At 45.8% G+C, this 278,899-nt stretch overlaps 1 long non-coding RNA gene across 1 annotated transcript; it reads left to right on the top strand.

The window, feature by feature from the left end:
• Positions 1–21,320: 21,320 nt before the first annotated feature.
• Positions 21,321–227,021, top strand: LOC144753389 (uncharacterized). The gene is made up of 3 exons (XR_013594327.1): positions 21,321–21,441; positions 222,307–222,495; positions 226,921–227,021. It is a non-coding gene; the product is annotated as an uncharacterized LOC144753389 (long non-coding RNA).
• Positions 227,022–278,899: the final 51,878 nt, after the last annotated feature.

Raw genomic sequence — 278,899 nt, forward strand, 5'->3', positions numbered from 1 at the left:
CTCCCTCTCTCTGTCTAGCCCCCTCTCTCTGTCTTGCTCCCTCTGTCTCCCTCTATCTGTCTTACTCCCTCTAGCTCCCTCTCTCTCTGTCTTACTCCCTCTAGCTCCCTCTCTCTGTCTTATTCCCTCTAGCTCCCTCTCTCTGTCTTATTCCCTCTAGCTCCCTCTCTCTCTGTCTTACTCCCTCTAGCTCCCTCTCTCTGTCTAGCTCCCTCTCTCTCTCTCTCTCTCTTACTCCCTCTAGCTCCCTCTCCCTGTCTTGCTCCCTCTAGCTCCCTTTCTCTATCTTAATCCCTCTAGCTCCCTCTCTCTGTCTAGCTCCCTCTCTTCCTGTCTTACTCCCTCTAGCTTCCTCTGTCTCCCTCTCTGTCTTACTCCCTCTAGCTCCCTCTCTCTCTGACTTACTCCCTCTAGCTCCCTCTCTCTCTGTCTTACTCCCTCTAGCTCCCTCTCTCTTACTCCCTCTAGCTCCCTCTCTGTCATGCTCCCTCTAGCTCCCCCTCTCTCTGTCTTACTCCCTCTAGCCCCCTCTCTCTCTGTCTTACTCCCGCTAGCTCTCTCTCTCTTACTCCCTCTAGCTCCCTCTCCCTGTCTTGCTCCCTCTAGCTCCCTCTCTCTCTACCTTAATCCCTCTAGCTCCCTCTCTCTGTCTAGCTCCCTCTCTTCCTGTCTTACTCCCTCTCGCTCCCTCTGTCTTCCTCTCTGTCTTACTCCCTAGCTCCCTCTCTCTGTCTTACTCCCTAGCTCCCTCTCTCTCTGTCTTACTCCCTCTAGCTCCCTCTCTCTCTCTGTCTTGCTCCGTCTAGCTCCCTCTCTCTCTGTCTTACTCTCTTTAGCTCCCTCTCTCTCTGTCTTTGTCCCTCTAGTACCCTCTCTCTGTCTTGCTCCCTCTAGCTCCCTGTCTCCCTCTCTGTCTTGCTCCCTCTAGCTCCCTGTCTCCCTCTCTGTCTTACTCCCTCTAGCTCCCTCTCTCTCTGTCTTACTCCCTCTAGCTCCCTCTCTTTGTCTTATTCCCTCTCGCTCCCTCTCCGTCTTGTTCCCTCTAGCTCCCTCTCTCTCTGTCTTACTTCCTCTAGCTCCCTCTCACTATGTCTTGCTCCTTCTAGTTCCCTCTCTTTCTCTTACTCCCTCTCGCTCCCTCTCTCTGTCTAGCTCCCTCTCTCTGTCTTGCTCCCTCTAGCTCCCTCTGTCTCCCTCTATCTGTCTTACTCCCTCTAGCTCCCTCTCTCTCTGTCTTACTCCCTCTAGCTCCCTCTCTCTGTCTTATTCCCTCTAGCTCCCTCTCTCTGTCTTATTCCCTCTAGCTACCTCTCTCTCTGTCTTACTCCCTCTAGCTCCCTCTCTCTGTCTAGCTCCCTCTCTCTCTCTTACTCCCTCTAGCTCCCTCTCCCTGTCTTGCTCCCTCTAGCTCCCTTTCTCTATCTTAATCCCTCTAGCTCCCTCTCTCTGTCTAGCTCCCTCTCTTCCTGTCTTACTCCCTCTAGCTCCCTCTGTCTCCCTCTCTGTCTTACTCCCTCTAGCTCCCTCTCTCTCTGACTTACTCCCTCTAGCTCCCTCTCTCTCTGTCTTACTCCCTCTAGCTCCCTCTCCCTGTCTTGCTCCCTCTAGCTCCCTTTCTCTATCTTAATCCCTCTAGCTCCCTCTCTCTGTCTAGCTCCCTCTCTTCCTGTCTTACTCCCTCTAGCTCCCTCTGTCTCCCTCTCTGTCTTACTCCCTCTAGCTCCCCCTCTCTCTGACTTACTCCCGCTAGCTCCCTCTCTCTCTGTCTTACTCCCTCTAGCTCCCTCTCTCTTACTCCCTCTAGCTCCCTCTCTCTTACTCCCTCTAGCTCCCTCTCTGTCTTGCTCCCTCTAGCTCCCGCTCTCTCTGTCTTACTCCCTCTAGCCCCCTCTCTCTCTGTCTTACTCCCTCTAGCTCTCTCTCTCTTACTCCCTCTAGCTCCCTCTCTCTCTGTCTTACTACCTCTAGCTCCCTCTCTCTGTCTAGCTCCCTCTCTTCCTGTCTTACTCCCTCTAGCTCCCTCTGTCTCCCTCTCTGTCTTACTCCCTAGCTCCCTCTCTCTTACTCCCTCTAGCTCCCTCTCTCTTACTCCCTCTAGCTCCCTCTCTGTCTTGCTCCCTCTAGCTCCCGCTCTCTCTGTCTTACTCCCTCTAGCCCCCTCTCTCTCTCTCTTACTCCCTCTAGCTCCCTCTCCCTGTCTTGCTCCCTCTAGCTCCCTCTCTCTCTATCTTAATCCCTCTAGCTCCCTCTCTCTGTCTAGCTCCCTCTCTTCCTGTCTTACTCCCTCTAGCTCCCTCTGTCTCCCTCTCTGTCTTACTCCCTAGCTCCCTCTCTCTGTCTTACTCCCTAGCTCCCTCTCTCTCTGTCTTACTCCCTCTAGCTCCCTCTCTCTCTCTGTCTTGCTCCGTCTAGCTCCCTCTCTCTCTGTCTTTGTCCCTCTAGCACCCTCTCTCTGTCTTGCTCCCTCTAGCTCCATGTCTCCCTCTCTGTCTTACTCCCTCTAGCTCCCTCTTTCTCTCTTACTCCCTCTAGCTCCCTCTCTCTCTGTCTTGCTCGCTCTAGCTCCCTCTCTCAATCTTACTCCCTCTAGCTCCCTCTCTCTGTCTAGCTCCTTTTATCGCTGTCTTACTCCTTCTCTCGCTGTCTTACTCCTGCTAGCTCCCTCTCTCTCTGTCTTACTCCCTCTAGCTCCCTCTCTCTGTCTTACTCCCTCTAGCTCCCTCTCTCTATCTTACTCCCTCTAGCTCCCTCTGTCTCCCTCTCTCGCTGTCTTACTCCCCCTGGCCCTGGGACTCAAACTGCTGGGCAAGTGTCAGTGAAACCAAACTGCAAGTTAACGATGCCATTGCCTGCCTGCCTGCCTGGTATATGCATAACTGGGTTTGGTTTGACTTCGGTTTCGTTTCGACTTTCATCACAGAACAACAATGCAAACCCAAACCCTTGACTATTTGACTTCTGTGACCCATCCATTCCATGCACGTGCAGAATGCAGATGGCGGATGGTGCCCGTAGCTACGGCGGGCCGGGATGCGGTGGTGGCGCGCTTTTTGCACTAAAGCAAGACGCAGAACTCGTCAGTGTAAATTGGTGTCACCCCCCAGATGGGGTGACACCCGGTGCGGTCCGCACCCCCCGCACACCCCTAGTGACGCCACTGTTGGCAAAACCAAAGGTACGCATCATCATTCTAATATAGGCAATATATATTTCAACTGGTTTTAAGTCACCTCCATTCCCGACAATTTGGTTGCATTGTACAGGTCGGAATTAGCAGAAAATAGGTAATAATTCACATGGGCGTCCGCAGAAATTTTTACAGGGGGGGGCAAAATGTTAACGTCATCACCATCCTCCTACATGATGTGTGCCAGGTGGGGCATAAGAAACACTGGGGTGCACAACTGGCATAGGCTCAATTAAATGCCAGGAGTCCAGGACATGTGACTGACCCTGCCACAGGCCAACAAACACCACCTGTAGGGAAAACACTAAACTTTCTGACAAGGTGCTTTATCTCTGTCTGCTAGGTGTGCAGACTTCCGGGTCCTCGATCCAACACCAATCAAGGCTGTCTTCAGCACGATTCGATTTTCATCAGAATACTTTAAAACAGCCTATGATTAAAGCACCAGATTAAATATACTGTATGCACAGTGTATGTTAGGGATTATTTGTAGCACATATATTTACCAATATTGGCTTCTTGGTGCTAGAATTCATGATAACTTTTATCCAAAGTTAAAGCACAACGTCAAAGTTAGTAATAAAGAATGCAGCAATCACAAACGCTAGTGATTCGCCAATGGGTGCTCCCTTTACTAGAATTCCCCGGGCAGTGCTAAATTTTACACATATTCAATTTAATTTATACAAAATAAAATGTATAGGTCCCAATGTTAGCTATATTTTTAAAAAGAAACTTAGAGTCCCTCTACGTGTAGTCAATGTCAAACTGACAATGTGCCCACAATAATGGCCAGCTCCCTTATGCGGAAGCCCGGCACCGTAAATGTGTGGCACATGCGGCACCCGCAGCGGCGGCACATCACAGGTCCAGGAATGCTGAGTGTTACACAGTGGTCGAAGTGGGGGAAAAAAAGTAGGGGAACAGTGGGCGGAGAATCAAAGGGTGGGAATAACCCAAGGCTTGGATCTGTGGGTGGAGCCAGAGGTGTGGCTAGAATGCGCAGACATCCCAATTTTTAGTATTTATTTGGCATTTCACTGCCCAGTTTAATCAACCAATGGATACACATGATTATTTAAGGTTATAATGAGTTATTGACATTAAAATATATTCACAAAGTGGGATATGCTTCTAATCACAGAATGTACCAAATACAATAAAATGTGGAAACACAAGCCATTTGTCTCCGAGCCATGGAGTTTCTGTCATCAGCACTACTCTTTTTTCCACAACAGCAGTTCAAACATGAATGGCAAAATATCCTAGTTTGCAAATGTTTTCTCTAAAATTATGGCTCTGCCATATTTGCTTCATAATGCAAGATCTGCTGCATGATCTGACAATTTAAACTAATAAATTGTTTGTAGCTCAAACATATCAAAAGTTAATATAAAATGTGACTTGTGTTGCTGCGGAGTGGATGGCCTATTGTAAAGGTTGACGGGTCACCTTTCTCACTGCTGAGTTCGTATGATACACTGGTACTAATAAGGCAAAATCTTTCCAGAGACTGTTAGCATGTGTACAGACGTCAAAATAATAAAATATCTGAAAATATACTGCATTACGCTGCAGCCTTTTTTTTAATGCATAATTTAGTGAACACTACGGCATAATGTTGTCATTCTTTGCTGCATAATTAATTCCAGTGGCCCCACAGCAGGCAGCACATGTTAAAAGTGCTTGTGAATGAAGCAGGGTGACTGTAAGTTTGTGAACTTAGTTTGGCGTGCGTGCAAATCCTGCATTTCCAATCCCTGGTGAGTTGCAGCTACTACTGCTGAAACAAGGCCAATTGAGGTACCTATGGGTGAGGCAGACTGGCCTCAAGGGCAGGGCCAGCCATAGCACTGGTGGTGTCCTGTGCATTAATGTTTGTAAGTGCCCCCCAATGACCACCTCTGCCATGGATTCCATCACCCTTTAACTGTGCCCCCAAAGTTTCCTTAACCACTCTCTCTCAGATGCATTTAATTTGATTTACAGCGCCACTCATGCCATTGTAGGGTGTCAGAGCACTTTACATCACACACATTACACTGAGACAATCAATATGTGTGTAAATCACTGTATAGAAAATGTTACATAAGACTAAGGACTACAAGGTGTAGGAGTCACATGACAACCATACTAGCAGCCCATATAGGTTTATAGTGATTGGTCTGGAGAAACACAATACCCGGAATTTAAAACGTAACACAATGGTTGGGGGTTCTCCTTAATAATCAGAATTGATTTCTGTCCAAAAGACTGGAGGTGAACTTCAGTATGGATAGTGGTGGACAAGACTTGAAGGTTAACCTACACTTGTCATGCTAGGGTCCACCTGCTGGTGCGAAGACACAAGGACTTCTAAGGTGTTGCGAAGCCCTCTAAGGTCTAGCGTGTGATTGTGCTCTCACAGGAGAGTGGTCTGGTGGACTGGTTATTAAGGCTGAACCTGGTTCCCAGTGCCAAATTCAGCTGCCTTGACCATAGTGCCCATCCTCTCCCCCACTGAACACCGTACTGCCCCACTGAAAATAACTCCCACTGTCTTCAACTACAACCCAATTGTTGCCCTCTATAAACACCTGGATGCGACTCAATTTAAATTACGCACTAGACAAGAGCAATATGCGGCCTACAAAAAAAAAAGTAACGACATCCTGGAAAAAGCAAACACTTATAGGGAATGCAAAATTTAGCAAACCATGGGAAATGTAAGCAGGAACAACATGGTAACCTTAATGCTTTTGCACTCACTATTCAGAAATTAGTGAGTGCTTTTGCCTCAAAAGTTAAGGACACGACTACAGGGCCCTGAATGGACCCATTTCAGTGGCCATTACTTATATCCTTACAAAACGTAAGTAGTAGGGTAAAAAGACCACGTCCCTGGATGCAGAGCCACAGCACACATTTTGTTTTCCAATCCACACATCGCAGTACCTCCAGGATTGGTGCACTAGTTCCAAGTCCAGGGAAAACAAAGGTAAGAAAACAAAAATAGCGTTTCACTCGCAAACTCTGTAAAAGTGGCGCTAATGTGTTTCAGTGTGAATAAAATCAGTTTGGCCAGTTTGCTACCACTCTGTCTTACTTTATTTAGTTATTTATCTATTTTCATTTTTTAGCCTTTTATTCCCAATGCTGCACTTTGGAATTAAAATGTCAGAAAAATATGACATTTCCAGCAAAAGTGTCTTTACCTTTTGGATCCATTTCACAGGGAAGCAAATAAAAGAAAGGAGAGGAAAGAGAGTGAGAATCCCGTCTTGAAGTCACGGTTTTCATGGGCGTCCGCAGGGGGGGCAAGTAGGGCCGCTCCAGGGGGGCAAGCGCCCCTCCTTGCCCCCCCCTGCGGACGCCCATAAACGTCCCCTTCTCGGGGCTACACGACGGGATTTATATGTTTACCTCATCATAAGACATTTCCATTTATTTGCCGTGAAAATATATTTCTTGACTATTTATTAACGCTGTATATGGTGATATTTAACGCAACGCTCCATCCCTGTCAAATGTTAACCCAGTCCAAGTGTTTTCTTTGTATTTTGGGATATGTACAAGTCCCGGAATTCAAATACAGAAACGTAGACTGACACAGACATCACACAGGAGCAGGAAAATTTTGTATTCCATACATGGGTGTTTATAATATAGCATTAGCTCACCCCTTGGGGCTTGGGTGTAATAATTGGGTCTCCTGGCTGGAAAATAATAAGAGTTTCCCATGATAATTTCCGCCCAAAAATACATAATTTGTGCCATTTTAACTCCTTTTTTAGGTCTCGACTCTAGATGGTGCGCATGCGCTGCCTCGAACCGACGCTGCCTGTGAATGTGGGCAAATCTGGGGCAAATCACTTAAACACCCCGTGCCTAACAAAAATGAATGTGTCTTCATGTAACGCATGTATGCACCCACCACACTACCCACCACCACGCTACCCACCACCACGCTACCCACCACCCTACCCTCCACCACCACCATCACCACCCTGCTCGCCAACCCTACCCACCACCGCTATGCATCACCACCACCACCCTACCAACCACCACCACCCTACCCACCACCACCACCCTGCCCACCACCTCCACCCTATCCACCACCCTACCCACCATCACCAAACCCACCACCACCCACCCCCTACCCACCACCCCTACCCACTGCCACCCTACCCACCATCACCCTACCCACCACCACCCTATCAACCACCCCTACCCACCACCATCACCACCCTACCCATCACCACCCTACCCACCACCACACCCACCCCTACCACCACCACACCCACTACCACCACCCTACCACCATACCCACCACCATACCCACCACCCCTACCCACCACCACCACCCACCACCCTACCCACCACCATCCCTACCCACCACCACCCACCACCCTTACCCACCGCCACCCTACACCCCTTCCCACCACCGCTATGCATCATCACCACCATCCTACCAACCACCACCACCCTACCCACCACCACCACCCTGCCCACCACCTACACCCTATCCACCACCCTACCCACCACCACCAAACCCACCACCACCCACCCCCTACCCACTGCCACCCTACCCACCATCACACTACCCACCATCACCCTACCCACCACCACCACCCTATCAACCACCCCTACCCACCACCATCACCACCCTACCCATCACCACCCTACCCACCACCACCACCACACCCACCCCTACCACCACCACACCCATTACCACCACCCTACCACCATACCCACCACCATACCCACCACCATACCCACCACCCTACCCACCACCATCCCTACCCACCACCCACCACCCTTACCCACTGCCACCCTACACCCCTACCCACCGCCACCCTACCCACTGCCACTATACCCACCAGCCCCCTACCCACCACTACCAGTAGTAGGTGGTGGAGTAGGAGTATTAGTAGGAGTAGTAGGTGGTAGAGTAGGAATAGTAGGAGTAGTAGTAGGTGGTGGAGTAGGAGTAGTAGGTGGTGGAGTAGTAGGTGGTGGAGGAGGAGTAGTTGGAGTAGTAGGTGGTGGAGTAGTAGTAGGAGTAGTTGTAATAGTAGGTGGTGGAGTAGGAATAGGAGTAGTAGTAGGAGTAGTATGTGGTGGAGTAGGAGTAGTAGGTGGAGGAGTAGGAGTAGGTGGAGGAGTAGGTGGAGGAGTAGGAGTAGGTGGTGGAGTAGGTGGTGGAGTAGGAGTAGGTGGTAGAGGAGGAGTAGTAGGTGGTGGAGGTGGAGTAGGAGTAGTAGGTGGTGGAGTAGGAGTAGTAGGTGGTGGAGTAAGAGTAGTAGGTGGTGGAGTAGTAGTAGGTGGTGGAGTAGTAGTAGGTGGAGTAGCAGTAGTAGGCGGAGTAGTAGGTGGAGTATTACTAGGTGTAGTAGGTGAAGTAGTAATAGGTGGAGTAGGAGAAGTAGTAGTAGGAGTAGTAGGTAGTGGTGAAGTAGTACGAGTAGTAGGTGGTGGAGTAGGAGTAGTAGGTGGTGGAGTAGGAGTAGTAGGATTAGGTGGTGGAGTAGTAGTAGGAAGAGTAATAGTAGTAGGTGGTGGAGTATGAGTAGTATGTGGTGGAGTAGTAGCAGGTGGTGGACTAGGTGTAGTAGATGGTGGAGTAGGAGTAGTAGTAGTAGGAGTAGGTGGTGGAGTAGGAGTAGTAGGTGGTGGAGTAGGAGTAGTAGAAGTGGTGGAGATGGAGTAGTAGTTGTAGGTGGTGAAGTAGATTTCCAATGCATGTTGTGTGTGAAGGTAGGCCACTTAGCTTTGTTCAGTTTTTCAAAAATAAGTGGCATTTTGAACCCTTACTTGTTTCTGTTTAGTAAAGACACTACACACCTCTGTGGATTTAGCATCCAACAATAAAATTTAGCATCTGACAATAAATCAGACAACATCTGATGCATCTAAAAAAAAATCTTTATTTTTAGGCCTCGTGGCACCAGTGGCAAAAAGATCTGATCAGCATCAAGGGTCAGATTTCCTGTGTACTCACAAACAGTGCAGAGAGGCATCACATTCTTGTCCACCGTCCAGGTCTATGCTTCGCTAGCCACAGAGGCAAGGCTGGCTGTGGCAGAACTTCAAGCGACCCAGTCCGGGCTACCAGTAATTTTCGATGGGATTCTGTAGTCCAGACAGCACTTTTTGGGGTTTTCTTCCCAGAGTCTGCCGGCATCTCCAGAGTATTCACTTGTAGGCCAGTCTGTTCGCGAATACGCTGCAATTCATCTTTAAAGGCTCGGGAACGCTTAATATCTGGGGCCTGTGACTTGAGTTGCTTGTGTTTCAGTTCTGCGAACAGCTTGAAGCTTGGTATCCTCTGAAGAGCTTCCTTCATCCGGCGCATCGGATTCAGCTGCTCCTGCGCACTAAGCAGCTGAGAGCGGAGCTCTTCATGTGCATTGCTAAGAACCATACTTTCTTCCATTAGTTTAGATATCGTAGCCAGCAGTATCCCCACGTGTTCCTCATACTCCCGCTGCAGCTCGGCATATTTCTGGTTGTGGCTCTCCAAGGCTTGCCGGTTTTCCAGCTTTAGAGAGTTATACTGCTCCTGCAAGTCCAGCAGCGGCTTCTTCACTCCTTCATGCTGGTTCTTCGGGATCATGTGGTGAGAGAAGAGGGCGACACAGTGGTTCATGGCACCTTCCTTCTCTTTGCTCAGGGCTTCCTGAGCTTCTGATTTAAATACTTCAAAATCATCCTTGGTCTTCTTGTGCTCCGCACGCTCTTTCTGGAGGGACTGCTCCAGCCTGGACCGCTGCTCATACATCCCTTTCAGCTGCGCAAAGAGATTCTCCTGCAGTGGCTTGAACTCCAGGAGCAGGTTCACGGAGCTCTGCACTTTCTCCTGTAAGTGCTTGTACAGGTAGATCTCGGACCCCAGGCACATCAAGGTCAGCAAGCAGAGGCCTATACGCAGAATGATCTTCTGCCTGCAAAATCCTAAGGCCCCGGGTCCCATGGCCGGAGAGTTTGGTTCCTCGTCAGCGAGGGCCGGTTCCCAATATTGTCTAGACAGTAATGTCCGACTACTAGTCTTAACAGTCACAAGCCTGCCTATATAGCCCTGCTCAGCGTCATGAATTATGATGTCATTGTGAATTCAAAGTGCCAAAATGTTAGGTAAAAGAGGTTTGCGTCCAAAAAAGGTATCATCCCTGATGTCTACTTTAAATATGCCCGCACCCAGGACAGGGCAGGTTTGGCATCCCGTGTGAACATCACTGTACGTGCTAGGAGCCTTTCCTGTGCAAGCCTGGTTCTTCAGAGCCCCTTCCGCTGCGCCTGTGAGGACACTCCTTGAGCAACTGGGAGTGGACAGTGGCGACAAGGGACTAACTGAGCTCCCTGGGCCCATGGGAGGAAAAAAAATGATGCTCACAGAAGCAATATAAATAGAGTCGAACAGGGCAACGTTTATGGGAGAGGATCTAACCTGCTTCTTGTAGCTTTAGAATATTAGGATTGACCAGTAATAATCAGAAAGGGAATTACTGAATAATGTTACACAGAAGTATGCACTTGGAACTTCGTAGATTCTTACATTTATTATTTTCATGTTTGCTACTACAGGGTTATCTGGAACACTAGTTGGTGGATTTCCCCCAGTGATTTAAAGGAAGTGAGTGAAGTATGGTCTGTTCCAGAGCCTACTGCATGCCAAAGCGAATCAAGGAAAATAGCCATGATTGAAAGCTCCCCCCCCTCCTCCATCATACCTGCCTTACAGACGCCTGAGCCCCTCGGTCATTCACAATGTAGAACCTTCCTCAGCTCTGTTTTAGCAAACGTCCTGTGATTTTTAATGTACTTATGCCCGTGTCCCTCGGCAAATATCTAAGTAGCTAGACAGAGTGGGAGGGCTGTTTTCTAGTGTCTTGGCATTTCCTTGCTATACTTATTGTACAAATCAGTGGAATACAGCTAAGAATGTAGGGAATGTGTATGTGTATGGCAGTAATGAACAAGTATCCTAAGCAAAAGATGGGAAACATGTTTTTCTGAAGTCTGGAACACAATTGAGGAAATCCTGTATTATTTTGGTGACAATTAAACATTCTGAATGTATTCCACAGGAAGAAATTAAGTTCCAAGACTAGTTTTTAGGTCGAAGCCTGCATTGCAGGGCATGCCCTGCTGCAGGCAAAGAGATATTGTGAGCAGGGGATTTCAGTATGCCGGAAAGCCACGCCCCTTTTTTCCATTGGCAGGCCTCTGGAAACGGAGGCCTGCCATTGGAAAAAGCTCCTGTTTAGCAGATTTGTCTGCTCTGGATCCCGCCTCTCGAGGACTCCATGACTCCATTTACCAATATTGGCTTCTTGGTGATAGAATTCATGATAACTTTTATCCAAAGTTAAAGCACAACGTCAAAGTTAGTAGTAAATAATGCAGCAATCACAAACGCTAGTGATTCACCAATGGGTGCTCCCTTTACTAGAATTCCCCGGGCAGTGCTAAATTTTACACATATTCAATTTAATTTATACAAAATAAAATGTATAGGTCCCAATGTTAGCTATATTTTTAAAAAGAAACTTAGAGTCCCTCTACGTGTAGTCAATGTCAAACTGACAACGTGCCCACAATAATGGCCAGCTCCCTTATGCGGAAGCCCGGCACCGTAAATGTGTGGCACATGCGGCACCCGCAGCGGCGGCACATCACAGGTCCAGGGATGCTGAGTGTTACACAGTGGTCGAAGTGGGGGAAAAAAAGTAGGGGAACAGTGGGCGGAGAATCAAAGGGTGGGAATAACCCAAGGATTGGATCTGTGGGTGGAGCCAGAGGTGTGGCTAGAATGCGCAGACATCCCAATTTTTAGTATTTATTTGGCATTTCACTGCCCAGTTTAATCAACCAATGGATACACATAATTATTTAAGGTTATAATGAGTTATTGACATTAAAATATATTCACAAAGTGGGATATGCTTCTAATCACAGAATGTACCAAATACAATAAAATGTGGAAACACAAGCCATTTGTCTCCGAGCCATGGAGTTTCTGTCATCAGCACTACTCTTTTTTCCACAACAGCAGTTCAAACATGAATGGCAAAATATCCTAGTTTGCAAATGTTTTCTCTAAAATTATGGCTCTGTCATATTTGCTTCATAATGCAAGATCTGCTGCATGATCTGACAATTTAAACTCATAAATTGTTTGTAGCTCAAACATATCAAAAGTTAATATAAAATGTGACTTGTGTTGCTGCGGAGTGGATGGCCTATTGTAAAGGTTGACTGGTCACCTTTCTCACTGCTGAGTTCGTATGATACACTGGTACTAATAAGGCAAAATCTTTCCAGAGACTGTTAGCATGTGTACAGACGTCAAAATAATAAAATATCTGAAAATATACTGCATTACGCTGCAGCCTTTTTTTTAATGCATAATTTAGTGAACACTACGGCATAATGTTGTCATTCTTTGCTGCATAATTAATTCCAGTGGCCCCACAGCAGGCAGCACATGTTAAAAGTGCTTGTGAATGAAGCAGGGTGACTGTAAGTGTGTGAACTTAGTTTGGCGTGCGTGCAAATCCTGCATTTCCAATCCCTGGTGAGTTGCAGCTACTACTGCTGAAACAAGGCCAATTGAGGTACCTATGGGTGAGGCAGACTGGCCTCAAGGGCAGGGCCAGCCATAGCACTGGTGGTGTCCTGTGCATTAATGTTTGTAAGTGCCCCCCAATGACCACCTCTGCCATGGATTCCCTCACTATCACCCTTGCCATTGGAAAAAGCTCCTGTTTAGCAGATTTGTCTGCTCTGGATCCCGCCTCTCGAGGACTCCATGACCTGCCTTACGGTAGCACGACAATATTTTTAGAAATATTGCCTTGGCAACCACGAGGCAGGTCAGGGAGTCCTGGAGGGGCGGGATTCAGTATTCTGTTCCCGACCCTTTTTTTTATTTTGTGTGTGTGCGCTTTTCGTCATTGTTGCATTCTGGGCTTTAAGTGGGCCGGGTCTCAAGGGGTCTGAGCACCGGCAGTTTTTTAAAGGGGGCCTCGAAACGGGTCTCTATCGGGCTCTGTTTTGAGCCAAGGCACAGGCAGTCCGTTTTTTTCCGGACTGCAGTGACTGCAGGTTCGAGGCATGTGGGCTGCTAAATTCATATCTGTAGCATAGATCGCCGCCTAGTGTTGGGCCCGGATGATTGCACATTGTTGTCCTGGAAGAGTCTTCGAAGTATCACGAGATAGGTGGCTCCTCCCCTGGACTACAGTGCGCATGGGCATCGACTCCATCCCCAGATTGTTTTTTTCCGCCATTGGGTTCGGATGTGATTTCGACGTCTCCTGTTCGGAATCGTGATAGAACTTTTTCAAGGCCAAAAGGCCTTCTTTGCACCGTCGGTATTGTTCGCGTTCGGTACCGTCTATCTTCCAGCTCGTGGAGTTGGATATCCGGGGGGTCGTGTGACTCTTCGGTGATCGGGGCCTAGTCGACGCAGCAAGACTTCGACGGCATGGAACGGAGTCCATTCAAGAAATGTCCTGTGTGTGGATCCAAGTACCCACACATTGACGTCCATCCTGTGTGCAACAAGTGCCTGTCGCCGGACCACGACGAGGCCAACTGTATGGCCTGTTCAAGATTTCGATCGAAGAAAACGATCAAGCTTCGGCGCGTGGCGCGCCTTGGGGCCCAGCGATCGGCTCCGGCACCGGTGGACATCTTTGACGACCCAGAAGCAGACGAGCAAGTGCGTCACCTGCAGATTTCCCCTACCCCGGTGGAGGTCGTGTCCGACGACGGAGCAGACATCCACAGTCAAGACATTGAGGAACTCGTCGAGAAGGTAGGGGACGACGACGAAGCATATGGGGCCATGGAAGATAGCTCGGAGGAAGAGCTATGCCCCGTTCGTACTCTTACTAAGGCTCAGGTCACGGGATCGCCACGCGGCCTTACCCAAGACCTTACACCTCGATCCACGGCCCCGCCTTCCGGCCCGGCTACGGACACCTCCGCAGAGCCGCCATTACTAAAATCGAAACCGAAACTGAAACCCTCGGTATCGATGAAAACAAAGATGGCCGACACGCCATCGAAACCGAAGACGTCTGCTCCGGTACCGACGCCGTCGTCTTCGGGGGCCTCCAAACCGATGCAAGCTGGTGACCAGGCAAAGGTGCCAAAGGTGGTTAAGGAGCCAAGCTCGAAGAAGCCCGTCTAGCCGGTGTCAACCAAGGTACACAAGCCGACGTCCAAGAAGGCTGTCGAGCCTACATCGGGACAATCCGTCGCGCCGAAGACCAAGGGGCCCGTTGACGCGAAGTCGGTGAAGGGCGCCGAGCCAAAGTTGGGGGTCGTAACTCCTAAAGGGAAAACCCGTCGATCCGAAGCCGTCGGCATCGACGTCTGCAGCTGTGGACGGTGATCGTGTCGCACCAGTCAAGGGTGCTCCTGCGCCTCGAACGGACAAGCACAAGTCATCCACGCTCGGGTCTTCCTCTGGGGGCGGACCAAGGACATCGGTCGGATCGACGAAGCCGTCCGCTTCCTTTACAAAGCAGGTCTCGGACTCCCTCAAGCGACTTAAAGACAAGGCTTTGGCATCGGAACCGAAGACTCCTTCCACACCGAAGCCGGCAGACACACCGAAGACCACATCGGCACAGCTCCTCTACACGTTGCCGCCTAAGGTGGCGCCGAAGGCCTTTGCACCGCGGTCGGTGCCCAAGGACACTGTGTCGACGTCCACTCACCCGGCTGGGACTGTGGGTCTTCGACACCCTTTGGTTGAAGAACGGTCGGAGCATTTCATCGATGCCGACACCGGGAAACTCACGCTATACAAGAGGAAGATTACTTCACAACCTTTGCAGTCGTTTACCATTCCTCTGAAACGTAAGAAGCCTGCAGCAGAAACACCGGTTCTGGTGGAGCAGATTCTTCCTCAGCATAGGAGGAGTGCAACACCTTCACCCACATACTCTGATGGGGATGGAGGGGAGCAAGATGAGGAGTACAATTTTCCTGCTCATACAGAGCCTGATGAGCAACAGGACTCATGGATGGACTCTGGTGATCAAGGGGACCAGCAAACGGTCCAGGATCCTCAGGTTTATAACGTGAAGCCTTCTCCCACTGAGGACTCTGCGGCATTTAATGCCTTACTTGAAAGGGCGGGGAACATCCTTTACAACGCAGTAATGACACCGCAGTGCCATTACAACGTGGGTTTCACAACGCAAGTCGTTACCACGACTTGTGCTGGAGGGCGCTCTAGGACAAGGAGTAGTATAATTTACTATCCAACATCTTCCCTACTGTATGTAGACTGGAGTTGGAATAGTAAATTATACTACTCCTAAGTCCAGCGCCCTCCAAGGCAAGTCGTTGTAACGACTTGCGTTGTAAAACCTGCGTTGTGATGGTCTGCGGTGTTTTATACCGCGTTCTACCGTCATACATCCGAAAGGGCAGCTACAAACCATAAGGTGGAGATGCATGCTGACCCCGTAGAGGTGGACTTCCTTTTTGACACTTTCTCTACTGCTGAAAAAACTGTCAAGACTCTCCCAATGTTGAAAGGGGTCCTTAAGCATGCGGCAGACATTTTCAAAGAACCCACAAGATCTCGGGTTGTAAACCCACGCATTGAGAAGAAATACAGACTGGCACCTGGCGACCCCACTTACATAAGGGGCCAGTTGCCTTTGGACTCTTTGGTGGTCTCTAATGCCCGCAAGAGGGCAAACTCCCAAACAACGGGTGAAGCTCCTCCCCAGACAAAGAGTCAAAAGTGCTGGAGGCATCTGGGAAGCAGGTAGCAGCACAGGCGGCCAACATATGGCGCATCTCAAACACGCAAGCTCTGTTGGCCAGATACGATAGGGCACACTACGACACCCTAGAGCAGCTGTTACAACACCTCCCAGACCAGTTTAAAGAGGGAGCTGAAATGCTTATCCAGGAGGGGAAGCTCATCTCCAACGCTGCTATAAAGTGTGCACTAGATGTTGCGGACACAGCAGCGAGAGCGATCAACACTAGTGTGATGCTGAGACGTCAGGCATGGCTCCGCATCTCGGGATTCAAGCCAGAGATACAAACTACTATCTTCAACCAACCCGTTAATCCAGACAGGTTGTTTGGCCCAGAGGTGGACACCACCCTGGAGAAGATCAAAAAAGATACAGAGACTGCCAAGTCCATGGGAGCTCTCCAGTCACAGCAATTTAGAGGGAACACTTTTCGTCGCTCAGGCAATCGAGGTGTTAACAGAGGGCACATGTCGCGGCAGACGCCATTCAATAAAAGTGGTGCACAATCCTCCTACAGCAAGCAGGGAAGAGGTGGATACAGAGGAAACAGTGCCAAGGGTAGAGGCAGAGGCAACAACAGTTCCCGTTCCTCTGCCGCCAACAAACAGTGACTCCCTGTTACTGCCCCCCGACCATCCAACACCTGTCTGGGGGAGACTCCAACAGTTCCTGCCCGTCTGGAAGTCCATCACCACAGACAGGTGGGTCAAGAAACTTATCCAGTTCGGCTATTGTTTAGAACTGACATCCACCCCACCACCCATGCCCCCAAAACACCGTCCTATGTCAGCAGAGCACTTGCACTTATTGCAGCAGGAGGTTCTGGTGATGCTGCAAAAAGGCGCAATAGAGCTCGTGCCAGTGGAGGAAGAAGGCACAGGGGTTTATTCCCTGTACTTCTTAATCCCAAAAAAGGACGGCTCACTCAGGCCGATTCTAGACCTACGCCCCTTGAACCAGTACATTCTTTCAGAACACTTCCACATGTTGACACTGCAGCACGTTCTTCCCTTGTTACAACAGGGAGACTTCCTCGCAACCTTGGACCTCAAGGATGCTTACTTTCACATACAGCTCCACCCATCCCACAGGAAGTACCTCAGGTTCACCATCCAAAACAGGCATTACCAGTTCAAGGTACTCCCCTTCGGAGTGACCACTGCTCCCAGAGTGTTCACAAAATGTCTGGCGACAGTGGCGGCACACCTCTGGAGACAGGGTATACATGTCTACCCTTATCTGGACGACTGGCTCGTGCAGGCAAAGTCAGCCCAGCAGTGCGCCGCAGACATGTCCCACACCATTCACCTCCTTCACAGTCTCGGATTTACTCTGAACTACCCGAAGTCACACCTTCAGCCAGCCCATGTGCGGCAGTATTTAGGCGCGACGATCAATACTCTGGCTGCCACAGCTCAGCCAAACCCAGCGAGGATCGACAACATCCAGGCGCTAATCCAAAAGTTCAGACCGCAACACTCACTCCCAGCGAGAGTGTTCATGCAGTTGATAGGCATGATGGCCTCCTGCATCTTCATAGTCCCGCACGCGAGACTCCATATGCGTCCTCTCCAAGAATGCTTAGCGCATCAGTGGACTCAGGCTCAAGGACAGCTAAACGACCTAGTGTTGGTGACGGGTCGGGCATACAGCTCTCTGCATTGGTGGAATCCACACAACCTTTGCAAGGGCCGACCGTTCCAGGAGCCTGTGCCACAGATTACACTAACAACGGACGCATCTCTCCAGGGATGGGGGGCTCATGTGCTCCACTATACGGTGCAGGGACTATGGACAACGCAACAAAGGAAGATGCACATCAACTACTTGGAGCTGATGGCAATCTTCATGGCACTCAAGTCCTTCAAAGTACATCTGTGCAACAAAGTCGTGTTGATCCGGACGGACAACATGACAGCCATGTACTACATTCAAAAGCAGGGAGGTACGCACTCTCCACAGTTGTCTCATCTGGCTCAGAGCATGTGGAAGTGGGCCATTCAGAGGAACATCTTCCTCATGGCGGAACACCTCCCGGGCACGGACAATCAGATGGCGGATCTGCTCAGCAGGTACAGCCACCAGATGCACGAGTGGGAGTTACATCCATCAGTACTCCGCCCGTACTTCCAGCAGTGGGGTCATCCAGAGATAGACCTGTTTGCCACGGAGGAAAACGCAAAATGCCAAAGCTTTGCCGCCAGGTTCCCTCACCCACTATCGCAGGACAATGCGATATGGATGAACTGGTCAGGCAGATTTGCGTACGCTTTTCCCCCAGCGCCTCTCATTCCGCTGGTGGCAAGAAAGCTAAAGCAACACTCGCTGACGCTCATCCTAGTTGCTCCCATGTGGGCGCGACAACCGTGGTACACCACGTTCCTCGAACTCTCCGTGGTACCGCATCAAAGACTGCAGCTCACACCCCGGCTCTTAACGCAGAACCGTGGCGACATTCAGCACCCGGATCCGCAACAGCTCAATCTGGCGATCTGGCTCCTGAGGTCTTAGAGTTTGGCTACCTTGATTTGTCCCCTGAATGCATGGACATCATCCGGGAGGCAAGGAAGCCCACTACCAGAGCTTGCTATGCAGCAAAATGGAAGCGGTTTGTCATCTACTGTACCGAGCACGCTATCAACCCGCTCGATGCATCCATTCCTAATATCATCTGCTATCTGTTGCATCTTTACAAATGCAATCTAGCATACGCTTCCATTCGGATACACTTATCCGCCATGGCGGCTTATCTCCAAAACAGGCAGCATCTCTCTGTCTTCAGGGTGCCTGCCATTAAAGCATTCCTGGAAGGGCTGAAGCGGGTCATCCCTCCCAGGACCCCGCCAGCTCCTTTGTGGAACCTCAATGTGGTGCTCACCAGATTGATGGGTCCCCCATTTGAACCTCTGCATTCATGTGAGCTTCAGTTCCTCACATGGAAAGTGGCTTTTCTCATTGCCATAACGTCTCTAAGACGTGTTAGTGAGCTACAGGCGCTCACCATTCAAGAGCCATTCATACAAATTCATTCAAACAGGGTGGTGCTGCGCACTAACCCCAAATTTCTCCCTAAGGTGGTGTCGCAGTTTCATGTCAATCAAACAATCGAACTGCCCGCATTCTTTCCCAACCCAGAAACGGTAGCAGAAAGGATGCTCCATATGCTTGATGTCAAAAGGGCGCTTATGTACTACATTGACAGAACACAACCTTTTAGAAAGACACAGCAACTCTTTGTTGCCTTCGCAGCCCAGCATAAAGGCAACCCCATTTCCAAAGCAGGAATAGCCAGGTGGATCGTTAAGTGTATTCAAATTTGCTATCAGAAGGCTAAGCGCACCTTAACGGTCCCCCCCAGAGCACACTCCACACGCAAGTTGGGGGCCTCCATGGCATTCCTGGGTAACATTCCTTTGGAAGACATTTGTAGGGCAGCCACATGGTCTACACCACATACGTTTACCAAACATTACTGTGTAGATGTGCATTCCAAACAGCAGGCAGCTGTAGGACAGGCTGTTCTTAAAACACTTTTTCAGACTTCTGCAGCTGGCACGGGGGGCCGCCGTTAATGGAGGGACTGCTATGTATTCTATGCTACAGATATGAATTTAGCAGCCAACATGCCTCGAACTGAATATGCTACTTACCAGTACGCATCTGTTCTTGGCATGTAGGGCTGCTAACATTCATATCGCCCGCCCTCCTCCCCGGCTCCCGTAGCGGCTGCAGACTTCTCTTACATTTAATCTCTAGCATGGCCATCACTTTCACTGTTCAACTCCATCTTTGCCACAATGGCTAAAAACAATCTGGGGATGGAGTCGATGCCCATGTGCACTGTAGTCCAGGGGAGGAGCCACCTATCTCGTGATACTTCGAAGACTCTTCCAGGACAACAATGTGCAATCATCCGGACCCAACACTAGGCTGCGATCTATGCTACAGATATGAATGTTAGCAGCCCTACATGCCAAGAACAGATGCATACTGGTAAGTAGCATATTCATTTGCGGTCACTGCAGTCTGGATAAAAGTGGCCAGGGCGCAAAACAGCCCGATGGAGACCCATTTTGAGACAGCAGGCACATCGATGTGCGCTGCTCACACTGCTGACTTCTAACAAGTGGAGAAGTTATAGCATGACGTCATGCCAGGTGTGCGTTGTGGGCGAAGGGAAATCCTTTAAAGAGTCATTTTCTTTCTGGATTTCCCTTGTCTTTCTGAAACGCAATCGCAGCAACATTGTGGTAGGGTCATGAGGGCTTTAATTGGACGCTTTTTCACTATTGTATATAACAAGCCATAGTTGCAGCTTATTTATATTATGCAACTAATAACCATTGACAACGCCAATAGTCCTTACTTGTTGTAGGTATGATGTTACTTGTTGTCTCGCATATCTGGATGCAATGACAGAAACCGCAAAATACAAGTCGGGCGGCACACTATGCAAAACACAGATTTTTAGCGTAAGTGTGTTAAAGCCACACCCCTAATTACACTGGCCACGTCCCTTTGAGAGACCCCCCCAGTTTTTTCATCCCACTTAAAGCCCTGGTTGCATTGCAGTGGATGGACCCTCCTTGTTATCGGTTATTCTCTTGTACTTTTTACACTTCCTGCCGGGGTCAACATCCTATAGAGCATTCATCAGCACCGTGTGCACTAGATTTGGGTGGTATGGTAGCACCTGCCCTTCCTGTCTTGCAATGAGCGACCCGGGAGTGGGTGCGGGGGGCAGAGTGTTGTAACTGCGTCACCGCCTCGTCCGCCTAGTTTTGCGTTTGTGCCGTCATTTCAGCCCCTCACTCGTGGTTGCACTGCGAGGGACAGCCGAGCTCCGAGGGACAGGCTGTTGGCGATGCATGAATCACAAGGGCCGACCAGGGGCTGCCAGAGCCGAGAGACGAGTTAAGGAGAGAAACCGAGGCATGGAAGGGGGGGGGATGGAGGTGTGAAGGCTGAGGAAGTGGCGGGGAGGGGGGGGGGGGGGCTGATTAAAAGAATTTAAGGGGGAGGAAGAGTGCAGATCACACCGGGAGCAGCAAGAGACACCAGGCGAGGGGAGAAGAGAAGCATGGAAGGGGGAATGGAAGTGTGAGGCCTGAGGGAGGGGGGGGATGAAAAGAAATGAAGGGAGAGGACAAAACCGTACGGGAATAAAAGGAGAAAGGGAGATGGTGTGAAGAAGGAACATGGGGGAGAGGTCGTACAAAAAAAATAGAGCAGGATTGTGAAGTGAAAATAAGAGCCTGGGGGAGGACGGAGGACCGAGAGGAGGACAGTAACGGAGAACAAGAAGGGGGAGGGAAGGAGGAGGGGTGTAAAAAGAATAACACCGCCCTACGCGGAGAAATGGAACAAGTGGGGGAACAACAGGGCCATGGACTGGGGGGAAGGGAAGGAACGGAAAAGAAGTGAGCGGGGATGAACGCGAGGAGGAGGTATTCGGCTTCAGACTCGACCCAGAAACGAGAAGTAAGCGGCAATGGCTGAAGGGAAATGATTGAGACTGAGGGGTGGGGATGATGAGAGATGGGGGCAGAGGTGCTGTGGGGGTGCACAAGTGAAGGGATGAAAGCAGACGTGCCAACAGACCCGATTCAGCCGGGAGACTCCAGATTTTTCGAGCCCAAATGACTTCCTTTTAACTATCTCCCGCCTGAAATTGCATTTTGTTCAATATAAGTCAATGGGGGAATTACATTCTCCCTATTTCAATTTCACAATCTCCCACTTCCCTGTCCTAAAATGTTGGCATGTATCTGAAAGGGAGGACCCAGAAGGGAAAGAAGTGCCGAAGCGAGGAGAGTGAAGAAAGGGGGAGTGGAGGGGGTGAAGGAGTTCCGAGGAGTTGACAGAAAGATGGGCAGATGAGGAGGCGTGGGGGGGCTGAGGAGGAGAGCAGGGGTGTGACGGATGAAAGCCTGGAATGAAAGGCCTGGGGGGAAGTAGCAGGGCGCGGTAAGGCATGGGCGCCCCCCCCCCTTTCCAAAAGGCCCCATCTGTATCGACTCTCTTTATTTCTGTTTGCAAACGTCTCTTCTCTCAGCCGCCCGCTACACCCTTCTCTGCCTATTGGGCACAGCTTAAGGAGTTGGGGGCCCGGGGCAAATGCATTTTTTCCCCTATAACAATGTTATATTGTTTTTTTAATGTATTGGCAAAACCAAAGGTACGCATCATCATTCTAATATAGGCAATATATATTTCAACTGGTTTTAAGTCACCTCCATTCCCGACAATTTGGTTGCATTGTACAGGTCGGAATTAGCAGAAAATAGGTAATAATTCACATGGGCGTCTGCAGAAATTTTTACAGGGGGGGGCAAAATGTTAACGTCATCACCATCCTCCTACATGATGTGTGCCAGGTGGGGCATAAGAAACACTGGGGTGCACAACTGGGATACGCTCAATTAAATGCCAGGAGTCCAGGACATGTGACTGACCCTGCCACAGGCCAACAAACACCACCTGTAGGGAAAACACTAAACTTTCTGACAAGGTGCTTTATCTCTGTCTGCTAGGTGTGCATACTTCCGGGTCCTCGATCCAACACCAATCAAGGCTGTCTTCAGTACGATTCGATTTTCATCAGAATACTTTAAAACAGCCTATGATTAAAGCACCAGATTAAATATACTGTATGCACAGTGTATGTTATGGATTATTTGTAGCACATATATTTACCAATATTGGCTTCTTGGTGCTAGAATTCATAATAACTTTTATCCAAAGTTAAAGCACAACGTCAAAGTTAGTAATAAATAATCCAGCAATCACAAACGCTAGTGATTCGCCAATGGGTGCTCCCTTTACTAGAATTCCCCGGGCAGTGCTAAATTTTACACATATTCAATTTAATTTATACAAAATAAAATGTATAGGTCCCAATGTTAGCTATATTTTTTAAAAGAATCTTAGAGTCCCTCTATGTGTAGTCAATGTCAAACTGACAACGTGCCCACAATAATGGCCAGCTTCCTTATGCGGAAGCCCGGCACCGTAAATGTGTGGCACATGCGGCACCCGCAGCGGCGGCACATCACAGGTCCAGGGATGCTGAGTGTTACACAGTGGTCGAAGTGGGGGAAAACAAGTAGGGGAACAGTGGGCGGAGAATCAAAGGGTGGGAATAACCCAAGGATTGGATCTGTGGGTGGAGCCAGAGGTGTGGCTAGAATGCGCAGACATCCCAATTTTTAGTATTTATTTGGCATTTCACTGCCCAGTTTAATCAACCAATGGATACACATAATTATTTAAGGTTATAATGAGTTATTGACATTAAAATATATTCACAAAGTGGGATATGCTTCTAATCACAGAATGTACCAAATACAATAAAATGTGGAAACACAAGCCATTTGTCTCCGAGCCATGGAGCTTCTGTCATCAGCACTACTCTTTTTTCCACAACAGCAGTTCAAACATGAATGGCAAAATATCCTAGTTTGCAAATGTTTTCTCTAAAATTATGGCTCTGCCATATTTGCTTCATAATGCAAGATCTGCTGCATGATCTGACAATTTAAACTAATAAATTGTTTGTAGCTCAAACATATCAAAAGTTAATATAAAATGTGACTTGTGTTGCTGCGGAGTGGATGGCCTATTGTAAAGGTTGACTGGTCACCTTTCTCACTGCTGAGTTCGTATGATACACTGGTACTAATAAGGCAAAATCTTTCCAGAGACTGTTAGCATGTGTACAGACGTCAAAATAATAAAATATCTGAAAATATACTGCATTACGCTGCAGCCTTTTTTTTAATGCATAATTTAGTGAACACTACGGCATAATGTTGTCATTCTTTGCTGCATAATTAATTCCAGTGGCCCCACAGCAGGCAGCACATGTTAAAAGTGCTTGTGAATGAAGCAGGGTGACTGTAAGTTTGTGAACTTAGTTTGGCGTGCGTGCAAATCCTGCATTTCCAACCTCTGGTGAGTTGCAGCTACTACTGCTGAAACAAGGCCAATTGAGGTACCTATGGGTGAGGCAGACTGGCCTCAAGGGCAGGGCCAGCCATAGCACTGGTGGTGTCCTGTGCATTAATGTTTGTAAGTGCCCCCCAATGACCACCTCTGCCATGGATTCCCTCACTATCACCCTTTAACTGTGCCCCCAAAGTTTCCTTAACCACTCTCTCTCAGATGCATTTAATTTGATTTACAGCGCCACTCATGCCATTGTAGGGTGTCAGAGCACTTTACATCATACACATTACACTGAGACAATCAATATGTGTGTAAATCACTGTATAGAAAATGTTACATAAGACTAAAGACTACAAGGTGTAGGAGTCACATGACAACCATACTAGCAGCCCATATAGGTTTATAGTGATTAGTCTGGAGAAACACAATACCCGGAATTTAAAACGTAACACCATGGTTGGGGGTTCTCCTTAATAATCAGAATTGATTTCTGTCCAAAAGAACACTTTTTGGGACATTAGGATAATCAAAGACTAGGGGGCGGGGGGGGGGGAATAACGCTCTAATTTATACTTTGCAGTTTGTATGCAGCTCTTAGATGACAGTTAATAGCTCACTGTTCTAAGTTAGGATTTTAACTTATAAACTGCAAGTAACAAAAGGATCTCTCTGACAAAAACAGTAGCCCACTGACCTATTTACATTATGTGCACTTTGTGATCTGCATGGCGCAAGTTCTTTGCAGCCGGTACAATAACCCATTGAGCTACCTTTCCATGAGTCAAAACTTCCACTAGACAAAATTCTGATCTCTCTCTAGGAAGAACATTAATCACCAGAGTCATCATGACATTTTTATTGTTGCAGAAAATTGCTGGAGTCCAGGAAGGAGGCAGCAAGTGTTTTTAAAACCATAATATACTTGCAAATATGATGCCTCCACCTAAAGTCAGCACTCGGTGCGGTCACACTGGTTGCACTGCCCTAGAGCTGGCTGTTCTCAAGGGTCCTGTGACCTCAGTGACTGTTGTTCTAGTGTGTGCTGCTTCATAGTCCTGCCCGCAAGACTGGAGGTGAACTTCAGTATGGATAGTGGTGGACAAGACTTGAAGGTTAACCTACACTTGTCATGCTAGGGTCCACCTTCTGGTGCGAAGACACAAGGACTTCTAAGGTGTTGCGAAGCCCTCTAAGGTCTAGCGTGTGATTGTGCTCTCGCAGGAGAGTGGTCTGGTGGACTGGTTATTAAGGCTGAACCTGGTTCCCAGTGCCAAATTCAGCAGCTCTGACCATAGTGCCACATCCTCTCCCCCACTGAACACCGTACTGCCCCACTGAAAATAACTCCCACTGTTTTCAACTACAACCCAATTGTTGCCCTCTATGAACACCTGGATGCGGCTCAATTTAAATTACGCACTAGACAAGAGCAATATGCGGCCTACAAAAAAAAAAGTAACAACATCCTGGAAAATGCAAACACTTATAGGGAATGCAAAATTTAGCAAACCATGGGAAATGTAAGCAGGAACAACATGGTTACCTTAATGCTTTTGCACTCACTATTTAGAAATCAGTGAGTGCTTTTGCCTCAAAAGTTAAGGACACGACTACAGGGCCCTGAATGGACCCATTTCAGTGGCCATTACTTATATCCTTACAAAACGTAAGCAGTAGGGTAAAAAGACCACGTCCCTGGACGCAGAGCCATAGCACACATTTTGTTTTCCAATTCACACATCGCAGTACCTCCAGGATTGGTGCACTAGTTCCAAGTCCAGGGAAAACAAAGACAAGAAAACAAAAATAGCGTTTCACTCGCAAACTCTGTAAAAGTGGCGCTAATGTGTTTCAGTGTGAATACAATCAGTTTGGCCAGTTTGCTACCACTCTGTCTTACTTTATTTAGTTATTTATCTATTTTCATTTTTTAGCCTTTTATTCCCAATGCTGCACTTTGGAATTAAAATGTCAGAAAAATATGACATTTCCAGCAAAAGTGTCTTTATCTTTTGGATCCATTTCACAGGGAAGCAAATGAAAGAAAGGAGAGGAAAGAGAGTGAGAATCCCGTCTTGAAGTCACGGTTTTCATGGGCGTCCGCAGGGGGTGCAAGGAGGGTCGCTCCAGGGGGGGGCAAGCGCCCCTCCTTGCCCCCCCCTGCGGACGCCCATAAACGTCCCTTTCTCGTGGCTACACGACGGGATTTATATGTGTTTACCTCATCATAAGACACTTCCATTTATTTGCCGTGAAAATATATTTCTTGGCTATTTATTAACGCTGTATATGGTGATATTTTACGCAACGCGCCATCCCTGTCAAATGTTAACCCAGTCCAAGTGTTTTCTTTGTATTCTGGGATATGTACAAGTCCCGGAATTCAAATACAGAAACGTAGACTGACACAGACATCACACAGGAGCAGGGAAACGCAAAATTCTGTATTCCATACATGGGTGTTTATAATATAGCATTAGCTCACCTCTTGGGGCTTGGGTGTAATAATTGGGTCTCCTGGCTGGAAAATAATACGAGTTTCTCATGATAATTTCCGCCAAAAAATACATAATTTGTGCCATTTTAACTCCTTTTTAGGTCTCGACTCTAGATGGTGCGCATGCGCTGCCTCGAACCGACGCTGCCTGTGAATCTGGGCAAATCACTTAAACACCCCGTGCTCAACAAAAATGAATGTGTCCTCATGTAACGCATGTATGCACCCTCCACACTACCCACCACCACGCTACCCACCACCAGCCTATCCACCACCCTACCCACCACCACCAAACCCACCACCACCCACCCCCCTACCCACCACCCCTACCCACTGCCACCCTACCCACCATCACCCTACCCACCACCACCACCCTATCAACCACCCCTACCCACCACCATCACCACCCTACCCATCACCACCCTACCCACCACCAGACCCACCCCTACCACCACCACACCCACTACCACCACCCTTCCACCATACCTACCACCATACCCCCCACCCCTACCCACCACCACCACCCACCACCCTACCCACCACCATCCCTACCCACCACCACCCACCACCCTTACCGACCGCCACCCTACACCCCTACCCACCACCGCTATGCATCACCACCACCATCCTACCAACCACCACCACCCTACCCACCACCCTGCCCACCACCTCCACCCTATCCACCACCCTACCCACCACCACCAAACCCACCACCACCCACCCCCTACCCACCACCCCTACCCACTGCCACCCTACCCACCATCACACTACCCACCATCACCCTACCCACCACCACCACCCTATCAACCACCCCTACCCACCACCATCACCACCTTACCCATCACCACCCTACCCACCACCACCACACCCACCCCTACCACCACCACACCCACTACCACCACCCTACCACCATACCCACCACCATACCCACCACCATACCCACCACCATACCCACCACCCCTACCCACCACCCACCACCCTACCCACCACCATCCCTACCCACCACCCTTACCCACCGCTACCCTACACCCCTACCCACCGCCACCCTACCCACTGCCACTATACCCACCAGCCCCCTACCCACCACCACCAGTAGTAGGTGGTGGAGTAGGAGTAGTAGTAGGAGTAGTAGGTGGTAGAGTAGGAATAGTAGGAGGAGTAGTAGGTGGTGGAGTAGGAGTAGTAGGTTTTTGGAGTAGTAGGTGGTGGAGGAGGAGTAGTTGGAGTAGTTGGTGGTGGAGTAGTAGTAGGAGTAGTTGTAATAGTAGGTGGTGGAGTAGGAATAGGAGTAGTAGTAGAAGTAGTATGTGGTGGAGTAGGAGTAGGAGTAGTAGGTGGAGGAGTAGGAGTAGGTGGAGGCCCCCCAGCCGGTGCTGCTGCCGGTACCAGTAGAGCAGCAGAGAATCGCTGTGGAGAACCGCGGAAGCCCGGACCCACGGAGAACCGCGGAACGGCAGCAACAGCCTGGACCTGTGAGAATCAGGTATCGGGATCTCGGGAGGACTGTACCCGCAGCCCGTAACCTGCGAGCCTGTGCTGGTGCCGCGGTAGGGGCCGCGGGCCGTGTAGGCAGAGAGCTGCGAAGTGAGCGAGGCTGTGCGTGGCTGACGGGTGCTGCAGCGGCGCTGTGTGCCCGGGAGAACTAGAGCTGGGCCACAGCTTTGCACCAGGAGCCACAGTTTTGCACCAGGAGCCGTGGAGACGGTTTGGTGTGAGCTGATCGGTAGTGTGCTCGGCTCCGCAGGAGGAACCAGAGCCTCTCGGCCACCTGGGGGGTCGGGTCAGGGGGGGACCTTAAAACATTCTTGTCAGTCCGTCCGCCGCCCGTCCGCCGTCCGCACTCGGCCCCACTAGCTACACGCTAGCAGGACGGGAGAAAGCAGGAGCAGCAGGAGGTGCGGTAGTGGTAGCAGAAGTGACAGAGGTGCCTGACAGTGCTAGCCCCTTTACATCCCCCCTTCAGAGCAGTGAGAGAGGGGGCTGATGCCCGGGGGGCATGGCAGCAACAGCAACAGTAACAGCAAAGACCGCAGACCGGCGCCTCAAGAGCTACCTACGAGCTACCTATGAGGAGGGTCGCAATTCCTGCTCCCTTCAATTCAAGAGAGCTCTTCTCACTACAACAGTTATTTTGACCAACTCCTCCCTCCCGCCCCCGCTCTCTCCCTAACGGCAGCTGTCCTTTACCAAGGGGCAGACAGGCTTGGGAGGGTTAGGGTGTGAGTGAGGGCCAGGGCCTTAGACAGAAGGCTGAGGGTGTGAACACTACACGTTCAGCCGCTATAGTCTTGCCCGTGTGTGAGATAGAGTCCGAATCCTGAGGACTCTGTAGGCAGCAGGTTACACACAGTTTTCAAGAAGGTGTGAGCGCGGATGCCCGCGCTGTGATACCAACGCCTCTGCAACCCAAGTGAGTATTCCAATACCAAGGCAACTGGGGATGCGTTCTGGGAAGGAAAGATCAACCGGCCCCCAGACAAAGAAGGTGCGGAAGAACAAAGCATCTACGGTCCAAAACATAAAAGTGCAGGCAAACGGATCAAACCAAACCTTAATCTCACCAATTGCTCGGATGTTCGAAAGATCAACTAAAATACCGCAGAAATTCGACTTCTTAGCTGACCCAACTGGAGTATTAATGTCAACGGAATCTGACACATCCAAAAACCAATTACAAACCCCAATGGAACCGCTAAACATCCTCACCCTCAAGGAAAAAAACAGTGACATAGAAGTACTAGCCGAATCATCCGAGGAAAAAAATCCAATAAATGAAATGAACCAGAAGGTCTCTTTATGCGAAATCTTTGACCTAAGAAGGGATCAAACATATCACACCCCACTGCAGCTAAAAAATGCAGAGATAACAAATAAGGGCGAAAGAGGGATTGAAGATTCAGCACAAATTAACCTTCTGCAACAAAAATCTATTGAACCAGTGAAGCTAATACCATTAGAAGTTAAAGTTGACATTACAAAAAACAGGAAATCGCAAGAAGTAAGTTATAATGACATTGACACTACGAAATCACATATAGCAGAATGTACTTCATTAAAAAAGCTCGCGAATAATACCATAAACAATGAACGGGAAATGCCAATTCCTTTCCCATTAGAGGTCAAAGTGGACATAACGAAAAAGAGGAAATTGCAAGAATCAACTAACATTGACCCAGGACCTACATGGGACATATTCTACCAAACTTCCACTTTAACACTAGAAGCACTGACATATCAGTCAAATAAAATGGACACTCAAATTGAAATACTGGGAGTAATGGCTATTGCGGTCACCGGAATAGACCGAAAACTGACAGAACTAAACCGCTTAATAACTAAAGCCCAAAAACACGCAGAAACTAATAAATTCGAATGCACTTGTGAACCAATTATAAATAAACTTTCCACTATCCCTGAAGTAGTAAACACCATATTAGAGGATGTGAAAGATCTAGTTCACAAAAAATATAATAATAAAAAAGATGAAATATGTCAACCTCAGCAGTCAAATTATGAACATATTAATACTCCAGTAAAAAAGCAATGGGAGCTGGTGGAAATCATTCAACCAAAACAAACGGAAAATACAATAGGTCAGAATGGGGAAATTGAATTATCACCAACTATTTCGCAAGAAACTCACGGGAAAATAAGTACTGAAACAGAAAAGGAAAAGGATAATACCCAAGGATATAAAACTTCAAAGAGACAAAGAAAAAAACTTTGTAAAGCTAGAAATAAGGAAAAAAATGATAGCATGGTAAAAATATATCCCCCCCTCAAAGAAAACGCTAGAAACGAAACTGGAAGAAATAGAGTTAGAAAAAAGAGAGGCGGAGGTGTCCCACCCCGAAAAAGTGGAAAAGAATGAAAAATATTATGACATCTTTAACAAATCATCAAAAAACGATAAGGATAATAAGTCACATGTTCTCTACGTAACTAAAGTAGAAGACGTTATAGACCAAAAACAGCTCGCGCAAAGACATACTAAGGAAAATAAAAAAACGCATCAAGAGGAGCAAAAAAAGGCTCTGGATTGTAAAGTAACACGCTCTCAAAAAAGAAATGGATGTATTTCCTGGGGCCAGCTAAGCGATATACAAAGTAACCCGAACGAAACAAAGTCTGGGTTTTCTGAAGTAGAGTCTACTACACTGCTAAACGGGGAAAAAAAGCATTCAGACTTAAGGATACAGAGAACAATTTGCCAAGAAAAAAATAACTCACTGAACGAACCTACAAACTCCCTGCAACAAAATAAAAACATAGTCCCTATTCAAAAACAGTCAGGTGCGACCATGACTAACTTACAACCAACAAATAAAATGACGGTCATTGGAGACTGCCAACGTAATAAAGAAGAATTAACTATTACAAAGACGGGGCAAGGCCAACTAATTATCTGTAAAACCCATCAAAAAGAAACTGAAAATAACACGGACTCACTACTCTCGAAGACATCGTCACAAATAATACTGACGCCACTATATGACTCTAGAGGCAACAACGACATCCTGAATAGAGGTAATATCCTTCATCTAATGAAATCAATACCTTCCTTAGAAAAAGTGACAACAAAAGACATTGAATGTGTGGCCTTTGCACAAAATCCGGAGGGCACTCTACCACTCACAGTCATAACGTTAAATACAGTCTGTTTAGTGGATCAAATCATGCTAGAGCAAGAAGTTTTTCAAAGTTGGGGGATAAAAATTAGTAAACATCTCCCCAAACCTTACCCGACGCCGTTGAAAAAGGAAGAACACCTAAGAAAAGCTCCTAGAGAACCAAAGAAGAACCTGGTATACTCCGTATTAAAAAAAACCCAGGGTAGTACACACGAGGCAAAAGAAGAGAGTATGGAAGAACAAAAAATTGTAGAATCTAAGCGAATAAACGAAAACTGGATAAGGAATGCACTACACGACCACTGACAAGAAAATAAACTGAAAAAGTTTGAGGAAAGGGGGTACCCTCGACGCCCAGTTTCTATATGTTCCTGGAACATTAATGGACTAGGAAAAAAAATCAAAAACGCGGAAGTAGATTCCTTGTCTACTCACTACCAAATCATATGTCTACAGGAGACATGGGAAACGGATGCTTTCTTTCTACAAATTTATAAAGGATACTATGTACCAGCCATCAGACACTCCAAATTTGGACGTCCTTGTGGGGGTCTGGCAATACTCATTGGGACTGACTTGCAAATTAAGCATGAACAGCTGGACACAAATAACGCAAACATACAAGCAGTTAAGATAATATTTGCAACCGGTGAGCAAGAAAACGACATGAACACGTTAATAATACTTAACATATATATCCCACCAAACCAGTCATCTCGCAAGAACATAAGTATCGCAATAGTAACATTCCTACTGGAACAAATAATACTTGACCCGTCCGTTAAGATTCTAGCTACAGGGGACTTTAATATAAACTTGCTGATTCAAATGGCACGGGACGATTTTATCCATTCTCAAAATTACGAATGGTCGATGCCCGAACAACTTCTAGATCTCAGCATAAATACCAAACAAAATCCAATCGGAAAAAAACTATTAATGGATTTGGAAGCAATGGGTCTCCGAGCACTAAACGGCAGGTTCCCAACCGATCAGCCCGCTGGCTGGTCATTTCACAATCATGAATCAAAATCTAGAATAGACTTCACATTACTGTCAATAGACATTTTTGATAAAATTGGTTCCTATAGTCTAAAAAAAAGTTTTTGAGAGTGACCACAGTCAGCAAATTTTGGAAATCTATTTCGAACTGCCAAAAAAACAAAACTATTTAACTACACAAGGTCAGATCTGTACAATTAACCATAGTAAACTCATTTGGAGACCGGATAAAAAATATGTGGTGGAAAAAAAAGCCCAAAGATTGGTACAAGAATGCTTTAATGAACATCCGAGCCAGTCTATACTTATACATTGGGAACAGTTCACCCAGAAGGTAGTCGAATTGGATGAAGGTACTCCAACTTGTAGGAAATCCCAACTAAGGGAGAAAATAAATAGAGATACTAATATTAATCTTCCATATACCATTAAAAAAGTAAGGCGGACTCGTAACATACTGAGGAAACAGCTAACTAGGTTACCGGTTAACGAGGAAATTAGAAAGCAACTTAGAAGTGCTAACAGTAATTTTAGGAAATTGTTGTGGTCTGAAAAAAACCAAAACTCAACAGGTCATGTGGGCAAAAATCTATCACGCAAGTAACCAAGCGAATTCCAGAGAATTTTGGAAAATAATTAATGCCATAAACAGACCCAATAAACATGTGATAGCGTCGCCAATAACAGAGGAGGACTGGGTAAAATTCCTCAAAAAGACTTTATATGTTGAAGATGATCTCCGCTCTCACGATGTCAATCATACAGGGATCATTGATAGGGAACAGGAAATTGATCTGGTGAAAAACTTCTCAGAGAGCGAGGTAGCCAATTTAATAAAGAGACAAAAAGATGGAGCACCGGGACCAAACGGTATTCCATTTGCAGTCTATAAAGAGGACCCTGCCTTATGGGCTACCTATTTGACAAAGGCATTTAACGTAGTTATCCAAACAGGGCACATACCGGAATCCTGGAGAGGATCACTAATATCACCCGTTTACAAAAAGGGTTATTGGCAACTACCTGAGAACTATCGTTTGATCACTCTCCAAGACACGGACGCTAAGCTATTTGCGGGTCTCTTATTATTAACTCTCTCAGATTGGGTCAAAGAAAAGCTAATATTACCCCCAAACCAAACCGGGTTCATTAAAGGCTTAGGAACCTCTACTAACATTTTAATCTTATCAGTTTTAATGGATAAAGCACTTTTAGCTAAACAGTCCCTTTATTTTTGTTTTGTCGATTTTAGATCGGCCTTCGATCTTGTTAATAGGACCCTACTATGGAGAAAACTTGTAGATTATGGTATCCCGGGCCCATTACTGAACCATATCAAACTACTGTATTCTGAAACCTGGGTCAGGGTGCGGGTTGGTGACGGACGATCATTATCGAATAAAATACCGGTGACACGCGGCCTCATGCAGGGTTGTGTCCTTGCACCATTACTTTTTAACATATTCATAGCCGACCTCACCGAAACATTGAACGAAGTTAACTCACATCCACCGAGGCTAGCAGGAAAACAAATATCGAATTTGCTATATGCAGACGACGTGGTGTTGATGAGCCACACAAAAGTAGGTCTGCAAAGACTGATTGATCGATCACTTAGGTATGCAAAGGATAACCAAATGGTAATAAATGAGACAAAAACAAAAATAATGGTCGTCACAAGGAGCAGAAGACAAAAAAATAAATGGATGCTGGGACAAACCCAACTAGAACATGTTGATAGCTATCGGTATCTTGGTGTCCTATTCAACGAGAGTGGAAGTTTTCTCCCCCAAAGGAAAGATATCACCAGGAAAGCAAATAGCCTGGTTGCCGCATTTAGAACCATACAAAAGAAATTAACCGCCTTGACATACGGTCCTTTATTAAAAATCATATCTGCCAAACTATTACCAACTTTAACATACGGTGCCGAAGTCCTAAACGGGAAGGATGCGGAGGTAATTAACAATGCAGTTGCATAAACATACAAAATACTTTTTAACCTACCATGTAATGCCTCACAGGCACAAATAAGGCTGGAGTTTGGGATAAATAATCAGCTTTATGCCCGGCAAGGCCAAATTTTAAAAGTGTGGAATCGTGTAAAAAACGACCAGGTCAATCAATTGTCTCAAAAAATATGGAAAGAAGTAAGAGGCAATAGGAAACTTCAAGCCTGGGCATACTTAAACAAAGCAAAAGAAGAACTTGGATTAACATCAATTTGGGAAAATACTATCACCCAGGAAAGTTTTAAAAAGACAATTAATAAACTGATTATTCATCTATCGCTGCTAAAAGATAAAGAGCTACTGGTAAAAAGAAAACACTCTTGGCCAATTGTAAACGACTATAAGAAAAAACAAGTCCAAAAATACCTAGAAACTCCTTGGTCTGTCCAAAGTAAGCGAACATTTATTAGAGTGCGCTTTGGTCTATGGCCAGGTTTGTGTCATCTGCCACCGTGGAAGTTAACTGAGGGCAATATGATATGTAGGTTGTGTAAAGGGGGACAAGAAGATATGTTGCATCTTTTATGTTTGTGTCCTACAATAGAAGCAGAAAGGAAAGTAATCCTAAGGCGGTTATTCAATGCTCGAGGTGTAAGAACTTGTAGACAAGCACTAATGGTGTGCCTAAGTTCGAACGATCTATTAATGAATTCCGCTTTTGTAAAATTTTTATCTGTGATTGCAAAAGGCCTTAAGGCAAATTTTATTTAGAGTTCCGCTTTTTAGAAGATTAGTAAAATTATTTGCTTGATGTTCTTAAACTTTTTATTGTTGAAGATATTTTAAAGTGTACTTTTTTGTAAGATTTTAATTAATCAAACAAATAAACTTGAACTTGAACTTGAACTTATTTATATGTATATATATATTGTATGGATTTATCTAAGCAGCATCTCTGTTTACTGAAGTATTTTTTCTATGCAATATATTTCTGTCAGTATAATGTGTATTTATTGTAAAAAAAACAATCCCTTTCGCTGCATCTGTTTTGTATCAATGAATTCTCAATAAAAAAATTTTTTTTTTTAATGAATTGCTGGAAGTCAACACTTTCTCAACTGTGCCATCTCCACTCCACTGTCTATTCCAGTGCACACAGCAAAGATACATTTAGAGGTGATACAGATGAGATACTTGTGCTTGCTGGACTGTAATCTGCCTTATACGTCTACTAAAGAACAAAAAACAGATGACAACCTAGTCTGTTTTTCAACCTTTGGCCCTCACACAAACATATTCCGTCAGATCAAACTGAAAAAACAGCATTTGTTAAACAATATGGATCATCCACTACAACCACCTTTATTTGCCATGTGCAAAAATACCAGTATGGGTCAACAAATTGGGCGGGCTGAAATTCCTTCGATCACCAATAAAAAAAGAGATTCGTTATCCCAATGGAACTTGAAACCACAAATGTGGTAATTGCTCAGTATATGATACCACAATCGAAGGAGTTAAATTCACACATCGGAACATCAAATGGGCACAAAAATATTTTTCCAACTGTAAAACAAATAATGTGGTGTATGCAATAGTTTGCCCTTGCCAAAAATTGTACACTGGAAAGACTAATCAAGAGATTAGACAGAGACTTGTGCAACATAGATATCAGATCAAGAACAAAGTTGTCACCGCCCCCATTGAAGTGAACCTCAGTAAACATGATTTCAGATGAACAGTGCTATGCGTTATCAAGCACAACCCCAGAGGAGGAGACACTGAAATGACACTCCTACGAAAAGAGGCCTAGGTAATTTCCAAATACAACAGTACAATACACGGTCTCAATGAAGTGTCGGAAATAGGAAGAACATAACAGTGCATTTTTATTGACATCCTTGAAAAAATTGCAAAAACGTGCACATTCCCCTCGCTTCCACTCATTCGTTAAGCAGTGCAAAGAATAATGCGAAATGGCCGCCAATGTGACACACTACAAAGCCAATAATGCATGGGATGCTAGAGGAAGTCGGTAGGCAATATATCCAGACATCCTGTCTGCAGTCCGTACATTCAGAACCACCTTAGCGAGAGGAGTGTCTTAAAATGAAGCTGCCAACGTTACTAATGAGGTCAAAGTTGCCGCAGTTCGGCTTTCACGAATGAATTGTTTCATAGTCAAACTGCATGGTTAATGACCCGTCCATCTGCTTCACAGCGCGGCAGAAGACTGTGGCATTTCACTTCACCTACAGAACGGCAACATTGTTTCTACCTGAGCAATTAGCCTAAACGAATTGTGACATACGATAAATGTACACTCAGGTATTTGCTTGAAACAATTTTACCATGTAAGTGCTCGAGTCGATCCTGCGCACGCTCTCTCACTCGATTCTTAAGAAAAAATGCAATCCTTATACAAACAGCCTTCCCGTTTCCTTACAGAATCTTTCAAACAGAATTATGACCTAGGATACAGCCCGACAGGCTTAGTGGAGACAGGCGTGAACCTTCGCCATTTATTTTAAACAACTAGGGCCTTATTTATGAAGGCCTTGCGCGGCCGGTGCGCCACTTTTAAAATGGGAAAAAGTGACGCACCGGTGGCGCAAGGCCTTCATAAATAAGGCCCCTAGAACGTAAGTTTAACCGTCTCCCGTGTGCATAATATGGAGCCTTCTGTACAGCGAATTTAGTAGCTTCAAAAGTATAGTAAAAATATATTTTTGTCCTCCGCCATGACAGCAAAACCTCTATTGTTTTAAAGAAGACTTGACCTCACAAACTCAGGTGTTTTTCCTTATTATTTAGAAGTAGAACGTAGTTTAAATAACACTGAGAGGGATTTAGTGTAACTCTAAGGTAATATTCTTAGAACTTGTATTTTTCCAGATCATATCCAGTCTCAAGCCCTGAAGAGAACCGCGAAAATGAAATATGGACTCGAAACGCGTCAGCGTTTACCCGCTACAGGGTCTATCAAATGATAATTGTGTATGCTGAGCAATGTTTTGTAAACGGTTTATGCTCGCTAGACATTTAAATGCACACCCCGCAGACTGACAGCAATTGTAGTATGTTTTAAAAAACTACGTATTCTTTGTGACTTAATTGCCTGTCTCAGTATGAATTATTCTGACTGGTTTATATTGAAATAAGTTCATGATCACATTTGGTTTGTTTAGTGTATTCAATGTATGTTTCATGTTAAACACTGATCACAGTTTTTCACTGTACTGTATCTTTTGAAAAGGCATGTCTCTACATTGTCTTATCTATAAAAAATGTTTTTTTCTCTAAAAATAAGTAATTAAATTACGAAAGACCATTCGAACCAGATAAAGGTCTCACACTGTGTAATGGCTAAACAGCAGCAATAAATAGCAGGTCAGTTTTTTTTCTCATGCTTAATACTTTATAGGTCCTTCCTCACCGTAGTAGGATCAAACCCCTTTTTTCTAAAAATCATATGTGTCAGTGAGCAGAACAAATACACTAGGACTTGGTTTGATATTCTGGTGCACCTCTTGATTGGTTCTACTGGGGGAGCCACAGCCATACACTGCCCAGCGGAGCTTTTTGGAGAGCATTCACTCGCCTGAGGATACTAGCAGCACGCTGATTTGGGAGCCTGCAGCCGCGGACACCAGGCACGCCACCGCCGCCCCGGGACTGCAGGTCCCGGCAGCCCTTGCGGCGGAGGCGCGTTCCCTGGCGCGTCAGCAACGCGCCAGGAGGGGCACATATAACCAGGAAGCCCTCGGTGGAGCGGGGGGAGCCACAGCCATACACTGCCCAGCGGAGCTTTTTGGAGAGCATTCACTCGCCTGAGGATAGTAGCAGCACGCTGATTTGGGAGCCTGCAGCCGCGGACACCAGGCACGCCACCGCCGCCCCGGGACTGCAGGTCCCGGCAGCCCTTGCGGCGGAGGCGCGTTCCCTGGCGCGTCAGCAACGCGCCAGGAGGGGCACATATAACCAGGAAGCCCTCAGCTACGCGGGACGCCCGGGGCTAAGCCCGGGCAAAGGGCGGGCCCTCTGAGGCCCTCCGAGGCATGAGAGGCCTGGCAAGGCTATCCCCCTGACAATTATCGTGTGGATATTAAGGTACTGTTTCCATCTTTGACACTTGGTACTACACTTATTATTGATGACACTCACCTATCATTACTCTTCAGCTGTTTAAAACCCATAGCAAGCTTCTGATTTGGCTTAAGTCCTGCTCCGACTGTGTGACCCTTAAGAGCATTAGCCCAAAGCATGGGGAAAAAATTGGTAGTTGCCCCTATTGAGGCTGTGAATACACTGGATTCCTATCTCGTGCAAGTGGTCAGCAGCATTAACAATAAACTAAGGCAATCTTTGGGTCTAAGCCAATCACCTGTGTTGCCTGTAGAAAGTCCATCTACAAGTGCTGAAAGCGTAGCCATGTCCGATTCCATGATAGCAAACACTCAGCCCAACTTAGTCGATTCTGATTTTAATCCTGCACCTATCCGCAATGAGGCCACTGATGACTTTGATCCTGTTATGGATAGAATAGATCTTATCGATTTATCCGATAATGCAATTATTGACTCAAATAGCCAGACAGCAGCTACGGATGAAGACCTCCAACCCCAGCCGCCAACTGCTCGTGCTGTTAGAGCATGTAGAAAACCAACAGCTAAACGAGGGGGGAAACATCTGGGTAGGAAGAAGCCTGCCACCCCACCTTCTAGTCGGAGGGGTAAACGCGCTGATTTGGAGGTCGATACCCAGCCCAAGTGCACAATTGATGATGACCTTTTCAATAGGATCCAAGACATGATAGACATCAAAATTAAGACTATCATTAAGCCCCTGATCGGGAAGGTGGACAAACTATCTGCTGAAATTAGGAAGTTGGGTGGGGCTCATAGTAACTTGACCAAGGAGATAGAGAATCTATCTTCCCTCGTCGCGGATTTAATATCCACGGATGAGGAGGCCCCTCCCCCTGCTAGTAATTTACAGCCTATTCAACAAGGGTTGTCACCCCTACCCTCACCATCATCATTAACCATCCCGGATCAGAACGTTGTAACTGGGGATCCTCATATTATTCCCACTGATGCTACAGTGGTAAGTCATCAAGAGGACGGCTCAGTCCAATTTATTGTGGAAGCCTCACCGGTAGTCTTGGTGTTGGCTAATGTTCCAGTTTTGCCAAACGACAAAATAGAGTCTAATCAGTGCCTCAAAGATAAAGCCTTACATTGGCTATCAAATAATATGTACATGGCCCAAGAAGGGTTTGATAAACTGGCTGGAGACATAGTATCGACTAGGAGGGTACCTTGGATCGGCAGCAAGCCGAAAAAGTTCATAGGCGATTGTGTCATTTTAAACTTCACTAACGCCGAGGTTCTTCCTGAAATTTTGAGCAATGTTTTTCCACCTCAACGTCGCAGTGGCTCTATAGTCCCACTGACTCTCAGATTTTTTTATGACGAGTCTCAGTCCGCTACCCTACCTAATACTAATAGGCATTACAAGAACAGTAATATCAGTAGCTGGGGTGGGGCCACGGGTCCGCGATATGCAAACGATCGGTTTCAGCCTCTCGCACAGCGAGATTTGGGAAGACCTATTTACCCGCATGGGTTAAATATCCAGCCGGTCCATCCACATGAGACAAGAATAAATGGGTGGGGGCTTGGCGCACTGGGGTTCGATCATAGTGCGAGGGGTTTTAGGCCAACACGGTGGCAGAGAACTGATCCTTCTTTGATCCATCCAAATACCCCTCATCCTCTGTGGCACTCAGTTCACAATGGTCAGGTCCAGTTAGCTACGCCATCTGCTTGGGGCTTCACTACAGGTAATAGGTTTGGTCCCCTATCCGATCTCAATACCTGTGACTGACTCAATTCAGGTGTTGATCAGATAAACGCGGGTTCGATTGGTCTAAACATTAGTAGAGACGGCTTTAGTTCTGATGATCTTCCCAGCCTTCTTATCCCTAATGTAGTTACTGAGTCCCAACCACCTACTATTCCTGACCAGCAATTAATTTTATCTGGGACTGAGGCTGGCACTTTTCATTGCTCCATTGGAGAGGTCACACAGCGATGCCGTCACGTGAACACTAGTGAGGCATTATCATTGCAAGTAACTTCAGAAGGAGATTCAGTGGGTGGTAAAGAGCCTATGAGCACCACTGAGTCATGCAAGATTATAAGCTGGAACGTGGCAGGTTTAAATACTAAACGGCAGGATCCTGTTTGGCGGAGCTTTATTTCAAAGCACCACATCATTGCCCTACAAGAAACTTGGGACACATCCAGTAACATCTGGTGGGATGGGTTTACCAGTTTTATAAGACCCGCTGTCCCTAGTAGAATGGGTAGGGCCAAAGGCGGTTTGGCGCTCTTATTCGCATTGGATCTAAAAGGTAGTTTCAGGCAGATCAGTTCCGAATCCGATAATATATTAATCGTTGAAAGGGTCATTAATAAAACCAGTAGGACCTTATATGTCAACTTTTATAACTCTGGGAACAGTGTCTATGAAGGCTGTAACATCACCAATCTGGACAGTATTTTAAACACAGTCTTACAGAATATCGCATTTGCTTCAGAGTCTATTTTACTAGGTGATTTTAACATTCATTTATGCAATTTAGCCTGCAAGGGTAGAAGAGTTAGCGTAGTAGATGACGCTGCCCCGGTAGCGCCTCATTTCGAACACTCAGTGGAGGGCCAGGAGCTCGAAGATCTACTTGCAAACTATAATCTTTATGAACCTAAATTTGGTTTGAGAATGCCAACCTTTATTGGAGGTCACCATGGGTCTGTGATAGATTATATCTTTGTTTCTCTTGGTATTCTGACTCGGACCACCGCCTATTGTACGGTAGCAACCCACTTCAGCGACCATAATCCTGTACTACTTGAAGTGGCGTGGGGTGGCCAGATGGGGGCATCACCATCAACCATAAAACCAGCCCATCCCCTGAGGACTACCGACCAAGATAGAAGAGTCAAATGGGCGAACGTGATTCCGGAAGATTTCTACAAAAAATGTTTCCCTAAGATTAAAGATCAGGTTGAGCTTTGTCAGAACTCGGACACTCAGGGGAACCTCATGGTACTAGCCTATGAGGAAATATGTGCCCAGGTTTCTAACGAACTTCTAGCTAAACCTTTTCAGGGAGCCCAGGGTCACAAGCGATGGTTTGATACTGCATGCTCGAAGGCCCACAGAGACTTGTTGGTGGCCTTAAAAATTGTTCCGAGAAATAAGGAGGAAATCGTGAGGCTAAGGAAAATCTACAAGTCTGCCGTAAAGAGCCGCAAAGAATCCATCAAACGAGAAACATGGGATAACCTCCTCTCGGCGGCTGTGTTGAAGGACAGCAGACGATTCTGGGAGATTATCAAGCAGCCCCTTTTCTCGGAGGACAGCAACGCACCCATGGACTGTGTGATTACTGAGGACAAATGGTTGACTTTTTAAAAAAATGTATATGGGGGTGAGGGAGTTGAAGAGAGCAGCAACATGGGTTTATGGCCTAGTGGGGTTGCACACCCTATTGTCTTCAATCCCCAAGAAGTTGAAAAGGCACTCGCGGAAACTACTAAACATAAGGCACCTGGCCCAGACGGAGTCCCGGCCGACTTCTTTATGTACTCACCTAAAATGTGGTCGAGGGTGTTGTCCAACGTGTTTAATGCAGTCAACGGCAATTCAGCTCCCGCATCATGGGCCATATCTACCATCGTCCCCATTTTTAAAAACAAAGGCCAGCGGGACGACCCAGCATTTAATAGGCCAATATCCCTTTTGGACTCAACCATTAAAATCCTGGGTAGAGTCCTTTTATCCAGACTAAGGGAGAATGTCGAGGGTTGTGGCGGGCTGTGTGAACTGCAATACGGTTTTAGAGAGAGAAAAGGTACAATTGAGCAGTGTATCAATTTGTATCTACTCATCTCTAAGTACACGCTGGCCAAGGAGGGTTCAGTGTATCTCGCATTTATGGACCTCTCCTCGGCCTTCGACCTCGTCAATAGGTCTAAATTATGGCTGACCCTGCTGAATTTGGGAATAGACGAAGCCCTGGTCATGTTTATGGCCACCCTGCACCAGGAGCTTTTCGCAGCCGTCCGAGTGTCCAACAACGGCAGGTGTACCTCTTTGTTTAAATCCCTGAAAGGGGTACGGCAAGGTTGCATCTTGGCCCCCACGTTGTTTACCATCTATATTAATGGCCTGGGGGGGCACCTGCGGGGTCAGGGCATGGACGTTCCACGTGCAGGAGATGCCCATATCCCGGCACTCCTGTACGCGGATGACGCCGTGTTGATCGCCCGCACGGGCGTTGGCCTCCAGGTCCTTCTGAATTCCTTTGGTTCCTTTATGGAAAATCTGGACCTTAAGGTTAATGTGTCCAAATCTCACACGATGGTCATGGGCCGTGAGTGTAACAAGAAAAGACACAAATCATTTTTTTGTAGTAGGGTCCCTGTTTCCGAGGTAACCACATTCCCTTATTTGGGAGTTTTGTTTGATCAAAAAGGTACCTGGGGACCACAGATAAGTGCAAAGAGGTTAGCGGTCACTAGATCCGCTTCTGCACTCTTGGGTTTTGCTGGCAAGCTGGGTGCCAGGCCTATGGAAGCGATGTTAAAGATTTATAAGAGTAAACCTGTTGCCATCGCTTCATATGGATCCCCGTTGTGGGGGTATGTTAATCTCGACCCCATCCAGAGAGCAGAAAACAGATTCATAAGATCTCTCCTTTCTGTGCCCCAGTCAACACCAACTTATTCAATCCACAAGGAGGTGGGTTTGCCATATCTGTCGGACTCACTAAGCGCAGCACCCCTGATTTTGTGGTTGAAAATGTGGTTAAATGATGATCTTCCGCTGAATCATAAGATTTTGAGGGATGTCCAATCATTGGATAATTATAGTAAAATCCCATGGTTGGCTTACCTAAGTAAATCATTCAATGAATTGGGTCGCCCAGAACTTTTTCATTGTCCAGAAAAGATCAGGGCTCAGGACATAGCCTACACAAAAAAGGCCTTTAAAGAAAGGAAAGAGTCATCCCGTGAGGCAGTTGAGCTACAGAAACCTGCAGTCAGGGCTCACTATTTATTGGTTAGCGTACCCTATTTGGCACCTTATCTCCGCTTCGTAACTATCCCTTATCACAGGTTTTTATTAACCAAATTTAGGTTTAATCTTATACATTTTCACCTAGGTTCTTTTAAAGGCTGGCAGAAGCCAGAACTAGCAGCCCCCTGCTGTTGCGACCATTTTTCTGTGCAGGCCACAATGCACTTTGTCATGTTTTGTAGTCTGTACCATGAGCAGAGGAAAAAATATTTGCTCCCTATACTGAAAGAAGCAGGGTTCACACAGGTGCGCCCTGCGCTGCTCTACTTACAGCTTCTGACAAATCCACGCACAGCATTTAGTCTTGCAAACTTCTTAGTTGCCGCTGTGAGGGCAAAAGCGGTTGGCCAATCTTTGTCTTAAATACTGTTTATTTCTTGTATATACATAAATGTATTATTTTAATCTTGTATATAGTATTTATAACGAACATCAAGCATGAAGCTTTCTTAGTATTAGGAAACTTGATTACGATTTTTAATGTCATGTTTTATTGTTTTTGTTTCTTTGTATGACTTTGAATAAGTCGAATAAAGATATTCTGACTGACTGATTGGTTCTACTGGTGAACCACCTATCTGAGAGCTGACAGAAGGGGTTCCTCAATAATAAGTGGACTTCCTGGACATGTCCATTAAGCATTAGACCAAAAACCTCCACCAAATAAATTGTATTTCCAGCTATCGCTTTGGATTGGAACCTAGCACACCCATCGCCCAACTGCCACTCATGCTCCCTAAAAATTAAAGAGAATAAACTCCTACAGCATTACTTGAACTCCTACTTGATCAACATATTTATCGATCACCAGCTGTTTCAGCAATCTTTCTTGGTGCCTATAAACTTTTCTTAACTGTGCACCTGTAATGTTTACCCATGCAGTTAAATGTATCACTATCAAGAAAAGATCCATTCTGGTGCTCATTTCAGTTTTGCTGGCTCAGACATGGAACTCCATGGTCTTTATGTGGAGAAGTGTGGCTCAATGGTTAGAGCGGCAGACCCTGATGCAGAGGTCTAGCCCGGGACCAGGGTTCAATTTCCGCCTCGGTGGTTCTTGGGCTCAATTTCCTCGGACCTGATAATTCTCCCCTCGGTGCTATTCTAATCATGGGTCCCACTCTGCAACTCTGGGCAATAGCTTGCTTAATCTCCACAACAGCCCCAACAATGCTAGGATGCCTGGCTTCACCTTGGGGGTGCCCAGGAGTGGGCACTACACAGGGAAAAGCCAGGAAGGGTTCCAGGTATGCGTACAAGCGCCTGAGATACCCCTGCGGGGGTTGATTCGGGCGCTATACAAATACTACTACATTTACATTTACTGAATTGAGCATCTGAGGGGCATGCTGCCTTATTAGAGTGCAAGTAAAACTGCTTACCACACTCTATTCAGGTTATTGACGTATCAGGTAATGCTTGTTGATTTTATGGTTTCTTCTGGCTCAATAGTTGGGTGGCTGGGTTTACCAAGTAGAATTCATTAGCCCCCTGACTATCTTCCAATAACCAAAGTTCTTGGTTTTCAGGGCTAATTTAAAGCGAACTGAGTGGCCAAGTGCAAAACCCCCTTCTCCAACCAGAATGAGTCAGGAAATGCATCCTACCCCTGGTTGGTGACCCTCCTTGGTTAGAAAGACATGCCTTTTGTGTCTGTATGTATACCTGTGCATATACGTCTTCTTCATGAATAGTAGACAACAATGTGTAGAATACGAGGCCGTTTCGAAGTGGCCAAAAAGAGAGTGTTCTTAATGCCAGTGTGCTGATGATTTTACAGGTGAACAGCGTAGCAATAAACCTCTTTTACAATCTGCATCCTTCAAAGAATCTTGCCCCTATTGCTTCTGCCCTAAAGGATCAACCTTGTGCTTACTGGGATGATCTCCGGATTTGATCAGTGCTTTGCAATAAATGGGGGGGGGGGGGGAGTCTTGTTACAAATGCTGTAGCCAAGCTAAAATCAGTTTGTCGTGATGCCACTTCACTGGCTCCTGACCAAAAAAGGGCCAAATTCAAGACCTCTTCCCTCATGCAGTAGACTTTTCATGGACAGGGGACCTCCTAGCTTTCTAACTTGCTGTGACCCTACGAGCCAGTTAGTCACTTGATTTTGGCATCTAAATTAAATCAAATGTACTTTTATTGCACTTTTTATGGCATGAACTTGGCACATTGACATTACTGTGCTTAACAATAGAACCACACTATTTTAAGCGCCTTTTTTTTTTTTTTTTTAGTTTTTAGGCACAAAGAGACTAGGGCCCTGATCACGATATCAGTTGGTTGGACCGCTGACCGCCATCACAGTGGTCAGGAAACCGCCCGACAAGCAGTCGTCGGTCTGACTGCCACATTGCGATGCGACGGCCGGGCTGGTGCTCCTTTACACAGCAGCTTTTGCTGGGGCATAGGAAAAGGTCAGCAGTACAAGCTTCCATGGAAAGGATCACTTTCATCACATCCATGCACAGTGTGCCATGCACCATGCAGTGCATATCACACGGTGCGTGGAGGTGCCCCGTCTCCTCTTTTTTCTTTTATGCAACAAGATAGAGACATTGTTGGGCGCAGAACACTTTTTGCTCAAGCCTCTTCCAATATGAAATGTGCTTTATTTACTCCTTTACAGGAAATATTGGTCTCTAAATTAGGAATTCTCTGGAGATGTATCTATTCAAAAAGGCTTCTGGATGGCGACACAGCTGACAAATCTGTCTCCAGTCATCTCCTGCAAATATTGTTATCCTCCTGATTACCACTCAATCTCTTGACTCAAAAATGCAGGTGAAGTCAGGCGGAAGCTTTTTAGGTCTTGTCTATGCAGCGCGCATGCGCTGCATGGGAGAGAGAACCTGTAGCCATAGGCACAGCTTTCCCTGCAAAGACATGCATGCGTTGCATTGCTTGCAATGGCAACGTGTAAACATCTGGCGATTTCCTTGCGGGAGCGCGCAGCGCCATAAGGTGGTGCCATATGGTTGCACGCTCACGCAAGGTTATCTCGCAGGCCCCCCTCCCCTGTTACCGCGCGAGGCTCGTGCTTGTTGTAAAGAGCTATCTATCACCTTGTTACCGCCTCGGAGGGACATGGAGAGCCACGGGAGAGTGAAAGTAATTGGCAGCCCTTGTGACCAAAAATAGCTGGGCATTCGATCAGCTAAAGGTTGGAATCTACTAATTGGCTTGTACTGTGGGAAGAACCCTCCCCGCTGCGGGAAATGGACTGCACCGCGGAAGATGAATCCCTGTCTCCTGCGCAGCTTTTGTGCTGCTGGGAACGTTCATGTTTGCTGAATAATTAACAGTGCGCAACATTGCTTCTTTGTGGCTTAACCGCTGGCAGGTCAAAGATAAGGCATGTGAGCGGAGCAATCAATACAGGCGCTGGCTGATGAAATATTCAAGGACACATTGTCTGCGTTTAATGGGGACCTTCCATCATCTTTCCACTCACCTCTCCGACCTCCTGTGCCTTCTCAAGTTCCTTTTTCCCTCCTTTCTCTCACATTGCTCAGTTCTGCAGCTCTGAGATGTCTCCTACAGCGCTTTGACTCTTTCCTTCTTTTACTTCTCTTCCACTTCCTGGTGCTTCCCGAATCCCCACGTCACGCGCACTACAGCTGTATATACCAGATAATGGGAGCTAGTGAGGTGGGATGTGTCAAGCCAGACAGGTCATACCTAAGTAAATCATTGGTTTAAAAAATAAAATAAAAATTAAAGTGTTGTGCTGTCACGTTCAGTCAGACTCAGGGAATCAGGAGCATTTCTTCTGCTCCACTGCTTTACATAGGTGACCTATCCTCTTATCTCACAACCAGCTGCACACATACATATACAGCAGATGGGCGAGATGTGTGCCTCATGGTCCCTTGGTATGCAGACACACTTTCACAGGTGGATCTCTCGCCCTCGCTGACCCTGTACATCCCTGTATACTTCAATATCTACGTAGCCCGGCCAGGCATGCCCATATCTCATCAAGTTCCAGGAGGAAAGTAGACTTCCTACAATACGCGCCCTCACTGCTGGCAGACTCCCCCATTTGCTTGAAAAAAGGGGAATGTCACAAAGGCTACTGGCCAACTGTCTCTGGTGCATCAGATGAGTGCTCGCATGTCGTCCCCTAAATGACTTCCATTCATAGGCTATGCCAACCCATAAGATTTAAAAAGCATTGGCATAGCCAATAGGTCTCGCCTTTGGGACCTTTTAAGTGTTTAGCCACGCAACAGTTGTTGTTGCACCAAGAATATTGTGCGGCATAACCAGTGGTCGAAGTGGGGACAAAAAAGTAGGGGAACTGTGGGCGGAGACTCAGGGGGCGGGAATAAGCAGAGGATTGGATTAGTGGGCGGAGTCGGAGGTGTGGCTAAAAATAGCAAAACATACCAATTTTTAGTGCATTTGACATTTCACTGACCAGTTACAGCTTATAACGGTATTTAATTCAAACAATCAATACACATGTTTATTTGAGGTTTAATATATAAGTAGGCTATGACCGTCTGGATCTTGTACTCAGCGGTCGCTCCCACTCGCTCCTCCTCGCTCCCTGCCTGTCCAGAGAAAGTGCCTCGGCGATTTCATAGCGCCTGGTATCGTTTGCATCGATTAATTGATTTATTTGTGCTCAGTGCTCCTACATAGCGGTAAAATAATTTATTAATTTGCGCTTGTACTTTATTTAGGCATTTTTGAAGGACGACTGTGCCCCTGCTTTGGCTCGCGCTACCCTACCGCCATTTTGCTGTTGTTGTTGTTTACCTTGTCCCCGTGTCTCCTCCCCGCTCCCGCCTCCCAGCTGACCCTCCCACGCACTAGTATCGCTCTGTAGGCCCCGTCCTCCTCTGCCTCTGTGACCGTCTGGATCTTGTACTCAGCGGTCGCTCCCACTCGCTCCTCCTCGCTCCCTGCCTGTCCAGAGAAAGTGCCTCGGCGATTTCATAGCGCCTGGTATCGTTTGCATCGATTAATTGATTTATTTGTGCTCAATACTCCCGCATAGCGCCTGGTATCGTTTGCATTGATTAATTGATTTATTTGTGCTCAGTGCTGCTACATAGCGGTAAAATAATTTATTAATTTGCGCTTGTACTTTATTTAGGCATTTTTGAAGGACGACTGTGCCCCTGCTTTGGCTCGCGCTACCCTACCGCCATTTTGCTGTTGTTGTTGTTTACCTTGTCCCCGTGTCTCCTCCCCGCTCCCGCCTCCCAGCTGACCCTCCCACGCTCTGCCCCCCTCCACTATCCATTTATGGACAGATGGACCTACGCGCAGCGTCCACGCGCTGCAGCCGCGCCGAAGGTGCTCCAAAGGTAAGCTTGTCTACGCCCGTCCGCGCCTGTACCGCGCCCAGTGCCAGACCCCCTGGTCCCCGTACCCCCCACCCCTCCCGCATTACATATGACTCATCCACCCTCCTAGCACTTAATCCCGGCCGACTCCCTAACTGTGCCCAGGCCGCACCGGGACACACCCATGGACCCTTCACCTGCCACTCATGCAAGTACGACTCCATCGAGACCCACACCAAATCTACGGACACCAAACAGAGATCCGACACCAACCACCTCAAATGCATCCTTCTCAACACCCGCTCGGTTCACAAACACGCCATCGACCTTTGGAATCTACTCGACACCAGTTCCCCGGATGTCGCCTTCCTAACAGAAACCTGGATGAATGCCTCATCAGCTCCAGACACCGCCATAGCCATCCCGGACGGCTACAAGATCATCCGTAAGGACCGCACCAAGCAAACAGGAGGAGGCATCACCATCGTCCATAAGAACACCATCCGCATCTCTACCAGCTTAGAAGACAACCTCGCTATAGCCGAACACCTCCACTTCCAGATCCACATCTACCCCAAGACCACACTCAGAGGCACCCTCCTCTACAGACCCCCAGGACCCCGTACTCAATTCAGCGAAGACATCACTGACTTCATCACCCCACACGCCCTCCCCTCAGAAGAATACATTCTACTGGGAGACCTCAATTTCCATCTGGAAAAGAGCAACAACAGGAATACTACCACCCTCCTGGACAATCTCGCCAATCTCGGACTCAAACAACTTGTTAACACCCCCACCCACTATGCAGGACACACACTCGACCCTATCTTCACCTCCAGCAAGCATATCTCCTTCACTCACTCCACAACCCTACACTGGACGGACCACAGTTGCATCCACTTCATTTACAATAAGACCACGATCCACAACCACCCTCAACCAACTCTGCGAAGAAATTGGAACAAAATCACAATCGACCAAATCTCCACATCACTTCTTCAAAAAACCCCTGCCTATTCGTCGAACCCTAACCAAGCCGCCATCAACCTCACACAATGGTTAACCCAAACCGCCGACAAACTAGCACCCCTGAAAAAACATCAAATCAAGCAAGGAAGCAAGAACGCCCCATGGTTTAATGATGACCTTAAGAAATCCAGGAAATTCTGCCGCGCCCTTGAAAAAACTTGGAAAAAAGACCCAAACACTATCACCCAAGCCGCCTTCAAAAACGCCACCCGCAAACACCACCAACTAATCCGGACCGCCAAGAAATCTGCACTCAAAGACCGACTAGACAACAACGCCCACAACAGCAAGGAACTTTTCAACATCATCAAAGAATTTACCAACCCCACCGCCAGCTCCAACGACATCACCCCCTCTCAAGTCCTCTGCGACTCCCTCGCCTCTTTCTTCCATGACAAAATCGCCGACATTCATAACAGCTTTGACAACCAACCCGCAAACCAGTCAACCCCTCTCACCTCCGAACCTATACCCCCCCTGGATAACCTTCTCAACTGGAACTCAATCACCACAGAAGACACCATTCGCCTAATGAACTCCATCCACTCCGGATCCCCCACAGACCCTTGCCCCCACCACATCTTCAACAAAGCAGACTCCGTTATCGCACCCCATCTGCGAGACGTCATCAACTGCTCCCTCAAATCCGGCACATTCCCAGAAAAATGGAAACACGCCGAACTCAGCGCCCTTCTGAAGAAACCCACAGCTGACCCCACCGAACTCAAAAACTACCACCCCATCTCGCTCCTCCCATTCCCTGCCAAAGTCATTGAGAAAGCCGTCAACAATCAGCTCGCCGCCTTCCTCGAAACCAATAAATCACTTGACTCCTCACAATCTGGCTTCCGAGCCAAACACAGCACCGAGACCGCCCTCATCGCAGCAACAGACGACATTCGAACACTACTGGACAACGGAGACACAGTCGCCCTCATCCTCCTCGACCTCTCCGCAGCCTTCGACACAGTCTGTCATAGTACCCTAATACAACGCCTCAGCAACATCGGAATTCAAGGAAAAGCATTAGACTGGATCATCTCGTTCCTCGCTGGAAGAACTCAGAGAGTATGCCTCCCCCCTTTTAAGTCAGAGGCCACCGAAGTCATCTGCGGCGTTCCACAAGGATCTTCTCTCAGCCCTACCCTCTTCAATGTCTATATGAGCCCCCTCGCCACCATCGCACGTCAGCACAACCTCAACATCATCTCCTACGCTGATGACACTCAGCTGATCCTCTCACTCACCAAAGACCCAACCACCGCCAAAACCAACCTTCATGAAGGGATGAAAGTAGTAGCCGAGTGGATGAAGCACAGCCGTCTGAAACGGAACTCGGACAAAACGGAAGTCCTCATCTTAGGTGCATCCCCTTCCGCCTGGGACGACTCTTGGTGGCCAACGGCCCTAGGAAAAGCTCCCATACCGACGTACCACGCACGGAACCTGGGCATCATCCTGGACTCCTCTCTCTCGATGACCAGACAAGTCAACGCCGTCTCATCATCATGCTTCAACATCCTACGCATGCTCAAAAAAACATTTCGCTTAATCCCCACCGAAACAAGAAAAACGGTCACCCACGCACTGGTTACAAGCCGTCTGGACTACGGAAACACCCTTTACGCCGGCACCACCGCAATACTGCTGAAAAAACTCCAACGCATTCAAAACGCCTCAGCCAGACTCATACTAGACATCCCCCGCACAGACCACATCTCCGGTCACCTGAAAGACCTTCACTGGCTCCCCGTCAACAAAAGGATAACGTTCCGCCTCCTCACCCATGCACACAAAGCCCTCTACGAACTTGGACCTGACTGCCTCAACACGCGCCTGTCCTTCTACACTCCCACCCGCCAGCTGCGTTCGTCCAACCAAGCCCTCGCCGCTGTTCCGCGCATCCACAAAGCCACCATGGGGGGAAGATCCTTCTCCTACTTAGCGGCCAAAACCTGGAATTCCCTTCCCATCAACCTCCGCCTGACCCAAAACCACCTAGCCTTCAGAAAACAGCTTAAAACCTGGATATTTGACAAGTAACCCCCCCCTCCTCAAGCGCCTTGAGACCCTCTGGGTATGTAGTGCGCTATATAAATTTTGACTTGACTTGACTAAGTTGTTTATATTTAATTCATTTACAATGTGGGACATGTTTCCAATCACAGAATATTCCAAATACGCTTATAAGTGGAATCATAAGCCATTTGTCTCCGAGCCATGCAGTTTCTTTCATTGGCACTTCTCCCTTTTTCTAGCCATTTCTGAACATAAAATTCAGGTTTAAATTCTATGACAAGAGGCCCCACGATGTTTATGAACATTATAGAAGACAGACGATTTATTGATATTCTGTTCCGCAGTGGTGTGAGCACATCATTCATTACACTACAGCCCCGTTCACATTCAGCAGTTGAGGTACAAAAGGTGTTTATAATGTGCATTAATGGTTTCAGGCTTTCAGGGATGCAATTTTTATTTTGTTTGTACTCTCTGAAACCAAGGATGTACTGCCTAGTATCAAACACATGCAACCTGCTACAAAGGTTTTGTAGTTCTCCCTCACCGTATAAGATGTCTACTGGATCTCGCCAATAAACTGGTTGTAGGAGTTTCATTCTGTGTACTGACTCTTTGTATTTGATTTGGTCATTGTTTGTGGTTGTGCATCTCGAAACATTTGATGCATTAGACATTGTCATTCTTTTTCGCAGGTTATTTGCTAAGCTCCGAAAGAACTGTGCCCTATTGATGCTAACACAGCCTTTGTTCTGTTGCAGCTCCTACACCATCAAACTGCATCCGTTCAGCAGCATTTAATGCAGTTGTAGCAAAGGGCCCAGGTGCATCAGCCATTGATTCAAACACTAAAATCTGCATCTGTATTGAGCGATCAGCCTCATATATGGTCATATCACGGCGCTGCAGTCTTCTGGATAGGTCACCCAATTCTGTGAGAGCATCATGTAATATGCCCATATTTTCAACAAACACATCCTGGCCTCCCCTCGCTCCCCCTCACTTCCTGGCAAAACTCATTACCCTGCTTCTAGCATACCCACATCCTGGTCTCCCCTAGCTCCCCCTCACTTCCTGGTATTTCTCATTACCCTGCTTCTAGTATACCCAGATCCATCCCTCCCTCACCACCCTCACTTCCTGGCATATCATTCATTACCCTGCTACTAGTAAACACGGACCCATCCCTCCCTCGCCACCTTTACTTACTCCTATCAAGCATTACTCCTGCATCCAGCCCTCCCCTCGCCCACCTTGCTTCTTCTGGTATACCCGGCCCCGCCATCTCTAAACTTCTGGAGACTTGCCGCAGATCACAGGGGCAGGCAGAGCAGACTGCAAACTGCCCAGGGGGCACATAGGGCGAGCGGGCATAAAAAAGGCTTGAGGGGCATCAGCATAGCCTCTGCACTGTAATTGCAGGTTAAGCTGCACGTCTGGATTGAGATAGGCAGGGACAGCATTGTCGGGCCCCTACCAGCAGCACAGAGAGTAGTGGCAGATCGGGATAGATGCCCTTCGGTGGAGCAAAATGCCAACATTTTAGAAGAGTAAAGAGGGAGATTTGTTTAAAATAACCGGAAGAATGAATTTCCCCCATTAACTTCTGTTGAAAGCAGAGGCCGCAGGCAGCTAAAATCAGTGCTTAATTTGTCAAATAATATGTGCCGGGGCTCAAAGTTTTTCTCAAAAGCTCATTAACAGTGCTGCCGAATGCAGGTTTGACAGTTGTGTCCACTACCACCAAACACGCCCTGTGCCTTTATTTTACTTTTGCAGGTTTTTTCATCCCTGCTTTCTGCTCTTGTCTCTATTTTCCAGTCCTCTTTCATTACACATATTCTGCCTTTCTCTGTTGTACTGTTTTAGTCCCCAAAACGAGTGCTGGTGGACACCACCTGCAACCACCTTGTTAAATTAAGCACCGGAAATGGGAGGCCTGATGACAGTATGGGGCTTGACTTTGCCTCCTGCTTTGTTTTATTTTCAAAAGTAAGCAGCCCTCCATATAACTACAATCAGCAATTATGCAAGGAAAGCATCCACTTATTGATAATTTGTGACTAGAGCTAAGCTGGACATTACTTGGAGATAGTGCTAATTAAATCATGACTAAGTGATGTTTTTGGTTATGGCTGTTAGCGGCACTATTATGGAGTAAAGATCCCTGTATTGAAGTAAAATAAGAATGAGAAATATGAATGTGCATGCATCAGGAGAGTTGGAGTGAGCTCTCTAGGTCTCATACGGGATGGAAGTGACGTTACTAAATAAAAGAACGTATAATGCTACATTTGGGTTGTTTCAAACTGTTACTAATGGGGTACAACTAATGCCCAGACAGTGTTAAAAAGCTTAAACAGGACAAAACAATGAAGTAATATCATCACAAAACGGGCCACGTAAAGCTAGGTAATTTTCCTTTTCTTGCCGCATAATTTACTCAAACCTGCTGCATAATTTGATGCTCCCTTGCTGCATAATTCCAGTGGCACTGCTTATTGCGCCACCTTAAAGAAATGAGGCCGGTGAGCCATTGCTTGGTGGCTGTCATAGCCACACCCACTTGAGATTGGACGGGAACTGCTTACAAATTGTGTTCACCAAATAATCTCAATTCACGTATAAGAGTGCAGAGGAGAGGGGATTCCATATAACGTGCGTTTGAAGCAATCCAAACTCCAAGAAGTTCTGACCATATTGGAAACTGCCGATGCATCAGAAGGCTGTACCTGATATGAGACAGCTGTTTGGTCAAGGTTAAGGTAGAGGCTTGGATAACGGCCAGTGTGGCGTTTTATAAAAGTCAGAAAACCAGGACTACTGGAATTATGAGATTTTGTGGCTGCTGCATTTTCTGCATAACTATGTATTTACTGCATTTGCTACATAATCCATCATAATCCATCATCTGCTGATTCTAACAACAACAAAAAATTCCAACTCAAACGGAAGAAAAGATACTAAAAATGCTGCAAAAGATGTTGCTGTACAGTGCAAGACCCTGTGCAAAGGTTCACTGGTCACCGCTCTGTGGTCAATTGCTGAATTTGGATGTTAAACTGGTACTAGTGAGGTGAAACCTTTGCCCAGTGTTAACATGTGAAAATGATAAAACATTGAAGTAATACTATCACAAAAAAGTGGCACATTAGGGTGCTTAATTTGGCTTTACTTTTCGCATAATTTAGTCAACTCTGATGCATCAGTTGGTCCTCTCTTGCCGCATAATTCCAGTGGCCCTGCACACAACATAACATCCTTTCTACATTCAACGGTGGGCTGCTGCAGACAACTCAGCTAATATAGAATAACATAAAGAAGCTAACATATATAACGAGCATCACTCTCACGTCTTTTGAAACACTTTCACCATCTGCAAGAAATAACAAAATATTCAAAGACTTACTACAATCGTAAGCAAATCTTATGCCACAATTTACCTCAGCGAGGTACTTGTGGAATTTCAAAGACCTTACTTTGTTTTATTCAACATACAATCCATTTTCCGTTTCACTCTGGGGAATCCCCTTGTAAGCTTTTCCTTGTGTACATGATGCAAGCTATTTTTGGTTCAGGAGAGAAACAACAATCAATGCACACATGCTGATTGGGAATAGCAAGAGACTCTGGAATAAATGGGGTTCTGAAGCCACGTAATTCTCTACATAAGCAGATATAAACAAAACACGTGCCGCATAATCCATCCTCTGCTGCATAATGTGCTTATTCCAACAGCCAGAGAGATGCATCTTGCTCAAATGATCAAAGATTACTTAAAAACCGAATAGCACCAGGCATCGTGCGGTTCAAAGGCAGACCCTTTGCAACAGTGTTCAGGTGCTACACCAATACTACTGAAAAATGGCATATGTGAGTGCTGAAAAGACAAGACACTGTAAAAAATACTGCAACAGATGGCGCCAATAAATGCTGTGTAATATGCCTTTTCTTCGTGGATAGCTTACTCAATGCTGCCACATAATTTGGAACTGGATTACTGCATAATTCTAGTGCGCTATATTAAAGAAACCTCTACCTTGCTAAATGTACACAATATTTTTTTAACTATACTGTTAAGGGATTAATTGAACTATGTTTATGCTTTTTGACACGCTTTTTGCTGATGCTGTTCAGCATTGGAAAATGGAAAAAATATTATTTGCCAATGCTGCGAGCGCCATAAAAAAATGACCACAGATGCACGCAGGCCCTTCAAAAAGGAAAAATGCAAAATTAATGCAAGCATTCAATGAATGGCAAAGCCGAAAGGCATCACCTATGACATCTAGTAGCTTTGTCAATGTTTCGCACCTATGTTGTAAAGCAGTGTGTTTAAACAAAGACACAGGCGGGGGAGGAATTTTTTTTAAAAAGGGCTATGACGCTCCCAGCGCTGGCTGTGTATCATAACGCTTTTTTATTTGCACCAACGAAGCAATACAGAGGGATGCTGAGAGGCAACACGGAGGAAGAGCAGTAACTTGGAGGGAAGGAGAGAGGTCATGACTGGTGGACAACCGAGGTTAGTGAAGAATTGTGAGGTGTGAATCACGGGCTCACAGCAGCCGCAGGGCTATCAGAGTAGCCGTTTTCGCACCATGCTACACTGATGGCCCTTTCAGTCTCACTTTGCAGGCCCATTAGACACAGCGGGGAAGGGGAGGAGGTCGGGCGCACTGCAGAGGCCTACTGAATATTCACGTTGCACCACTCATGCGGGGAAAAAAAAGGTGTACTTTTAAAGTATGGCAATTTTACAGTCCCCGGTACGCTCTTTCAAAAGTAAGAAGTAGGGGAACGGACTAACATCATTTTAAGAAGTAGGGGCACGCCGTGCCCTTCCGTCCCCGCCCACTTCTAACGCTGGGCATAACTAAATACTTAAAAGGTCCCAAAAGCGAGACCTGTTGGCTATGCCAATGCTTGTTTACCATGCCTCATCCACTCAGCCAATCACACTTCTTGCGCACAATTCACAATATAACCACGAGGTGGCAGTACGTTCTGGAAGCCAGCGACAGCATTGTCAGTTGATGGATTACTCTGATCATTGTGACTAGGATTCATCAGCGTTTGACTAGCTGATTTCATCCAGCTGTGACATATTGTCAAGGTCGCCACAAAACGACTCTTGAAGTAATGCAAAGAGAGAGCTTCCTCAGCGGCTGCCTATGGCAATCACTTCCATCAGCAGCACGTGCTCCAGCCGAGTGATAAATTATTGAGACGGCCCACATAAGGATGGACAGATTTTTTCCCCTCAGTTCCTGCTGAGAGCAGGGCTTTCTGGCACTAAATATTCATACCATTGATTTTTAACGACAGCGAAATGCAGTTTAGTTCATCCTTCCCCTCCCAGCTCTGCAACGGAGATGCCTGGCTGGAGTTAAAGCATCGTGGAATCGGTGAACCGGTGCTTGCATCTGGGTGGATGAAACACCGGGCGCGTCGGATGTTAATTGCTGGCAGATGCACAGGACAAGAGTGATGCAAGGATGCAGCAATAAACGTGTTGTTATGAGTTACATGAGCACATGCCCCGGTGTATACTTCAGGCAAGATTTACTGAAACATAAATTGGATCGCTGGATTATCAAAAAAAAAAAAAAAAAAGACCGAAGTCATTCCTGGAACAGCAAATTGAATCTCTCTCCTTGTGGCGCCTGGGCTCAGTCAGGTAACCTTGGAGTCGTCATCCGGGGCTTATTTATGAGAAGCCTGCATGAGTGAGGCAGGGCTCTCATAAAGATGTTTGAAACCACGCAAAGCCACCCTGCCTGGCTTTGAGTGGCCTCATAAATCATAAGTAAGGCAACGTAGCGCAATTTGCCGCCTCACCTTACTCTGCGCCTGGAAGGCATTCCATGGGTGTTGCGGTGGGTTTTACTACGCAACACTCATGGAATTTTACGCTCCCCCAGATTTACAGAGTGACGTAAACCTGTGGAAGCCTGAAATCCATATGCCACCCGAGGTGAGGTGTAACAAGGAGAAATCTGTTTATTTCTTCTCGTTTTTAAATCTTTCCATGTGTGCTGCATTGTGCAGCACGGATGTATGACGTCACAACGCATACTTTTACAACACCTACCTTTACATCGCATGTTGTTACAACGCATAGCGTTGAGGGGCGCTGGATAATGAATAGTTTAATTTACTATTCCGACTCCAGTCCCCGTGGATAGTAGGGAAGGTGTTGGATAGTAAATTAAATCTATTCCCTATCCTAGAGCGCCCCCCAGCGCAATGCGTTGTAATGACATGCGTTGTAATAGTTGCGTCGTAAAGGCACTGCTGAGTAAAAGTTGCGTTGTAAAGGATGTTCCCCGTGCAGCACACATAGAAAGAGGAAAACGCCTCTTTGGATTGTTTTTCTTCAGGAACGCCTTTCCAGTGCAAAAACAATGCTACCTGCAACAAAGGATCGCTTGCACCATGGTGCAAAAGTGCCTATGTTTGCACGAGGCTGCGAAAGCGATGCACACACAGACAGAAAGGACATGACTGCACAATATAGCTTAAATACTGTGCGTTCCTGCCCTTTCACTTTAGCCAGCAAAACAAGGTGCCTTGCTGCGCTGCCCTACGTCAAAATGCCATAAAGGAGACCCTCGGTCTCCAATTCTGACTTGGCTCCAGCAACGGCAGAAGTGATAGCCTTTGTCGTTACGTGATACCGGTTATGTTGTAGAAGGTGGTCCTGGTTAGTCAAGTCAAGTCAAGTCAGAGAATTTATATAGCGCACTACATACCCAGAGGGTCTCAAGGCGCTTAGGGAGGGGAGGAGGATTACTTGTCAAATATCCACGTTTTAAGTTGCTTTCTAAATGCTAGGTGGTTCTGGGTAAGGCGAAGGTAGGTGGGGAGTGAGTTCCATGTTTTAGCTGCCGGGTATGAGAAGGATCTGCCTCCCATGGTGGTCTTGTTGATGCGGGGTACAGTGGCGAGGGCTTGGCTGGAAGAACGTAGTTGGCGGGAGGGGGTGTAGAAGGACAGTCGTGAGTTGAGGCATTCTGGTCCGATGTCGTAGAGTGATTTGTGTGCGTGGGTTAACAGTCGGAAAGTGATCCTCTTATTGACGGGTAGCCAGTGGAGGTCTTTCAGGTGGCCAGAGATGTGTTCGTTACGCGGGATGTCTAATATGATCCTGGCTGAGGCGTTTTGGATTCGTTGGAGTTTCTTCTGGAGTTTAGCGGTAGTACCTGCGTAGAGGGTGTTTCCGTAGTCCAGTCGGCTCGTGACCAGAGCATGGGTGACTGTTTTTCTGGTTTCGGTGGGGATCCAGCGAAATGTTTTTTTGAGCATGCGAAGAATGTTGAAGCAGGATGAGGATACGGCGTTGACTTGTCTGTTCATTGAGAGAGAAGAGTCCAGGATAACGCCTAGGTTCCGTGCGTGGTCTGTCGGGGTGGGTGCTTTTCCAAGGGCTTCCGGCCACCAAGAGTCGTCCCATGCAGAGGGGGATGTACCTAAGATGAGGACTTCTGTTTTATCTGAGTTCAGTTTCAGACGGCTTTGTTTCATCCATTCGGCAACTTCTTTCATTCCTTCGTGTAGGTTTGTTTTGGCGGTGCTGGGGTCATTGGTGAGAGAAAGGATCAGTTGAGTGTCATCCGCGTAGGAGATGATGTTGAGGTTGTGTTGGCGAGCGATGGCCGCGAGGGGGCTCATGTATACGTTGAAGAGGGTGGGACTGAGTGAGGATCCTTGTGGTACGCCACAGATGACTTCAGTGGCTTCGGACTTGAATGGTGGAAGGCGGACTCTCTGGGTTCTTCCGGTGAGGAACGAGGTGATCCATTCGAGTGCTTTTCCTTGTATTCCGATGTTTCTGAGGCGTTGTAAAAGGGTGCTGTGGCAGACTGTGTCGAAGGCTGCAGAGAGGTCGAGGAGGATGAGGGCGACTGTGTCTCCATTGTCCAGTAGGGTTCGAATGTCGTCTGTTGCTGCGATGAGGGCGGTCTCAGTGCTGTGTTTTGCTCGGAAGCTAGATTGTGAGGAGTCGAGGGATTTGTTGGCTTCGAGGAAAGCGGCGAGTTGGTTGTTGACAGCTTTCTCGATGACTTTGGCTGGGAAAGGAAGGAGCGATATGGGGCGGTAGTTTTTGAGTTCGGTGGGGTCCGCTGTGGGTTTTTTCAGAAGGGCGGTGAGTTCAGCGTGTTTCCAGCTTTCCGGGAAGGTGGCGGAGTTGAAGGAGCAGTTGATGACGTCTCGGAGGTGCGGTGCTATGACGGAGTCTGCTTTGTTGAAGATGTGGTGAGGACATGGGTCTGTGGGGGATCCTGAGTGGATAGAGTTCATCAGGCGGATGGTGTCCTCAGTGGAGATTGGGTTCCAGTCGTTAAGAGTGTTCGAGGGGGGGGAATGTTCAGCATGAGGTTGGGTGGGTTGGTCTCCGGGTTGGTTGTCGAAGCTGTTGTGGATGTCCGCAATTTTGTTGTGGAAGAATAGAGCTAGGGAGTCGCAGAGGGCTTGAGACGGGGTGATGTCGTTGGAGTTGGCCGAGGGGTTGGTGAATTCCTTGACGATGTTGAAAAGTTCCTTGCTGTTGTGGGCGTTGTTGTCTAGTCAATCCTTGAATGCTGTTTTCTTGGCCTTTCGGATTAGTTGCTGGTGTGTGCGGGTGGCGTTTTTGAAGGCGTCCTTGGTGCTAGTGGTTGGGTCTTTTTTCCAGGCCTTTTCAAGGGAGCGGCAGAGTTTCTTGGACTTCTTAAGATCATCGTTGAACCATGAGGCCTTCTTGCTGCCAGGTTTGCGTTGACGTTTTTTCAGTGGTGCTAGGATGTCGGCGGTGTTGGATAACCATAGGGTGAAGTTGGCGGCGGCTTGGTCTGGGTTAGAAGAGTGGGCTGGGGTGTTTAGAAGGAGTGATGAGGAGATCTGGTCGATGGTGATTTTGTTCCAGTTTCTTTGCAGAGTTGGTTGGAGGTGGTTGGTGGGTTTCGGCTTGTTGTAGGTGAAGTGAACGCAGCTGTGGTCAGTCCAGAGGAGATCCGTGGTGTGGCTGAAGGAGACATGATTGCTGGAGGTGAAGATGGGGTCGAGTGTGTGACCTGCTATGTGGGTGGGGGAAGTGACCAGTTGTTTAAGTCCGAGGTTGGCGAGGTTGTCCAAGAGGGTGGTGGTGTTGCTGTCGTTGTTATTTTCAAGGTGAAAGTTGAGGTCTCCCAGAAGGATGTAATCTTTGGAGGGGAGCGCGTGTGGAGTGATGAAGTCCGTGATGTCTTCACTGAACTTTGCGCGGGGTCCTGGTGGTCTGTAAAGGAGGGTGCCTCTGAGTGTGGTCTTGGGGTCGATGTGGATCTGGAAGTGAAGGTGTTCAGAGTTGGCGAGGTTGACGTCAGAGCTGGTTGAGATGTGGATTGATTTTTTATAGACGATAGCGATTCCTCCTCCTGTGTGGCTGGTACGGTCCTTGTGTGTGATCTTATAGTCTTCAGGGATGGCAATGGTGATGTCTGGGGCGGAGGAAGCGTTCATCCATGTTTCTGTAAGGAAGGCGATGTCTGGAGAGATGGTGTCTAGTAGATTCCAGAGGTCAATGGCATGCCTATGGACCGAGCGGGTGTTGAGCAGGATGCATTGTAGGTGGTTGGGGTCGGGAATCTGTGGTGTGGTTGTAGCGGAGATGTTGTCGGTGCCGATGAATTTGCAGGAGTAGCAAGAGAAAGGACCATGGGTGTGTCCAGGAGCGGCTTGGACGCAGTTGGGGGCGCGGCCGGGGTTAAGGGCTAGGAGGGTGGCGGCATCGTAGGTGATGCGGGAGGGCTGGGCAGCGCGAGGGGCAGGGGGTCTGGCGCTGGGCGCGGTCCAGGCGCGGACGGGCGTAGACGGGCTTACCTTTGGCGCACCTTCGGCGCGGATTGGGCGCGGTCGCTGCGCGTGAACGCTGCGCGCGGGAAGAACTGTCATATATGGATAGTGGAGGGGGAGGGGCGAGGGCGGCTCAGCTGGGAGGCGGGTCGGGCACACGAGGACGACAACAAACAAACAAAATGGAGGCGGGGGAGGAGCAGAGCGGAGCGCTATTGGCAAACGCGCAAACAATGTTAGGAAACAGCAAAATTGAATAGCTAGAGCGCTAATTAGACAAAGCGCTAAACAAGGCACACAGCAGGCGAAAACAAATGAAGGTTTAAAAGTGATTCTTAAGCAGAGCAGCGCTACGATACCAGGTGTCAGCCAGGGACACAGGGAGCGACCACTCAGTCCGTGAGGAGGAGCGAGTCACCAGGTTAGGCTTCCTGCTCCCAACTGTTATCCCTCTAGCTGTCACAGGAGTTCACCCTGGGACACCAGAGGACTTATTTATGAGAGCCCTTCGTCACATTTGCATATATGTACATGCGTGACGCAAAACTCTCATAAAGATTTATGAGGCTACTCAAAGCCACTGTGAGTGGCTTTGAGTAGCCTCATAAATCATTAGTAATGCAATGCAGCCCAAATCGCTGCATCGCCTTACTCTGCGCCCGAGAAGCGTTCCATGGGTGTTGCGGTGGGTTTTCCCATGGAACACTCATGGAGTTTGATGCTGCCCTAGATTTACAAAACATGTAAGCTCCAAATCCATATAGCTCCCAAGGTGAGTTGCAACGAGGAGATATAACTTCATTTCTTCTTGCTTTTTCCTCTTCCCATGTATGCTGCGTTCTGCAGCACATAAAGAAAGAGTAAAACGCCTCCTGGAATTGCTTCTGTGCAGGAAGGAGCCCCTTCATGGAGTTTCATACATTCAAATAGCTATTACCTAATTGAGATTTGCAAAAAATCGCAATTATGTAATAACTATTTAAAATAATGATACTTGTGTGGCCCATAGTGAACTAACTTGGTAGTGAATACATTGGTTTGCAAAATCTGTTTTGATTCACAAACACTCTGTGCATATTTTGCAACCCTTTTTTATAAATCAAGTGTCGGTACATCTGGCCATAATTTCTTAACATGCCTCCATCTTGACAGTATAGTAAGTAAAAACTATGGTTGCAATTTGCTAATTAAGTTGCGGCTCCAAAAATCAAAACTAGCCAAAACGTAGCAATACATGCCTTCTAGTAAGCCAATACAGACCTAACCTCCATCGTTTGATTAAATCTGACTAGGCTCCAAGGCAGTGCTACCACAGCGCAGTTTGGCTCCCGGCTTTGGTCTGCAGGATCATTTGTTCTCGATTTGGAACCCCCAAATAGTAATAACAGTTGACCTGCTAGAAATTGTACTACCCTCAGGAACCAACAATAGGAAGTTCCAGTATTACCTAGGCACATGTGCTGATTCTAACCTATATATGTTCTTGTAGGTGTTTGATTTCAAATGATTACTACTCTATCGTAACCCAACAGAAGTGCGGTCCAAAATTGCTGCAAAAAACATTCTAAATATGCTCATTGCCTAATTAAGACAGGACTATTGTACAGACTCGCCCCTGAGGTCACTGATAAGGAAATTAAACCCAGGGCAGCAATCACACACAGTCCTACCCTACTCCCATGTTAATTGCAACATATCCGTATTTAAGACACACCCATGTTTCGTAATCTAGGTCACTAATAATCAGGGCCGTTGGAATTATGCGACAGTGAAGAACCAAATTAGGAGGGAGGGTTGATAAAATTATGCAGTAGAGAAGGCAAATTATGCTGCATAATGTAGCACATTTTGTGATATTACACTACTTTTTCCTTTTTACACATGTTAACACTGATTGAGCAATGTTAACCTATTACCAGTTTAACACAAATATAGCAATAAGCAATTGAAAGGTGACCAGTCAGTTAGCCTGTGTGAAGGGCATTGCACTGCATGGGCACACTTGTTGCCACATTTTAAGTATTTTTTGTTGTTAAAATATACAAATTATTCAGCAGATGTTGGATTATTTGGCAAATGCCTTATTTGGCAAATGCCTTAAATACAAATAAATGGTAAGACGGGCACTCGGACAATGGCCGAGGGGCCGGTATCTCGAGTTCTAGCTGTGGGCTGCTTTTTAGGGCAGCCTGGGGTGTTGATTTGGGCAGTGCCTGTGTTGTTCGGACGCTGCCAGCGGCATGCTGCCTGGAGGCAGATGGGCATCCATTACCTCCCTTTTATCAATGGGCAGAGGTGTCACTCCCTTTCTCTTGCTTTGGCTGGTCCATTAATGTACTCATATTGAGTGGGGCCAGGGGGCCTGAGTAGAAGTGGCCTCACTTGTTTTCAGTTGTGTTTCACCAGTGTGACCTAATCCGTGCATTTTTTTATATGTATGTAAGTAAAGTTAAGAAAACCTACCTCTGACAGGGACCTCCCTCCCCCTTCTCTTTTTTATAAAACTTCGCTGAAGCAGTGTTTTGGAAAGGCAATATGCAAATGTGGGCCAATTTATTTTTAGCTTGCCCTGGGCGGTTTTTAATCCTAATTCAACCCTGCTTAAACGAATTAATAAGCGGAAAACTGCACCCCAGCAGAATCACATAATTCCAGCGGCCCTGCTCATTGTATTGTATTTTAATTGCATTTATATAGCGCTTACTACCCCTGACGAGGCGCCGAATCGCTTTTTCGGTGAGTAGCACGCTACTCCGGGACTCCTAGAGGATTAGTGTTGAATTAGTATAGTGAAACATGCAAGTACATTGTAAGTGGTGGATAGGTTAGTCAGTTATTTGGATTTGGAATGATAGCAGAAGGATAGAGGATGACAAAGGTTTGTACTTATATAGCGCTTGTTGACGCACGCTATTCAGGAAGCCTACAAAGGATTAGTGGTGAATTAATATGGTGAAATATGAAGTAATTTCAGTGGTGGATATTAGTCAGTCACTTGGAGTGAGAAGGATAGCAGAGAGATAAAAGGGGAAGAAAGATTTGCATTCATATAGCACTTGTTACACGTGATGGATGTTGAATTGCTTTTCTGGCAAGTAGCACGCCACTCCGGAACCCATAAAGGAATACTGTTGAAAATTAGTATAGTAAAAAAAATATGAAGTAATTTGAGTAGTGGATATGTTATTCAATTATTTGGGTAGTATATTAGTATAGTTTAATATGGAATTTGAGAAGTGAACATGTTAGTCTATTAATTTCGGTTGAAAAGGATAGTGGAGGGATAAAAGAGTGAAAGATTTTTTATTTATTTAATTTATTTTTTTAGGTCTTAGCAATAGGAGGAGGCTTTTGGATGAGTAAACAGAGTTTCGGAGGGGAGGACTCAGAGGAAAGAGTTTAGAAAGGTTTGTTTTAGTGGATCGGTATAGTAAAAGAGGTGTCAGATGATGCAAGGAGGGGTAGAGTAGGAGAGAGTCTAGAAAGGGTTATTTTGGCAATCATAGTAGTGGTATGGGGTTTGGGGATAAATAAGAGAGTGGATGTAGAGGATATATTGATAGATGTATAGGATGAGAGATAGGGTAGTGCATTGGAAGGAGTAGTAGAAGAAGTTTGAGAAGAGTCAGAAGGTTGGGCTAGAAGATATATTGAGCGAAGTATAGGCTGAGAAATAGGTTAGTGCATTGGAAACGCTAAATTTGAAGAAAGTGATACATATATAGATCCACAATTACATTGAAAGTATATAAATACATAAAGAAGGTAAGTATATGTAGATTAAAGATATTGATAGAGGCACAGGATGAGAAATGGGGTAGTGCATTGGATATGCTTTTTCAGGAGAAAAGTAACAGACACACAGATCCAAGATGCACAATGGAAGTATGTACAAATAGACCAAAGATGATTTTTATTTATTTATTATTATTATTTTACCTCTCAACAACATAATTATTTTACATGTTTATACAAAGTAATACACAAAGATAGGTACATATCTATAGTGAAAAAAATGCTTGTATACGGAGGGATATGCTATAAATTTCTGTTTGCATATGGTGCTTATATGGGGAAGAGCCAAATCTTGAGTAGTTTTCTGAAGATAAAGAGGTTGTCGGTGGACCTTATGTTGGGGGGTAAAGAGTTCCATAGTTTGGCTGCTTGAACAGAGAAGGATGTGCCACCCATGTTTTTTTTCTTGTATGGTGGGATTTTGAGGTGAGATGCTCCTTTAGAGCGGAGGTTCCTTAGTTGAATGTGCTTGGTGGTTTTATTCCTGATGAAGAGCGTTCTCATTCCATGTATTGCTTTGTGGGTGATACAGAGCAGCTTGAACGTGGATCTTCTGGCAACCGGTAACCAATGCAGGGCTTTCAAGGCAGGGGAGATGTGGTCTCGCGGTTTGATATGCAAGAGTAGTCTGGCAGCCGAGTTCTGAATCCGTTGTAGTCTTTTCATGGTCGTTAACGGTGATCCGTGGTAGAGGCTATTGGCGTAATCGAGTTTGGACAGAACAAGGGAGATGGTCGCTTGGACCTTGTGTGGAAATCCCAAATGAGGGAAAATTCGTCACATCGTTTTTATAGTAGCAAAGCTTGATCTTGCTAGTTTATCCACTTGGGCATTCATCGACAGCTTGGAGTCCATGGTCATTCCGAGGTTTCTTACTTCCTTCGATACTTTAGGCAGTGATCCCAGTTCATCAGGCCATGCGGCAAGCGGGTTGTAATGTTTCCAATTGCCACACGTGAGCATTTCAGTTTTTGAAGCATTCAATTTGAGATGGCTCCAGGTCATCCACTGATCCACGGCTCTGAGACAGCTGAAAATTGGTGATTTTCCAATGTCTTTGGGGCATTCCAGTTGAAGGAGTATTTGTGTGTCATCTGCATAGTTATAGCACGTGAGGTGAAATTTCTTGATCAGTACTGGTAATGACTTCATGTAGATGTTGAAAAGCATGGGCGAGATGATAGAACCTTGAGGGACCGCTGCTTTTGTGGAATATGGTTTGGACGAGAAAGGTGGGGTATGGATGACATTAGTTCTGTTTCGAAGGTAGAACGCTATCCAGTCTAAAGCAGTTCCCTCTATGCGGGCTTCATAGAGTCTTTGTTTCTGAGTGTCATGGTCAACCATTTCAAAGGCAGCTGAGAGGTCCAAGAGGAGTCGTGCAGCAACCCCGTTGCGATCAACTGTATTCTTTAAGTCATCCCAGATGGCAAGGAGGGCAGATTCAGTGCCTCTTCCCGGACGGAATCCTATTTGGAAATCTGAAAGTATGTCATTCTCTTCAATGAATTGTGACATCTGGGCGAACGCTGCTCTTTCAATCAGTTTGCCCATTTGTAATGGGTCTGTAGTTGTCAGGGTTCAGCGGGTCCAAGTTTGTTTTCTTCAGTAAAGGGCGTATGTATGACTTTTTTAGTTCTTCTGGAAATATTCGAGTAGTTAAGGAATTGTTGATGATTCTTCTTACTTGAGTGGCAGCAGAGGTTGTTAAAAGAATTGTCTTGAACGTTTGTGGCGGACAGGGGTCAGAAGGGCTGCCGGCAGGCCTGCTTGCTTTGACCAGGTCCATAAATTCATTGTGTGAGATGTGTCAGAAGGAACGGAGAGACTTGATAAGAGCATTCTTGGATTGTTGTTTTGTACAAGGGTTAGTGCTGGTGCTTTGTTTCTGTTTTAAGTACGATTCCAATGTGTCTGCTTTGTCCATGTAATGATTTGCCTGTTTGTCTGTGAAATCTTGAGTAACAGGATCAGCTCCTTCTAGGCAATTTGGTTTGCGAAATTCATTCAGTATTTTATAGAATTCTTTATTTGCACATTTAGCGTTTTGAATTCTGTCTGAATAGTACCTTTTCTTAGTTTTTTTGATAGCAGACTTGTATAATCTGTTAATTTTCTATTGGTGAAGTTTGTCTTGTTTGGCGTTTGTTTTCAGCCAGGTAATTTGCAGCTTTCTAATTTGTTGTTTTATGTCTTTTATTTCTATGTTTCTCCAAGGCGCTTTTTAGATCTCGCTCTCGAGACCTATTGTCATCGAGATGCCTCTCAAGGGAGACAGACCGGGGCATGCGTGGCGATTCTGGTCTGTGGACGCGCACGTCCCTGAAGTGTGCAAACACACACACACAGCCACACTCGCGCATGCACACACACACACACACACATGCAACAGCCACCGTCACGCATGCATGCACACACACACACACATACACGCGCGCGCAGGCAGGCACACACACGCGCACACACGCGCACACACTCCCCACTCCCCACCACTTACTGGGCTCTTTTGTCGCTGGCTGCTTCATTCCGTCGCATCACCGGATTTCTCTCCCCCTGCTCTCTCCCGGGAACGCCAGCACTCCTGGAATCCCTGCTTTCTTCTAGGCTCTCCACTACCCACACCCATCTGCCTCCAAGGTGCCGCGCTCCGGACGACCTACGTCACCGCGAGCCTGGCACAGAGGCGGGGCATCTCCCGGAACCTCGCAGGCTCCAAAGAACTTTCCTGCCTATCAAAGCAGAGCCCCCCTCTCTCGCCTGAGTTCCAGGCCTCGCTCGTAGCATACGCACGCATTCCATCTTTTGGTAGTTCACACTCCACTCTGTGCCTTATTCACGTGAAAAACCTAACCATGTGAGTCACAAAGTAAGAGGATCCATTTGCTTTTCGGTAATTGACATCAGCTAGCACAATATGTTTGTAACAGCCATTGGCAGCACTGAAGTGATCAGTTTGTTTTGATTGAGGACGTAGATATGACCCAGCACACTGTAATTTATAAGAGGATGGTTTCGGTTCCAGAAACCAGAACATCGAAACCTAGATAATCCTGGTCGAACGCTAACCAGATAATGTCCGTGCTCTGCTGCCTGTGTGTTTCGCCTTGCACAGTTTACTCACGGGAAATAGCAGCATTTTGTCTCATGTGCTGAACCACATTAATGTCACCCTAGTTTCTTCTATCTCGGAATCGTGTAGTTGACCGTGACAGGCTGCTTTTTTCCAATCGCAAAACGAAATATGGTGACCTGATGAAAAGGCTTACGCGGTTTCTGGGTTTCTAACAGGCATTTTACTCTCGGCTTTTCTCGAAAGTGCTAGCTACCAGGGCCAATTAGGCAGACGCCTAGGGAATAATATACAGTGGGTGTTAGCTCTTCATTTGGAAAAATAAGGAATAACTCTGTAGCCTCTTAATACCGCACGTTTGTAAATTTTCAGTTACCAGCTGATGGTAACGGGACAGTTTTCATTGTTTTTTGTGATGTGATGCGCTATTATTTCATAATTACCACCCCAGATAAGCGATTGCGGTGCAAAAGTGAGCCGTCATTTGATTACCTTGTTGTGATTGGAAGGCAATCGAGGGAATGCAATGCGGGAGTGAAGTGGGCGCAACCTGACAGATGCAGCAAAAAGTTCTGTAATTTGCTGAAGCTGATTCAAAATATGCTCAGAGGTGCACAAGGAAGGGCCATTTGCAGTTTTCGGCAACTAAATATCAGATTAAAGCCGAAAAGGACACCTAACTAAATACTGCATGAGGTAAAGGACACATGCTGGGGCGGGGTGGCGGTATGATGTCTGTGGGCACAAGGATGATACTCTCTATTTTGTTACTTTAATTCTGATTTCTTAGCCCTTCCATGTATATTTTTCTAAGAAGGAGGTACTCAATATTGCTGCGTCCCCTGAGCTGTTTGTAGACACACTGCACACTCACACACTGCACACTCACACACTCACACACTCACACACTGCACACTCACACACTGCACCCTCACACTTCTTTAGGCCACACACAATGCGTACTCACACACTGCGCACTCACACACTGCACACTCACACACTGCGCACTCAAACTACTTTAGGCCACGCACACTGCACCCTCACACTACTTTAGGCCACGCACACTGCGCCCTCACACTACTTTAGGCCACGCACACTGCGCCCTCACACTACTTTAGGCCACGCACACTGTGCCCTCACACTACTTTAGGTCACGCACACTGCGCTCTCACACTGCACCCTCACACACTGCGCACTCAAACTACTTTAGGCCACGCACACTGCACCCTCACACTACTTTAGGCCACACACACTGCGCCCTCACACTACTTTAGGCCTCACACACTGCACCCTCATACACACTGTGCCCTCACACTACTTTAGGTCACGCACACTGCGCTCTCACACTGCACCCTCACACACTCTGCACCCTCACACTCTCTGCACCCTCATACACACTGCACCCTCACACTACTTTAGGCCACACACACTGCACCCTCGCACTACTTTACGCCACACAGACTGCGCCCTCACACTACTTTAGGCCACACACACACTGCACCCTCACTCTACTTTAGGCCACGCACACTGCACTCTCACACTACTTTAGGCCACGCACACTACACCCTCACACTGCACCCTCACACACTCTGCACCCTCACACCCTCTGCACCCTCACACACTATGCACCCTCCTACACACTGCACCCTCCTACACACTGCACCCTCACACTACTTTAGGCCACACAAACTGCGCCCTCACACTACTTTAGGCCACACACACACTGCACCCTCACACTATTATAGGCCACGCACACTGCACCCTCACACTACTTTAGGCCATACACACTGTGCCCTCACGCTACTTTAGGCCACACACACTGCACCCTCACACACTCTGCACCCTCACACACTCTGCACCCTCACACACACTGCGCCCTCACACTACTTTAGGCCACAAACACTGCGCCCTAACACTACTTTAGGCCACTCACACTGCGGCCTCACACTACTTTAGGCCACACACACTGCGCCCTCACACTACTTTAGGCCTCACACACTGCACCCTCATACACACTGCACCCTCACACTACTTTAGGCCACACACACTGCACCCTCACACTACTTTACGCCACACAGACTGCGCCCTCACACTACTTTAGGCCACACACACACTGCACCCTCACACTACTTTAGGCCACGCACACTGCACTCTCACACTACTTTAGGCTACGCACACTGCACCCTCACACTGCACCCTCACACACTCTGCACCCTCCTACACACTGCACCCTCACACTACTTTAGGCCACACAAACTGCGCCCTCACACTACTTTACGCCACACAGACTGTGCCCTCACACTACTTTAGGCCACACACACACTGCACCCTCACACTATTATAGGCCACGCACACTGCACCCTCACACTACTTTAGGCCACACACACTGCGCCCTCACGCTACTTTAGGCCACACACACTGCACTCTCACACACTCTGCACCCCCACCCACTCTGCACCCTCACACACTCTGCACCCTCACACACACTGCGCCCTCACACTACTTCAGGCCACAAACACTGCGCCCTAACAATACTTTAGGCCACACACACTGCGCCCTCACACTACTTTAGGCCACACACACTGCGCCCTCACACTACTTTAGGCCTCACACACTGCACCCTCATACACACTGCACCCTCACACTACTTTAGGCCACACACACTGCACCCTCACACTACTTTAGGCCACGCACACTGTGCCCTCACACTACTTTAGGCCACACACACTGCGCCCTCACACTACTTTAGGCCACGCTCGCTGCGCCCTCGCACTACTTTAGGCCACACACACTGCGCCCTCGCACTACTTTATGCCACACACTCTGCACCCTCACACACTCTGCACCCTCACACACACACTGCACCCTCACACTACTTAAGGCCACACACTGCGCCCTCATAATACTTAAGGTCACACACTGTGCCCTCACACTACTTTAGGCCACACACACTGCACCCTCAATCACTCTGCACCCTCACACACACTGCACCCTCACACTACTTAAGGCCACACACTGCGCCCTCATACTACTTAAGGTCACACACTGTGCCCTCACACTACTTTAGGCCACACACACTGCACCCTCACACTACTTTAGGCCACACAGACTGTGCCCTCACACTACTTTAGGCCACACACACTGCACGCTCACACTATTTTAGGCCACACACACTGCGCCCTCAAACTACTTTAGGCCACACACTCTGCCCCCTCACACTCTGCCCCCTCACACAATGTGCACCCTCACACACTCTGCACCCTCAATGCAAAATACACTCCAAATACCACTCAGTGCCACAAAATTACACGCCACATAATTACACTGCATTCCATGCAACATACACTCCAAATACCACTCAGTGCCACATAATTACACGCCACATAATTGGACTGCGCTCAACGCAACATACACTCCAAATACCACTAATTGCCACATAATTACACGCAACATAATTACACTCTACTCAATGCAACATACACTCCAAATACCACTCAGTGCCACATAATTACACTGCACTCAATGTAATATACACTCCAAATACCACTCCGTGCCACATAATTACACACCACATAATTACAGTGCACTCAATGCAACATACACTCCAAATACCACTCAGTGCCACATAATTACATGCCACATAATTGGACTGCGCTCAACGCAACATGCACTCCAAATACCACTCATTGCCACATAATTACATGCAACATAATTACACTCTACTCAATGCAACATACACTCCAAATACCACTCAGTGCCACATAATTACACTGCACTCAATGCAACATACACGCCAAATACCACTCAGTGCCACATAATTACATGCCACATAATTACACTCTACAACATAATTACACTCTACTCAAAGCAACATACACTCCAAATACCACTCAGTGCCACATAATTACACTGCACTCAATGCAACATACATGCCAAATACCACTCAGTGCCACATAATTACATGCCACATAATTACACTCTACTGAATGCAACACACACTCCACACAATACCACTCAGTGCCACATAATTATATGCTACATATTTACACTGCGCTCAACACAACATACACTACAAATACCACTCTGTGCCACATAGTTACACACCACGTAATTACACTCTCCTGAATGCAACACACACTCCACACAATACCAGTCAGTGCCACATAATTATATGCTACATAATTACAATGCAACGTGCACTCCAAACAATACCACTCAGTGCCACATAATTACACGCCACACAATTACACTCTACTGAATACATCATACACTCCTCATAATGCCACTCAGTGCCTCATAATTACACTGCACTGAATGCAACATACACTCCAAATACCACTCAGTGCCACATAATTACATGCCACATAATTGCACTGCACTAAATGCAACATACACTCCAAATACCACTCAGTGCCACATAATTACACGCCACACAATTACACTCTACTGAATACAACATACAGTCCTCATAATACCACTCAGTGCCACATAATTATATGCTACATAATGACACTGCGTTCAACGCAACATACACTCCAAATGCCACTCAGTGCCACATAATTACACTGCGCTGAATACAACATACACTCCAAATACCACTCAGTGCCACATAATTACATGCCACATAATTATACTGCACTAAATGCAACATACACTCCAAATACCACTCAGTGCCACATAATTACACGCCACACAATTACATTCTACTGAATACAACATACATTCCTCATAATACCACTCAGTGCCACATAATTATATGCTACATAATTACACTGCACTTAATGCAACATACGCTCCAAATACCACTCAGTGCCACATAATTACATGCCACATATTTACACTGCACTTAATGCAACATACACTCTAAATACCAGTCAGTGCCACATAATTATATGCTGCATATTTACACTGCGCTCATCGCAACATACACTTCAAATACCACTCAGTGCCACATAATTACGCGCCACATAATTACTCTATCACCCTCATTCTATCTATCTATCTATCGCCCTCACACTAGCTATCACCCTCACACTATCTATCTAGCTAATACCCTCACTCTATCTATCTCCGTCACTCTATCTAATGCCCTCACTCTATATATCGCCCTCACTCTATCTATCGCCCCTCACTCTATCAATCTATCTTTCGCCCTCACTCTATCAATCTATTTATCGCCCTCACTCTATCAATCTATCTATCACCCTCACTCTATCTATTGCCCTCACTCTATCTATTGCCCTCACTCTATTTATCGCCCTCAATCTATCTATCTGTCTATCTATCTATCGCCCTCACTCTATCTATCTATCGCCCTCACTCTATCTATCTATCGCCCTCACTCTGTCTATCTATCGCCTTCACTCTATCTCTCTGTCTATCGCCCTCACTCTATCTATCTGTCTGTCTATCTATCTATCCCCCTCACTCTATCTATTGCCCTCACTCTGTCTATCTGTCTATCGCCCTCATTCTATCTATCTATCCATCTATCGTCCTCACTCTATCTATCTATCCATCTATCGCCCTCACTCTATCTATCTATCTATCTATCTATCTATCTATCTATCTATCTATCTATCTATCTATCTATCTATCTATCTATCTATCTATCTATCTATCTATCTATCTATCGCCCTCCCTCTATCTATCGCCCTCCCTCTATCTAGCTATCGCCCTCACTCCATCTATCTATCGCACTCTATCTATCTATCGCACTCAGTCTATCACATCACCACACCATCACTCAGCACCATAACAGCATCACTCAGGGGCACCACAACATCACTATGCGCTACCACAGCATCACTGAACACCACAGCATCACTGAACGCCACAGCATCACTCATCGACACCACAACATCACTCGTTGACACCACAACATCACTCGTCGACACCACAACATCACTCCGCGCCACCACAACATCACTCAGCGCCACCACAGCATCAATCTGTGCAACCACAGCATCAATCTGTGCAACCATTCAACAACAACTGGTTCAATATGTTCAATCTGTTAGACCCGGCCTCGTGGCGTGGTCCTCCCTGACCCGTGCACCACACCAGGCCCCTGATTATCACGGCCTACCCGACCATTCCCTCCATGAACAACATCCACGACACTGGACTTCCCCGCCCTCCCCCCTCCATCTGCCCGGTACCGGACGCACCCAAACCCTATAGGCCCCAAAGGCCCCCGGTGCCCATTCCCCTGCACCTAAGATGGCCGCCCACGGCCCCAGCACGACCTCGGCCCTAGACGCGCCATACCCGGCTGGGGGGTAGAACGCTCCCCGTGAGCGAGAGAGGGAGGAGTAGTTCAATCACACCTCCCACCTCCACTCAAGAGATGGGTTTCGATCGCACATCCGGCCTCCCTGAGGGCTGGCTCCAAGCCTGCTGCATGTCTGGGATCCCTCCAGATCCAACTTGAAAGGATGAAAGAGGCCGCGTGGGAGGAACCCCCAACAAGCGGCTCCCAGGTGCCAAGACCTCTGCCTGCGAGGACTCCGGACATTAAAGAGGAGCAGTCATATCAAGGGGTGCTCTGGGACGATCAAGTCAGTGGAATCCTGGAACTACGAGAGCCCTGCTGACATCGTTGCGGCTCCTACCCGGCAGAGAAGGACTTTGGCCCGAGACCATCTGAGCCCTGCTGATATCGTCGCGGCTCCTACCCGGCAGAGAAGGACTTCTGCCCGAAACCATCTGAGCCCTGCTGACATCGTCGTGGCTCCTACCCGGCAGAGAAGGACTTCTGCCCGAAACCATCTGAGCCCTGCTGACATCGTCGCGGCTCCTACCCGGCAGAGAAGGACTTCTGCCCGAAACATCTGAGCCCTGCTGACATCGTCGCGGTTCCTACCCGGCAGAGAAGGACTTCTGCCCGAAACCATCTGAGCCCTACTGACATCGTCGCGGCACCTACCCGGCAGAGAAGGACTTCTGCCCGAATCCATCTGAGCCCTGCAGACATGGTCGCGCCTCCCTCGCAACCTTGCGAACACCTGAGCCCTGCTGATTTGATCGCGGCTCCCCTTAAGACTGTAAGAACTGCCACATCCTTGCTCGAGCCCTGCGGACTTGGTCCCGGCTCAGAGACTATCCCGGTCCGGCTGGACCCAAGATCTACTCGTATCCCCCAGCTCGAGGATTGAGAGCTGTGCGCCGGATACGCACCTGCATCTATCTTGAACACTAAGACTGTCCCGCTACCCTAATCCCTACCGAGACTCTTTGAGCCCTTGTTCTACTTGTACATAAGAATCCTGCGGATCATAAAGATCCATTTACTTGAGATATAAAGAATACGTTCTCCTGAAAACCTACAGTGTGGTGTCCCTTTGTCGAGTGGTGCTAGCTCAGCGCGTGCGATCCTAGATTTGAGACTCTCCCCCTGAAGGGTCTCCCGCCGGTGCTCAGCAGTGTTCCTAGGAGAGGGTGGTCACAGGGTGGTCAGGTACATATTCTGGCTTCCCCTGGGATCGCCCTTCAAACATTGGTGGCAAGCGACGGGATCCGAGCCCACAATCTAGAGATTGTACAGTGAGCGGCTGACACACTACCAAACAAAGATGGCAGAAGGAAACACCATGAGTCCCACTGAAACCGATGCGAGTTCTACGTTCCGTGCGGAACAGCTGGAAGAGTACACACACAAAGAATTGAAGGAATTTTGCAAAGAACGGAAAATCGCTACCACAGGCCTAAAAACGAAAGAAGATATGCAAAAAGCCCTACAAGTCTGGGTGGAGTCCGGATCACCCCTTCCCCAAATAGGAGGGGAAGCGGAGCAGCCGCCCGAACCCGGACTCGTCCAAAAGGGAAGCAGCAGCACCCAGGTACGAAGAAACGCACCAGATGGGGCCCTCTCCCAGGAAGAGCTAGCGGACAGAGAGAGAACCCGCAATCACAAACTTGAAATGGCCAAACTAAAAATCGAGGGTTAACTAAAATTTGCAGAAAAGAAGCTAGCGGTAGAACAGCTACGAGTGCAAGAACATGAAGGCAAGAGACTTCAGCTAGAGCATGAGCGCTGCTTGAAGGAGATCGAACTGAAGGCAAGAAGCGAAGAAGGCCGGCCCCCGGGGAACCTAGAGACCGTTCCCCTAGTAGAGCCAAAAGTCCACATCCCCAAGGATGTGGTGAAAGAATACTATAAAAACGACGATATCCAGCAGTGGTTCAAGGCCTACGAAGTCGCCATGACCTCCCACTGAGTTCCTTTGAAGTATTGGGGGGCTGGGTTGTGGGGTCGATTCCTGAGCGAGGGGAGAGACACCCTGTTCGACCTGCCGTCCTCAGAGCAGACCTCCTACAACCACATGAAAGAGGCCCTCCTAACGAGATACGGGCTCACCCCCGAAATGTATTGCCAACGGTTCCGAGACAGCAAGAAGCTCCCTGGCACCAGGTGGGTGGAGTATGTGAACTTTTACAGTCGAGCATTAGAAGGGTGGATCAAGGGCAGCAAAGTTACCACCTTTGAAGAACTAACCGACCTCATTGCATGGGAACACTTGTCCTCAAGCTGTTTTGTGGAACTACGCCAGCATCTGCTTGACAGCAAGCTCGCAGATCCGAGGAAGCTGGCCGTCGAAGCAGACCGCTGGGTGAACACCCGGGTCCCCCGGGGCCCCGTAGGAGACTACCCACAAAACAGTCAGAGATCTCCCCGCCAGAGAGGGAGGGGAAACCAAGGAAGACAGAGGGAATTCCAGTCGGGTCCCCAGCATAGTCCCCCCAGAAGCCAACCCCCGAACTTTCCAGCACCCCTGCCAGCCAGTTCCGGTCCCCCGGGTAGACACAGTCACCGAGTCACCATCACATGTTTCCGTTGCCAACAGCCCGGTCATTACGCCAGTGACCCCCAGTGTCCCATGGCCCAGCGTCCCACCACGACAGCTCCCCCAGCCCGACAGATGGCCAACGTAGCCCTAGGGGAGGCGATGGAGGACACCGAAGAGTGGGATCCTGTTGCCATGGCCCTAGTCTCCCTAGGAGACCGAGAAATGATTCCTGGAGCCCCCCTACCCGCTAACATTAAAAAGTACCGGCAGCTAGTGACGGTTAATGACCACCGAGTGGAGGCCCTTCGTGACACCGGGGCGAGCATCACAGGTGTCCTCAGTCACCTAATCAAAGAGGACCAATTCATCCCGAATGTCTTGTGCCCCGTACTCTCCGCCGACAATACAGAGAGCTTGTGCAAAATGGCCTTGGTACCGTTCGAATGGGGGGGAGTGACAGGCAAGTTACACGCAGCTGTCCGAACCTCACAACCTGTGGACTGTCTCCTGGGCAATGACCTAGAAGGTTCCCCGTGGGGACAAGTTGAGCGCATAACCCACCTGAGCATGATGGGCCTACCCGAATGGGTGTGCGCCACCACGCGATCCATGTCTGCCCGACTGCTCCCCCTCGGGGAAGTCGAAGCCGAACCTCCTAGCCACACCCCCTTAGACGAAGACAGGGACGACCGAACCAAGCCCCACGGCCTCTCCCCAGGAGGAGAACCCGTCGCCGATGACTAAATCTTGCATCCCGCCCAGATCACTGAGCTAGGTGATCTGCCTGAGTTGGCACAATGGCGTCACGAGGGGGGCCCCTCCCGAGAGGAGTTCTGCCGGGAGCAAGCCACCTGCCCTTCCCTGGTCGGACCCCGGCAGCAGACCGAAGCCCAAGCTGCGGGCGACCAGTCCGGAACCCATTTAGTCTATTGGGAGAATGACCTCCTGTACAGCGAGCAGAAATCTGCCGAGCTAGGGTCAGCCCGAGTGCTGGTGGTACCCGTCCGCTTCCGAGACTTCCTCCTGGGCCTGGCCCACGACGTACCCCTGGCGGGACACATGGGCCAGGACAAGACCTATCACCGCTTAGTTACGCACTTTTATTGGCCAAAGATGCGAACGAACGTAGAGGCCCACTGCAAGTCCTGTCCCACGTGCCAGGTTAGTGGGAAAAGTGGAGGAACGCGCAAGCCTCCCCTCCAGCCCTTCCCCGTTGTCAGTACCCCCTTCGAGCGGGTCGGGATCGACATTGTGGGGCCCCTAGAACCTAGAACCTCTCAAGGTCACCGATTCATCTTAGTCCTGGTGGACCGTGCCACACGATACCCCGAGGCCATTCCTCTCCGCACAGTAACGGTCCCCGTGGTGGGCCGAGCGTTGATGGGGATATTTTTACGCGTAGGTTTCCCCCGAGAGGTCGTGAGCGACGGGGCGGAAGAGGAAACGGAGCCTCTCCCTGACCTCCTGTGTGCCAAGGAGAAAGATGGCTCCGTAGAGTGAGTGAGCCTCTCTCCCTCCCTCACTCCCCAGCAACGTGATGACTGCCGCCAGCTCTTGGGGCAGTTCCCTGATTTATTCTCTCTGGTCCCCAAGGTCACCGACTGGTGTGTCCACGACGTGGACAACGGAGACAGCCCGCCGGTGCGACACAGAGCCTACCGCGTACCCGACCGAGTCCGGACCTGCATCCAGGCCGAAGTCTCAAAGATGCTCACCCTGGGGGTGGTCGAACCTTCCGACAGTCCCTGGGCCAGCCCGGTAGTACTGGTCCCAAAAGCCGCGGCCCCTGGTTTCGCCCCCGAACTAAGGTTCTGTGTGAACTACCGGGGGCTCAACGCAGTCACCGGAGCAGATGCCCACCCTATTCCCCCCGCAGATGAGCTCATTGACCGCCTAGGGTCTGCTCACTACCTAAGTACCTTCGACCTGACCTGCGGCTACTGGCAAATTGCGCTCACAGAGGGAGCCAAGGAGCGGTCTGCCTTCTCCACCCCGGACGGGCACTATCGCTTCCGATTGATGCCGGGCTGGAAGAGTTCAGCGCCGCATATCTGGACAATATCGCGGTGTTCAGTTCACAATGGAGCGAGCACCTCCGGCACCTCCGGAGGGTATTGCTGGCCCTGCGCCAGGCAGGCTTGACAGTGAAGGCTAGCAAGTGCCAGATTGGGCAGGGTCAGTGGTCTACCTAGGGCACCAGGTCGGAAGCAGGCAGGTCGCCCCTCTCCGGCCTAAGATCAATGCCATCTTGGCCTGGGACCCACCCACCACACAAACCGAGGTCCGAGCCTTCCTGGGTCTCACCGGTTACTACATAAAAAGTTATGGCAGCCTAGTGGGTCCCCTCACAGAATTAACCTCCAAGAAACAGCCCAAGGGAGTGCAGTGGACCCCCTCCTGCCAAGAGGCATTCGACGCCTTAAAGACCGCCATGTGTACTGCCCCCGTGCTTCAAGCCCCCGACTACTCAAAGGAGTTTGTAGTCCAAACCGACGCTTCCGAGCATGGCATTGGGGCCGTACTGTCCCAGCTCAATGAGAAAGGCATAGATCAGCCCGTAGCATTCATTAGCAGAAGGTTACTGCCCCGAGAACAGAGATGAAGCACCATTGAACGAAAGGCGTTCTGGGCCCTCAAGAAACTACCACCCTACCTGTTCGGAACCCACTTCCGAGTGCAAACAGATCATCGACCCTTACGGTGGCTCATGCAGATGAGAGGAGAGAACCCCAAACTGCTGCGATGGTCAATCTCCCTCCAGGGGATGGACTTCACAGTAGAACATCGCCCTGGTACTGACCACGCCAACGCTGACGGCCTCTCCAGATTCTTCCGCCTCACCGAAGAGAACCCCCAAGAGGATGGGTAGTTCTCCCCGACTTTCAGCTGGGTGGATGCGTGTTAGACCCGGCCTCGTGGCGTGGTCCTTCCTGACCCGTGCACCACACCAGGCCCCTGATTATCACGGCCTACCCGACCATTCCCTCCATGATCCACACCCACAACACTGGACTTCCCCGTTCTCCCCCCTCCATCTGCCCGGTACCGGATGCACCCAAACCCTATAGGCCCCAAAGGCCCCCGTGCCCATTCCCCTGCACCTAAGATGGCCGCCCCGGCCCCAGCACGACCTCGGCCCTAGACGCGCCATACCCGGCTGGGGGGTAGAGCGCTCCCCGTGAGCGAGAGAGGGAGGAGTAGTTCGATCACACCTCCCACCTCCCCTCGAAAGATGGGTTTCGACCGCCCATCCGGCTTCCCTGAGGGCTGGCTCCAAGCCTGCTGTGTGTTTGGGATCCCTCCAGACCCAACTTGAAAGGATGAAAGAGGCCGCGTGGGAGGAACCCCCAACAAGCGGCCCCCAGGTGCCAAGACCTCTGCCTGCGAGGACTCCGGACATTAAAGAGGAGCAGTCATATATCAAGGGGTGCTCTGGGACGATCAAGTCAGTGGCATCCTGGAACTACGAGAGCCCTGCTGACATCGTTGCGGCTCCTATCCGGCAGAGAAGGACTTTGGCCCGAGACCATCTGAGCCCTGCTGACATCGTCGCGGCTCCTACCCGGCAGAGAAGGACTTCTGCCCGAAACCATCTGAGCCCTGCTGACATCGTCGCGGCTCCTACCCGGCAGAGAAGGACTTCTGCCCGAAACCATCTGAGCCCTGCTGACATCGTCGCGGTTCCTACCCGGCAGAGAAGGACTTCTGCCCGAAACCATCTGAGCCCTGCTGACATCGTCGCGGCTCCTACCCGGCAGAGAAGGACTTCTGCCCAAATCCATCTGAGCCCTGCAGACATGGTCGCGGCTCCCTCACAACCTTGAGAACACCTGAGCCCTGCTGATTCGATCGCGGCTCCCCTTAAGACTGTAAGAACTGCCACATCCTTGCTCGAGCCCTGCGGACTTGGTCCCAGCTCAGAGACTATCCCGGTCCGGCTGGACCCAAGATCTACTCGTATCCCCCAGCTCGAGGATTGAGAGCTGTGCGCCGGATACGCACCTGCATCTATCTTGAACACTAAGACTGTCCCGCTACCCTAATCCCTACCGAGACTCTTTGAGCCCTTGTTCTACTTGTACATAAGAATCCAGCGGATCATAAAGATCCATTTACTTGAGATATAAAGAATACGTTCTCCTGAAAACCTACAGTGTGGTGTTCCTTTGTCGAGTGGTGCTAGCTCAGCGCGTGCGATCCTAGATTTGAGACTCTCCCCCTGAAGGGTCTCCCGCCAGTGCTCGGCAGTGTTCCTAGGAGAGGTGGGTCACAGGGTGGTCAGGTACATATTCTGGCTTCCCCTGGGATCGCCCTTCTAACACAATCAATGTTTCAAGCTTCATTACAAATGTCACAAAAAGATGTTAATATTTCACTTCTGTTTTTGGATTTTCGTCACAATAAAATACACTGAACATAATCTTCACAAAAGTTATTTACAAAAGTTTAAGCTATTGCTATCATAAGTTACTAGAACTTTTATTTAACCCCTTCGACGCTCATGACGAGCTGGGCTCGTCATGGCGTAGCCTCCTCGCACGCTCATGACGAGCCCAGCTCGTCACGTAAAGTGCGATTTTTAAAAACCCAGCGTACGGGCGGAATTCCGCCCGCACGCATGCGGTTAAGTATTATTAGAAAAAATAAAAGCCATTGTTATTTGTAATATCAATACATCTAAGTCACGTAAATACAACACACATTGCATTACAAAAGCTATAGGTGTCACATTTACAAAAGTTATAACTATTAGCATTGTAAATGACAAAGCTATTAATTTTGCTATTTTCAAAACCAACACATAAATAAAAAAATTGTCATTTACAATACCAATAGCTCAAACTTTCCTAATGCGAGACCTATTGCATTGCAAATGCTTTATTTTTGGGATCCATTTCACGGCGAAGCCTGCACCACATCTTCCTGCCAGCAGGTCTCCCAGCCTGTTCCCAACCCACAGTTATCTGTCCGCCCTTCTCCCAGTGCACAGCTCTCCGAGCCCATACCGTTCCCTGGCCGCAGAGTTCCCTTTTCCTGTTTCTGCCCACATGTTTCTGTCCGCACCCCTCCAATGCCGGTACCTCTCCCCAGCTGCTCCACTCTATGAGCCTTCGCAGCCCATTGCTCTTCCTGCCCACACATCGCCATACATTTTCCCAGCCGGCCCAGATGAAATCATCAGGATACGCTTAGGTTTCAGCCAGTGGTACCGTCTGTGGCTATGATAAACAGGAAAGTATTGACGTCAGTTTCATGGCCAAGATTTTCTGCAGCCAGTCAAAAATCCTCTCTTTATTTTAAAGAAATGTTAGAGTGAGGCTAGAACGCGGATTCAGCTGAAGGGAGATCTGGTAAGTGTTGGCATCCACCTGCTTTGCTTATCGGACCCGATCTGTGCTTCCCACCGGCAATTGGATACACGTTTTTAAAGCAGAGGCTGAAAATAGACCAGCACATAATAAGAACTGCGTGACATGGCCACGCGCCCGCCTAGCAGTCTGCGACACTCATTCATTCCATCCGACCCAAAGGCCAAGTTAAGTGGCGTATTACTTATACCGGATATAACGCTGAAGCACAAGCCTTGCTTCAGTTTTAGTTAATCATACACCATATGAATGTTACAGTCTCTTAAAGGGAAACTCCCCCAAAATGAGTGTTATCTTCACAATATTGAGATTACAGGGATATAATATTGGCTGGTGACCAGGAGCGATCTGCTGCTACTCTTGCCCTTCCGGAGCAACTATGCCAGGCTATCTAGGGTATCTCTTTTCCAGTTTCCTAATGTGTATATATCTAAGATGTCTTTTAAATTTTATTTTTATTTTTACCATTATTTGCGGCATTATTAACAAATATATATGATTTAGTATCCTCATGGCATGCCTTACTTCTCTTCCAGTTTAATAGGCTGTTCTGTGACATCGGTGTGGTGCTATTTCATGGTAGTAAGTGATGTCACAAGTGGACTTTTATACAACTGAAAGGGGCAAAATATAGAGTACAATGGAGTCCTGCATTAAAATAGCACTTCCCACGTTTTTTAAGATAACGGGCTTGGGGGTAAAATGCAGACAGTGACACATTTTTTCTATCTATCGCCCTCTATCTATCTATCGCCCTCTATCTATCTATCACCCTCTATCTATCTATCGCCCTCTATCTGTCTGTCTATTGCCCTCTATCTGTCTGTCTATCGCCCTCTATCTGTCTGTCTATCGCCCTCACTCTGTCTGTCTATCGCCCTCACTCTGTCTGTCTATCGCCCTCACTCTGTCTGTCTATCGCCCTCACTTTGTCTGTCTATCGCCCTCACTCTGTCTATCGCCCTCACTCTGTCTGTCTATCACCCTCTATCTATCTGTCTATCGTATCACCACAGCATCACTCAGCACCACCACAGCATCACTCAGGGGGACCACAACATCTCTGCATTACCACAGCATCAGTAAACGCCACAGCATCACTCGTCGCTACCACAACATCACTAAACTCCACAGCATCACTCGTCGCCACCACAACATCACTCGGCACCACCACAACATCACTCTGTGCAACCATTCAACAACAACTGGTTCAAATAGGTTCTCTCAATGTTTCAAGCTTTATTACAAATGTCACAAAAAAAGTAAATATTTCACTTCTGTGCTTAGATTTTTTGTCACAATAAAATACACTGAACATAATCTTCAAAAGTTATTTACAAAAGTTTAAGCTATTGTAATTATAAATTACTATAACTTTTACTTCAGTATTAATTTTGTAAAAAAAATGAAAAGCCATTGTTATTTGTAATATCGATACATCTAAGTCACGTAAATACAACACATATTGCATTACAAATGCTATAGGTATCACATTTGCGAAAGGGAAAACTATTGGCATTGTTAATGACAAAGCTATTAACTTCGCTATTTTCAAAACCAACACAAAAATAAAACAATTGTCGTTTACAATACCAATAGCTCAAACGTTCCTAATGCGAGACCTATTGGATTGCAAATGCTTGTTTTCTTTTGTTCTGTTGTGTGGTTTTGAGTGGTATCAGGATGTCAAAAGCTTCCTGTGGCCACTCATATAGATTTTGAACAGAATTTATGCTTACCAGATTTGTACTGAATGTTAGTTGTGTTCCCAAGTGTTCCAAACTGTGAGAAAGTCCATAAAAAAAACCTACTACAGGATTTCTCCAAACCTAAGGGCACACCTGTTCATTAGGATAAGAGTCGTTATATATTGAGTAAAGTGGTAATTTTCAAATGGAAACTGATCTGAGCAAAATGTCTCAGCTATCTGCCTAGCTACATACCTAGTACAACAGCTGTATTCTTAAGACCTTTATATATGTAACTGCAAATTAAATCAAAGTATGCCCCTTTTCAAATACAGCTGTTCAGATTATAATTGACCTGCTAGAATCTGGTGCAAATTATGCACCCACTAATTTACATTTTTACATTTGTTCCCACATTTTGTTAGGGACAGTCTGACTCTCAGGTAGTTCTAATTTTTAGCAACTTCAGGGCCACCTTGTCACTAGGGTTCCTCTTTTTGTGATAACAAAATAAATACATACATTTGAAATCTACCTAAATATAAATGTAAATGTAGTAGTGCTTATATAGCGCACGTATCACCCCCGAAGGGGTCTCAAGGCACTGTACACATACCGCTGTGGAACCCTTCCTGGCCTTTTCCTGTGAAGTGCCCACTCCTGGTCACCCCCAAGGTGAAGCCAGGCATCCTAGCGCTGTTGGGGCCGTTGTGGAGATTAAGCAAGCTATTGCCCAGAGTTGCAGAGTGGGACCCATGATTAGAATAGGCACCGAGGCGAGAATTATCAGGTCCGGGGAAATTGAGCCCAGGTCCAGGCCAGACCTCTGCATCAGGGTCTGACGCTCTAATCATTGAGCCACACTTCTCCACACCAGTTGGAATTAGACAGATGAGTCTGGGGACTCATCTGTCTAAATTACTCAGTGAGGTCTGATCACAAACAGAGGGATCTACACACATAATTATTCGTCCTGTTATCTTTCAAATACCGGAAAATTGCCACACCTACTGCAGCTCATTTGTCACCCCATCTATCCCTCAAGTGTCTCTTAAATTGATGAATGCGCTTTTATTTTACCTCACTCCCTCCTTTCACATCTAGATGCCTCAGAATGGGACTATCAACAAGTTAATGTGTGTTACAATTATTTTATTTACTATTTTTAAATTTAGCCCTTCTAAATCAAGAAAGGGCAAGAATGCACCTTTACGTGAAGACAATGCTGATGACGTCGTCACCACATAGCATGCTTACATTATGTGGCCCATCTTCTAAATTGTGTTATCCAAACAAAGGGTCATGTGGGACTTATTTGAAGGAGCAAATGTCGTCTAGTGCAGTCCCTTTCCATTATTCCTCACAGTATTTGTAAGGTCTCCTCAGGACGTAGTTATCCAGCCAACTATGTCCTGAGGAGAGCCTACAAATAATTTGGGGTTGAAACCTTTTGATTGTCACTGACGAATAACGGAAAGGGACTGTTAATCCGCTTTAACTACGCTTATTTTTTTGTACCAATTTATACAACCATTGGGAATTGTACAGTGTCTTATGTATTATATATTGTAAATACAATCACTATGTGAGCACTGCGTGGTTTACACTATATTCACATGTATCACATTGTATTATATTGGACTGCATATGGATTGTTTTAATACATATGTGGCAAAAAACTAAGGGCCTGATTTCAAGTCTGCTTAGACTGATAGACTCGAGGTGGAATCATGGTGGCGCAGCAGTGGGGGTCCTGCGTCCACCTCATTACGAGCCAGGACCAACCACCGCTGCGCCAACTTCATATGCTGTGCCAGCAAACCACTGTTCCCTGGCAGTGGAGCAGCACAGTGTAGAGGGCTTTATAATAGGCAAGGCTGGACCGCCAAGGTTCGCGAGCATATTATGAGTTTTCCCTCCGCAGGCCTTTTCCTGGCTGGCTCGCTGCCATGAAAAGACTGGCGGAAGAGAAACAAAAGGGACCCGCAGGGCCCACATGCCCTCGCTGTCATAGGGTTGCATTCAGGGGGATGTATGACTTTGCAACGCATGCTTTTACCACGCATGCTGTTACAACACAGTTTTTACAACGCAAACCTTTACAACGCATAGCGGTTTGGGGTGCTGGATAGTGAATAGTTTAATTTACTATTCCAACTCCAGTCCCCGTGGACACTAAGGAAGGTGTTGGATAGTAAATTAAATATATTCCCTATCCTAGAGCGCCCTCCAGCGCAATGCGTTGTAATGGTTTACGTTGTAAAAGCACTGCGTTGTAAAAGTTTCGTTGTAAAGGATGTTTCCCATTCAGGGGGGCACTATATGTGCCACCCTGTCTGCTTGCACCCCAGTTCCAGTTCCAGCATGGCATGGACTTCCCAGTCCATGCCGTGATGGAACATTTTTGCCGTTCCCATTGTGGTGCCCATTTTCAGGGAACAGCAAAAGGTCCGTCCGCCTGCAAGAGTTCAACTTGTAATCAGGCAGGCGGTCTCTGCGCTGCTTTTGCGCTGCCGCACTGGTGGAGAGTCAGCACAGGAGCGCCAAAGTCGTAATCAGCCCCTTAGTCTGCTTTCTGTACAATTAGGTTGAAATGCAATTTTGTTGTTAATATATTGTGGATTACTCTAACGTACAGACAAGGTTTTCTCCTTCAAATGAGTCCCTTGTGACTTTTGATTCAGATAATACATATTGACCCCTGTCCCGTGGGCCTATAGAGGAGTCCTTGTTAAGCATATACATCATTTAAATTGGGCAAGTTATCAGTGTGCAACCAATATAAACAAGCATTTGCAATGCAATAGGTCTCGCATTTACTCGAGTTTGAGCTATTGGCATTGTAAATGACAATACCTTTAATGTATTTTTGGGTTTTTAAAACATAAATAAAAGGCATTGTCATTTACAATGCCAATAGATTTAACTCTCGCAAATGTGAGACCTATTGCATAACAAATGCTCCTTCCATTTCACATCACATACCTTTCCAATGGTGTGAGTGAGTGTGCACTTTGCACACCCTCGTGTCAACACTCGGAGTTCACTGCCTCAGGACCCGTGATGCTGGCGCTTATGCACTATCCCTCTCAATATTATACTCGAAAGAAGATATGCCCAAAATATACAACGGACAGAAGTCATATAAATGTGCACATTAGCTGTACAAAAATCCAATTAGTAAATCAATATTTTAATAATCAAATATTGCCTTATTATCCAGGAGACATAAAATAAGCAGCAAAGTTAATTAAAATAATTTGAACCATTTGCAAGTACCTGTGAGCGCATTCCATTTCATTTGTATTTCCTTTGTTGATATTGCAGCCAAACCCACCATAAGTGTTCTCAACAGCCACACTCCAAGTGAAATCATTGTGAAATTTCGGGAAAAATATCGTGATATTACCTGCAATTGTGTGAAATGCAAATCCCTCCTTTTGCGGTATATTTTTGGTGCAAGGGTAGTTTTCTCACTAAAAAATGCAAAAAAGAAAAATGACAGCAAATAACCACTGCTCCTATTCTATTGTTTCTATGTTTGTGATAAATGTTTACCACGAATGGCCCAGCAGACTGCACACAGGCATTTGATCATAGACACGCCTTCCGCTGGAGTAATTTACAGGGCCTGCATTGCCTTCGCAGTAACAATTAAAATACATGTCACCTAAAATACACATCAGTGGGGTTTCAAGGGAAGGAACCCGCAGGCACGCGCAGGTTGTAATCTAGATCTGGGTCTCTCATCCAGCATCGAACTCCATAGATTCAGTGGCCCGAGTAATCATTTGAGATCCCAGCTGCCTGCGCACATACTGTAATCTTGGACACAGAGTTTCTGCTGCGGGCAAGCGTGCAGTAAAGCACACATGGTGACAGAAATCTATGACTGAAAGGTTTCAGACAAGTCATAAGCTCCATGTGACATACATTAACCCCTACAACTGCCCCTTGTGTCAGTGTAGGACATGTCCTCGCGGGGTTGGAGCTTTCTGACAGTGCTGCCTGTGTGTCTCCTGAATGAAGGAAGACAGGAACAATAAAATTCTGCGCTGCCAAAGACATGTAAACTTACACTGCTGTGCACGTGCAATGCTGTGTGATCAGTGCATTAAAAGTCGTGCGATATCCAGTTCTCCCCAGTTTTTTCCATGCACAGTGAAGCCAATGCACTAATTTCTAGCCAATCACATCCCAGGGTGCATTATGTTCGCTCTCCACAGAGCTACTTCTGCAGTGCAGTGCATGACTGGCAGAAATGGAGCAAGGGGAGGAAGGAGGGTAAACTCTCACACAGCACGGGCAGCAAGCATTGCCCCCTCGCATTTCACCACACACTGGCACCACTAACCATTTACTCACACTTTCCTGCTGACTGTCGAGAAGTATTTACAAATCAGTGCTTCTCCACTCGGCGGGAAAGGCGTGCGGCTTCCTTGCCTCTCCATGTCAAGAGGCAAAGGGAAATGGGCACCGTCCTTAACATCAGCAGCTGATGTGGCATCTTTACAAAAACGTGACACCCCGAGTCAAAGGAAACCATGACGATTTATCGTGGTCGGAAAAAATTCCCGATGTGCAGGGTTGCTATCGGAGAAAAGGGCGGGAGACTGAATGGGGAGGGAGAGAGGCTGTGTAAAGAATAGTACAAGGAGCAAGTAAGAACAAGTGTGCCAACACGGGACCAGCACCTGGCTCCTTCCCCCTCCTCCCAGCAAAACCAGCTCCGAAAGCGAAACCTTCCTTGGGGCGGAACTTCCGTCTTCGGAAGCCCGCGCACGCGCCCACGGGAAAGCAGTGCTGGTGACGCGGGGCTCATGCCCGAGGGAGAGCCCCGCGGAGGCTGCAAGACCTTAGAATCACGGTAAGGGGGGGGGGCGCTTGCATGTATGGTGTGGGGGGAGCGCTTGCATGTATGCGGCACCTGGGGGGGCACTTTTATGTATACGGCGGTGGGGGGGGAACTTCTATGTATGCGGCGGGGGAGGGGGGGCTTATATGTATGCAGCGGCGGCGGCAGGGAGGTGGGTGGGGGGCCCTTCTATGTATGCGGCGTCGGCGGGGGGGGTGGGGGGGCTTTGTATGTGTGTAGGTGCGCTCCTGTGTGTGTGTGCCTTCTTGCCTGCATGTGTGTGTTCAGTGTGCCTTTCTTTGCATGGGAATATGAGGGACGGCGACGTGCGCGCTCACGAGGTAGAATCTCCGGCAGGAGACGCTCGTGACAGTCTGCTGTCTACATTCCCCTAAAAGTGATTACATTAGTTGTCTCGCTAGACGCAAAAGCTTTGCTTTTGCACGCAAAAGCTTTGCTTTTGCGTACGTCTAGCGAGACCTAAAAACAACCCAAGATAATCTTGTTTTTTATCACTATAGAGTGAGTCCCAAATGACCCTTTTTGTCACCATTTGGGTACTTTTTGATTTGTTCATTCTGACAACAATTTACTTTTACTGTCTTGAGTTTCTAGTGGCGCCCCAAGAAGATTTATACTGGTGTGATGGCGAATAACATAATCTCACTAAAGCTATAGGGGGTGTGCATAAAAACTGCGGGCCATTGTTTACAAGCCCCTAGTTCCCCCGACTGTCATTTTTTTACACTCCATTGGCGCTTTAGGCTAACCCATATTTACAAGGCTGCGCTAAGTCACTTTGCATGGTGTCCGTTTCTGCACAAACACAATCATCCCTGTAACGCAGACACTCTTGCACCATGGTGCAAGGGTGCCTGTGTTGGCACTAGCCAGCTTTTTCAGCACATGCGCAGGGGTGAGCACATGCATGCGCGGTATTCTTGTTAATACAGCACTTCCCTGCATTTTGAAAACGATGTAGCTCGGTGCAACAAAAGTTATTGCGGCACCGTGCTGCATCATTATGTGAATATGCCTCTGAGTGTACTAAATACATGGGTGAGAGAACAAAGCAAATGTAGAGGATTTAGTGCTAAGTTATAAATTGCATTTTCACAAAATATAAAGCTTAATTGTGTTGTAGAGTTGTGAAAGCACAATTCAATAAACACTGTTAGGGGGAGAGTCTTTGCCAGCGAAACATGTATTGCAGCTGAAAGGGCATTATACCAGTTTCGGCTCCTGCATGTCACACAATTCATCACTAAGCATGTACCTTCCTCAAGGAATTGACATTTCTATACAGCACATAGAGGAACAATAAGCATTCACAAGTAAGACGTGAGAGCTCATCTTGGCCCAGTTAACACTAACAAGAAAGAAACATTCTTCCTTCCATAGATCAACCTTGAATCAACCCGAAACACAGCTACAAGCCTGAGAAGAAAGCACCATGGGCAACCTCCGCAATAATTCTCACAGCACAGGGAAGGAAAACTCTACAAAATACCACTTAATAATTGTTATTGTTAACCCTACTGTGGGCTCATGTACTGTAGTGGTGCGGCACATGAACTAAAAGATATGGAGTCGGAAATGTTTCTTAAATGCCGCCTAGATGTTCACAGGGTAACTGCAGTTATAGATGGCACATGCTCCAATTAAATGGCCTCTTTGTGCATCGAAATCACTGGAAAAAACCACTGGACATGCCGCTGAATTATGACTGGGAAAGAGCAAGACCGTAACCACTTTTACAGCTTAGGGTGGTCTGTTTTAAAGACTAACCTGGGAAACCATGGCCCTATGCTATGAATTTTCCATCTGCAGGTGAGCAGGCTCTATCACAGACTCCGCCAGTGATTGGTAGATGTAAATATGTTAAATGAGGCTGGTGGTCTTTGTAGGAACCTGGCAAAGTAAGGTATAGTTTGCCCAGAGTCCAGTGGATTCCCAAAGGCTTACAGAGGTAAAAGTAGATAAAACCTTACTCTCTATTTGTGGTAGTGTGGGCGAGCAGTAAGGATTTGTCAGAGGGTAGTGTGAAGCATTCATTATACACACTCAGGCGAGAAATGATGTCACACACTCACAGACTGAACTCAGACCAATTGTTTGTATCAAAAATATTTCTTTGTTGTATTTCATTTAGAGATCCAAGCAGGACTTGGTACAGGTAAATATGATTGTACGTTTCAAGACATATAGTTAAAAAGCAAGCTAGATGAATAATGACTTTTCTTACAGGTTTGTAAAAATTTACAATTACAGTTGTAATTACTTTTGGATTACTTTTAATTACTTTTCAGGGTTACTTTTTCAGGATTACTTTTTCTACTCAGTGTGATATGCCTAGATATCACACTGGGACATTTCCTGGATAAAAAGTAAGTAAGTCCGTTTTTCTCAAAACACAGTTTCTTAGGTTTTCATACAATTCTCAACTCCACACACACGTTTTCCACAGAAAAACAGTTAATGCTATCCTATGAGAGGAAATTAATTTATCAGGTTAAAGGTAAGTACTTGGTTGTGGGAGTTGGATTTCTGGGGTTAGAACCACAGTTCCCCCAAGGTCAAAGATGCACTCAAAGAACACCCTCAGCGGCACTAGGGCAGCCGCATGCAGAGTGCTGAGGCCCAATCTTATCTAAAGCTGGATAGGGGGCCCCCGGTTGGTAGCTGTTCACAGGCACACCACTTGGATGTGGGAGCACAGCTTCTAGGGTTTAGGTCAGTGCAAAGGGGGATCCGATTTACCACACAAAGTGCACCCACAGCAGTAGAAGGGCAGCCGGGTGCAGGGTACTGATTTGGTGTTGGGTGCCCTGTTGTTTTCAATGGGAGTTGTCAGTTTTCGGTTTTGGCTGCAGGCTCTGTCCAGGAAGTCTTCTGGGAAGAACCAACAGCTGTGCAGGTAAGTTGGAGGGCCCGGAGACATAGGTGCACCTCAGGTCCTCTTCTCCAGGACACAGGGCGGCCGGCTGCAGGTGTGCATTTTGAGGTCGATTTTCACCTTACCGGGTCACTTGAGGTTGTGGGGGTCCCCATGCAGAGGCTGAAGGCGACGTCGGAGAAATTGGAAAGGGTCAACCCATGGTGGACTCTGACACGCTGGTGGACCTAGATAGAAACAGTAGGCCCCTAGAACTTGGGCCATAGGCGAAGGGTGCAGTGGTGGTTCCAGGCATCAGGTTTCCTTGTCTTTCTATGGAGATTCTTTTGGGCAGAGCTGCTGTTCACAGGAGATCTGGTCTTTGTTGAAGACAGTCAGTCCTCCCAGGGGTTCTGGAGGTTGCTGGCTGTAGGACAAGGTGATTTTTAGCGCAGGATCTCTGGAAACTGTAGTCGGACCGGTAGGGCTGGTCCCATGTTACATCTTCTCTGCAGTCTCCTCTGCTGGGCATCTTCTTTCATACTACCTTCTTCATAGGTTGCGGGAATCTGCCTTCTTGGCCAGGGCTGCCCCCTAAATACAGTATTTAGGGGGCGTTTTAGGGATCTTGAGGTCAGTACCCAATGGGATACCGACCTTAGGGTGACTACACCCTTGGTGTGCTCACCCCATGTGGGGGAGTAGGCACAATCCCTACCACTGATTGAAGAGTGCCTTCCATCTGCAAGATGACTGGCACTGAAAAATGGGCATCACCTTGCCTTCCCCACCTGAGGGGTGGGGTTGGCAGAGGTGGGCACACCTTCTGAGCTGTCTAATTTTTCCCGCCTGTTCTCCTGCCAAAAAGGGGGTGAGGCAGAAACAGGGCCTGCTCCTGATAGCAGGAGAGGCTGGGGGTCATATTACCAAGGCGGCAAGGCCTTTGAAGCTCTTGACCTGGGGGAGGTGTGTCCACCTCTGCCCGGAAAAGGCTTTGTTATTGGGCCCAGGGAGCAAAGGCTCCCCACCCCATGGGTCCTGAAACATATCTTGTGATGGCAGGTTGTTGTTTACCAGTCAGGGAACCCACCAGGCTTGTTATTTTCTCTGGGGCATCTCTATGATGCCCTCTGAGTGTATGCTATAATAAATCCCACACTGGCATCAGAATTAAGTACAGCCATTATGGTGCTGTGGAGTTCGTAATGACACACTCCCAGGCCATATACTCTTTATGGCTTTACGGGACTTCCAATGTCTAAGAATGGACTTAGACACAGTAGTGTGACAGTGCTCATGCAACTGTACACTCACCCGTGGTGTATACCCAGCTAGAGGGGTATCTTACAATAGGCAGTGGGTTGCAGGCATGACACACAGTTATGTGTGCCATGTCGACCCTTCACTTTTCTTTGAACCAAAACACACAGCCTGTAATGACAGTGTGCGTGTGTTATGGTACAAGACCTCTAAGGGTGGCACAATACGTGCTGCAGCCCGTAGAGGCCTTACCTGGTCACAGTGCCCTTGGCGCCCATAGTACCTTTTACAAGGGACTTACATGTGGCCAGAGAGGTGCCAAATGGGGGTACAAAGTTATGTTATATAAACAAATGATGCCTAGGGAAAACAATTAACCTAAAATATTTTCAAAGGACGAGAAAAATTAATGATCCCTTCCTATGTGAAATGTATCACTTCAAAAATAAATTCTTCTTCATTTATAATCCTCCATAGTCCATCCGAACCACACAACACTGAATTCTAATTGATCTTTAATTTTTTCATCAACTAGAAAAATTCAACTAAGGGTTATTTTAATTTTCATACCCTTGAATACAAGAAACAAAGAACAAACAAGTATATGTACATAACTTTACACACACATATATATACACAATATACATACATTAATACATATTAGACGTGTTATTTAAACTTTTTCAAATATTGTAGCCCACATTTTTGAAGAAAATGATGCTTTATACACAATTAATCAAGCATTCCTATAAACACAAGATCTACCAGAACTGAAAAAAATGGGGGTACAAAGGTACCGTTATGGGACAGAACACAGACCCTGGGAACCTGATTGGCAGGGACCCAGGGCACATTAAGTCAAAGTGCATCAGAAATCTGGCAAAGAGTGGTGGGGTTACTGCAATAAAAACCCACTTTCCTAGAGCCTTTAGTCAGATTCATATATCCAAATATCTGAAAGGAGGCACTAAGTTGTTTTATAATTAGTACTGCCTAACGAACTCCAACCCTGCATACCTCCCAATTTAGCATTTGAAGTAAAAATGTATACCGATATAAAAATGTATACCTCTATATTTACCATCAATGTTTACTGCTGGGTAGTGGGGGAGTGTTTGTGTAATGCTATGATAAAGTTTTGCCTTCTTATTGATGAGGTGTAAATGTTTTATAAATGCTGTTTTACTGCTAAGGTCATAATGCATTCTGTTATGTCCCTATGCCTATTGGGCAAATCTTTAAAAAGGTGCTAATGGTAATGATGGATGATGTTTGCTAATATATGCCTGAAAGCGCTGTCCTCACGAACTGAGGGGCATCTCTAACTTGCACTTGATGAAGAAATGTAAATAAGTTGTCCGCTTCTCGATAAGTTCTTCTCAATAAACTTTATTGAGTTAACAAATTTCCTTTGAATATCTCGTTCTTGATACAACCATCACAGTGATACTCACTTGATGCCACAATATTTGTTTTGCATATACTCATTCATATGCCCAATGCATTTCGGGCTGTGACCCTTCATCAGGGGATTAATTCTGCAATATAGAAGAAAGTCGAGTTCAGTACTGAAAAAGGCAAACTTGCCAAAACATAGAACACATCGAGATTATTGATGGTGCCATGTATAAAACAGGAGTGGTGAATCTTGACATCCAATTGACACTGGTGATAGTGAATGAAAAGTCCTCATGCAAAATATGACCAACAGACTTAGTGAATACATTCCAATATGAAGTGAACGGGTTTCAATAAACTTTTAATCGAAAAAAGTGAAATCAGGCCAGTATATGCCATTAATACATTAACTTTACTGTTACATCAACAAACAAAGTTAATATTGGGTTCACAATTTTAAAACAAGCATTGGTAAAGCCAATAGGTCTCGCTTATGCGAGGGCTATTGACTTTGGCAATGTGTTTTAGCCATTATGCACACCAGTGTGTCTGCTATTCAGCATGACTACAAGCTAGTGGCGTGGAGTGGGGTTGGATAGATTGGGGTGGGGTAGACTGGTGTGAAGTGGAATGGGGTAGATTGGGGTAGAGTGGAGTGGGGTAAATTGGTGTAGAATGGAGTGGGGGTAGAATGGGGAAGAATGTCGTGGGGTGGATTGGGGAAGATTGGAGTGGGGCGGACTGGATGGGGTAGTTTGTGGTGGAGTGAGGTAAGGTAGATTGGAGTGGGATGGAGTGGGGTGGATTGGGGTAGGGTTGGTTAGATTGGACTGCAGTGGGGTAGATGTGGGTGGCATGTGATAGATTGGAGTGAAGTGGAGTGCTGTAGATTGGAATGGAGTGTGGTAGACGTGGGTGGAGTGGAGTGAGGTAGATTGCGTGGAGTGGAGAGGGTGGAGTGGAGTTGGATAGATTAGAGTGGAGTCAAGATTAGAGTGGAGTCAATATTAGAGTTGGAGTGAGAGAGACTGGGGAAGAGTGGTAGATTGAAGTGGAGTGGGTAAATTACGGTGGAGTGGACTGGGATAGATTGGAGTGGACTCAGGTAGATTGGAGTGAAGTGAGTTGAAATGGAGTACATTGGGGTGGGGTGGATGGGGTAAATTGGAGTGAAGTGGAGTGGATAGATGGATAGTTTGGAGCAGAGTGGGGTGGAATTGAGTGGAGTGCAGTAGATTGGGGTGAAGTGGGGTACACTGCAGTGGAGTGGGGTTTACTAGGTTAGATTGAGTAGAGTGGGGTAGATTGGAGCAGAGTAGATTGGAGTGGGGTAGATTTGAGTGGAATGGGGTACAGTAGGGTAGATTTAAATAGAGTGGGGTAGATTAAAGAGGGAGGATTGAGTCGGGTAGTTTGGTTGGGGTAGATTGGATTGGGTGGACTATATTAGATTGGAGTAGATGGGGTAGATTGGGGTGCAGTAGACCGGGCAAGATTGGGGTGGAATGGGTTAGATTGGAATAGAGTAGGGTAGATTTGAAATGAGTGGGGTAGATTGGAGTGGAGTGGGTTGGATTTGAGTGGGGAAAGGTGGGTGGGATAGAGTGGGGTGGGATAGAGTTGGGTGGAGTGGTGTGGGGTAGATTGGGATAGAGTGGGATAGATTAAAATGGAGTGGAGTAGATTTTAGTGGAATAGGTAGGGGTAGATTGGAGTGGGTAGATTGGGGTGGGGTAGACTGGGGGTAGATTGGGATGGAGTGGGTTGGATTGCAATGGAATCGGGTAGATTTGAATCGAGTGGGGTAGATTGTAATGGGGTACATTAGAGTGGAGTGGGGTAGATTGTGGTAGACTGGAGTGGAGTAGATTGTGGCAGAGTGGGGTAAATTGGAGTGGAGTGCGGTAGATTAGATTGGAGTCTGTAGATTGGAGTAGAATGGGTTGGATTGGAGTACATTGGATTAGGATGGAGAGGGGTAGATTGGAGTGGGGTGAGGTTCATTGGATTAGATTGAGTGAAGTGGGGTTCATTGGAGTGGAGTAGAATGGAGTGGAGTGGGGTAGATTAGAGTTGGGTTGGGTAGATTGGGGTCGAATGTAGTGGAGTGCTGTAGATTGGATCATAGTGTTGTGAATTGGGTTAGATTGGAGTGGACTGAGGGAGATTGGGTTAGAGTGGGGTATATTAAAGTTGTGTAGATTGAAGTGAGTGGGATAGACTGCAGTGGGTGGGGCTGGTAAATTGGGGTGGGTTGGATTGACGTATTCTAGATTAGAGTCTTCGTCTGGGATTTTGCTTGGAATTGGCCCCTGTCACTTTACTGCAGGAGAAAGGGTTGACAGGGGCCTTCTTACTGGATCTTCTGCATCCATTTTGTTCTTGAAGATTTGTGGTGTGGTCTGCCCCGGTTGACTTCCTCCGTATTTAGCATGTTGTGGGGCTGCATCTCTTTTTGTTAGTGACTCTTCCTACCCCTCCACTATGACCTTGTGTTGATTATAGGGTCTGGACTTTGTGGTTGTGCTTCTTCTACCATGTTTGCAGATTTGATTAGTTGAGCTTGTCTCATTTATTGCTTTGGTGCAGTAATTGTTGATGTCCTCTCCCCTCTGGTCCGGGCTTGACCAAGGCCTTCTCTGGCTTGCACCACTTGGGTCATTTATGGGTGTCCCTGGTGGGATGTTAGCTAGCATGTTTCGTAGTGGGATTTTTCTCATGGTTTGTTCTTCCTAACATGACTCAATAGGAGATGTTGCACTCTTCTTGTGTTGCTGTTTTTGCCCACCCCACAGCTTGTCTACGTCTCAATATGGGGCACTAACTTGTGCTTACATTCTATGTGCCTTTTCGTACTTGATCTGGATGCCCTTGGGCTTCAAGTTTCTATCATTGGCCTGCCCTTCAAAGGCTTGGTTTTATCACATCTTATATCACGTCCTTTGATGTCATCTCTGACATTTAAGTTGCATTTGGGGGCTAAGGGTTCGTGGGGTTTTGCAAATGGGGTGGTTAACGTGTTCGCTTGTTCTGGATCTTGGCAGTGTCGTTAATCCCTTGTCTCCGACAGCAAACTGAAAAATGGTGACCCTCCTTGAGAGGTATCGAGTTTTTTCCTTGTATGTTGCATGCTTTGTCTACATTTTACGTTGGTCTTTTGTTGCTTGCAAGCTTTAGGTTCGATGTGAGTGTTTGCAATAGAAAGAATGAGTGTAGTTGAATCACTAGTACCCATACTTGTAAAATGTTATGAACTTTCTTTGACCTGACCTCACATGACGCCCAGTCTACTTCCCAAAATGAGAGACTAATATAAAGTTAAAAGGAACTAGACGATCCTTTTAACAGTCTGCTCATCGAATAACTGTGAATAATGAATTATGCAATATATTACTCCCGCATGCCATATCGGACCATTTCATAATGTGAAAATAAAATAAGCATTTGCCAGCAAACAAAATTAGAAACAATCCACTTAATGGAATTTATTATTAATCTTTGCAAAAGTTTTAGGATAAGCAGAAAAGCTAAAACATTAATTGAGTCGGAATTATTTTCAAATTACACGTTGGAAGAATATGATATCTACACCCATTCTCTTACAAAACAATGGCATGATTAGAGTAACATAGAGAGGATAATTCTGACACATCAGTAGCCATATGGTTGCAAAAAATATATGTTTCTTGAGAATTCCACATTCTAGCGTGGCGAGCAACTCCACAGAACCTTTAAATCAGCTCTACAATGATTTACATATTTTTTATTGCATAATATAAAAAAAGTTGCGAGGCCTTTGCAGACGATTATCCAAGAGACAACTTAAATGTTTCACCTGGGCACTGATTATGAGCTTGTTGATTTCTTCAATTGTGGTCATTATGGGGACCAATCCTCTGACATGTGTGTCTGTTCAGAGTAGGCGGAAGATGTAAGCGGGTGGGGCGATGGGGTTACGAGAAGGAGTGGAGATTTGCAGCTCAAGCAGACTTGGACAGGGTTGGTATAGGCTGGGAAGACTTGTCTTGTCCCCAGTCTGGGTTGAGTTGGTTGCAAAGCTTTGTTCCTGCCCACATCCTCTGCCCTTCTCAGTGCCCGATGTCTCTAGACCTGGAATGATTGAATGCGGAAAGACCTGGCTACCTGTAGAGGCCTGGAGCATTATCCTAGTATGAATGCTCTCTGCCGGATACTGCCACTTGTATCAGGGCCGAAATGAGCTACATCATTCCTTTCATGTCTTGATCACTTCAACTGCGGAATCCTTGGCACGCCGTAACCATTGTCTGATATTGAGTGGCTGGTAAACACGTTGTCTCTTTGAGTTCTGTAAGAAATCGTGTTGCCAAGGATAGTTATTGCACTCATTGAACAAGGGTAGTTCTCCCAAAATTAATGATGGCTGTGTTTAGACACCTCTTATAGATAGACCCTGCTGAGCGTCATAACTATTATTCCATCCCTAAACAGCCATTTCCTTTCAATATCTTGGTAGGGATTTCCACACCAAACTCTCAGTCCTCAGGATTGTAGTCTAGATTTATGCAGAAACATGGCAGAGAATCACAGAATCCACACTGAAAAGTGTGTTAGATGACTTATAACTCTTTTAGCTAGCGATGGCTGTCTCTTGGGATCAAACAGCATTGCGTAACATCAGCAATCAAAAGATTCTTCTGTTAAGACTAAGAAAAGTGAGACTAAAGGAAATGTCCTGAAGTTAAGTTAAATGCTTTATTTGAACAGTTTCCAATGTATCTTTGCCTCTCAGCTGTGACATTATGTAATGTTGAGTTACAAAGGGTCTTCATTTTTCTCCTACCATTTTCAACGTCTGATTGCGACCCTTGGTGTGCAGAATAGATCATTTTGCTTTTCGTTTATGAATTCCATTGAATATCCTCAAATCATCTTGGGGCTAAATTCTTTGACTATGTTCCCATGAGAATCTGTTTGATGAATACCTAAAGACCTTTGACATGGCAATCATTTTCAAAATAAATCCATCTTAAAGGAAATTCTAATTATTTTGATTCTTGTTTACATATTCAGCATGTTTGGCCTCTTCTTTAGGTTCTCCCCCCACATCAGCAGTGATAGTCAAGAGTTTTAATCCCTCACTGGTTCAGCAATCTTTCTTGAACAACAACAGTACTCTAGGTAAGATGATGAAGATGGAGGGACCTCCAAGAGAGGGAGGCTAAGAAGTGAATAAGAGGCCTGGCATGTGTTACTGCTCACATAGACAAATAAAAGTGAAAGGGAATCCTGTACTTGAGAAGTTCATAAAGAGAGACTTACTTGACAAAGCATAAATGATATAAGCAGGCAACAAGGTATTTAACAGTTGATATAGCATTATGCTTAGCTAAAAGTGGCAACATACCAGGGGCCAGTTGTACGACCCTATTTTGCATGCGCAAACGGGTTTGCGGCCCATTTGTGTGTGCAAAAACTAATAGGCCCATGTACAATCCCTATTTAGCGAGTCACAATTATTTTGCGACTCGCTAAATAGGATTCGCGAGTCACTATTAAAAAGGAGCCATCCAAAGGCGACCCTTCTGAATAGCGAGTCAGAGGCATATGTAAGAATGTTTTGCGACCACAATTGTGGTAGCAAAACACTTGCAATTTACAGCCTTCTTCAAGAGGGTGGTAAAGCACTCACAAATCGTAAGGGGTCCCCAGGGAACCCCTTCCCCATTGCAAATGCAGGGGAAATATTTTTTAGGGGCAGGCAGTGGTCCCAGGGACCACTACCTGCCCTTAAAAAATTAAACGAAAACGGTTCATTTTCCATTTTTAGGTCGAGCATTCGAGACCTCTTGTATATACTTAAGTATATACTCCTTTGTGGGCTCTGTGATTTTCCATTTGTTTGTTTCAGTGTCCTTAAAACATCCTTGCTTGCTAGTGGTCAATCCTTTCTCTTTGTCCCTCCTTTTCATCAGTTGTACGCTCCCATAGAGCAGTGCCCTGGTACTTGTACCCTTCTACTTGTTCCACTGTAACATCTGTTTAAGGATTACTTTTCCCTTTCTCTGAAGCATTTGACAAGAGCACTGGTTGGTTTCAGTTGCTCGAGGTCAGTTTCTGTATATCTTGCCGACAACTATTTACATCCAATGCTCAGTGAAAATCGCAACAATTAGATTTTTTATTGTCAGTTGCCCAATATAAATTGGGAACACACATCATGCGCGTGGCACAACTAACAATTGTTGCACATTGGCAAAACATTCACCTCCAGTCACAGATCTGGGTTTAATCCATGTTATTTTGCTCACCACACCACCCCAGTTCAGACATGGCCATATGCAAATCGGTCTTGACCCTGTGCCTCATGGGAACAGTCCAGCCCAAACTGCCAAGCCATGTCTTCACTGGACCGGAATCAAGCATCCTAGGACCGGTTTCTGGCTATCAGCCGTCATCAGCCAGGATAGCTTGACTCCAGTGGCGTAGTGAGCACGGGACCCACGTCTGGGCATACCCTTCCCACATAGGGTGAAGGGCAAAACACACAAGATGATGGACAGAATGTTGCACATTGGCAAAACATTCACCCCCAGTCACAGATCTGGGTTTAATCCATCGTTTTTGCTCACCTCGCCACCCCAGTTCAGACATGGCCATATGCAAATCAGTCTTGACCCTGTGGCTCATGGGAACAGTCCAGCCGAACTGCCATGGCATAACTAACAGCATGTAGAGGCCATCTCGTTTCTTTCTCCCTGGCCTGTTACTTCAGCTGCCTGAAATACCCCAAGCTGTCAAGCAATGTTTGTTCTTGGCTAGAAAGTTCAGAGAACACCTCCCACAATCTCACCCTGGAATCTCTCTGCTCGTGTTTACAAGCAGGAGAAAGCAATCTGGTGTGTTTGCCTGCTTTCCGGAATGCTTCATTGGTCTGCGGGTGCATTTTTGAAGTCTTAAGGACAGTTCCACAATAACATCATTTGTAATTCATGCTTTTGTGGGGGTTGGTGAAAGGAATGCTGGTAGGCAAAATAAAAGCATATTTATATTCAGAATTGTGCATTGTAACCTCGATGTTGCTTATTTTGACCTGGAATGGATATAATTTGTTTTCTTCAATCACAGTTTGTTATCACTGTTTGAATAATATTCTGACAGGTGCGAGATAAGTGAGAAGATGGGTTGCCGAGGATAACACCGATTTTTGAAACAGGAAAACAGAGACTCAAACTTTCCCACTTAAATATTTTTGAGGGTAGTTGGTGGGAGTGCGATCTGAGTGGGAGAGTATTTATTAGGAGGCAAGACCGTGCTGACTGCAAAAAACAAGCATTTACAATGCAATGGTTTCGCCTTCGTTAAAGTTTGAGCTTTTGGTATTGCTTTTGACAAATGGTCTTTTCTAACTTCTTTGAATTATGTGTAAAACGTTGATGTGTTTTACTTTACACAGAAATATGGATACATTTTTTCGTCTTTTTGTGTTTCTAAACTGTAGGAATGAAGAAGCACCTCTTTTCAGGCTCGTGTCAGAGCAGTTTAACTTGCAGCGGGCTGCGAGGACAACTACCCTCTGCCTTTGTCCTCTCAAATCTTTGCTCGCTTTTTAAAAATAAAAAATATGAACAACCCAATTTAAGGCTTCTAGCAACCTCGTAACTTGTATCGACGACGTAAACAGAATTTGTTTCGCAGCCCCCTTGACCTAAAACCCTTGAAGGGTGTTTCATCGCCGTCGTTGGCTGAAGTTTATTTTGCGCGTTACTTTTGTGCCTGCAGTCGGAGGCCGGGCCTCTCGCTGTTGGGGTGTCGGACCGAACCTGGAGCTCGTCGCTTGCCGCCTTCCGCTCTCCGCCTCCGGGTGAAAAAGCACACGAGCTGGTCTTCTCTGCTCGCCCGATCAATGCTGTTTATGAAGATCGACCTGTTGAACTACCAGTACCTGGACAAGATGAACAACAACATCGGCATTCTGTGCTACGATGGTGAGTCTGGCCGGGCGTTTAAAAAGGGCAGGGGATGTCGGTTTATTTCTTTTCCCCTCAGTTGTAGATGATCTGTCCGAGCAACATTATTCCTAGTGAAACATTTATAATTTTAAACCGAGCGAACCGGCTGATGTTTATTGTAGTGAGCAGATTACTTCATGCCTCAAAACTGCCTTTTTGGAAAGCAGTTAGGTCCTGTTTATACAAAGTTAGATAGAAGTAACCGGGTAGTTGACTGCGGGGCACTGAGAGTGCCTCTAAATACATTTGCATTCAGTGTAAGTGTCTGAACACTGGGCAGAAAAGCGTCAGTTACGTGTAACGTCACCCCTATCAAATAGGTGAGTCGTGACACCTCTGTTTCAGGGTGTGACTGCAACCATCACGTAAGAGAATAAAACACTGTGCCAGATACCACTGGACTAGCCCCTTCAGGTAGTCTCAGCAAAGAGGCCAGGGATTGAATGAGGACACACTCTGAACCACCCTCTGTTCTTTCAAGGTTGGCTGTTGTATGTTTTGCGATTTTTAGATGGCTCGCATTGGTCATTTAAAGGGATTCTGAGCGCTGAGGGGTGACTCCCGGAGCACTGTGTGTTTCCTGCGGCGGAAGAGGCCCCGTGGGCAGATCTAGCATTCCTCCCTAGCCCACAGGTACGGGTGGCTCAGTGGTTCAAGTGTTCCTACTTTCAGGGTTTCCCTGGGGTCCCAAGGAAACCACTTGATATTTGCAACCCTGGCTAGACTGATCTGAGAGGCCTGGTAGGGCAGAGGGTCTGCAGAAGGGTCTGTAAAAGCGCCTAGAGGCGATCAGGTCAAAGCAAAGAGCGCGTTTCAAAATTGACATTCATGCTGGAAGTGCACTGTAAGGGCTCAATTGCCGATCCTGTGACTACTGAAGCCACCTGTTGCCGGTGATAAATGCTCTGCTGGTTAGTTACTCATAGTTACTACTTTCTTTTCCAGGCTACAACCCACGAATCTCTGGGGGTTTGAGCAAGGGAGAAACAAGCTCCGCGTGGCCAAACACACGCCGGCACCCAGAGATTCTCACGGACAGCGGGAGGGGGGCCGGGCGGGCACACGGACAGCGGGAGGGGGAAGCAACTCCGGTAACCCTGTGTGTAAGCTGTTTCCTGGGGGAGTGGAGTGTGTGACCACGTTACACCTACACCATCTGCAGCAGGAACAGTAACTCTGTAAGCTATCTCGTAGGAAGTGAAGCCTGAGAGAGGCAGACTGCATGCAGATCTCTACAACAGGTACAGTTACCCTCTAAGCTGTCTCATTGGGAGTGGGGTCCGTGATCTGTGTGTTACACACAGATCTCTGCAGCAGGTACAGCAGCCCCATCATCTATCATGTGGTGTGGAGTTCATGTCCTGCATATGAGACACAGATCTCTGCATCAGGTACAGTAATCCTGTAAACTATCATGGGGTGTGTGGAGTTCATGACCTGCATGTCAGGCACAGATCTTTGCAGCAGGCACAGTAATCCCTAAGCTATTGTATGTGGATGTGGAGGTCATGACCTGCGTGTCACGCAGAGATCTCGGCAGCAGGTACAGTGACCCCGTAACCTGTCGCCTGGGGTGTGGAGGTCACGCACAGTAAGCCTGGCACAGTAAGTCAAGCACAGTAAGCCTGGCACAGTAAGTCACGCACAGTAAGTCAAGCACAGTAAGCCAGGCACGTAAGCTGTCTTGCAGAGAGTTTGTTTTCATGCTCCTCACACTCTACAGGTAGCGGGGTGGGTCCGGTCTCACTTCTCTTCCGCGGATGCTGGGATGCCCCGAGCTGCCAGACTTGGGGAGGGGGTGGGTGCAGACCGTGCCCACGGGGTCCAGCAGCAGCGCCCACCTCTGCCTTGTCCTCGGCTCTCCTTCCTGCCGTTGGGGCAGGTTCCTCGCCCGGAGTGCTTGGTAGAGGCCACCTCCTTGCCCCCTCAGACTCAGGAAAGCTGCGCTTCCTCTTCCCACCTTTCCCACTCCCCCGCCCCCTCGGAGGGAACAATGAGGGGTCTATCCCGGCCGCCGCGGCCTCCGGTGCACGGGTCTATCCACGAACGCTGGACCAGCAAGGGTGTAACTGCTCCTACACCTGTAATGCCGCGATCAGGCCCGTTTGTTTACTCTGTAAACAGTTTCTCTTCCTCTCGTGTAACACCCGTATTCAAACATCACTTACACGAGTAAACAGTAAAGTGAAACTACAGTCTGAATCGGGTGCCAGCCTTTTGTGTTTTACTGGTAGATAGCTCAGAGGGTTAAAGCGCTGACGGTCGATTTACCTGTGATATGCAGTTAATACGCTCGAGACCATTAGGGCCGACTCAGCCTTTCATGTTTCTGCGGTCGATAAAATGAGCAGCTCGGTTTATGTGGCACATATAATATAAATTCAGCTTGGTTTTCTTAGTAGTATTATTACACTTAAGTGTAGACTGTTTTCTGCATTTAGTTCAATGTACACTGCTTTAACCAGTGTCGCACGTTTAGTTATCATTTTTTCGATTGACAGAGTTAGCATTCGGGTGGATTAACTTTCTTCTTTAATCCTTCAGCGGTGTCTTGTATTCTTTTATACGCATGGCTATGTTTAGTAGTGAATTCCGTATGTCCGCAGTTTTGGGTCTTTTGTGTTTTTTAGACTCAGATAGAAGGATTCTTGTGGTGATTATTGAGTTAAACAATTGCATGTGCGACTGTTCCTTGTGCGTTGGTTCAGAGTCTGAACCCCGCCCACCGCCGCATGACGATCAGAAAAGGGTGGAGAGGGAAGAAATTGCGGGAACGCCCACGAATCTGGTCCGGCCATGACGGACAGATCTCTGTTCCAATGGCTAGCCTCCATTTATGGAGCTAGCCAATGGAACAGAGAGCGGATTCCCAAGCCACATAGCATTCTCATTAGGTTTTCGCCTGCGCGAAAAGCTGCGCAGTGCGCAGCTTTCACTTAGGCGAAACCTAAAAATGGGATGTTAGACGTTTTCCCAGTTAATTCAGCACTTTTTAATGTATTTGTTTAATGAACTGTAAACAAACAATGTACCCAATGTGCTGCAAACGATCGGTGCGATTGCCTTTTATTGTGGACGTTTGTCTTGATTATTCGAGAGAAGTTTTGAGGTTTAGTTGTGTTTTATTGACGCCATGTTACTTTTTGTTATGCTTAGTTACATTTTTACACTAGACAATAGACTCTGATAACGCATGTTTGGTTGTTTACTGTATTTTCTTTACTTGCTTAACACTGAATGATGATATCAGCCATGTAATCATGATGTACTTAATATGCCCCAACCCAAAAGCACTTATAGTTTTTATGTTACATTTTTATAAGAATGTTACTTAGATGTTCTAATTTTGAAAATAGGAATCTTATGTTGATGCTATGAATTAAAACTACAAAACTGCAAGTAACACAGACATCTCTGCACCAAGTTCTCAACCCACCAGGTTACCTTTGTAAAACAACTAAAAAAGGCCTAAGCATCCATTAAATATTTACTACTTGTCATGCATGTGCACAACCTGATTTGGAAATCAAGTCAGCAGCATGCATAGTACTCTTATTGTTTGAACTCGAGCACATCATGTCCATGTAACACTTAAATTGACAGTGTTTAGCAGTCTGTATCAAAATGTAAATTTGTACACGGGTAGCTTGAAAGGGACACTCTCTATTGCGCTTTAGAAATGTTGCGAATACTCAAGGTAAGAGTATAGTTTTCCTCGTAATTGCTACTTTAACATAACTTTTCTTGCATTTATACTCCACTATCATCAAAAGAGCAGCTTTGTCACGATTCTGACTGACAAGGAATGTTTTTGTGTGTATTAACCGCTTCGCTGCGGCCGGGATTCTCCCGCCGTGTGGGAGAATTCCACTTGTGCGCAGTTCTGACGGCCCCCTGACCGTCCTCCGAACAACCCCACTGTGACGTCAGAAGGCTGGGGGCCGTACGACGCACGGAAGCAGTTAAATTTGTGCTCTGGTGAAGTGTGTGTAGTGTCGCGCTCCAGTCGTTACGCGTTAGCGTGATGACGTGGAGTGCAAACGCAGCACGGACAGGAGGGTGCCTCGGAGCCCCAACAAGATCAACCGCACCACAGGAGTACAGGCGCGCCAGGCAGTCCACGGGGAGAAGAGACAGCACCAGAAAGACGGGCAGAAATGTGTGCGCAGGCGTCTTCGCTTACGACTCCAATCCCGTTCCTACCCAAACCGGGCGAGCCCCTGATGAAGTGGGAAGACTGGAGAGAATACTTTATGAACTACTTGGAAGCTCTGGAGGATGAGAGTGGAGAGGTATTTCCCAGCCAGAGGAGGAAGAGAATCTTGCTCCACAACTTAGGCCTGGAAGGAATCAGGGTCTTCCCGAATCTGGTCCCCGCGTAACGGCAGGCCGCTGATGACGACGTGTTTCGGCACGCGATAGAAGACCTAAACAACCATTACAGACCAGCAGTGTGCACATCCATAGACAGAAACAATTTCCAGCAGAGGAAACAAGCGACGGGGGAGTCCATCGATGACTACGTGGCGGCATTGAGGAAACTAGCGATCACGTGCAAATTTGGGGCCTTGCATGACGAGTTTATCAAAGACCAAATAGTCATGCACACGACTAACACAGTGATCCAGGACAAGCTATGGGTGAATGGGGATGCTACCCTGAAGGAGGTTATAGCTATGGTGAAAAAGGCCGAGCTATCCAAAAGATGTGCGGAAGCCGCGAAGAGAGAGAACACCGCGAGGCCCATGGTCAACAGAGTTGTTGAAGCGGAACCACCGGAAAGAGGCAAAACGACGGTGACGGAAGGGAAAGTGCAAGGGAAATGGACTCCACGACCCACCCAGGCAAAGAGACTGAACAAGGACGGCACCAACACGTGCTACAGATGCGGGAGCCAATCCCATGCGGCATACGATAAACGTTGCCCCACCTTCCGGGCGAAATGCATGTATTGCGGAATTGTAGGACACTTTGAAAAGGTGTGTCGTCGCAAAATGAAAAAGCCAACAGTTAAGTACATAGCACAAGATGAGGGAGCTGATGAAGATGGGGAAGATGAAGACGACAATGTTCTGTGCGTCGAAGAACAAGTGCTGGGCATTGACTGCAGGTGCTCCAGGAAACCACAATGTGACATGGTCATCGGAGGGGTACCAGTCAAGATGGTAGCAGACTCTGGCTCTCCGTACACTATTGTACAACGGACAGTGTGGAGTGAAAGTTTCGAACCTAGCCTGGGATCACACCTTGAGCCTCCAGACATACGTCTCGTCACGTTTACGGGCGAACCCATTCCGATGGTCGGATATCGACTCCTAAAGTTTGTGTTTAAAGAACGCAGTGCCGAGTAAAAACTATATGTGGCTGAGAAGGGTCCCTCGGTGCTGGGATGGATCGAACAAGGCGACTTGGGCATACAATTGAACCCAGGAGGGGACACCCAAGTCCTGATGACCAGCGCAGAGCATCAGCCAAATTTCACAAGAATGAAAAGCGAGTTCCCAACGGTGTTTGGGGGAAAGGTCGGGATACTAACGAAATTCACGCACAGAATTGATCTTAAAGAGAACGTCACAGCAGTGGCTCACAAGGTGAGTAATATACCCATAGCGATCAGAGAAGCGTTGCAACAAGAGCTGCAGAGATTGGAAGACAACGGGATCATTGAACCGATAAACTGTTCAGAATGGTTGGCCCCGTTGGTGGTGGCGACGAAACCCAACAGCAAGGTTCGCCTGTGCATGGACTTACGGGAGCTGAACAAATGCATAATCGTGGAGAAGTTCCCTTTACTGAGGATTGAGGAAATGCTAGCAAATACAAAGGGTGGTTCTCCACCATTGATCTCACGTTTGTATACCACCAGTTAGCCCTGCATCACACGAGCCGAAAACTGACATCTTTTATCACGTCCTTCGGATGTTACCAGTTCCGCCGGATGCCATTCGGCCTGGCGTCAGCAGCAGCAAGGTTCCAAAAACTGATGCACAAATTATTCAGAGACATCGAGGGAGTACAATATTTCCAAGACGATATCTTGGTGATGGGCAAGGATAAAACGGACCATGACAGGAAGCTGGCGAGAGTGCTGCAAGTACTGGAAAGAAATGGCCTGACAGCGGAATGGAATAAGTGCCGGTTTGGAATGGAGTCAGTGACCTACTTAGGACACGAGATAGGCGAGCAAGGCAACACACCCAAACACGCTAATGTCAAGGCGATATGTGAAGCACCCGCACCGAAGAACAAGGAGGAAGTAAGATCATTCTTAGGGATGGACGAATACTACAGTAAGTTCGTACAGCACTTCGCCACCAAGACACACCACCTGAGGCTGCTCATACGAGACAAAACAGCCTTTGAATGAATAGGAGAGGCACAAAGAGAATTTGAGAGGATTAAGGAAGACATCAGCAAAGCAATCCCTCTACAAGGGTATGATCCACAAGGACAATCCATATTGACCAGTGACATGAGCGAACAAGGACTAGGGGCAGTCCTCATGCAAGAAAGGAAGAATGGAGAGATGGCGACCGTCAGCTTTGCGTCCAGGTCATTGTCACCGACAGAACAGAAATTCAGCGTAATAGAAAAAGAGATGCTGGCGGCAGTGTGGGCCATGGGGAAATTCCTCCAATTTTGATGGGGCACGAGGTTCCTAGTCAAGACAGACCACAAACCCCTGGTCAAAGTACTCACGTCCCACGGTCATGCAAGCGCTACACCCCGGATTGCCAAGATGACGCTGAAGTTGCTAGAGTACAGATACGATGTTGAGTACATCCCAGGAACTAAAAACAAGGTGGCAGACTATCTCAGCCGAGCTTCAGCTATGGAGGAAGCACCCACTGGCGCTGACGAGGACGATGTCAGAGTAGCTTTTGCAGAAGACCCGGAGAGAATGATAAACGGTCAGGAATGGAAACAGGTGTATGACAACGACACAGATATCAAAGAAATGAAAAGCTTCCTACTGCAAGGATGGCCGGAGACAAGACACCTGAAGGCGGAACTCAGAAAATTCTTTGAGGTGCGGGAGGAATTGTCCATTGGAGACCAGGGGACATTCCTGTTCAGAGGAGACAAAGTAGTCCCTCCAACGTCACTATACCACATTTGCTAGCGGTGTTGCGTGAAGGGCACTTAGGCATCGTGAAGACGAAGTTGAGAACCAAGCAAGGGTACTGGTGGCCGGCAATGGACATCCAGATCGAGAGACAAGTACGTGAATGTAACCAGTGCCAAAGAGCAGATAATTCTCAGACCCTACTATGGCCGTCGCTGGGGAAGTTCGACAACCCTACCAACTCTTGGGAGGAATTGTCTATAGACGTTCTTGGGCCAGTACTGGATGCACAGAGAAGCCCGAAGTACGTGTGTGTTCTCATTGATCGATTTTCAAAGTGGCCAGAGATAGATATACAGGTGGAGATGGACACGGCAACAGTTCTTAGATTCCTGACTGCCACCTTCCTTAGGGAAGGCATCCCCGCTCCATTCTGAGCGATAACTGGCCTCAATTTACATCGGAAAAGTGGTATCAGTACATGGCACGGAATGACATCAGGGTGAAACACACAGCGGTCTACCACCCAACAGGCAATGGACTAGCCGAAAGGTTTAACCGCGTCATAATGGGCTCCATACAGGCAGCCATAGCGATGGGCAAAGACTGGGAAATGGAAGTAAGGAGTATGCTGTGGGCCTACCGCATTACGCCCGTTAGCACTGGATACAGTCCATTCCAAATTCTGAGGGGACGTGATCCTTTCACCAAAGATAATCTGGCGTGGAAGGAGAAGACGGTCACGAGCAAATGGTCGCCGGCAGTGTTTCAACACAATCTAGAGAGAGCGCAGAGAATATACACTGAGCACTACAATAAGAGGCGAAATGTGAAGGATACCATGTTGGAAAAAGGAGAGTTGGTACGAGTCAAACTGGCCCAGTTGAGAAGAAAGGGAGAGAGCAAATATAGCTTGCCCATGCAAATACAGGAGGTGTCTGACAGAGCGGCATTTCTGAGCGACGGAAATGTGTGGTCACAGGATCGCATGGCAAAGTGCAACAAGATACTACAGTGGTCCCGAGAGGATGGGTCCCAGATAACAGAGAACCAAAGTTCACCCTCTGACAGTCAATCACCGTCCGAAAGGGGGAAAGAGATAGGAGCAGAAAGAAGTGGAGCCGATAAGGAAGAGGAAGACAACCCCATTGCAGAGGAACACCCGGAGAAGACTGACAGGACTCCTGAAGTAGGGAGTCCCATGGGAACATGAAGGAGACAGGCGAACACGGCAGAGGACAGTGAGAAGGGCCTCATCTCTACTCCGGTAAGGCGTACACGTGCAGGAAGAAACATAGTGAGACCTGCCAAATACCGAGACTCTGAGATGGGTAATGTGAGGTAACTTTTGCCCTGGAGACCCAGAGACTAATCGTATGTTTGTTGTTGTCGTTATAAAGAAGGAAGATATGTAGTGTCGCGCTTCAGTCGTTACGCGTTAGCGTGATGACGTGGAGCAGGGCCGCTATTTTGTGGGCGCACTGAGCGACGATTTCGGAGCGATCCGGAAGCGTTTCCCGGCGCTCTTCTGTGAATAGTGAATAAATTCACTTGTTAACCCCATACAGTGTGTGCCTCTATATTGGTATATACCTGCACCATTACAGTGTGTTATTGTGGGATTATACTGGCCTTTCTTCTACTTTCTCAGGGGCGGGGGGCTGCTTGGGCAGCCACAGTTCTTTTAACAACTACAGAAATATGCCATTGTTTCAGGGTTCCTTTTGAAGGGGGCACAGGACGTCACAGCTGACCTGATGCCAGGCTCTCACAGCCCCTCTGAAGGGACCGTCTGTGGAGATTGACAGCTGGGAATGGGAGGCAGTCAAGGACACATACAGCACACACACCACCACCCAAGGAGTGCACAGGTGGGGCTGATTCTCAAAGCACTTAAGGGAGACAGTGCGTGCCATCTCAGCTCGGATACTAATGAGGGAGTCGGGCCTGAAAGCACCTGCAATGAGCTCATATGGGCCTCTTATTGGTGCAGGGCTCCTGGCTGCGTTCCTTCCTTCTCGCAATAAATGATTGGCTACAGCTCCATAAGGAAGGAGCAGAGGGCAGTGCTGGAAGGGTAGGAAAGAACAGTGAGGTCAAAGATGTATGTTTCTGGTGCAGGCGTACATGTAGACTTTACATTTGCACACTGTCCCAGAGAGCACAGCTTGCATCTACAACTCACCCTCTGCCACTCTCCACTTAAGTGAGAGATCCAGCAACTTTCAGTCACACTATGAATTATTCGCCAAAATCTGTTGCACATAGGTTCTCTTCTGAGGAGTGCGTGATGTGTAAGGACTGACTGAGAGTTCGTCTGGCAGATATTTCGCTTCCGCTGATGACGAATGCTGCCCCCGCGCGTCACTGGCAGCGACTTAATGCAGGCCCTCAAAGCCCCTGATATACTGGGGCACCCCAGACATTCAGAGGCCCCCTCGACGCTCAAGGGACTCCTCATTGAATCCCAAGGTCAATGAATATCATGATGGGGTCCCTCCTCACATTCTGCAGGGGGCTCCCATCATGTTGCATTACGCCATCTATCATGGCAAAGGGTAGTCCCCCCTATTTAGACACTTCTGCCACTGCGACAAATTGGTTGTAATCCCTCTGGCACAGTATGTGCCAATATTGACAGTTCCACCTGCAGACTTTCCGTTGATAGAATTTCTGTAAAGTTGTGCTGCATTAGTACCTCTAAGTAATGGGTGTGCTATCACCACTGGCGGTCCCCTCCCAAGGATCTTGTGTTGAAGTGTTTCTGCATCATGGAGAACTCAAAGAAATGGCATTGGTATCACCATTGCCATTGAGAGAAATACTAATGTATTTTCCATGGCACAATAACAAGGCTGACAAATGTGAGCCCAATTTCTGTCACTAAACTTGTTCACATGTACAGACAAGTCGTATAAATGGAAATAGTTGTTGCTTAGTTTGTGGCATTTGGAAAATTCCTCAGAAAAATCTTCCATCATATAGGTGGACTTTCTGCCACAACCTTTTCATGTGGATTTAACAATGGCCATTGGCAGAGTAAAAAAAAAGTGGAAATTGTACAGTTTTGTGCAACTCTACATTAGCCTTTTTTGGTCGCATCCTACTTTGCCAAAGACCTCTTTGGAACATTCAATTGTCCTAGGAATGCATTTCGCCATTGCTTACCTGTTGCTTTGTGGTTTGTAACTCATATTTTCTGGTTTTATTTGTTTTAGCTGTCCAGCTCAAGTTCGTTCCTCCCATTGCCCAATCGTTGTTTAATGTATTCTTCCACAAACACGCTTACTGTAAACAGTCCTTTAAATCTTGCTCTTATCATACTATATTTCTGAAAGATTGAGCTATTGGTATTGCATGAATATTAGCAAAGCCAATAGCTCAAACTTTCACTAATGCAAGCCCTATTGCATTTCAAATGCTTGTTTTAAATGCATCCCGTTTTCCATTTAAAAAAAGCTCCTTTATTTAAAAGCAGTCCCAGGCATGGAGCTCTGCTGAGCCCAGCAGGCCACCATACTTGGGAGGGCCAGCTATTCCCAATGGGGTCGCAAATTGCGAGTGCCACATGAATATTGATGAGGAATTTGCGACCCCATTGGGAATCGTAAACAGTGTCTCTGACACTGTTGTACAAGTCATTTAGCGACTCTCAAATTGCGACTCGCAATTGAGAGCAATTTGCGAGTCACAAAATGACATGGTCGTACATCTGGCCCCAAATAAGGTACATTTTAGGTCAGGGCGCAATTTTAACTATACCATAGTAATTTCTGTAATTTTGTGTTACTCTTGTGATGTGAAGTTACTGAAATTCTGTTAATTTATGGCTGCACCCGAAATACAGAGTAAATTGGGGCAAAAATGCCTAGCAGGAATAGAGCCTGAGCAGCTGCTGTCTGATTCTGTTTTTGTTCTGTTGCATTTAGTGCTATTTTCTTAGTACAAAATGCTTCCTTTAGCCCATTTTCAGATGTAAGGGTACATATGCACTAAAAAAACAGCACTATCCTCCTCAGGCAATTCCGCGTAATCTCACGTAATTTTGCTGTAATTTCACATAATTACACTACAGCAAATTATTCAAGTTACAGCGAGCCCTAGTAAATTAAAAGTAAGAAGCAATAACATGATTATATAATTGGAAAGAAATAATATCTTAGACCATGGAACACCAAAGGTAAATCAGAGTGTACACTGAGTTGCTTCATTCCCATGTTCAAAGGGGATTTCTGATTTTGCTGCCAGCTACTCTGGTGTGCGACAGGCAGTTATAGTTTTATCTAAACAACAAGGAGCTATAGAGGGAAAGAATCCAACCAGGTCGCCTTCCACTCAACAACCAATATCAATACAATAAGACCTGGTCTACAAGGCACCTCTCTTGAGGCAAAACATATAAGCGGGGGTAGGGATTCACAACATTTATATCCCATAGACGCCTCTATTTTCTATTACGAGGTGGTAACCTCCCACTTTATTGCCTTAAATTTCTGAATAAAACTCGCTTTTATAAACGGCAGTCACCGCACTATATTACACCTGATCAACATACAAGAATAATGTCAATGGTGCATAAAGATTAAACGTCACAATCAGAAACCAAAAATGGTGAAAGGGCAAGATGGCACCTCATGTGCGCACCACCAATGGAGCTCGCTGGTTGGTACTCACAGCTATGCCCACTTTTTTCATAATTGGTAGCAATCTTGCCTCAAAAAATAATAAATATACCCCCAGATGCATCAAGCCCATATTCTGCGAATTCTAAATAGCGAAAAATACCAAATCGCAATTTAGCATTCGCAGAATGGGATGCATAAAGAAAAGCAATTAAAAATAGCGAATCGCAATCGGCCGCAATTGCCGATTGCGTTTTTCGCAAAATCGCAGAATCACCCGTTTTCCATGTAGAAATTGCGAACTCGCAATTACCGAAATCGCAAATTGCGATCTCGCTTTGCAAAAACGTGAATTCGCATTTCGAGCACAATGATGACATCACAACCAGGAAGTAGGCAGTTCCCTCTCTCATTCTGATCACTGAGCCTGAAAGTTGAAGCAGCATTGGCCAGAGCTCCACAACAGACTACCTGCAGCACCACACCAGGACACAAAGAACAACTGAAAATGTCCCAGGAAGCAGCAGGGAGCAGTGCACCAGGAAGAAAGAGGAAAATCAAATTCTCAGAGCAGGAACTGGAGTACCTCATTGAGGGAGTCTCTAAGGACCATGATCGCCTTTTTGGAAAGGAGTCCCGGAGGGTGCCTGAGGCGGACAAGAGGCGCATCTGGCTGCGCATCCGCGCAAACGTGAACTCAGTCGGAGTGACCCAGCGCTCCATCGATGAACTAAAAAAGAGGTGGTACGATGCCAAAGAACGCATCGCTGAGAGGCTGGGGGAGCGACTTGCCACCGGAGGAGGAGACCCCACTGTTGCACCCAACACTCCACTGGAAGACCTTGTGGAGGAAACCCTAAATCCTGCAGCCTGCGTGGGGGTCACTCGGCTGGACTCCTCCCGACCCACCCAACAATCCCAAGGTAAGTGCCATGCGACTGCGACCCCGTCCCCTCACAATGCCCATGACTCCAGAGCTAGCTATTTGGTAACCCCAGTAATGCACGCAATGCACAATTGAAGTGCCCTATTGCATTGTGGGACTTGTAGTGTAACCACAATTCCCGGATAGCCCCACACAGCCAGACCTGTCAAGTGAAAGTTATTCCTAAAGCCAGTCAGGGAATGCAAGCCTGCATGCATGTAGCAACGTCCCATGTGCAAGATACATATCATTAATCATGCACCCATTTACATCACAGGTGCGTCTGAACAACCCAGCACCGACAGTGAGGCCCTACACATAGAGGAGAACCCTGAGGACACAGAGGGTGAGGGCCATTCTGCCCCACGACCCGGACCATCTGAGCCTGCAGCAGCAGTACCACCACCTCCCCATGTGGACAGGGCCACCCCTGCAGCCACAGGTGCCCAGCAACCACCCCAAGTGACACCCATGGCAGTGGTACAGGCCACACCACCAGCACCCAGGAGGCAGACACGGCGCACAGCCACTGTGCGATCCCAGTCCAGCGGTCTGATGAGGCAGCAGCGCGACTTCTCAACACACGCTGGCAGGGGGGTACATGTCCGGGATCCTGGGCTGGCCATAGAACGCCGGATGCTTGCAGTACACCAGAAGCAGGCACGGCACTTGGCAGCCATCCACCTGCAGCTGAATAAGACCATGCGAAATGTGGGCCAGCTCACAGAAAGCATGCAGGTCATGACCGCAGCTGTCCGTGAGAACAGCCAGATCCCGGTGTCCCAGCAGGATATCACCCGTCGCCGCCGCCACCGCCAGCTGCTGACCCGCCTGTCAGCCTACACCAGATCTAACCACATCATAGGAAATGCCACCTCCCAACTTTCGCCCCGCTCCCTCGCGATGCAAATGCAGATGCAGATGGTTCAAAGCTTCCAGGACGTCGCCAGGGCCCTTGAACAGGTGACAACAGCTGTGCAGAGTCTGCAGGCTTCTGGCCATGGCCAAGCAAGTGGGGGGGGATGATACCAGCGAGGGCACTTCCAGTCAAAGCAGCCTGTCCTTGCCGCTGTTAACGGAACGCTGCCGCAGCACCAGGCCCACTGCAGCATCACAGGCCAATAGTGTCGTGGAGCACGTGGAGAGGCGACTGGGTGCGTCCAGCCGGAGGCGCCAGTGACACTTTGAACTCTACCAGCAGGGCAATGCTGATTACACAAGCACGCCCTCTACCCTATCATGGGGCTGTATGACAGAATACAGTTCGCATGTAATATTTACAAAAATTGTAGTACCCATTATTGTGCAAAAACAATAAGAATTTATGGTCACAACTAAATCCGACTCATGTCATTATTACATTTGTCATGCATGAGTGCAGTGTTGTGTGAGGTGAATGGGTGCACTAGAAACAGTTCATTGTGATTTGGTTGCGGCGCCTGTGCCCTTCAGCAGGATTCTCCCCCTCGTGCATGATGCACATGTGCAGGTGGGCGGTTTTCCCCTTCCGACTCACTGCCAGAGATATCCACAGGTATCCTCCGCTTGGTAGCAATGTTGTGGAGTATTGCGCACATGGCCACGATGCGGCAGCAGACCTCAGCTGGTATTTGATGGCCCCACCAGTCTTGTGTAGAATGCGGAATCGGCTCTTTAAAAGCCCAAATGTCCACTCAATGCAATTTCTAGTGTGAATGTGTGCAGCATTGTAACGCCGTTGCTGTGGTGTGGCAGGGTTGAGGTATGGGGTGAGGAGGTACTCACGGAGGCCTTATGCGCTGTCACCTGAATGAAAGGAGCAGAGGGTGAGTGCCTGTCATGCACAGCTACATGGTCTCGATGTACTGTTTGTTGGCATGTGTACTTACCTAGAAGGTGTCCTTCGCCATAGTCTCCCCTGGCCAGTCGTGTGTGCATGCCGCTGTGCCGGAATATGAAGAAGTCATGCGTGCTCCCCGGGTATTGTGCCACTATGTCGGTGATGATTGTCTTAGCGTTGCACACCATCTGCATGTTCAGTGAGTGGTAGGACTTGCGTTCCTGTACATGTATTCTGTCTCTGCGGGTGGGCAGATGTGGATGTGGGTACAGTCAATGCATCCAATTACATGGGGGAATTGCGCAATGTTGTAAAATTGCAGCTTGGTTTGATTCAAGTCCTGTTGTGTGGTTGGGAGTTTAATGTATTGGTGTAGCGTGGTCAGCATGGCCTCCAGGAAACTCCTTAGGCAGCAGGACATGGTGCTCTGGGAGATCCCCCCTGCAATGGCAACTATCCCCTGGAAGCTTCCGGGGGCCAGGAGGTGCAGGCTGCACAAGACCTGAACATGGGTGGGCACGGCATTGGTCCTCCTCGTTGGGTGCTGCATCAGGGGGTCAAGGTCCCGGATGAGCTTTGTAATCATTGCCCCATTCAGCCGGTACTTTGAGTAGATTTCCTCCTCAGTTTGGCCCAGTAGTGTGATCCGCTGGCGGAAAATTCGCTCCTGGATCCTGCGTCTGTTCCTTGCTGCAGCCTGGAGCCTTCGCCGCCTAACCACCATGTAGAGTCCTGGCATTGTGAATGTCCTCATGCTCCTACTGTGTCTCCTTAAGTGTGTTTGGTCAGCCCCGCACCTGTGGCTAGTTAGGATTTTTTTTTTTTTTTTTTAACTTCATGGTTACCACCTGGTTTGGGTTCTCCTTAAATTGCGCCTTGCATATAGCGATTTTGAGGTTTTTCACTAATTGCGATATTTCATGCATTTGATTTGCGATTATTTTGCGATTTCGCAAATGAAATCGCAGAATCATTGGGAACTCGCAATTTCCGATTCGCAAAGGGGGTTCCACCTTGATTCTGCGATTTTCTTTGCGAAGTCGCAAAATATGTTTTACGAATTCACAGTTTGGTCAGGTTTTATTTCATGAATTGCGATTCATGGAATTGCGATCGTAATAGCTATTTCGCAGCTATTGCGATCGCAATTTGTGTTGGTGAATCTGGCTGTTAGTGTCCAAAACAAACAAAAAAAGGTCGCTGAAAAAAGGGGAGTCAATCACATCCCACAACTGCGATCATGTGACTTAAAATTTAAATAAGTTGCACTTCAATCGATACCAACTTTATTATTCACTGTGCACTTATTCAAATTAAAATCAATTGCCTATCATGCATACCGCTTCCTACTGAGCTAACATGTTTCCTTGCCACCACAATTTCAAGGCAATTTCATCAGGGCAGTGAGGTCGCCTGGCACCAGTACTGGACACTTAGATTATCTTTTTTCTTTCACAGGGACTGCCAAATATAAAAACAAGACAGATACACAACCAATCACTCTCAGGGGTTCCTTAACAGCATAGTGTCTACCAATCTGTGTACACAACTTTGTCTTTTACATTACCATAAATGAGCCACAGTCCTTCATACCAGCTCGTTTCTTATGTCATGCATGAGACAAACTCCATCTGTGAGTCCTCTCAGTGGATTTACACTCAACCGTAGTGTCAATCTACAGAGTAATAAAATTCTCGTTACCAAATTGCACACAGGATAGCGATCTCACGGCACATTTCATTCATACTGACGCCGCTCTTTTGTGAGGTATTGTGTCAGTACAATCTGCGACCCTCACCACTACACATTCCCGGTGCGTAAGTGACACGATGCACGTCAATCTAAAATGTAATTAGCACCAAACATTGATAGAATAACCCACACACGGTCTGCTCAATTGTAGTGTTACGCCGGTCATCGACAAACAATTCCAGCGTCTCCCCATTTTTAAACCAGTCCGCTCTCAATGATATTCAAGTGTCTTTAGTCACATAGAAACCTCGTCCTCTCTCATTCATGCCGCAAAACCTTACAGCACCAGTCCACACGGAGCGTGTTGTCTCAATCGTTCCTCCTCCCGACTGTGCACTTCGTATTTAAACTTCAACGAAGCTCTCGTGGTCACGTGTGAGGTCGGCAAACATGGGCGCCATATTGGAAAGGGACACCAAAAACCGGGGGCTACATATAGTAGCATATATATGCGACTGGATGTAGCAAATTTCCATCAATCACAATTAAAATGCCCTGAGGTGAAAAAGATCGACCCGTCATGATCAAATTCACTTGTAATTTCACACGCATATGTTTAATTTTTTTCCCTTTTTTCTTCAAGATTTTTTTATTTTTTTAAAGCAATCTCATGAGGGAGATATGTATTTAGGAGTCACTGACCATGGCATATCCATCCCTACTCCCATAGCTGTTGCCTTTAATATATTATCAATCAAACAATTGCCAAAAACAATGTACAACTCCACTGTATCGGCTAGTTCTTCTGGTTGTAAAACGTTACAACGCATGCCTTTACAACAAATTTTTTACATCGCAATATCCTTTACAATGCATTCTATTACATCGCATGACACAATATCGCATTTTAAGAAACTACCTTTACAACGCATTCCATTACATCGCATACTACCTTTACAACGAATACCATTACAACGCATACCATTACATTGCATTTATGGTAAGTATTGGATAGTATAGGGGTAAAAATTACTATTCTAACTCCAGAGGGTGCAACAGTAGGGTAAGTGTTGGATAGTATAGGGGTAAAAATTACTATTCTAACTCCAGGGGGTTCAACAGTAGGGTAAGTGTTAGATAGTGTAGGGGTAAAAGTTACTATTCTAACTCCAGTGAGTGCAACAGTAGGGTAGGTGTTGGATAGTGTAAGGGTACTATGTGTTGTAATGGTATGCATTGTAATGACTTGCGATGTAATGTCTGCATTGTAATGACATGCGTTGTAATGGTATGCATTGTAGTGACATGCGATGTAATGGTTGCGTAGTAATGGCATGCGATGTAAAGGATGTTGCAATGTAATGACTGCGTTGTAATGGTAGTGCGATGTAAAGGTTGTGTTGTAAAGGTTGTTTCCCGGTTCCTCCATTATGTTCCTAGTTAAATACGTGGGTACTCTCATAGTCCACGTCTCTCGTGACACAGCACTTATCTTGGTGGCCATTTTACAGATAGCATCCATACACAACATTTAGGTGTTCACAGCCTGTGTTCACTGTCAAAAAAGGAGCCAGACAATCAATGGCGCTATGTGTTCAAAGGACACTTCATGTACTGCACTCACGGACACCAAAGAAGAATCACTTTTCCCAGCATATTTTAAGAAGGGATCTTAATACTTGACTTTGTTCCATTCTATAAAGTCATTTAACCCAATCTGGTCGCATTTCTCTTGAATAAATCCAGCGTGCCTCTTTAGAGGCCAGAACCCCCTTGATGTTCTGCGGGTCCCTCACTACTTTCTGTGGTACAACCCAGGTGAAAGAGTGTTTCTGCTCATAACAGTGCTATACTTGTCAGTGGTTAATTTTCCTGTTCTGAGGGTGCTAAGATGTTCCTGCACTCTAACTTTGATCTGTCTGGTTGTAAGCCCTATATAGTGTAAACCACATTGGCATGTCAACCTATATACCACATTCATGGTATTGCAATTACTGAATTGCGTCAGATGCCAGATCCTGCCAGAGTTGAGGGTTACATTTAGGGTCTTCTTAGTGAGACCACATACCGAACAGGTTCCACAGGGGTAATGTCCTGGGGGAACAGTAGTGTCTTTTGATTTCTGTTGTGGTCTTACCCGATGGATGAGAGTGCTATTTAGCTATGTTTAATATTTTTTGGACACATTGCACAGCAATGTGGGCTGCTGTGCCACATGGCTTGAAGAAAAAACAAACTATACGATGCAGTCAATGCTGGCTACGTCATAACGAATATTTTTACTCTAAGCCATATTGTATAGCAGGCTGCACTGCTGTGGAACATGTCTAAGAAAACATTGACAAAGTCAATAGATATCACATAGGTGAAACCTAATGACATTGCCAATACTTGTTTTTATCAGTTAATGGATCGACCACACAAGGTACATGGTTACATTGAGGTCTGCTTATGTTGACAGTGTAACTACTTCAGTACACTACAGCCAGAGCAGTTACAGGCACTGATTATACAGCCCACATTCCGCCAGTGCCAGGGAGTATTTAAAGGCACACTAAAACCAGATTTACTATCAGATACAGTGCATTCCTATCCTTTTCCCCTGTGCTGGTGCACAATGGGCTGCCAGGTGCCAACGCAGGTACTTTGCGCCATGATGCAAAGTTGCCTGCGTTGCTGGTTTGATTGTTTTCGTGCAGGAAGGTAAACCTTCCTGCACAAAAACAATCACAAGAGGCTTTTTCCTGTTTCTAGGTGTGCTGCAGCGGCACACATAGAAAAAGGAAAAGCAAGGAGAAGGGAAGGAATTTCTGCTTGTTGCAACCCCCTTACGCCTCCCATGGAGAGGCGTATGTTTTTCAGGCACAGCCTCATAGTTACGATTCCTCGTAAATCTGGGGCAGTGACAGAAAGACATAGGTGTTGCTGGGAACACAGCAACACTCATTGCACGCCCCCTTAACACAGAAAACTGCACTAAAGGGAACGATATTTACAAGGCCGCATTTAGCCACACAAAGTCTTAGTGCTACCTGGTAAATATGAAGCAGGCCCCTGCACTACCGGAGCATCATAAAAAGAGACTCTCCGGTGGCACCGACTCATTGTAAACGAGGCCCCTAATACTAAAAGTAGGCTTGATGCAGTGCAAAAAATGGTTTGCGTTGTGCAGTACTAGTCCCCCATTAATGTATGCCAAAGATGCTGGCAACTGCTAAAAAAAAACTTAGATTTTGCGCAAAGCCAGACCCACTATGCTTGAGAACATTGGGTTTGTGTAACATCCTAACCCCAAATTAAACTAGGAGCAAGCAAGTGCAACGTAGAATATTGAATGATAACCCATGCGTAGCATGTAATTTGCATGAAATTACACATTTTAACCAGTGTATTCTTTGGCGTTTGCTGTTGTGTTGATAGTTATACTGAAGGCTGTATCTTGAATATACATCTAACACTGAACACCCCTGGTTCGATCTTGCACCATAGCAGAGTGTTTGCATGACATCATGCTTAACAGGATTTTTATGCATGTGTATAGCCTGGAACATCATCAGTGTGGGACTCTTGGGGAAACTGGTGCTGTTCAGTTTTTTTTTTACTTTTGTACAATGCAGTGCGGTATGGGGGGGACGTACAGTGCAAAGCTCCCAAGAATTCCACACAAAGCTCCATCAAATAAACTCACTTAAAGTAGCACAACCTCACTTTGTGTGAAACAACAGTGCCAAATGAAAACAGGTGCAAATAATGGGAAAAGGGAATTTCATAAAATTACAGGTCAAAAAGAATTAGCAGTAATAGTATGTCTCAACTACAATTCTCAGACAAGATACCGCTTGCTTTTTGTATCAGAGGCATTCTTTAATCAGGTTTTTAGCTGGAGCGTGGCTAATGACTTAATCAGCCTGTAACTCGTGGGGGTATATTAACTAAGATTTTGCGCCCTGTTTGCATCACAAAAGTGACGCATATCGATGCAAAATCTTTTTTCCCAATTTAATTTCCAGCACAAAACTTATTTTGAGCTGGAAATTCACTTAAAAGTAACATAAAGCAGTGCAACCACCCATAGTTTTTGACAAAAAGCCCTTTCTACTAAAAAAAAGTAGACAGGGATTTGCTTCAAAAAATAATGCCACTTTCAAATATGCATCATCAAACAGAATTACATTAATTTCTCCTTTTTTCCGACTTTCCACGTGTGCTGCACTGCACAGCACACATTCAAAGTGGTAAAAGTTTTAAAGTTAGTCTAAGCGTAGTATTTTGTACTGGAAGGGTATCCTTCCAGTACAAAACCTATTCTACACTCTCACAGACACCCTTACAATATGGATCAACGGTGTGTGCATTGCACACAGATCCCTGATTGAGCACAGGCGCTAGGGAGAAAGGGGGAGAGTGCCATATCTCTGTAAATACGGCGCTCTCCTGCTCTCTCCTTCTCACGCAGAGCAGCATTTGTTGCCACTGCACTGCGTTGCATGAAAATTTAGTAAATCTAGGCCATGGTATATTCAATGCTGAGCAATTTGTTTTTGCTGTTTCTGTACCGCAACCCTGATTGTCACTTGACCTTGTGTCGCATAAATCTTGGTATATGCTGGCTTTAGTATTTGATTGGCTTTTAGTTTCCTGTTATCTTTTTTAGGCCTAATTTTTTTTACTTTCCATAAAATTGTAAACAAAAGGAAACCCTTTCAGGTCTCAACTTGACATGGCACCGACATTACTTATTTACACTAGCGAGAATGTAGCCTGAGGAAGGAGGCCTTTTCAGATGGCGCCTGCGAATCTCAGTGTTGATGCTGGGGTTTCCAAGGTAATAACAGTCATGCGGGTAACCAATAACTGAAGCATTTTGAACTAACTTGTTACTATATACCATGACCCTTGATGTCACCATGAACACTTCATAGGAACATACTGCTGCACGATATGCTTTAGCACCTTGATTGTAAATTCTTAGTGTCAGGGGTCCATTAGGGAGTGCAAGTCTCACATACAGTGCTTAATTTGTAAAAAAAGAAGTGCAGGTGCTGAAATTTTGGCCAAAGAGGCCACAGCTTACTTCTTCTTCCGGTGAGCCCCACTTTCAACACTCTCACTGCCTCAGTCTTTATCTTATAACCTTGATCTGTTGTCTGTCCCCTACGTCTTTGCTCTAAGAGTCTATCTTCTAACCTCTCTAATTGTTTTTCTATCATCTTTGTCACACCTGGTGTGTTACTTTATTCCCTGCATTTCTGATTTGCCCTCTATTCATTCTACCACTGCCCTTTTTCCTCTTCACTTTTATCCATGCTCTGCTCTCTCTCCCCTCTATCTTTGCTCTTTATGATCACTCTTCTAGCAGTGATTAGCTGTGTCTCCATTTTATCATTTGTCTACTTTTTAGGTATCGGCTAGCGTAGGCTGCGCATGCGCAGTCTCGCTGGCGAGATCTTATGTCTCACAGTAGCAAGGCTTAAACCCGCCCCTCTTCTCCATTGTCTGGCTCCCTAAACGGCGGCCAGCCATTGGAGAAGAGGTTTCTGTGACGTCATTTTTTTAAGCTAAGCCCTGTCCGTTTCGGATTGAGCGTTTTTTTTTGCTGTGCTTTCTCTCCGTGACGTCTTCAGTCACTCAACAAAAAACACGCCCACCAGTCTGAAAAGGATGGGGCTACTCACTGGGTGTCTGCCTGGTAGGTGCATGTAAACACCCAGAGTTGTTTATGCTTTTTTGGTCTGCAAGTGACTCGAATGCTCCCTGACGCCGCGAATCGTGGCACTGTAGTCTAACCGTATGTTGATCATGGAGTTAGGGGCTTAGCTATCAAAGTTACCTCAGGTGTTGTGTAACCGACAACCGTGGGAGTAAGCGTGTCCCCATAACTGTGTTTTTTGTGTGTGTGCTTTTTAAACATATAAAGTAGGATTTTTGGGACCTGATGCCCGTGCATGCGATAATGCATGTTGGGGTGGGAGGGGGGTAGGAAATTGCACGGTGGCCACTGGGACCGGCGAGGAACGAGGTTAGTTTGATCGGTGCGAAACTAACTCTAGTGAGTGGTGGTTTGCCAACACCTGGTGTTCTCTACCCCTTTCTGGTGCCGAGAAGCCGGCTCCTGGTTCACTAGCGCTAAAGAAAACAAAAGCTTGCCCGGAGCAGGCAGGGGGAAAAGCCAAGCCTCGGGCCAAAGAAAACAATCAGCTCTGGGGGAGGGGCGGGCCCGGGTCTGGAGAAGGATTCGGCTCGGTGGCCAAGGAGTGGAGTCCGCTTGGAAGGAGGGGGAGGGCGGCCCTTCTGGACCATGAACGGGGGAACAGTCATTACCCCTGCCATAGGTGGGGGAGAGGAGGTGGTGCCAACGAGCCTTGATGTGCCAGGGGGCGTGGGCTGTCATGGGGCCCAGGAACGAACAACTAGCGCCTGGATTGATGGGGGGTGGAGCCTTCAGCGACCCCGGGATGAGTAGTGTTTTCTTTCAGGTGCTTCAGGTGATCCGACGAGGGCTGGCGCCGGGAGGGGGGGGGGTGCCTGCAGGGGGGTGGGTCGACTTGTCTTTACAGGGAGAAAAAGGGGTGCGCGTCAGGGCATCAACGTTTCTTGTTTATGTTCCTGTAGCCTCCTCGCCGTCCTATAAAGGCTTCCCGTAAGCTCTCAACCCCTCCTGACTTGTTTCAAGTTTTTTCCATGCCTGGTGTTGGCAGCAGGCAGGGAGTCAGGAATATGATGGTGTGTTTGTGACTGTTCTGTTAGGGGGTGGTGTGTGAGAAGAGGTGGCTCAGGAAGGGTTGTTCATGAGTGACGTGTGTACGACAGGTGCAAAGAGTAACTATTGGGACGATGGGACAACGTGTGTTTTGAGAGGGGTTAAAAGAGGTCGTACGCTGAAGAGAAATTGTGTGGATCATAACTGTAACTTTCCCTTTCCTGCACTTCTGTGACCTGCTCCAAGCCCAGCACTAACAAAAACTACACATTAACATCGCTCCTGCTCTCCTGCCCTGAAGTCGCATTACTCCCGTTCCCCTTTACTTCTTGTCACTTCTCCTGCACTGAAATAACATAACTCAAGGTCCCCACCTTCCCCAACTCCTGTGCAAATGCAATTTGACCCAGGCACTATGCACACTTGAGCAAAGTCGCATCACTCTATAAATCATACAATTATTTCATGTAATCCACAACTGTAAGTCTTTTTCCATGTATTTAAGCTGCAAATGGTGCCATCTTCTGCAAAAAAGTAAACCACACCTGCCTGTCTCTGCACCTGGCACTGTGTGATTTAGACCGGTCTCCCCTGCACGAATATAACCTAGGCCCGCATTAATGTAACCTACATTTGGCTCCATCTTCCCCACGAATGTAACCTACACCTGGTTGATTTCTTCACTCCTGTAACCTACACCCGCTGCATGTAATGCAATCCTCTTTCTGTCTCCTGCTCTGACCTGACCCTCTCCTGGCTACGAGGAAACGCAGTGGTGATGGGTGGAATGACTGCAAACAGTCTCAATGCTGCCAGTGACTTCGGTGGTAATTGAGGCCATCAGTTTAATCCCCCTGCGCACAACAGAGACTGTCTATAAGCAAAGCCGCCTTGGTCTGATGCCAGTAGAGCGGTCCAGCCCAAACTGCCAAGCCAGGCCCCCTCCGAATGGGAACACAAACGTCAGCCATTTTCGCGCACTTAGAAGTCCAGGGCTGTTCTGTGCAGGGGGCGCAGCGGAATGGCTTGGAGCTTTGTGCCAGGTGGTGCTCGGCGCTGCAGCCTGTGACTGGCGTAATTTTGGAGTGGTTCTTAGGGCTCTGGGGTTGTCGGGTGCTCTTGCGTTCTCGCCGTGGTGTATTTGCTAGCGAGCCTCCCTGTTTACAAGCCGGCCGGCGTTGCGGAACCACTGGGTCTCCCCCTCCCTCTTTGGTGCCGATGCACTTCCAGGCTACCCTTCCTGCTTCGGCCCCGCCCACCCTCCTCCCGCTTCTCTACAGGGATTAGGGAGCTGGAAGACCCCGGTCCGGGATTCCCGCCTCACCCCTTGGAACTACTGAGGGCACTGGGAGTGTATTCTGGCCGGCCTTATTCCCGGGTCACACTGCTGACTCGAGAGGAGCGGAGGCACTCATGATGGTGGCTGCCCTATGGGGCATTTGCCCTGTGGACCTGTTCCCTCTATCGCTCGAGTGTACTCTCTGCCCCGGGCGCTCTCTATGGCTGACGCTGTTCTCGGTGTTGTCTCCCGTGGCCCTCTTCTTCCCTCTTCTACTTTCTCCTCTCCCTCTCCTTTCCAGCTCTCCTGTACCACCTTTCCCTGTCCTTCTCACCCCGCCCCCTCCCTCTTCCTCCTCCTTTCCTGGCCGCTCCCTTTTCCTTACTCTTACCCTCCTTATGCCCGCCTTTACTGCCCCCTTCCAGCGCCTGGTCCCTGTCTTCTTGCTCTACTTTTCCTTTCATGCATCTCCCTTCTCTTCACTTATTTTTCTCCCTCCCCCGCACCCTTTTCCTCTCTGAGCTCTGGGCGCCCCCTCTCTGCCCTCCCTGCCCCTCCTCCTCCTGGGTGTGGTGCTGTACTTTTCAGAGTGGGGTCAGCTCGACGCGGCTGTGAGTCAGGCAGGTGGGGCTGGGCTCACTTCCCTCGCACACCTCACTTCCCTCTCTCCTTCCCTGCTCTCGGCCCTCCCTCCCTGCCTCTCTCGTGCTCTCCCTCCGGTCGGTGCCTCCTGCCTCCAGACGCTACTCCCCGGGACCCTCAGGTGAGCCTGGCCTCCGTCCCCCTGTCAGCATCCCCCTGGGGGCGGCTTCACTTCCGGACACCGTGGGAGAGTGCCTGGGTGGGATTGGAACTCGGGGTGGGTGTGTCGTGTGGGCCGCTGGCTTCCGTCACTGCTCTTCCGTGTCTGGTGATTTTGAGGTGGTGGTAGTGATCTGTGTGTGTGTGTGGCTCTGTCTGTGTGTGTGTGGCTCTGTGTGAGTGTGTGTGTGTGTGTGGCTCTGTCTGTGTGTGTGTGTGTGGCTCTGTCTGTGTGTGTGTGGCTCTGTCTGTGTGTGTGTGTGGCTCTGTCTGTGTGTGTGTGTGTGTGTGGCTCTGTCTGTGTGTGTGTGTGGGTGTGTGGCTCTGTCTGTGTGTGTGTGTGGGGCTCTCTGTGTGTGGGTGGGTGCGTGTGGCTCTGTGTGTGTGTGTGGGTGCGTGTGGCTCTGTGTGTGGCTCTGTGTGTGTGTGTGGGTGTAAATGCAATAGGTCATGCATTTGCGAGAGAATAAGCTATTGGCATTGTAAATGACAATGTCATTTATTTATATGTTTTAAAAACAAAAATAATGTCATGAGCAATGCCAAAAGCTCTAACTTTAACAAAGACGAGACCATTGCATTGTTTCCTCTGTCCTGTCCTCTACATCCTTTCATTCTATCTTCTCTCTTCTTAATGCTCTCTTCTTCACATCATGGCTGCTTTCTCTTTGTATCTGATTTGCTCTCCTTTTCTTCGACTTAGCTCCGTCTTATCTCTCTCCTCTCCTGTTGTTTCTTTCTCCTATTTACTCCTGCTCTCTCTCTCATCTATAACACTGCTGCTGCCTGTGACCCCTGTCATCAGCCTGGACATTTCCTTGCTATTTTGAACTCTGCGATTTCCTGTTGTCTTTCCTAAAGAAGAGGAAGATGACATGTGTTTTACTTTCTACACCGAGTGCAAAAACAAAATGTACACCAAATAAAAATTCTTTTTTTGCATATATTAATCAGTGCAGTATAATTGGGTTATTTGCAGAACAGGAAGCTGCTCGAGCACAGCAGGTGATGTCACTACTAGTGCTGCCTGTAATAAGTAGGTCCTGGGAAGGCGACGGCATTGGCATCCACTGCTCAGCTTGCTGTGACCCTGCCTGCTACTGCACAGGCATTGTCCCCAGCCGTAATGCTGCTAATGCCGGTAAGTATGGCTGTGGTGCCTACTGGACTCAGGCACACTCAGCAATTACCATGCTGGGGTTCAGCACACAGATTCTACAGGTTGTGTTGGGCCACAGCCGCATTGAGCACGTTGAGGATAGCAGCAATGCAGGGATGCAGGATATGCTACTCTGGCTACACAGAAAATGGAAAGTCCACTCTCATTTATTCTTCCTCATGATGAGCCCTCACTCCCAAGTTCCAAATGCGCTCTCTCAGCTTCCTTCCTTGCCTCAACTCCATCTTGAGCCAGCCCCCAGCTACAATTATCCAATGGGAGGCTAAGGCTCAGGCAGTGGCATGGTGCAGCAGACTCTGGGAATAGAATACAAGACATAGTTTGTTGATGACTTCTTGTGCTCGGCGAGATGACATCATCACTAACTTGGTGATACACAATCATGCCTGCCTGGACAGGTGTATGCTGGCCTGTCTATGAACATTTACCAGCCAGAAACCATGCAATGTATGTTATGCTTTTTATTTTGAATTTGAACAATTAATATAAAGACCACCACTTGCAGGGTCAGAAATTGTAGTCCCGGCCCTGTGAAAGAAGTGCAGGTGCTGAGCACCTGAAAGCTCCTGCTCAAATTAAGCACATCGTACACGTGCAGATACGTACACCTACTCGCTTATACATTATGTAATTCATAGTAATTATAAAATGACTATACATTTCCATTATAATGCTAACATTTTCGAGTATATCATGTATAAATCTCCATAAAATATATAGTTGCTAAAAAAGAGGCGAGATTACGTTTTTCTTTCCTTCTTTCCGCTTTTTTTGTTTTTAGTGGAGCTCATGTTTTATGATGATTTTACTATTTTTACATGTGTAAAAACCTAAAAACGACCGTAACTTCTGATATATCAGGTACTATTCTTCATTTCGCTCATTTTAGACTTAAGTACAGGGGGTTAGCAGTTCTTCTCTAATAAAAGAAAATTGTGGGCAAACGAGCTAATTTGGAAATGCTCCAGCCACGATTTCCCTACCATTACACATACACTCGATCACTCAAAACTTGCACCAATTAACACTTAACATGATGATTTAAATCAAAAAGTAATCTTGTTTTTGAAGAGACACTTTAAAGTAAGACTTTGAAAGCTAACAGAAGCATCGCCAGATAACACCATGTTTAAATATGGTAATAAGAATGTAGCTAACCCCCAGTTAAACAAATATCCAAATCATAAATCTGTTGTCTGAAAAAGAAGGTCTAGGAAAGAAAATAGATGCAACAGCGTGATCAGAGGTGGTGCACTCGGGCGCCATGACCTTAGGATGACCTCTGAGGTGTGACCCTTGGTAGGATCACGAAATCCATGGAGGATTAGAGAGCTGGAAATTGAGCTGACTGGAAACCAAGTGACAAGGATGATTGAGCAGGCAATGTCTGAGTTTCAATATTGATCCAGTTTCAGGTTTCCTAAAGATTTCCTTGGAAATGGAAACCTCTCTTTTAAAAGTGGTGATTAGATTCGTTTGGGTTCTGGGGCTTCCAGTGGCACAGACTACTTAGCTCTTTATAAGACTTTGTGATATGGTTAATGCCCTGGATATCTGGTGGAAGTTAGGGGCTTGATTGTAACAAAATGTCATAGTCTTTTTTCCAAACTTTTGTATGAACATTCATCTGGGAGAAGGGTAGCAGCAAATACGCGACCCTAGATACCAATCCCAAAATAAATGGTTTATTAGCAAAATTTGACGCATTAACAAGCATGTGGGGAGTGATAGATGCATGATGGGTCAGGACGCACTAGTGCAGATGATGCGAAAAGTGTCAATGTTTCATACGACCACGATGCTAAACGATCAGCAGAAAACACCCTCAATGAACTATCTTTCAGAAGAGTTACATAAGCAAGCTTAAGGGATGGTTTAAGCTCTAAAAATGACATTCTAGACTCTTTCAATGGGGTAAAGTAGTGAAGATGCAGTTGATTAGGGGTGTAAGGTCTCATCACTTGTAACACTGATGGAGGCATAAGGACCTTACAACATAATGCACAAATAGGGCTAACAGGCTTAGCTTTAACAAAAGTGAAATATCTGCATGTCATGAGATCGTCCCAGTGAAAAATTGAACTGTACTGTTTAAGTTAGAGTTTTTTCAGTCAGTAAATTGCATTCTTGTGTCATGTTATGAAATGGAGAAACATCTTATGATTTCATTCATAAAACCACATTTTCTATTGTGGTATCGTCCAAGAACCTCCATAATTTTTAAGAATGGATTATTTAAACTACTATGCCACTTTGACCATAATTATTCAGGGATGTGATCATGGAAGATACAATTATCTTATGGGAAGCACACAACAACAGAAGCACAATGAGCTTCAAATATGTATAGATCAAATTCTTCATGTATGAAGATGTCCAAAAACTCAAGAGTTGATAGTTCAAGCCAAACAAAAGATACTCTAAGGGCCAGATATACTAAGTATTCACAAAAAGTTGTTGCAGTTTCCACACCAACGTTTTGCAAATCCTATGATATTTCGCGAACTGACCTATGTACTAAGACTTTTGGTCCCAATTCGACCAACCTCTTGAATAATAATGAGATAGGTTGCAAAACGCGACCCACTACGATGCATTGCAATCATAGGGGTGGGGGCCTGCTGGGGTCAGCAGACCATCATGTTTGTGATTGCTTTGAAGTAAAACCAGTGCTTTAAATGGAAAAAAATAAGTGCAGGTACTCACCTGAGATGTGGATTAGGGGGCGGGGCTACATGGGCGGGGTTACGGGCAGTGCTAAGGGACGGGGTCAGACATCAGAGGCACACATTTAATTTGTTTGAGGTGTAATTGGTCTGCAGATATGCACACTGCAGACAACAAGCATACAAGAAGAACATACACAGGGACATAGAAGTTCTTGCACACGCAGACAGGGTATTTAGTTCATGTGTTTTCGGATCGCACATTCTGATGTCCACATTACAACAGCTTGATTCCCCGACCCTTCCCCCTGCCGCCATCTCCCACCCCCATAGCTGTGCTACAGCGTCATCATCACCACCTTTCTCCTCGATCTGGCTCGAATCAAGTGCTGCCTTACTCTGCTATGCCAGCAGGAAGCCTACTCTTAGTTTTGAGTCAGGAGATGTGCCTCTTAGCAGGCTTTCTCGCACACCTACAGTGCAATTGTCTCCACGCCCTGCCTGCTCTGATTGAATACATATGGGCGTTGCTCAATTAGCAGACTGTAAAAGATTAGCACCCTTGCTTTACAAAAACGGACCGACTCCTGAGCTGTGACACGCTTCTTTCTTTTCAAACCAAATTGCACGGAGTTGGCTTGCTGCCCCATGAGTACCGGTACTCTCTTTGAGACAAAAAAAAGTACCGGTACTCAAAGGCAGAAAATTTAGAAGTGCCGGTACTCAGAACCGGTGAGTACCGGCTCATTTAAAGAACTGAGTAAAACATTTTTTTTAAATGCAGCCTATTATGCCATAAAGGAAAATGGAATGGTGTTGAAACAAAAAAGTTTGTAAACTTATTTTTTAAGAGTAGGCGGTCATCTAATGAACCACTTCCCATCACTAAAAAAAAAAAATTCTGACGATTCACAAAAGGGAAAGGGTCTCTTGGGGAGCTTGTTCCATTTGCGAATGGGTTACTACCTGTTTTGAGGTGTCAGTAAAATGTTAGTGTTTTATGGCGGGGTTTCGGTTTCAAAATAATAACACATACCATAAAGTATCGCTACTTGGAAGGGAGGCACTATAAACTCCCCTTCCAAATAGCGATTCCTTATGGTAACATATTACAGAATCGCTTAATTGGTTTACTATATTAAAAAATGACATATTCGTGTTGAAACCCCTGCTTTTTAGGGCTCGCTTGCTGATGCGCTTCAGCGCATAGCTGGCGAAGCTCTATTGCGGCTTAAACAGAGGTTCACCACCACTGGCGATTTCACTGGCGATTGCATGTAGTGCATGTGCTTTTTAGGTCATTGCGCTTGCGCAAGCCCTAAAAAGCGCGTGCACAATGCCACCAGCCGCCTGCCTGCCTGCCTCGCGTTACCACATCAAAGGCAGCCCTCCGAGCGCATTTCTCACCCCCTAATTATTCACGGCCGGTCGGCAGGCACATCAAAGGCTGCTGCTGCCGTGACTCGCATTTCTCCTCCCTCCTCCCCTATCACTGCCCAGGCCGGCCGTACTTTCTCTTTACACGGGCCCCCATTCCTGAATCACTTGAAATCTCTCCACATTATTTGCATTTTGTTAATTAAAAAAATAACGCTATCTGTTCTGAACTTTACCAAGGTGCTCGGCCCCTTCTTTCTTCATTTCTTACTGACACGTGTCAAATATATTTAAAAAATTTACGTTGCGTAGTATATTTTTGTCATTTTTGCCCAGTGTTTTATCACGGTATTGACAACATCGAGTCTGCTGTGTCCTAGAATAAAAAAGATTTGGCGTTGTGGTTATGCAAACACTTTCCTTTTTTGATAGCATAAGTCATATGCTTGTGTTTTGATGTGGACATTTTGCATTTGCAATGCCAGCTTCCATGCACGTTGTGAAGGAGGGCTGCCGCCTTGTCCACGTTGACGATGATGCTTGATGGGCGCATGCGATTTGTCCAATGCGCTATTTTCCATAATCGTGGGTTCTCCGGTTTCAGTTAAACAGTTACAAGCTGTCTCTGGAATGCGGCCATGAATCCCCCGACGTATCTGGCTCAAGGTTGCAGTAGGAATGTTTCTGTTACATTTGGCAGCAGTGCGATGACATCGTGCTGTTGTTTTGCTTCGGTAGAAAAAAACAGGTCGGGGAAGGCAGTACCAGAGGATGCTTTGCTAGGGTACTCCCAATTCAGGCATAGGACGCACGCAAGGGCTGCATGTGCAGGCATTCTCCACGAGGAAAGATTGTATGGCTTGGAGCGAATGTTAATTACATTCTGTTTTTGCATGCCGTGTGTCTCTTGCTACATTTCATAGCATCTCGAGGTGTCGAAGGTACATCGTAACCCATGTAGAAAAATTATTTTCCATTTCCATGGTGGCCTATTGTTGAAAAATCCTTACTTCACCCTTAGAAGTTAAAACAAAACTGGAGCTTGACAATAATACATTTGATTCATGATTGATGCTACAAGAAAGCTAAGTTTTTTTTTCTGAAATAACTAGTATCGCTGTAGTTTAATTTGAACCCAATTATGAAAATGTTTCTTATTTGATGTTTGCATTTTGTGTTTAAGGGTTCTTCCGAGGCCTATTTAAATGAAGCGTAGCCACCACAGTTTAAAGGCCACAATCTCCACCCTCACTCACCCTCACTCACCCTCACTCACCCTCACTCACCCTCACTCACCCTCACTCACCCTCACTCACCCTCACTCACCCTCACCCACACTCACCCTCACCCTCACTCACCCTCAACGCCTCACCCTCACTCACCCTCAACCCCTCAACCCCTCACCCTCACTCACCCTCAACCCCTCACCCTCACCCACCCTCAACCCTTCACCCTCAACCCCTCACTCACCCTCACTCTCACTCACCCTCACTCACCCTCAACCCCTCAGCCTCACCCTCACCCTCACTCACCCTCAACCCCTCACCCTCACTCACCCTCACCCTCACTCACCCTCAACCCCTCACCCTCACTCACCCTCACCCTCACTCACCCTCAACCCCTCACCCTCACTCACCCTCACTCACCCTCACTCACCCTCAACCCCTCACCCACCCTCACCCACCCTCACCCTCACTCACCCTCAACCCCTCACCCTCACCCACCCTCACCCACCCCCACCCACCCTCACCCTCAACCCCTCACCCTCACCCTCACTCACCCTCAACCCCTCACCCTCACTCACCCTCAACCCCTCACCCTCACTCACCCTCACTCACCCTCACTCACCCTCACCCTCACTCACCCTCAACCCCTCACCCTCACTCACCCCCTCACCCTCACTCTCACTCACCCTCACTCACCCTCACTCACCCTCACTCACCCTCACTCACCCTCACTCACCCTCACCCTCACTCACCCTCAACCCATCACCCTCCCTCACCCACCCTCACCCTCACTCACCCACCCTCACCCTCACTCACCCTCAACCCCTCACCCTCACTCACCCTCAACCCCTCACCCTCACTCACCCTCAACCCCTCACCCTCACTCACCCTCAACCCCTCACCCTCACTCACCCTCACTCACCCTCAACCCCTCACCCTCACTCACCCTCACTCACCCTCAACCCCTCACCCTCACTCACCCTCACTCACCCTCACCCACACTCACCCTCACCCTCACTCACCCTCAACGCCTCACCCTCACTCACCCTCAACCCCTCACCCACCCTCAACCCCTCACCCTCACCCACCCTCAACCCTTCACCCTCAACCCTTCACTCACCCTCACTCTCAGTCACCCTCACTCACCCTCAACCCCTCACCCTCACCCTCACTCACCCTCAACCCCTCACCCTCACCCTCACCCTCACTCACCCTCAACCCCTCACCCTCACCCTCACTCACCCTCAACCACTCACACTCACTCACCCTCACCCTCACTCACCCTCAACCCCTCACCCTCACTCACCCTCAACACCTCACCCTCACTCACCCTCAACCCCTCACCCACCCTCACCCTCACCCTCACTCACCCTCAACCCCTCACCCTCAACCCCTCACCCTCACAACACATATTGTGTTACAATAGGTGTCACATTTGCGAAAGATAAAACTATCTAGAGATGTAGCATAACGACCAGAGCTGCCATATAAGTCACGTAAATACAAAACATGTTGCATTCCAAATGCTATAGGTGTCACATTCGCGAAAGTTATAACTGTTGGCATTGTAAATGACAAAGCCATCAATTTAGCTATTTTAACAACGAAAAAATAAATAAATTATGTCATTTACAAGACCAATAACTACAACTTTTCTAATGCGAGACCTATTGCATTCCAACCCCACTCATCCACGCAACGCCACTCATCCACGCAACGCCACTCATCCACGCAACGCCACTCATCCACGCAACGCCACTCACACACGCAACGCCACTCACACACGCAACGCCACTCACACACGCAACGCCACTCACACACGCAACGCCACTCACACACGCAACGCCACTCACACACGCAACGCCACTCACACACGCAACGCCACTCACACACGCAACGCCACTCACCCACGCAACGCCACTCATCCACGCAACGCCACTCATCCATTTGCAAAACGAAAAATGTCAAACTCTTCTATTGCGAGACCTATTGCATTTTCAATGCTTGTTATCAAATGGCAGGGTTTGTGACAAGAAAACGGGTTAGTACAACTGGCTCTAAGTCTCTAAGGGGCCCATTAGAGACTTCCAATCGCCCCCAATCGCCTTCCAATCGTCCCCACCAGGCCGGCGGTAGGCACCGCCGGCATGGCGGGGGCGATCCGTCCGCCATCCGTGCTGTAATGTCCACGGCAGACGAATGACCATCTGACGCTTTTCCGACCCGGTCGCCTTGCGACCATGGCGGAAAAGGGTTTATATGGTGGCGGTGTCTATCAGACACCGCCAGCCATATTTGGATGGACTTTTACCAATCCCTACCTATGGTACCCCCCTGCATTTCAAAGGACAACGTGGCAGGCACCGCGCGGTGCCTGTCACGTTGTGCTTCGAAATGCACAACATGTATTTTTAACATTGCGGCGGGCGGTGCATTCAGCACCACCCGCCGCAATGTTAAAAATACAGGATGCGCCCGCCACTGTGGCGGGCGCATCCTAATTCCCCCCACGGGAACCCCGCCCCTATGGCGTACGGTCCCTTTCGGCGATGGGTTGGCGGGCGGTCAAAGTCCGCCCACCATCCTAATGGGGGCCATAGTCTCACGCTGTCAAATTTGATTATTGGAAATTAGGGATAAAAGAGATACTTCCTCCCTGGGATATATGGGAAAAATCAAATGAGTAAACACTCGAGCTAGAGAACCAATGGGGAGTGCTTTCTGTACTTCACATTATAATCCAGCCTTTATGTATAAGAGAAATCATTGTTCTCACACTCCACACGTACTATCATTTGCCCCCTAGAGTGAAGATATTTCTAGAAGGAAGTTGAGGTCATGGCATATGGCATATGGCATTCAACACCAAAAACATACACTTTTTTTGCAGAATGAAAAAATCAAGGACCATACATATTTTTGCAGAATGAAAAAAATCCTGGACTTTGTTGAGTTTGTTGAGTGAGTAGACTGATGACTAAGCAGATGAGGGGCCATATTTCAGTAAGGGCACACTGTGTGAAAGTGTGCCCTATTTTCGATAATGTGCTGCCCTAAGGACGGCTGTGAACTCATGCTCCCCTGGGGACAGCACATTAGTGCAAGATGGACTGGCTGATTGAAGCTGCCACTATGCCTTTCACAGTACAGGCGGCAACCTTATTGCACTTTCAAGTGGGACAATAATCCTTCAGCGGGTGTGTGCCAGCATTTGCCTACAGGGGTACACAGGGAGGGGTCCATGGGGCCCTTTCCCTTTATAGAGGGGGACCTACTGGGGTCACACTGAATGTGTAAGTGCACTTCTTAATGGCCTCTTTCCCTTTGAGCCCACACTCATATTAAGCGCAGGTACCAAGGCAATGTGTTTCCCTTATTTGCCAGGGGGTCTTACTCCTATGACACACCTTTAATATAGAGCTAGCACTACACATGCACCACCACACTCTGTAATACAGAAGGAACCATGCACGCATCTGTGGCCCCTTCGTAATACCAAAGTACTACTGGAGCCAAGAAAGCAGCGTGCATGCTTGTTGATCCTCTGTGGCACTTTGCTTAATTGGACCCAGATATTTTTGGGGGTTTTTGAAAGACAATATCAGTTTCACCTGGTATCAGAGAATACTGTTTTTTTATCATTAGAATGATCTCTCATAAACAAAGACTAAACACAGAGAAGACAAAAGCATTTCCACCAGACATAAATGTTTGTAACAGATGGCATATAAAGTTATTTCAGTCCAAACTTAGCCTCTGTTTTGAGAAATTTCACACAGGGTTCATTAATGTTGTGGAAACAATCACACTAGATCCAAAAACCATTACTACTCTTAAACTTTCATTGAACTATCCTTTCTAGGGGTGGGATCATCAACCAACCAAACAGTAAAGGTTTACAGGCTCTTCGCAACAAATTTACATGCAGGGATGGACTACCCTATAAGGAAACCAGGCAGTGCCTACCGGGTATGACATGAGTGATGTAATATGTGAAGTCATAAGCAGTGCATGGTGGGGGAGCAAGTTTTAGTTAACCAAATACCGGTCGGTAACGGCCGAAATTCGGTAATTTCGTCCGTTACCAACCGATATTTGGAAAATGGGATGTAGGTGGTCATTTTATTGATTCGGTAATTTACCTAATCGGTATTTTAAGGAATCGGTAAATTACCGATTCCTTAAAATACCGAATCGGTAAATTACCGATTTTGCTATGTAGGGAGCACTCAAATGAGTGCTTTTCCCCTTTGAGGATTCATTATTTACCACCAACTACAAGTTGGTGGTAAATAAGGAAAATCTTGGAAAAAGCATTTTTTGTTGCAGACATACATGCCCTTAGGGCATGTATGTCGGGTGTCAAAGTGACACCCTGCCACCCTTCAATGTTTCCCCCTTTTACCGAATCGGTATTTACCGATTCGGTAATTGGCATTCATTCCTATGGGCCTCCAGGCCCATAGGATTGAATGGCAATCACCGATTCGGTAAATACCGATTCGGTAATTACCGAATCTTAACGGTTCAGTAATTTTTCACCTACATACCATTTTCCGAATTTAAATACCGAATCGGTATAATTCGGTATTTTAGAGTCGGTAAAATGGAATTACCTACATCTGGCCCCAAATCTCCACAAGCATCATTTCTTTTTAACATTATGAAATTGCTCCTGATGTTTTGAGAATGATTATTCTTCTAGTGCAGATGGGTAATTCGAGAAAAATGTAACACACAAAAGCTAAAAGTGACTGCAGTGATCAAATATGAGACGGGCCACTCCGAGGAAATATGCAGCTGCACAAGCTAAGTTCTCAAATGACCTTAGGTTACATTTCAGCCAGTCTTTAATTTGTTGTCCAAAACATTGAGCAGGGAAATTATAAAATTGAAACTACAGGTTCCAGAATGCCTAGTGGTATTGGCTACTTAATGGTGGATCTTATGTAATAAGTCAGGATGGCAACAACGTACCAGGTTTAGGTCTCGGCATGTCCATGTAATCTTTGTTGCAAGCATCATAGCTGCCAGTTTCCCAGGTCCCTGCTACACTAGTTACTCCAGTCTCATGTTATCCTTTGAATTCTGGGACTTGAGTCCTGGTTTTATACTGGGTTAAACAAGACTACAAATTCCAGATTTATATGAAAAATAGGGACTTGATAAGAGTAATAAGCTGCCCTCCCCCAAAAAAAAGGTAAAATCAAACACTCATAGGGAATGCAAGATTAAGTGAAGCATGTGAAATGTAAAGCAGAAACAACATGGTTACCTTAACGATCTCTCAATCACTATTCAGAAATCAGCAAGTGATTTTACCTGAAAAGTTAAGGACATAACTTCTGGGCCCTGATGGGAACCGTTTCAATGTCCATGGCTTATATCCTTACAAAACGTAAGCAGTATGGTTTAAAACCACATCCTTAAACACAGAGCCATGGTACACATTTTGTTTTCCAATCCAAACATCAACCAGGTATTGCAATACATCCAGGAATGGTGAATTTCCCCACCTGGGTACAACAATGCTGTTCAAAGAAAGACGAGAAAACAAAAGAAGCGCTTCACTGCAACGTCTGTAAAGTGAGGCTGATGTGTTTGGATGTGAATAAAACCAATCTGGCCACTTTGCAACCACTCTGTCTTGCTTTATTTAGTCATGTATTTATTTTTCATATTTAAAACCTTTTAGTTCTCTCCTTCCCGAGGCTGCACTTTGGAATAGAAAAATGTCAGAACAAGCATTGGCATAGCCAATAGGTCTCGCTTTTGGGACGTTATAAGTGTTTAGCCACGCAGCACATAATTCCCCACTGGGCAAATTTCTGTAATGGAACTAGTGCTTATATAAAGCGCTTTGATAACTTAATTTACACTATATAAAAATGCAAAAAATATAGAGGAATGAAATAAGTTCTTGTGGGTTCTTGAGGTGGGAGTGCGAAAAGATGCACTCTGCACAGTGATTAAATTATTCATGATTGGATGTGAGGGCTATCTGGCTGGGATTATAGGGAGAGCAGAAAGAGCCACCGGAGGCATCCATGGCATGATGCTGCACACCCCTGAACTACTGTTTACCATTGACCTAATGCTGGTATACATGCACTGCTAACGTCTGGTTACTATTGGCCCCAGCATAATGGTGGTAACTCTTTACTTATTTTGCCATGCTTACCATAGAGGTGGCCAGCAAGACAATGTTGGACGTGGCATCAGTCATAGTGTTGGTCCTAGCATCATGGTACAATTTCTTGTCATATTGCACATAATATTCATTCAATCAATTAAGCAGCAGTAGGGGTATCTGGGCGCTGCATTGACAGCTACCTACAAGTAAAGTAGTGGTGGTTCATTCGCAAATGATATGGAATGCGAAATCTATCAACATGTTATATGTGCATTCAAAGTTGCCAAAAACCAATAAAGAAATTCTGCGCATTTTTCGCTTGATTATAGATTTGTTGCATGTGCCACATAATACATCAGGATAATTTCAAGATTTTTACCCCAAAAGTGTTCTTTCTAGGTGAAACTGGTCAAAAGTTACTCAAAATGCAAAAACACCTGTTGCTATGCAGAGAATGCAGTTTGCAAAGATGGCCTGTACGCATTTGAGTTGCATATTGCTGTATTTATGTTGAAATAGTACTAATAAGGTTAAACTTTTCTTCAGACAGTGTTAAAGTGTAAACATAACATAATGCAGCATAATTTGCATTCATCTCCCCCTCCTCCATATGTAATATTCTGCCTGGCACCCACCGTCTCAGTATGACAATGATGCCATCCCTCCAAATAGACAAAGGTATATCGAGGCCCAAATTGGTAGTGCTCACATGCATTGTTCCCTGTAGAATGCGCGCCTGAGCGGGCGCCCAAACTGCCTTTCACCAGCGCACACACAGTCTCCCACAGCGCGCACTTCACTGCTCCATGCAAGACCAAGAGATGGTTTATGAGCGGGGCGACAAAAAGCTCACTTTCTTGGAGCTGAACTGCAGTGCCAGCTGAACTGCAGTAACAGCGAGTTTTCAAGGCTGTGTTTAAGAGCATGTGCGTGTGGAAGGACATTAAAGCATTTCTTTTACGTGCATGGTTGGATGACAGCACTCGGAGCATGCAGTTGTTAAATTGCTGATTTCTTTTATTATGGTCGAGTGTGGGGCCTGCAAGGATTCAGCAGCAACAGTGGCCTCTGGAAGCCTGAAGCAGCAGAGAGATGATAACACGTAACATACGTTATCCTTTGTAAAGCGCTGGTTAAAACTGCACAAAATAAAAGGTGGATTCTGCCTGCAACCAAAATCTAATCACATTCTTTAAGAATTAAACCCAAAGCATTAACCTTTGATGGCACTAAGAGATACCAATCTAGTGGCTGAAGTGCACAGCCTGAAACTGGATAACCTGTGATCAGTTTCTGCTTGACCAGATTGTGTGAACCTGGGCAAATACATTATTTCACTGAGCAGCATTTTTGTTCGATATCGTATATAGACCATTTTTAAATAATTGAGTCAGGATGTGTACTGTACAAAAAAACTTTTCTTGTGTGTCATTTAATAGCGTATAAAGTTATTCTATTTAAAATAGGAATCTACGCCATATTTCCTGCACATAACTAACTTGCCTCTTCTTTCAGTTATAGCATGGTCATCAGGGCCTGGGTAGGAAGGTTTTTCGGTTCATGTTTAAAAACTACCACTTTTTAGAAATACTTCCCAAATATACTGATGTGCTAAGGTAAAATGCTTCTGTGTGTTGAAGAAATACTCTTTCTTGAATCTCAAAGACAACTGATTATAATCTAACGGAATGCTTGTTGCGCGATTTAGATGGCAAATATTTTCAGGGCTTGGCTCTTACAGCGGTTCTTAGAGCCAGAGCCGATCCTTGGTTCCGGTCTCCCTGTTAATTAGTTGGCTCGCCAACCTCTAGTCACTACCCACTCTGCATTGGACTGCAGAAAATTGTTCATTTGATCTTAATCCCCTGCTAAGGCACAGAGCGTCCACACCTCAGTCTGTTTCACGTGTCAAGTGTGCTGCCAGCAAAAGGAGAAATCATACTTGCCACCATGGATCGCTTTTAACCCCTTCGGGGCTAATGACGAGCTGGGCTCGTCATCGCGCTTACCTGTCCTGCGCGGATGACAAGGCCAGCTCGTCATCAGCCCCACCCTCGGGGGAAGCACTGGCGCTCCCTCCGAGGCTCTCTGATCTTCGTTTTTGCAATGGGGGCGGCAGCGGAAGAGCTTCCGCTGCCGCCCCCGCCCCCCCCCCATGGTAATCCCTGATGACATCAGCGCGCACAGCGCGCCCTGACATCATCAGGGATTCCCAGCGCTCGGGAAGCCATTTGCTTCCTGAGCGCCGGAGAAGAAGGTAGGTTTTCTGGACTTCGGCGGGGGTTTGGGGCAGCGAAGAGGCATCAGGGGAGAGGAAAGAGATTTTCCTTTCTGCTGATGTCTCTTTGCAGGGCATTTCTGCCTCACGATCGCGCACAGCGTCGCGATTGTGCGGCGGAAATGCCCCCACTAGACACCAGGGATATAATTTTAGTTTTTAGGAAGTGACCCCTTGGGCAAGGGTCGCTTCCAGGCGGGCTGGCAATATGTTTTCGTTTTTCTGCCCCCCCTGGGGGGAAATTGGCCCGTTTTTTCGGCCGTTTTGCCCCCAGGGGGGGCAGAAATTCCCCACTAGCACCAGGGATATTGATTATACCCAAGATGGCGGCCATTGATTTTGTTTACGTTTTTCTGTCCCCCCTGGGGGCAAATCGGCCCGTTTTTTTTTGCCGTTTTGCCCCCAGGGGGGACAGAAAATGCCCACTAGACACCAGGGATGTAATTTTAGTTTTTAGGAAGCGACCCCTTGGGCAAGGGTCGCTTCCAGGCGGGGTCTGAGTATGTTTTCGTTTTTCTGCCCCCCCTGGGGGGAAATCGGCCCGTTTTTCGGCCGTTTTGCCCCCAGGGGGGGCAGAAATTACCCACTAGAACCAGGGATTTTTGTTGGGGCAATGTGTTTGTTTTGGGAAGCGACCCCTTGGGTAAGGGTCGCTTCCAGGTGGACATGATTGTGTTTTTGTTTTTCTGTCCACCCTGGGGGCAAATCGGCCTGTTTTTTTTGCCGTTTTGCCCCCAGGGGGGGCGGAAAATGCCCACTAACACAAAGTTTTTAGGAAGCGACCTCTTGGGCATGTTTGCTGGTGGTGTGTGTGGGAGTGGTACTTGGCTGGATGGTGTGCGTGGAGCGGTGCTTGGCTGGCGGTGTGTGTGGAGTGGTACTTGGCTGTTGGTGTGCGCTGAGTGTTGTTTGGCTGGCGGTGTGCGTGGAGGGGTACTTGGCTATCTATGCACGGAGTGGTGCTTGGCTGGCGGTGTGTGTGGAGTGGCGCTTGGCTGGTGGTGTGTGTAGAGTGGTACTTGGCTGTCTGTGCACGGAGTGGTGCTTGGCTGGCGGTGTGTGTGGAGTGGCGCTTGGCTGGTGGTGTGTGTGGAGTGCTACTTTGCTGTCTGTGCACAGAGTTCTGCTTGGCTGGTGGTGTGTGTGGAGTGGCGCTTGGCTGGTGGTGTGCGTGGAGTGCTACTTTGCTGTCTGTGCACGGAGTGCTGCTTGGCTGGCGGTGTGTGTGGAGTGGCGCTTGGCTGGTGGTGTGCGTGGAGTGCTACTTTGCTGTCTGTGCACGGAGTGCTGCTTGGCTGGCGGTGTGTGTGGAGTGGCGCTTGGCTGGTGGTGTGCGTGGAGTGCTACTTTGCTGTCTGTGCACGGAGTGCTGCTTGGCTGGCGGTGTGTGTGGAGTGGCGCTTGGCTGGTGGTGTGCGTGGAGTGCTACTTTGCTGTCTGTGCACGGAGTGCTGCTTGGCTGGCGGTGTGTGTGGAGTGGCGCTTGGCTGGTGGTGTGCGTGGAGTGCTACTTTGCTGTCTGTGCACAGAGTGCTGCTTGGCTGGCGGTGTGTGTGGAGTGGCGCTTGGCTGGTGGTGTGCGTGGAGTGCTACTTTGCTGTCTGCACGGAGTGCTGCTTGGCTGGCGGTGTGTGTGGAGTGGCGCTTGGCTGGTGGTGTGCGTGGAGTGCTACTTTGCTGTCTGTGCACGGAGTGCTGCTTGGCTGGTGGTGTGTGTGGAGTGGCGCTTGGCTGGTGGTGTGCGTGGAGTGCTACTTTGCTGTCTGTGCACGGAGTGCTGCTTGGCTGGCGGTGTGTGTTGAGTGGCGCTTGGCTGGTGGTGTGCGTGGAGTGCTACTTTGCTGTCTGTGCACGGAGTGCTGCTTGGCTGGCGGTGTGTGTGGAGTGGCGCTTGGCTGGTGGTGTGCGTGGAGTGCTACTTTGCTGTCTGTGCACGGAGTGCTGCTTGGCTGGCGGTGTGTGTGGAGTGGCGCTTGGCTGGTGGTGTGCGTGGAGTGCTACTTTGCTGTCTGTGCACGGAGTGCTGCTTGGCTGGCGGTGTGTGTGGAGTGGCGCTTGGCTGGTGGTGTGCGTGGAGTGCTGCTTGGTTGTGTGTGCACGGAGTGGTGTTTGGCTGGTGGTGTGTGTGGAGTGGTGTTTGGCTGGCGGTGTGTGGGGAGTGGTGTTTGGCTGGCGGTGTGTGGGGAGTGGTACTTGGCTGGATGGTGTGCGTGGAGTGGTACTTGGCTGTCGGTGTGCGCTGAGTGGGGTTTGGCTGGCGGTGTGCATGGTCTGGTGCTTGGATGGTGGTGTGGGTGGACTGGAACTCTGCTGGCGGTGTGTGAGTAGTTACTTTCTGTTGGTCACTACACACACTGCTAGTTGAGTGACACTCTACGCAGTCCATCATTTTCTGTAGTTGCTATGTCAGATATGTGGGCGTGTGAAAGTGATGGGCGGCTGGCGGTGTGAATGTTTTGTATGTGTCACACGTACAAAAGGTGTATGAATGTCCTTACTGCCCCTGTGTGATATGGGTACTGGTAGTAGCAAAAGACTGACTGGCACCAAAGTGGTCAGGCACTTTAAAAAAATTCAAAAAATTATCCAGTGTCTTGATGTTAAACCTCATCTAATCTCATTTGGTCTAAGCCCTAATTGATGGCCCATCTGGCCGAATTTTAATTTGGGGGGCAAATTTGTGTGTTGTTTTTTTAATTGTTATATTGTTTGTGAAATGTGGTAGTAATTTTTTTTTCTTCTCTATTTTTGTCTTGTTCCAGGCTTTTGCTGTTTGGATTGTTGTAGGTTGCGTGTCTGTTTGCAGCTTGTGTAGTTGCTTGTGCTTGGTAAGTGAATGTATTTTGTACTACTTCCCCTTGATGTTTGTCTTTTTGAAAAAGGTTGTACTTCTAGCAGTTTGTGTGGCTCTGTGTTTTTTTTTTCAGCATTAGTGTTTGATGTGCACTTTGTTTTCTAATGTCATTTCTTTTTTTCTTTCTAGTGGGATTTCATTTCTTTTCGCTGTGTCTCAACAGAGTAGGTGCTGGTGAGTGTAGCTATATTTTGTAAGAGTGAAATTGTTTTGGATTGTATTTATCTTTTAGTGAAAGCCTTACCTTGTTTACTTCTTACTTTGCACAGTGTAGGTTGTTGTTCACTTGTGTGTGCAGTCTTCTTGCTTTGTAAGGATAATGGCTAGTCGCAGGATTACTGCTCAGCAGGTTCTTGGTTTGCTTTTTGAGTCTTCCTCGGACCATGGTTCAGAGTCTGAGTCCGATTCGGACTCCCAGGAAGCGGCAGAAGATTCAGGCAGTGAGTTTTCTCTTCGCATGGAATCATCATCATCGGATGATGACTCTTCTTCTAGTGCTGATGAAGGGCCTATGGTACAGGAGGACATTGTGTTGCCGGTAGTGGGCCAAGAGGCACCTGTGTTGCTGCCTAGGGCCGCAAGGTTTCCTTTCTTTTTACGTCGGCAAGAGGCATGTGGGCTGGAGCCTGCACCCAAAAGGCTTCACATTGCTGTGGTGCGCAAAGGGGCATCTGGTGCTTTTCGTCTTCCTGCTGGTGTAGTGCAGCAAGAGGCATCTGGGGCTGTTAGGCTTCCCATTGGTCTAGAGCGGCAAGAGGCATCTGGGCCTGCTGGGTTTCCCGGTGGTGTAGTGCAGCAAGAAGCATCTCAGGCTGCTGGGCTTCCCGTTGGTGTAGTGCAGGAAGAGCCCTCTGGGGATGCTACGTCTTCTGTTGGTGTTGTGCAGCCAGAAGTATCTGTGGCTGTTAGGCTTCCCGTTGGAGAACAGCAGCAAGATGTTTCGGTGCTGCAGGCTGGGGTGGCTGCTCCCCCCGTTGATAGGGATGGCCTCTGGGTTCCCCCTGGCTTGGTGCAGCCGGCATTGCCAGAGTTCACTGGTGTTCCTGGGTGTAGAGTGAATACAGAGAATTTTCTGCCAATTAATTTTTTTCAGTTGTTTTTTGACGATGTGTTTTTGCAAGAGATTGTTGAGCAAACCAATTTGTATGCAGAACAATATTTGAGGGCCAACAGTGCCAGCCTTAAGCCCTATTGTAGAGCAATCCGGTGGACTCCCACCAATGTTGAAGAGATGAAGAAGTTTCTGGGATTAACTTTTTTGATGGGCTTGATAAGGAAGTCATCAATTACTTCATATTGGTCCACTAGTCCCTTGATGGTAACAGCTATATTTCCAGCAGTCATAAGTCGTGATCGGTATACGCTTCTTCTTCGGATGATGCATTTTGCTGATAATAGTTTAGCGTTGTCACGCGATCACCCTGATTGTGACCGTTTGTTTAAAATTCGGCCTGTCCTTGATCACTTTGTTGATCGTTTTTCTGAGATTTTTGTCCCTGGTAAAGAAATTGCAGTGGATGAGTCTTTGGTGTTGTTCAAGGGCCGCTTGGTTTTTAGGCAATACATTCCTAGCAAGAGGTCACGCTATGGAATCAAACTGTATATGCTGTGTGACAGTGAGACTGGATATGTCTACAATTTCAGGGTGTACACTGGTAAGGAGTCCCGCATTAACCCTCCTGGTTGTCCTTCTACTTTTGGAGTAACTGAGAAAATTGTGTGGGAACTAGGTAGAGGATTATTTAACAAAGGCCATCATTTATATGTAGATAACTTCTACACTGGTGTGCAGTTGTTCAAGGAGTTGGCCAAAGTGGGCACTGTTGCTTGTGGCACAATGTGCAGTAACCGTAAAGGTTTCTCAAAGGAACTTGTTTGCAAAAGGCTTGTGCGGGGACAGTCTACGGCATTGCGATGTGGGGAGCTTTTAGCTGTGAAGTATTCAGACAAGAGAGATGTGTACATGCTGACTACTATCCACGATGAAAGTACTGTACCTGTGCCTGTTTGGGGTCAGGGTGCTGAAGTGCGCAAACCTGTGTGCATTCCAGCTTACAATAAGTTCATGGGTGGTGTTGACAGAGTAGATCAGAGGTTGGAACCTTATGCTGCTCTTCGAAAGGCTTACGTTTGGTACAAGAAGTTGGCTATCCATCTGTTCCACTTGGCATCATTTAATGCTTTCGTTGTGTACCAGAAGTCTTGTCCTGAGACGAAGATGACTTTTCTTAAGTTTCAGGAGTCTATAATAGGCAGCCTTGTACTTGTGCAGCAGGCAAGTGTTCCTAGATTTGGAGTGGTGGAGGAAGTGGCTAGATTGCAAGATCGCCACTTTCCTGAATCTATTCCTTCCACTACTGCTAGAGACTTTCCGACTAGAAGATGCAGAGTCTGTTGGCGAAGAGGCGTGCGGAAGGAGTCTCGTATATACTGTCCTGACTGTCCTTCTAAGCCTGCATTGTGTATGTCAGCTTGTTTTAAATCGTACCACACGCAAAAGAACTATTGGGAGTTTGAATGAGCTGTAAAGTGAATTGCCTGGTCTGCATTCTGTAAAACATTTTTAGTTTGTTTCAAGGATTGGCATTAGTGCAAAGTTTTTATTTTAAGAATTTGTGTTACCTGATTTGTAGGTATTTCCATTTGTTTAGTGTTATTTTCAAAAAAAGAATTCTAAATGTGTTTGTGGTGTGTGCCGGCTGGTGCTTGGCTGGTGGTGTGTGTGGAGTTGCGCTTGGCTGGTGGTGTGCGTGGAGTGGTACTTGGCTGTCTGTGCACGGAGTGGTGCTTTGCTGGCGGTGTGTGTGGAGTGGCGCTTGGCTGGTGGTGTTCGTGGAGTGGTACTTGGCTGTCTGTGCATGGAGTGGTGTTTGGCTGATGGTGTGTGTGGAGTGGTGCTTGGCTGGCGGTGTGTGTGGAGTGGTGCTTGGCTGGCGGTGTGTGTGGAGTGGTGCTTGGCTGGCGGTGTGTGTGGAGTGGTGCTTGGCTGGCGGTGTGTGTGGAGTGGTGCTTGGCTGGCAGTGTGTGTGGAATGGTGCTTGGCTGGCAGTGTGTGTGGAGTGGCGCTTGGCTGGTGGTGTTTGTGGAGTGGTACTTGGCTGGAGGGTGTGCGTGGAGCGGTGTTTAGCTGTCTGTGCACGGAGTGGTGCTTGGCTGGCGGTGTGCGTGGAGAGGCGCTTGGCTGGTGGTGTGCACTGAGTGTTTGGCTGGCGGTGTGCATGGTCTGGTGCTTGGCTGGTGGTGTGGGTGGACTGGCGCTCGGCTGGCGGTGTGTGAGTAGTTACTTTCTGTTGGTCACTGCACACACTGCTTGTTGAGTGACACTCCACACAGTCCATCAATTTGTGTAGTTCCAGTGTCAGAAATGTGGGCGTGTGAAAGTGATGGGCCCTTGAATGGCGCTGTTTGCTGGTGTGAGTGTTGAAATGTGATGGGTCCGCGGCTGGCGGTGTGAATGTTTTGAATGTGTCACACGTACGAAAGGTGTATGAATGGCCTGTAAAGAGGTTGGTGCCTTGACGTGGCTTTACAGCTCACGAGCTGTGAGTCAGTGGTTCAGTTTATCATACTTGCAATTATACACAGTGTATTTCATTTTTGTGAAATTACTTGCGTATACAATTGTATGTACTGAATCATCACTCACCCTCGTGCCAAATCCAACCAGTATGTGTGTGTGCTTGCGGATTAGATGGGTGTGCAGTAATAATTGTTTTTTTTCTCTTTCTGCATTAGGGTGTACCTTGTCCCTTATTGTGATTGTTGTAATGTGTTGCTTTTATTCCAGATGGTGTCAGTGGTCTTGTTTGTATCAGGTATGAAAGGTGCGTGAATGGCCTGTAAAACGGTTGGTGCCTTGTCGTGGCTTTACAGCTCACGAGTTGCGAGTCACTGGTTCGGTTTTTATGCATTTATTTATTGACAGAGCATTTCATTTTTTTTTAAATATCTTGTTAATAAAATTTTATATACTGAACCATCACTCGCCCTCGTGCCAAATCCAACCTGTATGTGTGTGTCTTTGAGGAATAGATAGCCGTGCTTGAATGTTTGACTTTTGAGTAACTCTGTTAAGGTGAGGTACCCTTTTACTCGGGAGAACAAGGGGAACGCTGGGTGGTAGGACATTTTTGCCGGCACGGCGATCCCATGGCAAAATTTTTGGAAAAGTGCAATTTTTACCTAATTTTAAGGTTTGCAGAGAGTTCTGGGTAGGAAAACATTGGGGGACCCATGCATGCCATACCTCCCTGGACTCCCCCGGGTGTCTAGTTTTCAGAACTGTTTGGGTTTGCTACTTTGCAAAGAATACCACCGAGCCCCGGGCCACAAATTCAGATCCCCCCCCCCCAAAATCAAGGTAGTTTTGCAATAAGGTAATGTAAATTCAGCACCGTACGATTTGAACCGTTTCCTGTTGCAGCCACTATGTCTACCCACGCAAGTGAGGTACCGTTTTTTTCGGGAGACCTGGGGGCACGCTGGGTGAGTGGAAATTTGTTGATCCACGCAGATTCCAGAACTTTCCACCACAGAAATGTGAGGAAAATTTGTTTTTTTGGTCACATTTTTATGTTTTCAAGGAGTTCTGGGTAGGAAAACATTGGGGGACCCACGCATGCCATACCTCCCTGGACTCCCCCGGGTGTCTACTTTTCAGAAATGTGTGGGTTTGGTAGGTTTCCCTAGATGGCTGTCTCGCACGGGGCCAGAAACCCAGGTAACCCCTCTTGCAAAAGCTGGAGAATTCATGTCCACCAGCTTTTGCAAGAGGGGTTACCCGGGTTTTTGGCCCCGTGCGAAACAGCCATCTAGGGAAACCTACCAAACCCACACATTTCTGAAAAGTAGACACCCGGGGGCTCCCAAGGAGGTATGGCTTGCGTGGATCCTCCAACGTTCCTTTACCCAGAATCCCTTGCAAACCTCATTTTTTGCTTGGAAAAAATCATTTTTTTTCACACGTTTTAGTGTGGGAAAGCATGGCATCACTGGGCTCACACAAATTACCTCCCACCCAGCGTTCCCCAAGGTCTCCCGATAAAAATGGTACCTCACTTGCGTGGGTAGGCATAGCGGCTGCTTTAGGAAAAGGCCCAATTCATACTGTGGAGACGAAAACATTACCTTTAGCCAAATAATCTTATTTTTTGAGGGGGTCACCTGAGCTTTTGGCCCGGGGCTTGGCAGGCATCTTTGGAAACTACCAAACCCAAACAGTTCTGAGAACTAGACACCCGGGGGAGTCCAGGGTGGTATGGCATGCGTGGGTCCCCCAATGTTTTCCTACCCAGAAACCCCTGCAAACCTGCAATTTTGGTCCAAAAACCAACTTTTCCATACTTTTTTGGGTGGGATCTCGCTGCCGGAACAAATGTCCTACCACCCAGCGTTTCCCTTGTTCTCCCGAGTAAAATGATACCTCACTTGTGTGGGTGGGCCAAAGGCAAGTGACTTAGGCTGGGGTGCTTAATTTGTAAAACGTAAATATGAGTAAAAACTACTTTTTTCAAAATTCATTTTTGGGGTGTTCTGCTTTGGGGCACCCACACAAGTGAGGTATCCTTTTACTCGGGAGAACAAGGGGAACGCAGGGTGGTACGACTTTTTTGCCGGCACGGCGATCCCACGCCAAAAAGGTTGGAAAAGTGCAATTTTTACCTAATTTTAAGGTTTGCAGAGAGTTCTGGGTAGGAAAACATTGGGGGAACCATGCATGCCATACCTCCCTGGACTCCCCCGGGTGTCTAGTTTTCAGAACTGTTTGGGTTTGCTACTTTGCAAAGAATACCACCGAGCCCCGGGCCACAAATTCAGATTCCCCCCCCCAAAATCAAGGTAGTTTTGCAATAAGGTAATGTAAATTCACCACCGTACGATTTGAACCGTTTCCTGTTGCAGCCACTATGTCTACCCACGCAAGTGAGGTACCGTTTTTTTCGGGAGACCTGGGGGCACGCTGGGTGAGTGGAAATTTGTTGATCCACGCAGATTCCAGAACTTTCCACCACAGAAATGTGAGGAAAATGTGTTTTTTTGGTCACATTTTTATGTTTTCAAGGAGTTCTGGGTAGGAAAACATTGGGGGACCCACGCATGCCATACCTCCCTGGACTCCCCCGGGTATCTACTTTTCAGAAATGTGTGGGTTTGGTAGGTTTCCCTAGATGGCTGTCTCGCACGGGGCCAGAAACCCAGGTAACCCCTCTTGCAAAAGCTGGAGAATTCATGTCCACCAGCTTTTGCAAGAGGGGTTACCCGGGTTTTTGGCCCCGTGCGAGACAGCCATCTAGGGAAACCTACCAAACCCACACATTTCTGAAAAGTAGACACCCGGGGGCTTCCAAGGAGGTATGGCTTGCGTGGATCCTCCAACGTTCCTTTACCCAGAATCCCTTGCAAACCTCATTTTTTGCTTGGAAAAAATCATTTCTTTTCACACGTTTTAGTGTGGGAAAGCGTGGCATCACTGGGCTCACACAAATTACCTCCCACCCAGCGTTCCCCAAGGTCTCCCGATAAAAATGGTACCTCACTTGCGTGGGTAGGCATAGCGGCTGCTTTAGGAAAAGGCCCAATTCATACTGTGGAGACGAAAACATTACCTTTAGCCAAATAATCTTATTTTTTGAGGGGGTCACCTGAGCTTTTGGCCCGGGGCTTGGCAGGCATCTTTGGAAACTACCAAACCCAAACAGTTCTGAGAACTAGACACCCGGGGGAGTCCAGGGTGGTATGGCATGCGTGGGTCCCCCAATGTTTTCCTACCCAGAAACCCCTGCAAACCTGAAATTTTGGTCCAAAAACCAACTTTTCCATACTTTTTTGGGTGGGATCTCGCTGCCGGAACAAATGTCCTACCACCCAGCGTTTCCCTTGTTCTCCCGAGTAAAATGATACCTCACTTGTGTGGGTGGGCCAAAGGCAAGTGACTTAGGCTGGGGTGCTTAATTTGTAAAACGTAAATATGAGTAAAAACTACTTTTTTCAAAATTCATTTTTGGGGTGTTCTGCTTTGGGGCACCCACACAAGTGAGGTATCCTTTTACTCGGGAGAACAAGGGGAACGCAGGGTGGTACGACTTTTTTGCCGGCACGGCGATCCCACGCCAAAAAGTTTGGAAAAGTGCAATTTTTACCTAATTTTAAAGGTTTGCAGAGAGTTCTGGGTAGGAAAACATTGGGGGACCCATGCATGCCATACCTCCCTGGACTCCCCCGGGTGTCTAGTTTTCAGAACTGTTTGGGTTTGCTACTTTGCAAAGAATACCACCGAGCCCCGGGCCTCAAATTCAGATCCCCCCCCCCAAAATCAAGGTAGTTTTGCAATAAGGTAATGTAAATTCACCACCGTACGATTTGAACCGTTTCCTGTTGCAGCCACTATGTCTACCCACGCAAGTGAGGTACCGTTTTTTTCGGGAGACCTGGGGGCACGCTGGGTGAGTGGAAATTTGTTGATCCACGCAGATTCCAGAACTTTCCACCACAGAAATGTGAGGAAAATGTGTTTTTTTGGTCACATTTTTATGTTTTCAAGGGATTCTGGGTAACAAAACCTGGGGGTAGGCAGACGAGTCACCCCATCCTGAATTCCCCTGGGTGTCTAGTTTTCAAAAATGTATAGGTTTGCTAGGTTTCCCTAGGTGCTGGCAGAGCTACGGCGCAAAAACAAAAGGTAGTCTTTTTGTCCAAATCGTGCTAAATTTCACTGGGAAATTGAGGTGCGACCATGCTGCGTTTTGCGCTGTTTCATGTCGCAGCCACTATGCCTACCCACGCAAGTGAGGTACCATTTTTTTCGGGAGACCTGGGGGCACGCTGGGTGAGTGGAAATTTGTTGATCCACGCAGATTCCAGAACTTTCCACCACAGAAATGTGAGGAAAATGTGTTTTTTTGGTCAAATATTTATGTTTTCAAGGGATTCTGGGTAACAAAACCTGGGGGTAGGCAGACGAGTCACCCCATCCTGAATTGCCCTGGGTGTCTAGTTTTCAGAAATGTATAGGTTTGCTAGTTTTCCCTAGGTGCTGGCAGAGCTACGGCGTAAAAACAAAAGGTAGTCTTTTTGTCCGAATCGTGCTAAATTTCACTGGGAAATTGAGGTGCGACCATGCTGCGTTTTGCGCGGTTTCATGTCGCAGCCACTATGCCTACCCACGCAAGTGAGGTACCATTTTTTTTGGGAGACCTGGGGGCACGCTGGGTGGGTGGAATTTTGTTGATCCACGCAGATTCCAGAACTTTCCACCACAGAAATGTGAGGAAAATGTGTTTTTTTGGTCACATTTTTATGTTTGTAAGGGATTCTGGGTAACAAAACCTGGGGGTAGGCAGACGAGTCACCCCATCCTGAATTGCCCTGGGTGTCTAGTTTTCAGAAATGTATAGTTTTGCTAGGTTTCCCTAGGTGCTGGCAGAGCTACGGCGTAAAAACAAAAGGTAGTCTTTTTGTCCGAATCGTGCTAAATTTCACTGGGAAATTGAGGTGCGACCATGCTGCGTTTTGCGCGGTTTCATGTCGCAGCCACTATGCCTACCCACGCAAGTGAGGTACCATTTTTTTCGGGAGACCTGGGGGCACGCTGGGTGGGTGGAAATTTGTTGATCCACGCAGATTCCAGAACTTTCCACCACAGAAATGTGAGGAAAATGTGATTTTTTGGTCAAATTTTTATGTTTGTAAGGGATTCTGGGTAACAAAACCTGGGGGTAGGCAGACGAGTGACCCCATCCTGAATTGCCCTTGGTGTCTAGTTTTCAGAAATGTATAGGTTTGCTAGGTTTCCCTAGGTGCTGCAGAGCTACGGCGCAAAAACAAAAGGTAGTCTTTTTGTCCGAATCGTGCAAAATTTCACTGGGAAATTGAGGTGCGACCATGCTGCGTTTTGCGCTGTTTCATGTCGCAGCCACTATGCCTACCCACGCAAGTGAGGTACCATTTATTTTGGGAGACCTGGGGGCATGCTGGGTGGATGGAAATTTGTTGATCCACGCAGATTCCAGAACTTTCCACCACAGAAATGTGAGGAAAATGTGTTTTTTTGGTCAAATTTTTTTGTTTGAAAGGGATTCTGGGTAACAAAACCTGGGGGTAGGCAGACGAGTCACCCCATCCTGAATTGCCCTGGGTGTCTAGTTTTCAGAAATGTATAGGTTTGCTAGGTTTCCCTAGGTGCTGGCAGAGCTACGGCACAAAAACAAAAGGTAGTCTTTTTGTCTGAATCGTGCTAAATTTCACTGGGAAATTGAGGTGCGACCATGCTGCGTTTTGCGCTGTTTCATGTCGCAGCCACTATGCCTACCCACGCAAGTGAGGTACCATTTTTTTTCGGGAGACCTGGGGGCACACTGGATGGATGGAAATTTGTTGATCCACGCAGATTCCAGAACTTTCCACCACAGAAATGTGAGGAAAATGTGTTTTTTTGGTCAAATTTTTATGTTTGAAAGGGATTCTGGGTAACAAAACCTGGGGGTAGGCAGACGAGTCACCCCATCCTGAATTGCCCTGGGTGTCTAGTTTTCAGAAATGTATAGGTTTGCTAGGTTTCCCTAGGTGCTGGCAGAGCTACGGCGCAAAAACAAAAGGTAGTCTTTTTGTCCAAATCGTGCAAAATTTCACTGGGAAATTGAGGTGCGACCATGCTGCGTTTTGCGCTGTTTCATGTCGCAGCCACTATGCCTACCCACGCAAGTGAGGTACCATTTTTTTCGGGAGACCTGGGGGCACGCTGGGTGGGTGGAAATTTGTTGATCCACGCAGATTCCAGAACTTTCCACCACAGAAATGTGAGGAAAATGTGTTTTTTTGGTCAAATTTTTTTGTTTGAAAGGGATTCTGGGTAACAAAACGTGGGGGTAGGCAGACGAGTCACCCCATCCTCAATTGCTCTGGTTGTCTAGTTTTCAAAAATGTATAGGGTTGCTAGGTTTCCCTTGGTGCTGGCAGAGCTACGGCGCAAAAACAAAAGGTAGTCTTTTTGTCCGAATCGTGCTAAATTTCACTGGGAAATTGAGGTGCGACCATGCTGTGTTTTGCGCGGTTTCATGTCGCAGCCACTATGCCTACCCACGCAAGTGAGGTACCATTTTTTTCGGGAGACCTGGGGGCACGCTGGGTGGGTGGAAATTTGTTGATCCACGCAGATTCCAGAACTTTCCACCACAGAAATGTGAGGAAAATGTGTTTTTTTGGTCAAATTTTTATGTTTGAAAGGGATTCTGGGTAACAAAACCTGGGGGTAGGCAGACGAGTCACCCCATCCTGAATTGCCCTGGGTGTCTAGTTTTCAGAAATGTATAGTTTTGCTAGGTTTCCCTAGGTGCTGGCAGAGCTACGGCGTAAAAATAAAAGGTAGTCTTTTTGTCCGAATCGTGCTAAATTTCACTGGGAAATTGAGGTGCGACCATGCTGCGTTTTGCGCGGTTTCATGTCGCAGCCACTATGCCTACCCACGCAAGTGAGGTACCATTTTTTTCGGGAGACCTGGGGGCACGCTGGGTGGGTGGAAATTTGTTGATCCACGCAGATTCCAGAACTTTCCACCACAGAAATGTGAGGAAAATGTGATTTTTTGGTCAAATTTTTATGTTTGTAAGGGATTCTGGGTAACAAAACCTGGGGGTAGGCAGACGAGTGACCCCATCCTGAATTGCCCTGGGTGTCTAGTTTTCAGAAATGTATAGGTTTGCTAGGTTTCCCTAGGTGCTGGCAGAGCTACGGCGCAAAAACAAAAGGTAGTCTTTTTGTCCGAATCGTGCAAAATTTCACTGGGAAATTGAGGTGCGACCATGCTGCGTTTTGCGCTGTTTCATGTCGCAGCCACTATGCCTACCCACGCAAGTGAGGTACCATTTATTTTGGGAGACCTGGGGGCATGCTGGGTGGATGGAAATTTGTTGATCCACGCAGATTCCAGAACTTTCCACCACAGAAATGTGAGGAAAATGTGTTTTTTTGGTCAAATTTTTTTGTTTGAAAGGGATTCTGGGTAACAAAACCTGGGGGTAGGCAGACGAGTCACCCCATCCTGAATTGCCCTGGGTGTCTAGTTTTCAGAAATGTATAGGTTTGCTAGGTTTCCCTAGGTGCTGGCAGAGCTACGGCACAAAAACAAAAGGTAGTCTTTTTGTCTGAATCGTGCTAAATTTCACTGGGAAATTGAGGTGCGACCATGCTGCGTTTTGCGCTGTTTCATGTCGCAGCCACTATGCCTACCCACGCAAGTGAGGTACCATTTTTTTCGGGAGACCTGGGGGCACACTGGATGGATGGAAATTTGTTGATCCACGCAGATTCCAGAACTTTCCACCACAGAAATGTGAGGAAAATGTGTTTTTTTGGTCAAATTTTTATGTTTGAAAGGGATTCTGGGTAACAAAACCTGGGGGTAGGCAGACGAGTCACCCCATCCTGAATTGCCCTGGGTGTCTAGTTTTCAGAAATGTATAGGTTTGCTAGGTTTCCCTAGGTGCTGGCAGAGCTACGGCGCAAAAACAAAAGGTAGTCTTTTTGTCCAAATCGTGCAAAATTTCACTGGGAAATTGAGGTGCGACCATGCTGCGTTTTGCGCTGTTTCATGTCGCAGCCACTATGCCTACCCACGCAAGTGAGGTACCATTTTTTTCGGGAGACCTGGGGGCACGCTGGGTGGGTGGAAATTTGTTGATCCACGCAGATTCCAGAACTTTCCACCACAGAAATGTGAGGAAAATGTGTTTTTTTGGTCAAATTTTTATGTTTGAAAGGGATTCTGGGTAACAAAACCTGGGGGTAGGCAGACGAGTCACCCCATCCTGAATTGCCCTGGGTGTCTAGTTTTCTAAAATGTATAGGGTTGCTAGGTTTCCCTAGGTGCTGGCAGAGCTACGGCACAAAAAGAAAAGGTAGTCTTTTTGTCCGAATCGTGCTAAATTTCACTGGGAAATTGAGGTGCGACCATGCTGCGTTTTGCGCTGTTTCATGTCGCAGCCACTATGCCTACCCACGCAAGTGAGGTACCATTTTTTTCGGGAGACCTGGGGGCACGCTGGGTGGGTGGAAATTTGTTGATCCACGCAGATTCCAGAACTTTCCACCACAGAAATGTGAGGAAAATGTGTTTTTTTGGTCAAATTTTTATGTTTGAAAGGGATTCTGGGTAACAAAACCTGGGGGTAGGCAGACGAGTCACCCCATCCTGAATTGCCCTGGGTGTCTAGTTTTCTAAAATGTATAGGGTTGCTAGGTTTCCCTAGGTGCTGGCAGAGCTACGGCGCAAAAACAAAAGGTAGTCTTTTTGTCCGAATCGTGCTAAATTTCACTGGGAAATTGAGGTGCGACCATGCTGCGTTTTGCGCTGTTTCATGTCGCAGCCACTATGCCTACCCACGCAAGTGAGGTACCATTTTTTTTTGGGAGACCTGGGGGCACGCTGGGTGGGTGGAAATTTGTTGATCCACGCAGATTCCAGAACTTTCCACCACAGAAATGTGAGGAAAATGTGTTTTTTTGGTCAAATATTTATGTTTGCAAGGGATTCTGGGTAACAAAACCTAGGGGTAGGCAGACGAGTCACCCCATCCTGAATTGCCCTGGGTGTCTAGTTTTCAAAAATGTATAGGTTTGCTAGGTTTTCCTAGGTGCTGGTTGAGCTACGGCTCAAAAACAAAAGGTAGTCTCTTTGTCCAAAGAGCTTAAGATTTCACTGGGAAATTGAGGAGCGACCACGTTGCATTTTGTGCCGTTTCCCGTCGTAGGCACAAGGCCGACCCACACAAGTGAGGTACCATTTTTTTCGGGAGACCTGGGGGCATGCTGGGTGGGTGGAAATTTGTTGATCCACGCAGATTCCAGAACTTTCCACCACAGAAATGTGAGGAAAATGTGTTTTTTTTGTCAAAATCTGAGCTTTGCAAGGGATTCTGGGTAACAAAACCTGGGGGTAGGCAGTTGAGTCATCCCATCCTGAATTCCCCTGGGTGTCTACTTTTCAAAAATGTATAGGTTTGCTAGGTTTCCCTAGGTGCCGGAAGAACTAGGGTGCAAAAACTACAGGTAGGCACTTTGCCAAAAAAGGGTCAATTTGTAACTGCAAAATTTAGGTGTGACCACGTTGCATTTTGCGCCGTTTCCTGTCGCAGGCACAAGGCCGACCCACACAAGTGAGGTACCGTTTTTATCGGGACACTTGGGGTAATTCAGATTTGTAAAACAACTGTTATTACCAATTGAGCTTTCTTGCATTTCTCCCTTTGAATGAAAGATATTGTGTAGAAAAAAAAACTTTATGAAAAATGACCAATAATTCTCATGCTAGTATGAGTATTCCCAACTTTGAAAATGTGCAATTATATACTGTTTCTGAACTCTATAATTTGTACCCAATTCATACATACATAGGTGTCTTTCATACAGATTATTCCATGTGTACATTTTCCAAGACAAAGTGCACTATACCCAGTAAATGAAAAAATACCATTGCAAGTTGCTGCTCAGTTTTTGGATCTGGGTTCGTCGGGTTCTTGGTGAAACTACAAGTCCCATATATCCCCACAACCAGGAAGGTCTAACGGATGTAACGGTATATTGCTTTCCAAGAGCTGTCAAAATTAGAGAAAGTTATAGGTGAAAACGTTGAGACAAAAGGCTGTTGTTTTCAACAAAGTTTCAAATATTCCAATATCTAACTGTTAGTTTCTATAACGAAACCTTCATGGATTTAGACAAATGACCCCTTTCTGAATTCAGAATTTTGTCTATTTTTCGAAAATGTAAAGCTTTCCAGGATCCATTATTGCTTTCAAACTCATTTCTACCATTAACTGGAAGGAGGTGGAAAGCTCTAAAAATAGCAAAAATAGGCTATGTCCCAGAAAAATGCCAAAACTGAGTGAAAAATTTCGGTTCTCTGACAAAACACTGTCATTCCCTAAAAGCTGAGAAAATGGAGAATTCAGCCCCACAAACCCTTTTTTGATACCATTTTCAGGGAAAAAGCCAGAGGCTTTCATTTGCAGCCCGTTTTTCCCATTTTTCTGAAAAAAACAAAAAAAACACTATATTTTGGTTAATTTCTGGGACCCCTCCAAGGGAATCCACAAACCCTGGGCGCCTTTAGAATCCCCATGATGTTGGAAGAAAAGGACGCAAATTTGGCGCGGATCCCTTATGTGGTCAAAAAGTTACAAGGGCCTAAGCGCGCACTACCCCAAAACACCAAAAAAAGCCTTAGCACAGGAGGGGGAAAAGGCCTAGCAGCGAAGGGGTTAATGGGATGAAAAAATGGGTAGTCTCTAAAAGGGGCTCAGCAAAAAGAAGTGTAACTGTTACTGGGGTTTGTTGAAGGAGTAGTGGTCTTTATAGTGTCACAATCAGCTGCTCACTTGTAAGGACTGCATTTACTTTCACCTTGTTTAAAATGCAACTTCTCATGACTATCCATGCATTACATAGCGACTTTTGCCCCTACTCCTCATCTTGTAGGATTTCATCCCACAATCAATTCACAAGGAGATGTTGTGTCTTATGCAGACTGTGGATTAGAGACACCCAATTTTAGCTTCAAGGATTCCAAGCAAATTTTCTCATTGTCACAGTCTGAGGCCAGTACCTGTTTGAACTCGACTTTGATAGCCAGAGTCAAACAGTTCTCAAAATTGTTCAAAATCACAGACACACTTTGCCCTATTTGGTTTTTACCAGCATGATGAGAAACCTACTTTCACTTGCACTTCCAGCTTCATGGTGGATCAGCAGATAGCAATGCCACTGAGTGGAGTAGTATACTGGGTCTGTCCAGGAGTGAGGGGACACTGATACTGTTGCTAGACATATTTAATGAGAAGATAATGTGAAGTTTGCAGTCCACAGACCTACCACTCGTGGAGGTCCTGGATTCCATGAAGGAGAGCCTGGTCAGGGGAGCTCAGGGGCTGAAGGGAAAGAGGATTGGGGGTAGCAAGTCAAGAAGGAGAAAGTATAGCAGAAGAAAAACAACAGACGTCATGCCAAAACCTTGTACTCCTACTGGGCCATGATCACCCTAATGATTCAGAGCTTCAAGGAGTGGCCCACACTCTTGCAGGTAAGACGACCGACCACCACTCTCTTTGTTAGTCACTTATGACTTGTTCGCCATTAGGATTGCTTTGGAGGATGTTTTCTAATCAAAAGCTGTAACAAATACCACCTACCTCAACCCCCTCTTCTGGGCCCATAAAGGTTGCATTAACTAGCTCTAACCCTTTCAGGTCATTGTCGCCAGGCCACCTCTTTACCTTCAGCAACATCTTATAATGGTCTTATCCTTTTCTAAACCTGTGACGCAGGTGCCACTCGAGTAAACAATACATGTCATGACTAAGTGTATCGATATTACAAAACTGTCTCAAAACCATATTAAATGTAGCTGTATGTGTGAACTGCACCTGTTTTCGCTATTGTTATAAACAAAAGTTTGGCAAGCTGATTGCTACCGATATACATAGCTGAGCGCAACAATCGCATGCCTCATTGGATCCTTGGTGCACATAGACTTGTCTCCAGCGCACAGACATCTTACACTGCCGCACGCAGTGGACAAAAATTAGAGGGAACATTGCTCACATGCTAGGAACACAAGTCTTTAGCTTTCATTGGGTCTTACAGAGGAAGAGAACATAAGTGCAGACACAGGCATTGAACAAATATTTAACATCCCGATCTGATTTTTAACAAAGCAAGTACCAGTGTGGCGCTGGGACTCGAACCCGGGTCCATGCAATTGAAAGTGCAATGCTCTTGTAGTTCGGCAAAATAGCCTCAGTATGTTTTGCATTTGATTTTTGTAGTTTTCATATACTGCATCCGTCACAAGCACGATTTGTAATGGTCTAAATGCTTTAATTTCCAAATTCCCACCCACTCCTTCTCACTCACCTTTATTCAGGTACCTGAATAAATCACAGGTTGATTCGCACAAGCCCTACGCACATCCGGTAGCGCCGGAAGTGACGTCATTGCACTGAAGCTGCAATGGAATTCGATGAAGGTGTAATGGCGCAGCCTTGCTCGATTTTTTTATTATTTTTCAGAGTTTTGCATGTTATGTTTCAGAGTTTTGCCCACATGCAACCAGGAAAACTGCATTGATTTCGTCTTCTGAGGTAAGTTTGGGGTAAACTGGGTCGGGTTCCTTCCTGTGTGCTTACTCGCCCGATTTGTTTGTGTTTTTATGTAAACTGCATGCATCACCCGAACTTCAATATATGTCTGTACTTGAGAGGGAACAGCACCCCCACCTGCTGACCTGAGGAGATGGTTTATCTCAGAGGACGTGAGCGAGCTGCTTGCATCCCTGGTTCAGTGGCTGCTATGGCCTCATGCACTGCCCTGAGCTTGGGCACGTTTTTCTCAGCCAGTAAGACTAAGCAACTTACAACCTGAAAAAAGAAATAGCAACTGGTGACCTATCCATTGTCCATGGGCTGGAACACAGAGTTGTACCCTGTTCCTTATAATCATGAGTCCATTAAGTTATGTGGTCAGTGACCCATTCCGCATGGCGGTGAACAGTGCCATGGGGCAAACTTGCCTTGCTTTGCTCTTATTAAGCATGGCCTCATGGCTCTGTTTGCACTTGTCAACTGGTATTGAGGGATTCTGTTGCCCGAGCAGAACCATACCCAGCCACTACTGGCACAATTTCCACTCTGATTGATTTAGGACTATGAAAATACATGAATATGCATACAGTGTTAAAATATATGTTTGCATATGTGGTCCTGGATTAGCATGGGCGGATCTAGCGGATCTCGCGTACGCGAAATTGCGGATTTACGGATTCGCAATCCGCGAAGATCCGCGAACTCTAGCGGATTTGCGGATTTTTCCGTTTTTTGTGTTGGCGCGTGTTCGCGCCGATTTTGGGACAAGTTCGCAATTGCGAACTTACTTTTCGGCTCGCAACGGCCGCGACTATGTTGTTTCTACGTCTGGTTTATCATCACAGGTTCACAGCACCCTCTGTTTCACCACTGCCACCCTCTGGGACACCCATGCCACCCTCTGGTACATCCTCACTGGCACCTATTAGGTTTATTTATCACTGTAGATTATGGTGGTTGAAAAAAGCAAGCACACCTGCCCTTCTTCAACTGCCATCAATTAATTTGTGTTTCATTAATGTGTCAGTAATTTTTAACGTTCCAGTCTGGCTGGCACCTGCTTCCTTCCTTATCTGTAATTTGCTTTTTGTTGCAGTGAATTTTTTTTTCACAGGACCTTTATGGTCTACTTGTAGCTATTCTATGAGCCTGCTGTTTGGGTCATAGCAGGGTCATAGAATAGTTGCAAACTCTGGAGGGGCCCATCAGGAAGCACTACCTTGAAAGTTACTAATGTTAAGTTTGAACTTTTGCACCTGCTCATTGCTTTCAGTTTAGCTAAAATCGTTTTTTCTGCAATTTCGCGCGTTTTTTGGGGCGCGAATCCGTGCGAGATCGATTTCGGAAGCCGCGAATACGTGCGAATACAAAAGTGTTTTTTTTGCGACGTGTATGTTCGCGTGATCTTGCGCGTGTTCGCGAGGCGCTTCTAGCTATACGTTTGCCAAGTTACCCTATCGGTCGTACACGGGCGCGGCCATCTTGTTGGCGTGACGTAATTCCGTTTCCGCCCGCTATGTGTAATCTCGCAAAGTGTGCTGCTCGCTAGTACAATTTCGCGCGTACTTGCAAGGAAAATCTCGCGCGAACTTACCCACGCGGTCGTGAACGGGCGCGGCCATCTTGTTTCTCATTCATTGCTATGGTTCTGGGCATGCTTTCTCTATCCTCTCTCAATCTCTGCCATCCTTTGCTTGTTTGAAGTTTTTTTGATCTAATTTTACTTATTATCTATCCCTCTATTTTTCTACCTCTATATTTTTGTGTTTTCTGCAGCTTTTAGTTACTTTTAAACTACTTTTTTAAACTCTTTTCTTTTCTTCTTCACTATTCTATTTCTTCTTTATCATTTAAGTTTATTTCTGCCCAGACCATGGTGAAGGGAGCCGGGAAGCACCCTGAGAAGGGGAAGGGTCCCGCACCCCGTGCCCGGCTCCCGTGCGGGCGTTTAAGGGGGGAGCAAGTGGTCCCGAGGGAGATCTTCAGCGCGGAGGAAGTGGCGGCACTGATCTTCCACGTCCAGCGCCGCCTCCCCAAGACGATCCTGGGAGGCGGCAAGATCGCGACCGGCTATGGCATCCGGGAGCGTCGCAAGCGGTGGGAGAAGGTGTGCCGGGCCATGTACAAGATCTCTGGGGTCCGGCGCACATATAACCAGGCCACCCACCGCTGGACCGATGTCATGGACCGGGAGCGGGACTTGCTGGACGCGCTCGGCGTAGAGGTCCCCGGGCTTGGTGAGTAGTAGTAGTAGTACATTTACTACTCTGTTTTATCCTGCTCTGTTATTTGCAAATCTTTGTTCTTTACCAAGAGCAATAATGCTGCCGATTACATTGAGGTAAATTATATTTCAAAATCTTCTATGCATTTCAGGTGCACTGCTCTCCTTCTCAGTAGCCTTGCTTGCTACTATGCTTCTTTGTTTTGTATGTTGTGTTCAGAAGCATTTCATTGGCCTGAGAAATTATGTATGAGTGTACTGTAAAGAAAAGAACTGCGTAATGCTAGACAGTAAGGGTCATATTTTCAATTACCGGCGCATCCCTGCAAAGTAGCAGGGATGCGGCAGTAATTGTGTGCCATGCCACCACCACCCATTGGCCCAAAACGTCACAGAAGCCTTACGCATCTGTGCCGTAAAGGCAGCGCATTGCTGGAGTTGCGTGCCAACGATGGCGCAGCTCCAGCAATGCTCTGGGGTACCCTATCTCCCCAATGCTGCATCAAGCCGTACGTCGGCTTCAAGCGCGCAGGGTTTGAGTCATGCATCATTGTCCTAAAAGTGACTGATTGACATCTTGTAGATTTCCCTCAGCCACTTTTAGGATTCGTTCCTGCGCAGGTACGCCCTCCCTTGCGCCGGAACGCCCCCTGATGGCGCAGGGCTTTACAACGTGATGCATCGCCCATATGCCCATATGTGTTTTTTTTTTAATATATACGCCGCACCAACACCATGGCGATTCTTTTGTTCTGCCGCTGCGTCAGAAAAGGCACGCAACAATGGAGGAAAATGAGCCGCAACTTCCGCAAGGGACTTCTAAATCAGCCCCAACAGACTGAAGTCCAGTCCTTCCTTTAGACACATGGCTATAAGAAGAAATAGTGGCGGTGGTGGCGGGTGGATTGATAGTTTGAGTATTCACTGATCTGCAAGCAGGATGGACTTTGTCTGTCACGTGTTGCGCACTGCTGCCTGCAGTGCCAGGCCTAGGCAAACCTCTGTAGTAGTCTGTTTATTGAGTTACAGGAACTTTCTAAGTCAACGTTCCGCAAATCAGGCAATACGAATAACGTAGTATACCACATGAGATAGATCCCGTGGAATAGTTGTCTATCTATTTGCTATTTTTCCAAAATATGTTGTTATTGTTCTTTTGAAATGTTTGATTTGGTTGAAAAATCTCATCCATGTTTTCTGGTTTTTCTTTCTTTCATGTTGTACATCAGCTCCCCCCAAGGGCAAGAGGACACAGGAGGAGGGTGCTGAGGATGCAGGCCAGGATCGGGCAGGCGAGGGCTCCTTTGCTGGCCCCAGTAAGTTTACATTTTAATAAACAGTACCTATTTTTTCCTAGTGTTCCCATCCTCATTCGATTTTTTCTAAATCGTCTTTGATCTTCTTGTAGACTGGATATAAATTCTTATCCTGCCTCGAATATGACTCCCTGTGGTATTACTAGACTATTCTTATTAGTCTGTCTGTGTAGCTAACTAAGATTGGACATTTGGCAATTCCATTGGACTCCCATTATATTCAGCAATACCTCTATGCACTGTCTCCTTACTGACTAGATAGTGTGGCAGAGTCATTCAGCTCCCGAAGTCACCGATTATAGATCCCCAATGATCTCTAGATTATCGTACGCAGGACAAGAGAGTAGTACGGAGTCACAGCACAGTCAAGAAGTGTCAGAGGCACTCATGCTTGCAAAAATTCCAAAACCTTTAGCTCATCCACTCTAGTCTAGAGGAACAAAAACCACAGAGTCTATTTAAGTTTAAAAGCTTTATTAAAAGTAAACACATTTATTAAAATCTACTTTGTCATAAAACTATTTAACTGTAAACGGAAAAGTGGTTAGTGCTGACGATTAATTGGACACATTTCTTGTGGTCGAGCCGAACTCTCACCTGGTTTGAACTTGATCCTGGTCGTGTTCTTAGGACTCAGGAGTCAAGCTTCTGTCTGTTAGGAGAAAAAGTGGTGCGTGTTAAAAATCAAAAGCAAGCATTCATCAGTTGTGCATAAAAGTGCAGCAAGACAACAGCCTTCCCTGGAAAATGGGACATTTTTACTATGGAGTAGACAGTCACAAATTATTACATTGTATTCTGTTTTTTTAACATTTCTCCTAGGCCAAATATTATATAGTAGTGAGTGGTGTATTCTAACATTCTTAAATGTACTTTGTAGGTGTAACATCTGGTGACGGGGCCAGCGCGGAGGTGGCTGTGTTGGACCAGGACTCGGAGGCCTCTGGGGAGGAGGCGGCGGTAGAAGAGCTGGCGGACGTTCCTGTGGGGGATCAAACGGTGGTGGCGGAAACAGGTAAGCTATATATTCCTTACTTATTGAGATTGAAGACTGCATAGTGTGCTTTCTGCACGGGTGTATTACAATTACAAATCAACCAGGTAGTAGCCTCCTCGAAATGTACTTCGACTTAGCTGTGAAGTTTTTGGTGAGAAGAATCCCAATAAGTTCTTAGACGAACGTGATGGATGGGATGAACGAAAAGCGAAAGAAGGGTGTAAGTAAGTGGGACGCGAACTTGTATGATGGCTGGCAAAGAAGAACGATATGTGTTTGCTTGGCCCCCGAGGTGGCTGGGAAGGAAAGAATATGGTATGGTGCATGGCTGGGTCAATGATGAAGCAAGGATGGGTGGAAGGACAGCAGCCTGGGTGGGTGAAACAGAAACTGTATGTGTGCGTATACTTTGACTGAATGGATGCCTGGAGCATGGGATTCTCTGACTCTTAGATAGCACATGTGTATCTAGAGAGAGTAGATGGTCGCCAGGTGAAGTAAGTGTTACCTTGAAGAGCATGTACCACCGCACCCGCACGTCCGTTCCAGTGCAGGGAAGGCAAGGAAAAGAAATTGTAAATGTGTCCAATACTACCATGAATAGTAGCAGTACTTTGTATTGCGTTTGCATTCACAGCATATATCTGGTTATTACGGTGGACACTCCGTACCTCTCTTAATAACTTTAGTTTACTTGTAGTACGTCATTCATGTGTGGGTGTATCACTGTTCACTCAATATTAAGCAAAGCACCTAAAGTCATCTCATCTGTCATTAAATACGTCCCATGTGAAGTGATAGATAATCAAATTAGTTAGCTTCTTCAGTTTCCTTTTCTAGTACTCATTTGCGCTGTAGGGTGAAAGGTAAATTAATTAAGCAGTAGCCCTTGTAACAGAGTATTCTCAGTGCCACCCGTAATAGAAAAGTAATAGCTTCACCACCTGCATGTACTGGACCGGTACAGTAACGCAAGTCTGTCTCACTCATCATGGTGTGCAACTTTTTTTCTCGGGTGCAAGTTCACTGTGCTGTGTCCATGTCATTCTGCCGGCTTGCATAAGATAACGTACCCATTTCCCTAAACAAGAGAGAAGAAGAAGAATAAGACTGGTGTACTGTCATAGTCGACTGTAATGGAAGTCCATAGTGGTCGTAGAATTAGTTCATTAAACTACCACTACTGTTAGAGCAAGGATGCAGAAGTGGGAGGTTACATAGATACTGTCCTCAATAGTTATGTACTGTGCTTTCAATTTGCTACTTGTACTCTGTGACCCAACTTTCGGCTCAATCACTTTGTGTTATTAATAAGGAGCATTGGTTACAGACTATGTCTTTCTTTCTTCATATAGTTGCTCCTTCCAAATCAACAACAAGGAGGGAGCAGGCTAGATTGGCCCGGCAACGGAGGCTGGAGGCCACAGTCGCCGAATATCGGCGGCTGGTGGCCCTGGAGGAGGAGGAGGACACGCAGTCGAGCGGGGCAACATCCTCGACTGTGACCACTGCATCCTCCTCCGTGACTAAGCCAGCGGGACCGAGCCGGGCTAAGAAAGACGACCGCCACCGCCAAGCAACCGAAATACCAGCTGCCCCCCACAGGAGCTGCAAGGACCGCCAACGCCGCCTACGAGTCCGCATGTCCAACCTGGAGCAGGAGGTCCTGAGGTATAAGAACCTGGTTAAGGGCCTCCGCTCCGAGCTTGCCACCCTCCGCAAGGAGTATGATGCCCATGCCGCATCATGCACCAGCACCAGCACCCTCCAGTAGTGGAGTGTCCCTTGCCCTTTTTTTATAGACTTTTGGGGGGTGGGATTTGGGAGTTGGGATCGTTTTGGGACGTTTCAGAGACAATCGTTGGGGTTAGGGTGGGTGAGGGAGATTATTTTGTTAGGGCTAAATAAATATATTTTTCAACTTTATCTGACCATACCTGTTTTTTACTGCTTTTCAGTCTGGTGGGTGGGGGGCGAGGGTGTAACAGTAACTTTGTTTTCCTGAACAGTCGTAGGACTTTAGTGGTACAACCGTCAATCTCTTGTCTACTCCGAAATAATACTCCATTATACTACCTCCCACCAAACGCTTATCTTACCTGTAATTTGTGTTAGAAATTAGGGCTAGGCCCAGGGCTGGCTCCAGGTGAAATGGGGATTAACGTTGTCAATCCTGGGCGGGTGACATTTCCTCATTGCGGTGGTACTAGTGGTGTGACACAGTGGCAGTTGCATGCCTATGGAAAAAAAGAAAACGAAACCTTGTTTGTCCTCCTTACTGTAGCATTACAACGGTTACGGTACGATCGAGAAAATAGCAGGTGACAGTACACTAGAACAGTGCCATAATGTAGCCTAACAAATGGTAAAGTATTTGCTTGCAAGTATAACTAGTACTTGCGTTGAATTTATTTGACATTGGCTACTACTACTAGAAGATATAGTACTGAAGCTGAGTAAGTCTAGAAGATATCCTCGTATTCCTTCACCAGCCTGTTGCTGCTATGACCTTATCCTCCCCAGCAAGTGTGTGGAATTATTGATGTCATTTTAGTCAGACATCAAGCAAAACAACACAGCCCGGGGGAAGAGGGTTAGGGTTTGTAAAATGGATGGGAATGGGGGTTTCTTTTTGGGTAGGTTTTGTTGAGAGAAGAAAAAAAAAGCAGAGCATGGACAAACAATAATTGAAGATACAGACAATCTTTGGTTACAAACTAAAGGTAAGCACATGCAGTCACACTCATAGAATAAAAGACAACAATGGATACTGTATCTGTATTGTGTATGTTGTTGGAGTTGTCCTGTTGAATTTGGTAAGTAATAAGCATGCAGCAAACAATTCCTCTTATTGGCGGCACTCCTCCATTCCAGCTGACGCTTCGTCCATCAATGTGGTGACCACTGACAGAAGACACCCTGTCCACTGCCTGCCTGGCGGATGTTGACTGAAACCCGGCCTGTAATTATTGAACGGAAAACAGGAAGTGCTATTACAATACCACTGATAAATAAATAAAAGGTATGTACGCTGTGTGGTGCAAAAAGTCACACTTTGATTTCCCTAATAGACAGTACAATATTTTTGAAATTGCGTGCTCTGTCTGAGTCACCTTTTTAAGGATCAATAAGTATGGCCAAAATATTATAGCGGATCTTTCCCCTCAAGGTAGGTGTACTACTGTGTTTTAGAACAAAATTTGACCTTGAAAAAAAGGCTGTTCCTTATGGATTTTGTCCAAAACACTTCTATCCGGTATTAGACCTTCCCAGGAATGCCCCAGGCAAGACCCGCCGGCGCCAACCCACCCGCAAAAAACCACCCGACAACACCCCCAAACAGCGAAAAAGCTAAATCTCATACTTACAATATCTCTCGGCCTTCTGTCCAAATGCGGCGCTGTTCAGCTAGGTCATCATCATCAATCATCATAACTCCTGTTTTCCACCACGGATTTCCTGAAAAGCAAATGCAATCAAGATTAGACTGTCGCAGCAGTGCTTCGACAGAGACCCCGGCCGCAACCCACCCACGAACAGCAGGAAGCCCCCCAAAACGCTACATTGAGCAAGATGTCAGAAGAAATAGCAAAAAAAAAGGCTGTTCCTTATGGATTTTGTCCAAAACACTTCTATCCGGTATTAGACCTTCCCAGGAATGCCCCAGGCAAGACCCGCCGGCGCCAACCCACCCGCAAAAAACCACCCGACAACACCCCCAAACAGCGAAAAAGCTAAATCTCATACTTACAATATCTCTCGGCCTTCGGTCCAAATGCGGCGCTGTTCAGCTAGGTCATCAATGTCATCATCAATCATCATAACTCCTGTTTTCCACCACGGATTTCCTGAAAAGCAAATGCAATCAAGATTAGACTGTCGCAGCAGTGCTTCGACAGAGACCCCGGCCGCAACCCACCCACGAACAGCAGGAAGCCCCCCAAAACGCTACATTGAGCAAGATGTCAGAAGAAATAGCAAAAAAAAGGCTGTTCCTTATGGATTTTGTCCAAAACACTTCTATCCGGTATTAGACCTTCCCAGGAATGCCCCAGGCAAGACCCGCCGGCGCCAACCCACCCGCAAAAAACCACCCGACAACACCCCCAAACAGCGAAAAAGCTAAATCTCATACTTACAATATCTCTCGGCCTTCGGTCCAAATGCGGCGCTGTTCAGCTAGGTCATCAATGTCATCATCAATCATCATAACTCCTGTTTTCCACCACGGATTTCCTGAAAAGCAAATGCAATCAAGATTAGACTGTCGCAGCAGTGCTTCGACAGAGACCCCGGCCGCAACCCACCCACGAACAGCAGGAAGCCCCCCAAAACGCTACATTGAGCAAGATGTCAGAAGAAATAGCAAAAAAAAGGCTGTTCCTTATGGATTTTGTCCAAAACACTTCTATCCGGTATTAGACCTTCCCAGGAATGCCCCAGGCAAGACCCGCCGGCGCCAACCCACCCGTAAAAAACCACCCGACAACACCCCCAAACAGCGAAAAAGCTAAATCTCATACTTACAATATCTCTCGGCCTTCGGTCCAAATGCGGCGCTGTTCAGCTAGGTCATCATCATCAATCATCATAACTCCTGTTTTCCACCACGGATTTCCTGAAAAGCAAATGCAATCAAGATTAGACTGTCGCAGCAGTGCTTCGACAGACACCAAAAATTACCCACAAACCCCCGGAACCCCGCCAAAGAGCACCTCAAAGGCAAGCAAGTCAGCAAAAACGGCAAGAAATTTCCACCTCATATTTGGTCCAAAACACTTTTGTCCATTATTAGAGCTTCACAGCAATGGGCCCAAATCCGTCAACTCACCCGCAAAGAAGTACAACACCCCCACAAGTGCTGAGTCTTTCTTCATTGGGCGTAATCCAGCACTCTGCTTGGAGGGAAATCGCAGTCTGGAGGAGGAGGATAGAGGAGCATGTTCTTCGGAACTTGTGAACCTGAGGAATGTAGACTGCGGCACCTTCAAAGCAATAAGCAAACAAGTGAAGACAGTTCTGATGATGGTCTTGTTTTTGGGATTAGGTGATTAAAGTTTGAATTTAATTAACTGTGCAAAACAAAGAAAGAGAGACACAAAGCACACAGGAATAAAAGTGAATAAGGACGAAAAAGAAAGTTCTTGATTGATTGTCTCATTTTCAGGGCTCGGTGTCAGGGAATAAGAACAAGATTTCGTCATCATACTCTGCGAATTCAGGCTGGATGAGGTCAGTGCCACCGAACAGAGAAAAAATCCCCTCATCTACGTTGCCGTCCTCCTCGTCTTCATGCGGCGTGCTTTCTCGTACTTTGTAATCTGGTGGTATGAGGTGCTGATTCATCTTGATCATTGTCAGCCGCTCCACATTTTTGGGCGAGAGGCGGCTCCGTTTGGGAGTAACAATGCCACCAGCAGCACTGAAAACACGTTCAGAAGACACACTTGCGAGTGGGCAAGACAAATAGTTTATAGCCAGGTTGTAGAGCTGTGGCCACAATTGTTTTTTGCCATGCCAATACTGCAATGGCTCCTCATTAAGAAAGACCACTGTTGAGTCATTCATATAGTCCTGCACCATCGACTCAAGGTCATCAACGGTTCCTCCACTTTGCTTACTTTTTGCTGTGGCTGTGACATTTTTTCGAGAACCATACCCAAGCAAACTTAGCCAATCCTCTACAACAGCCACTGTTTTTGTTGTGTGTGGTGCAGATGATCCAGTTGCCGGTGTCTTTAACGGCTGAGAGGTCACTTGTGCCCCAGCCACAGGTGCAGAAGTGGATTCTTGTGACTGGGGATGGCCTGCTGATGCTGATGCTGATGTACTGGCTTCTCCTTCAATAACCTGCTGTTCTTTTTCAAACCTCTTGGCTGACAAGGCTAACCAATGTTTGTACTTTTGAACATCTGCATCATCAAAAGGAAAGAATGCTTCGCCTGCCAGCGCCTTTTTGTAGCGTGGATCCAGAATAGTAGCACAAATGTAATGCTGATCTGACTTGATCTTTTGAAGACGTTCATCACCACGTAGGCGCTCTAATAATTTCTCTGACAAAATGAAATGTTTTTTTTTTTCTTCATCTTCTTTTTCAAACTCAGAAGACACCGCCATCAGTTGGTGCTCCAGCATGCACAACAATGGGATAGCTTTTCCCAAATTACAGTCCTCCTGGCTGACTGCACGCGTGAAGAACTCAAAAGGACGAAGCATGTCTGTCAGGCTTTTAACTATGTCCCATTGCGCCGCACTCATCCGCAGGTCCTCCTTCTGAGATGTACCCTCTGTGAAGAAATAGTGATCGAGTACCGTATACTGCTCATACAGACGCTCAAGCATGTAGAAGGTTGAGTTCCAACGTGTTGCCACCTCCTGGATGAGTGCTTTCACTGGCATTCTACGTTGAAGTAGCAGTCTCCGCAGATGCTTCCGGGCCTTAAAAGAATGGCTGAAATGGTTGCACATTTTGCGGCAGGTGGCCATTACCGCGAACGCTGCACTGTCTCTATCACTCAAGAATTTTTGAACTACCAGGTTGATACAGTGCGCCAAACATGGCACTCTGAAATAGCCACCCTCCGACATGGCCTTAACTACATTGGAGCCATTATCCGTGGAAACATAACCAATCTTGCGTTTTAGGGGGGATAGCATTGTCAAGACCTTTTTGTTAAACTCTTGCAAAAGGTTTTCTGCTGTGTGACTTTTCTCCAAGCCAAACATGGCTAGTGTTGCATGTTTCCGAGCAGCTTTGAAAACTTGGTCCGGGTCAACACCTGCGTTTAGCTTTGCTTTAACACCTGAAAAAGAGACCCAGTGTGCAGTGATGCACATGTAATCATGGCCTGGGCCACTGGTCCACATGTCTGTTGTCAGATGTATTGTGTGAACAGCACTCTTCTGCAAAGCTGCCCCAATCGCCTGCAGCACATCTTCATGTAGTGCTGGAACCGCAACTCTGGCAAAATAGAACCGGCTCGGAACTTTCCATTTAGGGCAGAGCGTTGCCACTAATTCAAGAAAACCTACCGCTTCTACAAAAGAAAAAGGTAGAAGGTCCACAGCTAGCATTTTAGCCAGCTTAGTGTTATACAGACGCGTCAGTGGGTGGTTGCGTTCATATGGCACGTCTGAAGTAAGCATTGTTCTAATGTTGGCCTGGACCAAGCATTTACGGGCTGATAATGACTTCGTTGACCCAATTTTGCTCGCTGGTGAACTTTTGTGCGTTGGTGTCTCACTCGCTCCAACACTCTTAGTGTGCCTCACATTGGGTGTGCTGCTGACAGGGGTACTGGGTGTAAGGGACGTGTTTGACACGTCTTCTTCCTGCTCGTCATCATCAGATGAAACATCAACGTTTCCTTGATTTTGGCCTTTCTTGATCGCATCTAGGTGCGCAAACCATTTGACAGCGTGCTTTCTCTCAAGATGACCACTCTGGCCGCCGGTACCATAGTTGGTACCTGACTTACCACGACTAACTGCAAGCTTACAAAGGGTACAAATGGCAAACTTTGGATTTTTGGGACAAACAGTAAAGAAGTCCCAAACTGGGGACTTGAAGTGTCTGTGGGACCTGGAGGAGGCGGCGATACTGGTGGTGGTGGTCATGAAGCTAATGCCAGATGAAGTGGAGGATCTGGATTGCCCAACATTTGTACGTTTTGCACTTTCACCGCCACTAATTAAGGTCGAGGTTGACGGAGGTCTCTTCTTGCCAGAAAGAAATATGGAAGCGGGACGAGTTGGTGTACTACTTAACTCCAATGATTGTGGTGTTTCCACTGCCTCCTCATCGACAACATCATCATCATCATCATCACGCGCAGCAGCTCTTCGGGCTAGGGTCAAAATGTCTGTTTGCTGCATGCCCGCTGGGGCTGCAGTGACCTTTATGATGACTGGGTCGTCGTTGGCAGAGTCTTCATCAGCAGCAGTATCCGCCACTTCTTGTTGAGCCTCATCACACTCCATAACTCTGAGACTTTGGACGAGCTTCCTTTTACGCTTAACTACCTTTGTTGGATCATGGTGTGCCTCACTCTCAGACGGCTGTGGTGCTGGTTCCCAAGTTTGATCCGTATCATCAGAAGGAGGTGTGCTTGAAGAGGATGTAGACACCACCCTTGATCTCTTCCTTGCTAGGGGTGTGGAAGACAATGAAGGATCATCAGGAGGAGTGGCTTCCTCAAATGATACCTCGCCTTGATTGTCGATTTCCTGATGTGCCCCTACTTCGGGAGGAACAACTATTGTGGGCACTTGTGACCCTCCATGCACCTCTGCTTGCGCATCTCCTTGCGCTGCCTCTCCTTCCACATGTACTTGGGCTTGTACTTGCACATGTGATTGTTGTTGCGGCTGTGGTTGTTCAACACTCGTCAGATGAGCTACAACAACCTGTGTTGATTGAGGGACATTGCTGCTGCTTTCTTGCGATGAGCCAACATCACTGGTCGATGGTGATTGAAGAACTATACTGGCTGCCTCTGCAGCACTCAAGGGCTTGGACTTAAGTTGGCGTGGTGGTGGTGGTGGCACTGAGCCCAATGGAGCGGGGGTGCTGCTGCCAGCTTGGTCCCCAGCAGATCCCGCTGCTGCTGCTGCAGGCATACTTTTTTTTTTACTCCCAAAAAAAGGGGTGGGCGGCACACCAGTCTCCTTGGTAACTTGCTTCTTCTGCTCCTTACTGGCACCTTTCTTGCTAGAGGAGCTACGGGTTACTTTTTTTGGGGCCATCCTCTTCAGAGCAGGTCAGCAGGCAGCAGTTGCACGAGTTGCAGAGGGTTCTGTGTCCAGACGTGACGTCGCGTGACGTTATGCTGCACACACCGCTGCAGGACTTCTTCCTGGCACTGGTGGTTCTCTTGAGTCTTCTTGTGCACCTAAAAGCAATGGAAGACAGAGGAACATCAGTTCAGTTATACACCCCAAAAAATCGACAAAACACAGAAAAATGAGCACAATCCCATGCCATCCTTGATGTTTACATTGAAGACACCCCACAGAAAGACTACGGACATGCAAGTATGCAACACTCACTACCCCTGGGCATAATGGATGAAAAGTAGGCAAAATAAGTGCAGGCCTCAGACACTGCCTCTCCTCAAAATGGCCCCCTTACACCCCAAGCACATGTTGCCTGTACCAGCCAGCACTCAAGATGGCCACCACCACCACCCACATGGCCAGTCCACATCAACAGTACACCCCCAAAAAACAGAAAAACAGCCAGAAATCACCACAATCCAATGCCATCCATGATGTTTACATCAAAGAGAGTGAGACCACACCACAGGCACACTCAGTCCATGCACCACCACCACCCCTGGGCAAGCAAAAGGCCACACCAGCAGCCCCCCAAAAACGACAAAAAACAATAAAATAAGCACAATCCCAGCCCATCCATGGCCTCAATTATGTTTAAATTCAAGAAGACACCACACAGAAAGACTAGGCCCATGCAACACTCACCACCACCCCTGGGCAAAGGGCCACACCAGCAGGCCCAAAAAAACGACAAAAAACAATAAAATCTGCACAATCCCAGCCCATCCATGGCCTCAATAGAGTTTAAATTCAAGAAGACACCCCTCAGAAACACTAGGCCCATGCAACACTCACTACCCCTGGGCATAAGGGATGAAAAATAGGCAAAATAAGTGCAGGCCTCAGACACTGCCTCTCCTCAAAATGGCCCCCTTACACCCCAAGCACATGTTGCCTGTACCAGCCAGCACTCAAGATGGCCACCACCACCACCCACATGGCCAGTCCACATCAACAGTACACCCCCAAAAAACAGAAAAACAGCCAGAAATCACCACAATCCAATGCCATCCATGATGTTTACATCAAAGAGAGTGAGACCACACCACAGGCACACTCAGTCCATGCACCACCACCACCCCTGGGCAAGCAAAAGGCCACACCAGCAGCCCCCCAAAAACGACAAAAAACAATAAAATAAGCACAATCCCAGCCCATCCATGGCCTCAATTATGTTTAAATTCAAGAAGACACCCCACAGAAAGACTAGGCCCATGCAACACTCACCACCCCTGGGCAAAGGGCCACACCAGCAGGCCCAAAAAAACGACAAAAAACAATAAAATCTGCACAATCCCAGCCCATCCATGGCCTCAATGGTGTTTAAATTCAAGAAGACACCCCTCAGAAACACTAGGCCCATGCAACACTCACTACCCCTGGGCATAAGGGATGAAAAGTAGGCAAAATAAGTGCAGGCCTCAGACACTGCCTCTCCTCAAAATGGCCCCCTTACACCCCAAGCACATGTTGTCTGTACCAGCCAGCACTCAAGATGGCCACCACCACCACCCACATGGCCAGTCCACATCAACAGTACACCCCCAAAAAACAGAAAAACAGCCAGAAATCACCACAATCCAATGCCATCCATGATGTTTACATCAAAGAGAGTGAGACCACACCACAGGCACACTCAGTCCATGCACCACCACCACCACTGGGCAAGCAAAAGGCCACACCAGCAGCCCCCCAAAAACGACAAAAAACAATAAAATAAGCACAATCCCAGCCCATCCATGGCCTCAATTATGTTTAAATTCAAGAAGACACCCCACAGAAAGACTAGGCCCATGCAACACTCACCACCCCTGGGCAAAGGGCCACACCAGCAGGCCCAAAAAAACGACAAAAAACAATAAAATCTGCACAATCCCAGCCCATCCATGGCCTCAATGGTGTTTAAATTCAACAAAACAGTTGTATCATGCACCCATAACCAACCCTGGTCCTACTGGATACTGTGGCTACCCACAATATAATTTATTTAATTTTCTGAAAAAGTTCAAAAATTGTACTTGCAGCAACTGTAATGCCCCAAACAAACTTACTTGTGAAAGTTGATTTCTAATCCAAAAGTGATCCAAAGACAGTCAAAAAGGCCTCAAATCCAAATATCCAGCAGCACCCACAAAAAGTAATCCTTCCAGCTCCAGATCCAAATGAAAGTGACCAGGAGATGGACAAAGCACTGGGAGGAGCCTGCTGGACAGGAACAGGAAGTTGGAGACTGTGGGGCACTTCCTTACTCCCCCCCCCCAAAATGGACTCCTTGCAAAAAAAAAGGCCATGCAAATGTCAACCTGAGGAGTGATTCTGATAAAAATCATAATTTTCTGAAGGTTTATCCTGTTTGCTGGTGATTTTCTTGTGCGAAATTGCAAAATCTCTATTTCGCAAGTGCGAGATTGTTCCTTTCCGCCGCAACTACGTGTTCGCAATTGCGGACTCTCGCGAGGTGTGCTGTGCAAGGTGGCAAGCCGCGAGTACGTATTCGCGGGCGACAAACTCCCGCGGGAACACGCAGCAAGATCTAAAATGGCGCGTCACTCGCAAAGAAAAACAACTCGGCAAACGCTAAAATGACGGAAAGTGAACGCCGTGCACCACGCCGCGCGCCGCAACCAAGCAAAAAATCCGCCGCGAGCGGATTCACGGATTTTCGACAAATTCGCGAGCGTTCGCGGATTGCGAATTTGCCGAAAATCCGAAAAATCCGCGAGCGGAGCGGATTTTACGCCCATGCTTAGTCCTGGATCATATTATTGTACACAGACTCCTTCACACTTAACTAACAGCCATCTGCAAAAGAGCAATGGGGGAGTGGTTGTAACTCATTGAGAATTTGCACTACAAATGACATGAAAATCTGGCGCATAACCTTGAGTTGGAATTTAATTTCAGCTCTCCCAATAATTAGATCAGTTGCTCTGTTCCTAACATTTGGTTGTAAGCTCCTATTTGGATTTCTGGTCAGTATGGTAATTTTTTAGACTTTTCCAAATAAGAATACTGTAAGTAGAGTTCAGGCTCAATATGGCTGCCTCAATGATGGTTTCGTAAATGAAATCTGGTATTGATTGCTTTCTGTTTGTAGAGGAAGCGTGATAGCATCAGTTTCTTCACTTGGACAAATGAGTCTTCTTTCTTTACCTCCTGCCCACCTCTTCATCAATGCCTTGCTCTCACCATTACCTCTTTGACCAAGTAACCTTAATGTAAAACTTATGAACCCTAGTAACCTTATCTCATCGACACTATATAAAATAAAAGGATTGGAACATTTTAAAGGCAGCCCAGTCCCATTAAAAACATAAAATAGTGGTGTTAACATGATACTAATGTATGTTAATTTCTTTTTCCTCCAGACTCTATGAAGTCTATGTGACGGGAAGAAGGCTGGCCATCACTGGACAAAAGAACTATGAGAAGGAAGCTGGCTATAAAGATTTGTAATACTGGAAGAGGACTAACGAAAACTCAGAATCTAAAAACAAACATTGAAGTTGCTGGATTTCATTAAGCCTTTTTGTAGTATTCTGGCATCTTTTCCCTTCTTGAACAGTGTCCTGGACTTTCTGTTCTCTTGTACAGTATCCTGGCTCCTATGGGGCCAAAGGTTTGTTTTAGATCAATAAAATTACATGTTAACATATCCCCTTTGATGCTTTTTTATTTCACTATTACTTTTTTCAATCTTTTGCCCCCGGTCACCACATTAAACACCTTCAGATAATGCTCTGTACCTCAAGGTAAGGCAAGTCCCAGTGAGTCGGGAGTATGGGGGTGCCTCACAAGTTGTTAATCTTATCTGAAAGCAAATTATAACCTTGTTGAAGCCACTACTTTTGTATGCACATGGTATTTCTACAGCACAAAGCTAGCCAAAAGGAATGTTTCTGAGATTTATTTTGTACAGTGCCTACATCTCACGGTAGAGTTTAAAAAGTAATATTGATCTTCTAATTGGGACCAGATTCATGGAAGTTTTGTTTTTGGTTTGCTTAAGTTTTATAAAGTGGACTTGACGCAAAATCTTTTCAGGGTTTATAAACCAGAGCAAATTGGTATTTGTTACAACACTCATCCACAATGAAAAAAATTTCAGGTTTTTCAAGGCATAGTATTTTGTTTACTGCAAGGGGGCCCTTTCAGTACAAAACCTAAGCTAGACTCTTGCAGACACCTTTGCACCATAGTGCAAATGTGTGTGCATGGTGCTCGTCTGCCTAATGGTGCAGTGGTGCAAGGGAGAGGGGTAGACATGGCACTTTCCTTCTCTCACCCTGTGATGCAACGCAGCAAATTTGGGTGTTGCGCTGCGTTGTGACACCTTTGTACATCTAGGTCTTACTTTAGAACTCATGGCATTGCAAATAATTCATGGTATTGTATAAATAAGGCATATTGCATCCAGAGGCCTGTTTTTGACAGGAAGGTTTAATTGAGGAGGTGAGCCTCTAAATATTTCCCTACCAGCAAATCCATATTCCTAAACTAATACTGGGACCCTGCAAGGGAATACTGGCAGTCGGCTAATGTGCTTGTAACATGGGATTTTGTAAGGTGTAATCCTAAATAATCTATGCTAATTTTGGAGTTATCATAAATCATCCTGGAGTAATCCACACTCATCCTGAAATTATCATGGGATCATTCCAGAGTAATCGACTTCCATCCTAAAGCGGTAATAGGATCATCCAAGAATAATCCACAATCATCCTTAAACTGTCTGGAGCCCATCCTGGAGTAATTCACACTCATCCCAAAGTTGTCAATTAGTATTCGTGGAGGTGTAAAAGGTAATCACTCCCTGCCAGTGGAAGTCATCAGAACACCATCCTAGAATAGTTTTTGTGATTACAGTAAGAGTCATCCCATTTACATTTTTTCCCCTGTGGGCATACTTCAGTATGGTTTGGGATGACGTCCCCAGATAATTGCAGGAAAAGCCTGGCTGAAGTCATCCAATGACTTCAGAATCACTCCAGGATGATCTTCCTTTTTGACCAGGGCAGGCCTTCCCAGTGTGAACCGTCGATTTGCGGGAGGGGTTAGCGTTACGAATTTACTAGGAGGTTTTTCCCAGCGCCATACATTTCAATCCTAACCACTTCACTTATAATTAGGATGCACGCCTTTGCAAGTATGGCGACATTGCTCCGCCAAGCCGTTAGTTAGAAGCGGTTTTTGCGGTTGGGATTTTTGAATTGCAGTCGCAGTTTTGTGGCTTTATTTTGTACTGCCCTCTTCTTTGTTTTAAAATGTATTGATTGGACTGGATATCAGTCTGCCACGTGTGATTACGCTGTGTTTCAATTAATCTACCACCTCTCGCAGTTAGTATAGACTGCTCGCTTTGGTAGGTTCTGACCTATGAACGCACTTCCCCGCAGCGGACAGGGTTAGGTTACCACCTATTGCCCCACAGCACAGCAAAAAGGCTTCACAATCTCATTTTGACTTATTGCCCCGATAATGCTCGACTGTTTCTGTAGTAGTTATTTGTTCATGATAAGTGTAAATGGTGTTAAAGTTTTGTTTGTTCAAGGTCTTGCATGAAATTGCAGGGTTATGTAGAATATTCTGTTCTGTTTGAGGTATGAAGGGTAAGTAAAATTATTATTGCCCTGAAAGTAAGTCCAATAAGGCTAATAACACACTTGCTTCATATATATTGACCTGGATGATTGACCAATCACTCCTTTCTACTTTTTCAATGACACATTTCCAACTCTATTTCATCAGACACTGTTCTCTTTGCACTATGCTAGTCACTTTCTTTCCTTTGCTAATGTGGAATATAAGCCCAAATGACCAGTGGAAAAAATAAACAAACATGATGGTTTACTTATAACTTGTTCTTTTTTTCGAATTTCATTTTTTCCCATTTGTGGTAAAAGCTTCTCTGTACATGAAGGAAAAGGATGTCCTGGCAGAGCACTCAGAGAAAAGTTTCTGATTAATGAGAGCTGAAGCTGCACTTCCGAATGGTAGAGAGGAGTCTTATACCTCTCTCAGACAGGGTTGGCGTTTTTATACTGGCATGATCGGTATTTTACTGTCTCAGCCAGTACAGAAATTAGAAAAATCACGTAAAGCTCGTATTTTTTCCACTCATCGGTATATAGGTTAAACAATAAATGTTATTAGAAAATTTTTAAATGTGTTCTACAGCTGCTCTAATGACCCCTAACTGATAATTAAATTAAACAAAGACAGAAGGGGCATGTTGAAAATGAATACAGACGATTTGATACAAAGGTCTACTTAAAAATCAGGTCACAGTCTTTGCAGAATCTTAAAACGCGAACAGATGCCCAGTATTTTTCTCTGGGAAAGGTGACAACCCTACTTTCAGACCATCATTCAGAAAGAGCAAGGAGGCAGAGAGAGGTTAGGTAGCAGAGAATGCCAAAGGAGAAGGGTGATGGAGGTCGCATGATGCTATATTTATGGACCTGTAATGGTACCTACAACACACAAAGGGGACATTCTGATCGGATGTAGCTCCCAACATTCCATAATGGCTGTTAATGTGGGCAATAGCCTAAGCATTCTGCAGAGCTGATTTTGACATAGGAAAGGGGGACATCTTTTGTTTCTGCCAAAGTGTAGCTAATCCTTAACCCTTATTTATTCATCAAGCACAAGGAGGGCATTTTTGGTCAGATCCTGTTGTAATAGGTAAGAAACGGGCAGTGGTCACACTGATTGGAAACATGACTTTAGAGGACAAATGTAGCACAGTTGGCATATTTTGTTGTGGGGTTTTGCGGCGGAGGTTCTTTGCATGAGACACCGTAATTAAGTAGGTTACTACCAATTTCTTCTATGTACTTGGGAAATGTAATTCTAGTTGAAAGTGCTGCGAGCATCAACATGAAAATAAAATAAAAGAGAGCAGTTGACAGTGGGTAGCGGCCTGTTATTTTACTTTCAGTTTGCGACCAACGGTATGAAGCCAAGAGAGCTGCAGCACTATAATGACCCAGTACCTGCAGTAGCATTGTGATATCACTAGCCACCGATAATAGATAAATACAAGTGACCAGTGTCTCTAAATAGTTAATTATCCCATTGCAAGGACATCAATTAGGTAAACTGAAACATAAAGTATCATAAGCTTAACTCGCCCTTTGGTATCTCTGCCACTACCCTGCCTTTACTGTAGTTGGCCTCAGGGACCATAAAACGGTGGTCAGAATAATATGATGTCATCGGGCGTGGGAGGTCCAAAGATGCGTAGTGTCACTTCAGTTACCACAGGATTGATACCTATTAATCTGCATTAATTATATGCATCAATTAATGATTTAACGATTTTTAACATTTCTGTTCTAAGTCCTTGCAAAATATGAATATCAATTGAACCATTCCTCTGACAAAAAGCCAAGGTTTAAGTGAGATTATAGTTAGGTGAATATGTCAGTGGCAACATTAGGTTTTCGAACTAAAAAATCACAGAAATTCACCAGTTACAGATAGCAGAGCCAACTGTAACTTGTGCCCCCGCCATGCACTGCTTATGACCTCACATATTATACAAATTACATATTCTATGGCATCATTTTGACATCACTGATGATATCTCAAATGACATCACTAATGGCATCACCGATGACACCATCCAAAAAGTGTATTAGTATGTTTTATAGTTTACATAGATGCGGGTAACAAACATATTACTTTTCTGCTTAATTTTGTCCAGCCTGTGTCCAGCAAATGGGTAGAAGAGTTTACAAAACACATGTGCTACTAATGCATCATATATGTGTGGAGATACACTTAATGATCCTTTGTATTCAAGAGTAAATCTGTGTGGAGGTGACAGTTGACAACGTGTGTTCAGTATGTTCCAAACACGTTTTTTGGCTCTGCAGAAATGGTTTTCAACAGGGCAAAGATTTTACGTACTTCATACTAAGAATTATTAGCAGGCTTGAGATATTAGACAGACATAAAGTGTACAGTTTCTTAGTAATTGATTTTTAATACTCTGTGGTGTATTTCTCATGAGAGTTTCTCTGTCTGAAAAGAGTGTGGGTCAGAGTAAACTCTCTCCATAGATTAAACACTGTTTCCAGTATACCCACTTTTCATGTGACTGTGAGGTATTTGATACAGGTAAAATCTCCTGCTGGCGCAAGTGCTCTGATTGGCTGCCAGCAACATTAGAAAAATGTTGCTTGCAGATATTACAGGGCAGGGGGACTTAGTCCCCTGTCCTGAATTTTAAAAACAAAAACGATATGAAGGAGCAGGGTAGGGATACCCTACCCACTGTACACCATGTGGGGGACAGTTATTAGTGCCTTGTATTGCATCTACAAAGTGTGCCATGAGTGATTTAAATATTTCATTTTCATGTTTCTTTTTATCAATAAGGACTTAAACAATGTGGACGAACCCACTGTGGGTATGTGTTACAATCACTAGGTGTACTTAAAAGACCCCTCACACACCAACCTGGTTGGTGTCATGCTTCATTATTGGGGTCCCAACCGGGTGGCCGAGTGACCGCCGGTTGCGCTACGACGCCTTGTTACAGCGGAGCTGGTGTGGTGCAAATATGTGATGTGACATGAATTAATTATATTAAAAATATCCCTGAGAATCCTTGCCTATAGACTTTAATATTGGCGGCTCAGGATATGGTTAAAAATATATGTGGTGCAACTATCAGGAGGTTATTACCGTTAGTTGACTATGTGTTGAGGTCTACATGTTTCAGCCCATTAAAAACGTGTGATAGGGCTTTCTTCAGGACCAGGTTAGTAAGACTTTAGAATAGCAAAGGTGAAAGCTGCCACGTGAAGCAAGCGAGGTACCTACACACGCGCTAAGGTGTTTATTAATATACATGCCGCATTCCAGGGAAAGATGGAAATTACTCTTTAACCAAGAGGTACTGTATACCCCAAAATTACTATGTCAACCTATAGTCATGTTTCACAGGAGGCTAGTCTGATCAATATGCATAATTCCATGAGCAAAAGTGTGAGCTTGGAACTCACTGTCTAGGCTCCATGCATTTCTAGTCCCAACCAAGCGTTGCTCTCCTGAAGGAAATATCCTAGCTACGAAATGAACACGGGAAGCATGCAGTGGTTTATATTGGAAATGCTGAGGCTTTCACTGACATTCAAACCTAATTCTTAAATCCAAGCATCTCAGGTTAGGATTGTCAGGCACACCAGGCTTCATCAAAATCTTGACATATATCTCTTTTAATGCTGTGTATTTTAAATTGTGAGTTTTAATTAACTGTGCAATAAAATTTACCTTTACCTCATCAAAATCATGCAGTTGGTTACGGCTTGCCACTCTACCATGCAAATTATGTCTTTGAGATGTCATAACTGTTGTTATGAATGCTATGATTTCACATGGTATAAGGGATTTAATATGAAAGGGCAGAAGCAGTGCATCGTAAAGGCACTGCCCATAGTTAATCTAGTGTGGTTAGCGAGTTGACAACACTGTGTACAGAGGTGAGTGAGTTATAGTAATTTGAAGGTGGTGCGTGAATTATAAATGTGAGGTGTAACTAAAACTATGGATTTTGTTTTGTTTGTGTAGTTTAAGTTTGGTTTATATAGAAAAAATATATAAAGTTATAGTGATTTGAAGGTGGTTCATGAATTAGTAATTTAAGGTATAGGTATAATTTTAGAAATTCCAATGTTTGTGTAGTTCAAGTTTGTTTTGAATAGAAAGAATCAATAACGTTTTCCTAACTATAACTAAGCTTTAACTTTTGTTTTTTTCATTGAATTTCAATCATTTTAATCTTTTAATAAAAAAGTGTTTTGAATGGTAGAGTGGAGTGTGGTTAAGTGGAGTGTTGTACAGTACAGTGAAGCAGAGTGTTTTTGAGTGTAGTAGTTAAGTGTCGTAGAGTGGAGTAGAATGGAGTAGAGTACGGTGCAGTGGCGTAGCGAAGAGTGGAGAGAAGTGTTATAGAGTGGAGCGGCGTGTGTGCCCTGGAGTGGAGTGGAGTGTCGTAAAATGGAGTGAAATGTCGTACAGTGGAGCGATGCGTCATGTTGTAGACCACAGTGGAGTGGAGTTTTACAGAATGGTGTGTCGTAAGGTGGGAGCCGGCAGGACCCCTGATGCGCCCCCCCTAGACCCCAACATTCTGTGTTTTGGTGCCCTGGGTGGGCACTGGGGAATTCTGCTAAGGCTCCACGGGATGGAGTCCCCGGAGCCAGTATATGCTGCAGGAAAGGGGCCACATGTTCCCTTCCCCTTAAAAGAATACATTACAGCCCCTGGGGATGGAGTCCCTGGGGTTTAAAAGGCCCAGAAGGGGGCTTTGCTCCCCCTTTCCTTAAAAAAGTTCCACCCCAAGGAATGGTAGTCCAAAGGCCTCCCCATGCTAACAAATATAGCCCAAGGGGAAGGGTTCCCTTGAGCCTCTTAGGCTTAAAGAGGGGGGTGTCGTATTGTGGAGCTTTGGACATTTACATCTGCTTTATATATGTTGATATTCTAATGCATCATAAAGCCAATAGGCCCACCTTTTATATTTTGGTGTTCTGGCTCTTTGACAAAGTCAGTAGATGTACGTTGCTTCAAATTACACCCCTTATATTCATCCATGTGCACCCACAGGAATTTGGGCACCAGACACTGTGCCCTACCGCTAGCCACTCATGGCTTGTGCGCAGCAAGGGGTTTGGGCACCAACAGGTGTTGGGCGCAGGGCCTGGCCATTGGTCAGCTGCATGCAGCACATGCCCGAAGGTCGTGCATGGCGTGGAGGTGAGGGTCCTGTGGATAACGCCACACCGCACATACCTGTGATTGGTGTGGGATTGCCTGCCGCTCATCCATGGAATAGCCCTCACTCTATTGCCATGCACTGCTAATTACCCCACATATTACATCACTCATGACATGATCTATGACATCATTGATAACATGAATGCAACAACTGAAATTACATCATTGATTACAAGACTGTGCATGTCGGGCGCGAGTTATAGTTAACTTAGGGCATGAGTTATAGTTACTTGAGATAACTATAACTGATGAAATTGTTTTTGTTAGTTTAAAATGGTATATTTTAACTGCCATTTTCACCTAACTGTTTAACCTTTTAACCTTTATTTTTCTCAGTGAATATATATCTATTTATATCTATATATATATTCACTGAAAAAACAAAGGTTACATTGACTTTATAGTTAGGAAATGGAAAAAAGAAAACCTAAGGAATTCACTGAAAAAAATCCAAGGTTCCAGAGACAATATAGTTAGGCTCAGACACAGTTGTACAAAACTAGTACAATTCAGCAGTTATTGTTACCTGAGCTAACTATAACGTATGTCCTGCAATGCACTGTTTATTACATCACTCATGACATGGTAAAGCTGAGCCCCACGATGGTTGCCAACACTTGCTAGTTGAAGTGTTGGCAGCCAATCAGATCTCCGCACGAGATTGGAAGGTTCGTGGAGCCTTCACGTCCCTATATATCTAAATGTGTTTTTCTTTTAATAACTATAAAACTACTGAACAGATTTACACCAATTCACAAAATGGGCTCTTTCTGTAACAACGGCTTATTTATTGCCAAATTTCGTGTAATTCCGTTTATTGATTCAGCTGTAGTTGTATCTGAAATTCCCATGGGAATTAACATTTTTTACCTCCCCCTATTTCTTGGCCACCGCTAGATGGATCGCCCCAAAACTTTCCATGCGCAACAAGAATCAGCAGGGCACTAATTTGGTACAATTTCATGAAGATTGGTCAACCGATGCCAAGGATATAGGCAAGTAAAAAAATGCTTTTCCTATGGAAACATGGACCTAATAATAACTGCCTACTGGCGACCTCCAGTAGGTTTATATGTATGTAGGTAGTTATAGTAAGGACCTATTATCCATAGGAGAATTGTAACATTCTTTTCCCAATAACTTTGGCGTCGGTTGACGAATCTTCGCGAAATTTTCAAAACTCGTGGGGCGTCCCCCCGGTCAGCTCCTATCTTAAATGTTTTGGGGTGATTCGGCAAGTTGGGGCCGAGAAAAAAGGAGGGGTCCCAAAATATGTTTTCTCCATGTTAATTCCCATAGGAAACTTTAGACACGGCTACAGCCGGAACTGCTGAACGGAATTACACCAAATGTTGCGAAAAGGTGGCCCATGGATCAGAAAGATCCATTTTTGTTAAATGGTGTAAATCCGTTCAGTAGTTTATGAGAAATTAGAAAAAGAAAAAGTTTCAATATCTGGGCGGAGCCTAACGACACATCTCATCCTGAAATCTGATTGGCTGTCATCACTTTATCCTGGAATTGCTGGCAGCCATCTTGGGACCAATACACATGATAGTACCCCATTGAAATGCATTGTAGTGAATCGAAGAATTTGAGGGTTACCAAAAGGAGAACTACAAAGGGTGATAACAGACTTTAGTTACATTAGAATTCATTTGTTGATGGTACCATAGTAATTTCAGCACTTGTGGTGTGTTCTAAGGTGATTTTACCCTGTGAAAAACCTTCTGTTGGGATATCATGAATCCTATGTGAGAGAAAACTGAAGCTAAAGTGAGAGCATATTTTCTGTAAATTCACATTATCTTTCTCAGTCATGTGAGAATGAAGTTTGTCATTCTCAGTAAATCTTGTACACCCAACAAGGGCAGAGCCTGTCAGTTGATTCCTTTGTGTTCTACTGCAGCTTCCCAGAGTGTTCTAAAGAACAACTAGAGCTCTAACAGCCTTACTTATGACAAACGTATGGCACACCTGAAGCAATCTTGATTGGAATAAACTGGTAACATTTAAAACATTTAATGTAAAAAGGAATAAAATGATGGGGTTCATTTTGTCATAGAAATTATGGTTAGTGCTGTAGAAAGAAAAATTAGGACATGTTTCAACTGTGATCTCAAATACCTTCCTGTTATATTTCACCAGGAGCAGCCTGTCAGTTGATGCCTTTGTGTTCTATTGCAGCTTCTCAGAGTGTTCTAAAGAACAACTAGAGCGCTAACTGCGTTACTTATGACAAACGTATGGCACACCTGAAGCCATCTTGATTGGAATAAACTGGTAACTCTTAAAACATTTAATTTAAAAAGGAACAAAAGGAGGGGGTTCATTCTGTCATAGATATTATGGTTAGTGCTGTAGAAAGAAAAATTAGGGCATGTTTTAAGTGAGATCTCAAATATCTTCCTGTTATATTTTAATAGGAGCAGCCTGTCAGTTGATACCTTTGTGTTCTACTGCAGCTTCCCAGAGTGTTCTAAAGAACAACTAGTGCGCTTATAGTCCTACTTATGACAAAATTATGGCACACCTGAAGCCATCTTGATTGGAATAAAACTGGGAACTCTTAAAACATTTAATTTAAAAAAGAACAAAAGAAGGGGGTTCATTTTGTCATAGATATTATGGTTAGTGCTGTAGAAAGAAACATTAGGACATGTTTTAAGTGAGATCTCAAATATCTTCCTGTTATATTTCATCAGGAGCAGCCTGTCAGTTGATGCCTCTGTGTTCTACTGCAGCTTCCCAGAGTATTCTAAAGAACAACTAGTGCGCTTATAGTCTTACTTATGACAAAATGATGGCCCACCTGAAGCCATCTTGATTGGAATAAAACAGGTAACTCTTAAAACATTTAATTCAAAAAGGAACAAAAGGAGGGGGTTCATTTTGTCATTGATATTATGGTTTGTGCTGTAGAAAGAAAAATTAGGACATGTTTTAAGTGAGATCTCAAATATCTTCCTGTTATATTTCAACAGGAGCAACCTGTCAGTTGATGCCTTTGTGTTCTACTGCAGCTTCCCAGAGTGTTCTAAAGAACAACTAGAGAGCTAACAGTCTTACTTATAGACAAAATTATGGCACACATTGAAGCCATCTAGATTGGGGAGCAGATCTCTAGGAGGCAAGATGGCCGCCGACAGACCGTAGGAGGTAGCAGCTCCCAACCTACTCTCCCATGGTGATGTGCCGATGTGCTGATCCTTGGTATAAACAAAATTTTGAGATGCTGTCAGACCCTCTCCGTAGAAAAGAAGCATAAGTAGGAGTATGCCGTATGCTGTGTACCGTGTGCCGAAGAAGTTACAGCTGAGCTGCGAAGAGTGATGCTCAAGGACTACATCACCTGGCTTACTCAGCGGAGTGGGCCCCAGCTCGCGTGTACAGCCATTCCAAGGAAGATTCGAGTGCTCTTTGGTGGATAGCTGGGCTGGCGATTGTGGAGACAATCCGGCGCTTCCACACACGTTGGGACACTGTAAGGCGGGTCATGGCACCGAAAGTACTGAAGGCGATTAAGGAAGCGACTGGGAGAGAAGATAAGGATCTGCTAGTGAGCGATTCTGATATTCCGGCGGCTAATGTGAGAGCAAAAAGCCGTCACAGAGCGCAAGCATGAAAAGAGGCTGCCAGGCTGCGCGAAGAGGAAAGGCTGTCTGCAACCGACACAAGAAAACAGGATAGAGAAGCCGAGAAGAGGAAGAAGGAGCTACCTGGAAAAGGACTCTGCAAGAGCATGGATACATTGCGGCAGTCCACGCTGTTGGAAACGTTCCCGGCGGCCAGATCAGAGAAGGCGTCTGCGGATGTCCCCGGGCCCGCCAGACTTACAGAGCAGCTGAGCTCATTGACGGATGTAGGTGAAGCCGGGCGCCAAGAGGCTGAGCCTGAGGATGACGTCATTGGCCTGAGGAGAGAGGCACAGCCCGGGACAGCAGCTGCGATACACCTGAACCACGGAGAAGAGCTACCGGATGCCGAGAATGAAGGCAGCGGTCCGAGGAGTGAGGTATTAGGCGAGGTAGCAGCCCCGGTGCAGCCGACTCGGGGGTAAGAGAAGGAGAATACGGTGAATGCTTCGGATATAGAGAGTGTTAACAGCAGTAAGATGCAGCCCAAAGTAGCAGTCGTGGAGCAGCTGACCGACCCGAAACAGATAAGTCTAGAGTCTGGGGGTGTGGGGGAGGAAGCAGCCCCACAGGGGAATGTCTCATCAGTTGTTTTAGAGACCGTGACTCTCTCCCCAGTACTAGCACCTGTGCAAAGCGTGCAGCAAGCTCAGACGGGCGAGGTACAAGAGGGGGCTAAACATTTGACTGATGGCATTCTGATAGTGGAGGAGGTACAGCAATCACTGGGCAATAATGAAGCACTGGGGGATGCCCCTCCAAGCACGGAGCCAGCAGACAAAATGAGTAAAGTTAAAGGCGGTAATATTGAGAACTCTGGTGAGGGGGCCGTCAACAAAAGACCTGATAATGCTCAAGAGGTGGATGTGGGAAAAACTAATGGGGGGGCTGATAGAAGAAAAAATTATCTCCCTCCATCAGCCACTGGCTCACCTAGCGATGATTGCTTTTATACCGGTAATGATGAGGATAATGAGGATAACGAAGAGGAGGAGGATGAAGACTCAGCTCTAAGTGATGATTTGTCTACTAAGTCAGATGTTCCTTCATCATCTACAGAGAATTGCTCGGAGGAGTCAGATATGGATACTTCAGAGCTAGAGCACAACACTGCACTGAAGCTAAACCCAGTATGTAAGTCGAGTAGAGCCAAAGGAAGGTCTCGCAGGAGAGCTAAGAAACTCAGGGGCACGACGCAAATAGGGGTAGCCAAGAAATTGGATTGGGATTACGCAGCCACTTCGCAACTGTACCAGGAGGGCGCAGTTGGTGGCTCCCAACAAACAAGCCAGGCACAGGCACAGGCCCAGGAGGGAGGTTATGCAGCTAGTTTCGATCTTCTGTTTTCAACCCTGAAGCAAATTCAGGGGGAGGCTCGGCTTGAGAGTCGGAGAGCCAAGCACGCAAACAAGAAAATTCAAGCTTCTCTGCATAAAGTTAGTAAAATGTATGCGGAAGTGTCTGGCAGAGTGGAGGAGGTGGAGGAGAGGACAGGTTAAGTGGAGGATGAGGTAGTGAAATTACAGGAGTTCAGACACGAGCAAGAAAAGACTTCATCGGACGTTCTTTGGAAACTTGAAGACTTTGAAAATAGACAAAGACGCAATAATATAAGACTGCTTGGAATTGAGGAAGGGAAGGAGGGGGGGGATGTGCATGCCTTTGTTGTTGATTTGTTGAAAGGGGCTTTCCCAGAGATGGATAAGTGGGACTGGGATAAGGAGGTGCAGCGGGCGCATCGCTTCCCTCTGACCCAGAGAAAGAATAATGTAGGCTCCAAATCAAGGGCTATACTGGTGTATGTGGGAAATTTTCTGTTAAGGGAGGAAGTAATCAGTAAGGCAAAGCCAGTGGCCAAACGATCATATAAAGATATAACTTTTTTTTGCTCGCCCAGACTTTTGCCACACTACTGTGGAGAGAAGGTGGCGCATGAGGCAGCTAATAACACCCTTTCAAAATGTAGGATGTGAGGTATACTTGATGTTTCCCTGTCGCCTCAAAGTTGGATTTAATGGTCAGTTCAGGGTATTTTACTCTGAGATAGTGGCACAGGAGTACCTGACTTTCCTTAGAGAAGGGAAGGCGCAAAGGGAAGGAAGGACGCAAAGTGACCGGGTTGCAGCTATAAGACAGACAGCCCATATGACATAGCAAGTAGGAAGGAAGGGGAGGGTAGGGATCAGCACATCCTGGCTATGCAGGACTAAGAAAGGGATATTGGGAGAGGGGCTGGGGGAAGCTTCCTAGGGGGGGTTCGGCTGTCAGACATAGGTCAGGATTGACCTATTTGCCAGTAAGGGAGGGGAGGGGGGGGAGGGGGGGCAGGGCACGGCAGCAAAAGTTGGAATCTTTCACAGGAGAAGAGGTGGGAGGGAAGGGGGATTGGGGTAGGTGGTCGGGGCTCGAGGAAAGGAAGGCATTAATTGGTGGCTGGCAAAAAGTAAAAGAAACAAAAAATAATGGAAAAATAAATATGGTTAATAAATGCATGAGCATAGATGGTAAAAGCCTAAGAATTTATTTATGGGGACTAGATATGTAACATGGAATGTTTGCAGTTTAAATGATGCCCAGAAAAGGTTAAAGGTGTCGGTTCTATTAAGACAAATGAACGTTGATGTTATCTTTTTACAGGAAACACATGTTATGGCCTCACAAGAATATTTTTTGAACCAGCTGGGTTTTCAAGTATTAGTAAACTCGCGGCAGGGTGTCAAGAAGAGGGGGTAGCTATATTAACTAGAAATAAAAATCTGTTAATAAGAAGAAAGGCACAGGATCAATGGGGGAGATGGGCAATGGTTGAGTGTATGATAGATGGGGAATGGACTACGTTAGTAACAGTATATGGATCAACCGAGGACGACCCTGAGATCTTCCACTTTTTGGATGTGGAACTAGCTACCTGGGCGCCTAGAATTATCTTGGCAGGGGACTTTAATATTAATGGTGCTGATGGCCTGGGGCTGGGTTCATTTGGTAAATATCAAGGTAGGAAGAGGAGGGTAAGTCAGGCATTACAGAGTTTAGTAGTAAACAACGCTTTATCAGATGTCTGGGGAAAAAAAGGGCAGATAAAAAAGGCTTTACATATTATTCCGCTCCGCACCAAACCTGTGTAAGATTGGACTACTTTTTTATTTCAAGTACAGCTCTCTCGGAATCGAGGATAGAAAGACTCCCGCGGATCCTTAGTGATCATAACCCCCTTGTGCTTATAATAACTAAGCCAACAAGCACTAGACAGAATGTGGACTTTTGAAAGAGGGCTTCTACAAGAAGATAAATATGTGGAACATATGAAAAAATGGATCAGGGAATTCTTCAGGAGCAACAGGGGTAGCGCTGCTACAGGGGTAGTCTGGGATGCTTTTAAGGCGGGGGTTTGGGGTGAGACGTTGAGCTTTAATTCCTTTAAACGAAAGCAGGAACAATTGCGGAATATAGAATTAGCGGGGGCAGTACTTAAGGCTGAGTAGGAGTTGGAGAAGTGGGTCATGACTGGAACCCCTTTAGATACTGTTATGATAGAACTCCTGAAAGCTAAAGGGGAGGCAGAGGGAGATATTGCCAGGAAATCTGCGAAAATATACACGACAAAAAGAGTGAGATGCCATGAATTCAGTGAGACAGTAGGGAGGACTCTGACTATACGGATAAGGCAACAAGAAGCGGCCGGCACTGTGAGAGAGATCAGGGATACCTCAGGCAGGACTCACACAGACTCAGAGGAAATAAGGGAAGTATTTAGAACCTTCTATGAGAAATTGTATGACGAACCATTGGGGGGAGATATCCGGGGAATTAGAGATTACTTGCAGGAGATCCCGGTAATTAAGTTAATGGAGGAGGATGCAGAAGGTCTGGAAGAGATCCTGCAGGTAGAATAAATCAAGGATGCTATCTTAAACCTCCCTTCAGGGAAAGCAGCGGGCCCTGATCAAATCCCAATCAAGTTCTATAAAGTGTTCTGGGATACCCTAGAAGGGGACATAATTAAGACAATGCGGCAGGCACAGACAGGGGAATCCATTCCTGGATCATGGGGGGGAGCGGAAATTGTGATAATTTTGAAAAAAGGGAAGCCTCCGGAAGAACCTGGATCGTACAGGCCCATCACCCTAATGAATACGGATACTAAGGTGTTTTCTAAAGTTTTGGCGACAAGATATGCCAGGGTAATAGATAAGGTGGTGAGCAGTAGTCAGCATGGTTTCATACCTGGAAGGGGCACCACCCACCACACACGTAAGGTGATAACTCTATTTGATGCCACAGCAGTCACAGGGGACCCGATGGCGGTTATGCTGTTAGACGCTGAAAAGGCATTTGATCGGGTCTCCTGGGACTATCTCTGGCACGTAATGGAAAGAGCAGGTGTTAAAAAGCGATTTGTTAAAGCAATCCAGGCACTATATGCAGATCCAGTGGCTTCTGTGCAAGTGAATGCGGGGTCCACAGGACAATTTCGGATAAGGAGAGGTACGAGACACGGGTGCCCCTGCTCACCGCTTTTATTCGCTATGTATATGGATCCATTGATCCGCAGAATAGAGATGTGTGAGCTAGTAACACCACTGCCTACACGTATTGGCCATTGTAAGATATTAGCATACGCGGACGACGTGGCAGTGATTACGCCGACCCCTATGGAGGCTATAGTGCAAGTTGAAATTGAGGCCCTGAGGTTTGGGCAGATCTCGGGTTACAAACTAAACACGGCCAAGACACAGATAATTAAAAATTGTCATACTATTTGCACGGATACCCGAGTGGTGCAGGCAGGAACATACTTAGGGGGATTATCTCGGCTGACCTAGATAGCTTAGTAGAAAAGAACATAACACCTTTAATCAATAAAGTGCGGAAGGACTTGGATAGATTGGATAATCTACACCTGTCTATTGTGGGGCGGACGAATGTAGTAAAGATGTTGGTCTTACCCAAGTTTTTATATTTTTTCAGAGCAATACCCCTATTATTTGAGGCCAAGCTGTTTAAGAACATCGAACATATGATTAATAGATTAATTTGGGCAAAGGGGAAAACTAGGAGGGCACTCAGGTTTATGACACTTCCACGGGAGAGGGGAGGGTGGGCACTGCCAGATTTAAAGCTGTACTATTGGGCAGCAGCCTTACAATATATGGTAGGCTTGGTGGGGGGGGGGCAGAGTCTGAAGGCTGGAGTGAGTTTGGCTCATTGGCGATATACGGACTAGTTTTGGGACCAGAAGCTGAGAATGTGTTTTTGAAATATACGGAGGCTAGCTACTTTAAAAGGACACGGTTCAAGACGCTTATTGCGGCTCATACAATTTGGAAAGCTTTTGCTAAAAGGTTTGGGCTGGGGAAGTATAATCTCTATACTAGATTGAAAGAAAATCCAAATTTAGGGTATAGGGGTAGGGGATATTTTGGGGCAACAAGGGGTCTACCAGTTTTCTGAATTACAGACAAAGTTTGCTTTAGACACTAGACAATTTTACAAATATTTACAAATAAGGAGCTTTTTGTATAATAAGAAGGGAGGACCGGCGGGCTTCAGCAAAAACCCTATTATGGAAGTGATCCAAGCAGGGGAGGATTGCAAAATAAAGAGGTTTTATGCTGAATTGATCATTTCAAAGCAGGACGATATGGAAAAATGGGCAGACAAATGGAAAAATAGCTTGGATATTAGGGGGGAAGGCTTCTACATGTCTCTAGAAAAGGGATATACACTGTTGTGCTCGGCGCCTCTCCAGGCACAACACTATAAAACTATATACCATCTATATCATACACCTGCAAAGATAGCTCAGTGGGGAGGCACAACAGGTATTACCTGTTTTAGGTGTGGAAGCCTGGATGCAGATTTGCTACATGTGTTTGCAACATGCCCCCACCTGCAACTGCTCAAAAAAGGTATTGAGGGTTTTATAAACAAAGGTATTAGGAACCGAAACTCTCTTAACCCCTTCGATAATCCTTCTGGGAGTGAACGAGGATGAGGGGCAAATGCAGGATGGGGGGGAATTTTTGTTTGTAGCTTTGTCAGTTATGAGGCTTTGCATAGCATCTGCATGGTTAGACCCTCTGCCACCATCATTTCATCATTGGTTGGCCAAATTATTAACAGTATATAATTTGGAGACTGAGATATATGCAAGGAAGGGGAAAAAGGGAAGGAAGCTTGGTAAGCAAATTTGGGGTCCCATTACTCGATGGAAAGAAGGGAGCATAGATTGAAATATCAGAAATGCATATGCTCATTGTATACTGGATTATATATATGTGAGTAATCAATGTTTACCTTAGCCCCCTCTGCTTTCTACTGTTTGGTAATTATTATTTAATCCTGGTATTAGAAGTTAAATTGAAGAGGCTTTATGTATTAGAAACATTTGAAGTATGTCAATTGCTTTCCCCTGTGATTGTACTGTGGTTTATTCTTTAACAGAGAAGAAAAAATGATATACTTTATATTTGATTATGTTGTAACATTTTGCCGTGCCCTGCACGTAAAAGTGAAAAATTTCTAATTAAAAAATGTAAAAAAAAAAAGAAGCCATCTAGATTGGAATAAACTGGTAACACTTAAAACATTTAATTTAAAAAGGAACACAATTAGGGGTTCATTTTGCCATAGGATTTATGGTTAGTGCTGCCGAAAGAAAATTTAGGGCATGTTTTAAGTGAGATATCAAATCCTCTTCTATTTCATTAGAAAATTCTGACATGCAGACTGAAACAATCACTTTCAATACCAGCAGTAGACTTCCAGTTAACTTCCTGGTGAGCAGTAGCTTTACTACAGTGATCTAATGAACAACAAAAGTGCTAACATTCTGAATTTATGGAAAATGTGTGACACATCTGAATGCCTTCTTAATGGAATCAAAGTAAAAAACTGAGAGCATTTCCTACTGAGGAGACTGCAGTAAATGAGGAAATTAGGAAACTTCATAACAAATAAGTCTCCCAAGATGGCCACCAGAGAAAAAAGATCCCAAATGTAGCACAGATATCACCCAGATGTAGCCCACATATAGCCCAATGACAGAAGTGTGCAAAACACTTTTTATTTTTGTTTTTTTCTGCAGCTTTATATAGTGCGGACTGGTCAGGTATTGGGGCGTTACAGCTTACTTGAACCCCTTATTGCGTATTTTGCACGAAGTACATGAGATTGATCTTGCGAAACATTGAACTTTACGATTCTGTTAATCTGAAGTTGCTCTGAACCGCGCTTTGTAACACCTGTTTTTACCTACTGGTTTTAATTAATTCTCACTGAATTATATTAGGAAATAAGATTCACTGTTTTTATGTACACTTTTATGATCTATGTTTCTAAATCAGATCGAATAAAGTTTAATGAGTATGTATGAGTACATATGATGTGTAAGTACATGTATGAGTGACTGTATAGGGACTGTTGGTGAATGGGTGGATGTGTGTGTAGATCTTGGAATTACTGAATAGGTGTGTTGTTACTGGTATTGGTATGTCCATTGTTTTGAAAATGTTAGTTTGTATTTTTGAGTGTGTGTATATCAAAGGCTATGTTAAGGTGAGGAGGTCTGCCACTCTATCACAAGGATGATGTCATCAGTGATGTCATTTGAGATGTCATCAGTGATGTCATGAGTGATGTCACTGACCATGTCATGAATGATGTAATATGTGACATCATCAGCAGTGGATTGCAGGCACATGAGTTATAGTTAGTACAACTAACTATAAAGGGGGAATTTCAATGGTTCTGTACGAGTGAAATGTCCAGCTAACTACAACACCCCTAAAACCTATGTGTATGCGACGTCATCAGCAGTGCATTGCGGGCGCGCAAGTTATAGTTAGCTGAACTAACTATAACGAGGGAATTTTTACGGTTTTGTACGAGTGAAATGTCCAACTAACTATAACGCCCCTGAAACCTATGGTTTTTTCAGTGAAAAAATATATATGTACTCAACACCCTTTAAGGCTGAACCTGTACAAATCACTAAACAACTTACCTGTAGGACTGAGTTTGCGGTCTATGTGCTGCAGTGCCCTTGTGAGCTTTGGTATGTGGGTAGTACCCGTCTGCCGGCTCACAAGCGGATACTGCAGCACATAAGAGCAATCAGTACCAAAGACCATTCCTATCCTGTGGCACGCCATTTTCAGAGTACTCATGACAGTGACCCCAAACATCTTTTATATTACGTCATCAACTGTGTCATGCCCCTAAAAAGAGGTGGCAATAGAGATGCACTTTTAAGAGTCCTGGAAACTCGTTATATACTTGAATTGGACAGTCGTACCCCAGGGGGCCTCAACGCCAGCGAGGATCTTTATACATGTTTATAGAAATCCCCACATATCAATAAAAACTCAACTGTGGGGTCTAAGAAAGATTCAGGGTACTTTGTTATCAATTAATCTGGGTGTCACATGTTATATCTCAATAGGACCCAACTAGTTTACATTTTATCTTGCACTATAACAAAATCTGTTATGAGATTCATGATAGAAGGGAGGGGCTCCTCCCTCTATATTTTGAAAATTACAAATTAAATTTTTGATAATTTGAACTATTTTATCACTAGCACTTTGCACTTTTCAATATATATTGCACTATGCAGTTATAGGTGCTCCATGCCACCTCATTGGGTATATATGTAGAATATGTTTACATTGTATAAAGTAATTAATTGCTCAAGCACTTTCTATGGATCCCCACTAGGGGTTTATTTAACTTTGGTTTTTTAATTAGGAATCATATAGCCTCAAATGCCATTATATCAAAATATCGTTTTTTGGTGTTTCAATATATATTTATTTATTTATTTATATAAATATTTATTACCATTGCGAAACGTTGCACATATTTATTACATTATGTACTATATGGAATGACTCACTATGAGTTCGATCGCTTGAGGCTAAAGCCTGCAAAATTGCATATAGTCTTTTCTTTGTTTCCTTAACAAAAACCTTTGTAATGTTGGGGGCTGGAATTATAAGTCCGCCTTTTGTGTTTGTTATTTATACCCCACTTGTGGCAATGCAATTACATCATGTGATCAAGACTGTGGAGACAATTGAAACGCGTAATGGCGGGCAAGCTGAGCAATAATATGCATCAATAAAGGCACCTTTGTTTTGGCACCAGAAACGGGTTCCACTCTTCGTCATTTCTCCGGTTGAATAATAATTGGTGGCGCTGGTAGCGCCTGGCGAGTTTTGTTTCATATATATATATATATATATATATATATATATATATATATATATATATTATATATATATATATATATATATATATATATATATATATATATATATGCTACAGAAACGTTCCTCCCAATACAAGAGAAAACATTTTAAGTATTTATTTTATGTTCTGTATATTGTGAGTATAAAGGAAGCAATTAAGAGGGCAATCAAATGTATTAAGAAAGGTTGATATTCAGCCACAACGTGCCTCCTTTCAACATAGCTTAAAATTGTGGATTTTCATGTTGCTAATTGCATCATAAAAATGGATTTTAACTGTGCTGTTTGGTTATATAAATGAATGGATTTTCCCAGACTTCAAGTGCATGTTTTTTCTCGCATTGCATAAGGTGCTAGCAGCGCCTTACCTTGCACCACCTGCGGCCGGTGCAGTCTTGCATCAACCCAACCCAGTAGAATATATATATATATATATATATATATATTCAATGCTGAATCCTGACCGCCAAACGTGGCGGAAACAACAGGCGCGGACCTCTTTAGCAATCCAGAAGTGTTTAACACGAACAAAAGCCACAATGCGAAAGCCAATTCCAGCAATCCATTTTTAATTGCAGATAAGGTGTAAGAGCCAGTGCCCTCCCTGACGCGTTTCGCTCCGCGAACGGAGCTTGATCACTTGACGCGTCAGGAGTAGGACGTGCATTAAATTGAAATTAAAAGCCCAAGCGCCTAAAGAAACAGGACGCAAGGGTAGCAAGAAAGCAAATAGATATACAATTCACCATTAAAGTGGTCATATCACTCAAAATGTGTTTTTACATAAATGGAGACAGGGGGAATACAAAATCACTGCATAGTGCGCAAAACATTATAACTAGAATTGGTATGAATCAATGTAGCGAATAATAATAAAGCATCAAAACCTATTGTGATCTCAACACATTTTCCTAAGGACTATAACAATAAAGAACCAAACAGAACATGAATACCACAACTGAAATATCAAAGATGATAAAAAATCAAAGATGATAAAAAATCAATCTGTGGGAACAGTTCATTGCCAGTGCATTCATAATGGTCTATTTTACTTCAGTCCAAAGGTGTTGATTATATTCTTGCTAGACCCAATTCATAATCTTCCCTTGTCATACATGCCACATCAATAGAGTGAAGATAAGAAGTGCCTTCGTGCTAAAGTGCAAATGCTTTAAAATTCATTGCGTGATACAATGAAATACTTGGTACTGACTACGGAAGAGCTATTATGAAAACCACCCATAATAACATGCAAAATACAGCAAAAAAATTCATTAGAACTCATGAAACAATGCCCAAGAAAACAGAATTTTAACTGTTCAATGTAAGGTCAGATGAAGGATATGTGAAACTCATAGAAAATGGTGTAATTCATCAAAAGCATTAAGCCCATTGGGGGCCCGGGTGTCGAATAACAAAATGAAAAATGCCTCTTTTTGACGCAGTAATTTTTCACGATCCCCCCCTCTACCTGGGTTGGCCACGGAACACAACAAAGTATACTTTAAATCTTTTAATTTTTTGTCGTGTACTGCTTTGAAGTGGCGAGCCACCGGGTAATTCATATCCGAGTTAACAATAGCTTGGATATGTTGCAGAATGCGCTGATGTGCAGGGAGTTTAGTGCTCCCAATATATGATAAAGAACATGTGCAGGTAAGTTGGTATACTACGTATTCACTGCGACATGTCAGATGTTCTTTTATGGGGATCAACCTGTCATTAAAAGCCGAGGTGTAATGGGTTCCATTCACCGCAAATGTACAAGCACGACACGACGTGCATCTAAAAAAACCAGATTTCTTTAACCAGTTAGTTTTAGGGGGCAATTCTGGTTGGGTTCTATCTAATGCGTCTTTCATAGACGGGGCCCTCCTAAAAGTAATGGCTGGTAATTTAGGAAGAAATGGTGCTAGAATGACGTTGGTTAATACAATTGGCCACTCAGATCGAATGATGTTACTGATCTTAGATATCTGAGAACAAAAAGTGGTGATAAACCGAACAGAGCCCTGTTCAGTAGGATCCCTCATCTCCTTATTTTTAGGAGTAAGGAGGTCCTCTCGTGAACGAGTACGCACTTTGGCCAATGCCTGATCGAGAATGGCTCTACTGTAACCCCGGCTAAGAAATCTAATCCTAGATTCCGTTAAACAATGTTCTAAGCTGTCAGGGCTACTGCAAATTCTTTTAATTCTGATGAATTCACCCAAAGGTATGCTGTTGATGGTATGGAGTGGGTGAGCACTGCGGGCATGCAAGATGGAATTGCCCGCAGTGCTTTTTCTATGGAGTTTAGTCTGTATGGTGTTCTGGTTAATGTAAAGCTGGACATCCAAGAATTCAGCCGTATCAGATGTAATACTGGCCGTAAACTTAAGATTCTTGTCATTGACATTGATATCTCTAACAAATGCCGCAGCCTGGTCTTTGGTACCTCGCCATATGATGAAAATGTCATCAATAAAGTGCCAGTAATGCACCAAATGAGGGAGCCAATGTGCGTGAGTGACCCCGAGAACATGCCTCTCCCACCAGCCGACGTGGAGGCAGGAGTAGCTGGGGGAGAAGCATGAACCCATGGCCACCCCGCGTTCCTGATGAAAGAATTCCTTCCCGAATTGGAAATAGTTATTGAACAGGCATAACCGTATCATTTCCACGAGCATGAGGTTGTGATTCCTGAAACCTGCCTCTCTGCTGTTCAAAAAATATTCGACTGCCTCAAGGCCCTGCTCGTGGTTGATACTGGTATAAAGTGCCTCTATATCCATCACCAGAAAACAAAAATCAGGACACCAAGTGATGTGACTGACCTTGACCAAAAAATCTGTAGTGTCTTTCAAAAATGAGGGGAGAGAAAACATGTGGGGTTGCAGAAAAAAATCAACATATTTAGAGATGTTCTCATTCATACTGCCTAGAGCTGAAATGATAGGACGACCTGGGACAGGAACGGTGCATTTATGAATTTTGGGCAAAAGATAAAACAAAGGAGTGATGGGATGTGAAACATTTAGGAACTTGGTTTCCTCTTTAGTAAGTAAACTATTTCTAAACCAGAGATTGATGTTTTTTCTCGTATTTTCATGACTTTTTAACATCATAAATTTAGTACACTTAGTGTAGCACAAAACATCACCAAGTTGCCTGTTTGCTTCAACGATATAATCTGATTTAGCCCATAACACTGTATTTCCTCCCTTGTCGGAACTTTTTACGATAACTTGATCATTGCCCTGAATTCTCTTTACAAGTCTAGTGTATTGCGTGTTGTTGAAATCAACCTGTCTTTTCTTTTTCAGCACCTTTTTGTTTAGAGACTTGAATTCTGTTATAATCCTATCACTGAAGACGTCTACAGCGTCCTTAGGCATCAAGGGTAAGGAGGTGGATTTCCCCCGGAAAGTAGTGGGCGGAGAACAATTTACATTGATAACTTGGCTTACTGTCAAATCAGTTTGTGTGTTGTTCTCCTGATCAAGAGACAATAATGACTGTAAGCCCTGTAGATGTTTCACTTGAAAAGACTCGACATTGGATGTCGTCACATCAGAAACAGCACGTGGTGTTGCATTATCAGGATGTAACAAAAAATACTTTTGCAATTTGATTTTCCTAATAAATTTAAAAACATCAATCCGTGCTTGGACATAGGAAAAGTCATTGGATGGACAATACGACAATACTAGAGAGAGGAGTTGTTCCTCTGCCTTAGACAAAGTCAAATCAGTCAAGTTAATTACAGTGTTGTCATGCTCACTCGTTAGTTGTTCCAATTCTTGCAAGTTTTGCCTCGTCTGCCACCTCTTTTTGGCGCTGCGTTTCCTGCAGCGTCGCTTTTGGCTGCCACTTTGTCTGCTTGGGGAGGAATGTTCCGTGAGCGCAGAGAGTACCTCCGGTCCTCGCTGACAAAATTTAATTCATCAACCATAGAGAATTTAGTTAAGTCAATTGAACTTGCCACTGAGCGTGGTAGACTGTCTTCAGAGCCACTGAAGGACGCTACTGAAAGGTTGTCTTGATTAGTTGAGGTAGGGTCTATATTTGACCCAGCAGTGGTGGTTGTTTGCTGCCCCGTAGACATGGCCTTACGTTTATACGAATCATATTTCCGTGAAAACGTGAATATGCGACCTGTCTCGTAGTCCTCTTTGTCCCTGGCAAACTTATTAATTTTCCGTTCTTGAATTGTTTGCCCCAGCTTTGTGAGCCTTAAATCGATTTCCTTCCGGGCATTTGCAATTAGGTCAGTGTCGCCTGATCACTCCAATAATGCATTCGTTTTTTCTATTTCAATTAACAGTGATTCTCTGTCAGAGTGGGCAAATTCAGTCAGAATTAGTAACATGTTCCTTGATGACTGAAGACTGTTCTCAGCCCACCTCTGAAGCATTTTAGGGTCCGGGTTTTCATAAGTGGGGACTATCATTACTCTTAATCCCCTGGGCACACGGTTAACTTCCAGATATTTGTCCAATGATTTTTTCTCCCACCACTTAGAAAGTTCACTGCAAAGCAATTTTTCCAGAGTTTTAAGTAGATCTTTGGTACTATTACTTGCATTTATAGTACGACCTGCTTGAGTATTTGTGGAATTTGCAGTGGGTAAGTTTTCATATAGCGCCTCCGCCGCCATTTCCCTACTCCTGAGAGCGTCGGTGGATAGCATAATTGCAATTATTGATGTAACGGCCCAAGATGCCGCTGGATTATAATGAATAGCTGTTGTGGCTGAACGATATATATATAAAGTTGATGTTCGTTCTGTAAGTGCTGATATTGCCCAGAACCTGCCTCATTCAGTTATACTTGCTGGTACGCGCAGACAACTCCTTACCGGAAATGGTCCAGAACGCCGAGTGAAGCCGGGCGACTCCCTCCGCTTTCCGACACTCCTCCAGATCAGGGGCTGCACAGCGCCGGCCAGCCGAATAATCGGATAAGCAGGGGGCACGGTAAAGATACTTTTTCAAGTCCAATCGTTGGAACGCAAGCGTTCAGAGTTTGACAAAATGCCGTGCCACAAATACTGAGCGGGTCCACGAAGCCGGAAGCAAACCAACTCCGGTGAAGAAATTCAATGCTGAATCCTGACCGCCAAACGTGGCGGAAACAACAGGCGCGGACCTCTTTAGCAATATATATATATATATATATCCTTTCACCAAACAGTCTGTGACCGGCGCGCCAAAATAGCGGGTGCAATTTCCGAGACCAGACCAAGTCCCGTGAAAATCTTTCGACAACAAGTTATGAAGAAACTGCACTCCTGAACATGAGGTTTTCACGTTTTGAAGCGTTTTTATTCCATCACTGGAACAGCCATCATCACCCACCTTTCGAACAAAAAATTTTCTTTCTCACGGTAATGTGAGTCCTTCTTCACTTTCACTATTTATAGGTTTCAGTTACAAAGCCAGAACGGTGCATTCTGGTTCTTGTATTTTTACAGGGACATCGATCGTCTTTCTTTCTTTTTTCAATTCGTTTCAAATGCAACTTTATCAAGTTATATATCATGCAAGCACATTAACTCTCAGATATAGTTTTAGTTATGATACATTTGTTATTGTTATAAGATGCGATTATTTCTGCATTCATTGTCATCTCTGAGTTGTATGTATTGTTGTTATGAAATATGTGCGATTAGTAAAGCATATATTTCCCTTTCTCCTCGCAACATGTTAGCAATCGTTTGTTTAACAGATAGGTCTCGGTATAGTACCCAAGAGCTATTGTGCATTTGCTTAGAGGTATAGTACCTCACAACAGTATCATTTACAGCTCAGAGATTTCTTATTTTTTACAATACTATAAATGTACATGCATTTCTTCGTCCCCGTTCAGCCCATACGGGGTCTTCGTTTTGAAACGAATTATGAGACGTGATTCCGATTTTCTCAATTTTAGTGTTCGGTTGCCGCCTCTTTCATTAGCTGGCACTGTAGCAATCCCAAAGTAACGAATGTTTTCCCAATTAGTTTGATGTTGTAGATGAAGGTGTTTGGAAATTGCGTATGACATGTCTTTGTTGTGAATTGCCCTTAGATGTTCCAAGATGCGCTTTTTCAAGGGGCAAATGGTGCTACCTATGTAGCGCATTCCACATGTGCATTCCAACATGTAGACTACATAGGATGTGTCACAGGTGATCTTTTCTCTGATTTCAAAAGATTTGCCTCTTCCATCTTTCAGTTTGGATATTGTTTTTCTGATTTTACAGGCTTTGCATTTGTTACAATGTACAAATCCCATTTGTTTCGGTGTCATCCATGTAGTTTTCTTCATTATGGAAAAGTGACTTTTAACCAATTTGTCTTTCAAAGAGGGGGCTTTTTGATATGTAATTTGGACATATTTTCCAATCGATGTACCTATGTCTAGGTCTTTTTCCAAAACACTCCAATATTTGTTCAGAATCTTTTTGATTTTGTAGCTTTCCTTGCTATATGTTAAAATCAATCTCGTTGTGTCATCATTAATTGGTTTTGTTTTGTTGATTAGGGTTTGTTCTCTGGGAATTTTCTTTGCGCGTGACAGTCCCATCTCTACATCACTATGTTTGTATCCTCTTTTCAGCAACCGATTTTTGCTGTCTACAAAGCTTTTGTGTGTCATTTCGTCAGTTGAACAGTTTCGTCGCATCCTAATGAACTCTCCATATGGGATACTTTTCAATAGTTTTTGCGGATGGAAACTAGTTCCATGAAGAATGCTGTTTGTCGAAGTCGGTTTTCGGTAGATTTTGGTTTGAATCTCTTCATTTTCTATATATACTTCGACGTCTAGGTATTGGATCCTTTTTGGACTTATGTTGTAGGTAAATTGTAATCCTACATCATTGTTATTAAGAAGTTCAAAATATTCTTTAAAATCATTTTGATTTCCATTTCAAATGATGAAAAGATCGTCGATGTATCGCAACCAAAGTTCTATTTTGCTCATGTACTGTTCAAATTTTTCTTGCCACGCCACAAATATTTCCCACCATCCCATAGGTATGTTAGCGTAGCTCGGTGAGAATGATATACCCATGGCGGTGCCACGTCTTTGGTTGTACATTTGGTGATTAAAGAGAAACAATATTGTTCTGTAAACACAATTTAATCATTTCGAGCAGCATTTTTTAGTGTTTCAATTCCTCAATATTTCGTTGACGAAGAAAATATTCCACAGCCTTAAGACCTAGTTCATGATCTATCGATGTATATAGGGATACAACATCAATTGTTATCAGTTGAAAACCTTTTTGCCATCCTGTATTAGCTAGTATCCGCAAAAAATCACCCGTGTCTTTTATATACGAGCTTAGATTCATCACTATGGGTGCCAAAAATTTGTCCACATAGATCGATACATTCTCATATAGTGATTCACAGCTGGAAACTATTGGCCTCCTCGGTGGATTGATTAGTGTCTTGTGTATTTTTGGCAGAAAATAAATCGTTGGTATCACAGGACTATCGTTCAGCAAAAATGTAGCTTCATTATCGTTTAAGAGGCCATCTTGTTTCCAAATTTGTATCTTCTTTGCAAGATCTAATGTTAAATCATTGATAGGATTTGTTGTTAATTGGATATAATTGTCTTGTATTGTAAGCTGTCTTTGGGCCTCCTCGATATAGTCTGTGGTATTCATTATTACTGCATTTCCACCTTTATCTGCAGGTTTTATTGTTATTTTATCATTTTTCATAGGATTTGTTAATGCACTGCGTTCTTTTTTGGTTAGGTTTTCTTTTTTATTTGAGTTGATGTTTTCCATTTTGTCAAGTTCTGTCAATACAAGGTCATAGAATTGATCAATTTTGTTGCCAGGGCTCAGTATTGGACAGAATTTTGATTTGGATTTCAGTCCCGATGTTGGATGTTTATCCATTCGGATTCCCAGATCTTCTATTATTTGTGTTTCTGTGGGAATCATTTCCTCAGGATTTGAAGTCATAGTACAAATCGTTTATATATTGGTAATATCTTCCATAGTCGGGATTTCCTGGTTCTGTCTAATGTCTGGAGTTAGGGAATTTCTGGTACCTGGATGTTTTGAAAAGAATTTCCTTAATTTTAATTTTCTTATGTACTTATAAAGGTCGATCCTTGTCTCTACATAATCATGATGTTGTTCAGGACAAAAGGATAGGCCCTTATTGAGGACACTTTTTTCATCAGTGGTGAGGATGTGGTCAGAGAGATTGACTATAAGGTTGTCTTTCATTTTGGTGTTATTTACTTTCTCAACATGCTGTAGCGCAGTGGATAATTTTTTGTTTTTTCCTTTTCCTCTTCGTGTTTTTCTCCTTCTTTTGATTTTGACGCAGGACGATTTCACTTCCCTCGACCCCGTCCTCTCCCTCGTGTCTTTGGAGTTTGTTGGTCTAGGTACACTAGCTTCATCTCGTCTAAAAAATTTGTTCGTATGCTTTGATGTTGTCTTCGCTCATCTTCACTCCAGTCTGAATCTGATCCACTGATGTATGGTTTATCTGTCTCTGTTACTGGCAACTTGCATTGATGAAATTGTTTTTTGAGTCCATCGAACCGCTTGGCAAAGGTCAAGATGGAACCCATTTCATAATCCAATACATCTTGTTTGAATTTCCTTTGTTTGCGCATCTCTACTTCGTCTTCATATTTGTCTAAGTTTTTTTCCATTTCTTTACGTAGTTTATCACATTATTCATCCTGATTTAATGCTTTGATTAGATCCTCTATAGTTCTGATTTCTTCGTGGAGTTCATTTACATCTATTTTGGCATATTTAATAACCAAGAGAACCATATTTCTTGAGCAGCCCATGCTATTTTTGGCCCATTCTTCTAACATAGCAGGTCGAGTATCCGGGTGATTAGGTAACGTGAATATTCTTAGACCTCTTGGGATGCAATCACATTCAATATATTTTTCCAGAGTTAACATTTCCCAACTTTTTGATATTTCTTTCCTCAGCAATTTTTCTAGTTGGAAAAATAGTTGTTTCAAATTTTTTGGTCCTTGATCTTTTCCACTTGTTTCCTTCTCTTATACTAATACTTGTGTGCCTTTTTTTAAAAGAGTTTCTGCTTTCAAGCTTCTTTTGGCGGCTCGCGCTTCCATTGTCGATGTCCTTTTGCTTATTATCTCACTTAAAGGTGATGTTACTGTTATGGCAGTTATTTCGCTTTCCTCGCGTTATTAGTCCCTATCTCAAAATTCTAGTTCCTTTTGAGATAGTATTACGCTACGGCGTCTTCTTAGCAAACTTCACAGTTTAGCGCTGAAATATTCACAACAGCATACCGTCGCCACTTCCTTACCTGCCGAGTCCTCCGGTGCCGCGGTGTCCTCCGACCCCGCTTCGCCGGGTTTCTCACTCCAGGATTACTGTTCCCATAATGCATCATAACTTGCCTAATGGATCAAACAGTATAAATTTGCAAAATAAACAAAGGACTAATGTTTGTAAACCGTGAACAGGGACTCTTGGCAGTCCGAAACGCGTAGGTGGGGAAACCTACAGGAAAATAAAACTGTACAGTTTGACGCACGCATACTAAATTGGGCACTCAGCCATAATTGCTATTTTTGACTTATAACCTTTAATGTCAAAGCATGATTCCAAAATATAATTTTAACAGTCAATTGGATATCAACGTACTTAACGCTGATACACATGCAAGCATCAGGGTTAAACTTCTTGTTTAACATTTATATATAGTGCAAAGCGCCAAACGACAGCGACCCAACACAGTGTCTATGCTAATAAAACTAGCAAGAAAAAAGTTTGCCTACTGTTCCCATAATGCATCATAACTTGCCTAATGGATCAAACAGTATAAATTTGCAAAATAAACAAAGGACTAATGTTTGTAAACCGTGAACAGGGACTCTTGGCAGTCCGAAACGCGTAGGTGTGGAAACCTACAGGAAAATAAACAAAACAGCGTAATTTAAAGTGGTGTGCGGCGTCTTTTTTGGTGAAGAAATTTTGCTTCAGCTATTTACAGCGAGGCTGTCCCAATCCTCGCCGCCAGCACCGGCTTCCAGCAGCTCCCCCCGCTTGGGACATTTGCTTGTGGGTTAATTACACGGCAGAGAGCCCAGCATTGCAATCATCGACAGCGCGAACAAGCTCTTGAAGCTTTGAAGAAAAAGTACAACAGCCCCGAGAGAAGTTGCATCTATGAACTGTTCTTGAACTGAAACCGCCACTAGCGAAACGCCCGGGCTTATTACGAGCTGGATGATTCTAATCAGCAATTGAGGTACAACTGATTTTTGGAACTGCCGGTCAAGGGCCGACTGAAAGTACCGGAGGGTGCGCACAGTAACGGGAGACTCCCGGTAAGTTGAAACGACGTCGTATCTACTAATCACGCACTCTCTTTTGCTCAATGCTGCAGCAAGTGTCCTTTCAATAACCTTCGTTTGTCACAATTATAAATTAAGGTTGCTCTACGTTCGAATGGAGAACTAGGGCGGATACTCACTTTAAAAACACTGACTCCTGATCAATTGAACTTTGACTCCCCAAGTCAGGATATCAAAGGACTTTTTCACACAAGTATAACAAATAAGTCACATTAACAACACGCATCACTTGTGTCTTTCGTTTCATACTGAAGTTGCAACTTACGACCCGCTTTGAATAACCTTTCCTACCCTCTGCAAATTATAAACCACCATGGAGAAACGAGCAGCTGAACGACTCCAAAAAGCAGAAAATATGTTCACACAGAATGCCCCTGGCTCAGTGGGTCCATCCAACCAAACAAACACGAGTAAAATCAAAAATCCTACAATAAAGCAACTATTTCAGCAATTGGAAAAACTATTGCGAAAATAAATCTCTAAAAGTTGGGAACTGGGTCTAGTGCCAAGAGGATTAAGGATTTTTACATTGCCAAATCATCCTGATACAAGCCCCGAAATGTTGGAGGAGTGGGGGCAAAATAATATGGAATGTTCCCCAAAAATGATTTGGATCATCATAAAGCACGATAAAATAAATGTGGATGAACTATATATAAAGATTCAAGAGATAGAAGATCAAATACTAACCTTGGGAGAAAGTGAAGAAACAGTTAAAAACTTACGAGCTCTACTGGAAAAAAACCTTGATAAACACGATAATGAGATCCAGGAGAGAAAACAAAGAAAATATAGACGTGATCAAGCGGATTTTGAAAATGGCACAATCTTCACGTTTGCCAAAAGATTCGAAACCTTGAGGAAACAAGAACAAACACGGCCACAAACCGTGGAAAGTGAAACATCACAAAGCGAGCCCGAATCTGAGGTGAGTGATGGCGAGCAGGCATCAGTGGGATAAAAAAAGTTAACTTTTTTAGAGGAAATGCAAATCCTCTACAAGGATCAACAAAATCCAAAACCCAGCGGAAAAGGCAGAGGAAATTCGAGAATGAGAGGAGGTGGAAGAGGACAGACGGTGAACACAAACCAAGGAGGAAAACCAGGCGAAGTCATAAGCCGAAGATATCCGCTGCGCAACAGAGCAGCGCCAAAAAAGTGACAGCAACCAAAGCAATAAAGATGGACCCCAAGGTAATTGTCAACTTATCGGACTACCAACTAACTGAACCAGAAACAACTGTCCTTAAAAAAGGACTAACGTTTTGTCCTGATAAACATCATGACGAAGTAGAGACAAGAATTGACGTATACAAGTATATACGAAAATTGAAACTAAAAAAGTTTTTTGCTAAAAGGAAAAAAGGAGAAATGGTCGTTTCCAATAATGAAGAAACAACATTAGAGCAAACAGCAGAACCTTTTACAGTGGCAGATGCCGCAAGCCTAGAAACTGCAAATGTACCCGCACATGAAATGAACGAAACAGACTTAACAAATACCCAGATAATAACTGATATGGGGATCCCAATTGCATCAACATAAAAAACTGACTTTAAGAAAAAATCAAAATTCTGCCCGGTAATACACCCTGGAAATCGTATAGACACATACCATGATCTTGTAACAGCAGAATTGGAAACTATGAGCAATGTGACCAATAGTAACGAAAATACAACCAAAGAGGAACGAGCAGCATTACAGCCCTCCAACTGAATCCCCTAATTGAAGTAAAACCAGCGGACAAGGGGGGCAACATAGTCATTCAGAACAAAACAGACCATGTAAAGGAAGCAAACAGACAATTAAATGATGCAGCAAATTACAAACTATTACAAAAAAATCCAACTGCAAGAATGATGCAAGAGCTACATAAAAAAAATCAATGAATGGCATGACAAAGGGGTGATCAGCAAGGAAGAAAAAAACTTCCTTACAATACTCCATCCAATCACACTGACAATGTACTTCTTGCCAAAAATTCATAAAACATTAAACAATCCACCAGCCCGACCGATTATATCTAGTTGTGGCTCATTATGCGAAACAGTAGCTTCTTATGTAGACTATTTCTTGGCACCTATTGTCCCCACGCTCAACTCATATATCAAAGATACTGGGGATTGTCTCAGAAATATTCTGAACATTGAGTGGCATTCAGAATACTGGTTGGCAACAATAGACGTGGTGTCTCTGTACACTTCGATACAACATGATGTGGGATTAACTGCAATTAAATACTTCTTGAAACAAAGACCAATTTCAGAAATAAGAAATTCCAACATGTTGATTGAAATGATAACCTTCTGTCTAACTAATAATGTATTCTTATTTAATAAGAACATGTATGCTCAGACATGTGGTTGTGCCATGGGGGTGTCTTTCTCCCCAAGCTATGCTAATCTTACCATGGGATGGTGGGAGAAAAACATAGCTTGGGGAGAAGAAAATGATATGTACACCAGAAATGTGGTATTGTGGCTCAAGTTTATCGATGACCTTTTCCTCCTGTGGAAAGGTCCAAAGCGGCAACTAATTGAATACATCGAAATTCTGAATGAAAACCAAGTAGGTCTCAAATTTACATTTAACATTCAGAAAAAAGAAATAGTCTTTTTAGATACAAAGGTCTATATTAAAAACAACAAACTGGAAACATCTGTATTCAGAAAAAAGACGTCAACGAACAGTGTTTTATATGGTACTAGCTTTCATCCTACCTCACTTAAGCAAAGCATGCCGTATGGCGAATTCTTGCGCATGCGACGCAATTGTTCAGAGGAAGAAGAAATGGAAAACAAATTTAAAGAAACTAAGGACCGCTTCACCACCCGTGGATACAAACACTCTGATATCATTAGAGGGGAGAAAAGAGCTAGACTGAAAACGAGAGCAGAAACGCTTATTTCCAAAAACACAAAATTGAAAACAAATGATGACAAACCAAGAATGATTCTAACGTACTCCAAGGAAAGTTTCAAAATTCGTCAAATCTTGACTAAATACTGGAGTGTACTAAAAAAAGACACTGAAATTGGGACCCTAATTGGAGAAAGACCATTGATAACCTATCGGAAAGCACCATCGATACAAGACACTATAGTCAACAGTCACTTCAGAATAAATAAACCAATCACTTGGTTGGAAAAAAGACAGCATGGTTTTGCCAAATGCCAATCTTGCAAGGCATGCAAAATTGGCCAAATCTTAAAAACCTTAAAAGATCCTAAAGGACGAAACTTTGAGATGAAGGAAAAAATAACCTGTGAGTCACAATTTGTGGTCTATCAACTTCAATGTTTTTGTGGGATGAAATATATCGGCTCAACATCCTACCCCCTTAAGAAAAGGATTTTGGAACATATTAGATCTATTCAAAACTGTGATTGTAGTTATGCCATTGCCAAACATCTAAAAACTCATCCCGGCAAAACTTGGATGGATGTAAAATATGCAGGCATTGCAATGATACAGGAGAATGAAAGAGGAGGTGATCGACTAACCAAACTAAGACGCCTTGAATCCAAATTATTAATCAGATTTAAAACCAGAACCCCGATGGGTTTAAACGGGGATGAGGAAATGCATGTCCATTTATAAAGAACTATACCATGGAGCCTCCTCCTGCTTTTTGAGAGACATAAATAGACAAGATTAGCTGTACCAATCGATGACAACTAATGACAAAAGATATATGTATAAACAGCACTTTTGTAAACTTCTTCAAATGAATCGATAGCACACTCGTGATGCAAAGGATAAAATGACATTTTAAATATTTGGTCACAGTGTAGGAGAACTGTACAGTTTGACGAACGCATACTAAATTGGCCATAATTGCTATTTTTGACTTATAACCTTTAATGTCAAAGCATGATTCCAAAATATAATTTTAACAGTAAATTGGATATCAACGTACTTAACGCTGATACACATGCAAGCATCAGGGTTAAACTTCTTGTTTAACATTTATATATAGTGCAAAGCGCCAAACGACAGCGACCCAACACAGTGTCTATGCTAATAAAACTAGCAAGAAAAAAGTTTGCCTACTGTTCCCATAATGCATCATAACTTGCCTAATGGATCAAACAGTATAAATTTGCAAAATAAACAAAGGACTAATGTTTGTAAACCGTGAACAGGGACTCCTGGCAGTCCGAAACGCGTAGGTGGGGAAACCTACAGGAAAATAAACAAAACAGCGTAACTTAAAGTGGTGTGCGGCGTCTTCTTTGGTGAAGAAATTTTGCTTCAGCAATTTACAGCGAGGCTGTCCCAATCCTCGCCGCCAGCACCGGCTTCCAGCAGCACATTTGCTCGTGAGATATATATATATATATATATATATATATATATATATATATATATATATATATATATATATATATATATATATATATATATATATATATATATATATATATATATAACGCTCCAATTCCTCCTGGTATACACAAGAGGACAAACAGCACTCGGAAAGGTAATTCTGCCAATCACGCTGATTTTATTTATGCGGAAGGGGCTCACACAGACGCGTTTCGGCGTGCTGCCTTCGTCAGTGTGTATATATATATACACATACATACACACACACACATATCGGTCTCAATCATCAATGGAGACACAAAACTGCACCCCGTGGTGAGTTTCTCATATACTTATTTATTTGCTGGAAACGACTGTGCCAATGCGTTTCGGCTGTTCTTGGCATCCTTGCTCATGATAACAAGTGTCATCTTGTACGCGGTTTAAATACACAAGCAAATGTGATAAACATAGAAAAGGAGTGATAAACATAGAAAACGGGACTGGGCTTCGGAGAACGCTTCACATAAATGAAGTTAAATTAGGTATGTTTTTTTTAAAACCAGTAAAATTATGATTCATGTTAAATATTAACGCAAATGTGTTCATATATTTCTGTCGCAAGTTAGAATAGAGGCTATTACAGTAGTCAAGTTTTGAAAGCACCATCATAGTGAATACTGGTTTTTGTAAGGAGGGAGGCAGAAAAGGCTGAATTTTTTCAATGGTTTTTAATGGTGTAAAAGACTGAGGAGGAGAGTGCATTCACCTGTTCTTTATAGGTGAGCCTCTCATCAATAATCACTCCCAGATTACGGGTTGATTTGGCTGGAATAGGGGGGTCCCTAGCTCTAATGGTCACCACGAATGGGACCCGAAGGAGGGTCGTTTCCCAAAAACTATGACCTCTGTTTCATTTAAGTTCAATTTAAGGCAATTGTTTGCAATTCATGTGTTTACTGCTAGCATACATTCTCTTAAACTCTTATCCAAATTGAAATCCCTCTCCTTTAGCGAGAAGATAATTTGTGTGTCGTCTGCACAGGAGGTTAGAAAGAACCCAAACTGTCAGATCAAAATCACTAATTTGGAGACGTAGACATTAAACAGGGTGGGACTCAATGATGATCGCTGTGGCACACTGCATGGTAATAAAAAGAAATCAGAAGTAATACTTTTTAGAGAAACATATTGTTTCTGGCTAGTCAGGGAGGATTTTAAGAGAGCAAGAACCTCTCCTCTAATACCTATATCAGATAGTCGACCTATCAGCAGCTCATGGTTGACTTTGTCAAATGCTGCTGACATGTCGAGTGGTATCAGAGCTGCCCTACCCCCTTGATCTAGTGTTTCTCTGACCTCTTCTGTTGCCTTAATTAAGGCTGTTTCAGTGCTATGCCTGCTTCTAACCCATATTGGGTTGAGGTCAGAAGATTATTACCATGTATGAAAACAGCTAATTTCTGGTTCATTATTTATTTGGTCATTTTTGCTGGGAAGGGTAATCTTGAGATGGGTCTGTAGCTATTGGTGTCTGTAGGATCCAGCAGTGCTTTTTTTTATAAGAGGCAATATGGAAGCAATTTTCCATTGATTGGGGACCTAATCTTAAACACGAGCTAATACATTTCAGTAAGGTTACAGGCAATTTGTTCTGGCGCCATCTTGACTATGGTGGGAGGACATGGGTCAATTGGGGATCCAGATTTTGTAGATTTAATGAGTGTGATCACTTGCTCTTGAGTAGGCTCAATAAATTGTGTAAGGAAGTTACCATTTTCCTGGAGGGAGTCAGATGAGACACTTTCAGATGGAAGCTTGCTGAAAGAGAATTTGTCATATACTTCTTTAACTTTATTTCGAAAGAAAGTAGCCAAGCTGTTTTAGAATTCTTGGCTACAATGGCTGGTCATCTATTTAATGAAGGAAGCTTCCGTACTGTTTGAAAAAGTTATTTTGTAGAGTTTTTAGCTGCTTCTATTTTTTATTAGTAGTTAGAAGTTGAGCAATTCTGGTTTATGCTTTTATTTTCTCAATGTCGCAATAATTTGTTTTTCAGATTCACTCTTGCCTTCTACATTTTTGTTTTTGGGTTCTTAGAGAATCTGTAAGCCAAGGGGCCGTGGATTGTGATGTCTAGCTGCGGAATCCCTTAGGTGGAGCATGCAGGTTGATGGCAGACACTAACCAGGAATTATAATTATCAACCATGATATCAATATCATTAGCTTAAGATGGTAGTGTGTCTTGCAAGGTTTGCTGTCGTTTATCGGGCACAATTTTATGCCATGATCAGGAAGTAAAGTTTTTCAGGACTATCCTATCTTGTTTTAGAGGATATGGTAAGTTGATGTCAAATGGTATTACTGAATGGTCTGACCAGGTCACATGTAATATATTTACATTGGTTAAAAAGGTTTATTAGTGAAAATGCTGTTCAAACAGTGACCTGCAGAATGTGTTTGTCTTAACACTATCTGCCTCAATCCACAACTAGTTGTCAACTCAAGTAGGGTTTCAGTGTCTTTATCCATAGTATTCTCAAGATAGAAATTAAAATCCTCCCGGAGAGTTTATTCAGTGGAGCCAGCACATGATTCTAGGATAACACTCAGATCTTGAAAGAAAACCTGTCTTGGGGCCGGGGGACTATATAGAAGTAGCCAGTTGAAAGTCAGGGCTTTGGTTACTTCAATACGAAAAGAGAGGGCTTCGCAATGCGATAACATGACTCGTTTACAGCTCACTTTGTTGTGAATGGAATAAAAGATGCCAGATCTCCGCCTCTTTTGATTTCTCTATCTAACCTATAGCACATATAACCTGGAGATGTGGCTGCTATAAAATCTGGGCCTGACGTCGTAACCCCCCAAGTTTCTGTTGCAAACAAGATATCCAGGTTGTTAGAGTCTATTAAGTCAGCGACTTCTAGTTTATGTTTTACTAAGGATCCTGCACTAATGAGCGCATAACGACTCTTTTTGATTTCAGCTGCCTGTGGGTATTGCAGTATTTTAAAATGTTTATTTAGTGATTTTGAATGGTCCTCCATAGGCAATTGAAACAAACAGATGTTACAACAATGTTTCTGAGAAACAGTTTCTGTAGATAAATCAAATTTAGGAAAGCAATGAGGCTTACTTTACCGCATTGTGCATTAAGCTCTTCTCTAATATAGACCTTCCTGGTAAATAGGTGGGAAGAAAATTGGCAGGGGTTCAGGCCCTGGGCGCTGCATGGGCATGGACGGGTGCAGACGGGCTTGCGTTTGGGGCTGCCAGCTCATTTAAATAATCCTCCATGTAGGGGGGTGCTGTGGCGGGGCCAGAGCACGATTTGTGCAAGTCAGCCTGCCGGTAAAACTGAAGAGTTAAAACAAATGTTAACTGGGGTCCAGCATCCCCTACTCATGCAGGCAGACTCCCCTGCTGCATGACCTACTGGTAAATCAAAATTAATTAAAATAAGTGTGCCAACAAAGAAACATAAAATGAACAAAAAAGGGTATCAACGCTTCCAAGATGACGCCCGTACTTATGAGCTAGGCACCTCCACCTATAAAGAGCACTATTCTCCATAATATAATATAATATGATAATCATTAAACTCTATATATATTCCTCTAAGTAGGATGCCTTCTCCTCGCTGCTACCTGTTTGCAAGCTGTTGCCAGTAATAAATGACATATTAACCTGCCAGTTGGCCTTTTTCCAGTGGGGCTACCTTTTTGTTGGTTTATTTAGCGGCTGAGCCCAGCCGCGGAAAGAGGCCCACCGCTTGTGAGCGGGCCCGTGTTTGGCGCCGTGATGACATCAGCGAGACAAACAGGAGGCAGTTTTAAGGCAGCAACTAGAAAGCGGGGCAGGCTGTGCAGCGGGACTTTGGCATCAACCCACATGGGTAAAACCACCTTTTAATTATTTTACTGTCACAATATTGTCTTACTGGAGGTTTCATTTCTCGGTACCACAAGTACCAGAACGCCACAAGACTTGCCACGCCCACTTGAGGACTAACTTGGAATTTAAAGAGAGTGCCGACAGTGCTGCCTGTGATTGCAGTAACTACAGCCAATGAAGAAGGGAACGGGGTTCCCGAAACGCGTCTGGCTTTGCCTCTAAGTAGGATGCCTTCTCCTCACTGCTACCTGTTTGCAAGCTGTTGCCTGTAATAAATGAAATATTAACCAGCTAGTTGGCCTTAAGTATATATATATATATATATATATATATATATATATATATATATATAAGCTCCAAAAACCCAGGAACGTCGGTCCAAAAGGAAGGTAGCACGTCAAGTTGGGCACAACTTGACGAAGCCCCAAGGCGAAACGCGTCGTTGCTGTTGGTTTCCCTATTAAATCTTTGTGAAACCTCCCCTGAGTGTGCTACCTTCCTTTTGGACCGACGTTCCTGGGTTTTTGGAGCTTATATTTAATTCGGGCACACCCCCGAAGTGGTGTGCACCCACTCGAGCAGTGCAACTGGCTGGTGTTTGTAGCTTCCTCATATATATATATATATATATATCTATATATATATATATATATATATATATATATATATATATATATATATATATCTATATATATATATATATATATATATATATATATTACCTACTGGCAGTCGCCAGTAGGTAGATATAGTTAGGACCTAGTTTCCATAGGAAATCCGCAACATTCTATTGGGAATAACTTTGGCGCCGGTTGATGAATCTTTGTGAGTTTCTCAAAGAAAATGGCCTGCTCCGCTCTGCTCCTTCCCTGAAAGTTTTGGGGGGATTCGTGAAGTGGGGGCTGAGAAAAAAGGGGGGTCCCAAAACGTGTTTTCCCCATGTTATTTTCCATAGGACGATTAGACACGGCTACAGCCAGAACGGCTGAACGGAATTACAAGAAATTTGGCAAAATGGTAGAGTCTGATTCGCAGATCACCCTTTTGTTTAAATGGTGTAAATCCCTCCAGTAGTTGTTGAGAAAATTGAATTTGAAAAAATGTATATATCTATAAGCGCGCACCGTACGCGTACCGTGCGCGCACCGTACGAGTACGGTACGCGTACGGTACACGTACCCCACAATTTTTTTAAAAAAACCAAAACATTTTTGGGGCCTTCGGGGTCTTTGTGGGACCCCCTGAGCAGGCCTAGGGGGTCAGGGTGCTTCTACCCCGCCCCCTTTTTGAGTTCTACACGTTTGTGTTTCTGCTTTCTTGTGCCTCAGTCTACCGAGGCACAAGATGGCTGCCAACAATTTCTGTTTTGGAGTGTTGACAGACAGTGGCAGCCAATCAGCACGAGCTGCATGCTCATTGGCTTTCAACACTTCAAACCAGGAAGTGTTGGCAGCCATCTTGTGCTCGGTAGACCGAGGCACAAGAAATCAGAAAAACAAACATGTAGAACACAAAAAGGGGGCAGGGTAGAAACACCCTGACCCGCTAGGCCTGCCCAGGTGGTCCCACAAGGACCCCCAAGGCCCAAAAAATGTTTTTTAAAAACCTGCACTGTTTTTTTTCAAATTACCCCCCGGGTGGACCAAATCGCGGGGGCATAGTGATAAAGAAGTGTGGGGGGGGGCCAATCCCCCTTAACAACAAAGGGTGATTCAGTGTTTGTATGGATTGAAAGGTGCATCTGCAAAGGGCTGTATGGGTGAGTTAGTGTGTCTATGCGTGTGTTGGTGAGTGAATAATGTCTCAGTGGTATATCTGTGAGTAACTATGTATGTTTTAAGGCAGTAGATGTAAGTGTTGGAGTATATTAATGACTATACATGAGAGTAAGTTATTTTAAGAGTGGATGTATAAATAAGTGTCTGCTTCTATTAGTGATTGTATAAGACAGTAAATATGTGTTAGTATCTGTATAAATAAGTGATGGGGTATGTCTAAAAATAACGAAGTTGGTGTCTATAACTGTGTACATGACTAAATGGGTATGTGATTGATTCTTTGCATGACTGACTAGGTATGTGAGTAACTCTATGAATGAGTGGCAGAGTGTGACTGTATGTATTGATGTATGAGTGCATAATATAGTCCGGTATTGATGAGTAACTACAAGTATACGTGACTGGATGTGTGTGTAGACCTAGGAAATAGTGAGTGCTATGTAGTATATGGCATTCTTCTGTGTATGGTTTCAAAAATAGTAGTCAGCATTTTAGAATGGGTGTGTCAAAGTTTACATTAGAGCATCAGTATGTGCATCAGATTGTCACGTGAATGATGTCATGAGTGATGTCAAGAGTGATGTAATTTGAGATGTCATCAGTGATGTCACTGACCATGTCATGAGTGATGTAATATGTGACATCATCAGCAGTGCATTGCGGGCGCGCAAGTTATAGTTAGCTCAACTAACAATAACAGGCAAATTTCTCTGGTTTTATATGAGACAAATGTTCAGCTAACTATAACGTCCCTGAAACCTATGTTTTTTTTAGTGAATTTCTAAGATTTTTCAAATGCTAATTCCTAACTATAACGTGCCTAAAACCTATGTTTTTTTCAGTGAATTTCTAAGGTTTTTAAATGTCAATTTCATATTTTAATGTTTCTAAAACCTATATTTATTCAAATATTTTTTTTCCAATATTTTGCAAATCTATTATACTTTTTTTTAACTTTAAAAATTATGTAATGTTTTATATCTTCCCACAAAAAATCTATATATATATTTGTTTCTTCTTAAGCTCCATCACCACGCAAATCCTATCTGCCATATTGCTAAACTCGTAAATGATGAGCATTTCGTATCCAACGACTTCATGGCACCGCATTCCACGTAACATCATATACGTATGAAGTCACCCCAGCTGCTACTTTGGTGTCCGATGGGTACACAGTACCAAGCCACGTGTTATGTCATGTACGTATGGAGTCGCGCCCGCTGCTCATTGCGTATGCGACAAGTACACGCTGCCAGGCCCTGTGTTACATCACAGACATATAGTCATTCCCTCGTGTTTTTTTCTCTCTAAAGTATATCTAAATAACTTTAAACAGCATATGAGAGCAAGCGATAATCTAAAATATTTCAAACATTTGTATATTTCTAACTGTAATAAACTTATATTACGATAAACATAATTTGTCAAAATCGCGTCGGGTGCGGCCTCCTTGCACGCTCTGTGCGCGATTGCCATGTGACCTTAAAAAAAACATTTGATTGCTTCATAACATTTCTCATTGTAACATTTGGCCGACCCCCACCCATTTTACTCATTCTCTCAACAGCATTTGATGAGAGACACCTCTTCTGATTAGAGAGCTTTTTTGAAAAGTGTTTTTGCTGCGTACACATATGTTATACTACACACAACATGCAAAGATCATCTTGATCAATATTCATGGTCTGTATATTATCCTTCCACGTGTGATTGCTATGCATCCCAAACGTTCCATCAAGAAAACAAATATGTGTTACGCGATGCCCCTGGTGTGTGTGTGTGTGCACATTATTGTGCTCCCTTTCGGCCTGGGTATTTGTGGCTCTAAGAAGTACCAGGAGCCACGGGCAGAGTGCACTTCCTAGATCACATGTGACAAACAGTAAACAGCAATGTGTAGAGTTCTTTTGCTGTACGATCTGTTGACAGGTTTTACCAATATACTAGTGTGTTATATGTGAGGCATTCAGATTCACATTTGACATGTATTCCTTGGCTGTAATGAATGTTAGCACTGGTATGACGTAGCCTCACTGCTGATCCTCCCTCCATCCGACCACATTCACATGTGTACGCTTTGCGATAGCAATACTTTCAATAATACCGCACACCATTGACATGTGTGTCTGTTCATATCCACAACCTTGACAACGACATGTGATGTTCACCATTCAATCTTTTCAAACATCATCTCATTAACAATAGTTACCGCCCTCCCGACACATGCTATACTAATGTAAATTGCACACTCTGCGAGGTCAAAACTACAAAAGAAACACACATAAGTACACTTCCTGGCCAGACAGGAACTGAACAACACCCAGGTCCCTAGAATAATTATTCACACCCCTACGCTGGCCTGATGTACGCAAGCCCAGCCCACTTTGCTTACGTATAAATAGGATAACCATGACGATGAACCTCCCTCTTGTTACACACTGCCTCAGATGATATGGCCGCATCCACCTCGCGTATCACAATGCGCAATAAAAAAAAGGGATCCATGAGGTGTACACCATCCTGGCAATCAACACGGGCTCTAAATTGTGAGCCATACAGCCTGTCGTCTATAAAAGGGATCCATGAGGTGTACACCATCCTGCAATCATCACTCCAGCTGAATTATGAGCACTGCTGCCCTTAGTGTTTGCTCACACAAAAATGACAGAAGGAAAGCAGAGCGGCCTGGGTGCACATGGCCTCCAATTCAGCGCGGTGTGGTGGGACGGGTGGGGTGCATCACCCTGGCTCCGGAGGGGGGAACAATCGATGTTGCCGTGCGTAATGATGTGATCTCTGACCTGATTCAGTCTCATCTCTGTCTCATTTTAAAGACCTGCTGGACCATACTGTAAGCCTGAGCCAGCAGGCAGCGCTGCCCTACAGACACCTGTTGAGCGCAGTGCTGCGGGAGGGGTAGAGTGCATCAGCCTGAGTGCGCACGTGCGAATAAGCAATGTTGCAGTGCGTTATGATGTGATCTCTGACCTCATTCAGTCACATCTCTGTCTCATTTTAGGGACCTGCTGTACCATACTATAGGCCTGAGCCAGCAGGCAGCGCTGCCCTACAGACACCTGTTTAGCGCGATGCTGCGGGAGGGGTAGGGTGCATCAGCCTAAGTGCGCACGTGCGAATAAGCGATGTTGCTGTGCGTAATGATGTGATCTCTGACCTCATTCAGTCACATCTCTGTCTGATTTTAAGGACCTTCTGTACCATACTGTAGGCCTGAGCCAGCGGGCAGCGCTGCCCTACAGACACCTGTTGAGCGCGATGCTGCGGGAGGGGTGGGGTGCATCACCCTGAGTGCGCATGTGCAAAAAAGCGAAGTTGCCGTGCGTAATGATGTGATCTCTGACCTCATTCACTCACATCTGTCTCATTTTAAGTACCTGCTGTACCATTCTGTAGGCCTGAGCCAGCGGGCAGCACTGCCCTACAGACACGTGGCGTCGGCTTTTACGGCATTGTAGTGAGCTTGTTACTAAGTGTACATGCACACAGCCTTCCACCACTGTATTATACACGCACATTTTGCTTCTAGTATGAGCTCTGTTCCTTTCTATATGAACCTTCGTATAACGTATTATTATTTAACCTTGGGAATTCTCGAGCACTCCAACTCCTCTTTGAACCACGATTACCACTAACAGTTGGTAGATCGTACTTCAAAAACTAAGGATGCACTCAACTCCTGTTTTCTATCAAGCTTGAAATAAACCTTCATTTACCTCCAGACGTTTCCACCATTAAATTATTTCTCCCTTTTCAGACATTCAATTGATTGGCTCAAGAAGGGCGGGCGGGAGCTGACCCCGTAATGATGCCCTGGGCATTCTGACACCTTCCATCGTGGTATCAAGACACCCACCCCGACCGGAGACCTGGTCTCCTACCGTACAAACATACCCCGGACTCGGAGCTTGCACCAACACGTCGTGGGACACACCGGTGGTAGCGGGTGAGCAGTGAAGCCTCGGTGTGCAAGACCTACAACTGAGCACAGTGCGGGGGAAGGGGCTGGGGTGCAGCACCCTGGGTGCACAGGTGCATGCCAGCGATTTTCTCGTAGCTAATAATGTAGGACTATATTATCAAAGAACGACAATAATAATACATTATCGCCGCTGTAGCACCAGGAAACTGCCGCTAAAGCGACGATAATGGGCTTGATAATATGCCCTTGTTGGGGGGCATTGGGGGGAATTATTGGGGGAACGTTTGCCTGAATTTTATTGTATTAGTTTTTTAAATCTGTCAAGAGCACTCACTATTCTGCCCACTGCACCTTTGCTTTTTGTGTAAAAAGGATAAAATCGAAGTGTCTCCCACACTACTGTGTGGCTGCCCGTACTTCCTGGTTTCCGATCCTCCCACGCTGATTGGTTGGCCCTTAGCCAATCAGCACAGAGCACGGGTGGAGCCTGATGAGCCCTGTGGCTTTAAATTTGTGCTGTAGCGAGAACGCGTGGCTGACTCAGTTGGGGAATTGTTGGGGGAACATTTGCCTGAATTGTATTGTATTAGTTTTTAAAATCTGTCAAGTGCACTCACTATTCTGCCCACTGCACCTTTGCTTTTTGTGTAAAAAGGATAAAATCGAAGTGTCTCCCACACACTACTGTGTGGTTGCCCGTACTTCCTGGTGCCGATCCTCCCTCGCTGGTTGGTTGGCCCTTAGCCAATCAGCACAGAGCATGGGTGGAGTCTGTTTTGCCCTGTGGCCTCAAATGCACACCACTGTGAGGACGCGCAGCGGACACGCCCAGCGGGCACACCGCTGGCGCGCCAAAGGCAAGACCGTCTGCGCCCATCCACGCCGGGACTTCGCCAGGAGTCAGGGACCCTGCTCCTCCCAAAACTCAAAGAGGTAGTTACACTGACGAAGAACTACAGGCCCTACATAGGAAAGGCTTCTGTGGAAATCATAGCTGGGACCCAGAGAATTGTCCTTCTCTCCTTAAACACTGTGAATTCAGACTGCTTCCCTTGAGGCACGCTACAATCTCTGGTCCTGGGGTGTCGACACACACTCTTTTGAGCATTAATTGTCGCTCGTTGCCCAAACATCATGCTGAGGTGTTCGAACTCCTACAGGAACACTCACCTGAAATTCTTTTCCTAATGGAAATGTGGCTTTGTGAATCCTCTGTGGCCATTCTAGTACTGGCTCTTCCTACTGGCTATGCTATACGCAGCATAAATAGATCTGGAGGAAGAGGGGGCGGTATTGCGATTATCTACAAATCAGTCCACACCTACAGTCTGTCCCCCTTAAATCTTCCTGACTGTGAGAGTGCACTATTTAAAATTTCACTGAGTGCTAACTTCACTTTCTCCGGTTGACTTATTTATAGACCTCCTGGCCCGTCAAAAACCTTTAGAGAAGCCCTAATAAATACTGTTGTGGCGCTGGCTCTCCAGACTGCCAATTTTAACATTATAGGCGATCTGAACCTCCATCTAGAGCTACAAGGATCCCCGGAGATTACTAGCTTTTTGGGGGATTTGGCAGCCTGTCAGCTGATTCAACTGACCTCCAGTGCGACGCACAGAGCGGGACATCTCCTTGACCCAATTTTTCTAATCTAGAACAACTGGAAGTTTTGTCACCGCTCCGTATGATCTGGACAGATCACTTTCTTATCCTGATGCGACTAACGATAGCCGGCCATAAGCCCCAGCTTAATCAACATCCCTCCTTAAAACGGCCCTGGCATAAATTGAACCAAGTAGACTTTCTCACAGCCCTGAGTGCAAAGCCTCTGGTAAAAGCCACAATCATGGAAGAGGCTTACGTGATCTACCAAAGGTGGATAATTCAAGCCTTAGATACTTGTATTCCCCTCAAACTTTGGCACTCTAAAAGCACTCGGGCCAACGCCTGGTTCAATGAAGGTCTAACCCTCGCTAAGAAACACTGCAAGGTCTTGGAAAGATCTTGGAGGAGGTTATAGGAACCCCAAGCCAAAGCACTATATAGAGCGGCCATTCCATTCTATCATAAGCTGGTGCACAAAACCTGAGTAGCTCATTACTCCAGCTTGATTAGTACTAGTACCAACCGCAGTAAAACTATTTTCTCTCTACTGAAAGACCTGATTTCTGTTCCAGGGGAATCGGGCAATGTTATCTCTTCCAACAAACACTGTGAAGATCTGGCAACCTTCTTTTTGAAGAAGGTTGAAGATATCTACCAAACGTTCAATCACCGAATATCCCCCAGTGCTTGCGAGAAGAATGTTCCTACTGGCTCTGAGACTGTCCTCCTTGCATCTCTTCCCTCCATTTCCCTGCAGGAATTAGAAAGACTTGTAGTCAAAATTAAATCTGGATCTCCAGATGATCCTCTCAAACCAGACGCCTTCAGGAAAAAGATCCCTTGCCTGAGTGTCTGGAGCTACTGAATCTATCCCTCGCTACTGCGATGGTGCCTAAGTCATGGAAACGTGCAAAAGTGGTCCCTCTACTCAAGAAACCTACACTTGACACATCTAAATCAGAGAATTACCGCCCGATCTCATTACTCCCTTTCCTCTCTAAAATTCTGGAAGCACATGTGAATTCTATTCTAACACAGTTTCTAGAATCAAACCAAACCATATACTTGACAGTTCACAGAATGGGTTCCGACCAAGATACAGCACTGATTCTGCTTCATTGGCTGTGATAGAACAACTCAAATCCGCGCCGGATGCCGGCAGCACATCAGTGCTGGTGCTGCTGGATCTAAGCGTGGTGTTTGACACGGTGTCCCATGAAATCCTGTTCCTACGCTTGGAGGAGATAGGAATTGGTAGTGAAGCTCTAGAGCGGTTCTCCTCCTTCCTGACCGACCGGACCTTTCAAGTGACGTCTCCTCCCTTCTCTCCTCAGGGCTCTGCACTGAGCCCCCGCTCTTCAATATATATATGAGCCCTCTGGCACGATGGCCAAAGCACGAGGAATATCCCTGGTGTCATACGCTGAAGACACCCAACTGGTGATTGCCCTGTCCAATGACCCCAAGCTGGACAAAATAAAATTCAAAGAAGACATCTCGGCAATTGCAGAATGGATGACAGCTAACTTTCTGCAATTGAACTCTACCAAATCAGAGATTCTCCTGATTGGCAGAGAGTCCCATCTCTGGATGAATTATTGGTGGCCCTGGGCATTGGGTGACCCCAAACCTGCGGTGAAAAACCTAGGTTTCTTAGTTGATAAAAATCTCAACTTTGAAACACATGCCAAATCAGTGGCTGGGAAATGTTTTGGTATATTGAGCGGCCTCCGACTGATTTTGGGCCTCTTTGATGCCCAAACACGCCAACTGATCATCCAAGCTTCTATACTGGCTCGTCTGGACTATTGCAATGTGCTTCTGCTCGGCTCCAATAAATCTGTACTCAATAAATTGCAGCGGGTCCAGAATGCGGCAGCACATGCTATCTCTGCCCTTCCTAAATTCAGTCATGCCTCTAATCTTCTCCGCCGCCTGCACTGGCTGCCCCTTGAACAGCGAATCTGCTTCAAGAAGCTCTGCATCACGCATAAGATACTGACAGGAAGTGCCCCAGACATCATAGGTGATCTTTGTATCCGGTACAGCCCCTCGCGTGCCCTACGCTCGGTGAACCAGAGTCTTGCTTTAATCCCTCACATACATAGAGTTAGATCTGGCAGTCGCTACTTTAGACGCCTGGCCCCCACTCTCGGGAACTCTCTCCCCCTTCACATCCGCTGCAACCCTGACCATCAGACTTTCAGGCGCCTTGTGAAGACTTGGCTTTTTTCTCAGGTCTAATTTCCTCTGGCCTTCTCCCTGTTCCGTCTCAGGAATATTTCCCTCAGTCTAATTTCCTGCTCAGTCTGGCTTTTTAGCGCTGGGACGCCTCTTTGCCGAGGCAGCCATGTGCTCTATAAGTATTCTAATCTAATCTAATCTGATCTAATCTAATCTTGTGAATTCCCATAGAAGCCCAGGTTCACACCAGAACCTTGGCTTCTATGGTAATTCACAAGGGCATATTATCAATCCCTTATCTCCGCTTTAGCGGCAGTTTCCTGCCGCTAAAGCAGCGATAATGTTATTGCTGTTCCTTGATAATATAGCCCCTAATCTCTGGCCTCATGTGTTTCATTTAAAGGACTTGCTGAACCACACTCTTTCTCACGGACCCCAGTGTCCTAGACAAACGGGTGATGGGAGGGTAGACACTAAGGCCTGGGTGCAGTAGGCCAACACTCTGTCTCCTCCTCCCTCTCTTCTTTTGACTCTCCCTCCCCTTCTCCCTTCCACCCACTCCCCCTTCCTCCCATTTTCACTATCGTCCTTTCATTCGGGCTACCTTTCTTTACCTCTTCCACATAGCACACATACTTATGTTTCATTTTTGTCTTGCAGGTTTCCTACGCTGCTTCCACTGGACTCCAACCCACATTTTTTATATTATACTGTTTGTTCTATTAAACTTACTTTTCTATTTATTTGTATTTTAATAAAGGTTACTTTTTTTCAAGTAAATAACTGAATGTATAGGTCTGTTTTTTCTGACAACACTTGTCTATTATTTATTGTGAAAATCATCTGTTTATAGGAGATTTTAAGGGCAAACCTTTCTAATATTACAGTGCACCTACCAAACATAATCTAACTGACTATTAGACAAATGAAGCCTGGCTAATTCTACAACTGCAAGAGTTCTATGAGTGTATCACTTTATAACCCCATAAGTGCTGCCCGTGTGATTACAGAACAAATAAGGCACTGCCTAGGACCACCGAGGCTTCAGAGACTGCCGAGGCTCACCCTGCATATTTAAATAAAGCCCCGGAGTGTGGCGGTCCCTGGACTTCAGTTGGCCTCGAACCCCCGAACAATTAGTAAACAATACCCGGGTAGGTGGCGGTCCCCTAGGCTGCAAAACGTCTCTGTGCCATCCCACGCCTAATTTATATGTGACATTAAGATCCCCAGTCCTACAGAGACTCCGCAATATAATAATTGGATTGGCCACGGAACATTACCCACCAAGGCCTCATTTAAATGAACGGGTGAGACCCCGCTTTTTTTTGGTTTCTTTTTTTCTCTCCATTTTTACCATCTGCATCCCCACTATTAAAGCGATACGAGGTTTTCCTCCTCTCGCTTCAAGTAGTCTAAGAAGGATTTGCTATCACAGGGTGGAAGCCATGCACCAGCCCTCTAATAGCAAGCACAAATGTCCCGCGAATGCACACCCCGGGACATTGTATGAGCTGCGCCTGACAGGTCACCCTCCTAGGACCATGATGAATTTGTTAGTATAAACTCATACTAACACTATTTACACACGTGTAGTACAGCGACCAGGATATAGTGAAGAAGCAGAGGAAGCACAAAATCTAAAAATATAAATCCTACCAGAAGTCGGATGACATAGTTCAATGAGCCGACAACCCTGGCATGAGTTGAAACAGCTACACGAGGAAAACGGGTCTTCAGCACAACGCAAGCAATTTTGAAATATTGGTGAGTGGTGCTTTCTTTTTACCTTCTCCCGGTCGTCCACAAATTCATGTAGTGAAGAGGCAGACAGCAGTGGATCCAATAAGTAGATTTATTACAGAAAAACAAGACACCTGAAGCAGCCACCAACATGAGCAGACAGCAAGGCAACCGTCTTCTCCAGCACTGTGTACAAACTTCGTAAGCTTCCCCTCATGACAGCCCTACATTCTAACATTACATACTAAGATTCTAGTAGAATTACGTACTAACATTCTACTATGACTTACATTGGAATACTACACAGAGAACATCACTTTACAGCAATGAGCTCATGGTTTCATCCACAAGTCTTGAGACCGGTAAGGGTAAGTATTTTGCTTCCCACTCCCTATATATATAAACGCAAACTAACACTACTTCCACAGGTATGCTACAGGGCCCAGAGCACATCACTTAACAGCAATGAGCTCACAATTTAGGCTCACGGTTTAATTCCCAAGTCTTCACACCAGTATGGGTGAGTAGTTCGCTTCCCACTCACTATATACTATAAACGCATACTAGCACTACTTACACACTTATACTACAGCGGCTCGTATTCTACAGCGCCCAGAGCTCATCACTTTACGGCAATCAGCTCAGTTTGATCCCCGAGTCTTTACAACGGTAGGCGTGAGTACTTCGCTTCCCTCTTCCGGTATAGTATAAACGCATGCTACCGGTCATTAATTCGCTTCTCACTCCCTGTATGGTATAAACATCTACTAATACTATGTGCACACGTATACTACAGCGCCCAGAGCTCATCCTTTTACAGCTATCACCTCGGTTCCATTCCCAAGTCTTCACACCGGTAGGCGTAACTACTTCGCTTCCGGTATACTATCAACACACAGTAGCGGTCAGTAGTTTGCTTCCCACTCCCTGTATGGTATAGATGCCTACTAACACTTCTTGCACACGTATGCTACAAACACCAGACCACATCACTTTACAGCAATGATCTCACGGTTTAGGCTCTCGGTTTCATACCCGAGTGTAGCACCATATCATATCAGCACCATGTCACTCTGAGCAACACCACACTTTCAGACTGGTATCAGTGACTACTTCGCTTAGCACTCCCCCACAAAGCTTACAGTGCTCCTACCCTCCTTTCATACTTTTTTTGCCCTTTTTTCCCCTTACTCGCTTCAACGGAATCACAAAATGGCGGCCAACACTTCCTAATTGCAACACCATCACAGCCAACAAGCAGCAAGCTCCTGCTCGTAACGCCTCAGCCAATGAGATGGCAGAATTCCCAGATATCGTTATCTGTAAATTTCGATACTTCTCAAAACCACTGAACAGATTTACACCAAATAAACAAAAGCGTGCTTCCTACACCAAGACCCTTCTCCATGCCATATTTGGAGTAATTCCGTTCACCCGTTCGACCTGGAGCCTTGTCTAAACTTTCCTAAGGAAATTAACATGGAGAAAACACGTTTTGGGAACCCCCCTTTTATCTCGGCCCCTCCCCTTGACGAATCACCCCCAAACTTTCAACATAGGAGCTGATATGAACAAAGAATTTGTTTTCAAAATGTCATGAAGATTCATCAAATGACGCCAAAGTTAAAATCAAAACAAAAAATGTTTTCCTATGGATACTTGGTCCTAACTCTAGAACTACCTACTGGCAACGGCCAGTAGGTAGTAAAGAACAAATTAGAATAGTTCCTTGATTCTTTTAGTTTTCAAAACTTCTCTCTATTACTGTCTTTCTAATTTTCCATATAAACAATTTTATTAATATTCAAGAACACATACAATCAGAAATGCAACGTATTCTATCAACACACTTTCTAGAACATTCTACAACATGTGGAGGTTAAAAGTTCATCAATTTTATTAAACCTAACAATATTTTTTTGCAACATTATCGCGACCATTTAACGGCACGTGCAGGTTAAAAGTTCACGATTGTTTTAAGTTCGAACACTGCATTCCAAATGCAAGTAGCAGGTGTGGTTGAGTTGATCACATTTTATCTTATAATATGTACTCTACGTTCAAACTGCTTTTTCTTAACCAATCACAAAGATGCTTTTCCACAAAACGAATATGCACCCTGTTGAAATCTAGTTTGTGAACTGAACATCATCTGCGCCATCTTGTCCATTTCCTCAGACTCACGCACAAATATGCACAGTAGCCATTTTAGGTGCCATGGCCTCTCTGCCTACTGCCGATAGCCAGCGCGTCTACCCCCTCACTCCCCGGCCTCGCAAGCATTCCCCCCCCGCGCCCTGACAGCCCCCGGTCTCTCCTGCTTGGGCCCTAAACGCACCTCCAGCGCGACCCTGCCTCCGAGCCACATCCCGTGCTGAACCCCCACACTCTTTCATCTCATTCATAAAACAGGCCCTTTGATAACCTCTTCCTCCTTGCCCGATTGTCCGGCCTGACCCCAGGCCATCGCTTAGCCCAACAGATGCAGTTTATTGCCCCTACAGTAGGACCTCGCCTCACATCAAAGGAGCGGGGATTAATCAATGCCCTCACACCCCTAGATCCGACCGATCGCCCGCATTTCTGTTCCCAGCGGAATGTCCAGCTGCGCGATAGCCATCATGCTGAGATTAGGGGTGGGGACTCCTACTGTAGATATGTGTGGGAACGGGCCTGAACCGGGGATTCCAAAGATGCCTTTTCCGTACTTCAAAGCAATACCACGGATGTCACAAATGTAATAAAGCCATAAAACTGTGTATAAGAGGCCAGGTCTCAGAGATGCGGTTAGAGCACCTCGAAACGATACCTCGTTGTCTGATCTGATGTGTTCTGCTCCGTCGGAAATAAACTCCTGTTTCCTGCCTTCCAGTCTCCAGCGCCTGCCTCTTTATTTGATAATCATGAGTTGGGTGAGAAGCGGCTAACGCCGGGCAAACCTTGAAAGGGGTAATCGACCTGATCTGCCTGAACCCTTTGTTTACAATTGGCGTCCCAAACGTGGGGCCCATCAGGGACACGTGGATCCAGTGGGAGAGGTCCTGACGACGGAGTGAACGACTGCAACGATCGGGAAGTGCACCTGCCCGATAGACCCTCCTCTGGCAGCCGATCATCCGAACTTCACTGGTTCCGAACAGACCTCTCTCGAGTGATCTACGGTCCTGACTGGGAACCATCAGGAGTGCCGCGACAGAAGATAGAGGACGATCGGGCGCTGGAATCGGAAGACAGGAAACTGTCCATGCGGTCCGTGTAAGGTCGTGTAACACGACAAACTGTGAAATATTTGATTGATTGATTGGAAAATACTAGTATTACTCTCCGAATTGTTGGTTCTCTTGGAGATTCTCTGTCTGCAAACGGAGAGGAATAGAAAGTATTCTCTCTTCCTTTGCAGGTAGTGAAGGGTAGGTAACGCAGGCCTTTGCCCCCGTTGTAATCCGTCGTGCCTATCTTTCTCCCCCACTGATTGATTGGTTGCCCGAACATTGTTTGTTCGAGGATTGCTTTCTCGAGAATTCTCTGTCTACAAACGGGGAAGGATAAAAGTATCTTGTCCTCCTTTGCAGATAATGAAGAATAGGTAACGCAGGCTTTTGCCCCCGTTGTAACCCGTCGTGCCTATTTCTTTCTCGCCACTGATTGTTTGATTGAACGGACATTGATTGTTCGATATTGGTTCTTTGAAGGTATTCTCTGCTTACAAATAACGTGGAATAGAGATATTCTGTCTAGTCTTTGTAAGCAGTGAAAGGGTAGGTAGCGCAGGCTTTTGCCCCCGTTGTAACCCGTCGCGCCTATTTTATTCCTCATTTGATTGATTGTTTGTCCGAACATTGACTGTTTGGAATTGGTTCTCTCTTTGGGTATTCCCTATTTGCGAATACTGTAGAATAGAAATATTCTGTCTAGTCTTCGCAAAGTAGTGAAGGATAGGTAGTGCAGACTTTTGTCCCCATTGTAACCCGTCATGCCTATCTTCTCCCCATTGTTCAGTAGTTGGTTCAGCCCGGACCGCTTATTAGAGGTGGATCATCCGGCTCCTCTGGAGGGCACCCCTAATAAGGATATGTTTTTAAAATATGGACTAGTCGCCGTAGCTTATAGTAAGTTGTGGCATAAATATACTAAAAAGGATCAGGAAAGTCAGTGGCCACTGATAGGATCCTTCGATGACGCAAAAATAAGTGTGCTGGAAACAGCCCTTTGTAACAATAAAACAACGCCCACTATGCTTGATAGTTTCGGCATGTGGCGCAAAGAAACAGAGCAACGAAAGAAAAGAGAAGAAGCAAGAATAGGAAAAGAGTTACGAAAGGCAGCCCACCTGACCGTAAGAAACTAGAAGAAGAAATAAAAGAAAGAAAGGAGGCCAGGCAAAAACAGGAATCTGAGTCGGCAGGCCAATGCCCTGTTAGGACCCCCTCTACGCTCTACCCTGAACTACCCTCCAAACAACGGGCGAACGATGAGTTACTGCTAGGTCCTCCGATCATCTACATGCCCCCCCCATATGCCCCCTCCCAACCTCTTGTACAGCATCTGCCAGCTCCGAGTGCAAATGAGAATGACCTTGGAGCTGGTACCCCAGCCCTCACGGCCTCCGCACCGGCCGCATTAGTAACGACATCAGATGAGCTCGAGGCTATCAAGCAGCCACCAGCCAGACTGAATAGATTGAGCAAAGATGAGCGGAATGGAATTGACAAGATAGTAAAGACACTGGTAGAACAGAAGGAGAGCGAAGAATACACAATAGATATGCACAATCCCATGCCGGTAGCCACATACGGCATTTCGTTTTACGGTTTAGCTACCACACCCTGAACGCATATGAGGATAGGTATCAGAATCAGGGTCCTGCTAAACTGACAGCTTTATATAGAAAAGTCAATGTTGGAGACGAGGCTGAGCACGACGTGACGGACCTCTTCATGCAAACGCTTGAGGTCTTCCGCCACCTCACGGAACAGAAACCAGAAGTTAAGATTACAGTCCCTGACACGACTGGGTCCTCATCAGAAGTAGCCAACACCATGATGCCTATCAGAGAAGCTGCCCCCTACTGGGTTCCCCCGCGAGGTCAGGGAACAAACGACGATATCAACCACGCAGATGCGAAGGGGAGGGTTGTGTACAACTGGGTTTATCAACCATGGGATCGGCAAGATATTTTAACTTTTAGGCAAACCCTGCCCGATTTGAGAAAGAACCCGACAGCATTTTATACCAAACTAGGTACAGCCTTGGGTTCAACAATAATGACTCTAGCGGACATTGACTTGTTTTTCGGGTTATGTCTGCCGGCTGACGTGTGGAAGCAAATCCGGAAAACCGACCACACAGATCTGTTCGGACATACCTGGAATCAACTCAGTGAACTAGATAGACAGCGAGAGCCCGGAAAGAAATTTGTAAAAGACATACTGGAACTCCCGGACAAAATAGTTCAGAAACTAAAGACATTGATCCCAGAGAAGAAGGTAGACTGGTCGATAGTCACGGCTTGCCGTCAGAAACCCCAGGAAGACGTATCAGAATACTTCTCCCGATTTGAGACGGTGTTCTCCGACTACAGTGGCCAAGACATGACCACTGCAACCGGACAACACCTATTCGTGCAAAACTACGTAAAGGGTCTATCGCAAGAGGTCTCCCAAAAGTTACAGACGAGCGAGAGTAGTTGGGGGGCCTCCAAACCTGCAGCTATCCTTCAGATGGCTCAGTACTACGAACACCAAAAGAACGAGAACGATAGGGCGACAGAGAAAAAGAAAAAGGACTTGAAACAACGAGTGATGATTGCTCAATTGCAAGGAGTGATGACAGGAAGGGAACAGTATAGAGGAAACTACCAGTCGAATGCCCCTAGAAATCCACCCCCTAGAGACCGCACACCCACACCCGGCGCTCCGCGAACAGACCTCAATGAGAACCAGTGTGCGTTTTGCAAAGGATTTGGCCATTGGAAGTCTCAATGTCCGGTTCTCCTGGAAATGATTAAAAATAAAGAGACGAGGGACATGACGAATGGCCCCAGGACTAGAGGGCAGGGACGAGGGCACACCCACGACACCAACAATGACAGATCTGGCAGGCCGAACACGTTTGACCGTCCCCGGCAGAATCAGTGCCAACAGTCTGACTGCGACAATGCCCGCGACGTTGCATAGGACTGCCAAGGGCAAGGAAGGGATCCAGTCGAGCTCTATGTTGACCAGCAAGGTCCTTATGTCACCGCTAAGGTCCTAGGTACGAAGTCTCCATTCCTGGTAGACACTGGCGCGACACGTAGTGCGTTATCTAAACGACTGATTCCAAGGGCACCCTTGTCTGGCTCACACATAACATCAATAGGCTTTGATGGAACGCCTCCACTAACCCCTTATCCGCACCGGTTTCCTTCGACTTAGACAGTAACCCCACTGACACGACGTTTTTGCTTTCCTCCAACACCCCCGATGCCATTATGGGACTTGACTTACTGAAGCATTTCCGAGCTACTATCAGGTGTTTGCAGGACGGAGTTCGAGTCATTCTGTACGATAACCCGACTCTGCTCAGACCTCATCCCGCACGACACATGTTCTCCATCTCTGACGCTGATGCATCCTTACTTGACTCTCTACCTCTGTATCTGTGGGCTAAGACTGACGAATGATGATCGACCCCATGCGCATAACTGTTTGCCAAGATGCGATACTCCCAAAACTCCCACAGTATCGGATATCGCCCGAAGGTGAGAAGGCATTGGTAATGATAATCCAGTCCCTGGTAGAGGCAGGAGTGGTAGAGGAAGTAGTCAGCAACATTTGCAACAGCCCTATCCTACCCATTGTGAAGAAGCAGGGCGAGGGAGATGAGAAAGCGTACCGCTTCATCATCGACCTTCGAGAGATCAACAAGGTAGTTGTACCTCAGTACCCCGTAGTCTCAGATATCGCCACCATTCTGACCCTGATTCCTTCCACAGCCACCACCTTCACTGTAATAGACCTCAAGAACGCTTTCTTCTCCATCCCCATCCACCCAGACAGCCGCTACCTTTTCGGCTTCACGTTAAAATCCCGCTCATATAGATTTTGTAGAGCTCCCCAAGGTTACACAGAAAGTCCCAGCATCTATAGCCAGGCCCTCAAGAGGCAGCTGGACGCCGTTCAGCTACCGGAGGGAGTGGTGTTGATACAGTACGTCGATGACATCCTTTTGGCGGCCGACACCACTCCACTTGCAGTCACAGCCACCATCCAACTCTTGCACTTCCTTGCGGAAAATGGCCACAAGGTCTCCAAGAAGAAGTTGCAATTCTGCCAACCCCAGGTCACCTACCTAGGCCACCTCTTGTCCAAAGACGGGAGAAAGCTTACACCCGATCGAATTCAGGCCATTCTAGAAACCCCTGTCCCAAAGACCCAGAAACAAGTCTGCTCCCTGGTAGGCCTCACCTCCTTCTGCCGGGAGTGGTTGCCAAATTTCAGCCTCATTGTAAAGCCACTACTTTCCCTACTAGCCAAAGATGTCCCCTTCCCACTTCCTTGGACCCCCGAATGCCAATCTTCCTTCAAAGAACTTCGAGACGCCCTTTGTTCTGCGCCAGTCCTAGGAACCCCCGATTACACAAAGCCCTTCTCTCTCTACACTCACGAAAGGGAGGGGTGCGCTTTGTCTGTCCTGACTCAAACTATTGGCCCCAAGCAACGACCATGTGCCTATTTCTCTGCCACCCTTGACCCCGTAGCGAGAGCCTTGCCTGCCTGCCTTCGAGCCGTAGCTGCCGCTGCTGTCTCTATCCGACAAAGTGAGGGGATCGTACTCTCGAATTCCCTCACGGTATTAGTGCCCCATGCTGTTGACACCCTCCTAAACCAGACTAAGACGCAACACCTGACTAGCGCACGACTGACCGGATACAAACTGACTCTGCTTGCACCCCACATCACGCTGAAAATATGCACCACACTGAACCCAGCCACCTTGTTGCCTCTGCCCGAAAACGACCCAAATTTCCCCCCTATACATGACTGTGTGACCCTCACAGACAAACAGACTAGGAGTAGAGTTGACCTCCGAGACACCGCCTTCACAGACCCTGACGGAGAGCTATGGGTAGACGGCTCTTGCATAAAACTCCCCGACGGCACCACCTCAGCTGCCTATACAGTTACCACAGCCCGAACTGTAGTTGAAACCGCCCGCATCACGCAACGATCCGCACAGGCGGCAGAACTGATTGCCCTCACACGAGCATGTATTATAGCGACAGGGACTACGGCAAACATTTACACGGACAGCCAGTACGCCTTCGGAGTGGTTCACCATTTTGGACTCTTGTGGAGAGAAAGGGGATTCCTGACGTCCCACGGCACGCCCATTCTCCACGGAGATCTAGTCTCCGCCCTAATTGAAGCAGTTCTCCTCCCCAAATGATTCGCTGTAATCAAATGCCAGGCACACAGGAAGGTGACAGACTTAGTCGGACAGGGAAACGCGCTGGCCGACATCACTGCCCGAACCACAGCTGAGAATAGGACGACGACATGCATGTATGTGACCAGGTCACAAGCAGAAAAATGGACTGACGCTAGGGAAACGATTAGGGACATCCAGATGGCCAGCTCACCACACGGATTGACTGAATGGGAATGGGTGGGATTGAAAGACGATGAAGGCTGCTGGCGGACAAAGGACACTAACAAATGGTTGCTACCCAATTCATACTTGATCCCCATACTGACTATGGCTCACTCCCCTGCACACATAGGATCTGCCCCCATGATCGAACTCATCTCCAAGGTCTGGCACAACGACAAAATCCCCGACTCAGCCAGACGCCTGGTCCAGCAATGCCTTATCTGCCTGCAACACAACCCTGGGAAAGGAACTGTGGTACCCCGGGGAGGGTTTGGGGTCCCCGACCATCCTTTTGAGGTCCTCCAGATGGACTACATCCAACTAGAAAGATGCCAAAGCCTGAAGTATGTATTAGTCATTGTGTGTGCCTTCAGCAAATGGGTGGAAGCCTATCCAACCCGTGATAACACTGCCATGACCACTGCCAAGGTACTACTGAAAGAGTTTTTCCCTCGCTACGGTCTTTGTCGAATTCTATGGAGCGACAACGGCCCCCACTTCATAGCTGAAGTTATCCAACTGATCTTGAAAGGGTTTGGTGTAAAACAGAGGTTTCATGCAGTCTTTCACCCCCAATCTGCTGGCTTAGTTGAGCGAGACAACGCCACTCTGAAACTAAAACTGTCGAAGATAGTGGCCACCACAGGACTTAAATGGCCAGATGCCCTCCCACTGGCATTGCTATCGATGCGCTCCACTCCCACTAAGCACCATTTGACCCCCCTACGAGGTTGTATTTGGGCGACCGATGAACCTCTGGACTGCCCCTAAACCGACCTCCATTCACGACGTCCCGGACGTCCTACTGTCTGATTACTTGTGCAAATTGACTAAAACATTGTCTGTCATTCATCAGCAGGTGCAGCAGGCCATCCCCGATGCTTCCAGGGGTCCGGGTCACGATATCCAACCGGGGGATTATGTGCTGATCTGAAATTTCCAACGGGCAAAGAGTCTGGAACCCCGGTGGACGGGCCCCTGGCAAGTACTGATCACCACCCGGACGGCTCTTCGAGTGGAGGGGAAACGACACTGGCTGCACGCACACCACTGTAAGAAGGTCTCCTCGACCCTGGCCACGACAGAAAATGTCAGCACCCAAGAAGAACTGCTGAACAAAGACCGGCCATCACTGAACTGTTATCCTGATACCGAGGCACTCGAACTTGCAAAAATCTCTGATCCCACTGTGCCATCCAGGGAAGGGTATTTCCTGCGTCGAAAGGAGGGAGCTTCGGCTAAGTAGACCACAGACTGAGTTGAATCTCAGAACGGTAGCCTAAACACAACCAAGGGTTACCCGGAGAGAAGCTAAACGAAGTCTGCGGTTCTGCCCACTACCGAGCACCTCGAAGATGATGGAAGCGCCAGATAAGAAGATGATGGAAGCAACCGGAAATACCCACTACCGGAACCCAAAGACTGACAGTATACACAAATCGAGGACAATTGCCCTTTTCATTGTCCTCCTCTTTTGCCTCCTCCTCATGACTTCCTTCTGGATCGTGGAAGAGAGCGCACCCGCTCATCAGATATTGCTGACCACTGCACAGCCAACCACGATGAGAGAGCATCACCTGATCTCCCTTTCGCCTCAGCTCCGAGAAAGGCGTAAGGAGTTCTGGAACAATTCCTTCGTGCAACTGTTGCACCAACACAACCTTGCCGCCAACGCCACCAACTGCTGGATCTGCGGGTTGCTCCCGCATGCCACCGGACACTCCATCCCTTTCATCCCTTCCCCTTTCTCAGTTCACGGCTCCTGCCTTGCCTGGTTGATTCTCTTGCAAGAGAGCTACAAGGACAACGCCACTTCAGGTCAAACAGTGTCACACTTCTACCATGGGTTCTGGCTGAACAAAACCGGAAGAACATCTGCTCCCTTCTGTCCTTTGACCTCTGGTCCCTCCTTCCAGATGGACATCCCTGCCAAGGAACGAGTTGAAATGCAGGTGTTCCATAATCCAGCCAGACCCACCTTCTCCTACCTACGGAAACGAACTGCTGCCACTCTGACTGTGGCCCTGTCTGTTATCAATGTCACGGGCCTCGTCTGCCTCGAAGGCCTGGGAACACAGCTGGTGGGCCACAGTTCCTGCCACATCACCAGAACATTGGACTCAATTGATCCCCCCTCCTTTGTTGCTTCTCCGAATATATACTTTGTTTGTGGCACCAAAGTTTACACTTGGCTTCCAAAAGGTTTGGGGGGGTACTTGCTACATCGCCTTCGTTCTCCCTCCAACGTACGTGGCCCCAGCAAACCATCACCGGCAGAAGCGCGCAAGAGACATTGAACAAGCCGACTCCACCGGAGCACAGTTCCTGGATGCAGTGAAGGGACTTGTTCCTCTGTGGGGCCCAATGGCAAACAGCCGCGCCATCCGACACCTGACCCAGGCAGTAGAAACGACCATGAATATCACGGCTGGCATCCTCACTAACAATACGGCCGAGCTTCAGGCAGTCCGCCTAGTGGCTCTTCAGAATCGCCTGGTTCTAGCCGACCGCGGAGGAGCATGCCGCATCATCGGGTCCAGCTGTTGCACCTACATGCCAGATAACTCGCCCTCAGTCTACAAAGCAATCGAGCACCTCCACAGACTTTCCTCAGAGGTTCACCAGGAGCAGGAAGGATGGTCGCTTGGGAGCTGGTTCTGGGGTACTTTGAAGGACTGGGGATGGAGGTTGTTTACATTTATATTGATACCGGTCATGGTACTGTGTGGGTGTTGCCTAGGTATTCAATGCTTGCCACCTTTGTGTTCACTCATTGCCAACTGCATGTGCCCTAAGACTTTGGACTTCGGAACTGAGCACATGAGTCCCCTCTATGAGGTAGAAATACGTGGCCTTATGGGGATAGATCCGAATTGACAAGTTGGCGAGACATGTTAAAAGGGAGGACTGTTGAAATCTAGTTTGTGAACTGAACATCATCTGCGCCATCTTGTCCATTTCCTCAGACTCACGCACAAATATGCACAGCAGCCATTTTAGGTGCCATGGCCTCTCTGCCTACTGCCGATAGCCAGCGCGTCTCCCCCCCTCACTCCCCGGCCTCGCAAGCATTCCCCACCGCGCCCTGACAGCCCCCGGTCTCTCCTGCTTGGGCCCTAAACGCACCTCCAGCGCGACCCTGCCTCCGAGCCACATCCCGTGCTGAACCCCCACACTCTTTCATCTCATTCATAAAACAGGCCCTTTGATAACCTCTTCCTCCTTGCCCGATTGTCCGGCCTGACCCCAGGCCATCGCTTAGCCCAACAGATGCAGTTTATTGCCCCTACAGTAGGACCTCGCCTCACATCAAAGGAGCGGGGATTAATCAATGCCCTCACACCCCTAGATCCGACCGATCGCCCGCATTTCTGTTCCCAGCGGAATGTCCAGCTGCGCGATAGCCATCATGCTGAGATTAGGGGTGGGGACTCCTACTGTAGATATGTGTGGGAACGGGCCTGAACCGGGGATTCCAAAGATGCCTTTTCCGTACTTCAAAGCAATACCACGGATGTCACAAATGTAATAAAGCCATAAAACTGTGTATAAGAGGCCAGGTCTCAGAGATGCGGTTAGAGCACCTCGAAACGATACCTCGTTGTCTGATCTGATGTTTTCTGCTCCGTCGGAAATAAACTCCTGTTTCCTGCCTTCCAGTCTCCAGCGCCTGCCTCTTTATTTGGTAATCGTGAGTTGGGTGAGAAGCGGCTAACGCCGGGCAAACCTTGAAAGGGGTAATCGACCTGATCTGCCTGAACCCTTTGTTTACACCCTACTTTTAGAAAACAATGCTTTTCATCTCCCAATCAGGTACCGTTTTGTATGTGAAAAGAAAATAGTTCCCCATCTTTAAACATATCTCTTATTCTACGAAGGAACTGCATGAGCTACAGACATCTTTCTATACCTTCCAGCAGTACCTTCAAAATGCTAGTGCGGATCGTAGAACATAGCTATGTTTTCTGGTGCAAGAGGTATGCAGAACAGAGATGTATTGACTTAGACCTAGGTTTACAAAATGTGGACATTAAATGGTTTGGACAGAGAGGATTGAAGTGGCACCAATTGTTGCATTTGGTTAAAACCTTTTTGCATCTCCAACACCCTGACCTCATGATTGTGCACTGTGGTGGAAACAACCTAGGCACATTGACTGGAGTAGGTTTGGAAATGCTCATGAAGGACACCTTTGGACAATTGATGTTACTTTTTCCTCAAACTGTCTTCGTATATTCCAATATATTCCAAAGACAAAAGTGGAAATGGTCCAAACAATTTTGTCCTCAGATTGAAAAGTCTTGGAAGAAAATTAACAAAGCTGTGTCTGCATACCTCAGAGACCACACAATGGGCTCCATCTACAACAACAACATAAGTTTTGATATGGCTAATATACACAGAAGTGATAAGAGTACACTTCACAGATCAGGGAAACCAAGATTTCCTGAATAATTTGAAGCTGTGCATCCGAACTTATATGTAGCTCCAACTAATGAACACAAGGGCACTTTTTAGAGCCATCCTGTAACTTACAACTTAGGCCCGCTAATTTAGAGCCAGATAACGGCAATTCCCCGCCCCTCGCCAAAATGTATTCTCCACACAAATGCGGAGCAATGGCCAGACCATCTCACTTTGCAGCACAGACCTCTCGCTTTGATCCCCCGCTCTACTCACCCCATAAGGGTGAGTAGTTTGCACTTTACAAATACTGTATTGATTTACTTTCGCACTCCCTATACAACACCATCTAAGCACCATATACAAGTTGGACAGGTGTGGAACAGCACCCAGAGCACAAGACTTCACAGCAGAGCACACACAGTTTAGGCTCACGGTTTCATCCCGAGTCCAGCGGCAGCTCAATTTAACAGCATGACACTCTTCGCAATACCTCACTTCATTTCCGTACCCCACAATTTCAGACCGATAGGGGTCAGTAGTTCAACAGCTTTACCCCAAGTCCCTCAGCAGCTCAGCTTACCCCCCAGCGACATCAGACCCGTAGGAGTGAGTAGTTAGCACTTCACAAATACCGAATTGATTTGAGACGCGCAAATTTACCTTCACACTCCCTCTAAAACACCCTCTAAGCACCATAAACAAGCTACAATGTTCGAAACAAAAGTTCATCCAAGTAGCTATAACTACATGCTCATACTACTTGGACAGGTATGGCACAGCGTCTAGAGCACATGACTTCATAGCATAGCACACACAGTTTAGGCTCACGCTTTCATCCCTGAGTCCGGCAGCAGCTCAACTTAGCACCATGAGACTCTAGACAATACCTCACAAATGTTCCGGACCCCAGGACTTTCAGACCAGAGCGGGTCAGTAGTTCGTCCTAGTAGGTATAAACACATGCTGACACTACTTCCACAGGTGTAGTGCAGTGCCCACGGCACATGACTTCACAGCATAAGACACAATTTGAGATCAAGCTTTAATCCCCGAGTCCCACACCAGCTCACCTTAGCAGCAACAAACTCTAGGCAATACCTCACTTAATTTCCGTAACCCACCACTTTCACACCGGTAGGGGTTAATACTTTGCTTCGCACCCCCTCTACAGCACACACTAAACACCCCACAGAGGTTACAGTGCTCCTCCCCTCCTATTTCCCACTTTTTTCGCCCTTTTTTCCCCTTACTCGCTTCAATGAAATCACAAATGGCGGCCAACACTTCCTAGTTGCAACCGCTCGCACCGCTCGCAGCCGATAAGCAGCAAGCTCGTGCTCGTAACACCTCAGCCAATCAGATGGCAGAATTCCCAAATATCGATATCTGTAAATTTCGATATTTCTAAAAAAAAAACTGAACGGATTTACAGCAAATAAACAAAAGCGTGCTTCCTAGACCAAGACCCTTCTCCCTCCCAAATTTGGGGTAATTCCGTTCATCCGTTCGACCTGTAGCCTTGTCTAAAGTTTCCTATGGAAATTAACATGGAGAAAACACGTATTGCGACCCTCCTTTTTTCTCAGCCCCCCATGACGAATTACCCCCAAACTTTCAACATAGGAGCTGATATCAACTAAGAATTCGTCCAGTGAATGTGGTTTGGTTCGATATATAAATAAGTATTATATCTATAGCAATCTGCATTGAAGACTGAGTGGATGTATAAGTGTCTGGATGGAGGATTTAGTAGCACTGTGATTGACTGTTTAAGTGACTAATTTAAAGTGTCTCACAAAATATATATGGGATAGTGATTAAACTGTGTGAATATCTGTATCACTCTATTGTTGTGTAAACTACTACATAAGTTGGTTACTAGCTATGTGAAAGTCTATATTAGTTATTAATTAGTTAAGTGAGTATTTGTATGGGATAGTGAATGTGTGTGTGGTTGGGTGGGAGGTGTTTGACTATCCAAAGATGTGTAAATAGTTGATTTAGTAGGTATATGAGGTTAAGACTGCATGTGGAAACAGCTGTTTGGGTGAATTAATCTCTTTATGGGTGTGGTGATGAGTAAATATATTTCTCAATGATACATGTCCAACAAAGTAGAAATATAAAAGGCAGTGTATGTGACAGTTGTTGTATATAAATAAGTATACATAAGACTCAGTGATTGTATGAGTGACTGTATCAAAAACTGTATACTTGTAATAGTGATTTTATAACACACTAAGTATGAGTTACTATCTATATGAATAGATAAAGTGGGATTTGTATAAGTGTGTAGCTTTGTAAATGTAAGTATGATCAATTGTTTGCATAAATGAGTAGGATGACTGCATGAGTGAATAGGATGTGTGCTGGTGTGTAATGTCGATGTAGGTGTACAAGTATATTTAATAGTGTTCTATTGATCTTTGTTAGCATGAATGAGTGAATCTATAGGTAAGTGTTTAGATGTGTGTGTAGATGTAGGAATCACTGAGTGGGTTTTAGAAACGTGTATTGGTGTGTCAATGGTTTCAAATATGGTACTCCATATTTTATAATGAGTGTTGAAAGGTTATACTAGTGTATGATGAGATGTATCAGATTGTCACGTGGATGATATCATCAGTCATATTAGTAATGGCATACAATTGGAGGCTTGCACCAGGATTCATGAAATATTCTTCCAGCAGCTAAAAAGTATGTTTGTTAGACCATCTAAGGCAAACAAGGCTCCAACTAACAATTCTCCACGTTGGTATTTCAAAGAATGTAGACAAGCACGTTTTGATTTGGGACAGGCTATAAAGCTAGGACCTAACAGTGCCGTACGCTCTGCAAGGACAGCCTATAAAAATGTAATGTACAAATCAAAGCGTGCCTGGGATGAAAAGAGGTGGCAAGAGCTCAAGGAAGCCAGTGCCCCCATGAATTCTAAACGTTTTTGAAGTATACTTAAGTGGGGTTGTGGTGGGCTACCAGAAAAGCCACAAAACTGAGTAGCCCAGGACGATTGGGTGGCTTACTTCAAACCCCAATATGCAAAAAGTGTGGAATTAAACATAAGCGCTGAATTTATATATACACCCTTTTTGGAAGAGGTATTTAACATTGGGGATGTAAATCTTGCCCTAGAATCTGTGGTAGCAGGTAGGGCGCCGGGTATAGACGGCGTCCCAGCAGATATTTTTTTGTTTGATAGAAAATCATGGGGAAGGTATATTTTGCTACTAGTAAATGCAGTAGCAAAAGGAGCACCTATCCCTGAATCATGGAACGGTGCGGAAATTATACCAGTTTTTAAAAAGGGGGACAAGTCACTCCCCGGTAATTACCGCCCGATCAGTCTGATTGACACAATGCAAAAGATTCTTGGTAGACTGATCCTAAACAAAATACAGGAATGGGAGCGAGAGCAGAACATCTTATCGCACCTCCAAGCAGGGTTTCGGGCCTGTATTAGTACAGTCGACTAAGTACTGCATTTTGCAATGCTTCATTGGAAGACTGTACAATTAGATGGGGGTAGTTTATATGCTGCCTTTATTGATTTAAGGGCAGCCTTTGATCTTGTTCCACGTTCAACCCTGTGGTCTGTTCTACATGATGTGGGTATGCCCTGCGCCCTCCTTTAATTAATTATGAGACTTCATGAGCACAACTTTGCACAGATTAGATGGGGTTCTCCTGAAAACGTTACCAGTCAGTTTCCAGTAGAAAGAGGGGTACGACAGGGTTGCGTTTTAGCTCCCACCCTGTTTTCTCTATATATTAATGATGTGGCCAAATTAATGATTGCAGCTAACATTGACGCCCCAATTTTAGCTGGGGTGAAAGTCCCTATTTTAATGTTTGCAGATGATTGTTTAATCATTTCAAAGACCCCGAGTGGATTGCAGAAAGCACTAGTTATTTTCGAAGATTTCTGCACAACTCGAGGTCTTGAAGTAAATGTTTTAAAATCCAAATTCATGTCTTTCAACCAGCACAAATCTTTTAAGGGCAATCTTTTTATGAACAAATTACCATTGGATCAAGTAAGGGCATTTAGTTATCTGGGTGTCAATATCCAACATGATTTGCGGTGGAACTAACAGACTGAGTTGGCAACGTTAAAACATCGCCAACTGGCTGGTGCATTGAGCTCTGAGCATGCCAAATCACTAACTAAACCAATTACCCCTGCTCTTCGAGTTTATGACGCAAAGGTGGTTAGCTCAGCCCTCTATGGCGTAGAGTTTTGGGGTTTTGAGAATTTAGCCAAAAGAACTGTTTAAGAAAATAAGTTCCTACGTAACCTTATTAATTTACGCCAGAATATCCCTATGTGTCCTGTTTTTTATGATTTAGGAATGAGGCCAATTAAATGTATTGCTAACTTGCGTCTGGTATTATATTGGAGGAGCCTGTGGACAACTCCCGAACTAAGAATATTTGCCACAGGCCTTATGGATATTATTAAATGTGATTCTTTCCATAAAATTAAATGGCTATCCAGCATTAGGGGGATTCTTGGAGAATTAGGAATGCAAGAGCTATGGGAGGATCCCCTTAATGCTAGGTTTCCATCCAAAAAGGTCCTTAAGGGCATATACTGGGAGATGGTAGCATCAAAAACATTTAGGATTAGAGCACCACTTTCGCTTATAGGGAATTTTCTCGATTTTAAAGATATGACCACCCTGGAAATAAACTGGGACGATCTAACCAAGCCACTTGATAGAAAACTCTATTTCCAGCTTAGAATTGGAAGTTTGCCAATTAGAGCATTTACATCAAGGTGGACAAACGGTGGAATGGTTACTTGCCCCTGTTGTCCAGCCCCTATGGAATCAATTACTAACATGCTATTTGGGTGTCTTGCGTATTCCGCCCCGCGTAGGGCATGGCTGCGCCCAATGTGTAAACTATTGGGTACTAGGAGTGGCATGGCAACAGTTAGAATCATCTGCACAAGTACCAACCCTTTGGTTTATATATCAGTGGCAAAGTATCTAGGGTGGTCCTGGACCCTTAGGAGTAAAGCGGTTAGTGGTTGACTTGTCCAAATTATGGTTTTGTAATATATTGTGTATTTTAAATACCATTAATTTTTTGTATCTGCAACTTTTAGTGTTGATTTTATTGTGTATAATATCATGAACTTATTACAATGTGTAGTTGGAAAACTTTTTATCTCTTAAGTCAAATTGTATGTATTTTGCTTTTATGACATTTGTCGAATAAAGGTCGCTTGAACTGATATCATCAGTGATGTCATCCGTGATGTCATTTGAGATGTCATCAGTGATGTCATCAGTGATGTCACTGACCATTCATGAATGATGTAATATGTGACATCATCAGCAGTGGATTGCGGGCGAGTGAGTTATAGTTAGTACAACTAACTATAAAGGGGGAATTGCAATGGTTCTGTATGAGTGAAATGTCCAGCTAACTACAACACCACTAAAACCTATGTTTTTTTCAGTGAATTTCTAAGGTTTTTTAAATGCTAATTCCTAACTATGACAGGTCTGAAACCTATGGTTTTTTCAGTGAATTTCAAATATTTTTTAAATGCTAATTCCTTATTTATTTATTTATTTAGCACATTTGTAGAGCGCTCTGTTACCCGGAGGTGTCCTGGCGCTGGTATGATAGAGTTGGCGTGGGTGAGCAGGCTTACTGAGTGAAGAGCCAAGTCTTGAGTCCTTTTCTAAAGACCATCAGGTCCTGAGTTTGTCTAAGCACCAGTGGGAGTTTGTTCCAGGCCTCTGCCGCCCTAAGGGAGAAGCTCCTACCTCCCCAGCGAGCTCTTTTAATTCTGGGGACCGTGACCAGAGCCAGTTCTCCTGACCTCAGGGTTCGTGCCGGTTTGTGCCAGCGAAAAAGCAGTTTCATGTGTCTAGGGCCCATGTCGTGGAGGGCTTTGAAGACCATGCATAGTGCCTTGAATGCAATTCTCTTACGAATTGGCAGCCATTGTAGTGCCACCAAGTCCTGAGTTACCGATGTGAATTTGGGAGTATCGGTGATCAGGCGGGCGGCTGCATTTTGCAGTAGTTGGAATTTATTAAGTACACTCTGTTGGGCGTTTAGCATCAGGCTGTTGCAATAGTCCAAGCGTGAAAGCACTAGGCCTGTAACTATCGTTTTCCTGTGTTTCTTCTCCAAATACGGGAGAATTTTCCTAATGGTTTTGAGGGTATAATGCAGAGAGGAAGAGAGTGCATTAATCTGGGGTTTAAAGGACAGAGAGCTGTCCACCAGTATGCCCAGGTTTTTTACTTTGTCAACCGGCACGGGGAGCGGTCCCATTTCGTCTGGCCACCATCTAGGGGACCAGAAGTTCTCCCTTGCTCCAAAGAGCAGGACCTCTGTCTTCGAGGAGTTCAGTTTAAGGCAGCTTTGTGCCATCCAGCAACCCACTTCGTGCATACAGTTTTTGAATCTGTCTGCTGTATTATCAGTGTTGCCGGGTAAGAGGGACACCACAATCTGTGTGTCGTCGGCATAAGCCGTGAGTTGAAAACAGAACGATCGAATCACCGGTGCAAGGGTCGACCCATAAACATTAAAAAGGGTAGGGCTAAGCGAGGATCCCTGGGGGATTCCGCAGGGAAATACAAATGAATGTGATTCATGGCCTCCTAGCGCCACTGTCTGAGTTCTATTGAACAGGAAAGCTTGTAGGATTTTTAGAGCCTATCCCTGGATTCCACAGGCCCTCAACCGGTCCACCAGCAAGTTGTGGTGGACCGTGTCGAAGGCCGCGGAAAGATCTAACAAAATCAGGGCCGCTCTGCCTCCTGCATCCATCACCTGCCTAATGTCTTCCATGGATTTGATCAGAGCGGATTCCGTGCTATGTTCTGCACGAAAACCGTGTTGGGAAGAGTCAAGATGGTCCCCTGTTCGTAAAAAAGCGCTAAGTTGCGCATTCAGGCTGCCTTCCATTATTTTGGCCGGGAGGGGGAATCGGGCAATCGGGCGATAGTTGTTCATATCAGTGGTGTCTAAATTAGTTTTTTTTAGCAGGGGTAGAATGGAGGCTCGCTTCCATCTGGCGGGATATTCCCCTTTCTCTAGCATCTATCTGTTTGAAACCTATGTTTTTTTTCTGTGAATTTCAAAGGTTTTGTAAATGTAAATTTTTAAATGTATTAATTGTTATATTTATTTTTTTGATACTGATTTACTACATTTTTTTAAACTATTTATTTTTAGATATTTTATTTTTTAAATTACATTATAATTACATTATACATTACAAAATATACTTTCTCAGAATGAACTACTTTAGTTTAAATACTTTGCAAATAGGCAATAGACTTTTAGGTTCAGTAGTTACAGTTGTTGCAATGGGCAACATAATTTCAAACACAATGCAACATTGAGCTCAATATGAATTTCTAGTTAAATGCAATTGGTTACTTTATGGATTACTTTTCTAACCATAGGACTAGATCCTAGATTCAGTCCTGGGACATCTCCTGTAAACAGTTGAGTAAAAGCATTATGGTTACAGTAGTGATTTTTAAGGAATATTATTGTATTTTAAAAGTTGACACAAATTTTTCACATAGAATCACCAATGTTATCCTATGGGAGGAAATTCACTTAGCAGGTAAGTAGTGTTATCGTTACTTTTTCTTACTCCGTGGTGGATCCTGGATCCAGCACTGGTGCATCTCCTGTAAAAAGTTGAAAGAATGCGTTTAAGTCATACAGGCGATTTTTAAGGAATATTTGTAGTTTGTGAAAATCGACACTTAGAAACTTTTCTGGCGAAAACCGGACAGTGGATTCCTATGGAAGGAAATACAAGTTACTGGTAAGTACGGTTAGAATTACTTTTCAGGGTCAGTACTGGGCTAAAAGATGCAGCACTGGGTTCTCTCCTGATAACAGGTGAGTAAATCGGAATTTTTGGGTCGGATAATTTTTGGTGAATATTTTAAAGTTCCAAAACTCCACACTTAGAAGATTTTCCAAGTGAAACCAGTCAATGTTAGCCTATGGAAGGAAATTTAAGTTACTGGTAAGTATGGTTAGAAGTACTTTTCAGGATCAGTACTGGGCTCAAAGATGCAGCATTGAGGTCTCTCCTGATAACAGGTGAGTAAATCGGAATTTGTAGTTCGACTAATTTTAGAAGAATATTTGTAAGTTTCAAAAATCGACGCTTAGAAACTTTTTAAGCAAAAAGCTTGCGATGATATCCTATGGAAGGAAATTCAAGTTACTGGTAAGTACGGTTAGAATTAATTTTCAGGATCTGTACTGGGCTCAAAGATGCAGCATTGAGGTCTCTCTTGATAATAGATGAGTAAATCGGAATTCGTAGTTTGGCTGATTTTAGAGGAATACTTGTAAGTTCCAAAACTCCACACTTAGAAGAATTTCCAAGTGAAACCAGTCAATGTTAGCCTATGGAAGGAAATTCAAGCTACTGGTAAGTACGGTTAGAATTACTTTTCAGGATCAGTACTGGGCTCAAAGATGCAGCACTGAGGTCTCTCCTGATAACAGGTGAGTAAATCGGAATTCATAGTTTGGCTGATTTTACTTTGGTCCAGTATATATAGAGCCGCTTTCCTACACCATCCCCTCCCTTCACCATTGTGCAAACACGCCCTCTGGCGTGTTTTAAGTTGCGGAAATAATTCCCCTTCAATCCTGAGGGTCCCTAGAGTCCAACTAGCCCACTAGGTACATCCAGTAAGCGCCACAGAGCTGCGTAGCAGAGAGATGTAAAATGGGGCACGGCCTGCACCACCTCTCTGTAACGCAGCGTAGTGGCACTTCCAGGAAGCACAGGGTGGGCTTCTTGGCCCCCATAGTCCCTCAGGATTGATGGGGAATTTTTTCCCCAACTTAAAACGCGCCACAGGGCATGTTTGCCTATATCACCTCAGGCCCGTCCCCTCCCTTCACCACTGGGTAAACGAGCCCTGTGGCCGTTCTAAGTTGAGAGATTAAGTTCCCTTCAATCCTAAGGGTCCCTAAGGTCAAACAAGCCCACTAGGTACCTCCAATAAGCAATACAGAGCTGCGTTGCAGAGGGGTGTAAAAAGGGGCGTGGCCTCTGAACACCTGCCCGCAACGCAGCTCCCTGGCGCATACTGGAGATACCTGTTGGGCTATTTGGTGAATGCAGTGACCAAGGCGTTGCACCGCCGAAACGCGTCTTACCTTGCATATGGAACTAATAGCCATCTGTGCCACGAAGTATCACTGTGTCGGTGCCTGTTTACATGAATGATGTCAGGAAGGTGAAATATATATATATATATATATATATATATATATATATATATATATATGCAAAAAAGAAGGAGAGAACTCTGGGTAGTTCTCAAGTTTCGGTGGAAAGCAGCCCCTGTTAGAGCACTCTCAACACCAGCAACACTCTAGATCTGCTCACCTCAAATGTCTGTTTTTCTATAAAAGTGTTTAAGCATAGGATTAGCACAGTGCTATCCACGCCGAGATAGAAAATGACAAAGTCGTTTGCAATTTATACAGCAAAGTCTTTAAGCATAGGACTAGTACAGTGCTGTCCTTGCCGAGCTGTAAAATTACAAAAGCCATTTATCACTCCAGGCACAATATTACAGCTTTGAATTAGTGAAATACCAACTCAAGCCAACCTGAAATGAGTTAATGCAACCCCTGACACAGTGTTTCGCTCTAATTAGAGCTCTTCAGAGAGGTATAGCTTTGTCCAGACACAAGGGAGCACCCAGTATTAAGTCAAAACAAAACTCTTTCAGGCATAGAGTGACGCATAAATTATGCAAAAAAGGAGGAGAGATATATATATATTTAACCTGTTTGTAACTGTGGCATTATTGAGCTGGGTTTACTCGTGAACTAATTTGCGGGAGGTTTTTACCACGGTATGATATGTGTGATATGTGAGGAGTTTTAGTTTGCCCTGGGTTCCTAGAGGTAGGTGCAATGTAACAGATTAATGGAAGAATTGTTTACAACAATGAGTCCCCATTCCAGGGATCGTCTTGTTTGTTTGTTTGTTCTGCAGCTTTCCATTAGCACCGGCTGGTTCCTCTCCAGGGTGAATCCAAAGAAACGCTTGCTATAGTTACCAGGCTTATGGGATTTCTGTCTTGTCTCCAAATCGGCAAAATAATATCTTAGTCGTGCAAAGCCTCATGATTCCTGTGATGACAAAAGATCAAGAGCAGAGCTGCAATACATAAAGCATCATTACTCAGTCATTACAAATCGCAGACGTACAGCACAATGGAGTGGGATACATGATAGAATCCTCCCTCATTAAATGTAATATAGAAATGACTATGGGAAAGGAACTTTAGTAATTTGGAGCTATTTTGAACATCCTTGAAACATATATCATGGCTGCTTGGATATCAGGGAACCTAAAGCTCACCATACTACTGCCAACTTCCGGTAGGCAGGTGGGTTTTCAAGGCTCATCCAGTCCTAAAAGATGTCTGACTGTGGAAAACAGCTTATTAAAAAAAAGTGCAAACATGGCGGGCTGCTGCTGAGTTCTTATGTTTCTGGAGCTAAGCCAGACTGTGAATTATTAAAATATTTATCAATTTCTCTTGAAAACTGTCTGCAAATCATGTTGTTTTTTAGTCAATATGTTTGAATACGTCTGCTGTAAAATAAATCTTTGGTCTAATATTTCTCTGAAATCTTGAGCGAGGAACCCTTCTGCTCGGTTCTCTCTGAAGCTGGCCAGAATCAACATCCTCAGTCGATCAGGACAATCTATGCCCCCACCCCCCACACCGCCTGAAGGACTGTGTTTAGGCGCCAGACTAGGTCAGATCAGAGTTTAAGTTAATACACAACAATATTGCAGTAGACTCATTGGAATATCTTCAATGCAGTTAAGGTGGTTCCTCTTGAGAATTTTGACAAGTTCCTGTGGGTAGAGCCAGAATCCCACCATAAGTAAGTGGACCTAAAGCAGCAATAACCTCCCCCTCTGTGGAACAACCTAAGGCAGAATAAATATATCTGGAGGGGCTTGTAGCCCAATTACTTTCTGTTGTTGGGACTAAGGATCCCTCTTATGTCTTTGCAGCTTACTGCAACTATCTGTCTCTAAACTCTCAAGACTAATTTAGAAATAATCAATTAAGAACATAACATTAAAAGCTTACTTAATAAAGATTTGGCATATGACCTACTCTGAAATTACAAAAAGAAGGGTTCATTTTGAATTGAGACGAATACTATCACTGTCTGATAAATTCAGCTAGGCCCTTCAACCACCCAATTGAGCCAAATTGCTCATCTAATGAGCAGGAAACTTGAAAATATATGTAGATTAAAACCGGCAGATTTGTGATACTGAAAAAGGAAATTACAGACCTATTTTTTTGAAAATGTTGCAAACTGAAATGCCGGTGGGCGAGAGGTTTTATCTCTCCTACACACACTGGAGCATACCATTTTATTTCTATTTGTACTTTTATACAGTGCAAAGAGAGCAAATAGTATTCAAGCACTATCTCTTCCTAAACATCTGATTTCACTGTCCAGCATTATGAGTCTGTATAAAAAAGGTAAACATCTGTCAATGACAACTGGTAAAAAACGTATTTTTAATTTGTAATCAAATATTTGGGAACGTATTACAAACAGAAACAAATTATGTAAGCCCACAATCGAAACACAAAAGGAAGGGGTGGGTCTTGGACCCTCTGTGAAAGAACAGGTAAGACTTGTGCTGCAAAGTGTTCAAGCTAGATATGTGGTTAAGGCATTGAGTGAAGAAAGGGGTCTTTTTGGCACCGCTAACAACCTTATTATTTATTTATTTATTTATTTATTTTCAAAGTTTTATATAGCGCAAACAAGATCCTTACAGATATCAGAGCGCTTTACAAAAGAGAAATACGAAGTGGCAGAACAATGTAATACAGTGGAGAGATAGACAGTCAAAAACAATATTTCCAAAGTTTATATTCAAGAGAATTTAGCCATGAGGATCGATTTGACTCTCCAGCACATGTGCTTTGCATGCTCAATAGGCAGGGGCAAAAGCCCCCATAGGCAGTCTGCAGACTGACTGAGAGTACTAGAGAGTGTTGAAGTCTATTCATTCCACCTGTACGGGTGCTTCACAGACCACAGAGCTGGTTGAGGGCAATGGTGCGGGAACAATTCTCAGAGTGAGGGTGCTGGCCATCGGTGTCAATGAGTCAATTTGCCAAAGAGGCTAGAACCCTTTTACAGTGGAGACTCAGAGAGAATGCTGCAGCTTGTACAGCATTTTCACAGATATATGGCTAAATATGGTGTGATGCTGTAATGACTCTCCTAGAAAGTGCATACTGCGACAAAATGATCTCTGGGTGCGACTAACTCACTAGAAACAACCATTCTTCAGGAACTCAGTTGTGAGACATTAATCAATCAATCAATCAGGGAATTGTAAGCGCGCTAGTCACCTGTGAGGGTCTCAAGGCGCTCAGTTTCAGGTCTTATAATAATTGTGTGCCTTAAAGACAAATTCGAGGGTTTTTCAACATGAATGGACCATGTAATATGAGGTTCCCACCGCAAGGTGAAAAGGTTGACCCCAGCCTGTATTCCCGATTGGTCAGTGATGATATATTAAATTAATCTGAATGTCTGGTCCTGGTTCCTGGTAGGTGGACTTTGCCTGTTTGGGTATTAGTACACCTCATCACCAAACCTACTCAACATTTTGGCTCATTCTATAAATTCGTTGAGTATGTTTTTAAAGAAGGGGCTAGAGAATATTAGTAGTGGCAAGGCAGTTGTCTTTTCTTCTCTCTCAAATCATTTCATTATCTAGTGTTTGAGGCAGCGAAGCTGTGACAAAATTGAGGAGGGGTGGGGGTGTCACTTTAAGATGCCTAATTCTGAAACACTGTGTCATAGCAGAAATAATGTGTGCAAAAATGTAGTAGCCAGACAAATACTGCCAGTAGAAGTACTGTCCGACCAATAAGGTAATAAATATCCCTCAATTTTGTAAGATGGATGTGTGCTCCTCTGCAATAAGGTAATAACCTTCAATTTTGTATGATGGATTTGTGAGTCTCTGAATACAGGGCCAAGTTTAAGCATGAAATATATTGTGAGAGAGGGATTCTCCAAACAAGCAGAGTTTGTTGGCTTAGGGCATTTTGTCCCCCCCCCGCCCCCTCACCCCCTGCCCCCCGCACAGGTAGTCAAATTGTTCCATGTCAGCAGTGCACCATATTTCGAGTCCTTTCCTTTTACAAATAATTTGCAAGTGGTGACGCAGGATGCTTTTTGCATGACGTTTTACCACGCCACAGCGAACGCATCTTTCAGGTGGTTTTAGTGGTAAAATGAAAATTCATTAAAATCCATGTCAATATCTGCATATCATGTCCTTACACATATTGTGCACCACTCTAAATGAGTGAAAACGTATGATTAAAGGTACATTACATTGTATGTTAATAATTCATTGGACTTGCTTGTAAAGTCAAGCAGTTGTTACATTTGGGTTGCTAGTGTGTAAATTCTAAATAAAAACAGGACATAATTAAAACAGAAATAATAAATCACAGCGATTTTAACCAATCAAATAAGAGTTTTATTTATAAATGCATTAAAAATGTTTGTCTTGCTGTAGATGTCTTCTACTCTCAAGCACTTCTGTATCCCAGTCACACTCTCAGTACATCAGAGTCAAAGAATCCCTCAACTAGCAGTAAAAGAAAGGATACTAAAAAGCAGACATTCGTGTTCAAACAATGAGTTGCAGTTTGTCAGAAGACAATGACAGATAGTAAATATTCTGTCTTTGAAAACACAGTGAAATCTGCTGGAATTTAAAATACTTTAATGGCTCTCAGTTTGAAAGCTTTCTCTGTTATGTAGGGAACCTGCAACACCCCCTGCCCTTCTTACGACAGAGTCTCTGGCTGAAGGTAGACTTTGGGGTAGGGTGGGAGAGAATGGACAGATACAGATCGTTGAGAAGAGGGCATGGCAATCCTCTGTCATAATCGTGTTACATCCATGTTCCCAAGTATGATGGTGATGCTCTGACATATACAAAAAGTGATGAATGAAATGCTTGAATTAACCTCAGCCACTTGTAATTACTCGGCTGCATCCCCGTCCATTGTTATTTTGTACACCATGTCATCTCCGCTTGGACCCAGCCATATGCAAAGTATTGACCCCGCTCTTGTGGAAACAGTTCAGCCCAAACTTGCAGGCCAGGACTTCCCTGAGTGGAACACAAGAAACCCAAGACAGCGCCGTCTTAACGCAAGGGTGCGCCCAGCAATTGCATGGGGGCCCCATGAGAATAGGGGCCCCATGCAGACCAGAAATTTACATTTTATTTCCTTTGAGTGGTTGTGTAGGAAGGGCTCAGTCCACTGCTTTGCCCAGGAGCCTATAATGCTGATAAGACGGCCCTGACCCAAGACCTGTTTCAACCATATTAGGCTCATCAGTTGCGTATAGGTTGGTTCCATTGGCACAGTGTGCACGGGACCCATGTGTGGGCATGCTGGTCCAACTTAAAATGTAGCACTAAAGTATACAAAAAAGTGATGAATGGGAAGAACATGGCAGCCGATGTCTGAGTAGGCCTCTTGCACGCCGGAGGCGTCCACTTCTTTCACCGCCATGAAGTAGCCGACTTCTCATCCAGAACCGCGTAACGCTCACAGCAAATCTAATCCCTGCCTGTATAATTATATTGTACCTTTTTTCCTTTGGTTGATATGTGCTGAGTCGAGTCTGCCGTATTGGCTGTTTTTGTCTCGAACACCCGCTGGGAGGCGGTCGCCCTGGAGCTGAGGAGGAGCCGCAGGGCAGCAGCGCGCGGTCTCCTCCGGAGCAACATGGGCAGCGGCAGCACCCGTCCAATGTGCTCAGCCCTGGAAGCAGGGTGAAAGAGCAGCTGGTGTGAGAAGCCTGAGGAGCCACAGGAGGTACAGAGGCAGCTCCCATACACATGCCAGCTGATTTTTGAGGACCCTCCAAACCCTGAGCTGGTGAAAGAAGGTAAAGGGGACAAGGTGGGCTTTTCCAAACTGGTTAAGTCCTCAGCCTGAGGGTAGTGGGGGGGAGGCTTTCCCTCCTCTTACTCAAGGATCCATACAGGATTCAGAGGAAGGACTTCTTTTGCATACCTTTCTGCAGTGTGAGGTAAAGGTCCGTAGCATTAAAACAGGAAGGGGAGAAAGGAAATTGAAGACCATAAATTGACAAGCATTTGCAATGCAATCGGTCTCGCCTTTGGGACCTTATATGTATTTAGCTATGCAGCGCATTAGCCTGGGTGCTGAAACATCTACTGTTCTTTAACCTGGAGGGAAAGTAAGCACCAAAGTGCGTGACACGCCAGGTATGGGAACACATGGAGAGAAATTTTGCCTTTAAGCGGGAAATGGTTTAGTCCAAAACTCTGTTTTTAATATACATCAGGGCTTGGTCATGTCACTGAAAATACAAGATTTGAAAAAAATATTATTGTCTACGGGTGCTCAATTTCAATAGATTTTAATCTAGAGAATGCTGAAGTGATTCTGGTATTTTACTGACCTCTGCTGGTCGTTTTCTATCAAGACAGTTAAATAGAAGCATTTGAACAGAAAAAAAATCCCTAAGGGGAAGCAGACAAGTCCTAGGGCTGATCTCCAGAGCCCACAAACTACATACACATATAAGTATATACTAAAGTATATACAAGAGGTCTTGAATGCTCTACCTAAAAATTACCCCCTCTCTAAAGTCCTACTTCAAGGTACAGCCCACATTACAAAACAGGCAGAGGCACTCAGAAAGGGGTAAGTGGAGCAGCCTATAACAGAGCAAATGGCTCCCGGGGGGGGGGGGCCTCCATTAAACCTTGTAAGTAGTCAGGAGCAGGCTCCCACAAATGCGATTGGCGAAAAAAGCTGTACCTGATGTTTAAAAAACAACTTGCCAAGGCGGTGAGATTGAGCCCAGTACATGTGGTATAGAAATGGGCACCACCTTGGGGAATTCACCAGTGCCCATGGAGGATATGTTCTTTACCCTCTTGGAAGAAATCAAGAAGGGGTTTGCAGTATCCGAGTCAAAGCAGGGAGATATAAGGTGTTTCTGCGAGTCCCTGGAAAAGAAAATAGATCTCTTAAATACGAGGGAGGACCCAGACTCTTGAAAACTCTGTAGGGGAGCTAAAAGATTAATTGAGTGCTGCAAAAGCTGATATATTGGTTCTCAAAAAAGAAGAACAGGAGGTGCGTGAAAAATTGGTGCAACAAGAAAACAATTCCAGGAGGAACAACCTTCGTACTTTGAACGTTCCAGAAGGAAGGAAAGGGGAGGACAATAGGACCTTCATCACTGCATTAATTAAAGAAGCCCTACAGATTGAGGAGGCCGTAGAAGAATTAAGGAAAGACATCCAAAGAGTGCACGGGGACCTCTTTAGAAGGAACCCCAATAAAATCAAGCCCCCAAAAATTCTACTGAACTTCCACACATACTTTCGAAAAGAGAAAATTCTGACCATGGCTCTGAAAGCAAAGTCATTAAGGAGGAAAGATTTTCCTTCGAAATTAGATCTGACCTCGCCTGAGCCACTTTAGATGGGAGCTGGGGGAAAAACTTGATGAGTTCAAAAGTTAGGGGCCATGCCCCAACTCAAATTTCCTGCCTCCTTAAAAGTTATGCATAAACACAGAATGCACAATGTGAGAACTAAGCAAGAAGCTGATGAGCTTTTGAAGAGCATGCAAAAAAGAGACAGTTAATATTTTAGGGGTTACTTGGATTTCTTTGAGGTCTTTCTTTTTCCTTTTCTTTTTGTAGGTCTTTTTAGTCCCCTTTCCACCATGAGAAAAAACAACTTTTTATTTAACGCAGGGGGCAGTAGAGGGAGTAAAACAGTGCAGTCCTTTAGTGAAATCTATGCGGCCACAGATATCGCATGATAGAGGGTTATGGTGGCGGATTGCCTTCGGGCGTAGCAACTAGGACTAACATCAAGTCCAGGGATATACAGGGATGAGTTCTCCAGGGTGGGTCGCAGGGGTAGGGGGCTGGGATGGGTGCACTGGGTGGGTAGCATATAGGGAAAAAACAAAAAAAATCTCCTCATGTGCCTCAGTCAGGCTGTTTATCCTATAAAAACAATGCAGTGGTCTTGCTTGTATGCCCTAAACATGAAATATTTAGAGAATGTTCCAGTTTTTATCTTGGAACGTTAATGGGTTGTGTTAAACAGAGAAGGGAAAAAGTTCTGCAATATCTCAGGGACTCCCCAGGACAGATAATTATTTTGCGAGAGACTCATCTGATCAAATAGAATGTACGGTGATTTTTAAGAATTTAAAATGGGTTGGACATATGATCTGCACTGATCACAGTGATAATGTAAGAGGAGTGGCAATAATAATCAAGAAGCAAGTTAATGTACACATAATTGACTCACTAGTCGACACTTGCTGCAGACAGTTCATCCTTAAGAAGATACTGCTGGGTAATTTAATTACTTTGGTAGGTTATTATGGTCCAAACTGTGATGATCCAGAGTCCTTAAAGACAACATTTGCAAATTTGTTAGGTTTCCCAGACCCTGTAATTATGGCCAGTGATTTAAATATTGTTTAAGATCCTAAGCTGGAAAAATCATTAAACAGTAGAGCGGTGGCAGCTCATACATCGTGTGTATATCTACATTCGATGATGAAGCAGACAGGGCTAGGTGATGTCTGGAGGGACAGATGTGGCCTCTAGCTGAGCGCCTCCTATTACAACAGGAAATATGGCCCAGATCTAGAATAGACTACATTTTGGTCAGTTTCAGCCTGAGAGAGGATATCCAGGACATCGGGTACTAGACGGCTCATTTGTTTGATCACTCAGCGGTGTATATGGACCTGGACCTAAAAAATAGGAAGGTAGGGAGAGTCTGGACTTTGGACCGGACACTGCTCCAGGATACGAACGAACTAAACCATCTGCGTCTTGAGACAGAGGCATTCTTAAGCCATAATATTGGGACAGCCGCCACTCCGACAGTCTGGGACACCTAGACGGCATATATAATTACCAACAGACCATGCTTTAGAAATAGGCGGTATAGACAGGAGTTTGCCCAAATAGAAACAGAAATGAAGACCTTAGATGCTGGCTTGTGGCGTACTGGAGAAGAGGAGTTGATGCAGATAAACTGAGGAAACTGAAGGAACAGCTAGATACTATCTTACAGACGACGGTTACAAAGCGCTGAGAGGTGAGCAAGCTGAATACGTAACTCGATAAGGGAAATAGAGGAAACTGTGAGCAAGGCCAAATTAACTACTGACTCAGAAATAGAAGCTGCTTTTTTTTTACTTTTTTCGGGAGCTATACACGGAAGACAGTGAAGTTAAGAAGGATGAAGTAGAGGAATGGCTGAGCTCGAAAATACTTCAACCTCTAGATACATTACAACAGCATCTCTAGAGCAGGAAATTACTCAGGAGGAGGTAAAGAGAGTTGTACTTTCGAGTAAAGGATGGGTTACCAATGGAGCTATATAAAAACCTGGGGGATGTTTTAATTGTGGCTATGACAATGCTGTTTAACAAGATTTTAAGTTCTGGTGTACAATTACCTGGTTCCTGGGAAGAGGCAACAATCAGTTTAATACTAAAGCCAGGGTAAAACCCTGTGAACTGTGAGTCCTACAGACCAATATCATTGCTTAATGCGGACTATAAGATCTTCGCTAAAGTTCTAGCAGATAGGCTGGGCACAGTAGCAGGGGATGTGCGGCACTGTGACCAGAAAGGGTTCGTCAAGGGTAGAAATCTGTACGAACTTGTGGAAAAGTAAATTTTGCCATGTTGTATGTGCCTACGTGTTCCCCATCTTATGTTAATATGTGTATGATCGATATGCATGTATTCCCTTCTGATCGATTAAAGACGCAATTATAGTTGTGTCCATCTCTAGTATGCCAGTTTCCAGTCTTCGTGAAAGCGACGAATATTAGGCCCATGTAAACCTACGTTGCCACATTTTACAGTGTGCACGTTAATTCATTGAATTGTCCCCGTTTCTAGGCCTCAAAAGGGCCCGGACTCAGATTCAGCTCCTGTCTCCTGAACACTCTCCGAGGAGCGATACAGCCCCCACCTGTATCCCTGACCCTTAGCTTACTTTCATGCCTCGCAGTGCCCGGCCCGGCCTGGCTCTGCCTCCCAGTCTGCCAAGAATATGTTATGTTTCTAGTTATCAGTCCATCCCTCCTTCTCTGCATTCCTAAGCTACTGAATCGCATCAATAGTTTCCGTCATAGTCTAGCCTTTATGTCTCCATGTAAGAGAAATACTGTATTAATATTCATAGAATATTCCTCGCACACGCACTACATATAGAATAATGTATGCACCAGTCTTAATGTCTATTAGCCTTTGCCCTGATAACTTTTGGATTCTATCAACATGTACTCTAAACAACAGATACTAGATATGCCTGGGTACATGTCGCTCTGACACTCCAGACTTTAGTCTCCTCTTCTAGCGCAGAAGTCATAGCCCCCAGTTCTCCCTGGTAACACGTCATTGCCCATTTGCGCGCACCACTAGGTTAGAGGTCCCAGCTGCTCAGGTAGCCCCCTCCATGTTTCCGCCCCTTTTATGACATATTCTGTTACGTTTACATCACATGTCTATGTATACGCCCTGTACACGCCTTCTTGTTGCATCAGTTTTGCCCTTATCTTTCACGACTGCTACAAACCCCGCCTACTGCTACGCCTACTGTATTGAATGTAATGCAATTATTTTGATATATATATTGTGCAAGGATATTAAAGTTTGCTAGCCAATTCCCAGATCCTGCCCGACAGCTGTCGGGCCCTGCCATCCTACTCCCGTACAGGCTGTCCTATTCCTGTCCTTTATGCCTGATTAAAGCCTGTCAACTTCAGCTACCTCGAATCTTGACTCTTATTTATTGAGCTACCTGTTTATTGATTATAGTCAAAAATAGATCCGGTAATAAATTATTTATTTACCACAAACTTACACACGGCCACATTGGTGCAATAGATCTTGCCTCAACGTACTCGCTCCCCCTTGCAGTTATGACCCGAGATGCCACTAAGGCTTTTGATGGAGTCAACTGGATGTACTTGGCGGCTGTGCTAGAAATATACAACATAGGTAAGAATTTCCGTAGAGTCATCCAGTTGATCTACCAAGACCCATCAGCGAAAATGTTGGTTATTGGCAAGTTAACTAAACCTTTTAAAATAACCAGGGGTACCAGACAGGGCTGCCCTTTATCCCCTCTCCTTGTTAACCTCTATTTTGAGCCATTTGCCCAGAAGCTTAGATACAAGGTGAATATTCCATCCTTTAGGTATGAAGGGTGGGAGTGAATAGTAGCCCTTTATGCCGACGATATATTGGTTTACACCTCGGATCTCTCCGCCGCCATGCCAGCCATCTTACAACATGCAGAGGAATTTGGGAAGGTGTCAGGGTATGAGGTAAACTCAGGAAAAAGAGAGATTATGAGATGAATCCAGAGGAGAGTCAACACCAGACTAAAAAAAGAGATGAGATACCTCAGGTTGAAGATAGTACAGGAGATAAACAAAATCACAGGAGCCAAGGGAATGCTCATGGTTAATGAAGAGCTGGGTCCATCTCCCCCTATCAATTTTTGAGAGTGTGAACTTGGTTAAAATGAAAATATTGCCTAAGATCACCTTCTTTGACACAATCCCTCTACAATTTTGGCAAGCCTTCCATCAATAAACTTCAGCAGGCCATAAACTCCTTATTTGGGCCTATAAAGGAACTAGAATTGCTTGGAAGAAGTTGCGACACAGAAGGGAGACGGGGGATTATCCCTCCTGGACTTCAAGTATTGTGCGTGGGCCTTTCAACTGACCCACTCCAGAATGGTGTTAAAATCCCCAGATTCTGAAGCGGGCCAATTTAGGAAAGGATGGTTTCATGTTTCAGTACGGCGACCCTAAGTTCTTTAAAAAAAATAAGACTCAAGGTGCTACATGCCATGGCCAGAACATGGTGAGTTACAACGGGGTAGACCCTAAGAACTCTCTGACCTGGGTCAGTTAATCAGGTACATGTAGAAGTGGTCAGAGTCTGGTATGAACAGTAGCAAATATCTCAAAAATAACACCAATTTTGGTAAATCACTTCACATTAAATCAAAAACCACAAATGTCATTCGAAATAGAACAGGTTCACACATTCGGTGCATATTTATTTTGCACATAGTGACTTATAGAATGCATGAATTTAGAAGGTATTGCAATTAATGCATTAATAACATGAGCAAAATTAGAAAGAGTACATTTCTATACAGTAAACACAATCATGTGTACTGGCGCGCTCACAGTGCATGGAAAGAGGGTATTTAGAGGGGATGGGTGTGTGGGAATAAAAGTGAGGACCGGGTAAAGGTGGTGTGACCAAGTTAAAATCACAGTGAGAAGTGAAAGCCTTTACAGTCTATGTACAGATCAATTGGGTTCCAAAATAGTCTCAAACATAGGTTCCGTGATCATCCATTAATGAGTCCTATGCTTGGAACAGTATACAGTATCGGTTGTCGACGTTTCGACCCCTGGTGGTAAGGGTGATTCAGAACCTCAGGCTGGGGTCTTCCTCAGGACATGTGGTGGGGCAGGAGCGCTTGTCTAGGGTCCGTAAGGACCTCGAACTTGGACCTCCAGGGTTCCTAAGTTGTAAGGTGAGCTAGAAGCTTTTCAAAAATCCGGTTGGCTTGCGTGGGATTCAAATGCCCAATAGACCGGCCGGTCCGTGGGTGGAATCCGATTGATTCTTTACTTTCTCTATTTGCCGCGGGGCTGGTCTGACTTGCACGTCTCAGACCAGCCCCGCGGCAAATAGAGAAAGTAAAGAATCAATCGGATTCCACCCACGGACCGGCCGGTCTATTGGGCATTTGAATCCCACGCAAGCCAACCGGATTTTTGAAAAGCTTCTAGCTCACCTTACAACTTAGGAACCCTGGAGGTCCAAGTTCGAGGTCCATACGGACCCTAGACAAGCGCTCCTGCCCCACCACATGTCCTGAGGAAGACCCCAGCCTGAGGTTCTGAATCACCCTTACCACCAGGGGTCGAAACGTCGACAACCGATACTGTATACTGTTCCAAGCATAGGACTCATTAATGGATGATCACGGAACCTATGTTTGAGACTATTTTGGAACCCAATTGATCTGTACATAGACTGTAAAGGCTTTCACTTCTCACTGTGATTTTAACTTGGTCACACCACCTTTACCCGGTCCTCACTTTTATTCCCACACACCCATCCCCTCTAAATACCCTCTTTCCATGCACTGTGAGCGCGCCAATACACATGATTGTGTTTACTGTATAGAAATGTACTCTTTCTAATTTTGCTCATGTTATTAATGCATTAATTGCAATACCTTCTAAATTCATGCATTCTATAAGTCACTATGTGCAAAATAAATATGCACCGAATGTGTGAACCTGTTCTATTTCGAATGACATTTGTGGTTTTTGATTTAATGTGAAGTGATTTACCAAAATTGGTGTTATTTTTGAGATATTTGCTACTGTTCATACCAGACTCCGACCACTTCTACATGTACCTGATGGCCAGAACATGGGTAAGCATCAGATGGCTGACGGGTCTTAGTTACTTCTCTAGTCTCGCCCCCCTCTGGGTCTCCCCCAGAACACCGGACTGTCTAAAAGATAAGCTAGCGTAGCCACTAAGAAATGCTGGGCTCAGCGTATTGCGGGACCTTGCTCAGGAAGGTACGCTTCAACCTTGGTTAATGTTACTCAGCACTCTGGAGGGGGAAATCTCCAAATTTAAGTATATCCAACTGAGAAGTTGGGCCCAAAACCTGAAGTCTCCAATTGGAATAGGTAACCTCTTAGAAGAACATTTGGTGGCGGAACCTCCACGGAAGAAAGAGGTATCTACATGATACTGGGAAATTGAAGAAGCAATAGATAGGGACTTCAGACTGGCAGAAAATCTGTGGGGTGTTTGCCTGCTGGTAGTGCAGTGGACAGAAAATTGATCGGGGTTTCGCAATTTTGACATCTTGCCCTATGATAATACCTTTCTGGATCTCTCTTGGCTATGTTGGGCCCCTTCATCTCCGTTTCCTTGAGCTTTTTTAGGAGCTGCTGGTCTATACTGGACCAAATTTGAGAGTGACCTTACCCGTTTGGGACAGTACCCTCCTGTACGTGGGTGTGCCCACAGGGGGAGGCTTCCAACACCTGCTTCCAGGGCTTCTTGGGTACTTTTTTTTAGCAGCTGCCGGTCTATACCAGACCAAATTTGAGAGTGACCGTACCCGTTTGGGGCAGTACCCTCCTGCACGTGGGTGTGCCCACAGGACGAGGCTTCCTACACCTGCTTCCAGGGCTTCTTGAGTATGGATGTTATGAGTGGTTTTTGTGGTCAGAGGTGAATGAGGACAAAAAAAATGATGAATGTAATGGTTGAATTAATCACAGTCACTCATAATTACTCTGGCCACTCCCAGTCCATCGTTTTTTTACACACCATGCCACCTCAGTTTAGACCCAGCCATATGCAAATCAGTCTTGACCCTGATCCAGTGGGAACTACCAGGCCATGCCAGATCCTCCCTGAGCTGGAACACAGCCAACCAGGACTCGCTTCGCCCTTATTAGGGCTCGTCAGATGCAGATGCAACAGGTAGGCGGCCTGCACAAGTGCTTTTTCCTTTGAAATGGCTAATTGTCAATATTTTAGTATTCTACATTGTGAATTGAGGCCCCTTTTGCCACCCAAGCCAGTCCTACAATAACAGTTTTGCGACTGTAAGGCACAAAGGCACTTCAATTATAGCATAAGGCGCTGGCTGAGGCTTACTAAACAGGCCTCTACCTATAACATCTGTCATATTTAAAAAACTGCAAAATGAAAAGGCAGATAAAACACATTTTTGATGGTTGCTATGTCATGTAGATACCCTGGGAGCAGCTTCTGTAACATGAATACAAGTTATGTAATGAAAGAAGCATTTTTTTTACTCTTTAGGGAAGTTCTGAACTACATTTCCCTATTGCCTTGCAAGCTGGCTATTTGAATAATTTATCTTGAAATGGTGGCCCTGCAAGCATGTGTGGCCACTTCTGGTCTAATTTCTGTACTCCGTGAATGCTCATTATGACATCTTAATCTGCTTCTGATTTAGAAAATGTTTTTGGGTTCATGGAGGCTCTTGTGCGAGTCCATTCGGGTACTAGTCAATGCACTCACAAGGAGGGAAGAGAGTAAGGGCCTTATTTATGAGAAGTCACGCATCGCTGTGTGAAAAAAGAGCTGCAGCACTTCTCAGTGCATTCACCTAGCTACATGATGGATGCATCATATCTACTGTATGATGCATCATGTTGCAAGGAAAGACAGATACATCAGAATTACTGACGTACCTGTTGGCGCAATACTGACGCATTGCTGGAGTTGTGTCGGAAGCGTGACGCAACTCCAGCAGTGCAGTGGGGAGTGGTATGATTATAGCACTGTGTCACCCTTATTCTTCCTATGAGGCAGGTGTAATGATTTGACGCAATGGCGTCCTTGAAGTGGCGCACTGAAATCTTATAGATTTCAGTGTGCCACTTCTACGAAGCGTTTTGTTGGGGAACGCCCACCCTGCATACATTATCACTGGCGCAGGTATAATGTGGCGCAGGGGTTTACGCTGTAGCGCATCTGCCTAGATGCTTCACTTTGTAAATATGGCGCAACATGGCGCATTTTTTATGCCGCCAGTGCGTCATAAAAAGAGACGCACCGGCGGCGCAAAGTGACACAAGGGCTCATAAATAAGCCCCTTAGTGTTCGCTCTCCTTCAAATTTTTTCAAGACTTCTGGAACTAACAAATCCCTAGAGAGAAGGTTAGGAGTAACCCATGATTAATCAAAAGAAACAAGTACAGCTGAGTGGGTAAACTATTGATGAAGGCTGTCTCCCAAGACTTAAGCCAAAGACTGAAAGCTGATGCAAAACATCACCAGAAACTTTAGAAAAGACTGCTCTCATGCCACATGTTACCAGAAATGCGAGGTAGAGATTTTTACAGTGGGTCAGGTCACCATCACAGTTTGCTATGGGGCTGAACTGTTTACAATGAGTGGATAATTCGAGTCCATGTTGCAGCAGACCCAGCTAAGCGTGTGTTTTAGGTAGGTTGTTTCTACTCGCATTCCTGTTCAAGTGCTATGGCATTATTTTTTACATGTATTTTGCTGGACCTCTGTAATTACCAGAGAAACAACAAAGATCTCTAATTCATCGGAATGTTACATACAAGTGAACAAATGTAAAACATTCTGTTGTACAATATTAGATCATAGAATGTCTTATTGTGATGTTTAACTCTTCTAGAGATTCCTAGAATACCAGTGGTAATGTTTCCCATGGTGCACTGAATAATAGCCCTTAAATCACCTGATTTATGGGAACTGATAGGCAAGACAACAGTGCTGGTCTTTCAGGTAGTGTGGTGTCCTAGAGTGTTGTAGAAATGGGACTGAGAATTATGTTTGATAAGAACATAGGGCCTGATTCACAAAGGTAAACATAGACGTGTGGTCTAAACTTAGACCAGATGTCTACGTTTATGACTTCTGAAAATTCTCAAAGGGCATTTAGGAGTACTATCTTTATTTCCGCACTCAGATCAACGTTTGAACTAAGTTTACCTTTGTGATTCTGGCCCATAGTCATCTTGTGCTGTTTTCTGTCTTAGCTCTATTCCTAGCTGCTGTTTTCTTAATCTCCTGCTGCGGTCAACCCCAACTGCCACAATCTCGGATCAACTCCAGAACAGGTTGAGATTTGGGCTCTTTGGTTCGTCATATCCCTATAGTGAAACAGAAGTCAAAACTGAGAGTTGTAATGTGGGCATTCAAGAAACACTGTGGTATTAGGAGAGCGGAGGCATAGAGCATGCACCAGTGCAGTTGTGACCTATGACCACTGTGTTCCAAGGCAATGCTTGCTATTCTTGTTTCTATCATGTTAGTCTGCAGAGAGACAAAGACTCCATCTTGTGCTGTAGCACTGAGTACCATAATTTGTGGTGGGCGGAACTCGTGGAATTTGTCTGTGGAATTCCGCAGAGTTACATAAAAACTCTGCATGATTCTGCTGAGCCCTCCAATGGAAGAAAGCGATGTGATTTAGCGCCTGTGAGAAGCTGGCTTGGTATATTGTGTACACTAATGTAAGTGGGCAACCTGCACAAATCCAGGCAACCCTTATGGTGTTTTTAGTGGTCTTATACAACCTTAGAAAGCTCGCTAAGTGGTAGCCTTAGAGAGCAGCCTTCATGCTTAGTCCACAGGGAGTATAAAGCAGCTTGTTTGACCAGATCATAGTCTTATTGATATAAATTAAGTGAAAAAGAAACACACAGTGTATTTATACAAATATGGATTTATTATAGGATACTCACTAACACATACAGATATCTCCTAGCCAGAGATATACACAATGCACATAACACTTTTCAATAGAAACAGATACACAGTGGTCTCCAGGGGGAGACCAAACCATATACTAAAATAGTGGTATGCAAACCACAGCTCGAGTCAAGACTATATCCAGAAGATGTAGAAGTGCTGGATACCTACACTAGGAAAGAGGTGCATAGGTGTGAAGTGGCGTCAGAAACTGCGGTCAAACTCAATGGAGGACTTCAGGAAGATGCCACTGCGGGAGAGGGTGAAAGTGTCTGGTGGAACCCAAAGGTGAATTCAAGATGAGAAATACCTGCAAGCAGGGGGGCAGAGTCTATGCCACTCAGGAGTGACCAGGAGGGACGCAAAACAAATGCCTACCGATGTTGGGTGCTGCAGGAGAGCTAACAATGATCTTGGAGCTGCAGCTGTGCGGACCGGGCAATGTTGTGGAAGACCAGGAGCCATTCACAAGATGTCCCATGTCGGATGTCGAGAGTTGAGGTGTCGGTGTCAATCAGGAACACCAACAAGCCTTGGCAACTGCAAACAACGCTGAAATCAAAGAACGTGCAGGGTCGAGACCAGCAAGGTCCAGGTGACTCACCACAAGCAGGGGAGTCAGATCAGGCCCCGGGAAATCAGGGGGGCCTACTGAAATCAAAGAAGACCCTCAAAATGACCCACAGGCCAGAGGCACTGGAGTTGCAAGAGGACCTCGAGCAGATCACCAAAGATGCAAGCCCACGATGAAGGTGATGCAGTGAGGACAACGATCTTGGTTGCAGGAGAGGTTTGAGGTTGAGGCTACTTAGAGCCTGAACATCTTGGTGGAAGGAAGCCAACAAGCCATTGCAACAGCAAGTCAACCTGGTACACAGGGGTTTGGTTCCTGCAGCTCCGACGAGGGATACTGGACTCAAACTTGTTGAAAGAACAGGGCAGTCCTCGAGGGATGTGAGGAACCACCACCTGTGTTGCTGAGCCTTTCGGAGTCTGTGGAAGCCCTGGATCACCAGATCGGTCAGCGTAGTTGTGGTGCCCGCAGATGCATGGAAGTGACTCCTTCGCTTCAAAGGAGATTCCTTCAGGTGTCTTGGGTGTCCACAGGCCTTGGAAGGTTCCTATATGGAGCACAGGCACAGACGTTGCAGCAGACGAGCAGGGCGACGAGACAAGGAGTAGCAGGAGTCTTCCCAGTTGCAGTCTTGATGCCCAGAGTGAAGTCCAGTATAGTCCAGAGTGACCAGATGGTCGAAGAAGAAGTGATGTCTTGAAATTAATCTTGTGCCCTCCGACAAATCTAGGGAGCCACCCTCAGGTAAACCCTTAAGTACCCTAAGGAAAGGGTTGGGACGATTCAGGGTTCCCTGCCAGGGGAAGGGTCAGACAGTGGGAAGGATACTCCCATGTCCTTTGTCCAGTTTCGTGCCTGGGCGGAAGCCAGCGTCTCCCTGAGCTGGTTTGAACTGGACTATGCAAGAAGGGCCCCAAGTGTGCCCTTCTAGCAAACTGAGTGGGGCTGGCAAGTGACCCCACCTGGCCCAATACATTAAACCCTGTCTGGGAGGTGGTCACAACTCTCTGTGACAGGATACCTATGTTCTGCTTTCCCCTGCTCGAGCTTGGCTCAGCAGCAGGAGGGCAGAATCATGCCTCCTCTTGCCAGCAGCCATGTCGTGCTGTCTGGGCTTAGACAACTGGTACTAGGAGCATTGAGGGTCTTCCGGAGGAGCTTTACAGTGCATGGAATCATACCTTCCGTTTCAACATGTTTGACACCAAACATGACAGGGTTTGTTACAGCCAGTTTAGAGATGGTCATCACGTAATGACGCATGGCCACTCTATGTATTTTGATGGCTGATGCACTTACAACCCAGGGGAATGTACTCCGAAGCTTGTAGGGGTGTCCTGCTCATGTAGGGGCACCCTCACACTTAGAAACGAGCACCCTGCCTTCAGAATTAAAAGCCCTGCTTTAGAAGTGACCTATAGGTTTTAAGTGTATTGACCTGAGATATAGGGAACCTATATTTTTTCGTAAGTGGTGCTAGAACCAGCTTACACAAGCTGCAATGGCAGGCTTGTAGTTACAGTTTATGTGGCCTCCCATGGGTGGCATAATACATGCTTCAGCCCATGGAGGACCCCTGGTGTACCTATGCCCTGGGTGCCTCAGTACCAAATACTAGGGACTGTTAAGGTCACACCAGTATTCAATCTGGGGTGTACCTAAGTACTTACTATAATCAATTTAGGGCAGAAAGCACAGAGACTGGGGTCCTTGTTAACAGAATCCCAGTCAGACTAGTCAGAAGCAGCATACCATCAGGCAATAACCATAGAAGCGGATCTTACTTTCCTACACAAACCCCCCCCCCCCCCCCCCCCCCAAACGAAAGGAGATGAGACTAACCTTGCTCAGTTGAGTCTTACTTTTCTAAGTGGAAATACCTGGAGAGTGCAGTTGCATTGGCATGGTTACCCCCAGGTCTATGCTCCACTGTATAGTCCATTCCCTGTAGGGAAATGGACCACCTCAAACGTTTGGGGTTTTCACCATTCATCTGTTTAAACCATAAGAGGGTCTTGTGGTCCGTCTGAACAATGAAGTGAGTAGCAAACAGGTATGGCCTAAGCTTCTTCAAGCCCCACACCACAGCAAAGGCTTCACTCTCAATGGCTGACCAACGTTTCTCCCTGGGGGTCAACCTTCTCATGATAGATGCTACTGGTTAATCTTGGCCCTCTGCATTAAGTTGTGATAACACAACCCCTACCCCTATCTCAGATGCATCTGTCGTGACAACGAACGTTTTAGAGTAGTCAGGACTTTGCAGAATGGGAGCCGTACACATGGCCTGCTTCAGGTCATCAAATGCCTTTTGACAGCTTACTGTCCACTGACCTTTCTTGGGCATTTTCTTAGATGTAAGGTTATTCAGGGGAGTCACTATGGACCCATATCCCTTGACAAATCGTCTGTAGTACCCAGTCAGGTCAAAGAAAGCTCTGACCTGAGTTTGGGTAGTGGGAGCAATCCAGTCCACAATGGTCTGGATTTTGCTCTCCAATGGTTGAACTTGGCCTCCACCTACCAGGTGGGTCTAGTACACCACCTTACTCTGCCCTATCTGGCACTTAGTGGCGTTGATAGTTAGGCCTGCCTTTTGCAGCACCTCCAGAACATTTCTGAGGTGGACCAGGTGAACCTCCTAGGTGGAGGTAAAGACAGCTATATCATCTAGATATGTGGCACTATGGGCTTCCAGACCTGTTAGGACTTTGTTCACCAACCTCTGAAATGTGGCAGGTGCATTTTTCAGACCAAAGAGCATCATTATAAATTGATAATACCCACTAGGGGTTAAAAATGCAGTCTTTGGCTTGGCATCCTCAGCTAATCTGATTTACCAGTAGACAGCAGTCAGGTCAAATGTACTCAGAAACGTGGCTGAAGCTAAAGTATCTATTAGTTCATCTGCCCTTGGAATAGGATGGGCATCAGTCCCAGTGACTGCATTGAGGCCTCTGTTGTCCACACAAAACCTCATCTCTCTTTTTCCACCCTTGGTGTGCGGTTTTGGCATAAGACTACTGGACTAGCCCAGGGGCTATCTGAAGGCTCAATGACCCTCAATTCCAGCATCTTTTGGACCTCTGTCCTGATACAATCCCTGACATGATCAGGCTGTCTGTTGATTTTACTTTTCACAGGCAGGCTGTTACCTATTTCCACTTCATGGGTACACCAGGTGGTGTCAGGGAGAACATGTGTCTGTACTGATTAAGGACTTACCTGCAATCAGCTTGCTGCTGGTCAGTGAGGATGCCTGCCAAGGCTATTCCATCTACTGATCCATCATCAGGGTTCTGACCGAGGAGATCAGAGAGAGGTCTCTCATTTCTCCTGTCCCTCATCAGTTGCCATGAGCAAGCCCATGCCAGCCCTGTCCATGAAATTCAGGTGGTTCATATGATCTACCCTATGGGACTTCTTGGAGTACCTAGGTCCACCAGGTAGGTGACCTCACCTTTTTGTTCAAGGATAGTGTGGGGGGCACTCAACTTCTCTTGGAGAGCTGCTGGGGCCACAGGCCCCGACACCCACACTTTCTGGCCTGGCTGGTAAAATCAAATGTCAAGACAGCCTTCTGGTCATGCCAAGCTTTTTGAAGTCCTTGGCTGGCCTACAGGTTTTTGCTGGTCTTCTTCATGCACTCAGCCATGCGTGAAAGCAAACCATGGACATAGTCCACAATGTCTTGTTTAGAGGGCTTGAGAGGTTGCTCCCAGCCTTCTTTCGCTAGATGCAATGGACCCCTAACTGGATGTCCAAACAGAAGTTCAAATGGGCTGTAGCCAACCCCCTTCTGAGGAGCCTCTCTGTAGGCAAAGAGAAGGCAAGGTAGTAAGACATACCATTTTTGCCTAAGGTTTTCTGGGAGTCCCATGATCATAACTTTTTAAACCTTTCAACAAACCCATTGCACTATGGATGGTAGGGTGTGGTAAGCTTGTAGTTTACTCCACACTCTTTCCACTTGTCCGTGATATAACTAGACATGAAGTTGTTACCTCAGTCTGTTAAGACCTCCTTCGGTAAGCCCACTCTGGAAAAGATTCCCAAGAGGGCCCTGGCCACTACAGGAGCTGTAGTGGTTCTAAGGAGAATAGCTTCTGGGTACCTAGTGGCATGGTCCACCACCTCTAGGATGTAACTGTGCCCAGATTCAGTTGGAGGGTTTAAGGGACAAACAATTGTAATCCCTACCCTTTCAAAGGGGACCCCAACCACTGGAAGTGGATTTAAGGGGGCCTTTGTGGTGCCATCTGACTTACCACTGGCTTGGAAAATGGCACAGGCGCACCAAACTCCTTTGTGTCTTCGGACATATGGGGCCAGTGAAAGTGAGGGACAAGCCTGTCCCAAGTTTTGCTTTGCCCTAAGTGTCCTGCAAGAGGAATATCATGTGCCAGGTAGAGGAGGAAACCTCTGAACTTTTGTGGTTTTACCAACCTCCTGGTGGCACCAGGCTTGGGGTCTCTACCTTCAGAGTACAGAAGCCAATCTTCCCAATAGATCCTATGGGACCCACTGATATTCCCTGTTTCTTCAGCAGCAGCTTGCTGTCTGAGGGGTTCAAGAAAGGGTCAGGTCTGCTGGTCCAAACTCAATTCTGCCCTGGAACGGCCCCCTGCCCCCAAGAACTCTGCCTGGTCAGGCCCAAGCTCCTCTGGGACGGTACCTTCATAGGGGCTGAGATCATCTCCCTTGGGCGCCTGATCTTCACTGGGAGTTTGTGAGGAGGATAATGCATTACCCTTGCTGCTCTTTCTTGTGGGAAGCACCTGGTCTACTTTTCCAGGATCCAATGCTTTGTCGGTGCTGAGCTGTTTGGCCTTATCCCTGGTGACAGTAAACACACTGGCAGAGATGCAAATCATCTCTGCATGAGTCCTGAATTATACTCTAGCCCAGGCTGAAGTTTCAAGATAATTGCCCACCAGACAATCTACTGGTAGGGCTGGAGATACCACAACCTTCTTAGGTCTAGTTACCCCTCCCCAGCTGAGGTTCACAACTGCCAAGGAATGGTCAGTCCTGACATTGCTAGCGTTGGTGACTTGGTACAGTTGTCCAAGTATGATCTGATCAGGGACACAAGATTCTCTGTCACCATATTGACACTAGCCCCTCTGTCCCTGTAAGCCATTCCTTCTTTTCCATTTATCAAATACTGTTGTCTGTACTTGCCCAAGTTAGTGGGACTTACCAGTAAGGTGGCAAGGTCTATACCACCGTCACAAACCAGAACACCCTGAGCTGGAGTTCTGACTAAGTCAGAACCTATCTCAGAACCCAAGGTTACTCCCACTAATCCCTTGGTTGCTGTACTACCATGTACTAGTGGGAGCAGTTGCCTTAGGAACAGAGGTAGTAGGAGTTTCCTTGACCTTGATAATCAGCATCCCTTATCCAATGGGTCTTTCCCTTACAAAGGTATCACATAAGGTTTCTTTTGCCTTCCTTGGAATTTGGGACTCACCCACAGATGTAGTTTGTTGGGGCCCTGGTAAAGGCTCTTTTTTATCTTTACTTTTGTCCCCACCCGTATCCTGGTATTCAGAAGAATCTTGCTTCTTCAGGTTACCTCCATGGTTTTTCTGCTTAACCTTGGTGCGGAGCCATTTGTCTGCCTTCTTTCCCAATTCTTGGGGAGAGGTCAGATCTGGGTGCACCAGGTACTGATGCACAAATTGGTTCTGACAGTTATTAAGGATGTGCTCCCTCATTATCAAATTGTACAATCCTACATTGTCCTTCATCATACTTTCATGAAGCCAGCCTTGCAGAGCCTTAATATTACTTCCTACAAAATCTACCCAGTCCTGGGTGTGTGCCTTCTGGGTGTCTCCGAACGTGGGGCCAGATGTACGACCATAGCATTTTGGCGACTCACAAATTGTGACAACTTGCGAGTCGCAATTTGCGAGTCTCAAAATGCAATGTACAACAGTGTCTGAGAGATTGTTTGGGATTCCCAATGGGGTCGCAAGTTGCATGCCTCATGAATATTAATGAGGCTCGTGCAATTTGTGACCCCATTGAGAATAGCTAGCACTCCCAAGGATGGTGGCCTGCTGGGGTCAGCAGACCACCATGTCTGGGACCGCTTTCTCAATAAAGCAGTTTTATTTTAATGCAGTCTGTTTTCCTTAAATGAAAATCTGATGCCTTTAAAAAAAAAAAATGAAACTTTTCTCTTTCATTTTTTAAGGGCAGGCAGTGGACCCTAGGACCTCTGCCTGCTCTTAAAAAATATGTGTGCATTCATTCCCACAGGGGAAGGGTTCCCCTGGAGACCCCTTCCCATTTGCGAGTGTCTTACCACCCTTCTGAGAAGTGAGTGTCTTGGTGGAAAACTGTGAGTGTTTTGCGACTGCAATTGCGGTTGCAAAACATTCATACATTGGTTCTGGACTCGCTATTAGTAAGGGACGCCTTTGGCACTCCCCTTCCTAATAGCGAGTCGCTAACCCTATTTTGTGAGTCGCTAATTGATTAGCGACTCTCAAAATAGGGTTGGTACATTGGCCACACATTTTTTGCGGTCGCAAACGGGCCTAGAACCTCTTTGCGACCGCAAAAAACGGTGGTACATCTGGCCCCTAATCCTATACTGTTCAGTTGTTAAGCCAAAGCCATCTATGAAAACACTCTTCAGTGCTGAGTAATTGTTAGCATCCTCTTCTCTAACAGCGAGGAGCTTATCTCTACCTTTGTTAGCAAAGGAGAGCCACAGGATAGCTGCCCACTACTCTTGAGGGACCCTCTGAACTTTGCAGGCCCTTTCCAAAGAAGTGATCCATTTATGGATATCATTCCCCTTATGGTAAGGAGGGACTATCCTGCTCAGGTTCCTATTATCAAAAGATGTTTTTATGATTCTAGGGACACTGTTGCTGCCACCATGGGACTCTAGTCCCAGCTTCTCCCTAGCCTTCTTGACTTCAAGGGACTCTTTATCAAGGGCCATCTGATCTCTCCTGAGCTTAAGTATGGCTTTCTAAAGTTTGAGTATTTGGTATTCCCTGGCCAAAGAGTTGTCCCTGTTACTAGAGATGGAGGCCCCTACGGAATTTCTTGAAGCATTGGATTCTCTGGAGGAGGCTAGACCTCCTTGGTCTACTCTGGACCCTCTCAGGAGGACCAAAGTCTATCTCCTCTGTGCCATCTGCACTATTCCCTGAGGGGACAGAGTTTGGCAGGTTGGAATCATTTGAGTCCTCCTGTCCATACTCAGAATTGAGATCATCAGGGATGATCAGGTGCTCTCTCTCCATGGCATGCCCTGCGTATTTACCGAGGGTGGCAGTCTTCCATCTGAATCAGACGCTTTGATCCATCATCTCTTGCCCCCCCTGTGCTTTTGTCATCGCAACATTGTCTATCTTGGTTGCATCTATAGGCCCTGATGTACCTGTTTATTTAATGAGTGAAAAAATCCTTGAATGAGAGATAGTGTGAAAGATATGAATGTGGTTTGAATCTAGTATGGTACGGTGTGTGCGGGACTGTGTTTTCAATGAATTCCCTTGACATTGTACGGAAAATAAATATATGTTATGTCTTTTTGTATGGCTATAATAATGAAAAAACTTTTTTACAAAAATGAATCAGATCAAATAACTGATCAATAAAAAGAATCTCAAGGTATCCATGTGTGTCTGGCTCCAATTCTAGTTTGTCACCCCCCATGTAGAGAGTAGGATCCTCTAGAAGAACCTTTGTATACTAACTGGGCAGGGTTTCTTGTTTCTTTTTTGCTCTCTCTCCATGAGTATTCCCACCCACATTATCCTGTTCTTCTCCCCCTACAGGATGGATATCATCCTGAATTAGCAGCTCCAAGAGCAGCTTAATGGTGGGGTTGCCACCAGTCTTTATCTTTCTAAGACTACACAGGGTCCTTAGTACCGGGAACTTACGACCACTGTACTTAGCAGACTGGGGAACACTGGTATCCCCAACTAAAGACATGGTTCTAGGTGTAGTGAGGTGTTGCTCCCCGATTGGAAGCTAAACTCTCTGAGGTTTTAGAAATGGTTGTGCTAGACACTTAACTACCCAACCCTAAATTCAGTAAAACTTACTTATTCTAAGCTGTATTATATGTGCCTAGTATTAGTGATGGTTTTTCAATTAATCCACACCAAGATTATGTGGTAAAACAATGCAGGCTTGAATCCCAACCGCTGCACATCAATGTGAGAAGCTGGCTTGGTATGTGGCGTACACTTAAGTGGGCACCCTGCACCAATCCAGGCAACCCTCATGGTGATTTTAGTGGTCTTAGACAACCCTAGAAAGCTCTCTAAGTGGTAGCCGTGGAGAACAGCCTTCAGGCTTAGTCCAGAAGGAGTGTAAAGCAGCTTGTTTTATCAGAGCATAATCTTATTGATACAGATTAAGTGAAAAAGAACCACACAGTGTATTTATAAAAATATGTATTAATTATAAGACACTCACTAACACATACAGATATCTCCTAGCCGGAGATATACACAATGCACACAATACTTTCAAATAGAATGAGGTAAGTAGCACAACAGTGGACGCCAAGGGGAGACCAAATCATATATTAAAATAATGGTATGCAAACTACAACTCAAGTCAATATACTCAGAATACGTAGAAGTGCCGGGGACTCAAGGAACCACACAAGGTAAGTAACCAGGAACCCCACGGAGGCCGTGTGCAGAATGGGAACACGACCGCAGGCTAAATACAAGTCAATGGGTAAGTCTTGGTTGCAATTTAAAAAAAGAAGGACCCTTCCCAGTGGACCCTCAAGAAACCCAGTGGAAGACAGAAGGTGAGAGAGCCACCCCACCCCAGGATACCCTAGTAAGCAGGATGCCTACACTGGGGAAGCTGGGTGCCTAGGGTGAAGTGGCGTCAGAAACCGCAGTCAAACTCAGTGGAGGACTTCAGGAAGATGCCACTGCTGGAGAAGGTGAAAGTGTCTGGTGCAACCAAAAGGTGGATTCAAGATAAGAAGTACCTGCAGGCAGAGGGGACAGAGTCTATGCCACTCAGGAGTGAGCAGGAGGCTCGAAAGACGAATGCCCATCAATGTCGGGTGCTGCAGGAGAGCTGACGATGACCCTGGAGGTGCAGCTGTGCAGACCAGGCGATGCTGTGGAAGGCAGTTCATGAGATGTCCCACGTCAGATGTCAAGAGTTGAGGGGGCGGTGTCTGTCGGGAGCCCCCACAAGCCTTGGCAACTGCAAACAACGTTCGAAAGCAAAGAAGGTGCAGGTTTGAGACCAGCAAGGTCCAGGTGACTCACCACAAGCAGGGGAGTCAGAGCAGGCCCTGAGCAATCAGGTACACCCGCTAAAATCAAGAAGACCATCAAAAAGACCCACAGACTGGTGGCACTGGAGTCGAAAGATGACCTCGAGCAGCTCATTAAGATGGAAGCCCACGATGCAGGTGATGTGGTGGGAACAAAGATCTTGGTCACTGCAGATGCTTGAGGTTGTGGCTACTTGGAGCCCGAAGATCTTGGTGGATGGAAGCCAACAAGCCTATGCAACAGCAAGTCGATGCGGTACACAGGGGTTCTGTTCCTGGGGCTCCGACAAGATATACTGGCCTCACACTTGGTGAGAGGCAAGGCAGTCCTTGAGGGATGTGAAGAACCATCACCTGTGTGGCTGAGCCGTTCTGATTTGGTGGGAGCCCAGGATCAGTAGACCTGTCAGCGTAGTAGCAGTGCCTGCAGATGCAGGGAAGTGACTTCTTCACTTCAAGGGAGATTTATTCAGGTGACTTGGGTGTCCACAGGCCTTGGAAGGTTCCGGTATGGAGCACAGGCATGGATGTTACAGCAGACGAGCAGGGCGACGAGACCAGGAGCAGCAGGAGTCTTCCCAGTTGCAGTCTTGATGCCCAGAGCGAAGTCCAGAGTACCCAGATGGTCAAAGAAGTGATGTCTAGAAATGAATCTTGTCCCACAACGAATCTAGGGACCCACCCTCAGGTAAGCCCTTACTAAGAAAGGGTTGGGACGATTCAGTGTTCCCTCCCAGGGGAGTGGTCGGACAGTGGGGAGGATAATCCCATGTCCTTTGTCCAGTTTCGTGCCAGAGTGGGAGCCAAAGGCTCCCTGAGCTGGTTTAAACTGGACTATGCAAGGAGGGCACCAGGTGTGCCCTTCAAGCAGACTAAGTGGTGCTGGCATGCGCCCCCACCCGGCCCCAATACACTAAACCCTGTCTGGGAGGTGGTACCGTCTCCATGTGACAGGATACCTCTTGTTATGCCTTGCCCTGCTAGAGCTTGGCTCATCAGCAGGAGGGCAGAATTGTGCCTTTGGTCGGCAGCAGCCATGGTGTGCGGCTGTGGTCTAGATGACTGGTACCGGGAGCACTGAGTGCCTCCCAGAGTAGATTTACAGTATATGGAGTCACATCTCCAACATCATTTAGGGTATGGGTTTATGATTCCAACATGTTTGATACCAAATATGACAGGGTTCATAACAGCCAGTTTAGAGATGGTCATTGCGTAATGACGCATGGCCACTCTATGTATCGTAGTGGCTGATGCACTTACAACCTGGGAGAATGGAATCCGAAGGTTGTAAGGGTGTCCTGCTCATGCAGGGGCACCCTCACACTTAGAACCGAGCACCCTGCCTTCAGGATTGAAAGGCATGCTTTAGGGGTGACTTATAGGTTTTAAGTGCAGTGACTTTAAATATAGGGAAACTATATATTTCGTAAGTGGTGCTAGCACCAGTTTACACTGGCTGCAGTGGCAGGCCTGTAGTTACAGTTTGAGTAGCCTCCCATGGGTGGC

This window comes from Lissotriton helveticus, chromosome 5_1 (assembly GCF_964261635.1).
Source record: "Lissotriton helveticus chromosome 5_1, aLisHel1.1, whole genome shotgun sequence".
Classification (NCBI taxonomy): Eukaryota; Metazoa; Chordata; class Amphibia; order Caudata; family Salamandridae; genus Lissotriton; species Lissotriton helveticus.